The following is a 288,358-nucleotide window of genomic DNA, read 5'->3' as shown; positions in this document are numbered from 1 at the left end:
GACTTGGGAGGATGCCTAATTGCATGCAATATAACTTATTTCTCAGTAGAGATTCAGAAGATTTATTCTAAGATTTTGAGATTGTACCTAGAAGGAACCTAACGGAAATGGTTTCAGATGGAGTATCTATTTAACAAACCAAAACAAAACACAATTTTATTTGGTTCAGTAAGGCTCACTTTTAAGTGATCTGTTCCATATACCCACCACCACCAAAAAAGGAGGAACTGTCAGATCAAAGGCTTTGTTTTGTCCAACCCATTACCTACATCAGGGAACTGCAACTTAGATGTGGGAACAGGCTGATGTCTACGGATCAGCTGTATGGGATTCAGGAGGAAATTATTAACAGACTGAATCAAGTAAGACAGCAATGCATTGTGTTGCTACACCCTAGGAAGCCTGCAGCAATTCCATATTTACTAGCCCTAACAAAACTTGGCCTGTTCCAGCCTTCTTCCGTTAATGTGCAAGCCAGCATGTGCTTGGCAAGCCATCTATTTTGCTTCTCTGTGGATGCTGCAGAACAGTTCCCAGCTTGAAAAAATATATATAGCCAAATGCACCAGAACACAAAGATCTGATAACAAAATGAGATTGAGAAATGTTATTTTGGAGAGAAAATGCATCAAAATCATATTTCAGATGGATTGTTTAAAAAAATAAATGAAAAACAGAATGGGAATAAACTTAGGCAAGAACACACAAGAATGTGATCTAATATCACACCCACCTGCCCATTTTTGTTTTTGTTTTAAATAGCATCTGGGGCTTTTATAGCTTTCCATCTCTTTAAAACTAAACTTTCCTAAGTGTATTTTTTAATATATGGTTTTATGTAGAAAGGGTGAAAGGAGGCAGTAAGTAAGCTGAGCTCTGTCGGTACGTAATGAAGTTATCATTCCAATGAAACTAAGCTGCTTCTGTCACACCCGTCCTTGCTTCCTCACATTTTCTCCAAAGCATTTGGAAAAAAATCAATAACATATCATGCACACAGTGACACCTGGCAGTTTAATTTCAGAAGGTCTGCAGATCAATAGGTTTAGAAAAGCTTACAGTTTCTCTGCAACCCAAGTGTAACTAATGCTAGAAACTGGGCATCTACGAGATGCCAAGACAGTGAGAGGACCGTGTGAGACAATATCTTGATATTTATACATGTAAAGGGTTGCTATTGTTTGTGCAATTTTTTTAAAGACAAGCTCTCAACAGACATTTCATTGCTTTGCATTTCTCTTTCGTTAAAATATTATGATTTTAAGTTTCTCTGCTGGTATGATGCACATCCATTTACAGAGAGAGGGATATAAAGGCGGATAGCTATATGTGACACAGAGACAGGCATGACCTGTTCAAGGGGAAAGTCATATGAGCTAATTAATGGTGAGATGATCATCTGAGTTCCTTGGAGGGGAGCACCCAAGCTTTTAGACTGAAGAATAGATTCCTCAGACAAGGAAGGATCTTATATCAGGCACAGAGATGTGCTCAGAGGAGATGGAAAAAACAAAACATTAAAAAAAAAGTCAAGATAGCGGCTGAGACTCCATGACTGAAGCCCCAATTCTTTTTTACATGTGATAAGGTCACCATCTTGATTTTGTTGATCCTTCTTGTAGTTGTCCTTGTTAAGGCACCTACCATTTTTAATGCCAGTGACACTGAATTAAATTGCATCAATGTAAGGGACCATCCCCCCAAAAGTATAGGCCCGGGCTGGTAAAAATCTTAATCTAATGTAGTTTATATAACATTAAAAGTAGTAATTTGTTTACTTTCTATCCATCTCATAATTTTCCACTTCAGTTATAGCAAATATTACACATTTTGGAGGGACTGTGGGGATTATAGGTAGTCCTTGTTTAGCGACCACGGTTGGGACTGGCAACTCCATTTTTAAACAAAATGGTTGCTAAGTGAAAATCATGTGACCACAACTGTGCTTACGATTTTACTTCAGCTTTTTTTTTTGTTTTACAGTGTCAGAAGGACACAACCCAAACAGCTGGGTGAACTCAAATGGCAGGGAAGGTTTCTGGAACTGAACTCACAAGGACGCCAGGTAAAAGTGCAAATCTTATAGCCCCCTTTTCCCCACTCTCCCACCTTTTGGAATGCTCACCCCGGTGCCGGGATAATTAGTAAGAAGTGAATTGATGTCTGTATTAACATTTGTTGGAGACGAAGGGACTACAAGAGAGTAAGCAGGCACACAGTGGAAATACACATTGAAAGGAATGCACTAGCACCAGCTGTTTGCCTAGGCCAGTGTTGTCCAAACTTGGCCACTTTAAGATGAGTGGACTTCAACTCCCAGAATTCCCCAGCCAGGCTGGCTGGGGAATTCTGGGAGTGAAGTCCACTCATCTTAAAGTGGCCAAGTTTGAACAACACTGGCCTAGAAGCATGCCCTGAACTTCATGTTCAGGGCCGTGGATTGTGTGGAACACTAAAACATCTTTAGTATAGATTCATGTACTGCCTATGTGGACACTAGAGACTGCACTTGTTAGTGTTGGGGTTAAAGTTGCCTATGCTTTGAAAACAGTTCACAAGAACTGCTTTGGATCTTGCTTGAGCACAGCTTTTCTGTGCTCTCATTCAATCATCCCTCTTAAGAGTTGTGTTAACTTTAATGACTGGATTCCTAGAAGCAAGCTTTTTTCAGCTTGCTTGCACAGAAGTCTGAAAAAAACAAACCAGCAAAAACAAAGTTGTTTTCATGAGTAGGAAAGCCATGCTGGGCTCCCATGAAGTCCTAAGTACCTCTTCCAAATAATTTTTGAAGTGTGTACAACCCTACTATCTACTGTGAGTCTGCTCATATTTGGAAGAAAGCAGGACTAAAATGTCTGAATTAGATCTTTGGTTATTGAATATTGAAGAGTTGCATCACATTATTGGCTTCGCTAATATGAGCGGTTTATTCCAGTCCCTGAAGCCTTTTGATGTTCTTCAAAGTCTGTAAGAATTCTGTTCAACTGAAGCAAGAGGTATAAAGGAACAATGTGGAAAAGGTGATAACATATCAATGCCCTAGGCCATTCTTGTATGCAGTAGTGGTTTTTTTCCCTTATTTTGCCAGAAATTATTCGACTAATTTTATAAGATTAGGGTACTTATATCTGATCTTGTTAAACACTGCAGTGGACTGGAACCAATTAACTGAGTAATTCGTAATTCCATATTATTAACTTCAAACAGGCCATGTTTTCATTGCTGATATGTTGTGAACTCTATTTTTTTTTAAAGAAAAAGAAAAAAATAACAATTTCTCTGGCTATAAAGAGCCAGGAACATTAATGTAATATATCACCGAATGAGTTGTTTTAACTAAAGAACATTGGATGGATTTTTTTTTTAATTAGGTAAGCAATACTATTTTAAAGGAATGCATGAAATTAGCAGTTTCATTTATTTTCTCACCATGAATCTGTACAGCAAGAAAAATAAAATAAACATACAACTCTATTCAATGTTTTCTTTGATTTTTTTTTACTTAATATTGCACAGCTTTATCTCATCAAATGTTATGGTAATGTTGCTATTTTTCACTTTTCAAATTAAAGAATAGTCCCTTTTTCACGTAAATTAATAACATAATCACATACATAGACACACAGATGTATATCTATATATGCATAATCACGTATATAGACACATATATGGAAATAAAAATGGCCATGGGAAGGCAGCAACCAATGACCAGAGGAGAGGGTCTGTTCCGGCCATACCAACTGGTTGTTTGCCTACAATGAACTGAAGCCCAGCAGGCAAACCAGACAGAACCACTTTAACCAGAACATTTTTTTAATATGTAGCAGAAAATGGTGGGTGGATGTTGCCTTCCTGGAGAAGCATCAGGGCCAGCTTTTATCTGACCTCCCTAGTCCTGTTTAGGATAAAGACAAGGAGAGGCGAGCCACATTCAGAGTTGCAAGATTGATGTCAGCCCCTTGAGGTAGACCAGACCTGAACACCAAAGTCATGAATGCTAAAACTACTTTTATTATAGGGTTACAGTACCAGAATCTTGCAACTCTGAATGTGCCTCCCCCCTCCCTGCCTTCCTCCTAAAGGCAACGGGGGAGGGGGGCAAGTCTGAGTTGCTTTCTCAAATTCCATTCCTGCTTTGGGCTCAGATTTCTCTTATCTGACCGTTGCCTTGGCTGTGGCTCTTTCTCCTCTTCCTCAAGGTTATTCTCACAGCTCATTACATCAGCAAAGGATAAAGGGTCTGATCTAGGACACTCCTAAGGCACATAGGGCTGAGCGAATGACAGAACAGAGGACCTCTGCATGGATCCTTGCAGGGCAGGGATGATGCTTGCACCTGGTGGGGGCCTATTTTAGAACCACACCTAGCAAGCAATCCCTCATTGGGAACAACTGCTCCATTTACTGGAAGCTTTGTCTGTTGTGCCCTGCTCTCTTGCTTGTGGAAACTGTTCCCAGAGTGGCTGATGACCTACCAAAAACTCTACAACCTCTGGACTGTGCCCTGATGGCACTTCTGCCTGCTGCCTGGGACTTTGCTTCCTGGGAATTTGCCTGTAAGTTTTTCAAGGGATTTTGGACTGTTTGAGACACTGCATGCATCTGCACACATGCCCTGCCTGCCACTGCTATAATTGCCCAACCAGAGTAAAGCCTTTGAACTGTACTCCTCTGTGTGTGTGTGAGAGAGAGAGAGACAGAGAGAGAAAGAGAAGCCTGGGACAGGATATGGAGTGGGTAGGGAATGCATTACATGCAACTGCCCTCAAAACATTATCATTGGCCTGGACTCATGCTGAGGCAAGTTGGCCATCCAGAAGACCCCTAAGCCAGTCATAACTAGTCATTGATATCCCCCCAGGGGCATTTCCCAGTTGTCCAAGAGTTCACACCTAATTTAAAAATGGTTAAAACTGGATCATTGTTGTCAAGATTCCCAATTCTTTCTGCTCTTGCTTAGAGTTCAACCTGATGGTGGCTCTTGTTTCATATCAAACATAAGCCCTTATCTGTTTCTTGCCAGCAGTACTCAATGGCCAGATATCCAGATTTCATTACAATTATCTCTTGCCTTTGGGTTCACAGTATCCTCATGGTATAAACATTCTTATTTTTATACCTTGTCCTCAGCCCACATAACCTAGAGAGCTTAAAGTAAGCTTTAGATGTTCCAATTTTATAATATTTTCCTATTCACTCCACACTTTTTGCTAAGGATACAAACTTGCATGATCAATCAATGATGTTGTTGCTGACACAGTCAGGCATGAGATCTACCCAGTTCCTGTTCATTATGTTAGCCTGCTGCAACGAAGGTAATCCTTTCTGGTCACTCTTTCCAAAACACATGTCAGGTCTTCCACAACATCTTATAAACACAAGTTTAGCACTCTTCTGAAAGGGAGCTAGAACTGTGTTTTTTTTAAAAAAAACAGAACTAGTACTCTCCTGTGCTAAACAAATTAAACCAGAAAATAGGGTTGGGTTCTGCCAGCTGTGTGTTGCTAGATCTGTTATCATTTAGCCTATTACAGGTTTTCCACTTCTTCTACCCCCAAGAGCTTTCACATTGCCTTTTTACTGTTTCTATTATTTTGATAGGAAGTGCCTTTCTGCTTACTCCATTCTGGCTTCCTGGCCATCCACAAGCTACTTCAGGAGCTGCAGGCCATGAAAACAGAACTGGGCTCACTTTCGGCACTGCCATTCCTTAGCAGCGTTATCCAAGGTTGGAGCTTGTTTGGTTCCAATGCCTGTTCCTGCTACACCCTATACCATCCTCTGTGCCTATGACCTATGTCAGCCAGGCAATTTTTTGGACATGGGTTTAGTGCTCTTTGTTTTAGCTGGGCAATTTGACAGATGGCAAGACAAGCACCTGCCTATACTCATTTATTTCTGTCTCACCTCAACACACTTTAGGGAAAGTGAGGGGTGGCTGTTTTTCAATGACACATGATCTTGAGATGTTGGAAACTGAAACCAGGGGAACGTATCAATCACTATCTTTAACTTGTCCTGCATTAAAAAGGTAAGGACATCACAAGTTGCCAGCCACATTACCATAGCAGAATAGGATTTGGTAATTGGTGCAGAAAATTTTCTACCAGCTTGATGACCGGTAGGTAGCATTTTAATGCAACCATCTGGTGATGTCCTTTTTTCCAAAAGTTCAAGGTTTTTCTTATTCCTATACTGTAGGAACAGCATAGGAACATTCTTATTCCCTGAACTTTGCATCTCTGATAGCTGCCTTGTATTCAGGAGTATGCCCTAGAACAGCGTTTTACAAACTTGGCAACTAAGATGTGTGGACTGGCTGGGGAATTATGGGAGCTGAAGTCTACACAGCTTCAGGTTGCCAGGTTTGAAAAACACTGATCAAGATGGAGGAGGAGGAGGAGGAGAAGGAGAAGAAGGAAGGAAGAAGGCAGCAACATCTGACTTAATGAAATAACTCATACATATTGTAGACAATTATCTAGTTTTAAATGCCTATTTTAGCAGACTTAGTTTGATTTTACTGTTTATGCTGCTGCAAAATTCAGGGAAAGTAGACAGTCTGTTTTTGCACTGAAAAAAAGACCACGGTGTAATTCCCACATCTATAGATGTACAGATAGAGTCAGCTAAACCATGTTCCAATAAAGCATAAATGCATGAAACTGAGCTAAATTGTGGCCAAATCATTTTGTTATCAAGAAAATAAAAAGTCTTGCACAATGTGTGGATTGCATCAACATCAGAGATGACAATAGAAAATGGTTCCCTTAAACCTAAGAGACAGAAACCATACGTCACTTTCTGCAAAGATTGTAACCGAAATTGCTCTAATCGTCTACCAGGTTTAGAGTCTGCACTTTCTAAGCTGGAAGCCAAAATGAACAAATATTGTGAAATTAAAAAAATGAGTACTGTAGTTGGATAGAAACAAGAAATCATCTGAGTTATAAAAAGATAAATGTTGGATCAACAGAGACAGATAATCAGCAAACAGTATTGTAGAGCAAATAGTACTACAAACTGGAAATCTAAGGGCGGGGGGGGGGGGTAGATGCATTAGAAACATCCAAGAGCAATTAAACTTTGCCTAAGACTCAAAGCAACTTATTTCTTTTGGGGGCATCTTGGATGAGAAGCGACATGGAAAATGGCTTGATTTAAACTGAGAACACTTAAAACATTTTCACACGTGATACTTGAAGGCTTTTTGAATTTCCGTCTGCTGTGATGTGGCTCTCAATCCAAACCTCTGAGGATAAAAATGCATCGTGGGTTTAAAAATGGCTTTCTTTCATCCTAAGTTAAAAACATTCACAGATGGAACAAAGAGAGTGGGAGAGAAGTGCGAAAATGCTCTTTGGTGTTATTCACACAATGAATACAGAATTGTCAGAAGGGAAAGTGGAGAAAAAATCTGGAAGAATGGCAGCAAAAAATCATAAATAGCAACGCTCCAATAAAATAAAATGAGAGAAAGCACTGAGAGATTTGCCATCTACCTCAATGTCTTTTGTGCTGAGACCCAGAGGGTGGCTTTTAGAAAAGATAGAAGGCCCCTTTCAGATTGCCAAGGCTGATTAGAGGGCTTTCTAGATAATTGCTAGAAACGACATCCAACATTAAAATAATGGGGAAGCTCGGGTTCCGTTTGTATTTCAGATACAAACTGGCCAGGATACAAACTGGCCACGTAGACTTGCCTTTCACATACCTGCACAGACTTTTGTCTTGCATAGCACAAGGAATTGTTGAATTTCTGTGCTAATTATGTGGCTATACAGTCATTGATAGTTCACTGATTGCCTCTAAATTTCATCTATTACATTTATCCTTTTGTTGTATGTGTGAAGCTTTTTATACTCTGCTTCTGTAACTGGGTCCAGATGTCTGGTTTGATAGTAGTGGTGTTGGTTTGCCTACATAATGATCCAAACTTAGAAAATTCATTTGCTATTAGTATATAGCAGGTGTGGGATCTTCCAGAAGTTGAAGATTTGTGAGGAACCAAGCTGAACAACTGTGGTTTAGTTTTCTGGTGTCCTGATGTTTTGCTAGCAGCTGTGGCTGGCATCTTCAGAGGCTGAATGAGCTGTTTTGTGGTGTACTTTTTTGGCAGCTCACAGACAACTGAACATTCAGCTTGAAAGCTCAACACTGCTTAACGGACGCCAGCCCTAAAAACCTACACCAGTGTAATGATGAGGAATGCTGGGAGTTATAGTTGAGGGTAGCCTTATAGTTTCTGTAGGGCTATCACATCTGGTCTGCAAAAATCTAGACAACCACTAGACAGGAGGAAGAGAGATCATTCAGTACCTCTTTGCTGCCATCTAGAGGTCTAGATAGCTCTAGATTCTCCATCTCTGGTTTTGAATCCTGCAGGGCTGAAACCCATTTTACAATTTCTCAGAAGCTTTCCTCATCTGCAAAAACATTTTTCTTTTTATATTCTCAGGGTTATCAAGAATTTATTTTGTTTTGTTTCTTAGTGGTATTCTGAAGTTTAATTCAATACATATTTTTTACTTCACCCTATAGTTTCCATAGCTGGCCAGAAAAAGCCAGTTGAAGGGTCATCCTCATGAGGTCTTCCTTTGCCGTTTAATTTAGTGCAGGAAAACATGGAATCTTCAGAGAGGTTACTGTAAATACATCCACAGACACACACAATCACACACCTGCATACACCTTACTCACTTGTTCCATCCTTCCCAAAGCTGCTTGGCTGGGAAATATCCACTTGGGGCTTGTTACAAGAATATGTATATAATAAATAGTTAGGCACTTAGAGCCAGCTGGAAGGATATGGCAGAAGGAATGTGTTAGAGAAAGGAAAATTTAAATGTTGCTTGTTTTATATTAACTAGAACTATGATTTGTCCTCTCCCTGATACTATTTCTCTGGATGCTTGGCTATTTATAGCGACCTCCATCTTCAAACTTAACAAAATATGTCATCAGAATCTTCCTGTGAATTTCTGCTTTAATAACAAAGTGATCAGAGTTGATTATTATTTCAGAATGTACAGTAACACTAAAGAATAAAAGCTTAACAGAACAAAATAACATGATTCATAATTAAGTTCATATCTTGGAAAGAAATTGTAGATGGTCTACAAGGTGCTGTGATGGAACCATACAATAGTATGCTTGACAGCTATCACATTGATTTATCCTTTATCTATAAGCATGGTTATTTCATAGATGCCTGGGCTGAGTATTAAGTCCCACAAAGTGAAAAATGGTAGAACGCTTGGTGGAAAATGGACTAGACTACAGTAATAAATCCAAAATATTTGAAAATTATATTGTCCTATTTTATTTACCTACATAATGCCAGATCCATCCTACAAGTGGTCTGTTTTCTCAAAGGAACTTGTACTAATTCTCTGCAAATTTGTCTGAATGATCTCTTGGATAGCTCAGATGGTAGAATGGGAGGCTGTGGAGATGCTGTTCCATCTGGAAATTTTTAAAGCCATTTGTTCAATTTAAGCTTGAAGAAGAAACAATGTAACCAATGACTACCTCCTTCCCAAATAATTTGTGTAAACTACTCATTGCGTATCCTGAAGCTCCCAGATTCAGTCTCTGGCAAGCAATGGAAAGAAAACCAGTCTTCAATAGGAGAACTCCTCCAAGTCAATATAAACTAGTGATGGGCAATCTTATGTTTCCTTCTTTCCTCCTGGGGAGGCTATTGACCAATTCCGTGTAACCCGTTTGACGGTGAACAATGGAGCTATCTTTGACTGGATTTTGGAACTAATTAGAAGAGAAGATCTCAGAAATATTATTAAACCATAACAGTGAAATCTTGTGTTCAGAATAGATGTATGAGTTCTCTTCAAGGCAATTAAAATGCAGTATAGTCAAAGGGTTCCGTGTTAAAGGAGAGTAAGATATGAGACACTGTTTTTGGTCCAGGTCAGAATTATGAAATATGACCATGATAGTTCAAGAAACATTCCAGCCTTAATCGGGATAAGGAAGCAAAACTGGAGTGCAAGGCTGTCCATTCTCTTAAAATTATATTAGAGTTGGAGTTATATCCTTTGAAAAAGTGTTCTAAGATATTCTCACAAGAATGTCCTTTTTAATTAAATCAGATTTCTCTTCTACACTGTTTTAAAACTTTTTCACAGTACAGCTGGCTGGATGGTGACTATGTGAAAAAAGGCAGTTAAGCTAACACATAACATGCTGACAGCTAATTCGTTTTATCTTCTTAGAGGGGGGAAAACGTGCTCTTCCAGCTCTTTCTCGTGTTATACAATGGACAGAAGGGGTAGATTGGTATTCTATTCTTGTTCATAAAAAGGATATTGTAGTGGGAACCTCTGAAGCAATGTATGGTCTACTACTGGGACACAACAGTTTCATTGTAATGGATGCAAGGGTTGTCTTCAGATAAAGAATACATCTCAAAAATAAATTCCCTAAATAATACTGCTGTAGTAGCTGCAATTCACAGTGCTGAACATTAGTCCTTGTACTGCAGGCTCTTCCATTTCTCCTGAAATGTCAGAATATAAGTCATTCCAAGCCCCGCTACTGCTCAGTAAAATGTGTTAATGGTGTAGAATCTCCTCATCCATAATTTTAAAATCACAACTGGATTTCCACAAAAAACAAAATCTCTTTCTAAAATCTACCAAGTTCAGTTCTGGTATATGTGCACTTTAAATTCAGTCTGTGGGCAGACTGAATTCTCATACCATTGAGTAGATGAAGGCTTCATTTGAAGGATACACATCACTTTCAAACAACACTGGAATTTCCTGAGAGCTGCAGTCGAAGTTAAACAGTATAAGAATAAAAAGTTTAAGAAATTAAATCTCCACTTCAAACTTCATCCCAGCTGGGAAGTGACTGGGTGGTGTTTAAAAAGCCACTATTTTATACATCCCAATATCTATTAAACAGTTGAGTGTTAAAAGCTATAATATGGTGTTAACTTTAGAATTAACATTAAAGAATTATTGCTAAGGATACCATAATAATAAAAGCATTTGAAATGCAGTATCAAAATGTTAAATGCATCTTTTAAGACACAAAAACAACAGAAGTGTAACTACTGAATTAAAAAAAAAAATCTTCCTCAATTTTGGGTACCTTCCAAATGTATAAACATGGTCGTGACTGATAATTCTGGAAATTAAAACTCTCTATTTCATAGCTTGGGACAGTTGAAGTAAAGTAGTGCAGTCTTGCCAAAAACTCTGAGCATAGCCAGTGATTTTGCTCTGTGTTCATAACTGAGAATTAATGGCATTCGCCTTTGGTAAACTTGATCCCAAGAAATCGAGATGAATGAAGACCATTCTCAAAAATGTGAACTTGTTTTGTTCTTGACACTAGTGTTTACTTTTGAAGATATTTTTAGTTGGAGAGGGCTTCCTTATTTTTGTTGTGTGTGGATGTCAGGTGATGGCTTTTTTAAAAGTTCTTGCGGAATGATTCTCAATATATACTCTGAGTACTGGTATCATTGCAAATCTCCTTGTCTTAAATTGCCTAGGCTGACATAATTCTTGGGAGTAGAATCCTAAGAAGATACAATAAATAAACATGGCATGTCATTATCTGTACTTTGAGTGAATGCAAAGGCACTACAAATAATTTATCCAGAAGCCTTCTTTTTTTTGAGAATGACTTTGGGGTTTTATATAAGAATTGTCCATTACTCTTAACACTGACTTATGAATGTTAATTCTTCCTCACATCCTCAACTGAATAGACCCCAAAACTTGGTACTTAATTAATCTTTTGCCCCTTACTTTTAATGTGTTACTGAAAATCTAAATGCCTAGAGACAGTGTTAGGTATCCATGCATTTAAAAAGTGATGAACTACAATGGCTAAGCATCAGTGCCTCTCCTCCTACAATGTCTAATATCAGGAGTAACCAAAGAGTGCAGAAATAAAAACTACCAATAATTAGCTGGATGCACTCCCACCCCAACAAGATATTAGAAATCTAATCAGTCATCATGGCTTTCTCCCAACCACATACTAAACTCTACTGTGATGATTTAGCAAGTAGATAAAGGCTCAAGATAATGCCAGTCTTCTAGATGAGGTGTTTACATGCTGCAAAAATCTAATAGTACAGTATATGTACAGAACATCCTTCCCCAACCTGGGCAGCTTCAGCTACATGAACATAATTCCAAAAATACCCTTTGTTACTCTGGCCATTGCTGACATTCCAGTTGTTGAAGCCCAGACTTTGGAGGCTAATCAAGGTGTGAAAGGCAAGTGTAGAATGTCTGGCTAAGAGTGAGGAGCATCTACACATAGTTAGGGATATATATAGTTTAAATAAATACTTGAAAAACCATGACTAGGGTCATCCACACAGGGATCAAAAAAGCATGTGACTATGTGATTGAAGCCCCACCCACTTTTTCAAGTGCAACAATGTCTTTTCTATTAAAAAAAAAACCTGCTTAGTTCAGATGTCTTTTCTCCTAAATCATTGTTAAAATGCATCTGGAAAGACAAAAAGGCAGATGCATTTTGAAATTTACATTTCCATAATGTTTTTAGGAGCATACTTAGGAGTATACTTAAACCTGAAGTCTCTCCCTCCCCCCTCAAAAAAAAATGGTTATGGAAAATTTGTTTAAAAAATCCACCCAGTATTAATAAATTTTGATCATATTAATAACACTTTAACACAACAACCAGTTTTGAAATTAAAAAAGAAATCTTTGCAGCACTTAAGGCAATAGATGCAGAAAAATACAACTGGAGATCATTTTCATGGTGGCTGAGCGAGTACATTTCAACATCATTCCTTCCTGCCATCCAAAAATGATTAGTAGCCTGTACTGGGGATGGGACAACCTGGCAATGTAGCTAAGCCCTTCAACAAGCTGCCTTGGATTGTTATAATAGTATCAGATCCTGAGCAATGGCTTAGGTGTGGTATGTACTACATATGTTGGGTTGCAGTCCAACCCTTATGTGACAATAAGCTCCACCTAATCTACTGAGGTATTCTTTTGAGTGACAGCCCCAGTAGGTAGACCAGACTAGGAAATCAATTTCACAGGAAGGCTAAAACTACTTTTATGAGATTGACTATAATAACAGAATCTTGCAGGAATGATTGTGTTGTACTTCCTCCCCTTCTTATACTGCAGTGAATTAGGGAGGCACTTGCCTGAACTCCTTCCAAATGCTATCTCATTGCTCTGGACTTAAAACATGTTTCAACCCCCTTTGCCTAGGTGACAGTTCTTGCATATTTCCATCAAGGTCATCTTCCTTACTCTCTACAGTAAGCATATAGAGTAAGTTCCATCTATGGTCAATCATCATCTGCCGTCCTTCAATTATTGTCTGCCTGAATGGTGTTTCATACAATTTCACAAACATTTTATGGTGTAGACAAATCATTTCTGCATTATTTTTGATATAATTGTGCTGGGTTTTCTAAGTAAAGCTCCTAATGCAGACGGAATATCTAAGGTCCTTCCTCCCTTCTTCCTCCCTTCCTTGAGAGATTCTGATTAATTTTTTAATTAAAAATAAATGTAGACTTATTAGTAAATCTGGCCTTGATCAGCTAGTTTGTGATGTTTTTTCCACCCCAGAGAAACAAAATAAGCCCATAACCAGGCTGTGTTTTTATACAGTAAAATGATTAAAACTACATATCATGATGGTATAATATAGACTTTGGAGATTTAATGAGCTAAAAGATTCATGTTCTATGTCTGGGCAGAAAAAACATGAACTAAAGCATAACATACTTATTGAAATGATTAATTTGAAACAATTGCTTAACTATCTTTTCACCACTTGTTCTGTTTATCATCCTGACTGGGGAAACAAATGGGTTTTGCTCTTTGAGAACTCACAAATAATGAAAAGATGATCTGCACATTTTTGTAAATAAAGCAATAAAAAAGATATAGTGGCATATAAAAATTAAGTATCACCTTCAAATAACAATACATTCAATATTGTCATTGATTTTTCACACATTTCCTATTTTTCAGTATGCGCTTTATGTGTGAGAGAGAGACAGAGAGTAATGAGCACATTCTTTTTTCTTCTCTCAAAATGAAATTACTGATATTACATCACAGTCTTTCTGGCTATTTCCAGCTAGTTCACAGCTCAACTATCTCAGGCCTATGCTTGTTTTTCCTTTCTCCTCTGACTCAATAGCTAAAATGCATCACTTTGCAAAAACAAAGGTTTCCAGAGAACACTGATCATTAGGTGTATATGTAAAAGTCCTTAACTATCCACTGCCCAATTAAAGGCCCATTCACAATAATCAAGACTGGCAAACACATGAACAATCAGACATATACGTACACAGAAATTATTCATATCCACACTGAAAACTCAGAGAGAATGTTAACGAGCCATTATAAGGAATTGCCGGAGAGTCTTTAGGACAAGGGCAATGGGCAACTTAGCAAGATCTTGAAAATACAAAGAGATTTTCTATGACAACAAGGATCAGAATAGTTGAAGCAGTGGTCTTTCCAGTGGCATTCAGCTTTGAGAGCTAGGTATCAAGAAAGAGTGAGAGAAAAAAGATAGACCTCTATAAAAACTGCAGAATTGGAAAGAGTTACTAAGGCTACCTTGGATATTCAACAAGAACCAATCCACCTATCCTGGACCACATATGAACAGAAGGCTCCCTTTATATTATTATACGACAAGAAAGTGTCATATTATGGCTTGTGATGCAAGCAGATAAAGGTATAGAAAAACAACTATGCTTGGTAAATTTGAGGGAAGGAGAAGAAAGAAGACAGCAGGTAATATGAAAGGATAGACTCAAAAAAGATTATAAAACTGGAAGATTTGTAGATTATTGCTGATGGCAGGTTGAGATAGCAAGCATTATGAGGTAGAGATTAGCCAATGAGGCAAAATTGTGCCTTAATAAAACATCTTTGTAGTTAGTTGAGGCATTTCTTAAGGGAAAAGGTATCCTCTCAGATATATGTCAAGTTCAGTGTAAGTTTGCAGTACTTTCATTCAAAACTGGAATTTTGTCCCATCACTTAATCTAATGTTTAACAAGTTATATGAAGACCACCTGGAGGTTACATGAACATTTAATTTCAGGCTATTTATTGGTTTTGAATAACTGTCTGAAGAGTTGCCCACTGAATTAAAAATATATTTATTTATGAAATATTTTTCTGCCAAGTTCTGGGACCCCAGAGACTTCTTCCAGATACAGGCTATGTCAGTAAGTTATTCAGAACTCTGCTGATAAGTGAAGTTTAATTATCTAATTCTATAATTTAGTTTACTAAACAACTGGTTTATTTTATTAATTAATCATATTTAAATTCCACCATAATCCCTACAAACTGTTAATAGTTCACCCAGATAAACATACAGTACATGATAAAAATACATAGAAAATCAACAATCTAAATAAAAATAAAAGCTGGAATACAAAAATATATAAACAGAAAAGAACCAATCTATCAACTTAACCAAGATGTGACCAAAGACCCTCCAGAAGAGCTGTTTTGAGCTGCTTCTGGAACACAGTCAAAGAAAGCCAACCTGAGGTCTACTGGAAGGCCATTCCAAAGGACTTGTACTGCCATCTAAAATGAGGAATATGAGGTTTTTCCTGGCTAAATTGAATTGGCCAGGCTGATTCCAGTGGAAAAATGTGGTCCTACATATAATTGGAAGCCAAACTTGGCTTTATAGGTTAGCACTAACACTTTAATTTGTACCTAGAAACCTATCAGCAACCCATACAAGACCCCCAGAATTAGTACAATGGGCTCCCACTAGGAAAGACATGGGCAACTGCACTTTAAACCAACTGTAGCTTCTGAATAGTCTTTAAAGGCAGTCCCATGTAAGGTGTGCTGCAGAAGTCTAAACTGGTGATAATGAGGGCATGAGTCACTGTAGCAAGTATCTCCTCCCCCAGGTTGGAAAATACAAGTGGTGAATTATCCAAAGCTGGGTGAAGTCATCCCTAACCATGGTCTGTACCTGCTGCTCCAGCAGGAGCTGTAAGTCTAGGAGGACTCTCAAGTCATAGACCTGCTCTTTCAGAGGTAGTACCACCCCATCAAGTGGTACTATACCACTGGAGCAGAGAAGCCCAATAGATAAACAATGACAGTAACTAAGTCATGTTAATTAGCACTCATTTACCTAGCCTACCACTCGTATCACTCAGTACCGATGAAGGTAGTCAATCCTTTCCAATTGAATTGAAAAGCCTTTGACTATTTAGAGCAACGCATTCAAAAAATTACACAATTATATTAGAAGAAAAGATATATTTCCTGAATGGGTTGAAAGCAATATGAGAATCCTCTTTGCCTATCATTTTAGGCTAATCTAATCAGCATAGAATACCATTGACATCTATTTCACCCCAAATTAGGAAAAATGCAGTGCAAGTACAGTATTTCACAGATCAAAGAAACTTAACATGATACATTCTAGTACCATCAGTAGGAACAAAATGAGGTAGCTAGTGACTGATCACAGCACAGGAAATGCAGGAAGGAGTGTCTTCTTAAGTAATTTAGTTAGTATCAAATATAAGCAATTAAATTGAAAATTGAAGGCAGCTTCCTCTTTAAAAACACCAAAAAACATGGTAAAAATACTGTGGTCAAATATCTTGTAAATTGCCTGTGGGTTTTATTGTTTTCAGCCATAAAATCATTCTGATCTAAGTATTAGAGGGAAAATATATGATTGCAAAGAAAAAACTAGAGAACCTCAAGACAAGACAGCTAACCAAACTGCTGGTGCTAGTGGAAACACAATCAGTGAGAACTCATTTATGTGTCTAATAGGAGAAGCAAAGCCCTATTGGAAAATCAAGGCCAATCTGTTTACATTGTGTTAGTGGAAACATATTGGTAAGTAAATATTTGCTGGAAACATCTATTTAAAGACAACTTGAAAAAAATAAATGTAATGATAGATAATCAGTTTTGATACATACACATGGTCTAGAATGAGAAACTCAAATTTCTTAGGCATCATGAAAAATGTTGGAAACTGAAAGAAGGGGGTTTCTTCAAAGTTAAAACAAATTGCTTAAAAAAAAATCTGTTTAATTTTATATATTAATTCACATTTAAATTTATACTGTGAAAATCAGGGTGGGGCCTTACAGAAGCCCACAATGGTGATCGGAAGGGAGAGTACAGTACCTTGGCGGTAGAGTATTTGCTTTCCATACCAAAGGTCCCAGGATAAATCCTTGGATCTCAAGTTAAACTAAAGGATGCAGTTGAAAAGATCTCTGCCAGAAACCCTGCCAGATGGGGTAGATGACAATTGCCTAGACAGACAAATATTCTGACCTAGGATAAGGCATTTTTCCTGTGTTTTATATCTGGCTGTGTTTTAGGATACACACTAACGTCCACTGGCATATTGATAAGTCCACTGAGTTTCTACATCCCCATGTGTGAGTTGCAGTAAGTAAGCTTCCTAAAGCCATCCAATGCTCCCCTGCAGCTGTGAATTTCAAAAGTGGAAGTGACAGCAGTGGTCAAGCTGTCACTAAATTCACTCTGTTTCCCACTGATAACTGATTCCTAGAATCCCTAGGAAATGTTTTGGTAACTACTTAACCCACCCTTAGTCATTTGTTTTCAGTAGAACAGCTTACTGCCTGTGTCCATTATCCCTTCTTGCCCCTGACTGTTTCACTCATCAGAAAATCCACAGTAGTTCAGGTATGCAGAAGATGGAAACACAAAATGTTAGGAACAAAAAAAAGGGAGAACATAGGAAGGAAAAACTTTAGTCAGACTTCTTTCCTTTTGCTTCTGTTAGGAAGAATCATCCATTTCCAGACTAACTTCAGATAGATGAGGTATCTGTGTTCTCCTTTCCTATTTTCTATTTGTGAAAGGAAAAATGTTAGTGGCCTAAAACTTCTTTTCCTATAGATGTATGTTGTCTGATTACCATAAATAATAAAAGCAGGGGCTAGCTTGGAGATGGCCTATGGCAATGACAGGAAATAAGAGGAACTTGCAAAATGAAGAAAATTGCAGAGCTTGTTGATGGGAACAGAAGTGACAGGGACAGGGCACCGAAAAGTGTGGAGAACTTTGTTCTGGGAACGTTATGTAGATTCTGAGAGTCATGTTTGTGGTTTGTGGTTTTAGGGGATAAAAAGGATTGCATTCATGTAAACGGGACCGCTCGGTCAAGCTGTCTACCTGACAGCTCGGTCAAGCTGGTCGACATTGCAATGTGTCTTTAAGTAAGTACCTTGTATGCTTATGATTGGACTTTACTTTCTTGCTGAACTAACTTTTAATAAAGCTCTTAAGACAAACCTAGAACTTTGAGGTGACTTGTTTTATGGTGTGTCTGTCTCCTGTGTTTAACATGGTTTTTTCTCTGACATATTTTATTCTCTATAAACTGGATCTTATTCTGATAACATTCCTACATTCATTCATTCATTCATTCACTTCTAGTTCTATTACATTTCAGTGATCTTGGCTTATCTTACTTCTACTTTTAACTTGATTTACTCCTCATTTCTCTTCATTCCAATGCTGCTGGACTCGGGTGCAGCTGCCTCCATTTTTTGGTGTACCTGGTTGCCATCCTCTGGTGACACAACTGTGCCTCTTTTTTAAAACAGCCAGTTCTTCTCCTTACCTAGGCAAACATGTCCTAAAGATAAGGCAATATGTGCCAGATGACAGCTCAGTGTGTTATGACCATTGGTAGCCTTGGCTGTTTTCTCACACACCATCCCATTTTTCAACCAACCAAACTAATTGGAGGAGAGTTGTTTCATTTAATTTATCATATTTTGTCCTTCTTTCCCTTCCCTTCCCTTCCCTTCCCTTCCCTTCCCTTCCCTTCCCTTCCCTTCCCTTCCCTTCCCTTCCCTTCCCTTCCCTTCCCTTCCCAGTAAAGGTGTCTTCCTCTTTCTCCTCCTCCTTGGACAATATGTGTGCTTGTATATTTATATATTACTAAGAAAGTGGTTTATGTAGGAAAGAGGGGATGGTTGGTACATGCAGATGAGCACCAATTCTGTAAAAGGAGCATTTTATTTTTTACAAGCAATTAACCAGTAGTTGTTAATTCCATTTATATAAGTGATTTTTTTAAAAAAAAATCTGATACTGTCTTTCTTTTCTTTTTTCTCCAAGAAGGAAGGAAGGAAGGAAGGAAGGAAGGAAGGAAGGAAGGAAGGAAGGAAGGAAGGAAGGAAGGAAGGAAGGAAGGAAGGAAGGAAGGAAGGAAGGAAGGAAGGAAGGAAGGATCCCCACACATATATAATTGAGTGGGAGCCAGTGGTATGGTAGTTAAGGTTAAGGAAGACTAGCAGCAAGTGCTGGACTAGAAGCAGGAGACCCAGATTATAGACCTCTCGTAGCACAGAAGCTTGCTGGGTGACTTTGGGGTCACCACACCCTCTCAGCCCTAGCCTGGGGAGTTGACAAATGTCTATCTATCAACCCACACTGCACCAGTGGGGTAGATTACAGTCCATAACTTTCAATGAAGAAGTCTTCATCCTGCAATGGATTGATTTGTTATAATAATAATATCAATATTATTGGTTGAAGCCTCCCAGTTCAGCTGAAGTCAAGCAGCATCCAAATCCAATAATAAAATAAAATAAGTTGAAATAAAATAGCAACAACAACATATACGAGTTTATTACATGAACATAGTTATTAGGAAGACAGTGGAATTCCCAGGACAGCTAGAACTGGCATACCTAAGTAAAGAAAATGGGAAAATTAGGCATTGCACAGGACTTTGTGTTTACACTTTTTTTCCTGCCTTCTGTTTCACTTTCTTTTGAGTAAATGTGGGGGTAATTGTTAAGTTCTGCCTAGGATATTTACATTTTTGCTGAATCTTTATTATTTTTTTATATCTGTATGTTTTGCTGGCTTTTTTTTTTTTTGGTAGTCTTTGAGAAGAACATTTATTTATATCTGCTGGAACTGTGCCTTTGAGAAGAACAGTAATACACAGTAGGTCCAGCATTTTCTTCTGTAGACAGAATGCAAAAGAAAACAAGAAAAGAAAACAAATTGGAGAGATAGAAGCAACACTTTAAACAAAAAGAAATCTGAATAAGTCCTCTGTGATCTTTGATTTTTTTATACAATCCCTGACAGATACCTCCCATGAAATCTACCATTTTGCTTACTTTATATTTTTTCATTCTTAGGAATTAGCTCTCCATCAACATACTCGAATCATCAGGGCAAGGTCCAGAACACTATAAATGCAAACGTTTTAGCAAAATGATTCACTGAGCTTTGGCGTCATAGCATACGATTAGCCATTGTTTTAATTTGAAAATAATTAAATGCATTTTTAAAAATGCACCCTCCCCTCCAAAAAAAACCCCTCATTAAAAATTTTCTGCTTTGCAATATATTTCCAGATCCCTGGTAACCCAGCACACTTGTCAAAACAGACACTGCCTTCCAGACCTCCCACCAAGATATAATTAATTTGAATGAGCTTTTTCAATCACGAAAGACAAAGGTGGCCGAAGTGATGCAACCACTGCCTGTCTTATGCTGGGTTTGCACAACTCCTTCCTTATAACTGGCTTCACGCACTGATTAATAGTCTCTTTCCACTTCAGACTTTAATTAAAAGCTATAAAAGCAGTCAGCTGTAAGCCATGAATGTGTTGGTGACAAAAAAGGGCCATTATATAGTGGTAAGATCAAGCACTGTACAAATTTAGTGTGAAACCATGTTAAATAGATCCATATGCCTTCATTTAATGTAATATTCCAAAGGCTACTTGGTAGGAGTGGAGGAAGCCTGAGATAGTCAAGTATCAATTAAAGTCAGCGCACATAGTATGATGCATAATTATTTTTACTCATACAGCGATAACTGCAAAAGCAAGCTGTGTTGTAAGAAGATCATCTGCTCACAACAGTCAGTGCAAATTATATAAAACAATTCAGATCTTTTGACAATCTAGCCAGTTACATTGTGTGTGTGTGTGTTTGTGTTAATGAATTTACTTTTATAATGATGCAGAGACCAATTCTGTGACACCAATAGCTATTTGAAAAGATAGATAATGGCTGGGGATAGTTAATAGATACTGGCTGAGGAATTCTGGGAGTTGAAGTCCACACATCTTAAAGCTACTGAGGTTGAGAAACACTGATCTAAATGATGAACCCCAAGTTGAAAGAATGATTGACTGGCTGACTGAATTAATAAATAAATAAATAAATATCAACATAGGGTTACAAGCCATTCCTTTATTAAAATCATCCTATCTTTAAAGGTGGTGCCTTACCTACAGTGCTGTAACTTTGGACTCAACCCACAGATTCTCACATATTTTTTTCTTGAGGACTAACTGCAACACCATCAAGCCTTGTTATGTAGGTGAGATAGATCTCCAGGTCAGTTCTATATTCTCAAAATACCCCTTTCCTTTGGCAGATATGTAGTAGCAATACTAGAAGATAATCCACTGTCCATCATTCTATTCATATATCTGGTCCCCTGAAAATCTATTTACCTCATAGTACGCTGAATCCAACTCTTGAATGAAATCATTTGATGCTTCCGAATTGCATGTGGCAACTGATTTCTCTGAAAATCTATTGTTCCAAGACAAAGCAGGATAATCTGAAAGTTGACATTGTGCCTTTCAAACTGTTTCAAAAATACATGATTACAAACTCCAGTGTAACAACAACTATTACTTTACTGTGGCCAATAATATGCACAGCTACACTGAAAATTTCTTCTGTGTTTTGTGACCAATTTCAATCAATTTGAGATAAAAGAAAAAGGAGGGTTGTACTTATCATAGTTATGTAGTTCCTAAGAGGAGTGTATGAATATCCCACATTGGTGTCCAATCATTTCTCCAATGAACTGTTCTTCCCCATTGTTCAATCCAAGGGGAACAATCATGGGGCAACTAATAGGCTTTTTAAGATCATGAAGCAAATAATATCAGACAGGCTGCAAAGTGATAGTGACATACCTAGTAAGTAAAACAGAAGCAGACAAGTAGAAACTCATTTTTAAAAAACCCTCTTAAGACCCAATTCTCATTTTCTTCTATATTTAGATATAGTACGGTTGTGTTTGTCTGAAAGAATCACAGAAATGAAAGGGACTGTATGTCCAATCCACAACTCTGTCCAGAAATACAACTTAAATCATTCTGACAGATCCCTCTTCCTCTTCCTCCTCCTCCTCCTCCTCCATACATCCAGTGAGGAGAACTCAGCACCTCCCTTGGTAATTAGTTCAATTGTCAATTTGCTCTTATGGATACAGTACAAAGTTTTTCACAAATTCACCTGGAGCCTTCCTTAGTCTATGATTTCATTACAGAACAAACTTGCAACCTAAAACTGCATTTGCCTTTTCAGCAGCCATGTTATATTGCTGACTTGTTTTCAACTTGTAATCAACCATAATTCCAAAATTCTATTTAAATATCCTAATACCAAAAACAAAAACCTGTGGGGCCCCACTTGATGTCTCACTTCAGTTTGAATCATTACTATTGTTGAGCACTCTCTGAGTATGATTTTCTAGCAAGACATGTCATCCAGCTCATACCTAGTTTATTAATCATAATGCCATGTTTTGATGAAGGCAAGATATATTACATCCATAACATCCCCACAGTTTACTAAGGGCTTGGCATCCTATAGCGATCTGCCCCTTCATTCATTCCCCAGGATTTCTGAAAATATACATTTCACTAGGCAGTTGTGAGGAGGAGGAGGAAGAGGAGGAGGAGGAGGAGATGGAGATTCCTGTTGGTTGTGGGGGGAGGAGGAGGGGGAGATTCTTGCTCAAGTTTGAATTATATTCTGTTAAGTCTGATCTGTTTTCTTCTTCTCAGAGAAAACTGACCCAAAATATAAATTGAGTAAATCAGCTTTTTATTTGTTACTAGTTCTCTCTTACAAGAATAATGAAGATTCTTCTTCACAATTATTTTCTGCTTTTTTGGCTGAGTGCTCAGCTGGTCAACAACAAAGGTGCTGTTGTTATTCATTGCTCCACTTATTATAACCTAGATATTCTCAAAGTGCCAAGTTCATATTCTTAGATTTCTGTGTAAATGTGTGTTTTGTGTGTGTGTATTCATACAAGCAGTGCAAACTCCTACTCCTTTTTATTGCTTTGCTTCCTTTTGAACAAGTTTTATCCATCAATTGCTGTATTCCAATTATGGGAGTTATCCCAGCATATCTCGTTAAATCCTATTATTCTTTCTTTAATAAGAGTTCACATTCATCTTGTCTATTTTCTTATCATGAGCATTAGTTTGTAATAAAGGCCATGAACCTGATGATTTCCTAATGTTTCATCATGTGGCTTAACAGGCCTTAATAAAATTACTCTCTCACATATACCTGTGGTGCACAAATTGTTACCTGAAGTTCTTACTACTGGATTTCCATCTCTAAAGCTCCCTGGATTCAGTTTAAAATCCTTCTGATCAAGCTTTCTATGCTTCAGCATAACACATTTTTTTCCCACAATTTGCAAGGTGTAATACTTCGGGAGAATATTTTGTTCCCACATAGTTGAGCAGGAATTGACACCTGAGAAAAGCCTTAATGAGCCTCCATCACATTTCGTTCCCTGCTCCAGGGAGACAGAATACTTCATAAGCCAGTAGGGCTGGCTAGCACATATTATCTCCTGTTTCTTATTGTAGAGAATCACCAGCTACTGCACCTGTCATCTTTGTCTCTTAGCTATTTAGGCCTCTGGCCTTCATCTCTAGTTTATTTCTTGGAGACTCAAAGTCTGTTTCTGCAAATGCCTGAAAGCGATTTCTGAATTCCAGTTGCGCAGAAAATCATGTACATCTATTATTTCTGGTTATCACTCTTATCCAGTGAGCTTGCTCCTTGGTTTGAATCTCTTTTTTGTGAAGAAATGCTTCCTTTGTCAACTCCTATTGTAGCAGCTCCTGTCTTTGATAAAAAACAAACAAACCTCTCTTATGAGCCAACACGTGGGCACTCTTTGCTCCAATCTTCATTCTGTCTCTTCAAACACTGCTACAAGCCGGTACATCCTGCAAATAGATGCCAAATAATTTTTCAGGTGGGAACATAAACATTGCATGGCACATCGATTCATCTCTTCTATCCATTAAATAATTTGATTTCTTCTTGTCTCCCCTCAGACTCTCAAATCAGCCAAACAAACATAGTTAACTTAAAGGAAAAAGTTGTTAAGAACCTCACTCTTAAAATTATCCACTGAATTCCATTGTTACACTCCCGTTAACTTTTCCTACTTGTTCAATCATTTTTAGGTATGATATATCAGAAAAGTATAAGACTTGATGGGAGGTAGTGATGAAGACTATAAGTAGTCTTAAGGACTATAAGAGTTTAAGAATTAGAGATAGTATTCCTTTGAATACCAGTTCTCTGGAGAAACATGTAAGAATGATATTAGCATTGCCATATCTGCCTTCTGAACTCACAGAGTCAATTGCTGTATAGATGTTTTCCCAAGTAACTCTAAGAATTAATATGTATGTTTCTACCAGATTATTAAGTGGCCAATTCTCTAAGAGCTTATTCTGGCCAATTTAGCTATGCTTTACCCTGGGACAGGCTTACTAAAGACAATGGTTTACTAAAGACAGGCTTACTAAAGACAATGGTCCATTATTAAGATAGCTTCCTTTAGAATTTTTCTTTTAATGTTTAGTGAAGTCAATCAGCGTTTGAGAAGGTTTAGCTTATAAATCATTTACAGAAGGCAACAACGTCAAAGGAATTAAGTGTAAAAGAAAAAAGTATAATATATAACTTTATTTGCATGATTTGAGATTAATGTCTTACAAATGCTAATTTTTGAACTGGAATAAACTGGATATTATAATGGAATATTTTTGATTGCATACTTGTATTGTTTTTTATGCTGTGAGCTGCCCAGAGTTGAATGGAATCAGGCAGCATCTAAGTCAAATAAAATAAACATTAGAAACTGAACCATTGTACAATGAGTTAAAAGAAAGAAGTCCATCCTTATAAAAAAGTAAGAAAATATCACACTTATGGCAAACAGATTATTCAAGCTTTTCTGGATATTCACTGAATTGCATGCAAACCATAATACATGCTAATAAAGTTATATCACAAGAAAATTAGTTCAAGATGGCTGTGCCTTGGCAGACATTTAAATTATCTAGTGTAAAATCAGTGTCCATTTAGAAGTAAAAAAGAAAAAAAAAGAAATGTAATACAGTAAAAAGAAATGCATTAATTCATACATACGCACACGTTCCACTTCATGTGAGGTATGTAAGAAACCAAATCCAGTTAAAATTGGTCAAGACTAAGTCTCTTTGTAACAACAGAAATGTATGCTACAATTAGATGTAGAACACAATAGACTTGTTACTGAAAGTGTAGGATTTCTCTGCATGTATGAATGCTGTACATATACAATGCCATTACTTACCTGGGAATAATCCCCTTAAACCCGATGAAATTACTTCTGACTAGACATATATTAAGCTGTCCTAGTAAGTAAGAAAGGAGCATTAACCTTATGGGGAAGAAAACAACCGTGATCTTTCAAAAGAAGATAGAATTCAGTCTGAAAAGATCTACAGGTCTGTCTCAAAATATAGGGTTTGGTTAGTTGGTTGGTTGGTTGGTTGGTTGGTTGGATGGTTTTTCCTAGCAGGATTTAAGATGTGGCTGTAGATTTCACTCACTGCTCTGCCACAACTTCCTGTGCCCATTGCTATCTTTACTTTAGCGGGACTTAGTCCTGCCAAGCTCAGGTAGACCAGGCCAAAACCTGGTTAAGTATCTCACAGGTGAATGCTGGCAAACTAGGATTAATTCTCAAATATTTCTCACCAGTTTTCCCTCTTGCTCTTCTAAATCTCAGGAAACCACTAAGGAAGAAGGATAAAATGATGATATTAAAACTGATATAACAGCACACCTTCACCAGAGGGAGTTGTCAACCCCAGCCAGCCAGCCTCAATATTAAAAGGATAACAGTGTGGTTATTTTAAGTATCTGTATGGAATTATATGTTACTCTCACTGGTTTTATTTTCACATTTTTAACTCTAATGGACTTTTCTCACTTGACACTATACCTTGAAATTTTGTATTATTAGCCACAAGACCATGGTCTTGAAAGGTGTCTAAACAAATATGATGAAATATCCCTGGAAAATTTTGCTTTGAAGAGAGATGTATTCCTTCAAATTAATAATGCATGCATAAATAATAAGTAGGCTCTTCCATTCTTTGGAGAAGTTAACATGAAAGAGATTCTCCTGTTGTATGGATGGATCACTTACTTGGGAGAGGCCGCACTATAATTCTCTCAAGGCAAAGTAGTACAAGATTACCCATTATGATTGCAAAGTTCATATTCTAATAAAAAAAGTGGGACATTTCTCTTGAGAACCTAAACAAAAAACCCATGTAAACTATTATAGTGAATGCATCAGTATTCTCTTTTAAAAAGGAATATGCAAAACTGTTTGGTATATAAGCATCCTGGCTTTGCATAAGTTTCCCTCAGCTCCTGTAAGGCCAAATGAAAATTATACATTCACTGAACAAAATTTAAATTACCATGATTTTGTACCTATTCCACCACTGACCCAATCTCAAAGCAAAGATCTCCAGTTGGGCAAAACCAAAGGAAGTCTAATTTGACAAAAGAAGTCAAATTTACTTTTGTTCCCTCTTTCCTTAGGGTTTTAATCCACATCTTGGTACCTACTGTCTCTGAGAAACACCCTCAGTAGGCTCAAAATTAAAATACATTTACATATGTATCCCATTTCATAATAGCAAACTTGCACTGAAATGTATTAAACTGAGGCATTCATTTTAATGAAGGCTTTTAACAGTCTCAGTATGGCAATAGTCTACAATCTGGTGGATAAATATGCCACAAATGACAAATTAATATGTGCTGGCCTTCATCAGCAATGGAGACAAATGTTATTCTAATATTTTGGATTCAACTCAGTTTTGTCTGCCTAGGGAAAAGCTGAGGTAAGTAGCCGATCGATCTGCAATAAAGAGGAACCAAGCGCCCTCTGTCTGAGAAAAGAGTGAGCTGCATCGTGAGTCACAGAAAGACTAAAGAGTTATAAAATTCAAAGAGAAATGAATTGTATTAAGCTGCCAAAGCCATTAAACTGCTTATATATAAAAAGAAGTGGGATATTGAAAGCCCAGTGGGACTCCTGATTAGATGGACCAGGAATTTTATTTTTTGCCAAAGGATAATGTGTTTTCAATATACTAAGTATTCTCGTTGATGTCGCTTCACTTCAGGGTTTTTTTGTTTTTTTGGGGGGGGGTTGTTTTGTTTTCCTCCTGATTGGAAAAATTTAGCATTCTTAAGAATCCTCATTGTGAACTCTTGGAGTCTTCAAATTTGCTAGGAGGCACTAAGGCGTAATTGTCTGGTAGTCAAAGAAATCAAGATGGTGGCTGTGACTTCGTGATTTAAGTTCCATCTCTTTTAACATATGCCACAGACATCAAAAGAGGTGGGCTTCACTCACAAGGTTATATTCAGCTTCTTGACTTTTTTGACACTTCCCCCCTGCACACCAGATGCCCCTGGACCCTGTCTCTCAAATGCTACTCAAAGCAATGTCCTTAAACTCAAATGCATGACAAATCGAGGCTAAATGGTAGAACAGCTTTATCAGCAGGGGCAAAATCAGAGTTGCAGAGATAACAAAAGGATTATCTTGGAAAGCCACAGACTAGGTGGTTGATATTTTGGTTCTGGTTTTTCAAAAGGGAGACAAGAAAAAAAAAACAGAAGGGAGAATGATTTTATTGGGCCATGGTAAGTGAAAAGCAGTCACGCATTGAAGCTGAAGGGTTCTACTGTCACAAGACACAAAACTGACAGCACAGAGAACACCAAAGCCAATTTAGTGCAAAAAGAGCTACCCACTATTTCAGATTTCAAGGCCACTTTTACCAATATTGCTCCATCTCAAAGCTTTTCAGACAGCCAGAGTAACCCCAATGGTCAAATTCACGTCAGCCTTTCAGCATCAGAAGATGAATTCAGAAAGTACTGAAATTTAATATAGAGTTATGGCCTTCCTTTGAGTTTTCCAGCTTTGAGTGTGTCACTTTTTCCTGTTACATCTGTCTCATGTTTATTAGGTTCCCTTAATCACATGTGTCTCAAAAGATATCTATATTTATTTATTTATTTATTTTATTTATTTATTTAACTTGTCCCCGCCCATCTCCCCACAATGGGGGACTCTGGGCAGCTTACAACACACTAAAAACATAAATACAATTAAAAGTTATAAAAACCAAACTTAAAAAAGCTAAAAAATCCAAGAGGCCGATAGGGGCCACACCAGGCCGCTAAGGGGCCAGCCAACCCCATTTCTGATATTCTCCCTCCCCGCCCCAGGCCAGATGGCAGAGCCAGGTCTTCAAATCCCTCCGAAAGGCCTGGAGTGAGGGGGCCTGTCTCACCTCCGGGGGCAAGATGTTCCAAAGGGCGGGGGACACAGCAGAGAAGGCCCGCCTCCTGGACCCCACTAGTCGAAGTTCTTTTACCGCGGGGATCCGAAGCATGCCCTCTCTGTGAGATATTAAGGTGATGCACACATTTAACTGAATAGATCTGAACATGCGTCTTTTTTAAAAATATATGTTAATCAACTAAAATGTGTTTGATTGATAGCCAAGGAAATGGCTGATATGTAGGGAAAGATAATTGCTCTCTATGCCCTTATTTGGGAATGATTTGGAACACTGATGGACCTTGGGGTGGCCCATAGAGATTGTGTTTGAGTGCTCCTGATGCTAGCAATCATAAGTATTCAACGATGTACTGATCACCTTGTGATGCTGTGACTTTCCCCACACACTGGATAGGCAATTATTGTGGGAGACAGAAGGGATATTAAGACAAATTTCTACATAATTTAATTTTTTAATGTAACATGCAATTTAAAGATAGCAAAAACATATAAACAGGAGAGGGAGGGAGAGAGGGAGGGAGGGAGAGAGGGAGGGAGGGAGAAAGAGAGAGAGAGAGAGATACTAGGAAGTATGGATTGTTTCTGATAATCCAGGACTATAGATGTCAGTATGTTGAATGAATAAAAATGTTTAGCTTAATGAGTCTGTATACGACATAATCCATCACAAGCTATCTCTCTTCTGAAATAGTTATGCATTAATTTCAATGACACTTGTGCAAAACACACATTCTGGGGCCTTGCACCACAGTTTCCCAAAAAAATAGCACTGAGATTCAAAATATTTACCAAAATAGGTGCCCCCCCCACTTTAAAAATGAGTATGATATGGATGTAAAGCTGCTTGGTACCATCTGCTATTAAACTCCACAGATCTGCATTATTATTATTATTATTATTATTATTATTATTATTATTATTAATAATCTTTCTTAATGTTATTTTTAGTTGCATTTTCTTCTCCTTTTTTAAATGACAAAAGGACTGAAGGGCAAAGGATGAATACAAAAAAGGTGTGGAAATATGTTTCCATTTAAGTTAGTATGGAGATTTTCTGAGCAGATACTGAAGGATGAGCAAGCTAGTTGCTAAAATTAGAAAAATTCTGAATAAACATTTCTACAAGTTGCCATCTGCTCATATATAACTCACACAGAAGTAATAAATTACAAGCCATCCAAAAAATTAATTACAAATGCTTCAGTCAACCAACCCTATTTGCATTTGTGAAAAATGTCCAGAAGATCTCGCTTATAAGACACAGAATAATAACTTATCCATGGCTTCCTAGGTCTTATGGTTATTTCGGTACTAAACTCCATGATCAATAAAAATGCATGAAGACAGCCAAGACATCATTCCAGTTTGCCAGCACAGTCTATTAGCAAATCTGAAGAGAACTCTTCCATAGCTATTTATTTTATTTATGGAAATACAGCTGAACTTCCAGATGTTGGTGGAATCGCAGCTTTACCCATGTTGCACAAAGAGTTGGGTACAATGGAGTAAATCATTTCAGTGAATGCAAGGGATTCACAATTTTGAACAGACCCTATCTTAGAAATTCCCTATCAAGAGAAAATATGCCAATCAAAAAATTGACCAAGCAATTTGTTAAAAAAAAAAAACCTGTGAAAGTTGCTTACATTTTTCTATCTCAGAGTGCTTGAGGATTTCTTTTTAAAAAGAATCTCTTAGTAGAGTTTGTCACCTTATTTTATTGTTGGAGTGGGTAAAGGATGCTACTATTGGTGCTGATGTTTTCTCTTATGCGCCTTTCTATCACTTGAAGCCTCCCCATTAAGTAGACTAGACCAGGAAATCAATTGCACAGGAAGGCTAAAACTACTTTTATTGAGATTGCTATAATAATTGCTATTGCTATAATAACAGAATTTTTATAAGACTGATTGTGCTGTACCTCCTCCTCCTTCTTATAGTTCAGTGAATGAAGGAGGCATCTGTCTGAGCTGCTTCTGAATGTTATCTCATTGTTCTGGGTTTAATAAATGCTTCAGTCCTTTTGCCTAGGTAACAGATCCTGTATATCTCCATCAAGCTCATCTACCTGACTTTCTATACCCTCTGGCTACCTGCAGTCCCCATTTTAAAAAAGTTCCTTCATGATATCATACTTTGGGATTTAATTAATTAAGTCCGAGGATCTTAGGAAGTTACAGTGCATTGGGGAAATGTTAGGACCATTTTAGGACATTCCCAAGTAGAACCTTTGACCAGCTTGTAAATAAATAAGTGCAATCATCTTGTATCTTTGAGGATTTCACTGAATTCTTTTCCCTTTGGAAAAATAATTAATTTTTATTTCTATTACATTAAATGGAGTCAAAAGCTCCTAGAAAAAAAAATTCAGGATAATTTTACTGTAGGGTACTAGCAGAAACTAGGACTTAGCCAATTTAGGCTAATCTCAGAAGTTAAGCAGGGTTGGCCCTGGTTAGAACTTGGATGGGAGATTTCCTAGAAATTCCAGTCAAAAAACAGCCCAGAAAAAGGCAATGGCTAACAGTTTTTCTATCTTTGCTAAGAAAATTGCATGAATTCAGCACCAAATGTCAAGTTGACCATAGGAATATTGTTTATAGTAGGAATGAGATTATAAACTAATGTTCTGCCTTGTTTCAAATTCTGCAAGGTTTTAAAAACAATATGGAACAACACACCAAAATAGAACATGTACACCCACAACTAAGTTACACCGAGCAAGATTGCACTCTAATCTAGACAGTTTGGAAAACTAGATTTAGAGGAACAATAAGTCTGATAACAACAACAACATCTGGAGCACCACTTGAAGACCCTTGGCACTGACAAAATCATCACCGGTCAATTGCAAAAGGCAGCTTTACTTGAAAAGGCTTATAACTTGTGATGATACCTTTAACACCATCAAACAACTTCTGCCTATCCGAGGTATTTGGGAAGGACACGATAGGTGGATAAAAATGCCAAATACGGTCTAAACATCTGGCTGACTGAGTGACCAACAATAATAATTTATTATATTTATATGCCGCCTGACTCTCAGCAACTCTGGGCAGTTTACAATTATTAAAATATTTAAAAACAAAGAACAAGACAAAAACACACAAGACAAAGAGGGGAAAAGATAAGGAATTACATTTTGAGAGGAAAAATATAGGGCCCATATACAAGATGGGGAATTCATGGCTTGGAAGCCCTAAGTCAGAGAAGGACTTGGGTGAAATCATTGACAACAAGCTGAACATGAATCAGCAGGGTGAGACAACTGCTAGAAAGACTAACACAACTCTGAACTGCATTGGAAGAAGAATTGTATCAAACAAGTATAAAGTTTTTAATCCCCTCTATTCTACACTAGTGGTGTCACCCCTTTCCAGAAGGATGCTGACATGGGTCAGAAGAGAGTGACAAAGTTGTTACAGGGAATAGAGGGGCCTTTGAAGACAAGCTAAACAAACTTGAGATGTTTAGTCTGGAGAAAGGAAGATTTAGGGGAGACACAATATGAGTGTTCAGACTCAGAAAAAAGAAGATGGTCAGGAATTACTCTCCATTGCCAAGGATACTAAGACCAGAAATAATGTTAGAAGTTGCAGCTACCTAAATATCATTTAAGAAAAAAACCCTTCCTGATATGTACTATAGTGGAATAATCTACAATATTTACAGAAGTTGTGGGATCTCTATTTCTACATGTTTTTAAGAAAAAGCTGGACAGCCACCTTTCAAAGATAGTTTTATTTTCCTGCATATTGCAAGGGTTGAACTTTGTGGTCCTTTGCAACTCCACAATTGTATGATTCGATTATCTCAGGTGTCTATCATCTTATACTCCTGTATCAGCAGAACATGACTAAATCTCACAGTAATACAACAGTTCTCTCCTTCAAAAGAATGAAGGCCGCCTTTGCAGAGCAATCAGCAATAACCCCCACACTCTGCAGATACTCTGAAAGTTTCTGCCCTTGTAACATTTATTAGACTAAATACATTAGGTATCATTCTCATGCATTCCTTCTTTTAGTACATTTGCCAACAATTCATTTCTCTTTTGATTAATAAATCTTTAAACAGGAAAGGCTGTTCAAAAAAAGTTTTAATGGCTTCTACTTTCTCAGGCCAATCATGCTGCATGTTTGAAATAATTGAAATAATCAGTACTGGAATACTCTACTGAAATTGCTGTGGCTCGAATTCCCTGACAGCGAAGCGAATAAAGTGCACTTAAATAAATATTGTATCATAAGTAAAGAATGAAAGGTAGGAAAAAGGGGGGGGGGCAAGTTTGGTGTGAAAAACCACTGGCAACTGATTTGATTCTTTAAAGGAAACGGCAAATTTCTTTCAACTCATTCAAAATCTATTCCTTTCATTCTACTTCTAAACAGTGGCTAAAGTGGGCATCATTCTTTCACTTTCTTCTCAAGCTCTTTTCTCCTAAAGTACTCCTTAAACAGAACAGAAGTAAAAAGTGTCAGGTTTTATGGTCTAAAGACAGGGTACACCTTAGATGGAAATTACCCTTCTAAGCAAACTCAGTACACCATTTCTAAGTCCTCTCTAAAAAGTACATATTTTGATTTATTTAGTGATGGGAGGAACTGGTTCATACTCAGATGATAACAATGAGTGTGTAGCTTCCAAGAGAGATTTAAGCAAGACCTACCTACTCTGTAACCAGGAATTGCTTTTGAAAATAACATGCTGCCAAGGAGTTATTTGGTGCATAGCCTTGATTCCACAAGATTTTGCCCACTTGGAGGTAATTTAATCCATATTTTTGAGTGCTATCTTTGAGCTTATCTATACAACACATTACCAAAATGGGCCAGCAATGTATTCTGTAGGCAGGAATGGACTGCATTCTTTACTCAACTCCCTCCCTCACAAATGTGAACTCCAGGCACGTTTTCTTACTGCATTTTGAAAATATTGCTTCCCTTTATGTGACCTTGAGCATTCTGGTCCATTTGTCTGGTACTGTTAGCTTCTTTTCTTTAACTGCTGCTAACCCTAGCAGTTTCTTACCTAGTTTGCAAAGGAAGGAATGCCCTATTTCTTCGTTTTAATATGTTTCTTCAAGAAAGCCTTTTGCTACATTTGTTAGCATGTTAATTCAGATAGTACAGTGGTTATGATTCTTGCTTCACATGCAGCCTTTTTTTAAAAAAAATATTTTTTTCCCATGATGTACCTATTTTCACCAGGGCTTTTTTTTTTTTTAAAGTAATACACAATTTCATCATTTTTCCAGTCATTTTAGCTTCCACATATAGGAGGTTGAAAGGCTTCACCAACCCCTTTACCTGAAACGATTGGAAAATCAAGTGACTGGAAAAATGAAGCCGGAAAAGATATTGAGCTAGACAAAAGATTTCCCTAGAACTCTCTAGGTGTCTTTCAGATCTGTTGACCTTTTTGTGGTGCCTGACACAAAAACTAGAAGAACTTGATTCTCAATAGAATTTAATTCTTGAATACAGCTATAAGCAGATAGATGGTGGGTCTCTCAGATCACACCACCACTCTAATATAAACCAGGAATAGAGTAGATTACAGGTCAAAAGACATATTACATTGTTATTATTACATTGTATGGTGTGGTCTCCTTGGCAATTTTAAGTACCTCCTACAAGTTGTGGAGAGTTAAACTTCCACTTCAATTAATCTATGTAACATGCAGCTGAACCTGATAACGTTAATTACTACAGGAAAAAGATGTCAGTCCTGATCACTGGCGGTGGCTGGGTTATGCATCATTTCTCTTGCAGTGCAAAATCCACCTGTCTCCTCCAAGAGCATGAATTTAAAAAACAAAAAAAAATGGATATTAATTTCTTTAAAACAAAACAATCCATTGCACACTCAGGAAATGGGTATAGTGAACCATGGTAAAATGGGGGAAAGGCTTCATCTTTCAGCTGAGACAGTGTCCTGGTCCCCATAACATCATGCCTGCTTTAACCCTATTGGCAAACCCTAGAGTGTTTTTAAAATCCTGACTTGGCATTTCAAGGAATAGATCTACCACAGACATTAGATTGAATGATTTATTTCTTCATGGCCAGCTTGCTATTTCCATTTGCCTTTGTTTAGAATGATGCCTTGCTTTTGACCAGGGATACCTTTAGGGAGGTCAAAAAAATTCAAAATGGTGGCTAGAATTATGCAAAGCCCCCCCCCCCTTTTTCAAGTGTGTTGTAACATAAAAGGGCTTCAATCTCATGGTTGTGGCCATCATATTGACCTCTTGAGCCCCTCCTTGAGGACACCCTTGCTCTTGACAATTCCTTAGTTTAATTTTAGACAGATTTAATTTTTCCATTCAAAAAGTTAATTCCCAAAACATTGCAGAAATCCAGAGAGAAACAATATTTCAAGATGGCTTATTTTCAAAGCAAACCTATTGGTGTGCAATTGTGTGTGCGTGCAAGTTTGGGTTGATTATTTAACTATTATTTACGATAATAGAACATCATTGCGTGGATAATATTTTAACATCTGTATAATCATGTGCAACTCTTATTACATATTTTAAACATTTTTCATATCATAACAGAGAAAGGAAAATATAAGGCTAGACATCAGAATAAATAAAAAACAGCCAGCATGCTGGCAGTAAGAAAAGTATTATTCAAAAACCATAAGGAAACAAATGGTTTGTTTTGTCACATGAAAGTTTCCCACAGAACTCATTTATGGAATTTTGCACAGCTTTGATCCTAACAATCTTCCATTTCTTCCAAAGCATACAGTGCCCTAAACTGATCTTCCCACAATGCCGCTGGTATAAGAAAGGAACAATGGAGCGGCCTAGAAACTGGGTGAACATCCATCTCTCTCCAGAACGAAGATGGGTTGTTAGATTGTGATGCAGTAAATTAGGTAGTGCCGGGAGTCTTTAACAGCCTGTTTTTTCTTGATTTGCAGCATTGGCAGCAGCAAGTCTTAGAAAGAATGTGATGATTGATCGGCTTTATACTCTTTGGACCAGCTAACCAGTTCTCACCTAGCTTTTCAACCCTCAAGGTTAGAGTTTAACCTTGGGGCTCATATCTGTCGTTAACTGGGGTGAGTCTAATAAAGGCTGTAGCAGTTGAATGAGCTTACCATAATTCTGAAGAATAGAGACCTCATTTTCTCTTCTGACTGTGGCAATATGGATCTTCAGCTGCTGAAGAGAATATTTTGGTTATACACTCCTTTTGTTCTGCTGTCCACCAAATATGAAGTAATCTTCTTTCCAGATTCTCATTAAGCATAGGGTCAGATTCTAAAAATCTGTCAAATGCCCTCAGTAATAATACGCTTGGGAAATGGTCACTTTCAATTTGGCTGTCATTAAAAAATCATTGTAGGAATGGGCCTCAATCTCTAGAACTTGCCAAATAATCAATCAGAGATGGTCTCACTCCTGCCCAAGTTTTCAGCAGGATAGTCACTTCTAATAAATCTGTTCAATATATATAAATTGAACTTGCTAAAAGTTTGAGACAGTCAAACCCTAATAGTCCCCAATACTGTCTTTAGACTGTCGGACAAGTAAGCTGAAGTACCACTTTTGAGTGGTATTGATTACATTTAAAGTTTCTACTTGTTAACATGTAATTTTATGTTAAAATCACCAGCTATAATTCTGTAAGAGAGAGGGTAAGCAAATAATAGTTTACATCTCCATCTTACTCCGGATGCTATTTATCTGAGACTCAGTTGACATGGGTGGAATATGGACATTAATTAATAAGAAAGAAACACTACTGAATTTAAGAATTGCCAATGTTCCAAGGAGTCTACTCACATGATCTCAAAACATAACTTAGTTGATCCAAGCAAACTCAAACCGCCGGTCCCACTCTGCAGTCTTCCTCATGTTACCCTAGGTACTGCCATTTAAGGGATTAATCTACATTTAATCAGGTTTCCTGGAAAAAAAAATAGTATATCAAATTTGGAAATACAGTTCATGAAAGTAGTATTACTCAGTTTAGCCTTCCATCCAGTGATATTCTATGATAGGAGGTCAATTCTTGACCTCAGTGGTTAACTCTGGAAAACTCAGCCCTTTCTGACTAACACTGAGTCTAAAAGGAGCCTTATAGATGTTTTCATTTGAATCTCTGAATGGCCAAGGGATGGGCAGTGGGAACTTGGTGCACTTATGTTCTGCTGAACAGTGAATGATAGCTAAATATTGGATACCCGATATTGATTCCTGGTCAAAATCATCAAAGTCTCATGAGATCTCATTCAAGAATATCTAAACCTTAGAAGGACACTGTGGTTGCACAATAGGCTGGCAATTTTATACAGTAACTCACAGAAAGTTAGTACCAAGGATCAGGTTAAAGTTTTCCATCTCTGTATAATGTGATATCCCTCTGGTTTACTGAAATCATATAAATATCAATATATTGATATATCAGAAAATAATTAAAACTTCGTTGTTCTCCCAGGCCTTAGGATACAGAATCCCCATTGTTTTGGTTTTTTACTGGTAGTGTGTAGTCTTCTGGTTGGTTGTGAACTTTTCTATATACAGTATGTTGTTTTTCTTTTTTAATTATAAGCTATTCTGAGTCACTGGGAGTTGGGAGGCATACAAATGTAATAATTAATTAAATTAAGGAGTTGGATGGCCTTGAAACTAGAGAGAGAGAAACAGTTCCTGATCATCTCCTTTCCTGGGTAATAAATATTGTATTTCTAAATAAAACTGCATAAAGAATATATTACCTGATGGACTATCTTCACCTAGATTTTTGAACCCAATCTCAACCAAATAACAGGGTTGCAATCGTATTTCCAAGGGTATGAAAGAAAGTGATGGATTTATTTTTTGGGGGGGGTATTCAGATAATGGATTAAAATTGTTATCTTGGACAAGGAGTAAAATAAAAATTCCCACTTGCAGCTCAAAATAGAACATTTGAACTTATGCTTGTATTAAATTTGTGGAAGAGCTCCCAAACATAATTTAAAATAGCCTTGACGTATCAGTTGGCTGCAGGGATATTGAGATACCGTGCTAGTATATATTGCTTTCATACACACATATATGCATACATACATACAGATATACATAAAAGCACAATCATTATGCCATTTCTGTAGGCTCTCTCCCACCAACCCTATGAAAGAGCACAAACAAGAATAAAAAGTCTCCATCAAACAATAAATAAAACCAGCCAGTGCAGGACAAGTATTTATTCTAAAAAGACATTTTAATATTGCCCAACACTTTTTGAAAGCCAATACTGAGTGTCAGGGAAACGGAAAATAAGCATAATTAAACCCAATGAATCAACAGATATCTATCCAAAGATATTGAAACCCCAAGCCTTTTTTTTTTTTAGAACTATAAATTGCAAAGTACAAACATCCTTACCCTAACTCCATCTTCTCAGCTCCAAGGCCATTCTGGGGAGCAATAATATATTTTAAAATACAGAATATTTGTCACACATGTAAAAACCAATCAAAAGGTAGTATCTAATAGCAATTCCCTTGAGAAAAGAAAAAGTACTTTGGCTTTTAAAAAATGGCTTCTTTGTACAGGCATACATCTAAACACTAATGTGAGCATTTAACAACTGATAAATGGTGTTTACTTATCTTTGGAACTAGGACTCTCCTTGTTATCAGAGCTGACAGAATTGGTAAGATAAACCATGCACTACTGGTACATCAGACTGAAAATGAATTGTAACCATCCCTAACTTCAGCTAGTTATAAAACCATTCATTCTTTTTTTTTTTTTTCAAATCTTCAATGGCTTTTAATGATCCATTCTATTTTTGTCGTCGTTGTCATCATCATCATCATCATCTTTTTATATGTTCCATTTTGTTTCAGGGTAGAGAAAGCAAATTAATAATACTGCTACCCCAAATACTTTATTATCACTCAGTGCTACCATAGCTATTCACTTTTTTCTAATATCTGTATTGCAGATTACCAGGGAGGAAAACATCAATGGGCTAAAACTAGAGATGTTGCCAAATTTTTGAACTGGGGAGTTAAGAAGGCTGTGTCATTCGCTAATTTTGAAAGGCTGAATTTGTGATCTAATACAAAACCTTGGTGGTCTCTGAGCTTGTTTGCTTATTTGCAGACATTTCATTACCCAATTAGGTAACATCATCAGCGCAAGTGAGTATGGGGTTTGCTCCCTGTTTATATATACTAGTTTGCCTTGCCAGTTTGGGTGGGCGGGATTCAGATCTGTGAATCTGGCTTGGCTCATAAAACAGCCATCATGGCACAATGGTTGAAATGATGGTCTAGGAATCTGTTTCAAGCGCATCCTCAGCCATGAAAGCTCACTTTGTATCAGTTACTATCATTAATCCCACCTATCTCACAAGGTTACATTGTTGTGAGTAAAATTGGAGGCAGGACTGCTGTGTACGCAGCCATGAACTCCCGAAGGAAAGATGAGATATGATTTTAACAAGCTTATTTTGAGGCTTGTCTGTCATCAGATGGAGAAGGCCATCTCCAAGAGCCTTATCAACAAATTTTTACTGGTGCAAGGTCCCCAGGATTTGTAGTTTGCCCTGGTTCTCTGTCTCAGCTACTGAAGACTTGCAAACTAGAGTTCTAGAAGATGCTTAGCCAGAAGACTTAGCAAGCCTTCTGCTTCACCACTGATTAGTTTGGTTTTACTGGGGAACATCCATAGGAAAAGGGACATGGGGAGCTCACAAGGAGATGGGGTAAAGTGGGGACAGAGGAATCTCTTCATTTCATGCTCTAAAACTCTCTTCATAAAATGAAATCAGACACATGGTTACAAGCATGATATGACTTTTCGTGGGCTTTCCCCTTAGCCTATGCATTTTTCTTTTATAACTGTCCCTACTATTTGTAAACTGAGGGAATTGTTGTTGTTGTTTCAGTTTTAAATCTGACTATGCAACATAAATTCAGTTAAATATGAAAAATGGAATAACAATTATACGCTAGTTTACAGATTAGTTCAAGAACTGCAGCTTAGGTTGGTGTACACTGAGATGCATGCCAAACGTTTAAAGTTACCTTCGGACTACTCATCCTGGAATAGGAAAGGGTTATAGGATTTGCAAGCCTGTAAGAAATCCCAAAGAGACAGAAAAATGGAAAGCATTTCAACAATAGTTTTTAAATTAACTTAAGGGTTGCCAGAAACATCTTTCTGTCTAATGTACATTTTTGGATCCAGTCCTAAATCAGTTGAACGTTCTAGGATAATTTCAGTCGAGGGAGTTGGAAGAGGATATCAAGCTCTCTTTTAACAGGCAGAACAATCATTATTCTTGGGGAGGGAAGTGCAATATGTCAGTGAAAAATAATGCCACCTTCATCTCTTTGTTTTTATTCTGAAGGGGTTTTTTTCCAATCTACTTTGTATAATTTCTATGCATTTGTGATCTTCCATAAAGTTCAGATATGCTGAAGAAATGACACTCTTCTCATAGCGTTCACTGATGTTTTTACAAATCCTAAGCATGTGAAAAGATACTGAGTAGAAAATTCTTCTGACATAGTTAAGTTACAAAAATGCATTATTTCAGCAACTAACGTCTTACTAAGTACTGCATTGCTAAGCTTTGTGGTACGCCATTCTTGCACGATCATGGGTAGTCCTGGCGTGAATCACATGGAAGAAAAGATGTCTTCAAACTTGAATGATAAGAAGACATTTGGGTCAAGTGGTTTAACATTAGCTCTGTTAGGGTTTGAAAGAATAATATACAGATAATATATAATAGAATATTATAACATAGATAAATATATAATAAAATATATTTTATTATATATGCTAGAATATATAATAAAATAGTTCAAAGTAGGAATGCAGAATTTCTATAATAAGATCTTTCATGACTTTAGCAACTGAGAGTGGATTTTTAAACATTCATTTAATTGCCTTTATGTTTCTTTATACACACACAAATACACACACATTATACCTCGTCTGCATTAATTTTGAACTGGACAAAGGTTACATATTTCACAAATTGTAAACATTGGTTTCTTCTCTGGAAAAAAAAAGTTCCTGGCACCTACCATTATAATAGAATGAGGTAAACATATAACTTAAGCAGAGGTTTAATTTTAATGAATAGGCCTAGATAAATATTTGACTATCTATAAACATTCATTTATCATGTAGCAGTTTTCAATGGCCTCTTAAAACAATTTATTTCATTTCCAAGATGATGCAGTAAAATCAATATTATTGTTACTGTTATTGCTGTAATTATTGTTACTGCAAGATCTGTTTTATTTGACATATTGTCCCCAAGGAACAATTAATTTGGAAGATTTAATGGAATATTCTCCCTCCGCTATCTAACTGATAGACCTGTGAAAGGCTTAACCATTCCTCTATTAAAGTATTCTAATTAAATCAGTCATCCTATTCCCATCTGTTATTTAGTGCTTTCACGTAGAGAAGAGGCTGTTGGATTATCTCCAAGAAAGCCAATCTATTGAGCTTCCTTCATGGCTGGTTGGTTACTGTACACAGGAGACTCTTGTTCACAGTTAGATAGGGGTGTGTGTGTGCGTGTGCGTGTTGCATCACTCACAGAAGAAATTGCTGGATATTCAAATCACCCTAAAATCCTTCTGTGCTTATCTTGAAAAGATAATGTATATTCGTTATTATTGTTGTTATTGTCACTGTTGTTGTTTCTTTGCATTGACCCTGCAATCACTTTCAGTGTTTGGAAATAGGTAACAAATGAGACACCAGAGCATTCTTTGCACTCTCATCATGTTTGCCTTAACGGATCAACTTTGCTACAGTAATTGCAATGTGCATGGCATGAAATATAGTGGAACGCTCCCTGGCAAAGCTCTTCTACTTCCACTGGAATTTCTCACAAAGATAAATGGAACATGTTTGCAGATGCATGAAAATCTGTGCTGTTCTTGCTCTTACGATTGGTGATAACAGCTACCTGGGGTTATTTATTTATTTCTATACTGCTCTTCCTCATGCAGGAGACCCAAAGTGTTTTACAAGAAAGCATAATTTTCTTCATGCTACTCCATAGTATTTTTATACCACCCTAACACTCTGGGTATTGTGCATGGCACAAGAATACAGGCAGTCCTTCTTTAACTTCCGCTTATTCAGCGACCATTCAGAGTTATAACGGTGCTGAACAAAGGGTACTTATGATGGGTCCTCTTAGTTGTGGCTGTTGCAGTGTCCCCATGGTCATGTGATCATGATTTGGGCACTTAGTGACTGGCTTTCAATTACAACATTGCAGCATCCCGCAGTCCCGTGATCACCATTTGCAACCTTCACTGTCGGCCTGTGACAAGCAAAGTCAATGGGGAAGCTGGCAGGAGATTGCAAATGGCAATCATGTGACCGCGGGGCACTGCAATCATGTGGGATTCGCCTAACTATGGCAACTGGGACTGCCGGAACTGCTGTCCTAAGTCAGCATGGTCACATGACATCACACCTTATGGCCACATCACTTAGCAATGGAGTTCCCGGTTCCAATTACCATTGGTAAGTGAGAACTACCTGTAATTAAAAACTCAGAATAAGCATTAAACAATATAATGAATCAAAGGAATAAATGGAATGGAATCCCACCCAAATTACAACCTCAAAGCCAAAGTCTTGCTGAAACAGAATGTTGTAAGTGCCTTCACAAGAAGGTGGATGGCAGATATACTGGAATCAGGTGACTATAATTTTTCCTAGTTCTCCCTGAAAATTACCAGGAATGGAACCATGACCTTTTTCATGTAAACACGGATTCTGCCAAAGCAACTGCTACGTAACACCTTTGAAATCTTGGCAAATTTTAGGGTATACTAAACAGGATCTTTGTTTCCTATTTCAGAGGCTGCTGGATATGTTTAGTTATTGGTAAACATTTACGCTGGGCAATATTTACATGCATTAACTAATCAGTATAGTCCAGCCTCCAAGGCACCTACAATTTTGATTACTTTATCAAATGCTCAAACAAAATCCAACAATTCAGCTACCTGTCATTTTGCTTATTTTAAGTAGCGGAACCAGTGTATAAGTTTGCTATCTGACTCAGAAAAATGTTTGCGTTCTAAAATGAGAAGATGGCACAGTATGCTGCTATATGATTTAGATTTAAACAACCAAATTAATTCCATGCAGGTATTTATACTAATCGTATGGATTTTTATTTCTGCTTAGGTGGTTGTTGGGTTTTTTTCCCAAAAAAAAGAGGGGTTCTTACTCTATAATCACAATTTAATGTCGACTCTTTTCTATTTCGCTATTTTAACCAATAACATTAAAAAAATAATAATAACTGCCAGTTCATTGTTGCTAGGCTAGGATTTGGGGTTTTGGCCGTGGTGAGTTTTCATGGGAAGCAAGTCCCACTAATTCCATTAAATGCTTTGTGATACACAGTTCAGAAATGGACATCTGAAGCATGTGCGCCAGAGAGACAGAATGGAGTTGTGCGAAAATGATTGTGTTCTGTTCCTTTGCTTTGTTAAATCTGGGAACTCCAAGCACAGCTGGGAAAAAGTCCCATTGGGTTTTTTCGCCTCCAGAGAGCTGCACAATGCTTGAGCTAGCTGTAAAAAAGAGCCCTCGGTACAGCTGAGCAAATGTTCAACTCAGCCTTTTATATCGTGTAACTGTACTGTGTAATGTGTATATAATTTATAATGTGCAATTATCTGTATTATGTGCAAACCCTCCTCTGTGACACCAAAATGGAAGCTTCCCAAAATCCAGCCCTAGCAGAGACTGCACAGAAATGCCAGCGTTAGTGTCTCCCACACTCGCAAAAGTTATGATGTGATGATTGCCTTCTCATATAAAGCGGAGGAAGCACTTCCTTATCTGCTTCTGATTTCAGTCATTCAACAAGGTGAATTATGAAGAATATGAAACAGTCTATATCTTCTTTCAGTGTACAAGAACTGACCCTTTCAGGAATTATATGCAGAAGTAACGCATAGGATTTATTGGGAAAAGAAGACATTATACATTTGGCATAAAATACACTCCTCTCTCTCTCTCTCTCTCTCTCTCTCTCTCTCTCACACACACACACACACACACACACACACAGAGTTATTTACTCACAAACTATTTCTCATATTACATAAACAAAAAGCATGCAACTGAAAATGCACATTTTCCTTGCCTTCAGATTTATCTAGACAGACAGTCTATCTAATCCTAAACAAAGCAAAACAAAACCACTCATCTATTACCTTACTCCTTGAATTTCAGTTACTTAGCCTCAATTCTTGCTTCTTCCCCATATTATACTCTGTGCTGCCTTTGTGTTCCTTCCCCCCTTCAATTATCACTATTATTATCACTGCATAATTATGTCTCAGGGTTTAAAATCTACTCGCTCTTCACCTTTCCCTTCTCCTGGTGGTCTAGTCTTATTCATCTAATTTTCTTTTTTCCTTTTGACTGGGTTTCTTACACCTCTAGCAGCACTTTCCTGAGAGTCTGCACATTTTTCAGCCAGATGGAACAGTTTCTATGTTCACAGGGACAGCCACCAGTGAAAGGCCAAGTGGACAATTAGCAGAGCAAGATGAACATCTTGCTTTATCAAATAAAGTGATAGAGTGGTGCATCCTTTTTACTGTAAACCGCCCAGAGTCGCTCTGCAGTAAGATGGGCGGCGACAAATTTGAAATATAAACAAATAAAAATGATAATAATAGTACTAATTAAAAAAAACTGCCTTAGGATTTAAAGAGCTGAATTCAAAAATCAAATACATTGGGAACATCCAGTCTGTCAGAAATGTGTCCATTCTGAATCTAGGAAAAATATCCTAAGCTGAGAGACATTACACAGTACAACGTATTTCTGTAAGCTTCTGTCTTTAAAACCGGAGCTGGAGAGTTTGAATCAACACATGTAAACTAGCCAACTAACTCCCCTACAAGCTATGCTTATAGCCAGAGCCTGTTTCCATTTTGAGCTTTAAAAAAAAAAAAAATCAGATAACAACATTGGGAAGGAAAAAAATTAAGCCCATGTTATGTTTCTGTCATTCACAGTATATAAATCACTAACTAATGCTGTCAACTTGTATTGGAGAAAGAATAAACCCTCAAGTATAAAGAATTTCTAATTATGGAATTATATGAAAATGACTGTGTTTTATGACATTATATGAATTCTAATTATAGTTATATACATCCTAATTACTGATAAATAAAGTGGTACATTCATTTTTTTTTATTTTTCTTGTTTGGATAAAAAAAAGTGGTACTGCCTACAATGAAACTGTTTATAAGAGCTCAGTTTCGAGACTTTTTCTGGAGGAGGAAGAGCTGGAGAAACAGAACTCCAACTGAACTTGGGGGTGTGATGATGTTTTCTATTCAAACATCATTTAAAATAGCTACCTTGCCATCACATGATGGATAGAAAAGACAGAAGGTGAGAAATAACATGAGGCCCTCATGAGAAGAAACAAGGAAAGGTCTTTTTTCTTCTATCCCAAACTGTAGCATAATATGAAAATGATCCTCTATAATTGTCAACATAGCTCACCCACATCATATACAATAGACCTATTGTCAATTTGTGAGATGTTATATACAAGAGAACAAATACAAGCAGATGCAGAAATGTGCATTAATTTTAGCTCTTGGAAGTCTGTTTTGTTCCTATGGGACAAGCAAGCTAAAACATCATCCACATTCTTCCATTTTAAGTCATTATTAAACTGGCGGCATACTAAGAGTGCCTAAAGAATTTAAGAATTAAAAATAAGATGGAGGAAATCAGTTTACGGAAAGATTCCACACATGATCTCCAGATCCAGATTCTACGACCGGAACATTTTCCAGAAAGGAAGTGAATCAGTAGATGTATATAAACCATTGAGTGCATGGTGATGACTATTTTTGCATCAGCCCAACATTCAGCTGCTCTGCTATGTGCTAAGTTGGCCACATAATTGGCAATCCTATATGCTAGCACATGGCTGAAAGTCAGCAAGGAGTGATCCAAAAGCCAAGGGTGCTCTAAAGCACCTTTTGGACTTCACTGCTCTAAAGCACATTTTGGACATGTATTAAAAATTGTGAACTTCAATTTAGATGTGTTAGAAGGACAAAATTATCATAGTGCCTCCATATGTTTCATGCAATCATGTTCAAAATATTGTTGAGTTTTAGAAAAGATGAAGAACAGCAGAACCAATATCCAGGAATTACAGCAGTTTCATTATGAAGATAGGTTATACATCTCTGGGGTCTTTTTATAACAAGTAGGAAGTAAGAGGAAACTTAAAAGAAGAGTCTAAAACTATATAATGTGTAGAGAAAGTGGGCAGGGAGTTGTTTTTTCCTTCACTCATAATTCTAAAATCCAAGGTCACAATCAATCTGAATAGAGGAAAATTCAGGATAGATAGAGATAAGAACTAACAAATACTGTAAATTCAAATAAGGAACATGCTATCACAAGATGCAGTCAAAGGACAAATTCAAGGCAGATATGGCTATCGCTGACTACCATTGTACCAGTCATATGCTGCCCCCATAATCAGAAACAGTAGGTCTTTCAATTCCAGAAATATGAATTGGAAGATGCTACTATACTCAGATCAAGTTTGTTGACTTCCCATTGGCATCTGGTTAGCACGGTAGGAACAAATGGACTTTTTCAGTTCTACTCATGCATCAAATTGATAACATTCTTAATGCAATATGCTTAATCTTTCCTCTCAAAAAATAATGAATAATTCAGATGCTTCTGCCTCACAAGCTTTTCTCCCAAACATTTAAGAGGAAGTTGTCATTTTTAAAACAGAACAATCACAGCATAATGATTCCACATCCATGCAACATAAGGAAAATGTGTGTTGATACAACTTGTCCATTGCTGATGGTACAAGACAGCAAAAGATTTGAGGCACTATTACATATTTATTATCTTCAGTTAAGTTACAGTGGAAACGGATATAGAAGAAGATAATTATTTAATTATTTATTTTGTATTATAAATTGGGAGTTTTAGTTGTGAAATAACAAAAGTATTAATTCATATTAATTCTTTAGTTCAGGGTTGGAAAATGGCCTGAAAAATAAGGGAGCAAAGACAATGAGCATGAGATTCATATGAAAATATACTTTAAATATTTCCTATTAAAATATTATATTCTATCTTGCTTATAAGCTAAGTACAAAATTCGAAAGATATCTGAAGAAATGCTCCTTTTCCTTTTCTTGAGGAAACTGTAGTGAAGTATTACAGATTTAATGGGAGATCCATTAGGCAAAGTTGATTTGGGAAATCTTTATGCTAAACTTTAGAAAGTGACTACATAAATATTGTTCAACGGTGACCTAATTAGAATCATTTGCATGCTAATGAGAATTTGAATGAGATAAATAATGACATGATGATAATAACCTCACTTTTTAAGATAAGCTAATTCTATTTTGTCACAATTTCCTTTAAAAAATAAATGTAAAACAGAGCAATTTGCTTTGCAAAATCTATAGCTTTTAATTTTTGAATCCATTACATGAAAAATCAAAATTGCTCTTGATTCTTAGATCAGTTTGCAGAAAGGGAAGGAAAAATACGCTTGCATAATTGTTAAGAAAGTAAAAATCATTTTCTATATTTTAACAGTTCTGCATATATTATACTTGAAATATTGATGCAAACTATAATTGTTTGGGGATTTGGTTTCAATCCATCTTAATATTTCAGATACCTAATAGCCAGCAACATAAAAAATGTAAGCAATAGAGAAAAAAAAATGTTGTAACCCTTTGGAATCTGGATCTTGGGCTATAGGAATCTTTCCTACAGCCCAACATTTCACAGTATCTGTCCAGGTGGATCCCTATTACACGTACTTGTTTACAATCCGTGCCTCCAATTCATCTACAGCTGAAAGATATGCAGGTCTGGAAAGCTGGAATGTAAATTATAGAAACCTAGCAACTGTTGCAAATATGGGGGAAAAATAGAGATTATGAAATGCATAGGATGACCTTAGAAGGTCTAGTCTGTATCATGACTACAATCATTGTGCCTGTAACTTCAGTAACAAGGCAGTGTACTGGGTGAATCATGACATGGACTTCATGATGTCACTCAGAATCCTAGGTGTTTAGCCTAATCTTGCAGCTAGTATATAACAGAAAGCATTGAATTTTCATTCCCAGCCATTCAAACTTCTGACCCATGAACTCAAAAACTGTGTGAAGTTATTCTGGGCAGATCTGAGAAAACAATGGAAAATGAAAACTGTTGTTCTGAAATACTGGATTCTGATACTGACCTCTGTATTTTGGTACAGTGGTACCTCGGGAAATGAACTTAATGCGTTCCGTGACTCTGGGCGTGTCCCGAGTTGGTTGTAACCCGATGCAAATTGCCCCATAGGGTTCAATGTAAATCCAGTTAATCCGTTCCACCCTCCGAATTTGGTCGCACCCCGAAGCAAATTTTCCCATAAGGTTCAATGTAATTACCATTAATCCGTTCTGGCGTCCGCGGACCACGCGTCAGGGACGGGAGAACGGCCGGGCGCCGCACAGCACGGTGGGAGAACAGCCGGGCGTGGCATAGCGCGGTGGGAGAACGGCCGGGCGCCGCACAGCGCGGCGGGAAAAAGGCCAGGCACCGCGCAGCACGGCGGGAGAACAGCCGGGCCTGGCATAGCGCGGTGGGAGAACGGCCGGGCGCCACACGGCGCGGTGGGAAAATGGCCGCGGACCACGTGTCAGGGCAGAAAAATGACCGTACCCCAAGGCGAAGTTCACACATCGAGGTAAATTTTCGCGGCCGGAGCTGGTCGTAACCCAAAAAGTTCGTTAGTAGAGGCGTTCGTATCCCGAGGTACCACTGTATTATGCTCCTTAGGCAGATCCTTCTCAAGTTCTATTCTTCCCCAGGATTATTTTTCTCCTAACCTTTTCACTTCTTTTTTCCTAAGGACTATATTTGCTGTACATTTTCAGGATATACAGATATTTAATGAAATAAGTACATAATATTTGTCTATTTGATTCCCACTTGCCTGATTTTTTTTTTTTTTTGGCTGTTGCTTTTCCCATTTCTTAGCAATGTCTTGACATTTTCTGGGTTTCTTATTTTTGCCTCTAGATCTCTACTGGGAGAGTAGCATTGACCACTTCCTCTTAAAGATATTGAGTAAAAAATTAGACCCAAAGCACAGGATTATTCAGAGGATTCAATGATCAAAAGCTCATAACAAATTGCTTTGGCTTTTTTTTTTTTTTCCAGTGAAACCTGGTTAAAAATCCTAGAATTTCCCCAGTGCCAGCACAGATAATTTTCACCTCACTCTAAATGTTCATAGCTCTGTATGAATGTGTTCCTTACAGGTCCCAGTGGGTACCTATCCTCTGTATCTTCCATTCCCAGTTGACCATAGAGTCACCAACCCGTAAGTTTCTTGCAAATATCATAGTAACTCATGTGGAAATATCAGCTTTCATCAAGCAGGAAAAAAATACTTTTGAACTCTTCACATTTATAGAGGAAAGCTTGAAAATATAATACGTTTTAATCTGGAAGCCAAAACATCTCTAAATTTACAACTGTTCTTATCAAATCTAACCTATAATTTTAGGTTCTGAGGTTTTGATTTTTCATTCTTTTCTTTTGCTTTTAATTTGGAATTGACATCTCTTAAAGAGTGGAAAAATGAAGTGAGTTATATCACAAGGATCCAATCTGTTCAATGGACTTAATTCACATCTTCACCAGTTTATAGCCTTCTTTCCATCTTTTTTGCTTCCACAATCCAAACCACAGGATTTTACCTCATTTCACATTAAAATAACACAAAACCATAAGCTTCTAGTAGAAAACCATTGGAATGCCAAACACACTGAATATCAGCCAACTTTGCCAATCCTTCTGGTAAAAATTGTCTGTTTTCAGTTTATATCTAAACCTAGAATAAGAACAGCTAATGTGATTCCATATCAGTCATATACATTATGTATAGCTATCTATAGGATTATTTTGGCCATGTTTACTGATGCTTCAGTAAAATATTATGATGAATTTATGTGTGATATTCAATGTTTTAAAGCATGCTCTGCAGCTGTTGAGATTTTACCCTCACAGATGGGGACCAGAGCATGAAACCATGTAAATATCTCATAAGTTTCTGCTTGATTTACTTTCAGGAAATATAGTTGTTTTCTCAAATAAGCTAGTCTTCTAAATAATGCCTAAAACTGTTTAAAACTGGGTATGTCTACTAACCATTGAATCCATATTGGAGTTACATTGACAATATTCAGAATATTTCAGACCCAACAAAAATGAGAGAAGTAGGTGGGAAGTGGAAAAACATAAACCAGCCTATAAGCATGAAGGGACTTTCTCACCCTTCGCCTTTGTGGGTGGATGGGAATCCCATCCCCAAAGGTTCAGATACAAAAATTTTAAAGGAAACTCAAACTGGACCTGTTGATCTAGAGAGTAGCCAGAGAAAATCAAACTGTGAAGAACCAATCAGAAGCAGGAAAGTTCCCTTTCAAATGGGCTTTAAAAAGATAGAGGAAATAACTGCACAGATTGGGGGGGAAAGTTTTAGGGAACCCTATTCAGGAAGTTGGCGTGGTCATCACATCCCTCTGTATGTATATATGTGGGTGTAAGAGCACATTTCATTACAACTTCCAAGTGCATTAAATTATAGCTCCCAGAATTCCCATGATCCTTCACAATCTGAGCATCTGAAGTGAGCTAGAGAGTCTCTTTGTACTGGTGGTTCTAGTATTTGAAATCTAAGAGGCTGAAAAGTTTGAGTCCCTACATACAAAACTACATATACTAATACTATTTAAGATACTTCAAGCTCCACAGTTCATAAATTCCTGCAAACCTTTCCTGTGCATTTGAGGCCCAGAAGCTGGCTAGGAAAAAACATAACTCACTGGTAGCACATACACTTTGTATGAGAAAGGGTCAAGATTCCATCTTTTGAGATTCTTCTGAGAAAATGCAAACGATTAGAGTCTGCACTATTTTTATATTATATAATGAAGCTGGTGAAGCATCAGGTCACTGCTAAATAACCAACTACAAATGGCTGAAAAACAACAAACGGTTTACAATGATTTATTGAAAGTCTTACACTAGAATGTCTTCCTCTTCAAGACCATTAATCTCTCTTTCATATAAAGGTGAAACTGTGCTTTGGTTTATTTTCCCGAAGTTAAGTCACTCTACAGTAAGACTATGCTGTTAACAATTACAATATGCCTAGAAGAAAAAAATAATAATGTCCTGGAGACATAATTGTGGCATGCAATTCAAACAAGTGAAAGGCCACCTAGACAGACTGCAACGAACTTTTATTTATCTTCAAGGTAACTTAAAAGGTCAGCACAGAATGCTGACATTAATAGGCCTTTACAAAAATGAGCTGTCTGGACTGTTATCCTGAGAAGCATACTTATGTTTAAAGCTATGCTATATCCAGGGCAGGCAACTCATAATAAGGATTGGTCACAAAGAGCATAGCATGGTAAAAGTCCACAATTTCTGCATGTTGCTCACAATCTTGCAGGTAAAATTCAAGGAGCCATTTTTAACCCATAAACCCATAAGTACATTCAGGACTGGCATTTTCCATGGAACTCATTGGAATTGTTGGACAAGTTCTTTGTACTACTTACTGTAGGCCAAGTAAGTAAAATGCACAGAATGCTCTAGAGTAGGGGATATGCCATGGATTTAGCTGGGACCCAGAACTTGAACCTTGAGTGACTTGGAACTCACACAGAAACACACACAGTGGAACAGAGCAGATGAGTCTCAATTCATTTAACAAAAGATCATCCTAATTTTTTCTCCAAAAGAGTTCTAAAAACAACTAAGCAAGAGCCAATATCAAAAGAAACAAAAAAGCTTTTGTTGTTCATTTATGGAAATGAGAACTTTATGATGAGGATGACGGAAGACTATTCTAGCATTGCCATCAGTGTGTGGGCTGCATGCAGTCAGAGGCATCCCAGAATTAGACATTTTTCAGCGGTGCAGTTGTTGGGAGGGAGGGAGGGAGGGAAGGAAGGAAGGAAGGAAGGAAGGAAGGAAGGAAGGAAGGAAGGAAGGAAGGAAGGAAGGAAGGAAGGAAGGAAGGAAGGAAGGAAGGAAGGAAGGAAGGAAATGGGAACAGGAGGTCTCTAGGAGGCAAACTACACTAATGTCTACATTTTAAAAAACCTCTCTGCCAATAGCCTCAAATTGCATGGCCAGAATTTGGCTGTTTGCTGCTGTAACTTGATGATACAAGTTCAGGCCATTGTGGGTAGTAGAGGGTTTTTAAAGCTGGAAATGAGAACAATTGGGTCCTCAGAGGCCTATTCCCATTTCAACCCTTAATCTTCTCCTCCACCAAAACCTTTTAAAATGGGACAAAAATGGCCTTGCTCTTCCTGTGTCATCATTATCCAATGATCAGCAATTCCAACTCTGGGAAAGTTGTCCAACCGTGACATAACAGCTGTGCAAGATTTGCTTTAGTTAGAAAAGGTTAGTTTTAAATCCAGAAAGGATAGTTTTAAAACCAAAGAAGTGCTCCTTGAAGATTTAGGAAACATCCCCATGAGATCTTCTGATTCTTCTGTTTCTCACCTTTTTTTTTTTTGCAACAGCATGACTCAGTTCAGGAGAAAATCGTTTACAGACCTCCCCCAACTATTTTTCCCAATTTAAAATCCCTCTGTAAGAAGAGATGACCTTTCCTCAGCTATTAAGTATCTCAACCACTAACAAAGAAGCAACAAGTATTTTTTTAAAAGAATCTGGTCAGATTTTCTTGAATTGTTAGTGCATATGTATGTGTGCGTGTGTATGTGTGTGTGTGTGTGATACACACACACGCGCGCGTTTGGATGTGTTTGAATGTCTGTGTATATCCTTTTTTAAACTTTATATCATACATTGTCATTTTGCTAAGTCAGGCCCTGAAGTTAATACTATAGTTGTATAGTGATTAAATATGCATTCGGTTATTTTAGTTTGGAGCATCATTATATTGTTATTAATATTATTATTTATTGTTTAGTGATTTGGAAAAGACAGTGCAATTTCATAATTTAACTAGTTGCATCTCCTCCAGGTCCAGGCAATGACTCAGATCTAATGCCTCCCCCAGGATGCAGAATCAGGTTGTTTCCAAAACTCTTGGCTGAAATTCCTTTCCTCTGACACATCCAACTCTGAATATCATTTGGAAGCAAGAGATTTTTTTTTTCCATTTCATTGTCTTCCTTGAGCAGCAACCTTTTTTAATACCACTATTTATACATTATAAATAATATAATTTATATATAATTTAATATACATTAAATTATTTGTAATTGTGAAATTTACAATTACCCTAACCCACCCATCACAAGAGGAGCTACACAGACTGAAAACCCACATTGTTAGAAAAGAACTGTGCTCACCAATATAATTCCCCACTTGGCGAATGATCTGATAAAACAAATTCTTTATACCAATAGCTGAAACAGTTCCAATTTTTGTCATTATATATGGCTATAGATTCCACTGACAGGAATGGAAACTGGTGCTCCAGATCAATCCAGGATGAACAGCTTTTAGTTACATTGTAATGTCAGTCAAAACAAGAGGTTTCCATAGTTCACATTTTAGATAATGTAATTGGACTGTTTATCAAGAGCCAGTTTGGTGTAGTGGTTAAGGCATCAGGCTAGAAACTGAGAGGTTGTGATTTCTAGTCCTGTTTTAGGTATGAAGCCAGCTGGTTGACCTTGGGCCAGTCATTTACTCTCAGCCCTGGGAAGCAGGCAGTGGCAAACCACATCTGAAATCTTGCCAAGAAAACTGCAGGGACCTGTCAAGGCAGTCTCCAAGAGTCAACAGTGACTTGAAGGCACCCCCAAAAATGGATTGATTACGGGACCTTGGGTCTCCAGAGGTTGTTGTTGTTACAGTCATTAAGTCATGTCTGACTCTTCATGACCCCATGAACCATATCGTGCCAGGCTTTCCTGTCCTTCACTGCCTCCCTGAGTTGGCTCAGTTTCATGCTCATTGCTTCAGTGATGCTATCTAACCATCTCATTCTCTGCCGTCCTCTTCTCCTTTTGCCTTCAATCTTTCCCAGCATCAGGGTCTTTTCCAAAGAGATCTCTCTTCGCATTAGGTGACCAAAGTATCTGAGCTTGAGCTTCATTATCAATCCTTCCAATGAGCAATCAGGGTTGATTTCCTTTACGATTGACTTGGTTTGACCTCCTAGCAGTCCAGGGAACTCTTAAGAATCTTCTCCAGCACCACAGTTCAAAGGCATCAATTCTTCGGCACACAGCCTTCTTTATGGTCCAGCTCTCACAGCCATACATTACTACTGGAAAAACCATAGCTTTGACTATGCGGATCTTTGTTGGCAAGGTGATGTCTCTGCTTTTTAATATGCGGTCTAGGTTTGCCATAGCTTTCATCCCAAGGAGGAAAACCTCCTTAATCAGAGGTTAGGGGGTTATAATTTCCATCTCAACCATATCTCATGGCAAATGGTCAATATAATGGGAGTTGTAGCATGACAATTTTTGGAGACCTATGCTCGGGAAAGTCTACTCTAAGGAGCAAAGGCAAAATCAGTAAGAAGCTGATATTTTATCATTATATTTATACTGGAAGCATTCCCATAGATGCATATTGCTTTGGTTCTCTTCTGGAATTCAGCACATGTCATATTAGCCACTGAGGAACTGCTGAAGATGCTTCCCATAATTAGTGAATCTCATTCTCATGTATTTGCACTCCATCAAATTGAAGTTGGAATATGAACTCTCCAATCCCACTTTCTGATCATGGGTCACTCTCTATTTCTCAACTTAATTTATTTCCTAGGATTGGTGTGAGTATAAAGTAGGAGCACATATTAGGTTTATCACATTTGGGCTGCAAACATTTGGATGAGTTATAGAGTTCAGTGAAGAGTTAGATGTTTCTTTACTACTTTGTTCCCATCTAGTGGTCATTTGGATTTTTTTAGTCCAAATACAGTAGCCCTATGATAAATATTTCTGAACTGTCTTAAGAAAATATTATATACATACAGGATACACCATCGATATATGTGATAGCAACAATTACTGGGGAGACCATTATGGTTTTTCATAGTAAATCTAACTTCTATTCCTAGTTTCATGGCCATGACCAACACAACGAAGCCTTTCTGCAGACATTTGATTACACGGTTGAGGCATTAAAACAATTCAATTCCTCCTTTGCCAAAGTGAATTTCATAAAATAAATGGGGATATAGTTCTTTTCAAAACGATGACAGTTCAAAAGATTTTGGAAAGTTAATACTGAGATTATTAAGAGAATAGCAGTCATGTACTGCCTGAGGATCTTTTGCAGATTTTATTAGGGCTATTGAAAGACACTGTACCATGGAGGAAATGGTTACTTGAAGGTAGTGAGATTCTAGAAAAACTAGATATTTACCTGTAATCCATCAGAGGTCTAACAGAGTTGGACATGAAGATAAAGTGTTAAAGAAATCTCCAAGAAAGTTCTGCAATTGTTGCAATGGGGAAAAAAATCTAAGAAGACTGCAGGGTTTTTAGTTGGTTGATTTTGTCTACTGTTTTGATTGATATTATTGATGGCCTTCCCCTTCATGGATCACTGCCTTGTCGTGGCAAAGGGGCTTGCGTAACTCAGTGAAGCCATGAGCTATACCGTGCAGGGCCACCCAAGACGGACAGGTCATGACAGAGAGTTCTGACAAAATGTGGTCCACTGGAGAAGGAAATGGCAACCCACTCCAGTATCCTTGCCAAGAAAACCCCATGGACAATGTTAAAAGGCTAAAAGATATGACGCCGGAAGATGAGCCCCTCAGGTCGGAAGGTGTCCAATATGCTACTGGGGAAGAGCGGAGGGCAATTCCAAGTAGCTCCAGAAAGAGTGAAGCGGCTGGGCCAAAGCTGAAAGGACGTTCAGCTGTGGTTGTATCTGGAAGCGAAAAGAAGGTCCGATGCTGTAAAGAACAATATTGTATAGGTACCTGGAATGTAAGATCTATGAACCAAGGCAAGCTGGATGTGGTCAAACATGAGATGACAAGACTGAACATCGACATCTTGGGAATCAGCGAACTGAAATGGATGGGAATGGGTGAATTTAATTCAGGTGACCATTATATCTACTACTGTGGGCAAGAAACCCTTAGAAGAAATGGAGTTGCACTCATAGTCAATAAGAGAGTCGGAAAGGCAGTAATGGGGTACAACCTCAAAAACGACAGAATGATCTCAGTGCATATCCAAGGCAAACCATTCAATATCACAGTCATCCAAGTCTATGCCCCAACCACTGATGCTGAAGAAGCTGAGGTTGACCGCTTCTATGAAGACTTACAACATCTTCTAGAACTAGCACCAAAAAAAGATGTCCTTTTCATCATAGGGGATTGGAATGCTAAAGTAGGAAGTCAAGGAGTAATTGGAATAACAGGCAAGTTTGGCCTTGGAGTACAAAATGAAGCAGGGCAAAGGCTAATAGAGTTCTGTCAAGAGAACAAGCTAGTCATAGCAAACACTCTTTTCCAACAACACAAGAGATGACTCTACACATGGACATCACCAGATGGTCAATACCGAAACCAGATTGATTATATACTTTGCAGCCAAAGATGGAGAAGCTCTATACAGACAGCAAAAACAAGACCAGGAGCTGACTGTGGCTCAGATCATGAGCTGCTTACTGCAAAATTTAGGCTTAAATTGAAGAATGTAGGAAAAACCACTAGACCACTCAGGTATGACTTAGATCATATTCCTTTTGAGTACACAGTGAAGGTGATGAATAGATTTAGAGGATTAGATTTGGTAGACAGAGTGCCTGAAGAACTATGGACAGAGGTCCGTAACATTGTACAGGAGGCAGCAACTAAAACCATCCCAAAGAAAAAGAAATGCAAGAAAGCAAAATGGCTGTCTGATGAGGCTTTACAAATAGCTGTGGAAAGAAGGAATGCGAAAAGCAAGGGTGAAAGGGAAAGATATAAGCAACTGAATGCAGATTTCCAGAGAATAGCAAGGAGACATAAGAAGGCCTTCTTAAATGAACAATGCAAAGAAATCGAGGAAAACAATAGAATGGGGAAGACTAGAGATCTCTTCAAGAAAATTGGAGACATGAAAGGAACGTTTAGTGCAAAGATGGGCATGATAAAGGACAAAAAAGGCAGGGACCTAACAGAAGCAGAAGAGATTAAGAAGAGGTGGCAAGAATACACAGAAGAACTATACAAGAAAGATCTTAATGTCCCTGATGTCCACGCTGGTGTGATCACTGACCTTGAGCCAGACATCCTAGAGAGTGAAGTCAAGTGGGCCTTAGGAAGCATTGCTAACAACAAAGCTAGTGGAGATGACAGTATTCCAGCTGAGTTATTTAAAATACTAAAAGACGATGGTGTTAAAGTGCTGCACTCAATATGCCAGCAAGTTTGGAAAACGCAACAGTGGCCACAGGATTGGAAAAGGTCAGTTTATGTTCCAATTCCAAAGAAGGGCAATGCCAAAGAATGCTCAAACTATCGCACAATTGCACTCACTTCACATGCTAGCAAGGTTATGCTCAAAATCCTACAAGCTAGGCTTCAGCAATACATGAACCGAGAACTACCGGATGTACAAGCTGGGTTTCGAAGAGGCAGAGGAACTAGAGATCAAATCACCAACATTCGCTGGATCATGGAGAAAGCACGAGAGTTCCAGAAAAATATCTACTTCTGCTTCATTGACTATGCAAAAGCCTTTGATTGTGTGGATCACAACAAACTGTGGCAAATTCTTAAAGAGATGGGAGTACCAGACCACCTTACCTGTCTCCTGAGAAATCTGTATGCGGGCCAAGAAGCAACAGTTAGAACCGGTCATGGAACAACCGATTGGTTCAAAATAGGGAAAGGTGTACGACAAGGCTGTATACTGTCACCCTGCTTATTTAACCTATATGCAGAGTACATCATGAGAAATGCCAGGCTGGAAGAATCACAAGCCGGAATTAAGATTGCAGGGAGAATCATCAACAACCTCAGATATGCAGACAATACCACCCTAATGGCAGAAAGTGAAGAAGAACTAAAGAGCCTCTTGATGAGGGTGAAAGAGGAGAGTGCGAAAGCTGGCTTGAAACTCAACATTAAAAAAACTAAGATCATGGCATCTGGACCCATCAATTCCTGGCAAATAGAAGGGGTAGAAATGGAAGCAGTAACAGACTTCATTTATTTGGGCTCCAAGATCACCGCAGACGGAGACTGCAGCCATGAAATTAAAAGACACTTGCTCCTTGGGAGGAAAGCTATGGCAAGCCTAGATAGCATATTAAAAAGCAGAGACGTCACCTTGCCAACAAAGATCCGCATAGTCAAAGCTATGGTTTTTCCAGTAGTAATGTATGGCTGTGAGAGCTGGACCATAAAGAAGGCGGAGCGCCGAAGAATTGATGCCTTTGAACTGTGGTGCTGGAGAAGACTCTTGAGAGTCCCCTGGACTGCTAGGAGGTCAAACCAGTCAATCTTAAAGGAAATCAACCCTGATTGCTCATTGGAAGGATTGATAATGAAGCTCAAGCTCAGATACTTTGGTCACCTAATGCGAAGAGAGATCTCTTTGGAGAAGACCCTGATGCTGGGAAAGATTGAAGGCAAAAGGAGAAGAGGACGGCAGAGGATGAGATGGTTAGATAGCATCACTGAAGCAATGAGCATGAAACTGAGCCAACTCAGGGAGGCAGTGAAGGACCAGAAGGCCTGGCGCAATATGGTTCATGGGGTCACGAAGAGTCGGACACGACTTAACGACTAAACAACAACAAATTGATGGCCTTAAGTAGCATACCATTGTTTTATTATTCTTTTGTAGTGTGTGTGGATATGTGTTATGTGTCTGTGCAATAGATTTCAGCAAATAAAAAAAAATGTTACCATGTGGGGTTCGTTCAAGGATAACTCTTTGGGCCAGTTGTTATTAACATTTTTTCAAAAAGCTGTTGCAAAATAACAAATACAGTAGTCTTGGGCCTAAAGAAAAACCATAATTTAGCAGCCGCAAACTGAACTGGCAAGTGATACCCCACTCTCACAGTACTTCTCCAATCCTTATTAAATGGGCTGGTCACTTTAATGTTGTTCATGCAACAAAGAAGATTTTCCAGCTCTTTTGCAAGTCCAGTTTTCTTTGCTATATTAGATTTGTTATATTAGAATTGTAGAACCTACTGTTTCCTAGCATACTGCAAAGCTCCTTACATAGCAACTTTACCATCCAATTTAACATTTCTATAGCTCTACCCTGCAGAATTTTCATATCTGGTGGTGGTGGTTTTTTTTTTTTAATGGAAACGCCAGCAATTGTATTTCCTTTTGTGGGTGAATATAATACGGCTATTTCTTACAACCCATTTGTCTTCCCACTGTTGAGATTTCTTCAGAAATTGATTGTATGTCCTACAGCTTCAGAAGAAGTAAAATGTATTCAGTAGTAATGACACAGTTGCCACATTTCTCAGAATGTAGTGATTTTTGTGTAATATTTATTATCGTTAGTGCACATTTTAAAATACCTGAACATTGTAAGATGTGTTGCTGGTGGAGAGATTTTTTTTAAAAGAGAAGAAATCATTGTAGCTGGTTAAGTATGACACAGGTGATCAATGCTTTTGAGGGACAGTGGTTTATATACTGCATTGTGTTAGTTCTAGAAGACTAAAATGCTCTTGGCCGTTGTAATGGGATACTGAATGGCTGTGTTGGATGTCAGATGTTCAGTAGGAGGTATGGATTGCTTGCAGGGTCACTTCTGTCTTAGCTGTCATGCAGAACAACAACAGAAGGAGGAGAAATTATACTTACTTCAACACCTCAATCATCGTTTTCTTTCAGGAAGGTTCATTGCTTGAAGCAAGGGGTATTTCTGCTGGGTAGAGTCCGGGGCTATAGTGTGCCAACTGGGACCAAGGGTTTTTTTGTATTTCATCTCTCCGTCTCATAGGTAGTTGACCTTGTGGGCTTACAAAGCTATAGGGCCACCAGTATGTCATCTTTCAGGCCCATCTGTTGCCATGCATGAATACAACATTCTTATTTCTTCTTTTGTGCTATTTTGATGACATCTTCAGACATTCAGAGGAATTTCTGAAGAAAAAAAACATCAGAGGGAAAATGGTGGAATGGAAAATGAAGGATTAAATAAAATGAGAGAACTGAACGGTGACAAAAGGCAAGACACTTTTTTATGAGATTCGAATATGACATTTTGCATTAAACGTTAAAACTCCAGATGAAACTATTCCTATTTGTTAACTGATCACATTATCTTGACATAGGAATGATATTCTCCATTGCCCTGAGATTATAAAGTAGAATGGCACTGCATTTGGATCTTATCTATTGTCCAGAAAACTAGAAGCACTGGGAGATTTCCCCAACCCATCCTGAGCTAGAAAAAAATCATGTAAATGGAATCCAATCTAGTCCCTTATTTCAGCTACAGATAAAGCACCTGTACAAAACTTGATTTACTTCTTCCAGACAGAAGAACACTCAATTGCCCTGTAACTGAAGAGATGAAGGAAAGCATTATCTGATCTCTCTCGTTGCCCAAGAAATCAATAGTCCCTGGAGGGGCTATAACTTCTGCCAACTAGATGAACATCACTGAAAGTAGGAAGCCAACTTGCAGCTCCCATAAGCCAAAACAGGTATTGGGCAGAATTTGTTTCACCTTCCTGGCCAATTTTTCTGGGCTGGAGTGCTGAAGAGCAGCACTTTCTGGTTCTTTAATTGGCCAAAAAAGGCAAATCTTAAGTGTCAAATCTTGTCAGAGAGAATGAGAGAGAGAGAGAGAGAGAGAGAGAGAGAGAGAGAGAGTGCTGTAAGAACCTTATTTTGTTCTCCTGGTCCATAGATGGAAAAGGAATCTATCACTCATTGCCTTCAAAGATATACCCTATGACAAAAGAAAGATAAACCTGACCCCATACATTGGCCTGAGAATAGTTGGAGAGAAGACTCTAATTATCTTTTCCCTTTTTTACTTAGTCTTAGGGCTAACATCTGGATTCACCTCTCAAGAGTCCCATTTGTTTCACTTGTGCCTTCTCCCATATAAGACAAGGTTCTAACTCTTGTTCCTTTAGACAAACAACCAGCCATTGGCCTCAGTCATAAACTAGGGTATGTTTTAAGCACATAAGGATGTGCTATTCTTTTGCCAAATTATTATTATGAAATATTCACTTGTGTCTTGAGATGAGATTTTTTATTAAAGTGGATAATAAAATGTAAGCTTAGGAATTTACAAAAACAAACAAGCCAACATTTCAACTATATGAAATTTTATATTGAATCATGTAAAAAGCAAATGTTTGCAGAGAGTAACCTCCCCTCGTCTCCCTAAATTTATTGAAGTGTTATGTTTCATCTTTAAAACTTTATATCTAACAATATAATCTCAAAGCCTCCCTAGACAAAAGCACCACAAAATTGTTTCATGTATCCAAAAAAATTAAATTGAAGGATGGATCATGAAAATGATTAAATTTGATTCCTGCCTTAAATCAACACTCCTCAATTCTAGCTTATTTGCATTCCCTTTATTAGATTACATTTCACTTTTCATCTGGCTCGAACATAAATATAAGAAAGAAAATATTTCTCCTAACTACATATCCATGACTCTTTTCTACAAAATAAATCTGATTCTATAAAGAGCAAAAGAAAATGGGTGATGCAGAGACAAGGTGCAAACAAAGATGGTCAGAAACATATGGAGAGATATAGTGACTGGCGTTGATGTGAACTAGATTTAGCTATATTTCCTTTCCTTCTGTTTATCCCAGAACTTTATTTCCTTGGCTTACTAATTCTCACTCCTTTTCTTCTGCTTACATAACATTGCTTACCTAGAAAAAGAAAAGTTTGATGGAGAATGTAACAGAGTGCGTCATTTGATCACACAAATCATCATATCCACTCCATACCAGGAGTTTCACTAAGTCTTCATATAGTAAGAAGCCTCTGAATGACAGTACTACTATGGCCAGTAGGAAAGACTTAATCACTGTTAGATTGTTCACTTGCTCACCTCCAGTGCCTCCAATGCCACTTTTTCCCCCCCTTTTCTTTCTTTTCTCTTTATTTAGCAACTCCTCAAAAGCAGTTCTCTGTAGCTAAACTGGCTGCTACCAGAATATGAATAAAAATACTTCCCAGTAGGAAAACACATTCTTCTAGAGCAGGCTCTAATGCTAGGAAAGGTGGATGGAAAGAGAAGAAGAGGATGACCAGCAGCAAGGTGGACGGACTCAGTTACAGTGGAAATGGGTACAATGTTGGAAGACCTGAAAGGCCAGGTTAGGGACAGATCGTCATGGAGGAAATCCATTTAGGTGGTTGCTAGGAGTCAAAAAGATTTGGTGGCACATAAATCATCAGGAAAACACATTGCAGCATTTTAAGAGATATTCAAGACCTTTGGGCAGAAAACAGAGCAGCTGTCAAAATTTCTACAGTAACCTGGAGGTTCCAAGTGAAGGCTCCTTTTGGGCTTCTATATAAAGCAGAGCTTGGTTAACAGTGATGATGGACACTCCTCCACTGCCCTGTCAGGCAAATGCTTATTCCAGATTTAATGATCTCATAGGAACTACTTTTTTACGGACTGAAACAGTCAGTGCTTAGTGAACTATTGCTTCAAATGTCACTTATAGACAGGTTGCAACTACCAAGCGTAGGAGCATATTATTAAACAAGATACTTCCTTTAAATGTAGAAGCAGTCCTTTCCACCTATCCTGGCTAAAAATAGAAGATGCCAGTTTTTCTTGGCCTCATCATCTCATATGAATGCTTTTTTACATGCAGTAGACTTGTGAAGGACAGATAGACTCTTTTGCTCCACACTGTAATGACTGTCAGGTGAAACGTTCTTGTATCTCTGTGCTTGTTTGAAAAGAATTTGTAGCACGGCCCCAACTATCAGGAAAGATAAGGCACCAACTAATCCTTTGCAAGGGCAAAGAAAGCCCTTGTACATTAGGCAGCCTAGTTGACCAAGGTCTGAATATTGCAACTATCTGAAAAAAAGAATCTTGGGAAGAGAATCCAGACTGATGCTGCTTGATAAGCTAAAACTTTTCAGCTAGATCAGCTGCATGCATATTTCTGAAGGATGGTATTACAAATATGCTCTTTCACTTATGGTTACTACTCACTCCCAAGGAACCTAAACCTCATTCCATAAATTCTCACCCAGTTTTCATTGAGTTCTCACAGGTCCAACTTTTGTTAAAGCAGGTCATATCCTAAGAACATAAGCAATGCACTGCTGGATAGGAGCCTTGGCCCATCTAGTCCAATTCTCACAATCTAGTCTGTTCTCACAGTGGCCAACCGACTGCACAAGGAAGCCCATTAGTCTCTCAGCAGATGGCCTTCAGAGGCAGTCACACTCTCATCAAAGCTAATAGCTATTGATTCCCATGATATCTCCTGTAGGTTATGTTTCACCAGCTATTATAGTTTAACAATTATTAGCGTTTTCCTTTTTTCAAGAAGTCACAGAAGGCTCTCCTACTGATACTATCACAACCAGACACTTATTTTGTTTCTTAAAAAAGTGAAAAGAAGCTTGCATTCCCTAAGAAAAGGAAAGCATAAAAATCCAATTTTAAAACATCAGAACCATAACAACCAATTTCTACCAAAATATTGTTTTTCAATATGTAATCCAGCAAAGAACTGATTTTTAAAGAATCTGTATGAACCTGTTTCCCTCTCTCACCAGGTTCCCAGAAGGAAGTTAATAAATACATAACTTCTAGAAAACTGAAAACATCTGTTTTAACTGACGACCATCTTATTGCAAATAGTTACCACTATATTCACAAACTACCAAGAAAACCAACAATTTCATTTGAATTGAAATTTATTATCCAGAACTCCCACAAATATGTCTTCTAACCCACATGGAATATGTTCCTCATTTGAGTTGTACGTTAAATATAGACTCTTCTCTGAAAACGTCAGCCATAAGACTCATAATCCTTTTCTGGAAAGTCTATTGCCAAATGGAATTTTGCAGGAAGACTCTCTGTGGTATGGAAGCTGTTCATATTGAATTTGGACCCACAGCTGCTTTGTGGCTCCAACGTCCCATTTTCCAACCGCTTATGCTCATGTAAGGACAGAATTTGAAAGGATAGGGCAAAGATATTCTTGGTTTCAGTGCCCTGCAATTTTGAACTCCTACTCAGATCTAGAGCCTTGTAAAGAGCTCCCTGATCCAAGAATATTATTGTTTTCACATGATGCAGGATGCCCTTAAAAGCTGAGGATGTTGTGAATCATTCTTATTCTTTAATATTCCAAGATGCCAGTATCAAATGAAAGATTTGTTTCCCCCCACCCCCTTTAAATAAAGAATTTGAAGAAGTAGTATGAACACTGCGGATAAAGTTCATATAGAGGGAGGAGGATTTTCATGTAGAATGAGATTGAAGGCAATGTAGTGGTCAGGTGGTTGGATCTGGACATGAGAAAACCAAGTTCAGGTCCTCAGTCACAGAGCTCATTGGGGCAAGACTAGTACTGTACAAGATCTTATGGCTGAAGCCCAAGAACGTGGTGCAATTGAGATAAATGCACCATAAAGGGAGCCAATACTTCTGATTGCGCAGAGCTGGAAAAATGAAGCATTAAAGCTACAGTATCCTGTGATCCAGTCTAGCTGGATTCTGCAATGTTTCAGAACAATCTGCATTTACACTTAACATCTAAATTGCCCATTGACTTCTCATTACAATATGAATGAACGAATGGCAATTGACGCTATCAAGCAAGCAAAATAATGCATTGCACACTTATTTTTTCGAATGTCAGCTAGTGTGAGTCATTTTTTTCAAAAAATTGATTGTATGAATATAACATTAAAGAGGAAGGATACATGTTTCATTCAACTAACATTTGCAGTGGTTTTAAGTTTGGGTAAAAGTTCCTGCTATAGTTGGTCGTAACACCTTCCTAGTAGCTATTTTTAAATATACTATCACATGGAACTTTTCTTTAACCAGTGGTGCTGCTTTTTCTGCCATAGAAAGATATCAGGGGCCATTGAGCCATTCTGCTATGGTAAACTACTTTTCTATTCCTGAAAATCCTTTGCAGTGGAAAAGAAATGAATCCCATCACAAAGGAGTCCCTTATTTCTCTTTCTTTCTCATGTTCTCTCTTTCCTTTTTTGCTAAAAGAAAATGTACAAAGTAACCATTGAAACTGTTTTATTATGCTATAAAGTCCATTGCATTCCCCAAAAAACAGTTTTTTTAATAGTACAGATATTTAAGCTAAGCCTCATATTGAGCCCTTAGCCTAAGCAGGTTGGAATAGTGGTACTTGCAGGCTGATTATCAATTACAACTTTCTATCATTTACATCATTTATTACATGACTGCCTTCATGGAAACAGTTCAAGTTTTCATCTCTCTGGGCAAAAATCATGGGATAATTCCAGGATTTTAAAGGTGTTTGTAGCAAATCATCGTGTGAATTGTTTGTTTGTACTGGCCAGATTTATAGTTTGCATATGGGGTCTGGAAGGAAGAAGTATTGTGTATTGAAGTATTTATTGTAATCAGAATAAGACAATTAACAAATTTTAGAGCTTAGATTTTGATAGCAGGGACTTCCACAGGGCGCAGTATAGAATTGCCAGCTATGGATATGGTCTTGGGACTTGAAGTGGCTGGATCTACCACAAACTAAAGAGAAACGTGTTTAACTTTTTGCTGTGAAATATTTCATCTGCTCATTTCAGCTTATCAAGCTGCTGTAACAAGACACAAAGATCAAGCCAGGCCATTTCCTCCTTGATCTGTTTGCAGATTTATTTAAGACTGTCTATCTTTAGAGACAAACCACACTTCTGGAGGATGTTGTGGTACATAAGTCCGTTCTGTTTGTGGTCTGGAAATACATGAGAACAAGATTAGTCAATCTTTCTGGGCTCACACCCTGCAGAATAGCACTACTACTCCCATTGACCCTGAGCATTGGTCAGGCTAGGCGAGGCTATTAAACATCTGGAAGATGCAAAATTGCACAGGCTGACTTACAGACCTATCCCACTAAAAGTGTTGACTTCTAATAAGTGACCTGCCAGCTATCATTTAATTTTCTCTTTTTACCTTTAATTTTTCTTGCTTGTATAATGATTCCCCATTAATTTGCACAAATGACTGCCCAGTTAAAATAAATCTATTTTTCCTCAAGTAGGAATACTCATATGCATTGGAAACTAGTTCATTAAGTCAGTGACCTTTTAAAATGAATGTTGGTTGATAAAACAAAACATATCACCACCTTAAGGCAGGAGCAGGGGGAATAGAATTTACTTGTGGGTTGGCTTCTGAGATTGATATTTGAGGAAAAAGGAAAGAAGGACAGCTCACCTCAGGAGCTTAAGGAGGTAGCAATAACTTTTTATGGTTCTGAGTCTTGTAAAAAGCACAATTTAATTTGCTTCTGGTAAGTTTATAACAACAGTAGAATCCCACTGTGGGTCTCTATTTAATTTCATATTCAGTTATACTAGAGTTTCAACTCCACATTTTCTTCAGCAGGGATTTTCTAGTTGCACAATCATGAAACTTATAAACTTCCAAAATATTTTTCATTTTGTGCATTTAAAAAAAATGGAGTGGGGGAGTATTAAACACTGTAGCTGTTTTAACCATTTCCTTTCCCAATTCTATCTCCAACCACATTACATCCAGTGGCTCCTACCTGCTTATACTAAGCAGACTCTTAGCAGTTCTCCTGCAAGATTAGAAAGAGACAGAAAGAGAGACAATCTCCAGGGAAAATAATCATTGCTCTAATAGTGACTTTTAAAATACACAGAATTTCTATAAAATCAAAACATTGCTATTTGGGTAAGCTAGAATCTCATTTATTTACATCAATAAAATATGCACCTTAGGACATGCTGGGTCACAGTTGAGTAATGTATTGCATTTTTCACTGTTTTTAGAAGGAATGAGTAATGACAGTGGAAAAGCTTAGGTTCATTCAAGAAAAACAAATTTGGAGCCCTGCAAGTCTTTATTTAAAGGCAGCTTGTGATATGGCTTGACAGTTGCTTTGTTTGGACAAGTGTCATAGTTTTATTTCATTGACCAAATTTTCCAAAGCCAAACAGGGCCATCATTATTTTGGATAGCCATTGGTTAAATGATACCATCAGCACCCAAACAATGGAGACTAACTATAGAACTGAAGAGAGAACTTCTTGAAAGCAAATATTATGGGATATAAACAGTACAATGTACCTGCCCGAGGTGGCAAAATGTAACTACAAAATCTAAGATGTGATTCCCCAAGTTTGTCTTATTCCTGACACAAAGTCAGTCCTTCACAATGTATCTTTTTTGTCTCTAATTCTTTGGTCTGCTCCTCAAACTGAGATTTAAGGGAGACATTTTTTTATCTAGCTTGCGCATCTCACACAAATATATGAATTGAGATGAGCTGCCCTTTATAAGTCACATTTCTTCAAAATCTGCAGTACGGTTCTACAAATTATTTTTTAAACTCATGGACAAATATCCATACAGGAGAATTGGGCATGCAAAGTTACATCTCTTTATGAAAATAATGTACCACCATTAGATTAAGGAAGCCTATTTGCAACAGTTGTGCAGATTGGGAAAAATGCATAAAATGTATTTATTAACAAAATATGCATAAAATGTGTAAAGAGAATCTCATACTGATTAAAAACAAAAAAATAATTGATGCAGAAATGGAATGGAATTTGGAAATACGAGAAATCAAAATGAATCGATTGTCCATACCTAGCAGAACAAACGTAACAAATCCCAGTACAATATACTACAACAAATTGATCATGTTTGAGTAAATTTTATATCACTATAAAATGAGGAGCTACTAGTCATGATGGCTGTATATCTTCTCCAGTATCTGAAGACCATTTGTTAGGAAACAAAGCATGAAAATGCTGTTTTATTTGTCAATTTGCGATCCATTTTGTCTGGTTTCAGTCTAGTTTTCCATTTTCTCAAGGTTATTTTAATGTTATTCCTGCCTTATCAAATGAAAAAAGCACAAGCATCTCCATTCTTCTGTTCTTTTTTTTAAAACTATAATTAGCACTTCACTCTAAAATTGTGTTGTTTTCTCTTTCCTCCTTCCTTCTTCACTTTTTTCTAAATTAGGGGTAGGCAACTACAATCCTTTATATGAAAAACCACCAGCCCCACAATTCCTTGCCTGCATGCACTGCTTGCAGCTGATGAGAACTGAAAACCAAAACAACTTGTCTAATCTTTCTTATAATATCTTTCCTACTTCATATTTCCAGTTATAAATATTGATCAATAAATGTGCTCAGTCATCCTTTTCCCCCATTTTATATCATAGTGTTGTTGTTTTTTTAAGTGAAGATTTGTGATATTTTGGGGATTCACCTGTACATTCTAACACCTCCTTGTTTCCCAATTATTCAGTTATGGCTCCATTCCTTCTGCCACCCCCCCCCCTCTAAATTTTCAATGGGAGGATGGTAATATAAAATATACAGCATAGTGAAAGGCAAAGGCATAAACTGAATAAAGCAAAAAGCAGTTGTTCAACCAGGTCAACCCTATCATACCTTACATGTATCTACAACAGGGCATGCTATTCCAAACAGATGTCAAATTAACTCCAGTTTCTCAAACGCAATTGTCATTCTGTAATAAAGATCTTCTCCTGTGCTGCCAAAAATCAGTGCCTCATTAATCCAAGATTCAATAAGACGTGAAGTTGGGCTTCCCACAAAGTGAAGACTAAACGTTTCTCCATTGAAGAAATCATTTGTAACCAAGTCGCCTCATATTTCCCACAGGCCTATTTAGCTTTAACACTAAGAGCATGAGAAAAAGTCCACAATACAAAATTGTACAAGGATTTATTTCCTTCCCAAATGCAGTTACAATAGGGCCATTCTATAGTCCGTGTATTAAAACAGCTCCCAGACAAGGGCAGATTCACTAAATTATTCCTCTTTCATTTAAGAATATCAGCATCCAATATAATGTTCTGCTCAGATATAGTCAAAGTACAGAAATAGCTAAGTATATTTCAGACGAAGTGGTTGGTAGGTTGGCAGGACAGTAATGATGACCTCATTCACTAAAGCAGATTGTCATTGGCCATATGTCTCATCTAGTACAGTACAGTACTAACTTGTTCCTTACCTTCTGCTGAACTTTTTTTTTAATCATTTTCTCAGATAAAGGAATGGGACATGGTTGCATGTGGATAGCCAAAATAGAAGATATTTTTATCTGAAAAACCAAAACATATAGAGCATTGATGAAGGTGGATTTGTAATAATGAAGAAGATATACGAGGCTACTATTTTCAGTCTATCATGAATTAAGATGGTATGCGCCTAAACATGAACTAAAAATAAATGTAGGACTCTAGCTTAAATACATTCTTATTCATAAATTATACACCATCAATCAATCAACCAACCAACCAATCAATCAATCAAATGTTTGTAAAATAGAAGAATGGAAGTCAGGATAAAAATGGGACCAAATGATGTATACTAGTAACATTTGATTTTCGAAATATTTCTGTTACTTTCTCTACCCAAGTAGATGCTAACTCCTGAAGGGCTTAATAGCTTTGTGCTAGTAAGTTAATTCCTGAAAACTAACAAAATTGTTCAACATAGTCCGTTCAACAACTGTGACAAAAGTTTGGTGCCTGGGGAACATATTTAATATTTGGAGAGAATAGTGTAGTATACATGGAAATGATACAAAGTAGATTGAGCCATTCAAGGGTTTGGATGGATGGGTTTTTCTTTTTAAACAAAAGTATTTGGCATATTTAGGGCTTACACTAACTACAGTTTTCAGCAATACATTAAAGCACACTTTAGGGGCCACAAAGGAGTTTGGGGTATCCATCCTGTTTTTTAAAATCTAGAGAGGCCTGTCCTGCCCTGAATGTCACCCTAAATCTCTAGACATGGGCTAATAACAGAATATTTCTGTTGGAAAAGTAATATTTTTAAAAAATCAGATATTCCGTTTCCTTGGCAAAGATATTGTATGTGATTAAGTTTTCTCATAATTGTCCAGGACACTGGAGATATATGATATGATTTCTTGCATTGGCCCCAGGGATTACTTCCACAATTTATTTCAAACATGTAATCTTAAAGAAAAACAGCAAGGAACTTTGTTGTCCATCAATAATGGAAGCTAATGGTGATGGATTGGCCAGCCTGGCAAATACAACGTTCTCTTGTGAAAAGTTTTTTTTTTTCTTTTACAAGTCCCTCTAGCACAAAGCTATTAAGTCCTGGCTTACAAATCCATTCACACACACACACACACACACAAACTTAGATACATTCTTTGAACTAATACCGCTCTGTTGTTCGCTATGCAAATTTAGTGATTGCAGAACACATTATCCAATGATTGCAGAATTTATTATCAAATGACTGACAAAAGAAGCTGTGTCTTTTCATTTTTCTTCTCATTACTGTATAGCATTAACTCATTGGTGATAGGCTAATGTTAAGGCTACTGAAATGAAGGTGGCCATAATGTGCCTGATTTCCTTTGGATGAATTTGAGTACTGTCCAATTACAGGCAGAACAGGGCAACTGTTTTCAAGTATAATTGAAGGATTCATTCTGCATTCCTCCTTTCTTCATTCTTTATGTTGGGGTGGAACTGTCTGTGGATGTGATATGGAATACAGAAAGTAATTTTAAAATTAACATCTGGAAATGGTCAGATGTATGAACTGTTACCAGCTTGTTCTTTAATTTTTTTTTTTTTGGCTGAAACAAGTAATTGGCATATTTTTGAATATATTACATTTTTGTTTGAAAACATAGTCCATTTATTACTAAAACTCAGGGGTTTCTTGTGCCTCTGTAATGAGAAATATTAATCAGATGTTTCTGTGGCTAGTTCTCAAGAGAGAGCTCCACATATACACCAGGGAAGTCAGATAACAATGTCAAGATGTGTGAACAATTCCTTCTTCAACCCAAACAAACCCAAAGTAGTTTGTGATAATCTACTAGTATTGTAATGCAGAAATCTTCAGTTATGATTAGTTTGGAATTCCCCAATATCATTATGCAATCTTCAAACTAAATAAATATGGGAAGTATAGGCAGCCAAAGAAATTGCAAAAAACTGGGGAGATATGTATCAGGAAGAAAACAACCCTGCACCTTCACTACTATGCACCAAAAGAAGAAATGTGAAGCATTTAGAACAATATTCTAAAACACACTAAGACACTGGGAAATAAGTAAGAAATCTTTACAGAAAAGTAAATTGGAAGACGGATTTTAAAACTGTATTAACTCACAGAGTCTTTGTATACATAGAGTAGCTACCACAGGAAATGTTGGAACAATAGTCATTTTCACCTGGGTACTCATTTAGCTAGAAGTGCAGGTATGCCATGCAACACAAAGACCATGATTAAAGGGACACTATGAAGTGGACACAAAAGGTCATGTGAGAAGTCACAAGAGTATCTAGCTGAATCTTCAGCTTCTGCATTTCAACTCATGGGGTTTGTTTTTCTACTTGCAGAAGGGATTAAGATCCAATGAAGGCCACCCCAAAAGAAGCAGCACAGAGGCTGAATCTACTGATTTCGTCTTCACCCAGAATCTCTTGTGCCATCTTTCTTATTGTTACAGAACCTGTTCAAGAGGAGATAGCTGGAGATACAGGGAACTAGAAAGGAAAATCATATCTGCATCCTCTTGCAACAAGGACACCCTGTTAACAGATGGATTATCATGATGATATGATGACAGTGATGGTGATATTCCATATTATTTATACTAGCTATAAAAGTAGCATTTCTCAGTGTGTTACTTTCTAAATGTGTTGAGTATGGGAATCCCAAATATCCAGGGAGCTCTGCTGAGAACTGTCAATTCTAGGACTTGCACTCTCAACATATCTGAAGTATGCCATCTGCATCTTGAGTATCAGACTGTTCTAAATATATAGATTCTATATTGTCCTAATCAGAGAAGACTCACTGAAATTATGCTGATTCAAATCTGACTGATTTCAGTGGGACTATACCAACTTCTGGATCCAGTCCTAGCACTTTATTTGGAAATGTTCTTAAAACTGCAGATACCGTAAATTTGCATTTAATTCAATTGATAACCTTTGTAATAAGTAACTAATTAAGCAATATGTTCCATCTAGGCTTGCACAGCTGCCTCACAATGTGTGTGTAAACAACACTGAAAAGCCCCATCTATTCCAACATAGTGAAAATATAAAATGGAAAGCAATCATTTATGTAAGAAAATAAAGTATCGTAATGTATGATCCCAAATGGGATCACAGGATGAAGGATATTTTTCTTCATTAAATCATCTAAGTGTCCCAGATGTATTAATGTATTTTGAAAACTGGGTTCAATGAATTTTACCAAGAATTTTAGAAAATATATTCAAAGCAGAAAGCACAACAAATATAAATCAAATTCCAAGAGTTCTGTAGTAATAGATTTTGCAAAAAGTATACAAAGAAAACATGTTAAATGAATAATAACCATACAATTAATACACACACACACACACACACACACATACACTGTATGTCTGTGTATCTGTGTGTGTGTGTGCATGTGTGTGTTGAATAAGTAAATCAAATACAGGTTAAAATATTTTATTTCTGTGGTCTAAATATAGCTGGACTAATAAAATCAAATCACTTTTATCATGTTTTGATAATACCATTGTGCTTAGATTTTCTTGCTAGGTAACCTGACATTAAAATGAATAAAGTCTTAAAGAAGTAATTACTTTTTTTTTTCTTGTTTCTGAGGTCCAGTATACAGAGTTCAAAGGGGGATGCAGTGGTGCAGCGGCTTAATGACGCTGAAAGTTGCCGGCCAGAAATGGTCAACGCTTCAACGGTTTGAGTCCAGCCTTCGCGTTAACAGGGTGAGCTCCTGTTTCCTCCCCAGTTCCTGTCAACCCAACAGTTCGAAAACTCATGTGAGTAGATAAATGGGGACTCTCACTCCAGTGGGAGGAAAAATGCTGGCAGCGCCTTGCAAAAAGGAGTCAGGAGCAGTTGCCGGTAAGCGCGAAAAACCGGGCGCGCCCGAAAAGAGTGCGAAGCAACGGAAACCCCGCCTCCTGCTGGGCTCTGCCCTAGGAAAGAGGCTCTGGCAAACCACTTCCGAAACAATTGCCTTGAAAACTGCAAGGACTCGTCCAAGCAGTCACTGCAGAGTCGGTAACGACTGAGCGCAGATTAAAAAAAAAAAAAAAATACAGAGTTCAATGAATCTGGTGAAGTCCAAAGACACTGATCTGCCTCTAAGAAAGTTCAAGTTGTCCTCAACTCTGCTAGAAACCTAGTGCTCCGCTATTCAGAGTTATCATTACCAGGATTTACTTGTTTTCCTTCATGGACAGCATAATACAGTTTTGCTTGCTTACTTACTTAAACAATTTAGAAGTCACCTGACTCGGAAAGACTCTCTGGAGCTTACAGTTAAAAATCAAGAATACCTTGAAAAATCATGGCACAATTAAAACCAACTGCTTCCAATGCTGTCCAATATCAGTTTAGGTCTAAAGGTATACCATAAGGATCATGCAAATCACATGATCTGTTTTTCAAGTTAAAAATGTCCATACAGACTGTACAGTTATATTATACATTAGGCGAGCAGCTTCCCTTTCCTGTGGTTTTGGGGTCAGAAATGAGCCCCAAAGGCAAGCTCACCCCAGTTAAAATTTTATACCAGAAATGGCAGAAGTGTGGCTCTTCATTGTTCCTGAACCTCAACTCCCAATGGCCTTAAACATTGTGGTCAACAGTGTGATATGCTAAGAGCTGTAGTCCTGTAATATCTGGAAGGGAGGTAGAAGGAGGAGTTTTCTATCCCTTTTCTGTCTTTATTTATTTATCGTATTTATATAACCACCCATCTCACACAAAGTGACTCTGGGCAGCGTACAACAATTAAAAATAATAAATACATAAAAACAATTACAAATAAAAAACTATAAAATCACACCAACCAAGAGGGGATAAAATTAATGAGGGACCCATCACAAAATCTCTTGGGTCGTTGCATGTATTTGGAGATAAGAAAAACTACTGTTGGCATATTGATCAGCCAGATGAGATCCATATGGCCCCAACCACGCTGGGAATCTGGCTCTTTCATCAGGTCCTGGGTTAGGTTGAAGGATCTGCTCACCCCTTGTAGTTTTTCATGGGAAATACGTTTGAGTTGTTCTCCTCCCTGATATGTAACATGGACTCTTTTGGATTTGTCTGTTTTTAGCTGTTATTTATCTGACATTAACCCTGTGGTGGAAACCCCCTACAATCACCCTGGTAGAGTCACCCTGGTAGAAGTTCACCCTGGTAGAAGTGACATACAAGTTGACCAATAAACAAACAAAATAACCATAAGTTTAAAACCTGGTTTGACAAATAAACAAACAAGCAAAAAGCCTATGTTTAAAACCTAACCTTTCTTAATTATACAGGCACACTTTAGCAACTATCTATCACTCTGGAACTGCACATTTGGACTTTAAAATATAGGAATGAAACTATTCTTATGGTCAGACAGCTTTATACATAACTTTCTTAATGTAGCAAGGGGTCTGATTTGAACTCATTCTTCTGAGATAAGAAATTAATCTTCTCTATGTATGTTCTACAATTAGGAGTCCTATAGAGACTGGCAGGCTTGGACAGATAGGAAAGCTAACTCTCTCAAGTTATTAAAGAAGAGAGCTTAGATCATTGATGCAAGTGAAACCACTTTCAGAGGAGAGCTTTAGCTAGAGAGGTTTGCACAAGCTTTAGGGATTTATATGTGCCGTTCATCATATTCAATGCCTACCAAAGCCTATTCCTTTTCTCTCAGAAAAGTAAATTGGAACATTCCCACTTTTCAGTCCTGTTTTCTAAGAAATAAAGGGCAAACATTCATCCCCTCTTGCTAGTTTGGAGGTTCCATTTTACAACTAGTTGAGGGTGAGTAACTCTTAAGCTCCTTTCAGTTGTTCTATAGATCTACTATCTTCAGTTTTCATTGCTTCAAGAAATTATCCATTAGCTTCCAGAATATCTCAGTTTACTCAGGAGACAACTACCAGTTTTCACCTTTTGTGAAAGGTAATTCAGAAAGAGCTGGTCCACCTTGATGAGATCTTGTGGTCTTGGAATCACTTATAACTGGAAACAGGACATTAGAAAAGCTGTTGCAAAAACATGGTCTCTGTAACCAGCACTACACAGCAGCCTGCCTGCTGTATTCTCAGCCATGTGCATGGCTTCCAGGCCAGTGAAATGGCAGCCTTTGTTTTTTTTTAATGACAACTAGATTTCCATAGGTGTCAGCCCCAAGTTGTAGATCATACCAAGAAATCAACTCCACTGATTTAGTTTTAATAAGTTTGGCTATAGTAACATAATCTTGCAAGTTAGATTATGGGTTACCTCCTCCCTCTCTGATACTAATGTGAATTAGGGAGTTTTCTGTCCGAGCTGTTTTCTTATTCCTCCTTCATTCTTTGGGCTTAAACAATGTTTCCCACCTCATTGCTTTGGTAACGGATCTTCCCTCTTTTGTCAAGACCATCCTCTTTAGTCTCTACAATGTGGTTGTGACTATATTGTGAAATTAATCAAATAAATAAGCATAATAAAGAAACAATGCTCAGCATTCCACATTTTTAACATCACAATGATCAAAATGGGCATTCAAAGCTAAGTACTGCATTCCCTGATATATCCACAGTTGGCCAATATTGAAGTACAAATGTGGGGTGCATTTTACACTGCTCTAGTTTACCATGACTTAATATGCTTACATTTGAAATCCACAAGTTTTCTGTAATAAAGCACCCATATTTTGTTTAACTCTGGGGGAAAAAATGTACCAATGCACAAACATCTCTCTCTCTCTCTCTCTCTCTCTCTCTCTCTCTCCCTCCCTCCCTCCCTCCCTCCCTCCCTCTCTCTCTCCCTCTCTCCTCCTCCTCCTCCTCCTCCTCCTCCTCAGGAACAAGAAATGTGGCTTGAGTGTTTCATCTGTTTCTGGCTTGTCAGTGTACCTTAGAATGTGTGTGATAACTGTAAAAATATAAATTCTTGGTGGGACAAAAGGATAAAGGACTGACACTGAAAGACAGAGGGACTGCACGGAACATCACTTTGTTTTGATCTGAGGGTGAAAAGTAACACACTGGGGAATAGGTAGAACTGTTTTTTAAATCTTCAAAAGAAGGAAGGGGATCCTTTGCTCCTCATTCTTGCCACAGAACAAAAAATAAAGGGAAAAAAAGACCCAGAGAAAGTAGAAGACATTCTGTCTAAGGAGAGGAAGCAGTAGAAAATAACAAGCATAGATCTGAATAGATTATTGCACATGATGTATCCCCACTTTTCTTTTAGCCATTGTTTCTGCTTTTCTGGTCCTTCTGCAGCAAGTGTTGTTGTTCATGTTGCCAGAACTGAATTATGCCACACAGAGATCAGGAAGACAAGTTCAAGCTGAATATTAAAAAAGAAAAAAACTGTCTAGCAGTAGGGTAGTTCAAGAGAAGAACCACTTCCAAGAGAGGCAGTGCGTTTACCTTCTTTGGATGTGTTCAGGCATAGGTTAAGCAGCTTTTATTTAGAGTCCTGCATGGACTATGGGGCTGGACTCAGTGAAGTAGATGATCCCTTCTCGTCTATGATTGTAAAAGGGAAGGTTTTACTAAATGGTAATAGAGGTGTCTCCAGAAGGAGGCAAAAGCTAAGATGGTGGGTGCAACTGGATGACCATGTTTCACCCCTTGGTGTATGCATTGATGTTGCATGCATGTACAAAGATGTGGTCTTCAACTGCACTGTTGCTTCTACTGTCCTGACCTTGTGGCCCACCCGAACACCCCTAGCTGGAAAAAAATCTTAAGGTTTGCAGAATCTGAAGCAAAACACACTAAGTCTCTAAGTTGGGAAGAGAGGAACACATCCATACACCAGGCAAATGGGGATATGAAACCCCATGTCTGATCATTTTGACCCAACATGTGGGTCAATCAAAATAAATGGTTCATCTATAACATTCACTCATCTCCTGATAAACAGATCATGGCCCACTGAAAGTCTCCCCATAGATTCAACTAGAGTCCCCAAAGGCAGTTTTGTTCTAGTCAACTGCTGCAGCAGACAAAATTGATGAACATTTCATATTTTAATATAGTCTTCAGTTATCTATTAGGTATGCATGTAAGCTTATTATTCTAATAATTTTGCAAAAAACATAGCAAAAGAAAAGGGTCTTAATTGTGACGAGGTCCTTGAAGCAGAATCTAAGCTTTTCTTCCTCTTTCCATAGTGTTACCCAACATTTGCCTCTCTCACTGCCCTTGTCATCCTTTATTGCAAATAAAAATGCTCCTTGACAGAAAATAACAATTTCTATGTAATTAGTAGCTCACCACTTCACTGCACTTTATAATTTGCAATGCTGGCTAAACTGTGCACTCCTGCAAGTGATGACAAACTGTATATAATTATGAGGAATATTTTCCCTCTCAAATCTTTTAGGCTTTGTGGTGTGTGGTGCATATCAATATATGCAGTACAAATTAGTTCACAATCTTGTGCTGCAAATTGAATCCATACTGTATTTAAGAACATTAGTTACAAAAAGAGTCGTTAGAAAGAAGTTGCTTTCTCTAAGGCAGCAAATCATCCAGGACCTAAAGCTCTCAGGAATTTGCATCTTTTTTATTTTCAATGCAAATGAATATGCTTTTCATTAAGTGGATGTGCATTGTGTAATTGTATATTTAATGAATATTAATCACTTATTCTTTGGAAAAAAAGATAGGTCATGTTGTTACATAATGTAATGTTTTATGTTGTGTCATGTTATGATGTTATATTATGTTTCCATCTTTATTCAGCAAACAGCATGAGCTCCCAGCCTAACACAGTTTGGAAACTAAAGCATATTAATTTTATATATGTATGAGATTTATAGACCACCCCAATCTGTTACAACTCTCTGAGTCAAGCACAGGGTCAGTTTTTCATAAACCAAGACAGAAAAGAAATGACTTTGTCCGTTTTTAATTCCTGAATAAATTCATTTCCCAAAGTCTTCACTGGTGGTACCAGAAAATTTTATTTACATGTATTCCCAAGTTAATTTCCCAAAGAGATATGGTAGACTGTTTCATACTAATATTCCCACTGCAGGCATATTTTCTCTGAAATAAGTCTTATTGATTTTATTTACATTAATTTAGGTGATGCAATTTATTTTTACATGCAAAATATTGCAACAGCTAAATTCCAATTACTAGAAATAAAAAAAAAGCATTCAATCACGGTAGGAATTGCATGAAAAAATTTCTCTGATACACAAATTAAGTAGACAGAATATATTGTTTCTCTGTTTCTCTGCACCTCTACTTTACCACCTTGTAATTGGTCCAGACTCATTTTTGTACCCTTTACAAGCTGTAGTATCCTTTATGAATAAACGTGTTTTAACTACAACCAGTATCTTTTCTGGTGAAATGGCCACAAGGTAACAAAACATCACATTTTTTATGTATTCTAGTCCAACCAGCAGTATATAACATGTCATCCTCTTGGCACTGAATAGTCTTGTTGACCTAAAATCGCTATATAAAATAAATTGGACTAAAGACAGTCTAAAGCACTTTTAGGCAATGGTAGAAAAATAAATAAAATCCAAATAATTATCATCAGTAGTGGCAGCACAAATAAGAGTCACCTGCTTCTTGCTAAACAGTTTCATCCAGATAGACACAAAGATGTAAGAAGGATGCCTTTTAGGGTCCTTATCTTTTAATATATAATATCAGTGTAGTGGATTCTGTTTATCCTCCACAGAATTATTTCCTTCTTCCACTAGATCTCAAAAAATCAGTGCGTGTATGTGTGTGTGTGTGTGTGTGTGTGTGAAAATTATCATATGCAAAATGGGTACAATTTCTAGACCCAATTTCAAATCACAATGATTTGTTTTAGAAAATATATATCCTGACTGATTCCACCAACTTCAGGCAGCTCAGCTAAAAAGATCTCAATCAGTTCAAACCATATACATCATTAGAACAGCAGAAAAGGACAGGTGGTGTAGATCCCCAAAACCTGACAAAATCATTTTAGCCAAGTATATTATATAAAGCTTTTTTTAAAAAAAAAATCTATTCATGTTCCAGGAGAAATTCCATCTGTCCCTCCTCAGACAATGGATTCTTCCTCATAGTTGAGTTAGAATGCCATCCATAGTCCTGGACTGGCAGAAGCATAGACAAGCATAAAATGTGCTGCTCCCACTGCCAGAGGTGTGATGCTGGCAAATGGTGCAAGGTTTTGGTTTTGGTTTTGGGTTGTGTGTGTGTGTGTGTGTTTATGTACCGGGCATATTAACAAGTTGGATTAGTGGATTCGTCAAAATGTGGTTCCATCCTCTATACCAACATCACCAGCCAGTGGGAAAACAGTATCAGTCACACTTCTTAATGTGGGAGGTGATTTGGTACAAGAGTTTTGTTCAGGTGCATATGAATGAATGAATGAATGAATGAATGAATGAATGAATGAATGAATGAATGAATGAATGAATTCTTCAAATATTGTTTCATTCTCCTTTACCATAATCACCATCAGTCACTCTTCTTAAAATGGGAGATGATCTGATTTGTACCTTGATAAATATAGTGTTCCACATAATAACCTTTTATGCTCCCTTACATCCATCTAATGCTCCTATCCCTTATTTTAGATTTTTAGATTCTTGCTTTTTAGATATACCTTTAGTTTTTAATTTATATATCTTTTATATCTTCTAGCTTTTTATAATTTGTTTACTCTTGATGTATCCTTTATGCTTTTCTAATGACTATACACCACCCACCTTATGACCATAGTAAAGATTTGATTTGATTTGATTTGATTTGATTTGATTTGATTTGATTTGATTTCATTTCATTTCATTTCATTCATTTCATTTCATTTCATTTCATTTCATTTCATTTCATTTCATTCCATTCAGTAGTATTGTTCAGGTGCATTCAAATGGAGCTTGATAATTAGCTTCTGAACATGGGTTTAGCACAATGCTGTTCTGGAATAATGCTAAACCTGTATCCAAAAGAACCCTGACTGTCAGTTGATATCAGATAACTTTTGAATACATCTGCACAAAACACTTCAGCCAAGTCAGACCTGATTGTCAGGCTCTTTTTGGATAGAGTTTAGTGTTGTTCTAGAAGAGAGCTAAACCCTTGTCTAAAAGCAGCTGGAACAATAGCTGACACCCATGGAGAGAGCTGGGCCAAGAAGTACAGAAACTTTCTTTCATCTGTTTCATCATATACTCTGACGCTACTGCAAGTTGCTTTTTTGTTGTGGTTGTTGATCCAGTTTGTCTCAGCCAGAGATTGGCTTCAAGACCTGACAATACAGGAGATATCAGTTTGTAAGAAATGGATTATGTCACTACCAAAGCAAAATAGACCTGAAAGACAATGCTCAGAGTCTGGTGGTGAGGAGGAGGGGTGTCTGCACTAACCTAAAGTGAGCTGATCCCCTACCTTAGGGGACACCTAACTGCAACATCAACTAAATATTTAGTGAAGTGCTTTAGATTTAATCCACAAACATGCTTCCATGGCTTGTTGCCTTCTTAAAGGGAAAACACTACTTTAACACTGGAATAGCTGAGGATAACTTTAAGCTTCCTCAAGTGTTGGTTGTAGATGATATGAAGGGAACCTCATAGTCATGGCAGAAGAAAGAAGTTCTTGTGGCATGTTTGTGCCATGGTTAGCTCAAGTGGGGAAAGGTCCAGACTTTAGCTTAGGCTCAGTAAGTACTTGAAGTCATTTTTTTTAATTTTATTTTATTGTGCCTTCAAGTCAGTGTTGACTCCTAGCAACTGCCTGGACAAGTCCATGCAGTTTTCTTGGCAAGATTTTGGAAGTGGTTTGCCATTGCTCCTTCCTAGGGCTGAGAGAGGGTGACTGGCCCAAAGTCACCTAGCTGGCTTTATACCTAAAGTGAGACTAGAACTCACCATCTCCTGTTTCCTAGCATAGTGCCTTAACCACTACACAGACTGGGTCTCCTTGAATTCATAATACTTTAATTCATTACTATAGTAATTAATCAAGATTCCTGGCTAACCAATGCTGGAAGTGCTGAAACATCAAATGATGGGGAAATAGCACATGATGTTTCATTTCCAGCCATAGTTTCTTCTCATCTGTGGATATGCCTGTGTTAAAAACACACTGAAAAGATGAGCAATTAGATGGCTGTGGGAGGTGAGTTACATAATATAGGTCTTCACACTGGATTCATTCTATGGTCTGCTAGACTTAAAACAGACTTCCAAAGACCAGGCTTCCTAGTTGCTTATAACTGTACACATTACACAAAACTCACAGCCCTAAAAGTTCAAACTATAAAAGTTCAAACTATAAAAGTTCAAACTATGCCAAGGAAGTAATGAAGATAGGATCAGATCAACTGGTGAGAGGTTCTGTGCATACTGCCAATCCCATATGAATGTTTGCCTTATTATTTGGTTCATTTCATTTTTGTGGGAAAATATCCTTAAATTATTGGGCTTCAGTCCTCTAGATGCTGATGAGGACAAAATTATGGTTTTGCTATCATGTTCCCCAGATCACTCAGTGTGTGGTTTCTTTTGCCAGAGCAGCCTTAGAATTATAGGCAACTACTGAAGGTTGCGGCAATCAGATGGAAAAGGGATTCCCACACTTAGCATGACCAATAGTCTTTGTTATTCTGTTAATATTAGCTTAACTGTTTGCATGTCACTTAGTGTAAATTTTGTGTAATGACCTATAGCTGCACGTCTTCATAAAATGAAATTTGAGAAAGGATTTGGCCTATTATACACGTCTACACCTACAACTTGGCAATTTTAAGATGTGTGGACTTCAACTCCCAGAATTCCCCAGTTATCATATACAAAAACAATGTACCATGACTTTTTTCCAACGGTTTGTCCATTAGTCCCAAGAGGAAGACTTCTGGTCTCAATTGTATATTAATCTTTAAAATCTTCTGAATCAGTATATGCATTTGAATCCAAATTTTTATAGCTTTTTTACATGTCCACCAAGCATGATAAAATGACCATTCTTGTAGTTCATATTTCCAACATAAATTTGAAGTGCCTTTATACATTCTAAACAATTTCTCTGGTATCATATACCAACAGTGCATCATCTTATAAAAGTTCTCTTTAAGATTATAACATAAATTTCAACCACATATTTTCCCATTGTTCGATCTGTATATTATAATCAAAAATTTTAACCCACTTTATCATACATTCTTTCACTTCTTCTTCTTCTATGCTCAATAGGCATTCTGACATATTTTGATATATTAGTATTCAAAGAAACTAGAGGAAAATATGTATCAAGAAACAGAGAATTCAGTAGGCCTAAGGCTGTAATTAAATATAGAGCCTATGAGTAGATAGCCTATCTCTCTCTACAGTACCTCTCCCAGCCCCAAACCATCTTTTTGTCTGTATTTACCATCATGTCTGGTGAAGACTTCTGGAGAACGCAAAATCTTTGCAAATTTGACTTGTGGTAATGATAGTATTGCCCTAAATATCCTGACTCTTTCAAGATCAACTGTTACATTTCATGATACAAATGCCAAGGCATCATAATCTGAATCACTGAAGGAAGGCCTGATATACAAGAAATAGTTACCTAGTTGATTGAATAAGTAATTGCATTTCATGCGAGTTGATTCTACATTCTGTGCAAAATGTTCTAGTGTATATCTCTGAAATTCTACTCACTTTTTTCAGGTTGCCAAATAGATTGCTCCATACAAATGCTTCTGGCTCAGTGTCTGAACATCTCTGGCGCATTGTGTGCTTAACTATCTATAGAGCATAATCCCTGCAATTGCATGCTTTAAATCTTCCTGTTTTGAAAGTTGTTCTTGGTGTGATGAACGTAGCCTATGCAATGAATGCTGGTGCTATTACAGTAACACTGTACATCAAACATCTCCCCACACCCAATAACACTGCTGTGTACCTAAGTGCATGTGTGGGTGTGGAGAGATGTTTGGGGATGTGGAGTCACTGGCCACTAAAGTCAGACAGATAGACAGATGAGAGAGAAAGATTTATTCTAGTAGAAAATATTGTGCTATATCTCTTTAACTGAAAGAGATATCCAGATTTTTCTTGACATCTTCAGTTCTATTTCCACCTTCCTTAAACCAAGAGGGCTCAACAGTATTAACACAAAATTGATGTAACACTACCACCTTCAGCTCAAGATAACATAATATGTATGTGAACTAGAAATTATTTGGAAAGAGACTGAAAATAAACTTATTTAGGATGCAACATCCTTTATATAAATCAGCCTTCCCCTACTTGGTGGGTTCCATTTGTGTTGGGACTAAAATGTCCAGCACTGCCTAGCCAGCAGTAACTTTGTCAAGGCTCATATAAACCTATACATGGCCACATTTGAGATACAATGTACCATAAACCTCAGATGGAGAGATCTGTTTGCTTCTACTTCTATAATGTCCATTTTCCAAGCACACGTTTAACTTTTGTGTGTGTGTGAAAACACATTTGTATGCATGGAGTTTTATGCATCTCTTTGTATGTAGGAAAACCTTCACATCTTCTTGAATGCATTTTCCCTTAATGGAATCATATTTTGCAAGAAACCTACTAGAATACGTGCCTTTTAGTATTCCATTTTAATCAAGTATGCATTTTTATACCCCATGTTCATTAAATGTCATGGTATACAACATTTATGGCTTTTTGGACAGCCATGGAGGAGGAGATAATGGTCCCACCATGGGAAATAATTGGCAACCATTCAAATAGTAGGCATCTGTTTGACACCTTCTCTCTTCTATGGTGGGGGATGCATCAACATGGCAGGACTCTGGAAAGCATGTAGCCCTTGCTCCTTCCTTGTGGTTTCTGCTGTTGGGCATTCAGTTTGCATTCTATGAGCCTTACCTATTTTGAGAATGCTGCATAAGGAATGTTGCTTTGATGAATGTCAGATCATGCAACTCTTGGAAAGCCCCTTTGAGGAGAACAGGCTATTGAATTGATATTGTCTTTGCTTTATGCTTAGGTTTAGTGGGTTTTGACCATCATAAAAATTTCACTCCTCAACCCTTGCACTACCTTCTTTGGGGGAAATCTGTGAATGACATGGTATCCCCTCCCTTTGCTTAGCAAAGTACTCTCTCTTTTTTTACAGTTCAATAGCAGCATTAAGGTACTGATCAGTCGGAACATTGTCAGGGAAGAGATGTGAAGACTGCTTCTGACTTTTGCTAGTACACGCAAGCATTGTGATTTGTTATAGGTCATATTTAGGATCAGGTTTGTGTCAGGAGGGTTCTTCCAATGGAGTGTTCCATAATCTGTGCATTGTTTAAACCAGTGTTGTCCAAACTTGGCCTCTTCAAGATGAGTGGACTTCAACTCCCAGAATTCCCCAGCCAGCATGGCTGGCTGGGGAATTCTGGGAGTTGAAGTCCACTCATCTTAAAGTGGCCAAGTTTGGACAACACTGGTTTAAAACCTTCAGCAGGATGTTGGAATTGGTAGTGCAGGGCAGTTGTATTTTTCATGGATGGTTTGGTTCACTGGAACCATGGGTTCATAGGCATGTGCATAAAAATGATAATGTTCAGTGAAGGAAGAAATAGCATAAAGTAATGAATATTCTGAAATATATGGCAGACTAATTTAAAACATATATAACAGGTGCAGCACCCAGTCAACATTGGCTGATCTCAAACAGAATCATATCTGGTTAATGCTTGGTTGGAAAACACCAAGGCTGTAGACTAGACCAGGAATTTAAAAAACACAAACTTTTAAAATGTTAATTCTTTTGTTGGGTTTAATCCTGCCAAAGTTAAGCACTTTCAAATCCCATTGATTTTCAGCAGGAGAGAATCATGGGCTTAACCCTCATAAGTCTATGAATGGGCTTGTATTCCTAAGTAAGCCTCAGTGAATATCACAATGCTCATCTCAGATAAATTGCAACATTAAAGTGGACAACTTTAGCAGGCGTATCCCTTCTTCATTAGGTAACTAAACACTAATAAGTATTTGCTTGGTAGATGTAAATTACTACATTTCAAACAGGGTGCTATTTGGGGAAAATTTAATTGTCTGTTTTCTTTTGTCTCTGTTATCCATACATATGCGGGAAGCGCGTCTGTAATTAAACTAGGAATTCAAATATACCACAAGTGAACGCATGGAGAATTGTGGTTCTGAGATGCATACATTTGACATCAGTTGTTGTAAGAACCATAGAATGTTTAATAAAGTTTGCCTCAACCCTTCAGTGATTTTCCAAACTCTGTAACAGCAAATACGATGTGACTTCAGAAAAGAAATTGAAAGTGTTTTATGTAGAAACCTATGAGTGTATTCTAGATGTTATGTACCCATCAAATATAGCATCTGTAGCACAGACTAAGTTGGCATCTAGGTCATCTGGCTCTGGTCTTCCCCCCTCTAATATCATGTGTTGAACTTGTGTTTAATTATTTCTAGATTTGCATCTCTAGATAAAAAATGAGCAAAGCGAGATATCTGGCTCAGAAATCAAATACAGGAGGGTTTCTGAAGGATATTATGAAGGCTGAAGTTAGAATTTAATTTTTTTTCCTTATGTAGCTATAGGGAGAAGAATCAAATATTTATTTATCATTTTAAACTTTAGTGGTCACAATGAAGAAATGAAACTTGGGAGCTGTCTGAGAAAAAGTGAGAGATACATGCAAAATAATAGTAACAACAAGAATAGTAATAATAATAGTCCCAACATGATTGAATAAACAGTGAGTAGAGAGAACAAATATATATATATATATTGGGAATGCGGTAGCACAGCGGCTTAATGACGCTGAAAGTTGCTGGCCAGAAATGGTCGACGCTTCAGCGGTTCGAGTCCAGCCTTCGCGTTAAACAGGGTGAGCTCCTGTTTCCTCCCCAGTTCCTGTCAACCCAACAGTTCGAAAACTCACGTGAGTAGATAAATGGGGACTCTCACTCCGGTGGGAGGAAAAATGCTGGCGGCGCCTTGCAAAAAAGGAGTCGGGAGCAGTTGCCGGTAAGCACGAAAAACCGTGTGTGCCCAAAAAGGGCTCGAAGCAACGGAAACCCCGCCTCCTGCTGGGCTCTGCCCTAGGAAGGAGGCTCTGGCAAACCACTTCCGAAAAACAGTTGCCTTGAAAACTGCAAGGACTCGTCCAAGCAGTCACTGCAGGGTCAGCAATGACTGAGCGCAGACAATATATATATGATATATATATATATGAATGAATATATATTCATTCATTCATTCATTCATTCATTCATTCATTCATTCATTCATTCTCGTTCCAAAAAGTTTGGAACAGTGTATATATTACAACAATATCTTTATCTATATTAGATCATTGGTAAAGACCCAATAGTAAAAAGTACCAAATCCTGTCAGAAATATTGTTGTTATGGTTGATCACACAGTCAGCCAGATGTTTAGACTGGATCTGGCTTTTTATCATTATTAATTATTATGGTATTATTATTATTGCAAATAATGCTAATAATGCTAATGCTAATAATAATAATAATAATAATAATAATAATAATACCACCTTCTGCATGATACCACTTGGTACACCATTTGTAGCTGTTACCGCAATTTGATGCATTGCTCTAAACAGTAAAGCAGTTTAAAGAGTTCAGGAGCAGAAACAAAAAACAAGCTGGTCTTTTATACGTAATGGAAAAATACTTTTCTAAAAAAATACAAACGTATATTACCAAAGTAAAGGACATTTCAGATCAAAGATGTTCTATATTCATAAGACATAGTATACTGGAAGAAATTAGAAGTGTGTCAACAGCCCCACCATTTTGTCAGAGGCTGAATATTTGCAAAACTGTGGTACTATTGTGGTGCTATTGTCTGTACTGTGTTAAATCTATGATTTCCCCAGACAAATGATATGGCAAACAGAGCAACTGAAATATTAGAGAAGGTTCTTAAGGAGTAAAAGGGAATTTTAAAATGTTGGATTAGGACAATACAGATTTGTATCGGTACTTTTGAGGTTAAAGAACTAAGAGAAATAAGGTTATCTGTCTCACCATTAATGCAGGAAGTTTGGAAGCAAATTACCTATCACACTACTATTACTGGAAGAGAAAATAATCCTCAGCTGAAGACCTCTCCAAAATTATGATAAACTTGCAAAGCTTTTAATTAATCTTACATGTAGGTAATTTATTTTATCATTCATTAAAATGGAGTGTGGATGCCTGCAGCAACGACAAAGCCACATATTATCAAGGAAAGTGACCCTGAGGCAATAAGACATAAACCAAGTGACATTGCAAATGTATCTGTATCGCATAAAGAGGAAGTCTTTTTTCCACCATTTTTATTTTTATGTTTTATTTCTATTTACTTTCATTTTGCTTGTCATTTACAGGTAGGTAGGTAGGTAGGTAGGTAGGTAGGTAGGTAGATGATAGATAGACAGACAGACAGACAGACAGATAGATGATAGACAGACAGACAGACAGACAGACAGACAGACAGACAGATAGATAGATAGATAGATAGATAGATAGATAGATAGATAGAATAAGATTTTACTTACAAGCCTGATGCAGGTCTGGTAGGAAGCAAAAGGTGTGAGCAAATAAAAAATTAAAAAATAGTTGTGAGCAAGGGAGAAAAGAAGTTCTGGAAAGTCTTGAGAGGAGATTAAATCTCAGGATAGCAACTGATTTAGAACACTTTGAGTCTTGAATTGCTGAGTGTAAAGTAACCTTCTTGTGTTGTCTTTATTCTCCTGTAACATGATTTTGTAAAATCTGCAGCAATGAGTCAAACGCTTCAGGATCTATTTCTCATGACTGAATTTATTCATAGGTTTGCATGATTTAGTCAGCATTTCTAGATGAGCCATCCAGCAGGGAATATGTATATATTTTAAGCATAAACATAAGGCGTCTACAAAAAGGGTCATAAAAGTCAAAATGGTAGCTGCAACTACATATAGAAGCCATGCCCTTCTTTTACATGTGTCATGAAGCACTTAAAAATGTGGTGGGATTTCCATCAGATGGTTGTGGCTACCATTTTTCTCCACCCCCTTCTGGAGATGACCCTGCACTGACACAAAGCCTACAACAAACTCTGTTACGCATTCTGTAGAGACAAATCACTTAAAGCTACAATCCTAGACAAGTCTATTATGAAATAAAGGTTCCGTTGGTGTTTAATCTTAGCAAAATGTATCTAAACTTTTCCTGTCGATTTATTTATCTATCTATCTATCTATCTATCTATCTATCTATCTATCTATCTATCTATCTATCTTATATGGCTGCCCACGTGACATGATTGCTAGGGCAGGGCATGTGCTTATAAGGAATAATAACCAGCAGAACAGAATATACTAAATAAGCATATTGCATCAGAAGCAATTCAAACAATTACAACAATTAAAGCAGACTCACAAAATTTTCAGACTCATTCTTATCCATTCAGACAAAAACGAAGGGAGCCATTGTTCATATATTTACTAAGCGGACAGTTGTACGTTTTGCCATAGACTGCATAAGGCTTTGGTCTAAAATACATATCGCTTGTAACACTTCACATCAAGGATTGGCTAAATGTAAACCAACTTTTTTCCATGCATTAATTTCTTTGCAATTTAAAATCTTCAACGATATGATGCCGGCATTTTAGAAAACACATTCTAAGGAATCCTCCAGTTCCTTGGAATTTTGTTAGCTAAGAATCGAGCTTCATGGAAGGAGAGTTTGCCATCATTTTCCCTGAAAATCCCAGGGACTTCCACTGGGGAGTGAAAGCACTGCACTCCTAGTTTGCACATAGGAATGTGAATAGCTCAAACAAATTTGTGTTCCCTGAGAAGCCGGGCGAATGATTTTTCTGAACTTCTCCAGGAAAACCTCTCCAATGATCTCAACATGACAGAGTTCTTCCCATTGGATTCAGTAGAGCGCCTCTACCTTGCATGGAAAAAGTTCTCACATGTCTTCCCTTGGGATTGACTCTTAAAAAGCAGGGGGATTACAGACTGCTGGAGAAATGATTGTGTCGTGAAAGACAGGACATTCATGCGCACCTCTCTCAGCCTCCTCTTACTTAACTAAATGCAAAACACCACAAGAAACATTTCTCCAAAATTACCGTCTTTCTGAGAATGAGAACTGATAGGGAAAACTGCCAGGACAATTTGTCAGCCTAGCGGACAAATCTATTTGGCCTGATGTGAAGCTTATTTGTCATTGTGTTTTTAGCCTTTATTATCCTTCCTGTATAGAGGAAAGCTATTCAACTATGATGATCCATATGGTTTTAGTCAATGTTGTCCTGACTGATCACTATTTCTATGATATGCTTTTGTATTGATTGGATGGGTATTTATGATGATCTGCCCTGTGCTTTTGGATATTGTATTTATCTCTTTTCGTTTTATGTGCTCGGAGCCACCTTGAGCTCAATCCCATGGTAATGTCATGCAGAAGAAAGGAAGATGTTCAATGCTTGTCCCAAAATACATCCCTGGATGCTCTTCAAATAAGGAGGTCTTCCTTAGCAGGCACATCAGGTTTCTTGATAAGCTGAAAAATATTTGTGTCTATACCATCAAACTAGTCAAATGTAATCTGTCTAATAAAACATTATTAGTTCAATATTCTGAAATGAACTATTTTGGAAGAGAAATAGGCCAATACTGGCTCAGAGTCATTTAGAAAGCCACATATTAGAATAAAATGTGTGTACTTGTAGATATATGGAGAAGCAAACCTGTTACCTTAAAACCTGAATTTTAAGGTAAGGAAGGGTTCCCTCTAACCTAATGCAATATTCCCCTCAAATGTCAGGTTCAACCCAAAGAACTCCACGAGACAGTACAGGTCTAGTTCAGTAGCTTTTATTAGCTTTCAGCCACAAGACAGAATCTCGCCAGACTTAATCTAAACTTCCCAAGCCAGCAAGCAAACACCTCGAACTCCTTAGGGTGGTGACAGTCTCATCCTCTTAACCTCCCCACGCTCCTGCTGGGGGCTAGGGAAATGCTTATCTCCCCGAGCGCGGCCTTCACCAAACAATTCCGTCACATCAAAGGAAATATTCCAGTCATCTCAACCATGATTTTTAACTATATTCCATTTAGTTTTCATATGACAGATAAACAAAACATTGAATATGACACTGAATTATAGGTTGTGTAGTTTAGTTTATTCATAGACTAAAGAGAGGCAGTATAGTAAAGGATGGTTTAGGGGTACCTCTGCATTTGACCTGCAGAAGCATAATCGATTCTTATAAAGGACTCCTTTGAACTTTCCTTCCACTAGGTGAAGTATCGCAGTGAGTCAGAGTGAAGAAAATTTTCTAAATCTGGAAATTCTTCTATGTCTGTAGTAGCTTGCTGGTTTCCACAGCTGCTTAAAAAAGATGTTTCGACAAGAGGGCAGAATTAGTTTGCCATTCTATATCTAAACTGAATTATATTGTCACACAATGAGGAAACAAGAAACACTAAAGCTAACAATGGTTCTCTACTCACATTTGATGATGATGATGTGGTATTTTCCATTTATTATTTATCTACAGTACTTAGAAGCTGGATAGTTATATTGTTAGTAGGGTTCAGACATTTGTTGACAAATAAACCAAAAAAAATGAAAATTGAAGAACACTGTTATGGGAATTGTAATGTTTCATTTTATGTGTAATCACACACATTGCACAGGATGCTTGTAGGAGCAAATACTTACACTATTACATTAGACTGTATTTGTAACCATATAGTTTCTTGTAACTACAACAAAGAATGCAGTGAGAATCAATATTTAATTTATTTATTGGGTGATGATGGATGGATGGATGGATGGATGGATGGATGGATGGATGGATGGATGGACAGATGGACGGACAGACAGACAGACCTAAGAGAGCCAGTTTGGTCTAGGGGTTAAGGCACCAGGTTAGAAAGCAGGAGATTGTGAGTTCTAGTCCTACCTTAGGCATGAAGGCCAGCTGGATGATGTCTCAGCCCATGACATCAAGCTTGGGTGACAAGTCAGTTGGTCAATTCCTGTTGCAACCAACGGATCAACTTTCAGGTGATCCAAAAAAGTCAACCCTGCACCTGCAGGAAAAATGCTAGGAAGAAAAAAATATGTAGGTAGGTAGGTAGGTAGGTAGGTAGGTAGGTAGGTAGATAGATAGATAGATAGATAGATAGATAGATAGATAGATAGATAGATAGATAGATAGATAGATATCCCAGGAACAAATTTGGTATTACAGGACAGAGATATGTTAAGCTGTGAGTTTGTGAAAATCACAGAAATCATTTAAAGTAATTTGCAGTAAATGTAGTACCATATACTGTACCTGAATGTGTCTACTACAAACAAGGAAACCACATACCTGATTTTATTCATAACATTGTAGTGATTGCCCCAATCATCTCCCAAGTTGTCACAAATCCACTTGACATCTAGAGTATCGTTGCCAAGCACTGAGTTAACTGAATTCTGTATAAATAAAAACCTTTATAGCCCAACATCTGGTTAAACAGTTGCAGCCACTTAGATACTTTGTTCTCCAAAAGCCAGTTTCAAGTCTTTATCATTAAAATGGCTCTAGCAGATTTGTCTTTCTTAGGCAGAAGAAGCAGCAGCTGGTTGAATGGTTCCTCTCCATTTTTTCCTTCTCTGGCCCTATTAGGAATATATATTGTGAAGTGATCAAAAGGTCAGCAAATAGCTCTGAAAATAGCACATTAAAAAATTGCACTTATAGCCTTCTGTATATCCAATCTTGTGGCCTGCCTTCATCTTTGGCCTCAGTTGGGTGAAAATAATCCACCATATTTGAGGCTATTTTGGAAAGAAAAATACAGCTATGAGCAACTGCGATATAGAAATACTGTTTTGTGGTTCTGATAAAATTGTAGCAAATATTAATTAAATTAATTAAATCTTAATGTAACCCTACAATGAAGAACAGACTGCCACATTCTATGTCCGGTTTCTACTTAAACTATTTTGATCTTGGCCATGGTGAAACAGAGAGCAAACCACCATACTACAGCTGACAGTAGATTAATATTCAGACCAGGTGATTGGTGTTGCTCTACAGTTGATATTTTATCAAAACTCAGTGGCTTCCTTCAGTGGTCTTCCAATATTTTATTATTAGTGGTAAATTTGAGATTCCTCTGAATACTGCTTTAGATCAGATCCATCATAATTAGCCACTGCTGGCAAGGAATGATGGAATTTGTAGTTCAGCAACATCTAGCTGCACATTGGTTCCAGAGCTTTCATTTAAGTGCAAATAGAATAATAATTGTAACTTTCTCTCTTATTGCTTTTCTTTTTATGGATTCACTAGTACTATATTATATCGCTGCAAAATTTAGCCTCTCAGACAAATGACAAAGAAGTAAATCTGCTTCTTGACTGTACTGTTTTGATTGTAGCTGTGGCTTCCTATTCTTCAATGTTCTTCATGAAAAAGCATTCGCTGTGCAAATCTGATTGGTCTGGGAGAAACCATCCAGTTAGTCTTCCCCTTGACAGTAATTTTTACAAGTTTTTAGGTGCCCGAAGTTTCTCACCAAAGAGTAACCAATATTGTGAGCTTTCAATTAAAGATTGAAATGGTACAACCTGAATCAACTTTATCGGGTTTTGTAATAATTTTGGCTTAATGTGGCCTTCGCAATCCAAAAAGATGGAAAGTGGAGACCCTCTGCAATTGTTGTCCGACCACCTAACATCACAAGACTTACTTGGACTTGCCCAATCAGAGTCCATTTCCTTTTTTTATAATAATTTTATTAAAAATTACAATTACAACAATAAAAACTAATATAAACTTTAAAAAAATAAAAGAATAAAAAGAAAAAATAGAAGGTTCAGAAAAGAAACGAAAGAAAAAGAAAGAAAAATAGAAAAAAAATAAAAAATAAGAATATAGCAAAGAAAAAGAAAAGAAATAAAGAAAAGACTTCCCCCTTTATCACAAGTATAAACAATTTTAGTAACTTATCACCCCCTCTTAAAATTCAACAAATGATTTCATCTTCCCCTATCCCATCTCTTATCTATAAACAAATCCTTAAAGCCTCATCATTTCAGTCCTGATATAAGCAAAAGTCCATTAAGGGTTACCAGAGATAACAACATATCTATTTTAGCCTTGATCAAATGAACCAATGTTATATTTCTTTCTTTTACTTCTAACAATCTTGATCTTTATTCAAATCAAATCAAAGTTTATTGGTTAGCCCTAAGGCCTTATCAAAATAACAGTTAAACACTAAATATTAATAAAACTCTTTACAAAAATAATATAACAAACAGATTAAATAAAATGTGAATAAAAATAGAGTAAATAAGTATAAGTAGGTATACATATAAGTGAAAATACAAATCATACTTCCATGTCACCCCAGCAGTTCACTCCAATCAACCCCACATATGTACTGTAGATCTCAAATGTATTGATTTGCTTAAAAACAAAGCTGTGTTATATGTTATTTTTGGGTTTTGACCACACATAAAATATGTTGTTCTAATATGTGGATCCCAGTGGATCGTTCGTTTAACATATGGGCCAAGATGCAAGTCTCTCACCATCTTATTCAAGTTACAGTCGAATAGTATATGTGCTATATCCTCAATTTCGGGTGCTCCACATATACAAATGTATTCATTATAAGGGATCCTGTTAAATCTCCCATATCTGACCATAGTATCAAGTTGATCAAATCTAGCTCAGGTGAATGCCTCCGTAAGTTGTTTTGGCATTTGTATTTTTAAATAATTATCAGTTAGAAATGTGCGCTATAACAGCTCAGCCATTTCAAATTGCCAACCTTACTAAGGGTGGCTATACCTTTTTGTGCTTCAATATCCAAAAATGTTTGTACAGCACTCTTTTTAGCTTGACCTCCAGCATCAGAGACTGGGAGACTACAATTCCTTATGTAATTTGTCAATTGTGTGATCCAAGAGGTCTGTCATTGGGATTTTATCTGTTCTAATAAACACAATTTTGGAAGTCTGACAGATTCCATTTCATTAATTTTACACCAATAATTATATGCTCTAATTTTAGTTTGTGAATAGATTGTGTAAATTGTGCAGTTCAGTTCTAACTGCAGCAGCTGAAGTCCTTTTATCTAAACCCAGGATGCTTCTCAGATTCTGTGATTGTGTTTGTTCTATTATTACTATAAAATCTAAGCCCCAAATTTCTGCTGCGTATAAAAGCATAGGAATAGCCTTAGCTTTATATACCTTAATTATTGGGGCCAAGGAGCCCGGACAGCTAATCTTTAGTCCCTTCAAATAATGTCCTAGAACTTGATTCCTTTCCTTTCCTTTCCTTTCCTTTCCTTTCCTTTCCTTTCCTTTCCTTTCCTTTCCTTTCCTTTCCTTTCCTTTCCTTTCCTTTCCTTTCCTTTCCTTTCCTTTCCTTTCCTTTCCCTTCTCATAAAATTCTTCAAAACTTTAATAAGCCTCTTTTGTAAATCCAATATAGGAAATTATCCAGGTCATTCTCTTGGTTTGTTGTTTGTATATCCCTTTTAAGTATTAAGACCTCAGCTGCTTTCTTTTGTATGTCCAGTGTACCATCTTTTTCCATGTCATTCCTGTAGCCTGTCATTTTTAAATTCACTTTCACTTAAATTCACTTTCAAATCAGTCTCAATCTTGTCAGGTAAAACTAGTTCCCCTTCCATAGCATATTTTAAACACAGTCTACCTACAGAGGCAGACACTTTTAAAATTAACTTCTGGGTTCATTATTCAAAAATATCCTTCAATGTGTCCAATGTTAAAATATTTTCTTCATTCTGTAAGTCAAGTTTAAGTGTTCTTTTACTTTAATTGCAATCTTTAGTTTATTCTAGTTCCCTCTAGTGTCCAACCTTCAAAGTCTCATCCTATCATGTTCTTTTTTTAACAGAATTCAAAACAGAAGTATTTTCCCACGTGAAAGATTCTTTATAATTAATTCCAAAATCTTATTTCAAAGTTATCTGGATCCTTAATCCATTTGTAACTTTCTAAAATCAAAGTTTAAATCACCCTTTTGCTGTTTATTCCAAAACAATTTTTTTTTAAGTTCTTAAACTTGTAGTTATAACTTCTTTCACTAAGGATTGAAGGAAGCTCACCTATAAAACTTGTTGATCCAAAGGTTCCTAAGAGCTGAAAAGCAGTTAAGCAATTTCTGAAAGTGATTAGAAAAGGAAGTATGTGAACCCAGTGTCCTTTCAAAGGCACCAACTTTAGTTTGAGCAAGATGGCTATTCCCTGGTCTCCCAGAGCTCTAAACCCACCAGAGACCACTATCTTGCAGTCTCTTCATGAGGAGCAGCTGTTTGGAGTACTTGTGGGTGATCTCAAGTCCTCTCCTTGTCCGGAGAGGAATTATCAAAGAGCCAGTCTACTCACCGGTTCTTCATTCCACTGCTGTCGACTCTACTTTTTGTGGAGCCATCTTCAATTCACCATTTCTTCCCCAGAAGTCCCAATCAGAATGCAAATCTGAGCAAATCTGAGCAATTTTGTCCACCAGCTAGCATGATTACTCCTCAGTGTGGCCCAGTAGATGTTCAAGGGGCTTGTCCCTCCACAGCAGGGAATGGGTTACCCTAAGCAGAGCCTCCTGGCAGCTATCAACAGACACAATAAGGGCAGAGAAACAATGACATTTCACTGCCTTTATCACCACAATGAAGGACTGAATAAGGGCTCTTACTTATGTTCAATCCAATTCACTCTTTGGCTTCCTCTGACAGTGTTCTAGGCATGTCTTCTTCATCTTCCAGAACTCCTCAGAGAACCAGGCGCACCTGGGATCAGTACAGAAAGAGAGGCCACATAGGAGTAATCCATCCTGATGCCCATTTCCTACCTATTCTAGATCTCAGGCAAACTGCACATTAGTCAGGAAAAACCCCAAGCTTCCTCTAGAACCCAACTGGGTGTATCAGTTGCCAGGCCAGACCAATTAAACAGGTCTTACTTCCTTGCAGGTTATGACTATCCACAAGTTGAAACTTCTTGTACAGAATCCTGAGAAAGAAGTAGGAAAATCTTAAGAAATATGTTTGTAAAGCAAAAAAAATCTTGTGTAGAAATTAAGATACTGGAAGTAAAATGAATATTTTTGAAACATTTCTTATATAACAGATTATTCAGCAACCATAGCTATGGAGACCAATGCATATGTTAGTGCTTATTTAATTAAATGTACAAGAGAGTAAATGATAGATTTGCAGCTGCTTCAGATCTTCTTTGTGATTAAACCTGATTATTTTCTCCATTAGTGACAAACGAAGATGTGTTAGACTGCACAGATTTTCAACGTAGTGGGTCAGGATAGAGCAGAAATATCAGATTTTCTTCCTTTATGGTCGTCTTTTAGATTTCTTGGCTTCATTTTTAATTCTGTTTTTTAATGATTGGTATGTTTTAAAGCAGGATGTATAAATACCTAGAAAAGAAAAAAAATTCCCCAAATAAAGGGCAAAAGAGTCTATCCGTATATAGAGTGACTGGCCTCCTGCATCCACAAAAAAATCCTGAAAAATTATATCCTTTTGCAAGCACTGTGATTTTGTACCAGAAAACTCTTTCCTCACCTGAATTAACATCCCCAGATTCCCAAAGGCACTATTAGTAGACCAGAACATCTTCATTGTACAGGTGTTACTGGATACTATGCATGGAATGCACAGCTGCATTATGAAGGGACACAAAATGCCAGTCCAATCTGGATATCTGTGGATTTCTCTTTTTGGTGCTGAAACAAACCTTTCCCCATGCTGGGCCATCCTCTACATTCCATTCTGTATGATGTGCAATGTATTTATCTCCTTCACAGATACAGGTTTTTAGAATCACTTACTCCTTTTGCCTGCTTACAGGATGATCTTTTACTCCTTTGCTTTTTAATCTGATGCTCGTCTTGGGCCTTCTTCATCTCTTTGACTGGTGACTGGGGTGTCTTATATTGGCTGTTTGTCATGAGGCTATTCCTAGCCAGTTCCCCCCCCCCCCTCCTGAAGCAGTTCCTCTTTCATCTTCTTTGATGAGATCAGGAAAAGGAGAATTTGAAAGATTGCCTACCCCTATAAATGTTAGACACTTTTCCACTCTTTTGGTATGTACACTGATTTTTTTTTAATGTAATTCTTGTTTTGGTTACCTCGTGCTAGAATAATACAGTGCACACTAGGTCTGGTAACTTCAAGGAGTCCAATATGCAAGGCCTCAGACCTCCAGTGTTTGAAAGATAGCTAATAATATGGAAGGTAGGTGCCACCTCCATTTCTTATAGATTTGTTTCTGTACTGATGTTAGGATTTTAGCTTTGGCAGGAAGCCAAGACAACTTAAAAATCACCTGCTCCAATCTGAAGCTATGCTGGAATTGTACTCAGCTTCCAACCCCCTCCTTCCACTCTGTATGATGGAAAATTGAACCGTCTTTTTCAAGATTGCATCCGGATTATGGTAGCATCTTCAAATAAGTGGTGCCCCTCCCAGCACCACTATCTGATTAGGATTTATTATTTTCTTGCATAACAGATCTTTTATTGCCGATTATACCATTGTGAACAAATTTTCTTTTTTTCTTTTTTTCTTTATTGTAAAAACTGCCTTGAATCTATTTTAGCAGGAAAAAAAAAAGAGTGTCAGTTTTCCTGGACACAGCCTAGAGACCTCTATGGGCCTTCAATTCCATGAGTAAGCACATGATGAGGAAACCAAGATTGCATCCTTTGACTTGATTGTCTTTTCAGTCAGAAGTGAAAATAGGAATTTATATGTGAACAATGATACTTACGTGGACATTCTTCCACACTGTTGGAAGTTAGTTGTGTACGGTTGTATGTATGCAGCCCCAGAGACTAATATGGAGGTCTTGGGTAACTACGCCTTTTGTTTGCTACTCGAGTCACTTAGAATTGTATGGCAAGATTACAATTTGTGTTATGTTACCCCACCATCCACTGATTCTGCACCCGTTGTGTTCATGAACAGTTCTGTGCTATAGAGAGAATTTCTCCTCCTGGGGAAATAATACACTTCAAACATTCCTAATGTTACTATGGTTCTCTTTCTGTTTTTTGCAGATAGATAGCTTGCCATCAACACCCCAGGCTCTGTAGCCACCCCTGTCTTTCTATCCAGTGAGGATTTGGAACGATGCCACCTTTTGTTCTCCTCTGATTTGCCTCTGGGCCTACAAATATTAGCTCAATGAGCTTCTTCTGCGGAGCTCAATTCTCACCAATATTCTCATTATCAAAGTCCATAGGGGGTACATGCCAGATGCCGGAAGCCGTTCCTGTTCTTTTGTTCGTTTGTTTCAGTGGTTAACTCTGCTTTTTTTTCTGACATTGTGTTGGATCCCTGGGTTTTCCACAAACAATGCCTACACTGTCTTGGCTTTTACTTAATTGAAAATGAACTTACTTTACAAATAGTTAAGGATGATTGTTATTGCCCTCTCTGGCCACATTAGGGAAATCACACCACCTGGTTTGCTCTGCAATGTCAGATTTAAAACAGAACATGGGCCAAAACATAAAGCTTTCCCTAGGTAAGTAACTGAAAGTCACACAGCATGCGTGTGCTTGCCATTTGCACATGATATTAGTATATTTCCCATCAATGACCAAGTCAAAACATTGGATCAGGAGCCTTGAAAGTGTTGAGGTAACTCTGGTGAAGTTGCCCTCAAGAGACTATTCGTGCATTCCTAGCTGCTACATGCAAACACACACCTCCCACTTTCTCTCACTCTAGTTTCCTTCTCCTTGTGTTCTTACTTTTGTCTCTCTCTCCCCAACAGAGACACCTTTCTCTCTCTTTTTCTCTCCCTCCCTCCTTTCTGTTCTCTTAGAAATCAGCAACATTGAACTCTTTTATTTTGAAGAATACTGAGTTGTGTGTTCAGGGCAAAGGCATAGTCATGCTCAGCATCTTAGTTTCCCCAACAGGTTTCTAGACTCTAGAGGGGTGCAAAAGAAAGTGGGGCAGAAAAGAACTACTACTGCTAAATGAATTTCTTTTTTTAGAAGATGTATGGAACTGAATCAAGGGTTATCCAGGGGCTTTAGACAGATGACCTGTCTTAGCAGCATGACTGCATTGGATCAGCACATTAGGTAGATGAAACCTTACCTGGTTTATGTAGAATGCTTACAGAGATAAAAGCTTTATCTGTATAAACCAAGTTTATATTGCAAAATGAAACTGAGGAGAATGTAGACCTAACTGAAATCAAATGTACCTCCATGTCTCACTTGAACAAGTATGAAACCAACTAACTAGTAACTTGAGAGTGGAACTGACAAACATAGTAGCCCAGTGCTGTTATGTGGCACTGAATCAGGGCAAAACAATGTAGAAAGCACTTATTGGGCAAATAAACCAATAATAAGTTGCAGTAATAGGAAATCAAGCTATCAAGCTATCTCAAGCTATACAGTATGTGGGTCGTCCAAGCAATGCTGAAGCATACTGGTAGTAATTACTCACCATAGGAAGTCAAAGAGATCTTTCAGAGTTCTGGTTAATAAGAAAAGTGTTGAAATGAAGTAATCACTTTACTTGCATTTAAAGTGTGAACTTATCCTATTACATAAAAGCTCTTACCTAAAAGTACATGGATAGTAGATTGTACTTTGGTTAAACAGAGCAGTTGTTTGCTTTGCTTCAAGCCTATAGTACACAATGGAAGAACGGGATTATGTGCATCAGAAGAACATGAATATTTTCACATTCCTATTTACATAGAGAAGTGACTAGTACATGATCTATTAGTTTTAATTGCATTTTAACATAATGGAATTTTATCAATGGTGCCAGTTCTGATGGCCTTGTTCACAGTCCGATAACAGCAATTTCATTTAAACTAGGACTGCACAGTGTGAAGCCTCAAATAATGTCTACAAAAGTGGCTACTGAATTGTCCTTTTAGGAGAAAATTATGTAATGCATGGCAGCAATCAGAGTAACAGTCATGAAATAGATGAATTTTCTCTTAGCTGGGTGCTGCCCTGGGTACTCTTGAAGAGCTAAGCAGGGTTGGACCTGATTAGTACTTGGATGGAAGCTCACCAGGAATCCCACAGCTGTAAGCAAAACTGGGCAGTTGAAAAAATATTCCAGAAGAAGGACAGGCTTTTGTTTTTTGCCAGCCACTAGTGTTAAAATCTCATGTCCAACATTTTTTGCCCGCCACAGACATCATCAGTTGGTACCGGTATCCTTTGTAATTATGGCATGTTCAAATCTAGGACTAGTACATAAATTTGCAGAGATCACTGTCAACCATCAATCAATAAACCTAACCTTAACCCATTTGATGGGGAGAAAGCACAAAGCAGCCAAAATAAACAGATGGAATTGATTGGTGGGCAAAAACTTTTTGGTGGGCACAAAAGGGACACGAACCAAAGGCTATGGCATACCCATATTACTGTCAACAAAACTAAATGGAGGTGTCCATGAAATCATTAGAAGTTCAGCTTGACTCAGAGGAATGCTTAGCTCTACTTAATTTTATTTTTTTTCCTGGACAAGTCTACTTGGAGTGCAACTCTGTGTGCAAACCTCAGTGTAAAAAAGGATGTGATCCATCTAAACAAATTTGGGGAAGTATGTTGAGCACATGGTGGGAATCTAGCTGCATAGGCCCATAGAGGAAATGGCTTATCTGGTTCCTTTTGGATCAGGCTTAATGGAAAGGAATTGGAATTGGTGGTTCCAGTGGATTACTTTGATAGGTCTAATGCATCTCTCTTGGTGGCTCTTAATAACATTGACCATAGTAGCCTCCAGGCTACCTGTAGGGTTGGGGATCAATGGCATTGTTTTACAACGGTTCCATTCCTACTTTAGTGAGCAATTCCAGTCAGTGGTAGAGGAGAGATCAGGCCAGTAACTACACCCTTACTGTTTCATCTAGGTTAAGCTGCTGCTGAAGTCATCAGAGTGTGATACCATCAATATACTAATAATACTCAGGCCCAGCTGGAATGCTGTTGAAGTCCTGCCCTGGAGCCTAGAGGCTGTCAGGATTTGTATGGGACAAAACAGGCTAAAGCTAAATCCAAGAAACTGTTGGCTCATCACAGTTCTCTGTCAGCTCCAGTGTTGTCCAGTGAAATGGTGGCACTTGTCCACCCACAAATTGATATTTTTCTGGACCTATGGCTACTGCTGGATGGATAGTGGAGGTGATGGTCAGGAAGGTTTCTCCCCAGTTTTATTTGATGTGTCAGTTGTGGCTCTTCCCGGAGCAGGAGCACCTGACTACAGTGACTCATACCCTCATCACCTTATGGTTAAAGTTCTTGAGTGTGGTCTACTTGGGCTGCCTTTGCAGACCATCTGGAAACTACAGGTACTGCAAAATGGACCCAACTATCTTGGACAATTTCCATGGGCATGTCATGGCACACATGGGTGTCCCTGCTGCTTCATAAGCCACACTGGTTGCCAGTTGGTTTCCAGGTCCAATTCATTTATATCACCTATAAAGCCCCGCATGGCATAGGACCAGGTTGCTTGAGAGACTGCCAGTTTCCAAATGATTCTGCCCATTCAGTGAGGTCAGCTAGAATAGGCACACTCCAGGTTCCATCAATTAAGTAATGTCATCTTGTGGGACCTAGGAAGTGTGCTTTCTCAGCCATGGCTCCTGCTCTGTGGGAAGATATCCCCCAGAAAGTCATACTGCTCCCACCCAACATTGCACAAACTGCTAAAGATTTGGCTTTTCTCTCTGGCCTTGGGTTAGGATGGTAGTTGAGCTCCTTTGGTCTGGTTTTATGTTATTTGGTCTCTTTGGCTTTGTCTTCTGGTCAGGTGTCTCGTTTTTCTTTGTTTTCTTTGTTTTCATTTTTTATTTGTAAGCTACCCAGAGTCTTTGTGGAGTCAGGTGGCCTTAAAATTGACATAAAAAATTAATAAAAATGAAAAATGCAGCAGCTCACTTGTTGACTGGCCCTCCTTGTTATGATGACATTAGACTTAACTTGTTGGCTTTGCAGTTACTAATAGGATTTGGCTGCAATTCAGAGGACTAGTTTTGACTTATTAAGGATTATATTACTTTGGATCAAGGTACTTGTAGGACCACTTACTCCAACCAGTGGTTATTTATCCAAGGTCCTCCCAGAGAAGCAGCTGATGGTGCCCCATTTTGGTGAGGTGAGGAAGGCTGAGTTGAGACAGCAGTTGGACTCAGTGGAACAAAATAATTTTAAAAATTGGCTTAGATTTTGGGTGGAAACTGAATTTCAGAATTTCTAGTTAACACAACTCAGGGTTCTTACTTCTCTTCCCTGCTTTCGCAAATGGCTAATTTGAAAATGCTGCAAAAATGACAATTTCTTTGAGTTAAATATAAACCAGTGTAATATACTGTACTCTGTATGTCAGTACTAATGCCTCCCCCAGCTGCAGGCCAGACCATCTCCAGATTGTTTAGCCAAAGGAAAGTTACAGAGGCTTAGAGTTGACAGGTTCAGTTGGCTTAAGCCTTATAAGAAAAGACAGATCCAATCTGGGTTATTTATTCAAGCTTCCACATCTTGTCGATTATGTTTTCTCTCTCTCTCTCTCTCTCTCTCTCTCTGACCCATTTCACGTGTGGAAAAGAATCCAGACTGATGTTCTAGGAGATGTCTGCTCAGTCTGACCCAGCTTTTAGAATTCACTTAGCAAGCCATTCCATGCCCATGTCAACTCTTAGTGATCATCAAGCAGCTTGCACGTGTTAGTTGCAGCACCTTGATGCTTATGTAACTTTCCAAGTAGGCTGGTTCCTCTGAACAAATTGTTTAATCAGTTTCTTTTGAGACACAGCTGCCAAATCAAACAATACTCTGCTGTGGAGCTGCCTGGAAGGAAAAGACAGTGAGAGGATATCAAAAGTCCAAAGCCCAAGTGAGGGGAGGAAGATGTCCAATGGTTCTGTTCTTTCTCATTGTCACGTCATGGCCCAAGCTGAAATAGACCATATCCAGACAAATTATTCCCTTTTTAGGGTAACGAAGATAGCAAAAGAAGTTTTACTTCTATCTTTTAGATATGCTGTGTTTTAAATCTTTGACACCAGCCTTTTCCATAGGCAAGGATCCAGAGCACAGGTGGTGACGGTGGCCTTTCCCATCATTTTGTTCCTAACCTCAGATGGTCAATTGGAACTGATCCAAAGGAATACGGAACTTCTCTTCTTTTGTTAAGTTAAGCATTATACATTTTATTTCAATATTCTTGTTTTTTAATCCTGGGTCTGGACTTTTTCCCTAATAGAAATGACTCATGCAAAATTAATTCCTACTTGGAAGCTGGAAATGGAGGAACTATCCTCTGTCAGCACCCTTGCAGCATCTGCCACCCCACTACTGGAGCTGAACTAATTTTGTTGCAACTGTTTATTTTCAATTATGCGGTCCATTTTTCTTTATGCAAATCCTGTTAATTAATATGGCAAAATGAACTTAAACCTGGTAGAAAGCTACAGAATAAAGGGTAAAGTCACTGAGTTGGTGGTCCCTTCCCCACACAAGAAACACACCAGGCTAAGACCAGCACAATTAAGGATTGTGCATTGCTACAAGTTAATCAGCTTTGGCTCCAGCTTCAAAAGAAACACTGCAGTGACACTTTTAGAATCTTTCTTCTGGAGCTTTAGCATAGGTGGTCTCTCATTGTGGGAAACCGTCACCTTATCCTGCTTCCTGGTGGCCCAGATTTCTCCTTCCCACCAGCAGCTAAGGCACTGTGGAACTTTGGTGTTTCCCCTCATAGTTTCCTGGTGCTCTGAACTGCATATAATGGTCTACTTTTTTTGTTGTGTTAATTCCAGTTAATTCCAGTATAAAGAATTGTCTGCCTTGTGGGGCGGGGCTTCACCATTGCCCAGTTGATAAAAGGACTGGCTAGCTAAGAGGGATCCTGTTGAGACTACTCAGTGAAGTCAGCTGAGGAGATAAAGTCAGTGGGTTAAATTCCACATGTAGAAGGACTCTAAGAATGCATTAGTTTGACAAAATTCTACTCATATCTGGAGTGAGTTTGAACCAGGAGTTAACCTGGAGCTGAATCACCCTTATTTCTATTCTGGCAGTCATACACCAGACGCACATGAGCACTCATAATAGCCCCACACCAAAATACAACAGGAGCATTCCCACACACCAGGATTCTTATAAAGTGGGATTCTTGCTTGCGGGGAAGCCAGCTAAGCCATGCACATTTCAAGATTATATTAATTTGTTTAATTATTTATTTATTTTTGGCTGCCCAACTTCAATAATTTGGATCCACTTGGAAGAACTGCTTCAGACCTTACAAGAGCACAGCTTTTCTCTGCTCCTCATTAAAGCAGCCTACAGTTTTTTCCAGGTTCTATGCAAGATGGGGGAGGGGAGGGGGGAGATGTCAGTGTTTTAAGGAACCTATTCATTAAGGTTGATATGTTTATTAAAGCGGCAGCCTTTTTCTGAGCCTGCACGGAAGTCTGAAAAAGCTGCTTTAATGAATAACAGAGTAGCGCCTGGCTTGTGCACGGTTTGAAGTATTTTTTTTCAAATATTTTTTAACGTGTGCATAGTCTTACAAACTGATACATGTGTAATCATATTGTAAGGCTGTTGTATCTCAGATGCAAAAATCTGAAAAATAACCAGATAGTGGAAAGAGAGTTTTCTTTTTCTCTTTGCTGTCACCTACTGATCATCTGGATTTTTGCAGTCCAAATCTGGTATCCCTACTACGCGTGCAAAGGTTCCACCTTGCAGGAATCTGCCCTATATGAATGGACAGCTTTTGGAGGCTGATATTATTTAAGCAAGGGTGGCAGGGAATTGGATTTATGGATTGTCCCTGTGTGGACAGCATCTTTGACTAATCTAATAGCTCAATCCATGCAAGTTTTCCCAGGAATACATTGCCAGGAGTTTAACTGGACATACTTCCAACAACACACTGAAAACTCCAGTGACATTCACTGTAGCAGCTTTTTAAAAGTGCCCCAGTTTCTTTTTAAATTGCTCTAAGTCCAGCAATGACTTGCCACTATTTGAAAAGAGGATTCAAGAAGTAGTTAAAATAGAAAAAAAATGTAAGGGGACGTATTGCATAAACCTGCCATTTTCCTGCCTGTGCTGGAGAACTGCACTGCAAAGCTTATAGCTCAATGCCAGTTTCCTATTTCTGTCTTAAAGGCAAATCAGGTGTAGCAACTTTGTGGGGATCATTTCTTCACCGTTAAAACTAACATGCTTGGTCATGCTGGTCCAGTAAGCAGAAGAAGTGCAAATTGCAAAAATAAAAACACTGTATATCAACAAACAAACTCCCCTGATAGAGTTCTGACATGGATGGAAAGGAGTTTCTGAAATGGGATGAGTTTTCTCTTCTCTCTCCCCACACCTTTTCTTCTTCTGCTACACTTTGCAGAAGACAGAGCAGCTTTTTCTTGCAATTGTGGATGATGTGGAAAAATAGATTTCCTTTGCCAATATTTAACAGTCTATGTAAGCAAATGATATCAGAGCTGTGAGCCAGTAGTGCATTATGAGAGAAAAGGAAGAGCAAAACAGATCTCCCACTTTAATGGCATAGCAATCTTACCTCCACCATAAGAATTGGTGGGAAACAAATAAAGACCTTTCCTGGAAAACTAGCTCTGCAAGAGAGCTATTTAGTATGAGCTCTGGCCATTTTATCCCCCTGGAAGCCTTCCCATTTATTTTAATTATTGCTTGTGACTTTCTCACATTGGTGTGTCTCTCATCGACAGGGGGACAATAATGAATAATTCTATAAAAAGACAGCTCGTTTTCTCACAACAGGATTGAATTAGTGAAAGCTGAAGCGTGTGAATGATGGTGATTGTTTATACATATGACCCACTCTTAGCTTGCCCAAGGTGACCAATCAAACTTGTTTCAAGCAATATATGGGCTACATCTAGGAATATGGAGCAGACTTCTACCAAAGCAATTGCTCCTCACCTCATTCTTCTCCCTGAACACTAGACTCTTTTCCGACACTCCATATCAGATTTTGGGATCTGTGCAGGAAGCCCAGGAAATCCACTTTTTGAAGTTTATCTTTTAAAAAAAAGGTTTTTTTTCAAAAATTAGTGTAAGTAATCCAAAATCCCTTTTTTTAGTAGGGGAATGCGATTGCATGCAACCCTAAATGTAGGCTGAAAACAATATTTTTCAGAAGTCAGTGAAATGTTTAACTTTTTCCATACTGTCCCCTGTTTACCGTCATCCCACAGGATCATGGAAATATCAAGAGACACACTTTGGTGTATATTATTCAAAATTGTTTTCCTTTTTTGGCTGGGGGTGTGGGTGGAGAAGAAGAAAGTAATTCAGAAAATGTTGCCAGGAAAGTGTCTTGAGAAATATCCACTATATATAAGTGGAGACTCAATTCATGATTCACTTTCCTAGAGGATTTTAATTTGTAAAAAAATAAAAAAATAAATTATAGTACATAATATGTACCTAGTGCCTACAATGTTATGTTGTCATTTTGCATGCTTCAGCGTGTTTCTGCACTTTCAGTCAAATGTGTAGTGGCTGTTTAGAGGTTTAGTATTGTATTAGTTAATGGAAATGGTAAGCGGTTCATAAAGTTGTCAACATGTTCTTGCCTCCCAAATCGCTAGTAAAAGTTAATACATGCAGATTATTCAAATATACACATGCAAGCATGCCCATGCAAACAAAAAAATATTTATTAGTCTTTCTTACATCATTTTGCTTTTTAGGAGATTGGTATATCCTTTGTATATTATAATGTACTATTAGAACTGCCAGTCAATGAAATATATAGTAACTATAAGCAGCTGTATCTCACAAGGTCTTGAATGAAAATAAAAGAAATCTGGCTCCTTGTGAAACTGTCCCTCTTTTCTCTATTTTTCATGGGACGAAGTGTGTTTTTAAATCTTCTTACAAAATAATGATAGGAACTGGGAAAGCCTGAAGGTTTCCATGTTAGAAGAGTATTTACTTAAGCAGATCATTGAAGCATGAAGGTTTTTCTTTTACTGCCTTCCTCTCCCCCTCTCCCTTTCATATGAATTGACTTCACAGTAGGACCATCCCACTCATATTCTCAGCAGTGCTGAAACTGCCATGTTGGCACTGCCTTTGAGGACGTTAAAACTGGAGTTGATTTGGAGCCCTTGTTGCTCAAGAAATACCTGTGCATCAAACAGAAGGCACCACGGATACATCTCTGATCATAATTTGATTCTACCAATATTATGAAATAACTGCTTATAATCCAGGAATGAAGCATATAGGACAATGACTTCCACGTTGCTACTTATTTCTACACCAAATGACTTAAATCCAGATCTCTGCTCTGTTGTGTTTTTGCCTCCCCTAAAGTCTACCTGTTTGGGTGTAATAATATTTTCTGCCTCAATCCAGTCTGTAACTTTTCAGTATAAGCGCCTTGCATCTATCTTACTAAAGGTACTTAATAAATTGATGGGTTGGTAATGATCAGGCAGATCTTTCCGGCCTTCTTCTTAAAGATTAACACAAGTATAGCCAGATGCCAATCTTTAGGAAGCCTGGCTGTTTGATCTATAAAAGTAAATAATGAGGCCAAAATTGGGATCTGCCAATCCAGATCAAATCTACTCCTAGTACCTTTCCAGATTTGAACTGATCAGTCAATTTGGCAATTCCTGAGACTGAGACCAATGGCACGATGAAGTCTAAAATCCTTTTCTGAGGTGGCAGCTATTTCAACCTCCTCATCATAAAACTCATGGGAAAAAATTCTTCCATCTTGTGGGAATGTGACATTCCAAGTATGAGGGTGCTGCATAAAAGTGGGCAGATAGCAATCTTCAGAAAGTGGAAGTATCATAACATTTAGCTGCTACCAGCATCTGAATTTTAGCTGAACTCCACCATTTTACTATTACTGTTACACTGCTGGAACTGGTCCTACTTTGAAAAGTGTCTGGAAACTTCAGCTATCCAAAACGCTATGGACAGTGTATTGACCCAAGCTGGTTATAGGGAAAATATTTTCTTTATAAAAGTAGCTCCACTACCCTATCCAAGGAGTATTCAGATATGATTATAAGACTAATATATGCCATGAGCTGGACTATTTGAAATACTATTTGAAATTAAAGAGCTTTGAGAGAAGTCCTTCTTTTTATCCCATCACCATCAAGTATGCATAGAATTGTCAGATTTACAAAACTCTTTTTGTTTCTATCAACATTCCATACAAATGAGAGCTTCTCAGTTTGTATTTAAATATTTGTGTGAACTTCAGTAATAATTGATGCATATTCTAGTGCATTTAAGAGACAGTATTGCCAACAAAATGAGATGTACTTCTATGCAGATGAAACTGGTAAAACCACTAATCCTAGCTGTGCATTGACTCTGTTATCCACATCTACATGGGAAACAATCATATGAGGAAAAGATTGTTCCAAATCCTTTGGATTATAAACCCTATAATCATATAGTGATTTATGGAATGTAATCCAAAATATAAGGAGGACTCTAGGTAGCCTATCTGTCAGGTTTAGCCCAAAGAACTCCAAGAGACAATGCACATTCAGTTCTGCTGTGTTTATTAGCTACAACCTCTAGAAAGAATTTCCCCAGACTGAACCCTAGCTCCCAAGCCAGCCAGTCACAACACCGTGAATTCCTCAGGGAGGTGCCAGCCTCATCCCCTTGCACTCCCCACGCTCCTGCGGTGAACTAAGAACACGCTTATCTCCCTGAGCCTGGCCTTCATAATTCCATTCCATCACACTATCCCTCCCTCTGGCTACTTCTCTATTGTATACATCAGGTCAATTTTCTCATTCAAGATCCAATTCTTGGATGGCCATGATTTTTTCATTAACTGACTTGGCAGCCAATAGAACCATGTTTAGATTAGGATGTCTACTATCACAGAGGTAGAACAGGAAGAAACCACCAGGGTTCATCCTTCCATTCCTCTCCCGTAACAAGCAGTCTACCTGGGTCTGCTTACAACAACTACATTCTACCTATAGGTTTTTGTTGATGACAAACAACCACTCAATATTTAATGCTTTCAACTATTCAAAGCAATTGCATACATTATTTAGTTATAATCCATACAGAAGAAATGTAATGCAGCCCTTTACTGTAATCACCATGCAATAGATGGTGACTCAAGATTAGGAAAAGTCATGAATAAAGTGAAATTAAAGATTCTGTGTTTCCAGATGTATCACTCTAGCTCAGTCTTCCTAATCTGAGGTTCTCCAGACAGCAGGAGAAGTCTAAGTTACAATCCCATCCTTGTAAGAACTAATTCTGGGTTGTGCTTGACAATCTTGTCCAGGAAGAGTGGGAACAATTTCTGGCAGTGATCCTGCTTTGTATGCTCAAGTTTCTCCCCATGTGCAAATTTCAGAATACCTGCCTTAATGTGACCTAGTCAATTTTGATACCAGTTGTATGTTCAACATTTTTGGACCCACAGAAAGTGCTACAAAACCCAAAATAAAACATGGAAGAGAGAATAACTGGACAATTAAATTGAAGTGCTAAAGAGATAACACTTGCACAAAATTAAAAGGCGAAGCTAAAATTGTACATATCAGAAATGCCGTCGGAATAGGCATAGCAGGCTCACTCTTCTCTATTACATATCTCATTCTGGGTATGTTTCTTACAAGTAGATGACATTTACAAAAGCAAAAGGATATTAGAAAGGATATTAGAAGACAAAGGATATTAGAAAGACACACGCACCAAGGAAGACAGCACAATTGAGTTTTCAGTCCCTACAGAAGTTTCAGAGCTAACATGGTCTCAGTAATATAAATAACCAAGTTTGTATTGCTGAGACAATGGGTAATGATAGTGCCTTAAGCCACTAATGTGGCAACGGCTCCATCATATTTTAATATAATTCAGAACTGGACCCCTGTATTGGCAGGGGAAGCGATGTTCATTGTCCCATTCTACAACCCATATGCACGAGATGAATATTTTTTAGTATCTAGTAGCTGCCGCCTTGACTATTAAATAGAAAGAATTTGGCGTGCAATTTTCCTTAAAAAAAAAAAAAGCAAAATTTGTCATCCTCTCCACTCCAAAATGATACTTTCTGATGCTTCTCCTCCCATCGCTATATCTGCAAAACATGCATTTAAGTGAAAGAAAATTGCTCTCTGTGAAACATGCACTTAAGGGAAAGAAAATGACTCATGCTGCAATCTTTTTATTGATTATTCATAGTGCAGGTGGGGAAAAATCTATTGATAGTACCCTCATCACTTCCTGCTTGCCCACAGAGGATTATGTGTTTGGATATAAACACTGGGAAACGAATTTTTTATTAGTACCATATCAGTCTTGGTGTTTGCTCCTACCTTCCTCATGGACCATCAATGGGCAAGAGGTCATTAAGCAACATTAATAATTTATTGTCAATTTGCACATGAAAATACATCCACATTTGCCGAAGAAAGTGGCTAAAAACCTTCCCTGCTTGAAGCAGAGGGTGATCCTTTTAATCCCTCCGCACAACTTGGAAGCCTTCTTAAAAGGCCCCTGAAATTATTATTGAGCCTCCTAAGTTACTCAAAACATAAAGAAGCTGCTAAAAGTTGTTTGCCCACAACTGTGCCGCTAAATTCTCATTTAAACTGAATTTTCACCAAGAAGATTGAGCAATAAATGAATAATGATGTATATGTGAGAAGGTAAGGTGGTGTTGCCTTTATCATCATGTTTATCACAATAACAGTATTTTCATCACTAGCTAATAATTTCCACATGGTATTATACAATAAAATAGCAAATCATCAAACCTCTAATACTAATATTCTATTTTCTCCCCTAAGAAGTGCATTAGTAGCCCTGTGGTTTCCCTCTTTTTGTTAATATCCAGGACACACACAAATTATATTTCACATATTGAACGCAGAATGAGTAGCCATAACAACAATTTGTAAATGTTTCTTTTTATCTGTGTCTTAGCTGTACAGCACAGCGCGGCACAGACAGTTCTTTTAAATGTGAGCAATGCATTATGGAAGATATGACTAATCTAGAGAATTTCCATTTGAAAGCAAAATGAGTAATAATTGATTGGCTTAGCTCCAAAGTCACAGTGGGGTTCAAAAAGCTTGTAAGTGCCCTCATAAAAATAGAAGCTGTATCAACCAATTGAATTTAATTATATATGAAGGTGATGAAGGAGCTAAACAGCCTGTAATTGGCGTCCAATTACTCAGCTGGTCTTCCATAAAATTAATTCATCTGAAAGTTTGCCATTGTCCCATGCTCCAGGCCTGCTGCTGCTTTAATTAGTTAACACTAAGGAATCTTGAAACATTAAATTATTTTGTCTTTATTGCCAATTATGGGTTAAGGAAAACTGTGTATAAAATATTAACATCTGCTTCGAGCACTGCTTTAAGAGGGCAAATGAAAAACAACAGGTTTTTTTTTAAAAAAAACCCTAAGAAACATGCTTTAAAACAAAAGAAAAAAGAAAGACAAAGAAATAATCCTTGTTGTTTATTGCTGATAAAAATAAATATGGGCTCCTCCAAAACATATTTTGTAGTATTGAGGGTGACATTTGGTATGGTGATGGTGTAGCTGTCATTTGGTCATCTTGCAGGTGGGTGGGGAGAGGAGATTAGGGAAAAAGAGAGAGAGAAATGAGGAATGGTTAATCGAAAGCTTGTCTAAACTCTGTGGGATAGAAATTCTCACATCTCTTTTTTTTCTCAAATTATTTTTTATAGCATTACTGAATCACTTCACACGTTTCCTTCAAGTTGCCAAAAACAGCAGGAAGATTTTTAAAAATTTGAAAGCATGTAGCAAATAAGTTCACTGAATAAAAAGCTAAGCCATGATTTTAATGATATGCTTCCCAAGCCTTGATGATGGCTTTTCTCAGCCAGTCGGTAGGTAAAGGCGAGTTTTTACCTACATTTACTTTTTCCTTCCCTTGGCATCAGTTTCATTCTGAATAAATATTTCCTAGCCCTAAAATTCATTGAACTTTACTAATTTTCCGAACACGTTCCTCCTGCTGCCTTCCCGCCCCCACTTTTGAAGGGTCTGTCTACTTTCAGCTGCTTTATAAACTAATAAAAATAATAATTATAAGAAGGAAAAGTTGCAGCTCCATTAAAACATGGAGCCATGGAGTTGGAATGGAATGAAATGATTTGGTAGCTTAGAAGACCATGGACATTTCAATATTGTTCATGTTGAGGAAGAATGGATGGATAAATTACTCCAGCCAATTAATTCAGCAAAAATCTCAGTAGAGTAAGAGTAGATTATGAGGGATTAATAACTGCAATAAGTAATCTATTCTCAGCAAAGGAAGACTAAATTCAGTGTCTTTAAAACAGAGCAGTCAAGAATAAGTTGCAAAATGTTGTGATACATAATTTTATTTTTCTGTTCTGTGAAAAAAAATATCCTGGGGTCAAAGAAAATCAAAAATTCAAGCACTGACAACTTTACTTTCAAATGTGGGGGAGTTAAACATTTCATTGTTCATTGCATATTTACCTCCAAGGTTTTTTTTCTCCCTTAGATTACTCCATATATATATATGTCTGTGTGTGTGTGTGTGTGTGTGTGTGTTCATTATATTTGTTCCACCTTTTCTCTGAGAATTCAAGGAAGCCTATATCGAATTCTCTCTTCTTTTATGCCCACAGCAACTTTGTGAGGTAGCAAGAGAGCAATTAGCTCAAAGTAACCCAGAGAGTTTCTGGAATAAGTGTGAATTTGAAGCTAGTGTCCCTAATCCAAGCTTAAAACGGGGGGGGGGGGGGTAATATTATTGTCCCCCCAGAAAGTGTACCATTAGAAAATTATGTTAGTGATTCCCAAGTGCTTCTCGTCTTTATTAGGATAAGAAAAACTGGTGGCTTTTTCAAATTATAAAATTATCCAGCCCAAGTCTGACAGAGTTAATGAAAGATGAGGAGTACCTTTTCCACGCATCAACTATGTCAATGGGAAAATGGTCTAGATGGGAGGAATTACAAAATACATAGCTTTAAAATAAATTACAGAAGCTCAACAACCGCACACTTAATATCTTTACTGAACTGAGAGTGAAGATCATAAAGAACAATAGGATTTAAAGAAACAATGTTGGTACTTCACTGCCCGGGGGGCATTAATAGAAGTCTTCACTTCTTTTCCTATTATTCACTGTTTTTTCTCCTGTTAGGACAGAATTGGCCTCTAGATGTTATTGAAATACAACATCCAAAAGTCCCAGAAGATCTAACTAATGGTGAGAGATGCTGAGAGCTCTAATGCATCAACATCTGGAGAACCACAGGTTTCCATAGCTACATTACAAGGATGGGAGATGTTTTGAAATCTTCAGCTACTATGGAACAAAAACCCTGAAGAAAACTCATTCGGCAGAGCATTAAGTTTGGGCGATGCATAGAGCTTTGTATCCTAAAGGAAGGATCAGATGAGTGAACACAAGCATTTTGCATCATTATTCATAGATATGCACATTTGAGAAACAGACTGTATTGCAAACAAGAGTCACAAACAAATGAAAAATGAAGGGTTTATTGCAGCTTTCCAGAATCTGCTGTTCTGCAGATGTACCAGACACTGACAGCTATAAACTAAGAATAATGAATTTGCAAGCTAGGGTTTATGGGAAATGAAGCTCAATATATATGAAGGGCCCTAGGCTAAAGTCTATTACACAGAGAGAAATTACTAAACAAATAGTATGTAATATATTTAAAAAATTATTGCAACTATGTAGGAAGTTGTAGTTTTAGTCACATAGAGGTTTTCTTCAGGAATTATATACACTTGTGAAGCATTTTCACAGGCAGTCACCTGTCCAGAGCTCTTTTGTGTAATTAAGATTAAATAATATTTCTTTCAGATTTTCTTTCTTTCTCTATCTTTAGTAGAGCTTATAATTATAAAATCTGTGTTACTAAATTTGCTGGTAACACTAAACATTAGGATAACATTGCTTTGGTACATTAGGTTAGTAAAATGATTACTGTGGTCAATTTGAAGCATTTTTCTGCTGACACAATTCCATTTGGTTTATGTTCTAAAAATTGGAAAATTGGGTAGCATTCATTGCTACCCTCCAAGTCTAAAATGGAAAATACACAGTGCTTCTGGGGAGTGATCAGTTCTTAATGCCAACATCGTAGCTGGGGGTTAATTTTTAAGTATTGTACCCTGTCAAATATATGCTGGGTTTCTGGTAGAATACTTCTGATGGGCTTAGTTTTTCATCCTCAGTAAACTATTCTGCATTAATAATTCTGTTTTCCATCACATGGATCTTAAAACCTTTTTAAGTGATACAATACCACTATACCATATATTGAATTAATAAACAGGATGGATATTAAAAGGCAATGATATTAGACCTCAAGTACACATCTCAAACTGTGTACAGCCAGTAAATAATATAGTGAGTAATAGTAAAAAACTATTTGTTTATCTGTAGGGTATTGAAGTAAACCATTGAGGGTCAATTTGATGAGGTCATGGTTAAGGGTAACTGGTTAGAAACTGGGAGACTGTGAATTTGAGTCCTGCTTTAGGCACAAAGCCAGCTGGGTGATTTAGGGCCATCCCTCTCTCAGCTCTAGGAAGAAGACAGTGGCAAGCAAACTTCCAAATTTTTTTCTAAGGAAACTGCATGGACTTGTCCAAGCAGTTGCTAGGAGTCAAGAATGACATGAAGGCACTAAACAAACAAGCAAGCAAATTAATAAACCATTAACTTTTTTTTATTTTACTTCATGAAACTTCTCCTCTTCCTGTTCTGGAACAGGAATGGTCCACCTGTAGCCCTCAACTAATGTCATGTAGCCTCAGCCTAATTTGGAAATATTTCTTTGAGGAAAGTAATCTGGCTATTGTCCAGAAGCCTGTTATTTGAGAAGGAAGGGGAGAAAGGGAATGCCAGAAAAAAAGAGAAAAATGAATGGGAGTGCTAGAACAAAAGATGATGGGTAGCCTAGACCACTTTGGACTCCAATCCAACCCACCAATTTCCTTGGTGATTCTCAAGTCATTTTCCTCTTGTAACCATATCTCCCTCTAACAGAAAAAAAAAAATGGCCTTTCTTATGAAAGTTGATATCTATTACAGGAAGGAGAAGTTATATAGGATCCATTTTAAATGTCTATATACAGTCCCCAAACTCATCTAAGGGTCATTTTCACAGACAGTATATCTAGTTTGAATAACCTAAAAATATTTACATCCAGTTTTAAAAACATACCCAAGTACAGTGATAAATTGGACTTCATAAAACGAGCTGTCATACTTCGGTGTGATGCTGCATCACACATTTGCAATTCTTTTAAAAACCATTCTTTATTATGTACTTCCCATTCTGATTTCAGAAGAATTAATTTAAAAAAAAAATAGTTCCTGATATTGTATCACACAAGTTCTTTCAAATCTGTGGAACTGGTCCTGAAAGATACAGGTACAGCTTTATCACATCAACTGTCTTATTTAACATTTGGAAAGACGAGAAAGGCCACTTATTAAATACATTTTGGAAAATACACAACAGTGGACTAAACTGCTGGATGTTCTATCAATGGGATTTCAGGTTGTTCTACTTTGTTATTTAAATATCAAATATTGCAGTGCTTCAGCCGGAGTTAATACGTTTATAAGCAATGGCTAAAAATGTATGACAAGTTATTGGAAGAGAATTCATGCACAGTTTGTTTAAGCTGATCTTTTAAAAAGCAACATATTGCTGTAATATCTAAATGATCTTATAACCAGTCATCTTTTGGAACAATCATTTCCAGCACATAGTACAACTGTGTATGCGTGTGCAAGTGCATGCAGATAGGCATTCTTTACTAAAAATAATTTCATTTGATTTGATTCCAATAAATTTTCAAATTGAAGTTCACAGGCAGTACCGTACCGTAGTTTTCAGTGGCAATGCTCTGAATAGATATACATAGAGTATGCATGTTGAATATTTGATACTGTTTCTGATGAGGATAGTAATTTTTCTCTGTTTATTCTAAGAAAATAAACCCAGCAGTTCATCCAGGCATCTTTATTAGTCTTATGGATTGCGTTTTGTTAAAGATGGTGTTCTGTTATCTGCCTTTCATCGAAAGAAAAGCTGCATCAATTCAGGTTTGCTCTGCTACTGCAAAGGATGTTTGCTTTTAACAGCTCTAACAGAAGTAACGGTCTAGAAATGTGATTATCTTTCACTGAATCCTTAGAACAGAATGAAAAATAAAAGATACTTACCTTTGGCGCAGCTTCGTGAATGGCCATCAGATTTTAAGTTAACTGCTTAATGTGCAAAATGTATGGATTATTTTTTCCCCGATCCTAGAAATGATTCATTGCTCAAGGCCCTGCTATGAACTCTTCAACTCCAGCACTCACACTGTGAATTACAGCATGTGACTCCTGCACAGCTTTCAAGTTAAGTTTAGCTATTGTCCATCTTTTCTCCTGAAAAACAAGGGTCTTCTCCCATCCTGGATGGGAGACATTAAGTACTTTTTTTTTTTCTGAAGCAAAAAAAAAAAACCCAAAGAAGTAGCTGTGTTTTCACACAGGATCACGGATGAATTAGTTGGTCAAACTCAACTGCTGATTCCTAGCTATTGCTGTTGATAAGATATCCTGAATTTATTAACCTCATTTAGTGAGATCTGAGGATCTGTATTCCATAGCCTTGGAATTGCCTTATTTCCTGAAATATGCAAAGAAACCCATTTTCTCTTGCTGAATCTGTGCTTTGGAACACCCTCCCCCCCAGAAATTCAAATACCTTTATGGACTTTTTGGTAAATGATGGAAAATACAGTTATTTAGGAGAATGTTTCAGTTACGGAGTATCTCCATCAACTTATTGTGTAGTTTATTTTCTTTTCATTACCACAAAAGTTTTCATGTATTCTGTTGTATTTGTTTTTATTTTTATTTTTAACAAAATATTAGCATTTTGCCATGAACAATTTAAAGTCTTTGTGACTACACTCTAAGCCAACACAAGTCTTGTAATTGCGGCAAGCAGAAATCAAACGAAAAAATTAACAAAAATATTTTACATGCAAAAATAGTCCATAATAGGCAACAGTAATAAAACAAATTCTCAAAAGATTAATATCATGAAAAATCCACACTTTAAAATCCCACTGCTTTTTAATTTGGGAAAAATGAAACACTCTGGTTGCACTATACCCCAATTTATTAAATATGTTGAAAGATACTACAAGCAACCGGCTATATTACTTTCATTAGCAATTCTCATTGAAAAATGTGTGATATGACCTAAAGTTCTAACTTGGATAGAAATCTAAAAGATTCTATAAATAAGACATGTTTTTTCAGCTGCTATATATTTTCATCTCACATTTTCATACTTATTTATCCACAGTTTATATGATTTCTTTCTAATAGGACAACTTACAGTGTGTCTCTAACAAATATTTTTGGATTTTTATTTCTAAACAGGTTAAAATATTCAATTCCATACTATATAGCAAATTTTCATATCTATGTGTCTGTCCATACACACACAGGCACACGTGCACACAGGCGCTGTACGTTCAACTGGATTTGCTCTCAAATCAGCCAATACAGGATGACAAGTATACTTATATTTGGGTTCCTTAATATCATATACTAATGATAGTTTTCTTGATTTAAATGGGAACTAAATTCAACAAAAATAGATTTAATCTAATTCAAAACCTTATTTGAAAATTCAAAATGCAAAACATCTTCTCCATAGGACTATATTGGTCATAAACAAAATAAGGATATTATATAATATGTATTATATTATTGTTAATACATATACTATTATATAATATATAATGTATTGTATATTATATAATGTTTATTATATTATATATTATTATATTATTGTTGTGATTACTTGTAATATGTACTTTAATTGAGTAAAATATAAATAGTACTATTCAACCCTCCAATTTAAAATAAAGAATGTACTATTTTTTAAAAGAAAATAATGCTGCTCATTTTGGCAGAACAAAGTATGAATATTACAGTGCTGGGGTGTAAGTCATGCTAAGAAAGCTAAGTAATATCTTGAGCTAAAAATACTTTGAGAAGAAATATATTCTGACTCATAATCAATTTATGATCTGAGAAGGAGAAATACGGTAACAGCCTTATCCCTGATGATTTTTATTAAGTTCTGTGGGTACCTTACAGATTGTACTGTTATTGTATGAATCCCAAAACAGGGAGCTGCAAACAGTAAGCTTCCTGTCTTATTTCTGAATACATCCTGAGAAAAGATAAACGTGCACATATTTGAGAATTGAAAGTGAACTGGTATTTTATCTCTATCATTTTTTCCAACACATTACACAAAAGCAGCAGTGTGTTCTTACACTAATTTGCAAGTTTATTCATACAGTCACTGTTGACCCAGCAGTGATTCCTGGTTTTCTATAAAGTAGCGACCCCACGATCTTGTTTGTTTATTATAGTGCTGAGCTACTACAGGTTTAGTAAATGCAACTAAGGATGGTATCAAACTCATATCTTCCTTCCCAGTGCCCTGTTTTCCCATTCCTAGCCTTTTCCAAACTGATTTTCTTTAAGATATTACAAGAGATCCTTCAGAGGGACTCATGGGTCAGTAAAATCAAATGTAATTTCTAATTTTTAATATTCAGTAGATTGCATAATCTGACACCTGTCTTTCGGTGACTCCAAATGTTGGGGGTGGGGAGAGGAATTTCTCAAGTCTCCAACATTTTTTGTAATGTTCTGTGTTTTTTATTACAGGGGACAGTAGTTTTCCACTGGCAGAGATTGAAATATTAATTGAATTGATTTCAATTAATATTGAAATATGAATTCAACCATGACCTTTGGAAAGTTTTACATCCTTAAATGCTGCTTATTAATATGGTTTGGTGCTTTATTGTTTTGTACTGCTGATTTAGTGCCTTAAATAACTTTGTGAGTTATTTATAACTCTGGTGATTAGCTAGATTAAAGATACGATGAATCAGTCAAAAGATGCAGCTACTGACACTTTTTTCAGGAAGGATTCTTTTAGCCCAAACCTACTTCCTCCCCCAACCCCAGATGCCTCTGAAAATTATTCATGCAAGATGCTGTATTTAAGAGATTTTAGAAATACAGGTTCTAGATAGTCTTACAGCTCCTTGTACCCTTAAGTTGTTGCAGTTAAAGACATCCCTCAAAATCTAATTGCAATTTCTCTGACTTTCCAAAAAGAAATTATTTTGGTTTTATTGCAAGGTTTAAGTCATTTAAAATTCAGATTGAGGAGAAACCCAAATCAGTTTCACTCTTCACTTCAGCCCCAAACCATCAACATCCAGTGTTGTATAGAGTCACTAGATGTAAAGTTTGCAGATAGTTTTGTTCACTTCTCCAAGTCATCTGGCATTTTGTCGGAAATACACTCACAAATTTTATTTGGATTTTTTACATTGGGTGAAATGGTGAATATTTTTTTCACAACTATTAAATGGATTGAAAACCTTTCCTCTTCCAAGTAATTGTAGATATGACTATTAACAGGATGCTAAAATCTGACATTTGATACCCTAACAGTCTTCCCTTGTGAAAGAGTCATCGACAAGATGATGTTATCGTTGCTGTTATTATTGTAAATTGTGAGAGGGTGAAGAATTGCTGCCGCTGCGGCTCTTTTTATTTCTGCTGCACATCTTTCGTTTTTCCTCATTTCCCCTAGAACTTCCCGTCCTTAACAAGCTCAAGTGGGAAGTAGTTTGTGGTACTTTTCCTTGGGATTTAACTGAAGCTTGGGAAACCAGGCAGACTGCATATCCAGACAGATCTCACATGCATTCCTTCTCTTTTTTCACCTCACAACAGAAGCAAGTGCAGAATCTCATATCCACTTAGGAGAATGAAAAAATTATCCTTTGACTAAGGCAATTTTGAAAGCAAGTTCTGAATCTAAATAAGAATGTTGGGATATAGAAGACATACTTGGCAAAGCAGTATTCATATTCTGAAAACAATGCTCTCCAAAAAGAACCAAAATGTAATTAGATATTTACACCGAAGCTTCCTCAGCATTGAGAGAAGCCTTGTAGAAAATATTCTTTATGATACATTTAAAGATCCAGTTGCTCCTATTCTGGAGAACCTCAACCAGTCAGAGCAAAGAACAAATAATCTCATCTGGTCTGAAGATAATTCCTTAGTTATATAGGCAAGCAGCAACCAGGGACACAGAATAGTGCCTTAAACAGGACCAGCTCCCTAAGGTTTCAGGTAAGGATTTTTTTCCAACCTTATTTGGGAATGCCAGGAACTTTGAGCCATGTGCATTATTGCTGAACCACCACTGATTATATAAGCCAAGTGATAGCATGCCCATAGATGCAACTGACTATTCATCTGCAATGAATATAGCGCTCCTATTCCTATTTTGTAATCTACTAAATGAATTGATGTTTAAAGGAATGTCAGTTCAGTTGAAGGTAATGTAGAAAAGTAGACATAGTGCAGGTTAATATTTGATTTTTTGCAGCATGGCATTGAATGAATAATATTGCATATTTTTGCCAGATACAGAGCTATACTCATTTCATGTTGCTGTCATGTGATTAGCAAATGGGACAGAAATTACTTTATTGATCCGACATACTCATATACACATTCTCTTCCAATTCCTAGCCATATGCTCTGCTAGAGCATTTGTTAAAGTATGGGCCTTAAAATGCACACATACACAAACCCCTTATTTTTCTTTTTAGATACATAGTATCCCTCAGAATTTCAGATCGCCCATAAGCTCTTGATTCTAGTTGATATCCATATTTCTGTTCCATAACCTGTTTTAATTTTTTTTTCATTCATATTGCAGTGCTCATTCAATGATTTACATCTTTGCAATTATAAATTATTAGATATGAGCTAGTGTTTTATGTGTATTACCTTGTCAATTGTTTTCAACTGTTTATCCTATCATCATCATCATCATCCTAATATGCTCTTATATGGCATAAAGGAAATAGTTGCAATACAAAGAATAGCAGAAAGAATATTTCTAGATTAATTGACTGAAGATATAGATTGCAATGTCATTCAATAAGTCACTACAGCAGGCTACCTTTTGGAACCTTAGACTTGGAGGAGTAATATGAGAATTCTTTATGCATGCAGGTGCTCTTCATGTGATCAGTGACACCAAGCCTGATCATGTAGAATTTGTAACCTTGTTGCACGTAACAGGTTATGTGAACATATGCAGGTAAAAAAAGGGTCACTTCCCTTTTTAACTGCACAAGGAAGTTGCAAACAGTCCTTTATGAGAGGGAAACAAAATGTTTGGAAATCCTATGTCCAGGAATAATTTAAGAGTGACCCATGAACTATAAGTAAATAAATGAGAACTCCTTAATTGTATTGTGATACCTAATCTCCAGCCTAGTGTCCTACATGGTCTTTCCAGCCAAACTACTTCTCAACCCATAATTTATGGTTTCGCTTATGGATAAGGCTCTCCACAATAGTATGCACGGCATAGGTTATCTAATGAGCCTTTTCCCCATTGAGGAAGACACACACCCTGGAGGCATCAACAGTGGCTACAGTGTATTTTTCCCTATCGAGGAAAGCGGGATGCATCTCATGCATGATTTTCTCTAGTGATGAAATGAGCTGGAGAAACTCCTCTTTGTTTTCCCCACTCAGAGAACAACTTAGGTGGCGGATCCTAGAAGATCCAAAATTTTGCCACAGCCACCTTTCTCCCTCAGACCCAAAGGATGAGAACAGTGGAGCTGTTCTTGCTAGCACCTCTGCAAGAACAGGGGCAGAACTGGCTTCAGTCAGTTTCGTTTGTGTCCTGCTTTTCTCCTTGAAGAGATGAACAGAGTGTAGACAAACCCAAGAGTGCCTCTAGGCACTAAGCGTATGACTTTGGGAACGGGATTTCTTAGGGTCCCACAGATGCTTTTTGCTTCTCTGACTTCAAAATCTGATTTACCAGGATCTTATGGATACTGATTCTTAATGGGCCTGGAAAGCCAAATGTTTCTATACAAAGATTGTGCATTCCTGCCATCTAGAAATTTCATCATGTATTACCGTGTCTTAATTTTTAAATAGTTCCCCAGTAGGTCCTATGGGTTCCTATCACAGCTCTGCTACAAAATTCAGGTTTCCAAGATAATTTTAGCTTCAGAAAGATACACTGGCTTTTAAAATCAGGTTCAGTGCCCTGAAAACCCAGGTTCCAATTTGGCATTTAATACTTTGACAGACTTTTCACTGACATCCAGGACAGCTTGGCTGAACAAAAGCTGCCAGTTTGAGTCTCCACTTCACCACTGCAGCTCAGTAGGGAGTATTTTAATTCAGCGGCTCCTTTGCTAATTGAACAAACTGAAACCCATAATGAGGCACAGGCAAGATGAGTGTCGTATACTTACAAGGACACTATTCATTTTTTTTAAAAAAAGACCACATTTTGAAATCCCACTGCATTGATGTTCTCCACCCCCACTCCATCCCACTCTACTCAAAACAGTTGGCCTGTGTAATCATTCTCCCATCCCCTTTGGATGCTATTAAATAGGGCATGGCAGCAGGACTGAACTTTTCCTCCTTTTCAGAATTCCAGAATGATCCTGACTGACACACCCGTGTTATGGCACTATATTATCCTCCTTTCTAGTACTAATTTCATGCACCAGAACACAGGGTGAGCCTGGGCTATGTGGTTGCTCAGTATGCTAGGTCAAGGTGGCAGAATTTAATCTTGCAAAGCTCACCCAATCAAGCCATACCAGCTGCTGTGTCTAAGGAAATCAGATAAGAGTAAGAGATCTAAAGAGGGAAAGAGACAGGAGGGAGTGAGTCTGTTCCATCTGCTTAAGCCCACACCACCAATTCTGAAGTACACTGATAATGCAACAATATTAAAACATAATTAAAGCCAGTCGATTCTATCATTTTCTGGGTTCCTTTTTCTTATTACGGTTCCCTCCTTTTTTTCTTCTTCTTTTTCTTCTGGGTTTTTAAAAAACACACACATACACAGATTGCAGGAACCTGAAAGGCCTAGCAGGAACTGGAAGGAAGTTCAAATGCAGGTCAGCATGCAGTCTAACAGAACTAGGACTTCTGCATCTTTGGCTTAAATTAGAAGAACATTAAAAATCAATGTACCGTGATGCAAAATCACAGGCTGGAGCCTGATACAGAAGCAATGAGTAAAAAAAAAGCACTGGATGTTCTCTTCCATAGCTGGTGAATTTCTGAAAACAATGGTAGAAGCTTGGGAAAATAAAAAGTGAAAAGGACAACTTCCCCATTTTTTATTTTTAAAAGAGTATCGTTAAGAAGTTACTCAACATGAGTTATAAAACGTTGCGCTTCATAATGTACATCCAAATTGTATATGAAGTTTAGCATTTTTCTCCTTTTAAGAAGGACCGACCTGCTAATTTGGTTGCTACAGAAGACTATTAGAAGAGTGCTACTACCAAGTCTAGTCTCTCTGTATCCTGCTAAGGTTGAAGAACAAAATTAAAAGTCCTTAACTGTATCACATGCAGTGGGCTGGGATATTTTACTTCCCAAGATGAAATTATTCAAGCCACTTATAATGCTGAAATGTTCAAAGAAATATATGTGCTTCACACTATGGTTAAAATGGTAGCATTATTAATTAATGAATTGTTATTTTAAAATGGATCAGATATTCTTGCACATCAAAGGAAAAAAATTCTACTCAAATCAGAGAACAACAATGAATGCAAATACCACTATACAGGCAAAGTCATAAACACCAGAAATGGCCGATGGTAATAAAATCTCAGCATTAAAAATCAAATATCTAACTGCATTGCCCAAGAATCTCAAAATGTCAATACAGTCTAGCAAGATGCTTTTGGAAATTTTCAAAGTTATATAGAGGAGGATTTTTTTAAAAAAAGACTACTAATAACTTAATTTGGAAGAATATGTTCTAAAACTCTGGATTGTTTTATCAAGAAGTCTGACATTTTGGAGGTATAACCCTGCCACATTAGAAAAAAAAAATGGTAGCTATAAAAATGGCATTTAATGCTGTTCATATTTGTCACAAACCAGCTAATGATGAGAAATTTAAGAACATAGCTGACAGTCTGCCCTTCAGTCATATGGAGAATGCCAACTATATATCCCCAGAAGCAATAACACACCAAATCCTTCCAGAGTAATTTATTCCAAGTCTTAATGTCAGACATTAAAGTTTCTAAGGCTGCAGTGTTACACCCACTTACCTAGGAAAAAGATGCATTGAATTCAGAGCACTTAACTTTTGGGGAAGCAAGTCTAGAATTCAGCTGAAAGAAGCATTATCATCATAGCGTGTTAGTGTAACATAATGTTTCCCTGGAAAATGGCACTGTCAGGCATAAATCTATCCTTCCATTCATCTAGAAAGCCCCTTAAACTATACACAGAATAATATGCTATCTATCTATTTTTCTGTCTATCTTTCTATCTATCTTTCTATCTATTTATCTATCCGTTATGTTTGAATGGAAAAGATGCTGAAGTGAGCCTTCTCTTACTTAAAATGGCATTGAGACTTTAGCTACAATGTTTGCAAAATTTTGTAGTGTGCAGATGATATGTATCACATTTATCTCTTTGCACATAATTTGAGAGACTTAAGTATGTCAGGGCACAAATGTCACATTGTCCCACTATTCATTGGATGGTCCTTATCAAACGCCACCAAAGATGTTTCCAGAAAGCGTTTATTGAGCAATCAGTAACTATTCATTATTGAATAAGATCTTAGTCATGCTGTTTTTTCCTGGGATACAGACTACAACATCTTTCTTCTGCAATTTTCCAGGATCTTCTTATCATTTGTTCATCTTTTGTTCCAAATCACAGGGAAACCATTAAGGAAGACAAGATCGAATAGGTTTTGAGTGGTTGTTTTAGGAGCCATTTATTTAAAAGCACTCTTGGTATCCAGTTTGTCTTCCCAACATAGAAGACATCCCTTTGATGCTACTTGATTGGGGAAAAATAAACTTTCTTGAAAATAATTTCTGCTGCATGTGAAAGGAAGAAAAAAAAAGGACAGTTTCATGAGGAGAAAAGATCATGGCAGCTCACCGTAAGCAGACACTTGTATTAACAAACTAAACATGCTGAACATTTACTAATAACAACATTCAGCCAAAATAGATATCAAAGATTAAAAGCAAGGAGAAACAGCCCTTCCGACATGATCTTCCTCTGCAAATCACTTTTCTTCCATCCCTCTGCTATTGTTGGGTAGCCTAGATTCAAAGACTCTGGTTTAATTCTGAGTTATTTATTACTACTTATCATGTACATCCTCTTTTTTAAAAAAGAAAAGAAAAGAAAAAGATTTCAGCACAGACACTTTTTTGCATGAGCTCATTTTTCTATTTCTGCAGCTAGTTCTGACATGTATTAAAATCCGAAGCAATTTGTTAAAGAGACAGGTATGTCGGCTCTTTCATCTGATACTACAGTGACACTTTGACCAGGAACGTCTCAAAGATTGCTTGGCAGTAGTACAAAGTAGGTACACCTGGAGCTAACAAAAGAAGTTCAACTTGTTCAGAAACAATGCCGAGCAAAAGAAAACGGTCCCTCTGGTAGAAAAAAAGTGAAATTATGTGTGAATTAGATCATCAATTTCCTTGGCTGTGGGTCAGGAAAAGAAAAGCTCTCACAGCAGCCCCATAGATGCAAACAGTTAGGAGAAAACAACTCCAAGGTGCCTTTCTGGGGGTTATATAAAGCTTATATAAAAACACAATATGACTTCAGGGTAGCAAAATCCAAGAGGAATCTAGGAAGTATAATGCTGTGAGGAAACCCGACAGAGATGCAGACAGTGAAGAAATTAAACAGTTGCAAAATGAATTCTTGACTCATTTGTTTGTAGGATTCTTGTAAGAACAGGTGTCCTTCTATAGTACGATCTGTCGTGGTCATCAAGAGCCCTATTCTGCAGTTTAAGTGAGAGTGCTTCTACTCACAGCAAGGTTTGGCTTACTCTTACTTTGATGTGAGTGAAATAATGCTTGTGACCATCAATCTCTCCCTACAGTATAAATGCAGAATCTTAGACTTCCTGACTGAATAGTTATGTAAGGAAAGATCATTTCACTGGGTAGGAGAAAAACATTTTCTCCTAATGGGTTAAGGGATATTAGTTTTTATGAATATGAATTTTTAGTTCATACTCGTTTTCCCATAACTTAAATGCATGCCGATTCCTCATATATGTGAAGTCAAAGGTCTTGTTCTTCTTCTCCCCTATATTACACCGTAAAAACACTAAATAGGGAACAGTTTTAGAAGTACACTACTCCAGCATTCAATTAAATCACACATTCTAGGGGGAAAATGATCTGCAAAAACAAAAGTTCACATCTGGAGACTGAAAACTCCAGATGAATAATGATGAAAACCCTGCTTTCAACAAAGGCAGGAAAGCTCATTTTGACTTAATGAAAAAATAAATGTCTCCCTTTTGTGGATTTCAGTTTTGTTTTAATTATTGACCACTCTAATTATTACCAAACCAATCTCCAAATGGCTTGAACTGTGCATGATGGATTCTAGAAATCCCTCTCCAAACCTGCAAATGTTGATTTAGTTTACACTGGCTTTTTTAATGACTGCACTGATGGAGGGGAAATAAATGTGGCCAAGAGCATGTTGAGCTGATCAGAATAACTTGATGAACTTCTGGTGCCAATAAGCTGAATATATATTTGCACTTTCCTCATTGTTTTCCTTTAGAGTACTGAGCACTTAGCACAAACCCACATACAACCTATTTATTTTTTTCTACAATCAATGACCAAAACCAACATACTGGAAACAGGAAAAAAAAAAACACTGTAGATAATTAAAAGTTATAGGCAGATGCATGCACAGAAAGGTATTGAGGTTACTCAAATTTCTAAGTAATTGAACATCCCTTTGTTTCAGGTGACAAGCCCACGCCCCTCCCTGGAGGCCTTAACCAACCAGAAAGGACATATTACTGAGACAGAGGAAGTTGCACTAATAGCCCAAATAAACCTGTCCACTTCCTCTAGATTAATATAATCAGACTGTCATCCCAGACATCTCTTTCTTGTTGATTCCAGGGCATTAAATCTTGGAAGGATATGTCCAAACATTTAAAGACCTTTATCTTTAAATATTGGGTCAATTCTAAAAACATTCATACTAAAGCAACAATGAATAACAGTTTTTATTCTAACCCCTAACTCACATATATTATTGACTCAATCTACCTAAAAATTGGCAGTATCTAAATCCCATCAAAAGCAGCTGGCCTGAATGCCATCATGCTCATGAATTCATGAAACAAAGTTATCATCAACATACTGTATATTTAAACATGTGCATTGTCTGGACAGAGTGCCAGTATTTTGTTGGTACTTTGTAAAAATCAAAATCCAGTCAGATTTGATTGGCTTCCTAAATATTAATTTTGTCTGGCATCTGACCTAGTTGTTGCAAAAAAATGTATCTATAGGGATACCACCAAGCCCTGAATTATATGACTAATACTTTATTGACTAGCAAGAAGACATAAGAATTTTACAGAAATTTCAGATATCACGAATTTAACAGCATATAATTTCTTCTAACCATTCAGGTCTAGATGGGAACAGGAAGCCATCAGACTGATAACTATAAGCAAGTACACTCAGAAAACTGACTATTCTGAACCTCATTACACACCCACACATACATATATACACCCACCCACACAAAGAAATTGAATATGCAGTGGCCTACACTATATTGTTATAACTAAGTGGTTTGTTCATATTTAAAGGCATAATTATCTACTGTCTGGCATCTATATGGTGACGGTGCACTCCATATTGCCTTAATACATGCAGTACATACAAGATGCACTACTACTATTTCTACAATTCCTATGGATTTGGAGAATGGAAGGAAGCAATTCCCACTAAAATAAACAAATAAATAGGTGCAATAAATTACTAGGAGGGATTCATGATAGTTAGCTACTAAAGGTTCCTAGCCAAAGTACTCTCCCCCAGTCCTTAAACTAGTAGAAAACTATATCAGTTTGTCATTTGCTGTTCCCTATCATGCCACAGGCACAATGCCAAGAATTGGTGCTGCCCTTAATTACAGCGTAAAGGATGTGTTAAGGACAGGGTTTGGTGGATTTCCTCAACACTGTTTTCATCCCCTCCCACCAAATGTCACCAACTATCAGGACTGAGATTATGGATTAGGCAAATTTTGACAGCTGACTAGAGCTAGACCTGGGGGTTTTGAGCAAAAGTTCAACACAGGCTTAGGACTATTCTAGAAAATCACTAAATCTTATGTTATAAAGGAACCTATCCACTGACTATTTTGAACAGAGGTTTATCACTATTCCAGAAAAGCGCTCAAGCTACATTCAAAAGGCAACCAAACAGCAGATGAGAGATGTAGGGAGGACTGTGCCATGGAAGAGAAGCATTTCTTTTTTTCTTACTTTATCCTGAATTCCCCTTGCTCCCCCCTCTGATCAGCTGGTGTTCAGACTGATCCAGACTCTTGGTTTGAAAAGGCAAATTTTCCATCTGCCCAAAGCAGAACAGCCCTAGAAAATAGAGCCAAGGGACCAGCAGAGAGGGTATTTGCCCAAACTGGTAAAGTATTCAGGAGATTTTGGATTGATCATCTGACTGCACCACTAACAATAAAGTGCATCTCGTTGTATCCATAGCAATGTCTACAGTGGAATAAAGTGGAATACTCTACCTTAACCCTGGTAAAGCTAAGGATGATTAAGGTTATCTCAGGTATGGCTTGGGGATCAGATAAAGGCAACCTCATGAGGACAGAGCAGGTGAAAGAGGTTGCCAGGGCATGTTTCTGCCACAGTTAGATGCATGTGGGGAAAGATTATAAATCTATGAGTGAAACCAAGATTAGAAGTCAAAAACCCCTGTGGTCACACTATGTTTTAATCTTATAGCACAACAATGCAAGCTTAGGATCTCTTCATAACAAGGCAGAGAGCAAAACTGGGATCACTCTGGTCATCCTTTTCTGTTGATACAACTGTCGTCACCTCACTAAAGGTCTCATCTGACTCTAATTTATTCAGCTGACTAAATTCAATGATCCTTTACAAAGTGAATGTCTAACTTTAGCGTTCGCAGTGAAAGGCAATGTCCTCATTTGTGGGCCACTGTAGCTTCAGTATATTGTTTTTCCTTAAGTACAATGTGAAGGGCTTCCAACCTGATCTTTCTCTGAAGTAGAAAGTACTTTCTTATAAATTTGCCCTCTATGCCCCTCAGGCTAAAACAATGAGCATGTATCTATATCTAGGTTTAAAGCATTAACATCTCTCACTGAAGCAGACTATTAGTCACTCTTGCAAGTATTTTGCTATTTGTTTAGCACTGAATATTGATTTTACAAAGAGCCAAATATATAAAAAGTCCTAGTGAATGAAATGTACCCTATCTGTGAAATGAAAGGGTATGCTCAAGACTATTTACAGGACTTATATGGCCGCCTACCTCATATAATGAGCAGCTCACAACAATCTACAGAAACATGGCTAAAAACAGAAGTACCCTTCTCCCCAGATGCCAGACCAAACATCCCCCCAGCTCAACCCCCCATCCTATCCCAATGCTTGGGGGAAGAGCCTTGTCTTCAGAGCCCTCCAAAGGCTAAAAGAGTAGGGATCCCTCAGATCTCAGGTGGAAGGCTGTTCCAAAGGGCTGGGGTGGCCACCAAGAAGCTGTGCCTCTGAGATCCCACCAGGTGGCAACATTTAAGGAAGGGGACCTGGACGGCACCCACTCTATCTAACTTGGTAGTATGGGAAGATACTCTCAGGCAGAGGTGATCCCATAAGTAACCTGGTCCTGTGCCATGTAGGGCTTTAAAGATGATAACCAGCATCTTGAATTGCACCCAAAAAGCAGCTGGAAGCCAGTGCAGTTCACACAGCAGTAGGGTTTACCTTCTTTATCACCAAGGGAAATAATTTTATTCCTGTTAAGTTGTGTTCTCTTATTCCCTACATTTCTTGCCCCTTCTCATCTGCAAATTTGAACACAATTTCTTCTTATCTGTACATTTCATCAACCAATTCTAATTTAAGTTCTGTTCCTTGGCAACTCAAGAGCTTATCTTTCCCTTTCTTCTAATCTATTATGCTTCCTATTTCTCTGATGCATTATGAGCTGAGCTACACAAGGGTAGTTTCATTTAAGATGAAATGGCCAAGATGTATCTTGAGATGTATTATGACCACTATAGATATATAAAATCTAAATCATGCTTTTTGCATGCTATCCAGAAAAACAAAGTCTCAAATGAACTTCATCAAGAATATTCTAGCTCTTAGGCTTGGAAAAATGGCTGGGTAATTGTACACCACTAGTTAACATACAGATTTTCAGTTGACATAAAGTAGCTTCTATTCAGCTACAGGTAGTCCTTGACTTATGACCACAATTGGGAGCAGAACTTCCATCACTAAGCAATGCAATTGTTAACTGACTCGCACCTGATTTTACTACCTTTTTTGTCACGGTCATTAAGCGAATCTGGCTTCCCCCATTGACTTTGCTTGTCAGAAGCCCCCTGGGAAGGTCACAAATGATGATCATGTGACCCCAGGATGCTGCGACCTTCATAAATACATGCCGGTTGCCAAGCTCCCGAATTTTGATCACATGACCACGGGAATGCTGCACCAGTCATAAATGCGAGGACTGGTGGTAAGTCACTTTTTTCAGCACCGTGCATCTTCAAATGGTCATTAAATGAATGGTCATAAGTCAAGGACTACCTGTACATGATCAAATCATGGCAAAACTAAGAACGCACAACTTCATCTGCACTTAAACTCTCAACTTCTTCTCATTTCTTCAAAGATACTTGAAATGCACTATCCAGAACTTATTATCCCAATATTCTTATGTAGTTTCCATCATTCTTGGGGTCTCTTATCTTCCGTTTTAATGCACTAACTAGAACAACTAAGATTCTTACTAACATTTCTTTGTGAAACAACCAAATGTGAACTCTCACTTTTAACCAGAAAGGCTGGATTAGAGTGAAAAAGGACATTCCCATTTCCTTTAGACAGCAGGGTAGGGTGATTCAATTACTGGGGATACAAAGAGATATATTTGGAGTAGATAAGGTGACTTCCTTGCTCTAAACAAAGATTGAGGATGTCATTTTGTTTGTTTGTTTATTAATTTCCAGCAATTATGTTCTGCCATTTTATTTTAAAAAAAGATGATTCACAAAAACAACCATAAACATAGTAAAAAAAAACTCTTATTAACAATAATAAGAATAAGATAAAGTCAAGCTAAAATTAAATTAAATTAAAATAAACAACCACATTATAGGATATTAGTCTCCAAAACCTTGCTGGACCAGATGAGTCTTAACAGCTTTCCTGAAGATGACCAACTGGGACCATCTGGATCTCAGCATGGAGCTTGTTTCAAAATGTTGGGGGATCAGCAGAAAGGTTCTGCTTCACCCACTTCCTTTATCTGCTGGGCTGAGAGTACCCACAATGTACAGTCTTGGACAAAATGAACAGGCCAGCCAGAATCAATCTGGAAGAAGACCCATGATTACATTACAGGTACAGAATTGGGACGAGCATTATGCAAATACAAACACAGATTACTCCATTCACACCAGTTAAAGGTGATCAGGATGGTTAAAAGAGCAGCAAAGCTTCAAGATGAATATCAGGGTTACATCATGAACTTTGAGAAAATGCTATAAAAGCCAGTGTGCACAAAACTAGTCCTACTGATGTCCAAGTCATCTTCGATCAGCTTTTAAGATGGTGGATACAAATACATTATTTCCAAGCAAAGGCATCTGAGGCAATTAGAGAATCTTATCACCATTTGGGTCTCTTCAGCAACAATGGTAATAAGCTCAACTGTGCTATTTTTCCCCAGGCAAAATTAGAAATTCTGTAATATATGCTGAAACACCAAAAACTTCCCCATCACCAACAGTGAATGCATTATGTAAAGCAATGAGCCAAGTCCTCCATTGTCCTGACTGCAAAGCTAGAAGATTTTGTCAGCAGAGAACATAATATTTAGTATCTATTTTTGTTGTTTTACAAACTACAATAACTTCAGTGACTCTTGTGAATTTTAGATATTATTATCTTCATTGCCATGTGTTTTAACATTTTACTTTATTTTATTTTCTACCTAAACAAGTAATCCTTATGTTCCATCTCTGTCGTTTCCCTCTCATCTCATGTATAAAATTCTTGTTACAGAAAATACATGTAATAAAACATTCCTACTACAGAGCTAAAATTCACACATTTGACATCCTCTCTGGTGCATTGCAAAGGGCTGTGTACAAGTCAGATAATCCGTTCAGATTGTTTTAATGTGATCGGTTATAAAATGTAGTTATTTAGCACTGTTCTCTGATTAAGAACAAGATAAGCAGTTCCTCCCCATAAAGTCTAAAAGACATAACACAAAATGAAAATAAGATGGGTATAAGAGAGGAAAACTAGTAAACTGCAACTCTTTTTTAAAAAATTTCTGATAATAATATTTCCAAGGATGTTCATCTACCAGTAAAATGATGACATGAATTCCTTTCCTCTTCAGCCCTCACAGGTCAGAATGCATTCTTGATTCAATTTGGGGGGAATGAAGTACCTGCTTTATGTATTTCTGAGGTAGCCTATAATTCTTTGTCCAGTTTTTGATCTATAGCATGTCACTTGTCACTAGTATTACAAGAATGTCTCTGTGCAAATTCTGTGCAAATAATATTTGACAGAAGGTCCCCTCCATGAGCAGATAGTATTGCTTGTATATCTCAGATACTTCTGAGGCCATGTCTTTACTTGTGGCTAGAACCAACATGGCTCTGTAACATCTTCTTTATGCTGTGTCTCCGTGACATTGCCTTAATCTCACCAAAGCCCATATCTGAAGCAGCCTTCAGCCATCCTTAGTTCTGTTTTACAGTGGTGTTTTCCCCCCTTAAACGGGCAGCAAGCCCTGGTTCTTTTAGGTATATAAAATGTAGTACAGTCTGCTCATTGTCATCCTGGTATTTTTTATGGATGGGATCAGCATGGTGTCTAGGGGTTGCTCCAGGTAATTACAGCCACACCATCCATCCAGTCCCTGGAAGACCTTTGCAGTGTCATCCAGTACAGCAAAGCATGCCAAACCCACATTCAGAAGAAGAAGCTATCAGCTCACTGGCACTGGAGGGGTGGCAAGTCAATGCAGGAGGAGACCCAGCTCTCTCTGTCACTACTTTGTGCAGCTATCCATGCTGCCAGGTAGTGGACTTCTTTGGAGTGCACCAGTATAAATTATGCCCAGCCAAGAGTAAGTCTAGCCATCTGTCAAAACCCATCTCCTGCACAAGCCCCATTTCATATTAAGGAGATTGATGGAAGTTAAGAGGGGAGGGAAACAAAGAAATCCACTAATCCCTTTCCTCAAGGTGCCTTGCAAACCAAACTAAGACTGAACTGTGGAGTCCTTGGGGTTCTCTGAGCTTGCAAACGTTTCTTTACCCAGCTAGGTAACATCTTCAGTGCTGGAATGGGATGGGGTTTCTCCCTGTTTATATACTCTTGCATGCCCTGCCAGTGTTGGTGGGGGTTTTGTTTTGTTCCTCTGGTAGTTCCTTGATTAGGGTATTGTTTGCTGCTTGCTTGTGTGACCTGTGGTAACCTCTGCTTATCTTAGTGATAATTGCTAGTGAGGAACTGTTCTGGTCTTTTGTCTCTTTTGAATAGTGTGTAGATGCTGTTTATCTCTATGTGTCTGTTAATTGCTGCCTCGTCTGAATACCAAGCTTCCAAGAATTCCCTTGCATTTTTGGATTTTGCTTGGTCTAAAATGCTGACAGTTTCCCAGTTAAAAGTATGGTTATATCTGTCCATGTGTTGTGAGATTAAGGAGTTTTCATCATGTCTTCTGACTGCTAGTTAGTGTTAGTGTTAGAGTTAAGGTTAACCTCTCACAAAAGGAGCTCTGTAAGAACATTATGCAAGTGAGCACAAACACACTACAGCAAGCCAGAACAGCAGAAAAAGGAAAAAGACCACCTATACAACATCTTCCAACAAAATTGATATCCACGCAACTTTATCAAAAAGTGCCTGACCACTCAACCTACTACAACACAAACAACACAAACTATGAAAAGGATCACACTGCCATACATCAGAAACGTCTCAGAAACCACCAATGGACTATTACAACCACATGGCATCTCCATGGCACACAAACCAACGAAAGCCCTCCAAAAGTTCTTAAGTAAACCAAAAGACCCAGTAGCACAAGAAGAAAAAACAGGAGTCATCTACAACGTACAATGCAAGGACTGCAACGAACACTATGTAGGACAGACAGGCAGAAGGCTAGCAGAGCGTATCCATGAACACCAGCTAGCAGTCAGAAGACATGAAATGCACTATCCAGAACTTATTATGCCAATATTCTTATGTAGTTTCCATAATTCTTCTATAATTTCATGTTGAAAACTCCTTAATCTCACAACACATGGACAGATAATTTTAACTGGGAAACTGTCAGCATTTTAGACCAAGCAAAATCCAAAAATGCAAGGGAATTCCCTGTATTCAGACAAGGCAGCAATTAACATACACATAGAGATAAACAGCATCTACACACTATTCAAAAGAGACGAAAGATCAGAACAGCTCCTCACCAGCAATTATCACTAAGATAAGCAGAGGTTACCACAGGGCACACAAGCAAGCTGCAAACAATACCCTAATCAAGGAACTACCAGAGGAACAAAGCAAACCCCCCACCCCACCAACACTGGCAGGGCATGCAAGAGTATATAAACAGAGAGAAACCCCATCCCATTCCAGCACTGAAGATGTTACCTAGCTGGGTAATGAAACGTTTGCAGGAAAAGAACCAAGCTCAGAGAACCCCAAGGACCCCACAAACTAAGACTTATAACCAAGTGGCAACCCACACTAGAGGCACCTTATTGAGTGGATCCTTCTATTGCCTGTGCCACTTTGAGATCAGGAGCACCCTAGGTCTGGGCCCATGATGTGTGCACTAATTGAGTTCTGGATAATTTCTACTTCAGAGGAAACTCTGCAAAGAGTTTGCAAAATGTTCTTTGGTGCCTTACTATTTTCTACTCTAGTCATTCCGAGAGAAGTCTTAGTTACTCCCTCCATACAGTGGCATGGCTAATTATAGTGTTTCATTTCCCCCCCCCCCCCGCCCCCTTCTACAAAAAAGCAAAGGCAGCAATGAAGAATGAGAGCAGGGATGGGGTGTTGACAGGCTTTGTGCCACTGGTGAGTTGGAGAGAGTGTGATAACACAAAGTTGCTGCTGTGGATTTGGAGAGCAAGGCTGGTGGCTGTGAAGAAGTGGAAAATCTCTCAGGATTCCCCTCTCTGGATTATTTTCTGGAGCTGTCATGAGAATAAGAAGGTAGAGAGCCCCACTATATGCAAAATTCTACTTTTCATACTTTTCTGGATCAAAGCCAGGATAAATTCATGAAGAAATTCTAAATTCATGAAGAAATTCTAAATTCATGAAGAAATTCCTCAGTGCTGGCTGAGGAATTCTGGGAGTTGAAGTTCACACATCTTAAAGTTGCCAAATTCGAAAAAACACTGATCTAGCGAGAAGAAACCTGTGTCATCCAGAAAAAAACTTAAAACTTAAAAAACAAACTTGATGTTGATGATTGAGTATACCCCATAATCACCAAAATATTAAGTATTAGTTGAAACTTAAGAAATGGAAAATGTTGCATGGGTGGAGTGGAATGTAGAATGTGGAATGTCTTTCTGAAACTTTTTCAGGGTTCTTTTCCACATCTAGCATGTGTTGGACTTCAGTGTCTCTGTATTATGGGGGGTGAAGTCCAACATACTTCTTTGGGAAAGGCTGACTTAGATTAACTCCTCTAGCAGAAATGGAGTTGGATATACACTTGCTAATGTACCATTTTGTAGTGCATTTTTAAAAAAAAGGAAATTCATCATTATCAACAACATATTTCATCTGCATTTACTTTCCCACACAGAAGTATGTACAGAAGATATCCTCCATCTATTCTCTAGTAAATAAAAGCCAACCCTTTTGTTTCTGTAAAAAAGGATAAAGAGAGGGGATCAACAGGATTTCTCTTACCATGGCAACCTAAATCATGGAAGAATAATTGTTTCCAGTCCTGGAAACTATACATTATCCACACATCAAATAAACTTGGCATTTCCTTTCTCACTAGATGCTTTCCGACATATTCTTTATTTGGGTTGGCATTATGTGCTATTTATAGGACTAACATTTGTTTAACATATTCAACTTATCAGCACTAAGTAAGAGAAAGGGGTGAGATTTAGAATTTATTTTAAAAAACTAATTCAATTTTTCAAGGCAAAGATAAAATTAATACTGCTCTCTGTTGGTTTAGAGATAACATTTTATGAACTTTTCTCCCTTACATATAAACTTTTATTTACAGGAACTGGGATCTACTGATGGAAATCCAATTCTTACTTTATTATAGATAAGTGTGTGTGTATGTTTGTGTGTGGGTACATACACATCATGTACACATAATAAAACTATCTATCTATTTGCCTATCACTGTTGAAACTCTTTGTCCTTGCAGCAATATATAAATGAGGATTTCATGGCCACTAGAAATCAGACATTCGTTTGATTAGTAGGTCCTCAATTTTTGCATATCTAAACTTAGAGAGCCAAGAAGGTTTAAAGCTTCCCAGGATTGATCTTCTACAACAATGGAGTACATCTAATCTCCATTCTCTCCAGTTCACCATCCATCTGCAGACAAGTCAAAACCAAATCAGTTGAGAGAGATTTACAATGAAAAATCTCAACATTGCTTACCCATGTAAATTAAAGTTCTCCAAAGCCAAGCCACATATTTCACATAGATGAAGTATAATGATGAGCATAAGGGTGGATCTATTCCATTAAAAAAAAAAATGATATGGTACTGTAAGTGTAAGTGTGCAGGGGTATTCACTGTATCAATCAGTAGAGGATTCTGCACTCTCACCAGCTGTACCCAACAAATGCACACCCAATTTATCTCTCTAGTTTGCAGTTCAAGGATCACCTTCTCCAACTACCTGTCATTGACAATACTTACCTAAAGAGATAATTCAGGATGGATAGTTGAGAGGAAGAACAGAACTACTGAAGCAGAAGCTGAAAACATTTCAGATGCCTATACACATACACACACACAATACCCACGCTCACACCTTGTAAGTTAGCACTTTTTTCTGGATTGCAATCAATATTAATATAAAAGGCATGGAATAATTATTGCACAGAAAGCTGAAAATTCATTGCAGAGCATTTTCCCTCGCTAACTATATAGTCTGTCAAATATGTATGGGTGAATCATTTTTATAGGAAGCAGCTTAAGGCAAGCTTTTAAAAAATTAAATAAGGATTACAACCCACCTTCTTCTCACTCACACTTATAGGAAGACTGTCAGGCTTTCAATTTGCTTTATATCTGACCAGAATTAAAATTAATCTTCTTCATATAATTATTGTAGTTTCTTTGCATGGAAGATATGATTATAAGCTTGCCATGAATCTTTAAGATAGGCTCTAATATATGGAAGCTATGAAGGTTCTAGATGAGCTCTGACCCATCACCGAAACTCCACTGGCCACAAAAAGGTGTCAACATTTATTTTCATGCAGAAGTCGACATCATGCCATAAAAAGAAAGGGAAGCATTTTCTATCAAAGCCATTATGAACACTGGAACACTGAATTAGAGCTTCGGCTGGAATATTTCTTCACAGCAGTTGTCTTCAATGTCTCCATATTTAACAAGGAGGTAGGGCCATCAAGTTGACCTAAATGGACATCCCCTTGGGTGAACTCAACCTTCTTTTTTATTATTGCTATTACCTCTTTGCTTTCTTTTTTTTTCTTCTGGTCAAAGGGGGATAAGAAAAATAGTGGAAGGTGCTACATGTTCATCTTACTTTTGGCACCGTTTATTTCCTTGGACAGAGTGGATGAAAAGGTATCAACACAAGGATGCAGCAGCAACAAAGCCCTGGAGCTCCTTGCTGAATTCTGTGCCTGGCAGATGTCCAGCAATGCAGATTCATCAAGTAATAGTTAGCAAAACTTCACCTTTCCTGATGAGTCACATACCTTTGATTCCTCAGTAAAACAGGAACATAGGATGCCATCTTATATCAAGCCTGATGATTGGGTAATAGAATGCATGGGCAGAGATGAGATTGAACTCCTTAGTCTTGACCATTGCATATGCACCTTCTCTGTATTAATGGAAAGGTCTGCAATGAAGCCATAATTGTGGCCAATCCAGCCAAAGATCCAGTCCAGCCCAAGGAAAAGGAGGAGTGGCCAAGGCCAAAGCAATTCTTCAATACCTTTGCAACTTCAGCATCTAAGCTAAGCTAGAGAAATGCACCTTAAAGGGGATTTCCCTTAAATGGGATTCTGATTTTCCTTAAATGGGATGTTTTTCGTCAACTCAAACCAGTATTCACCTCTCAGCCCAGTCACTATAATCCAGATCTCACTTATATCTTTGTTGTTCATACTGATGCTTTTAATTTCACCTTGGGAGTTGTACTTCTACAATATGCTCCAGAGTTTGAGGAGGAATACTCTTCTCTTGTTATCTTCAGTCAAGTGGAGAGAGGGAAAGAGAGGCCTGAAATGGGGGCAATCTTATCAGCTTCAGCCAGCATAGAAATGTTGCCTTCCAATCACCAATGACTAGAGAGACCACCAGACTTAAAGAAAAGAGAGGAGGAGGTGATAAAAGCAACAAAGTTAGCTAGGTATCGGTTGACTGAGAAAGAAGAAGGAAGAAAACTAGAATTCACTGTACATTGAGGAGCATAAATCTATGTAAGGGCTTTTATTCTAGGTTCTACAGGAGGGAGGGGGAAAGAGGGGGGCATAAACCCTCTGATTAGTGGACAGTTTAGGAAAAAGTGTGTCTGTTAAACCTGAAAGGGTGGCTGCTAAATCCAAAAGTTTTCTTTTCCTTCCCCAATGTTAGCTACAAGCACTTATTAAGATAGATATAGTGGTTGGTTTCCAAACTGGTAAGGATTTAGGAAATTATTGTATAACCAGCCATCTGAAGACATCTTTACTGTTACTGAAAAGACCCACAAGTCTGCTGATAGAAGACAGTAAAACAAAAAGGAAGGAAGGAAGGAAGGAAGGAAGGAAGGAAGGAAGGAAGGAAGGAAGGAAGGAAGGAAGGAAGGAAGGAAGGAAGGAAGGAAGGATCTACCCTAATGTACGTTGGGAACATACGAGCTATACTTTGGGAAATATTTTCAGGAATTTTTGTAGCCTAACTCTTTTCTTTTTAATAAATTCCTGCTAAAGTGATTCTATAAGATCTATAAGGATTGTGCTTGGGAAAAGGTGAGGGGGTTTTGTTTGTTTGTTTGTTTGTTTGTTTGTTTGTTTGTTTTAGGCAGAAGTGAAGAGACTAGTATTAGGGTTCTAACTGATGTCATTTTCATGGCCAGCCATGGGGACTGTTGAAGGTCCTTTTTTGTACAACTGCTCTGTAAGCAAGGAAGCATTACTCAGAGCAGGATCCAGAGTAAGAGAAAGGCATTGTTCCTACTGCTGCTTCAGCACATATGCATTGCTTACCTACCTGTTTGATCATATATCCCACTCTCAAACCTAAACTTCTTTGTGCCTTCCCTACCTCACCTGAAACTCACCTCAGGGCAACTAACATAAGTGTAAATCAAAAAACAGCAGTCTGAAACAAGTAAAAAGAGTTATAAGAAACAATCAAATACAGTTCATCAGAATTTCAAAAAATCTATTTAATATTGCAAATTAATGGCACAGAAACAACAGACGAACCAGGTTCACCTAATACCCAGCCGCAGTGTTTGAGGGAAATCTAGGTCTTTAAAGTTTTAAAGAAGAATAACAGGATTGGGGCCATCCAGATCCTGGAGATGATGCCATACTATAAGGCAGATACCACAACAGAGAAGGCACTGCTGATTCCTGCCAGATGTCAGTGCTTCATGGAAGAAACCTAGAGCCTGTCTGAGATGGTGGGATGAGCAGAAACAGTCAAAGACTAGCAGTCCTGCAAATAATCTAGCCCTGTGCCATGTAGGGCTTTATAGGAAATAACCAACACCTCAAATTGCACCCAGAAGTCCACTGGAATCCAGTGGAGCTCACAAAGCAGAGGTGTTTCACAAACGTATTGTGTACTAAAATTGCCTACACTGCCATATTCTGGACTAGTTGCATCTTCCATATGGTCTTCAAGGGCAGCCCCATGCAGAGTGCATCGCAGTATTCCAAACAAGATATGACTCAAGTGTGACTGTTCATAAGCCTCTTGATCAGGAAATAGGCACAACTGGTGCAGAAGATAGATTTATCCAAAGGGTCTCCTTTTTTAGGGAAAGCTGCAACCATTCTCCAGATTGCTTCCCCAAATAACAAACAGATCTGTCTGGATGAAAAAAAAATATCAATTGTATCCAAAGCCAATCTCTGTTAAGCCAAGGATTTATTGTATACTGTTAGCACACTGACTTTTAAGAAAGCAAAACTCCCTCGTTTCCTAAATCGTTGTCATCCTTATATTATGTATCTCAAAATGTAAGAGGAAAATGAAAGAAGAAACACACTAGCTCATTCCAGGGGTAAAGTCTGTATAGCTTTCTATTTCTGCAACACTGTAATTTAGACAGTCTTGATGCATCTAAACAAACTTTGAATCAATTCTAAATAAAATACCATGATCAGAAGGAAACTAATGGAACATCTTCTGGGATAACTTAACTGGTTTGTCAAGAAACGTATTTGCTAACTATCACTTTGGGAAGAGTGTAGCATTAATATTTTGTTAGGTTTAGGGTTTCGTATTCTGTTCATTTTCTCAAACTTTCAGGACAAAAAAGATGGTGGCATATGTGCTTTTAGAAGAATGGTTTTAAGCTTTTCTCTTTGATCCAGAAATGGCCCATTTCTCTGGAGGCTGAGAAAATTATTAGAGGTCTATAGAGATCTTGATTCAAAGGGTAGAAATGTGATTTGGGGTTGCAGAAGTATACACACATCACCTGCAAGGAACACCTTAAAGCAGCTCCATATTTTCTTGAACTTGTACAGCTGCCCTCCAAAGATGACGCCTGACCCTGGGAAAGGACCCCTTTTTGTTCCTTACAACGGCTATGTGCACATTTATGGGCAGTCACAATTACATGGTGCTCTTTGAACCCAGATCAATGTCCAGCCCTAAAAAATGATGCTTGATCAACACGGCAAAGTCCTCAACGTTCCTCACTCACAAAGATGTACACTGCTCAGCCAAAGAAGCAGAACAAAGAGGCAGAACAATGTTATTTGCTCATATGTTGTTATGCAGAATCCTTTCAGAAGCAGTCCTTTGCTGTTTTGTCTAGGATGTCTTGCAAAATCACTTAGCTTGCCTGTATTAATGGTATCTGGGAATGTATGAACACCTCATTCCTTAAAACAGGACCTGGCAGATACATTCATTTTTTTTTTTAATATGTTCATATGAGCTATTTAAATACAGTGCCCATTATGCTCTGGCGATATAAAATGCTTGTCTCAGCCCATGAATATCTTGCTTCCTTCTGTCTCTAAAATGTACAAGGAACATTCCAGTCTCAAGGGTATCACTCTATTTCAAAAAATGGGGCACGTCCCTGCACACAAAGAAGTATAGGAGCAGAGCTATCCCAGGGCTGTCCAATTTCCAGCCCCTTGTGTCTGAAATAATGCAGGTGCTTCAATCATAGTCTCTCCTGACAAAATAGTGGAGCAAAATAAATCCCAAAGCTGCCACATAGTTAATTTAATTTTATAATCTCCATTTGGAACAGTCTAACAAACTCCCTTAATAATGTTCATTTTTCACATGCTGGCATATCCTCACTTTCAGAAAAAAACTAATGGGCAATGGAAACAGTCATGCCCAGATCAGATTTTAAAAGAGTAAGAACATTAAGAACACAATGAAGAAATGCAAACTTCATAAATACTGCTTACAGAATTAATGGAGAGTGCCACATTTACTTCATTAGAATAATCAATTCAACCCCTCGAAGATATTATTTCTGGTTTATGTTATGCGTTCAGCATCATTTACATTTCATTGTAATACTGAATATGCACCCAACATAACCTGAGATAAATACAGGGGGCCTCATTGGACAACTTCAACAGAGATGATCCATCATTTTGGCTAATAACAGTTATTCTTAATTTACTTAAGCAAACACTTCTCATTTTGTGTTACATTGGGTGTATGTGAAACAATTCGCAGGCCTAATGCCTAGTGACAATATTAAACAGATCCAGCTATTAACTCAGCCAAAAATTTCAAGGACTGCAGAAAAAAGTAGGTCAGAATGTAATAGTGACATTGAACTTTTCAACTGGGAATAATTAGGTTTTATATCAAGTGTGCAGTGACCTAGACTAGTCTGAAATGAAGTAGAATTAAAAAAGAGTTTGGCTTTATTTGTCATTATTTATAAGCTACTTTCCTCATCCTTTTTTTAATTGCCTACAACTTAAGAATTAATAATTGTTCACCTGTACAGTAGGGAACAGTTTGAAGTTGTGTGGAACATAATGACAGTTTAGCATGTCATAAAAATCAGTGAGAGGGTAGAATGAACAAGGAGGAACCTTCCTTTCCCACAAATTGTATGAATTCTACTTTCAGTCACTGCTATTTTCCCATTATTACTATTGTACGGAATATGGAAATATAAATTAGAATTAGAATTTCTCCTAAAATTTAATTATTACCTATTTCTTGTACAAAATGAAGCAGATCTATGCCTCTGAAATCATGTATATTTAGAGCTCATACACTACGTTGTACAATGCAGGTCTTACCAATTTAAATGCATCACAATATGGACAGTACTCTCCTGAGGGAGCAAATAGGGAGAATTAACAGGAGTTTGTCAGAAGTCAACAGGAGAAAGAGAAGAGAATGAAAAAAGAAACTTGGTTCTGAGGGATTGTGTGCTGTGATGGGAAAGATGAAAAAGTCATCTTCTGAATAGACTGTGTTGTAAGAGTCGCTGATTGCCCACTGTTGGTGATTAGTGACTTTCCTGCTGAGTAAGCAGAGATTGTAAAAAGAATATACAGCAGCCAGATTTCAGGATGTAACTTCCCTGAGTGAGCAAGCAGAGAGAGTTAACAAAGGACTTTGGCAAAGGAATTTTAAGGGGGAATCCCTGAAGAATAATCAACAGTGAGTTGTTGGCTAACTTGACTCCCTTTCAAGAGAACAAGAAGAAAGAAAAGCCTTTTAACTGGTGTGTATAAGAAGTAAAAATGAAGATTAACAGGCAGGATTCTGCAGTAGTGAGCTGCTTAAAAACAATCTGTCAGATATATGCAGCAAATGGAAGCTCATTGCAGTCCTTGATGAAAAAAGTCAAAAGACTGGAGTAGCAAATCAGCTGATGAGGAAGGATGAAGATTTATCGGTTCAAAGAAAGAAGGTGCTACTTCAGAAACTGACATAGTAAGCAACTCAAAATGACATTCAAACATAGGAGAAAGCCCACTGAATGAAAATAAGAACCAGAATCAAGAGATATAGAAGAAATTTTGCATCATGTTGATGATAAAGATCCTGAAAATTCAGGGAAAGAAAAAAAGAGATTGAATAATTGGAGATAGAACAGTTGATCTCTAAAGGACAAAGTATAGCCATTGATATGATCAGTCCATAAAAATATGGGTTAAACATTTTGGTGATCTCAGATCTGCAACTGTACCATATACAAAGTCAAAGGAAAGAGTCATGCCAATTGATAATTCATCATAAAAAGAATCCCAATAAATGTATACCAACTAGACCCATTGGTTCATAAAATCAGCCTCTGATTGAATGTTTTAAAAAAGTCCTAACAGGAATTGGACAGGGAAACCGATTTTCCAGAGAGATGATGGATATATTCCACCAGGAGCTAGATTCCTATCTGCCTGGGATGCTTAAATTTGTATTTCTGCACCAAGCAAGCCACTGGATTCAGTGAATTACTGTGACTGGCCCTTTCCAGATGTACGGTTCTATGAGGGGATGTGCAAAACTTAGTAATTTAGAAACATATATTTCCAGAGAACTTAGAAGCTCTGCGCCAAACTTCTCTGGAACATGTCATTCCACGAAAGCTTCAGTGGTTTCCCAAATGAAATCTTCTGAACTGGAAGTGGTTTGAGATGTCCTGAAGGAGGTCTGGCCTCAAAACAGGACTGTTTTGTCCAAAATGCCATGTCTGGGATACCTCAAACTACTTATAATTCAGCGGATTTCATTCCAGAATCTAGCAACCCATGTTTGGAAAGGCATGATCCAGAAGAGGCTTGGCATAAAAGTTCTGTTCCTGGATTGTCACTTTTTCTTATTGTACACATTCTCGTGTAAAGTTGAAAGTGTGAAATGCACACTTGCATCGAAGTATGAGTTCTCCCATATCTCCAGGCTGGAATTAGGAATTCCAGGAAGTAGGAATAAGAGATTTGTCTGTCAATAGCTGTAGTCTTCACTTCACTCTTACACAGCCTAGTAAGAGAAATATTAAATTAGTAATATTACTAGTCCATAAATATTATAAAAATTCCCATGGGGGCATGGATGCATTTTTAGGGCATTTTTTAGGGCATTAGATTGGAGAATATTGCTTTATACGTAGCCTTAGAGTAAAAGTACTTCATTTCCAAAACTGTGTGTGAAACACATCCACTCCTAACACCCTCCAGGTGTTTCTTTATTTATTTGACAGCAGATAGCCAATTCAGAGGACACAATAGGTTGTACTTGTGTCCTCTAGGTCATTCCCTCCCAACTGCTCTGAATATCGTCCTGAGCCCCATTAGATACAATCAAAATATCCTAGGTCTTTTCCTGAAATTATTCATCTCCCCAAGGTGAATCTTAAATCTTTTTGCTTGCGAGCGCTGCCAGTTCAATAAAAAGCATGCCATCTGCTGCAATAATGGGCTCATTGATGGGGATTTGCAGAGTTGATGTATCCTGAGAACTGGGGGTTTACTCTTCATCTTAGAGTGCTGCCTGTGCAGAAACACGCAGGCAACAGAGGACTGAAAACTTCCATTCTTCAACAGATCCTCATTCCCAGTTTGTGAAGGACACCCCTCTCCAGGCTTGCAACAAGACACACAACTCAGTTCATATGCCAGTTCACAAGAACTGAACCTGGAAAGGCTGGCTTACATATTAGAGTCACATTCTGACCGTAATCAAGCTTCGCTTGGTGTTTTCCCTTGCTTAGTTGAAAATGCAGGCAGAGAAATCAGTCTTTTGGGCAGATCCATAGAGTGGAGAGAGTCAGAGTTGCTCACTCACTCACTCCTGAGGGAAATAGTCAGCTCTATTGGTTAGGAGCACCCTACTGCCCTTAGCTATATATCCTCTTGGTTGGTCTTACCAATGGTAGGTAAATGTTGGTAGCTCTCTCATTGTCCTAGTATCAAACGTAAAAGGAAAATAAGGAATGGGTGGTTTGAAAGTATCTTCATGGTTTGAAAGTCCTCCTCCACCTCCACAGAAGATATATCAAGGCCCTGGTGGACAAATGTCCAAAACTGACAGACTGCATCCAGCTCAGTGGGTCATACAAATAAGGCAAGCTTGCTTTAATCAGAATGTCCTCTCTGAGATTGAATCTCCCTTAGGAAATCTGATTTCTCCTTACTGTTACTCCTACTTTGCCTTAATCTCCTCTTTCTTAATTATTATTGAGTTTTATAAATGAAAGGCATTCTCAATTCATATTTAGTCCTTCATAAAATACTGCATTTATACACTATTTAAATACACGCATACCAGACACACACACACACACACACACACAGTAAGGCATCTAGCAGTGACATCTAAGACAAAAAGAAAGGCATTTAATCTAATTAAATTAAAATGGAACAAAGCAAACAATAATAAATCCTAAAATAGAAAAGTAACCCTATCATCTGATAAGATAGATTGTCCTGGTATATTTGGAGACTGAGTAGATTAAACATGCAGGCAAAATAACCCTCCTCAGAAAATCCTTGTCCCACCCTCACCTATAACTTGCTATTGCAGTCATCAGCTTCTGATTTGATTTTTCATTGCTACTCTGGAGCCACTCAAAGTTTGTGACTATTTTGAAGGGCTGGTTTTATCAACAGCTGTCTTGATGTTTGGTTGGTGAGGCTAACCATTTAAAGCACTATCAGGAAACATGGAGCATAAACAAAATGAGTGCCATTAGGATTGTTTGTCATTACTTATGGGAAATAGGGAGGAGGAGGATGAACATACATCAAACTACATTCACTTAATTATATTCACCATAAAAAATTGCCATATACTGTACTGATCCAGACAACTGGGCTGGTATTGTTTTTATCCTAACCAGAAGTAGCTCTAGTGAGTTTCAGGTAGGGTACCTCTCAGCCTTCACTGAAGATAGCAAGAAGAAACTGAAAACCTCCATGTGCAAGTCATGTATTGAACTATGGTCCTTGAGTCTTGCCAAAAGCATTGAATGACTCCAACGTGAAGTCATTTGCCCATAGAAGCTGTAGAGTATTTTATTGATATGAGATCAATAGGCATTTTCAGAAAGCTGTACAGTGACACCATGTTTCAAGAAAGACACCCTAAGAAAGGTACTGTTGGCATGTCAATAGACTTCCCTGTTAATAACAGAAGCTTTCCTCGAAATATTAGAAATGGAGCAGCAGGAAGAGTCAACATTAACTTTCCTTACCACTCACTCCCCTATCATTCCAGATCTGCTATATAACAAAAACAGGTGCATTTCAATTGCATTCACATAGCTATATCTACTTTGGTCTCCTGGGAATTTGCAGATTGCTCATTTACATCACCAGGGATTGTTTAAGACGCTGCAGGAGAAGGAGTCCAAAACTAGTTTGATAGACATCCTTTCCATCACCCCTTGTGGGCTTATAGATGCCCAGTCCTCCATCTTCAGGTTAAGGCTACTTGATATATCTCCATCTTGTCTGCCTGTGTATTCTCACTGTTTTATGTCCCATTTTCATACTACATTTGATCAGTTTGCACTAGAATGACTCCTTGTTTCTGTGGCTGCCACCAGGCTTCTGTATTGTGCCTTCCATGAAATACCATACTCTAAAAACAATCTAGAAGAAAGATAGAAACAATAACTGGCCAAATGTAACTTGAAATTTCTTAAGGAACATGTTTGCCCTGCCTGCAGAAGCAATGAATGGAGCTGTGTGCACATTCCAAGATGAACTGCCCCTAACAACAGTTGGTGGGTTTGCTAAATCATCACATCATTAAATTAGGAGATGCATATTTAATGTAGTTCATATAAAAGTTCTTCCTGATTGCTCCTGTAATCCTTCTTCATCCTTCCACACCCCAAAATGATTCCAGAATAGGTGATTGTTTTCCAGCATGGTTGAGTGGTATACCATCCTATGTATACCAACCTAGGTATGATCCCCAGTAATGCCAAATACATGGCTCAACTAGATAACTTATTTATAGAAAAATAAAAAGGATAACAATATTTCTTGACAAAAACTTTGATGTAAAAAAAATATTTTCACTGGGCTTTATCAAAACTGGTCCTCATATTGAATTTTGATCTGCATTTCTCTTAATGCCTACTTTTCATGGGATGCACACTTTTGTCAAGCAATTCTTCAGTAGGAAGACATAATGTACAGGTGTGCAGCCTTTTCTCTAACATAGGTGGCCCTCATTATTTGTAGGGGTTTCATTCCAGCCTACAACAAAACCAAAGGTTATGAAATATTAAAAGTATATGGCAATTGGAGAATTAGGATCTGCAGTCTCGGAAAATGACCAAAAAGATGCTCCAAAGCTGGGAGGATGTAATGGGAAGACTGCAGATGAGCAGGCTGGTGAGAAGAAGAGAGGAAAGCAGAAGGTCACTGTGCAACAGAAGCATCAGGGCTGAGATCACTGGTAGGTCACTAGGAAGATGAGGGGATGAATACCCAGTGGATACCTTCTGCATGTGTAAAATAGTGGATCAGAACCAAGCTCCAAAAATCTTTGCAGTCTAGTCTGTATTTACCAACCATGGCTACACAGGATCTAGGACACCATGCATAAGGTCACAAGAACATGAAGTATCATTGCTAATACCCACTTTTCCAGGCATGGTTGCAACTGGTACACCAGCCATCAATGGACAAAGGCCCTCCTGGCCACAACTTCTACCTGCTATTCCCAGCGAGAGGTGAGAATCCAGGAGGACTCCTCAGTTGCACACCAGCTCTTTATATGATCAATGGTATCAAAGGCTATCCAGGGGTCCAGCAGGACTAATAGGTTCATGTTCCCCCTAACTAGGCCCTATCACAAGTCACTGATTAGACCTGTAGTTTCCTCCTGTTCCCAAGGCTGAGCCTTGATTGAAAAGGGTTCTGATAATCTATTTCTTCCAAGATCCTTTGCACCTATTGCCCAACCTTTCAGTGACTTTCCCTAACAAGATAGCTGTCTAACATAGCTGGGACCAAGACTGGCCCTTAAGAGGATGTACCAATGCCCCCTTCAAGGACAACTTAAACCACAACTCTCCTTCTGCAATGAGGCATTCTCAAAAACCTGGATCCAGTCTCCTATCCACTCCTTGGCCTTATGTACAAGCCAGGTGGGACAGGGGTCAAGTCTTATTTCTGCAATTTCTTGCAGAGCCCTGTCCAGTCTCTTAGTGTGAAGGAATGTAGACTTGACCTTGGGCACAGGGAAGGACTGAGGGGGTTGTTAAGGGGGGGACTTTCAGAAAAGATGACTCAGTCCTGAGAAAAAAAGAGAGCATGAAAAAGAAGCTCAAAATAACTTTACTTTGCTTTTGAGTGGTATAAGATGGAATAGAGAGAAAGTCTGCTTTCAAGATTCTGTTATTCTACTTGACAACAACAAAGAACCCTCCTGGAATTCCTACCACATCTGTTTCTGGACCTTGCCTATCTCAAACACTGGCCCTCAGGATCAACAGATTGAAGTTCTTACAAGTTGCCACTCTTGGCCCTTTCCTAGACTCTGACCAGCTACCTTCCAACTCCAAGCAAATGCAAGTGGTTTTATTTGTAAAGGGTTCCACGAAGGTTTTACTGAGTCTAATAAGTATTCTTCCAGCTGTCCTTCACTAAAAGGAGAGGATTACTTTTAAAAGGACACTGGGTGGCATACCACTGGCAGAATAAGGGCAGAGAAGTCATTCTATTTAATACTTACCACCATGGTGCAGGGCTGGTTGGGCTTGCACTCATGCCCACTCAGATTTGTTTGTGGTCTTCCACCAGCATTTCTTCAGGCATTATGAGATTGATCTAGGGAGTTACTACTTGTCTGAACAAATTATTAGGCTTGACATATAAGAGACTTCACATATCATACTAAACCACAATTATACATGTTTAGCTTACATGCTTAACACTAAATGTGAATCCCACCACCACGTGTTCTGCTGTAATTCTCCTGGCACTCCCATATACCCAGGTCGCAAAAGCAGATCCACCAAGTCATTATCAAGAATGCAAAAGCCAGGGATAAGCCTATACAATTTCTTGCATGCACACAGGTTTTGCTAGATCCCTGGCTTTGCTGGGTTTCTTCTTGTTTCCTTCAATTTATCATGGTAGTGTTAAGCGATCATAATGAAAGTAGACACCAGAACCTTGAAGGCTTTGTCAAAAATGCTTCTGTCAGCTATGATAAATTTGAATCACATAATATTCACCAATTCTCAGGTGGTTTTATGTCTATCACAATGTATTCATGAGACTTCTAAACTTGGGTTCATTCACTTTCAATGACGTACATTCTAAAACATCTCTTTGTATGTAAGATGCTGTTATCAGATGTGGGTGAAATGAACAATATGCAAGTCCAGACAAAGCACCCCCACATGTTTCTGAGGAGGAAGCAGACTGCCATTGGCATGAAGTGAACTTTATTTGCCCTTACATTAAAAAAAAATTAAAAAGGAAAGCACATAATAAAAATCTATGTGGATTTTTATCATCTAACGATATACTAGAAGAGGTCAACCGTTTAGCAACAGTAGGACAAAAGATTAAAAGTATAAAGAACTGCTTTCATAACGTAATTAATTGGGTTGACCTTGGATACTGTGTAGGTGCCATGAAGGAACACTAAGCTGTATTGTCAGTGCTGCAGTAGGTGTTGTGAATAAAATAGCCAGTGCTTGGAGATGTTGGGGCACATGGTTACACTTTTCTGGGAGACTTCAATTAAAAAAATAATAATAAAATAAAAGGAAATGCTATCAGCTGCCATTATCATCAGACCCACAAAAATATTATGCCAGGATTATGGATGTCCATTGTTGAGCACAGCAGCATAATGGTACATGGTACATCACCTTCAAAATGATTAAGAACATGAACTCCTAGGTCTTAAAGAACCTCTGAGCAATCTAAAATAACCACTAAGAAATAAGACTTTACTTTTCAAAACCCTCACATTTCATTTTTCCCTTCTTTAGGTCTCATAGGATTAGCTTGAGGTCTTCTACTGCTGCTTTGATATGTGAAACTGTCAGACAGTGCTGGCTTTGTAGGTCAAATGGTAGTCCAAATGCAGTTCCCACTAAGGCAAAGCTTCAAAAAGCTAGACATTGGTGGCAATACAAGTTACAGGTTACCTCCAAGATTGCAAAGGGTTCATGTTGCTGAAGATGCCATTCTTCCTGCAAATCTCAGTTCCACCTCCTTTTTTTAGATTCAGGACATGTGTGGAAGTGAAGTCACTGCTAGCTAGTGATGGAATGTTCCTCATTCCCCACAGCTTTATATTTGGAACAGCTCATATCCATAAATAAAAGAACCCTAATTCATTGTCTTGTAATTATACTGTAGATTTTGTTGTTGTTTAGTTGTTAAGTCGTGTCCGACTCTTCGTGACCCCATGAACCATATTGCGCCAGGCCTTCCTGTCCTTCACTGCCTCCCTGAGTTTGCTCAGTTACGTGTATACAAATTCATTCATATGAATGAAACAACTCTTTGGTCCATTAGTGTTTTCTGATCTTCAAGCCACCAGTGAAAATCAGAATCAATTACTCAAAATATTCCTCAAAGAAGCCTTCCAATCAAAAGAAAACTTACAGCTGGATTATACCAGGGTAATAATGCAACAAACCCTCAGCTGCTACCTCTTTCTAGACACCTGCTTTTCCTTGAAGGTAAAATACAGAATTTAGGATAACTCAGGATAAAAGCTGTAGATCCTCACTGCCCAAACTGTCACCGTTATCCTCATTCACATCTGTGGAAAGAGCCACTCTGTTCAGACAGCCCACAATTGTTCATGAAGCTGCAGCCTTTTCTAAAATAGTTAAGAAACCCAGCTTGTCAGCAATTCTAACAAGTATATGGAGAATTTTGGATTTTATTTAATTTTACTTTTTGGTAGTGTGCAAATTAGAATGTGAATTGTTCTTATCCTATGTTTTGGCCATCTAAATAGAGCACAAAGAACCAAGGGAGAAAATCCACTTAGTGGTATTGGATCAAATGGGAAGTAGAGTTGCTAATGTTCAACTTCAGATTTTACTTCACTTTGTTGTTTAAAAAGTTACCTCCCTTCTTATTCATCAGTTATGTGGATCTGAATCTCTCACATTTACAGCCCTCCATTATTTCATCCATATAGCGGGGGGGGGGGGGGGGGGCTTGGAATGGATATATAACTGAAAAAAAAAGAAAGCACAAAACCACATTCATAATCTACAGTAAAAGATTCACTCAAGGAGAAAAGATAATGATGACAAAAATGCAGATGTTCAGTGCTTAAAGGATTAAGGAGAAATGTATCAATCCCAGCCCTTTAAACACATAATAGCCATGTCTGCTAAAAACTCAATCATATCAGATTGCAATATCTGTGGACTAGATGGGAATTTTCTACTCTGCTGAACCAAAGCTTTACACTTTCATTAGCTCACATTCTCTGCCATGACACGAGTGCCCTCTCATCAGATGGAAAGCTGAGCTGAGTGGTGCCGACAGGGAGAGGCAGATAAAAGGAAACTGATGAAAGTGCTAAATGTTTGCCTTGTGGATAAACACAGTAAGCAGCTCTAGCTGACCACCATTTTCTCTTCTTGATGGACAAAGGAACTAAGTCTGTGGCTTGGGTTCCTATTTATATACAGGAAGGGGGGTCCAGCGTAACTAAATGTTACTTTTCCAAATGGGCTTTTCAGGAAAGCAGAAGGTGGATTTTATATCCGAAAGGTAATTTGCTGCTTCTAATGGAGTTACTGAAAAACTTTGCAAAGGGACATGAAAATTACAACATAGCCTGTAGAGAAATAGTTCTCTTCATTATATTCCCAATCATTACACAGGATTTAAGCAAAACACTGTCCCAAAACTGAAACTGAAGAAGGGAGGGAGGGAGGGAGGGAGGGAGGGAGGAAGGAAGGAAGGAAGGAAGGAAGGAAGGAAGGAAGGAAGGAAGGAAGGAAGGAAGGAAGGAAGGAAGGAAGGAAGGAAGGATGGAAGGAAGGAAGGAAGGAAGGAAGGAAAGGATATCATTCCTCATTTCTTTGCAACTTCACAACAGAGGCACTGTTTGTGAGGTGGACAACCATATACATTAACTGAAATAAATAAAAAGCCAAACCTATAAATAAATAAAATGATGCAATAAAATGTAGGTAATGGTAATTTTCAGGCTTTATTGTATTTTCTGGTAATATGTGCCACAAATTTAGAAGAAGCATTGTGATTAAGACTGCAGTCCTTCTCTGGACAAATTTGGAAGTAAGTTCACTTGCTTTTCCAGAAATATATTTCTATTAGGACATTACCCTGCTGATAGACACAAACATAGATACAGAAATATATAAATCCAGAACATATATGGAATTTCTTTGGTTTTCCTGCTGGATATCCTCCCACATACCTCTCTGGAGGGATCTCCCCATCAGGAATGACACTGGAAAAATTGACACTGGTGGGGGGCAAAAGAATGGCAGGATCGGGGAAGCAAGAGTATTGTTACAGATGTTAAATACAATATTCTGTTACTGTTGTCTTCTATCAGCAAGTCTTTACTGATGCATTGTTTCCTTCATATATTCAGAATGAGAAAACAATAATAGAAACACATTCAAAAGTTAGGAGTCAAAAGTTACCTATGCTCCACTGCTCTGGGAAGTAAATCAAATTAATAAGATGTATAGACTGCTTCATTTCAGATCATTTCAACCAATCATCGCAACTGCTTCTTCTCTGAGGCTGAACTTTTTACCTTTTAATCATTCCTATGCCTGCCTGGATTATAGCACATTGGAACAGCACTTTTCACATCGAGGTTTGAATGGGGGGGAAAAAAAAACAATTATATACTGCTCATCGTATTTCTGACTCTTTAAATTTATTTGTTTGCCTCTTTGTCATATACATTTTAGGAATGATGTGTAACAGTGACAGAAATGGCTGAAAATTAAGCACAAAATAGAAATCAACTCAAGAGAAACTAGGACATAATGAGAAAAATAAAAGGATAATGAGATAGATAAGTTTTAGAAATGCCTGCATTTCCATTTCTCCTTGAGGTTCAGCCTTATGACAGCTTCCCCTCCTTTTTTTCTTCAGAGTTCACGATAAATCTGTGACCCATCAAATTACCATTTTTGCAGGAGGGCAGCCATCTTGAAAACATCACACCCAGAGGTGTCAATAAAAATCATATCAATGCATTATTGCTACCTTTTCCCTGAGAAATGTTCCAAAAAGACATTCCTTTCAGAGGTATTGTTATTCTCCTATCCAAACATAGATTCAGAAAGGAATCAATGGAAAGAAACTTTCAACTGACTACATATTTGATTTAGGAACAGTTTGCTTATGCTCCATGCGAATTCTGACAATAATAAATGTAGGCCAAATGCTGCTTTTTGATGCAATCTGTCAGTTTTCACTGTGCCTTCATACGTGTTATCCTCTGGAACCCACCCTAGTGACATTGTAATAACACCAACTGAAGTATAAATACTGTCACAAAAATCTGACTGAAGGCTTTCCTTAGACCATGCCATAACGTAAAGTACCCTTTCTGTTTACCATTTCTGCATAGGAGCTTTCAGAAGCCCAATTACTGATACGTATGAGAAAATTGCTAATCTATTTAAGGTAAGAAATCAAGATGTTTATTTGCCAAGCTGGGAGGCAAACAATGATAATGATGACGATGATGCATGTTTAATCTCAAATTCAAATTGTGCCGGAAATGCTATGACTTGGAGAGATCTTGGATTTCAAAAGAAACCCATTAAGCATTTCATGACGTCTGAAGTCCTCCTCTAAGCGCAGGAGGTGTGTTTGTATAAAGTTCAAACAGGGAAGAGGAATCTAAGGTAGGAAAAAAAGAGAGAGAGAGATTGGAGAGGCTTCTGCTTGAAGAAGCAACAGTTCTATGAGGAAGCAGACAGGCTTCCCCACATGGCTACATGAGCTAAATTAAGAAGTAGGGAAGTTCATCCAAAGTGCACAGATTATCATTTTCAATAGGCCCAAAAATGACTCTGAGGCATGAATGAGCTTGTCAGTTTTTCTCTGCCTCTTCAGCAAATGATGGATTCACTCTGTGCCTGGTCTCTAACCCACAAGATCCGCCGAGCTTTGTCAGTTATTCTTCATTCCCAGTCAAGCTGAAATGCAGGCTGTGGTTAAACAAATCTGCTTTTATGGAGCAAAGCATGGTGAAACAGACCTGATTACTGCCTGACACATTGCATTAAGCTGTGGTGTAAAGCAAGGCTGATAATAACTCTATTGTTTTGGTGGTTGGGCCTGGTCTGAGCTGCATCTCTCAAGTCACACACGTACGCCAATTTCCCTGCTTTCTGATTCAGGAAAACATATGTTGTGCCTAAGGTCTTTTATTGTGTGCAATGTGTTTTATTACACAGAACTGATCAGCGATCAAAATGTCACGTAAGGCAACCTGAAGAAAGAGTGAACGGTGTCTTCATTGCACCCCCAAAATGGCTAGCTAGCTGGCTCGTTCCAGTCGAATAATATAATACGTCACTGACATTACTGCCAATATTCTTCTGACTTCATGGAGCAAGTTCCCCCAAGGATGACGATGACAATGACGTTGATGATGATGATGATGATGACATTGAATAGAAAGTTACAGAATACCATGGGATAAAACCTGTTGGAAAATTACTCTGGGTGATTTACACTTTAGTTTGCACCCACCCAACACCCAGTCAATCCCTATATCCAGGTCAAAGCAAACACACGCACCACTCCGCTCAGCTAGCAAAATACAGCTTGATATTGATTTACTAACCATCAGGAAATATTAAAAAAAAAAAAATAATGACAGGCAAAACCAGGATAAAACCCAGGCAGAAGCAGAGAGAAAAGACATGATTAGGCAGGAATTTCCATTATCTGTCTCTCTGTATCAAAAAGAAACAATGCTGTGAGTGACTAGAGTGGACAGTCCCAGAGGAAGTGGCTTTTGGGCGTTCCAGCTTTAACCCTTTCATGCCCCAAAGGGAAGCAGAATAAAGATGGAACATAGGACACCAGGTGATCCTGCCTCTATTCAGCACCTTGAAGAAAACAATTTGATGGATCAGGTGATAAAACCAACAAAAATACAGAACCTCAGCTAAACAGTGTAGGAATCATTTAAGAAGCAGAATAACAACAGCATCTTTGTATTCCTGGCTCTTCTGATGCACAGTTGTACCCTGGGCTGTGGGTACACACAGTGACTGAGCACCAAAACGAAAACTCTGGTCCTGTGACTATAGAATGGATGGGGAACCAGGACTAGAAATTCTCCACCACCATTTGGGGGGAAAGCTTCTATAGAATGCCTCAACTTCCTTAGCCAAGTGTTTTCATCCTGTCCACCCCCTCTGCCTCCTGATTTGACTCCAGCTAGCCAGCCCTGGTCTGCCCGAGTTGCTGTGGCTATTCCTTCTCCTGGATCTTGCCTAGCAGGAAGTAGGACTAGCCTTATGCCTGGATCACAGTAGTGTATGTGCCAATAAGGGCTATGACACAGAGGAGGCAGCTGACAATTGTGCAGAAAGCTGACACCTGGAGAAAAGCAGCTAACACCTGCTGCTGCGGATCATGACCTCTCTGCCCTACCTCAGCCTCCTGAGCCGCTGTTTCTTTCTCGGAGTAAGACGAAGAGTCACCCAAACCAGGCTAATAACAGCAGTCCACTGGTGTGATGGAATGGAATAATGAAGGCCAGGCTCAGGGAAATAAGCATTTTCTTAGCTCGCCACAGGAGCGTGGGAAGTACAAGAGGATGAGACTGGCACCTCCCCGAGGAATTCACACTGTTGTGGCTGGCTGACTTGGGACCTGGGGTTTCAGTCTGGGAAGATTCTTGCTAGAGGTTGTAGCTAATAAACATAGCTGAATTGATTTTGCATTGTCTCTTGGAGTTCCTTGGGCTAGGCCTGACAACTGGCCAGCCTACTTAAAAACCTAATATCATTGCCAGAATTAGAGCTGGATAGGTAGCAATGGCTTAAGACAAGTATGGATAATCCATGACTTAAAACAAACACAGACTATGTACTCCTCCCCTCAGACTCCATTTTTCCACCTGTACTACCAACAGTCAATTTCTCAACATGTTGAAATGCAAACCCTGTAGTATAAAATAGACTTGAGGCACTTTTTAGAACTAACATCTTCCCTTCAACTGGGGGAGAAGAGAGAGAAAGAGATTGAATAAATATCAGGTATGAGCCCCACCCATTTGCATTATTGCCCAGCCCACTGCGATCCTCAGTCACTCTTCCCCCAAATCACTGAGTACAGCTTAATCCATTAAAAAGTTGTCAGCCCTAAGTTATTGGTAGCCAAAGGCTTTTACCTTCCAATGTGACTCGAGAGGTGGGTTGAGCCATGTAAATATGGTAGCTCTTGGGTGGACAAAAAGAGGTTGTGTTAAGCCTACCTATACTGAAGATATATGATTTCCAGTTCATGGGGGTAGGGAGAACAGTTCTCTTTCAGGCCCAGTTCTATTTTACGCAGAGGCATTAAATCAAATGAAATGAACTTAATAAATTACAGGTAGTCCTTGGTTAACCACCACTCATTCAGCAACCGTTCAAAGTTACAACAGTGCTGAACAAGTGGTACTGACAACCACTCCTCAGAGTTGCAGCCATCCCAGCACCCCCATGGTCACATGATCATGATTCAAGTGCTTAGCAACGAGCTCACACTTTTGACGGTTGCAGCATCCCGCAGTCATGTGATTGCCATTTGCAACCTTCCCACAATCAAAATCAATGGGAAAGCCAGCAGGGAAGGTCACAAGTCACTGCGGTAAGTCACTCCTGCTCCTGCTGCTTTTTCTCCCTAGAAGCCCTCAGGTGGCAGGGTGAGTGCAGGCCCTGGGCAGGCAGGTAGCCACTTGCCCATAGCACCCATCCCCCAGGCGTGCCACACTCATGCCACGCATTCCCCGGCCTTGCTGCACTTGCACTGCAAAACCCCCTTCCCTGCCTGGCAGCAGTCTATAGCACTCACCCACCCACCAGCCTGCTTGCAAGCCACCTAAGAAAAGGCTTGTCATGATCAGGACTTGAAACTTCCTGCCGGCTCCCCCATTGACTTTGCTTCTTGGAAGCCAGCAGGAACTTGCAAGTCCCATCCCATGAGGCCCTTGCTTAACCACTCATGATCCTCACTTAACAATGGCAACAGGGACTGCCAGGACTGCTGTTGCTAAGCAATGTGATCACATGACATCACACTTTATGACCGCATTGCTTAGCAATGGAAATTCCTGTCCCACTTACCATCATTAAGCATGGACTACCTGTAAAAATAGCAGACTGTATTTGCAGATCCAGTGCCTCTATATTTGCCCTTGCAAAGTTGCAACATGTGAATATTGAGTGTAAAGGTACCACATTCATTTGCCAATCTCCTTTGGTTCTCTCCGCACAAGGGCACCCACGACACTGTAGCCTTTTTCACTTTGTGATTGCAATGCAGAAAATATGTGTCAGGATGCAGTGACCCAGAGCTGAGTTATAACAAAAGCTTCAGTAAACCTAGCCAACAACCTCTCATCACCCATGTAGTAACAAAGAACAGCATGTCATAGAAAGGACCTTCAGAGAAAGATGGGTAACAGTTAAGGATGGGCGTTTGAGACACCCCATTCTGTTCTCTGTCTGGAATCTTTCCAGTACACCAATGCTCTATTGAATTGAGTCATACCAATTTTATTTACCACATAAAATTATAGCTCTCATATAGGTCAGTTTTCTAGCTCCCATTTTCCCTGGCTTTTCTTTTGCAATGTGCTTATCTCTTATTCCAACACCCACATTGTTATATTTTCAAAGCTTGTTCTCAGAACTCACTCTCTTCTCATGTGGCATCTGTTTGCTCTACTTTATGCCTGCCAGAAGAGCTGTTCTACAAACAAACATCTGATATCATCCTCTTCTTTCAGTTACTTCCAACTGACAGTACCGGGATGTCAAACCCAATCTTTCTGATCGTCAAATATTGGTATTGGTATAAGTCCCATTGACCTTGGTATGAGAAAGGGTGATGGGTTAAAAGAATTCTTATCAAATGAAAGGATAAATTCTCTGGACCCAGCTGTGTTCCCAACTATGGTGGAAACATTTGCTTCTCTCCTCACCCTCTTTTCTGAAAAGCAATCCAAGTCACTGCACTGAGATTTCAATTGCTATTCTTACAAGCTTGAATACAACCACAACAATTGTTGCCATTTTGACTGAATCTGACCACCTTCTGGTCTTGGCTTCATAACCATAGTAATGATTTTAGCATAAGGTGGCCTCTGAAGTTGGGAAAAGCAGCTTCATATGAAAAATCTGCATAATTAGCCAATCATTCAGCCATCAAAAACATCACCATTCGCCCAAAAATATTTAGAATTATATACTTCAGCCCTGTATACTAAACAGTAAACAGACTACAAAAATAACGCATCCAGAAATCACCTGGATTTCATACCAAATATTTTTATACAATACCACTAACAAAAAAAGATGCATTGATATCTGCAGAAAATTCGCAAAGTATTATCGTGCATCTCTAAATCACAATTTGTTGTGCCAAAGGACTACCTAAAATATAAAAAATATTTAGCATTTAATTCCATCCTGAGAATTTGTGTAAAAATGCATATAAAAACATTTAATATAACATGCAACATAATATAATGTAACTACATTTAATGCCCATGCTTCAAGAGAAAATACCATAAGAAAATGTTGGGAAAAGCCATATAGAATACAGTATAATTCTTCAGCTGAAAATCTATTGTTATTTCTTTTCTTGCAGCAGGAAATCTTGGCATCAAAATGCAGATTGAAAACAAAGAATTATCCTTCAAACCAAAGTGGCTGCTTTTTTATATTGCAAAATTCCCTTTTAACACAGAAGGGTAACATATCTGATTACTGAGTGCTGAAAAGCTCTCAAACATCAACTGTTTTATGAAAAAAAATCTTACATTCAAGAAGTATTTTTACATGAGATGTCCAATTGAGATTCGCCGAACATCCTTGGGCAGCAAGATGCGTGCAAATGCTTGGCATGACTACAGAGAATTTCTTCTCGTGCAACGTGGCTGGTTAAGAATGTTTTATGCAAGCTGAAACCGGGCCCCAAATGCCATTACCAAGATTACCATATAGTCATTTTCATGTTACTTCAGCATCAGTGGGTTGTAGTGACTTCAGGGAAAATGAGAGCAGAGATTTAAACAACAACAACAAAAAATTAAACCCACATCCATCTCCTCCACCATGCCCTAATTCATTCAATATATTAAATGCCTCCCATAGTAGAGGCCTTTCGTATTTTAAGTTTCAGCAGTAATTATTTATGTAGTTCATTTTAATTTTTCATAGTGAGTGTCTTCCATCCTTCCACTCTGTTAGATCCAGGCCACAAATGCAATGCAAAAGGTAACCACCTTTTAACCTACCGGAGATCATTTGCCTACTCTATTTGATCACAAGCCCATTTTTTGCTGTCTGCCATTTTGCTCTCTCTCTGCATTATTGTTCTTTGCTTAAGAGTCCCCTGCCTTGCCCCTGCTTTGATAAATTAAACAAAGGCAAGTTAGGGCATATGATAAAAGCAGCGTTGTGCTATTGTGATGTGAGCTTTTATACGTGCACCACAACATCGCACACCCATGGGAAAGGGCATTGCAATGGCAAGATGCTGCTTCTACCATTTTCATGAAAGCTTCAGATCCTGCAGGTACCTCTCAAATCAAGGATGAGATTGAACCAAGATTAGTAGTTCATTGCTTCCCAAAGATTTCCCGTTCCCTTATCTGACTTCTTCTAAAGGCCAGATGTCTATTTTGGTAGTTTGGGTGTGTATTTTTTTAGAACTGCTCCCCTGAGTTGAAATTCATTGTAGCGGACTCCAAATGTCAGAAAGCAGCCCTGATAATTTGAAACATTTCAGGAATTGGAGTAGGTGTTGAACTTGGTTGAAGGGGAAATTGGCCAATATGTGATTAAAATATGTTGCTTTTAATGTTTTATGTATATTTATTGTAGAGATATTTTTAAACTTTAAATTGCCTTAAAATTATGGGGTAGCAGAATATGCTAATAAGTTCTTCAGGGGTGAATTTGTGCTGAGAACCACCAGCGGTTACAAATAAAAATTCATCTAAGGAGCAGCCTTCCCCAAAGGTAGTCAAATGAAAAGCTACAAAACATTTTGGGGAGGAAATAGAAAAGTGCAGGAAGGAAACTGAGATTGCCTGTCCAGAATACAGAACAGGTGCATTTTTATATGGTGATGAAAAAAACAGCACAACAATTTCTTGCAATCCAACTTTTAAAGAAATATTTGATTATATTTGCTCTGGTGCATCCCTTTCAAGCAAGCTTCTTAATTCTTATTCCTTTGAATTACTCTTTTTCTTTCTTTTCTGTTTTTTTTAATTATTATTCATGTAATCTGAATCAATTTTAAACTGTCTCAGTATTCTTGTTCCCAGGGCCATCGGTTTAGGGGTGGGGTATTTAAAAAGTCAACATGGCAGATGTGATCAAACCCCTGATCTTCCTTACATCCATTTAGACACAAATAAAAAGGAACAGGGCTTTGGCCACACAGTTGGGGCTGCCATCTTGATTTTTGTTTTCTTTTTTGACCCTCCCAATGGATGCCCCTCTTATTCCTTTAATTTTTTATTAGTTTTTCTTAGCCATCTGATGTGTTATCATTATTCTGTAATATGTGCACTCTAATCCATTTTTTTTTCATCTATAATGACTGCCATTTTTTAAATGGAGCCAAAACTAAATAAATACATTTTGGGGAGGAGGAGTATTTATTTATGTATCTGATTTTACCTCCAATGTCCTGTATTGCATTGTCAATTTGAAACTATGACATTTATGCTGCCTTAAAAGTGCAGAATAAAGAAAATCAACTAACAATTGGCACGGAGTCAGATCATCAACAGCATATTTAGTCATCATACTTAGAAGAGGCCTAATGAAATCTAAATTGTGTCATTGATTTCAATAAATGTACTACTCCTGGCAACCTGTCTCAGGATTGAACTTCACAGCTAACTGCTAAAACATATTCGTTGGCTTTAATACCAAACTACAATTTCTACACATTTTAAAGCGAGCATGTAAAAATAGGACAGGTGTTTGCAATCACACTGATTAAACCAAGATAGTCATCGGGCTAAGATCGGTAACTGGCTGCAGCTTCAGATGCCTTAGCTAAAGTAGATTGTTTTCGTGCACATTGCTTGCCTTTGAATACTTGTTTATAAAACTTGTCTTTCAAAAAAATATTTGGGGCTGAGTGTTTTGCATCTCTTTTGTTGTATATGTTGGGGTTATCATCATTCTTACAAACAGAAAGGCAAAACTCATTTTGCAGCTTCTTTTTTATAGTTTGTTTGGTTCCTCAGTATGTACCAAACTAATATGCATACTGTTTAGCTATTTTATTGCTGTAAACTGCCATGAATTTTTTGTTTAAAGGAGGGGGTTGAGATTAAAGTATTTATAAAATTAACAGATGGGTTAAATGATGAGTTAAATTAATTAAACCAATAGATGGAAGCCCCTTACTTTGTACACTGAAGGTGCACACAATGATTGTACCTTCACGTTACACACCCAGATCTCTCCTTTCAATCTTAATGAAATTATTAAAGGAAAGAATATATGCTGAAGGATTAGAAGGAAGAAGAAAGAAAATAATACTAAACGTTTCTCTGTGTCTTCCTGTTTTTATTTGTCAGGGGGCGGGGGGTTGGCTATTGCTTGAATAATAGAATTCCTAATAAAAAGGACTGATTATGAAGATACTTGGAGACTTAATCTAAATAAATTTGCTATGAAAGAATGAAATGGACAAAAGCACAAACTTCGGATATGCTTTTTGTCCCCAGAGAATTAACAGTGCCTTACAAGAAAACTGCACCTTGATTTGGTCTTTAGAAGGCAACTATGTCTTTCTTACTTAAAAATAAATCCCAGGAATCTAATTCACAGAGGTTAGGATTTAATCTTATGTTCCCAGTTGTTACATTAATCTGGCTCTAGTCACCTTCTTCAAACTTCAATTTGCATTAAAAAAAGGGGGGGGGGGACTACACAGATTAAACTGAGGGATTTTTCCTTAGCCGCAGATAAAATCTCCCTAGCGTCATTCTAAATCAGTGCTTCCCAAACCTGGATAAATTACCCAGAATTGGGTAAAAGTGGTATTTCTTTGCGTGATGACACACAAACCCATTCACAACAGAGACATTTAAACTGACTTAAAGATTGCCACGTGTACTAAAATATATTCAAAAATTTCCCAAAGTATTCCTATTAAGACAAAAATCGATGAAATTACCAATGATAATTTGTTCAAATTACATAAAAATCATTCAAATATATTGTTTTTATAATACAGGTAGCCCTCGAGTTATGACCATTCATTCAGCAACCGTTCAAAGTTACAACGATGCTGAAGGAACGGACTTACGACCAGTCCTAGAAGTTCCAACCGTTGCAGCACCCCTGCAATTACATGAACAAAATTCAGGTGCATGGCAACCAGCTCACATGTATGACCAATTTCAGTGTTCCACAGTCACGTGATCACTATCTGAAACCTTCCCTGCCAGCTTCCCACAAGCAAAGTCAATGGGGAAGCCAGCAGGGGAGGTTGCAAGTCACTTGGGTATGTCTCCCCAACCCACCCTGGCCTTTCTTCACTCACTCATTCACTCAAACACACCACACCCTCCCTCCCCCTTTCGCTCACATGTATGCACCATGCCCTCCTTCCCTCCTTCATTCGCTCACATGCACCACAGCCTCCTTCCCCCCATTGTTCTGGGAAGCACTGTTCTAAATTGCCATAGTGTAGGGCCACCAGATCTGGGCGGCAAAACACTGGAAAACCAATGGATGGCAATGGACCGAAGTTCTGGTATCTCTTTCCTGCCATCTAGAGACTTTTGTAACCTAGGTATGGTATCCTTAATAAGCAGTCTCCCAAACTTGAGTTTTGAATAAGAAAAACTAGAGTAATAAACATCACCTTTCACATGCTGAACTTTTCCTTTTCAGAGGTTACAGGGCAAGAAAATCTATAGTTAATTGCTCAGATATTCTACAACTTATTTTAAGAGCCACACATTGATCGAGGGGCAAAAAGAAAGAGAAGAGAAGCAGTATGAAATTATTTCCACATCTGTTTCTCTGTGAACACATCTTTAATTGGAGTGGAGGGGGAAGATGTAGCCTTAGTACAGTATAGCTATGTCTATACTAAGTATGCTGGCTGGGGAATTCTGGGAGTTGAAGTCCACCCATCTTAAAGTTGCTGAGGTTCAGTTCTGACCAGCCAGACCCCATATCCACAGATTAAAAATACAACATCCCTACAGATGAAAAGAACATTAAACACCCCAACTTTATTTTAGGTACTTTATTGTTTCTTACTCCACTGCTTAGGTCACATTAATGTCATTGTTTTATATAATGCGATTCCTTTGTTATCTGATTTGTTATGGCGATTAGAAAAACGTTGAAGTTTCTACCGCAAGCTGTTGTTAAAGTCAGCGATACTGATGTTTAGCTGCTGTTTATATGTTTTTGATTAATGTTTGTACTTTATTCACTAGCTTGACTACCACGTGATATGGAGGCAGGATATGCATTAATAATAATAATAAGAAGAAGAAGAACTGTATTAATACAACTATTTTTAATATTACTATGGCTGAGGAAGTGCTTTGAAAGAGATGCTTTGCAATGCAAGAAAACACATATAAAGCATTTCAATTTGAATAATAAAAGCAGTTAATTTTTTTTTTCCTGGCTCTCATGTTTGCTTCCCTTTTTTCTCCAGGAAAACATAGCAGTATAGATTTTTGTGTATGTTTGTGTGAATGGGGAAGATCCAGTGGCATATCCACTCACTCTAACACAGGCACACCAAGAGATCCCATGCGCCCTCCAAAGAGTAAAGCATGCACTCTATTTCCCATTAAAGGTTTAACTTTGGATGAATCACACCACAGTGGAACTAAAAACATACATATGCATTTAGGTGAATTTCAGTGTTTTATTTAACTCATCCAAAAATGAAAGCAAGGTAATATGCAATATATTTAGGCATACTATTTTAAATCTAGGGAATTCACAACATATATTGTTATGTTTAATACTTTTCCAATAATAATAATAATAATAATAATAATAATAATAATAATAATAATAATAATTTAACACATACCCCAGGTATATGTCAACTTAGTTTTATATTAAAATCCATGGCAAACTTACACCAAAGGTCTCAGTTTTGAAATATGAATCTTTAAACAAAAATGACATTGCTGAAGAAATTTCCTGTAATAGACAATTTCCAAATTATCTGAAACATTACATTTCATTCCAAAATTCTTTTCCCAGTTCCAGAGCCCACAAAAGATCTTTCAACCCACACTAGATTCTGCAAACCCATCAACAGAGTATTGCAAACGGGTCTGACAAGATTTCAAAGGCAAAGAAGATTTGATATATTCTTACAAGGCTCCAGGCAAAAACAACTTAACAACGGAAAATTTGCACAAATAAAGATTTTCTGTGTATTAAACAAGAACTCTCTTGCGCGCTCATGTTCTCTTGTGCTTTCTCTCCAACTCTCTTTTTAGAAGTTCATGTCTAGGTCAAATCAAGTTCACTTATGTCTAACAGATTATTCTAGTTAAAAGGAATGGCAGAGATTAAAGTGTAGAGTGAAATACCTTCCTCTCTCCCTTGCTGCAGGATTTAATATTAAAGTCCGGCGACACAAATATAACTAGCCTTTAGTAGCTAACCTAGAGACCTCCAGGTGTTGAGCTGGAAAGGATGGTTTTGACTTTGCCATATAAACAGAATTTTATCCACACATCAAAATTCCACCCACAGAGAACCCCTGGCATCGTTAATGATTATAATCGTCACATTTAATCATGAGAATGCAGTGACAGGCGAAGAAAGGTTAGACAAACTGACAGTTCAGGCTGTTTCCTTGGAATTGGGGGGATGTTGTATGTGTTTCGTTTTAAAATGCACATAAATATGTACTTCCTTCCCAGAAGGGGATTTTTGCAGCTTTACACGAGGCATTCATAAAACCCCTCCTCCTTGCAAGAGCTGGTGAAGTGCATAATTAACCTTTAGATGACATAAAGGACCTTAATGAGTTCTTTAAAACTGTTGCTTTGCTGAGGCTGCTTTCAAAGATGAATTAAGCAAGGACCCTGAAAGGCCGGCGTATGAAAAGGAGAATACCGTTTTATTTTATTTTATTTTATTTTATTTTATTTTATTTTATTTTATTTTAATTTTGGTACATGGCAAAACTATTGATAGGAATCATCTGGAGCAGAAGGGAAAAGGCTATTTGAACACTGGTGTGTATCCTCTCTCTCTCTTTAGAAATATTTTTTTAAAGAGTGAAAGTGGCACAGGCATTTCAACTTAAATTAGCATCATTGAGAAGGCATCTTATCCACATCTGTTCTTGTAAAATGCTGCTTATTTCCATTCTCGTTTTTTAAAAATAAAATAAAATAAAAAACATCAAGGCTCTCAGTCTACATTCACTTCCCTGGGAAGGAGGCCACTGAATTCCGTGAAAGTTAATTCTAAGGGAAATTATTTAGGCTTGCCCTCCAGACATGACAGACATATATATCACCAGCTCCCAGAATCCCAGCCAGCTTTGGAAAAGCTTTGCTTGGAAGACCTGGAGGTAGATTTCTAATTTGCTGGAAGGGCACATGGTAGGAAGGCTGCTATGCACTGCATGATAAAATTTGAAAATACCGATGAAATCCAAGCTTAGCCAAAATTGGCCATAAATGAGAGTCAAGCTAATAATGACTAAATTGAGCCCAGTAGATTTTAATGGGTCTTCCATTCCCTTGCACTGTGTGGTTCAAATCAGTATAGAATTGCTGATCTTTTTACGTTGGTTCCCATTTCTTCAAGTGGGACTGAGCTTTGCTTTTCAGAGAGGCACCAGAGCCTTAACAGCAGGAAATTCATAATCTTATTTTTCAGTGTCATAGCCACATTAAACAAAAAAACCAACATCTTATAAAAGCCACTCTTTTGGGCTCCATCCTTACCTGGGCTGCAGAATCTAAAGGCCCACCTGACTGCTGCAGAGTTTTGGTGTCTCTTTGCTGCCCTCCAGTGGTCTTTTGGATTTCTGTAGCCCAGGTGCAATAGTCTTTATACCCTGGTGAGAAAAACAAATTATTTCCCACTGGCACTAGATGAAAGAATCTGGTAAAATAAATGTGCGTATTTAATTTTTCTTCTGTAAATATTTATTTACAGTGTTTTACTCTACTTTGGGTCAGTCTTAACTCCTTGAGATCTCTTGGACTAGTCCCTGCAGATTTTTGGAAGTGGTTTGCCCTTGCCTTCTTCTTCCTAGGGCTGAGAAAGAGTGACTGGCCCAAAGTTGCCCAGCTGGCTTTCATGCCTGAGGCAGGACTAGAACTCACAGTCACCCAGTTTTAGGCTGGTGCCTTTAACCACCACACCAAACAGACTCTCAAGAAAAATTAGGCCTCACAGACTTAAAATCCATTATAATGTGAATTTATTTATGCATTTTGAAGATACCACAGTAGAATATGTTTATTGATGAAAGCCAGGCTCAATGAAATTATGCTAGCATACTTACATACATATGCACAGTCTGCTGTCTGTTGTCATAAGCCCGGATAGGACTGTTATGGATAGAGTTAGTTACAGTAGCAATGAGTACCCCATTGGAAGAGCTAAAGGACCAGGTTAGGGAGAGATTGTCATGGAGGAAATCTATGTCATCTCTAAGAGCTGACAATGATTTGATGGCCCATAATCAATTAATCAATTCATTTGCATCTTAACCTTAAGTGTACACATTTACATATTATCCCCTTACAAATTGTTTAATCAGTGTGTCCAGTTTTGAGATAGAGATGATAGAAGTAGAGGCAGAGATAGAGATAGAGACAGAGATGAAGATATAATAGATATAGATATAAAAATGTATGAGTATGTAAAACTTTTCATGAGAGAACTATACTTAAGAGCTATCAGATAAAATAATAATGGCTAAATTGCAGGGTCATGAGTAAACAATTGTACTGAGTCTAATTTTATTTTTAAAAAAACAAAGATAAAATCTAAATATGGTTGGGGAAGCTGAACTGTAACTACCAGCACCTTGCACTTGGGATCTGCTGGGCATTATTGTCTGCCCTCCAAATTAGATTATGAAGGAGAAGGTACAATGAAAGACTGACAAGGCGCATTCCCTGAGACAGCTTTTTTTATAGGCCTGAGTTTATTATCCTGCCTTTTTATGTTTATTATTCTATTTGGGGCTTTAAAAAAGGCATTTTATAACTGTATCAGCAAGTGGAAGCATCTGTCCAACTTCTCAGGGTTCAGAAGCTAAGTGGGGCCAAACCTGGTTAGGATTTGGAAGAGAGACTACCAGGAAATTAAAAACAAATAACCTAGAGAAAGAAATGGAAAACCACTTCTATACAATTATCATGAAAATGGCATGTGAAAGTTTATTCTCACCAAGTAATGTTAACTGAGATCACATGATCCAAAAAGTTCAATTCTACTCAAAGAAGGGGCACTCCTTAAACCTGCTAATAAAAGGATTTTTCCCCTCCCTCCCTCCCTCCCTCCCTCTCTCTCTCTCTCTTTCCTTCTTTCTTTTTCTTTCTTTCTTTCTTTCTTTCTTTCTTTCTTTCTTTCTTTCTTTCTTTCTTTCTTTCTTTCTTTCTTCCTTGCTTGCTTGCTTGCTTGCTTGCTTGCTTGCTTGCTTGTACCTCCCCCAGTTTGGCACCAGAGCACTGAGGAGTTTTCAAGAGCAGCATGAGAAGTGCTAACGGAGCTGGTGAGGGGAATGTTAGCCAAAAACCCCCTCCCTCCTTAGGTTTACAGGAGCTTTTCTATGTCCTTATGTCAACAGATGTTGTGGCAACCACAGGGGAGCAAAAGGACAGGGCTTGCATTGCAATGCCATATGCCATTTTGACATTCCCACCCCTACCCCCATGAACACAGCTGAACAAGGAGAAAAGGACATATTAGATTCTTCCTTAAATATTTCAGTCATATCGGAATTTGATACTGTCTTGGCAGAATGATCATACGATCAATAGCTACTGCCAAGTGCCACTCAGACATATTACATTTACACCAATGTTTGGGTTTAGACCTTTGGTACAGAATTAAAATATTTCTGGCAAAGAGTTCTTCATTGCAAATAAGTGGTGCTCATTTCTATTACACTGGATTCCATGCCACAATTTTGTAGATATTTTTTCTGCTTGTCTCCCTGATGCTCCATAAATAAGTTCTTCCAATTAACCTACGAATACTATTCTAGAAATTTCCTTGGTCTTGTTTTGATTTTAATTTCCTTATTACACTATTAATGTATCATCACCAAGTATAAAATATACATTTACCCTTTCAAACTATTACTATCCATAGAAGATTTTTTTAAGAAAAGTGGCCATACAATAGACATATTTGGACTTCCATTAATATGACTGTACTTTTATGCATGACTAGAGAATTGCACAGAAAAATTTGAAGAACGGCTAACTCTGAAGGATCCTGAGTTTTGGTTTGCATATGGCTTCAAATGAGACAAAATGCAAAGTAAACCTATTTCTCTCCCCATTCCTACTTACTGACAGCATTGATCACTAGAAAATGGTGGGCTGGATCTTCCTACCGAGCAGGGCTCCCCTTATTTTTTGTCCTTTGGCAACTTACGACATTTCCCTTTAATTTTCAAGTCAATATCTGATATGCCCTCATAGCACATGTCTTTCCATTCGGCTCTTTACAGGTTCACACGCAAAAGTTTTTTGTACACATGGTTTATGTCTAACAGGCCATCATGGTCAAAGTCAGTCGCTGGTATTTGTTCTGAGACAAATGACATTTCAAGCATGAAATTAATGATTAGAGAAGCAAAGAAAAAACACACAACCCAAATGGCTATAACTCTTCCAAAGGAAAGGCCGAGCAGACACAAACAAAGGAAATAAAAATAGGGTTCTAGCACTGATGGGCTGGTGTTAGACACAAGAGTGTTTTAGATTAACAGGTCCTCTCTCCTTTTTACACTAATAACTGAACATTGTCTGAAGTAAACGCACCATGAAATTTATTGATCATGTTGCAAGACATGTCAGACATCGGGGAAGAGGGAAATGTGATCAGCTGTCATGGGGAAAGGACAGAGGAGAGCAAAGAGCTATTAAAAAGTCCAGAATAGGGTCCAACTTTTCTTTCCCATAGCCATTAATCCAAGAATGCCTGAAATTTTCATTTTTACTCAGAGAAACCATGCAGAGTATAAAGCTGGTTTATCATATGATAGGATCTCAAAAAGATTTTCAGCTGCAACCTTCAAGGATTAAGCAGCTCAAACTGTAGATTTAAGAAATCGTGTTTGACAATTAGACAAGGTCAGGACTGTGAAGTGGGAGGTAATGAGCAGGGGAGACAGACTGAAAATAAAACAAGCAGGACAAATAGCTGGGGCGAATGTCCTTGGCTTGACCCTTACTGAACCAGTCAGTGCTGGCCATTGGCCACGCTGACTGAGGCTGATGAGAGTTGTAGTCCAACGCATCTGGAAGGAACCAATTTAAAGCAATGATGGAAAGGTTAATTTGGGTCTCTCCCAATGCTACTTTTAGTGATGTATAGGCACAACAGTTCCTCTTCCCCAGGCTAGCATAACTCTTCCTGAGATAAAGGCAACATCAGAGCAGGCAGAAGTCAGGAGAGGAAGGGGGGTTTACATGGTTTTAGATCTTGATTAGTGCAAAAAGGGGGAAAGGAGTTGATTAAAGAAAAACAGAAAACAGTTAATAAAGTCCTGACCACCTCATTGTGTGCAGAAGCATGTGATAGAAAACGGATATGCACCTAAATATATTCTTTCTCAAAACATACATGTTTTAAAATGTGCTTTGATCTGAGAACTGAATTAGAACTTGGGAAATAAGAAACCCAGTATATAATGAATTTATTTCCTACCTATACTTTGATGAAATATATGAGTGATGTCATTTACAAAGATCAAATTTCTGAAACATCCTACGTAAATTGTACATTTTTGAACCATTTCCAATCTATACAATTGCGTATAAATCAAGAGTAATTATAGTTTCATAGAACAATCCATCTCACTAGATCAGACTCTATGTGTCCATCTAGGCAATACTGACACAGACTGTCCCTTAGAAATCTTCATCATTTGCTTGCAGGATTCCTTTTTAACAGAGACCTGATCTTGGGAATTTTTCAAACAAATTAGGGGTTCTACTACTGAGTAATGCCTTCTTATCCAAGCTACATGTCTTTGCACCCCTCTGAAGCTAATAAAAGAGGGGTAAAAAGGAGACAATTCTATGTGATTCATCACAAAATGCAAAATGGGTCCATGGTACATGAGAACAAAAAAGTGCTTCATTTGAAGGGAAACAGAAAGTCAGGATGTTGGTTGAGTAGAAATGAAATAAAATCGAATCAACCAAAGTACACATATACTCTCTAACCCTTCAGATTTCTTGGGGCATTTCCCCTTGGCACAGTTTCCCTGTTGCCACACAGACTGGTACTTCACAGCTGAATTTCAAACCAGCTTTCAATCATCTCTCCTTCTGCTGGAAAGAGAACAGTATGAGCCAATCAATTCCTTGATAGGAAAATTCAAAATGTAAGTCAAAGAGTCTTCAACCACCTATATTGCCTCAACTTTCTCTGGCTATTTGTGGAGGGAGAGGGAGAGAGAAGCAGATCAGAGGGAACTGCTGTGAATGTTCCTTCCTTTTGTTTCTGTTTAAAAACTTCAATCTGCTTGGTGCTGAAAGACTAGCTTGGCAGCATTTATGCAACCACGTGCTTTTCACAACAGCATTAACCATGACTGAAATGTGGCTAGGGATGGGAGAGACTAATGGCTTGCTTGACCCTAGAGCAGTGTTTCTCAGCCTCAGCAACTTTAAGATGTGTGGACCCAGCATTCTGGGAGTTGAAGCCCACACATCTTCAAGTTGATAAGGTTGAGAAACACTGCCTTAGAGGATGATGTTGGAATGACAGATGCAGGTTTCCTTTCCCACGTTCTACAACATTTCTTTCAACAAAAGACACGTTCAGGCCAAAACTGACCTTCCAGGCCTGAACGTTCCTATGATTCAGCCTAAGTTGTTCATTTTTATTTATTTGTTTGAGTTTTCAACCACCTGTCACCAAAGCTTTTGTAAACCAAAAAACCCAGGCATCTATTAATAATTTAAAACATATAATATGTAAGATATATACAAATTAAAATAGAAATAAATTATAATTTGGGAGAATTTAAAACGTTTAAAATAAAAATTTAAACACTGCAGGCCAGCTGAAAAGGATACACTTTTAAAGCATCCTTAATGATCAGTACAGATGGCAGTTCTAAGATTGTATGGGAAAAGGAGTTCCACAGCTTTGGTGTCACCACAGAAAAGGCTTGACTCCAAGGGGCAGGTGGACTACTAGGGGCAGGCCTCACCAGATTATCTTAGTGGATGGTAGGAATCTTGTAGGAGGAGATATTCCACCAATGTGCCCACAGACCAGATCTGGGGTGCAAAAATCTGGACAACTAACTAGTTGTCAGGAAAGAACTACAGAAAACTCTAACTTGTTGACTGACATCTGGATTTCTGCATCTCAGGGAGCTTTTGTTGGCACTAGTGGCCATTCAATGCCCATTAGCTTCTAATATTCAAAGACAATAGTCTCACACCAGGGTGAATGACAGAGCAATTTTACTGAGTATACATTAAGACAGTGGAGGGTTTTTTGGTGCCTTTGAGTCAGTTGTGACTCCTGGCAACTGCCTGGACTAGTTCCTGCAGTTTTCTTGGCAAGATTTTGGAAGTGGTTTGCCCTTGCTTCTTCTTTCTAGGGCTGAGAGAGCGTAACTGGCCCAAGGTCACCCAGATGCCTTGGTACCTTAAGGCAGGACTAGAACTCATGGTCTCCCAGTTTCTAGCCTGATGCTTTAACCAATACACTAAACTGGCTCTCACAATGAAGAGACTTACAGAAGAAAAAGAATATATACCAGACTATATCCCTTCAGTTTTTTCAGGAACCCCCAAAGTGATAGCAGATGGATCCCTGATAGCATCTTCCTGAGTCTTCAGGTACACACTGAGTTCATTTTAATAAACTTGTATGGTGCCCAGACTCGTAGAGAGCTGGGTGGCATACAAGTTTAATAAAATTATTTTTTAAATGTCTGGGATCTCTGGCCACTTTTTTTTCTAAGGATAGGTGTGTAGATAGCAAAACATCTGGAGGTAGTCTGGTGACATATCTTACAAAATGACTTGGTCACAATTCAAAGAGATGGCCATCTACCTGTAGTTATCCTAAATGAGAGATCGTCTTTTGTTGTGTTGTTTCTCATCCTCCCCTCTATAGTTATTGGACTAGGGAGTACATGCTGTTCTTGTTATCTCAATTGTTACATGTTGTAAATACAGATAGAAGGCTCAAAAGGGAAAGTGATTGTACAATAATAAGACACAATGTGTAAAACTTGCTAAATAATTCTTTTTAAGCATGGATGTGGAGGAATCTATCTTATTATATGCAAAGAGAGAAAAGTGGACCATACCACTACACCTCATTGACATTTCTTCCACAGCGGCATTAGAGAACTGTAAGAAATCTTTTGTGTTCTACCCAGAAACCAGTTGGCAGGCAGCAAAAATACTTCTAAATTGGTATAATCTGGTCTTTACAGGATATTCTGGAGAACAAGCTGGCTACAGCTTTTGCAACCATTTGAAATTTTTGAGTGATCCCCAAAGGCAGCACCACATACAGTGCACTAGAGAAATTAAGTCTGGACAGTAGGAAATCTATCATTAGAAATAGTCGTTATTGTCTATGAAGGGATGATGCAGCTGGCATATTGGCCAATGTTGATAAAAAATATTCTGGCCATGAATTCTACCTGAAGAGTCAGGGAGAGATTCGTAGCAAGAATGTAATCTCTCAGATCTATCACAGTCCTAGAATTATAATCACCTGGAGTTTCAATTTATTTCCCGTCAACTAGACTCTTATTATCTACATGCAAGCATTCAGGGGAGTCACACCATTGCCAGATGATGTTCACACAGAGAAATGGATTTGACTGTCCTTGGCTTAAAGAATTCCTGTAGAGTTCTTGACTTCCTACCCCACCAGGACACCAATAAGAGCATATAAATAAACTAGTCTCTCTAGAGTATTACTCATCTTTATATACTGTCCTGCCACATTGTTCTGTTGCTATTTCTAGCATGCAAGGAAGACTGAATTGCTTGGGCTAAGATACAAAAACAAATTGGATTGCAATTGTATATTCACCACTGAAGAAAAGCTCCACTGTATTCAAGTCTATAGAGACAGGACTACATTGTCAGTGTGACTTTCTTTAGATATTTTTTTTCTTTAGGTATCACTGAGAGTCAATGTGGTGGAATGGAGTGGGGACTGGAGAGATCCAGATTCCCATTCATCCTCAGGTAATTTTAATAATTAATTAATAAGAAGAATAATCACTCTCTTTCAGCCCAACCTACCAACCAGGGTCATCGTTGTGGGAATAAAATAAAGGGAGATCCTCATGTTATTCATCTCAAGAAAACGCAGGGTATAACTGTAACAAATAAATTAATTTTTCTTTTGCTTATTAATATACTTGCTATATGAGACTTAATTAAATTGCAAATCTATATTTGTTAACCCAATTCTGTCTTCTCTCATCTTTCTTTCTTAAGCCAATAGACTCTTTCTCTCCTTAACTCTACAAACATCATTTAAATGGGGGCTTTTCACTCTGTCCATTTGCCAAATATCCTTTGTGAATTAGGAAGGCCTTAAAGCCTTTATTTTTCTTTGACCAAACCATCCAGTCACTTCCTTTAATATCTGGCAACTTTCTGTAAGTGACACTTTTCCCCAGACTGTTGAAATAATAATAAATATCGCATTTTTAAAAATCCACATCTATCAAAAATCTGCAGAAGACCCAAGCAACAGATTTAAACCAAGTGTTATTTGGATTCATTTTAATAATATCCATGCAGTACTTTTAAGTTATAGAAGAGGTCAGTAATGAATGTTATATGTATGCGTATACTCTGCCTTTTCCCTTATATGATGTTGTGCAATCCAGCTAGAAATGCTTTCTCAAGGCTGTCTGTTTAATGTATAATGATATGTGATATACATGAAGAAAAAGCCGTGCCATTAACTCTTTCCCACAATAGCTATTAAGTGAAAGATAAAGTAAAATTTAAATCCCATGCTGATCCATAATTCAATTTTTATCTGGCTGCACATTTGTGAATAAACTTTCTCACCCAGATTCCTTTGGGTGAGAAAGAAAGTCTAGCATCTTTGGAAACAACTTGGACAGTTGTGAGGTCAACATGAAATGTGTCTAGGAGTTCACTCTGAGCAGCTTGTCCTTCTCATGATTGGCGATCTAGACAAAATGGCAATCAACAATGGATGTGGCTGAAATATCTTGGAATAATCATAATGAAATTATGTTTTCAAATCCTTAAGGATGTCTTGATCCTTTTATTTTATTTTATTTTGTCCATTGTCCACAGAGAAATCTGTAGAGGAATGAATTCCCAGACAGCAAGTGCTGTTGAGACAAAAGAGCAAGTAGACGGAATCATCAGAGAGAAATGTCTTTGTTATGGACAAGAAGTTCAGTGCAGCAAATGTTAGGCTCTACATTCTATGCTACAAAGTCTGAAATTCAGAAGCCTTTTACTTTTATTTTTTACTTTACTTTTTTAGCTGCTAGCAGAACACCAGGCCCTTGATACCACTTCATTGCTCTTTTTGAACTTGATGTCCTTACTAGCCAGACTCCTGACGCATCGCTATCTAAGAGGCTCCTCAGCAGGATATGGGCAGAAGTGTAACGATGTGGTTGCCTGGGAATTGCCAGAGGAAAGCAGGCGTATTATACCATTTAGGAAGCTCTTTAAAGACAACAGGAGTCAAAGAGAAGGTAACTGAACCAAAGCTAAGAAGTAGAAAAGTAGAGTATGTGATCATGCTGTGTTTAAAAATATACACCAACTTAGAACTCACTTTAGACCTGAATCTTGCTCTATGTCCTTATTGCCCAGGTATTTTGCTGATTTTATGTCCTGTATAGTGTGTGTGTGTGTGTGTGTGTGTGTGTGTGAGAGAGAGAGAGAGAGAGAGAGAGGAAGAAGAGGAATGCAATGCATGTTCCCCCCCCCCTCCCCATTTAACCTCTTTTTTTCCCCCTCAGTACAACTGGGTCAATGGGAGGGAGGGTTAGTGTGTTGAGAGGATACAGAAGAAAAGTCAACTGACCCAGTTAGCAAATCCCCAGGGGTTAAATTTAGCTCAAAACAAACCTAGCCATACATAAGGCTAAGCTAACTCTAGTCAGTGGCTGCTAACTCAGTTAGTTAATTGGAGCATAGGACCAGGGCCAAAGAGGAGAAAAGCAGAATATTGTAGCTAGCTCCACAACCTGTATCCTTTTGCACCAAGGTTCCTCAACCTCAGCAACTTTAAGATGGGTGGACTTCAGCTTCCACAATTCTCCACCCAGCCATGAGGTTGAGGAACCCTGTTTTGCACAGACTGGAGGACAAACATTTGCTGTATGGTCTCTACATATTCATATAGGCTTCCTGAATAGTTTAGACCCTTGATAGTAACCCTTACATTTCAACATAATACTTTACATTTAAATAAACAGCATTTTAAAAAAAAAGATCAAGCCAGAAAATGCCCTATCATCAGACTGTTCATATTTAAACTGTGGAAATTAATTCATGGAAAGATCTGGTTGCTAAAAGAGTGCTATATGTAAAAAAGCCAGGATATTATTATTATTATTATTATTATTATTATTATTATTATTATTATTATTATTATTATTATGTGTTGTGTGAGAGGTGCTTGTCTGTTTGCAAGCTAACATGCTCTGGGACTTTAGAATTCAAACAGCAAAGCACTTGCCACACAACACCCCAGATTTAACAATTATTGATAAGAAAGACAAAAAAGTCTGGATAGTGGACGTTGTAATCAATACTTGGAGACAGCAGAATAGAAGAGAAAGAACTGGAAAAATCACAAAATATAAAGGCCTGCAAATAGAAGTAGAACGACTATGGCAAAAGAAAGCAAAGATAGTACCAATAGTTACAGGCGCCTTAAATGCAATCCCAAAACATCTGGAGCACCACTTGAAGACCATCGGCATTGACAAAATCACCATCAGTCAGTTGGAAAGGCAGCTTTACATGGAACAGTTTATATCCTGTGACGATACCTTTAACACCATCAAACAACAACATCTGCCTATCCCAGGTCCTTGGGAAGGACTTGATAGGTGGATAATAATGCCAAATCCAGTCTGAACATCTGGCTGACTGTGTAACCGGCTGTAATAAGTTCATACACACACACACCACACTTCAAAGCACCTTTTCTCCATCAAATCCCAGCTATACTATAAAAGGAAATGTCCTATACCCTTATTTTTTTCTATTACTAGAAAGAAAGAAAAAAAGATCCTAAACTGGATGCAAATTAATTTCTGTGGATGGTGGAATAGAAAGGAATAGACATGAAATGCTGGTTAAGGGCTAACTAGCTTTTGCCATGCATGAGTAGTAGTTGGTCATAACTACTTTATACAGATCTACATTGCATTATTATCATTCAGCTCTAAAATTGGCCAGAACAATCACACAGAGATTTAGCCAAATACAATGGTTTAACAGATTTGGAACACTGAGGCTAAATAGCAGTTAACAAAATACTAACCATGGTAATGATTTTTGTGAAGATAACTAATCTATTGCTAATGACACTGAAGAGCTGTAGTGGTAGATCCCAAACTACCTTTTGTCTACTCCTGGTCTATCTTTCTGGTCTCAGCTGACACCAGCAAAACACTCATCTGGAAAGAGCTGCATAAACAAATGTTCTGTCACAACATCCCACCAGGCCACTGTTATACAATAAAGTCAGACTGCTAGTCCATGTTTAAATAATGGGTATTGATTCCCTTGTTACTTACTGTCCTTGCTTTGAACTTCATTAATCAATGTAAGCTTCCTGAAATCCAATGTCTGAGTCTCAAAGAGGTGAACACAGACAAGAATTGTAGCCCAGAAAGCAAAACAACATTGTGCAATCGGTAATCTCCTTGTGCTGCAAACTTGTGTTGTTCCACTAAAGTGAAAGGAGAAGTATCTATTGTCTTTCCTACAACTAGAGGCAGCTATTATGTATTCCAGTGCATGTTCTAGCAGGAACTTACACATGTCTCCTGTGATGCAGAATTCTCATTTTTTTCTGTTTTCACAGATGTGAAACGACATATGCTAGACACAATAGACACAAATTCCATCTGAATTCTTTCACCAGTAATAATTTCTGCAGGCTGGCTGCTGTGAGGTTGACATTTAGACATTTGCAGTATGGAATAGAGCTCCAATAAAGTGAATATTTGCCCTATAGTCCTTTGGGTAACAATATTCATGAAGCTCAGAAATAAAAACAGCAGTGGCAGAGTGGGGAATTCAGAAGAACAAGATATGAGGAAGGAAAGACTGTGTGGCTTGTTAGAGAGATTGAGAGAAACAGTAGACCTTGTAGCATTCTCTAAGAAACCATCTTAACAAAAAACAGTGCTTCTATTAATTTGGAGCGCATCTTTGATTACCAAAGCAAAATCACATGAAATGCTTTGGTTAGGGTTCACATTAGTCTGTAGATCACACACTGACACTATACAACCAGCTTTGAATATTTTGCTGCCAGAAATGAAACAGCAAATGGTACCTCCTTCCATAACCCAAAGAAGGGTGTTTTTCTTTATTCAAAGACATCCACAAGGGCCATCAATGGCATCAACGTAGGTGGCAGGTCCACACAACTGAAGCCCCACTCCTTTTAATATGCATCACATCAGACTGAATTTGATAAATTAAACAGATTTCCCAGTTTATGGTGGAAAGTCCATTCAGTTTGGAGATTCAAACAAATTCTTTGAACTGAATCTCTGAATTGCATATTTGCACGTTCCTAGAAAAAAATTGCTTGATTCCTGAGCAGCAGTGAAATCTAAGGAGGTGCTGACAGTGGACTGGCATCCATGTTTTTGTGATCCACCTTCACCAAACTGGCTTGTTGACTGCTTCATATGGCAAGAAAGGAACTCATATAGGCCACCTATGGCTATTATATTTAATTCACAGAGAGACAAAAATCTGTATTCAAAGAAAAGTGAACACTATCTGTTCAGTAAACCTCAGTGAAATAATATCATATATTGTTGACTATCTCTTTAAAAGTCTACAGGCTTCCAACATACTTAATATGCTATGCAGTCTTATTTAATTAAATTGTTAGCAATGCATTTAGAAACAGGGAGATTTGAGGGGATGGGGAAAAATTACTTAGACCTCAGAATTCTTGTTGCTTCATCAGTTTATTTTTTTCTTGGGGTAGTCCTTTGTGAATTGACAGTATCACTCCTGGAGGCTGCAATACATTCCATTTCAGTTTTCCTAAAGGGATGAACAATTGATGGTTTCCAAAACAGTTTGATTTCTTGTATCTCTGGGTAATGTTTTGCTAGTTTTAAAACCAGGAGCTGTTAATGGGTGCTCTTTGGTCCAGTTTACTTTCAATACATACATACATACATACATACATACATACATACATACATACATACATACATACTTTCAAGATAGTTAAAAAAAACTTCCTATGTTTATGTTCCATTTCTGCTTTGTATTTATATGTATGCATGTGTGTGTATGTGTGTCTTTGTTTATGTGTCTTTGTGTATGTTTGTGTGTGCGTGTGTGTATCCCCATATTCTTTATTTTGCAGGAAAATGAAGAAAAACAAGTCCAGTCCACAAGTTCAAATGCTTACTGTATTTGAAATGGTCCCTATCCATGTTTTACTAATTATTCATAGACTCTTTTATTAGTCGTAATAATAATAACGTAAGTAAGATTATTATTCCTTCTGTTTCAAAATTCAGAGGTTGATGTGGATCCTTAGGCAGTAAAGTTATTTCCTAAAGTGATGAACAATTGATGGTTTCCAAATAGTTTGACTTTCTGTATGAGGAGTTGTTCGAAATATTGCTTACTGTTTGAAAATAAGAAGGAAATGCTAAATCAGAAAATGGAAAGTAAAATGAAGTGGGTGGTATTAGGAATAAGAACAATCTACACTACAACATTTGGGTGCAGGTCCTATTTCTGCTGCTATTCAATTCACATTTGAATAGCATCATGGAATAGATCATGGAAGAAATAGGACCTATTTCTTCCAGGGTCTGATGGGCTCCGTAACTCAGTTCTCTCTCTCTCTCTCTCTCTCTCTCTCTCTCTCTCTCTCTCTCTCTATATATATATATATATATATATATACATACATACATACATACATACATACATACATACATACATACACACACTTCTCCACTGAGCCTTGGTAATCAGTCTCGAGGGTTGACTGTAGCTAGTTTATCCATGATCTTCTCCCTCATATCAGCTGCTGTGCTCTGTAACGGAGGGGGTGGCAGTGAAATTCCAGCTTCAGACATTGGCTGCACATCCAGTTGTTCTTCCAGGTCTTCTTGAGTCCAGGTTGTAATGTGGAGTTAGTCTATCTCAAGTTGTGAGAGCAGCTTCCTCTTCGCTGTGTTGAAGCGCTGGATAACTAGTTGTTTCTCAGTTAGTGTGGATGTAGGTCTTCTGTCTATCCATAGTTGCCTCATACATTTCATATATCCCCTCTCATTAGGTGATTTGATCACTTATGCAGACAGAACAGAAGCAGAGCATTTCTCATTCTCCAGTTATCCCTGAAGTGCAACTTCCATGAATTGCAGTCAGCATACGCAGTGGTGAGGTGGTGCTGTAACAGCTGAATCTTATTTTTGCTTTTCATGATTGTGCCTTTGCTTTGCTTTGCTTTGTTTCTAATTCTGCCTATTCAGAAACTGTACGGAGTAGAAAAATAGAATATATATTGAATAAAAATAAAATATTTGCCTATGGGTGGCCATAGGCAAATGAAATAAGTAAGTGCCATAGATAATAATGAAAGATTTACCAAGCTGCCCTTGTTAAAAACCCACATATGAAATTTGGTCCCATCAATGCAGCAATAATAGTGATTGACAAGACTGTGTTAGCACAGAAACTTTTTTTTTTTTAATCCTCTGGCCTATTTCTAATGAACTAAACTTTTAAAGAACAAATGCACATGTGGAAACAGTAGGAGATAATTAGCTCTATTAAATGAGGCTGTTCATTGGATTCCACAATAATATCTTTCACAGCAGGAGAAAGAGTCTATTTATATGTCAAGGATCCTTACCCGTGACATTTCCTAATTGCTTTTGGGGAGTTCTGTTAACTTACCTAAACATCAGGGGACACTGAACCTGAAGTTTACTACCGAGGCCTCGGTAAGATGATGGTGTGTGGAATGATGATTATGCAGGGTGGTGAATTTTTTTCAGGAAGTCTTCTTTTCTTTTAATATCTGAATCATCAAGCGGGGGAATGAAATCCAGTCACACATATCTGTTAATTGATTACAGGCAGAAAGGAACAGTTAAACAAAACATTGAGCAGATTCTTAGTCATGTCATATTATTTCTTTAGCCAGAACATAGTACATGAATACATACGGTACATATGCCACAAGCTAGTCGCTTTTGGGATGAACAATGTAATGCAAAGTGGAGATAAAGAAGTCATAAGCAGAAATAAATAAAGATAGGACAAAAATGAAATTGAACTAAATATAGATTATACCAATATTGTTCACTACATCATTCTTCTCTATCTTTGAAAAGCATCCTTGCTTTCAATATACCCTTACACTGATTCAGACATTGCCTTTTTCTTATTAAACTTCCCAGCTCTCTTTTTCAGGATCTTATCAGTTCCATCCAACCATGACTTTCTTGGTCTACCTTTTCTTCCCATCCCATTCAGTCTTCCTTTATGTATTTGTTTTGGGATTTGATCCTCATTCACTCTCTTTATATGACCAGACCATCTCAGCACACTTTTATATTCAATCCACATTTCCTCTACAACCATTCATTTTTGACTGTACGTCTTTTTGTTTTACCCAACACACCTTTTAAGTTACTCCTTCCCTTTTGTCAACCCCACTAGGTAGACCAGACCAGGAAATCAACTCCATGGGAAGGCTAAAGCTACTTTTATTGAGATAGGCTATAATAACAGAATTTTGCAAGCCTGATTGTACTGTACCTCCCCCTCTAGTGAATCAGGGAATCATCTCTCTGGTCTACGTTCAAATGTTATTTCATTACTCTGGACTTAAAAAATATTTCAAGCCCTCTTGCCTAGGTAATAGTTCTTGTATATTTCTGTCAAGGTCATCTTCCTTCTGCTCTATCCCATTCAATTTATTTCCTTGATATACCCAACTGTACTTCCATATAACAAAATGGGTATAAGCACACTCTTATACACAGCAATTTTTACTTAACAAACATTTATTCCTTCCAATTGGCCTCATACTGTTGACTACCTTTCTGCCATTTGCACATCTTAAAATTTCTGCATTCCTTTTCCTGTTTTTAGTAAACATTCCTACAAGGTACATAAATTCATCTACTTACTCCAGTTTTTCACCATTTATGTAGGACTGGCAATTTGCATGCAGTGTCATTTTTCAAAACTAATTCTGATTTGGAGAAGTATCAGGCAGTGCTGTATCTTGGCACAACCACAATTTAATTTTCATACAAATCCTAAATACCCTGAAGTGTAATACTGGCTGTTGAATGGGCTTGTAACAGAGCAAGTAAAAAATATTTAAATATTTGGGCATACCCACCTGATTTACATTTTGCATATGGCTCAGAAATCTTCGGTTCCTTTATCATTCCAGGGGTATATCATGAGCAACTCAAGTTCATTTCCTATATAGTGGCACATACAATAATTTTGCAACCTTGGAATCAAAACAGCCAAAATTTCTTAGAAACATCTTCCATCCTGCCTGTTGTATTCTCCATAAGCTGGTCTTTTTGAAGTCATGATAGAGCTATGGTTAAGTATTTTCAATTAACAGTTACAATTTTCTCCTTTCCCCTCTTCCCAGCACTGCCTTCACTAAAGAAAGCTGACTCCAGATGAAACAGTTCCCTCTAACAAAGAGTGCATAATTATGGTTTCTTTCAGGAAGTTTTGTTAGCAATGGGCTTCTATCAGCCAGATTAAGGTAATGGGTCTTGGAAGGGTGATATTGCAGCCCTGACTCCCTAAATATGTCTTTTTAGGAAGCCCACTTTACAGTATTAGAACAGCTGGACACATAAATGAAATTGCATAGGCTAAATTTAGAAGAACCTTTTCATTCAATGGTTATCAACAACTATTCTGGGAGGGAAATGGAAGAATTTCCTGCATGCAGCCCAGCCTTGCCCATGTATAGCTGGAGTCGCTGAATCCATGTCTCACTTTCTGTTTTATTCCCTACAGAATTCATCAAGAGTTAATTACCGCTTAGTCCTATTTTTTTTAGTTGTCTGTGTTTCTGTAGTGGCATATGGGAATGACCTTGGGAGATGGGGGAAGAGCCACAGCCAGGGGAACAGTTAAATAAGAGGCAGTTTAGGCCACAGAAGGAATGTGGATGTGGCAAACATCTCAGAAGGGACCCTCCCTAGTTTCTTGGGCTATAAAGGTGAACGTACTTTCAGACTTGCAAGATTCTCTTAATGTAACCTTACAATAAAGTAGAATTAGTTCATCTGGGTGTGTTTCCTGTCTGGGCTACCTTGCAACACTGATAGTTTCTTTTACTCCACATTTTTTGCTTCCTGTTTTAGCATTTTTATTATTGCTTTTATAGCAATTTTCTGTTGGATAACTGTAGTGAAGAAATTGCATCATTTGCAAACTTTTTACCTCTGTGCATATTAAAAAATGTCTTTCCCTTCTTATTTTTTGCATTAGGCATTCTCTTATATGCACTTTTTCCTCATCCATAGCCTCTTTCACTTCATCATTCCACCATGTATACTTTTTCATGCTACCCATTAGTGTCACTCCACCTATTTCTGTGTCATACTTTTTTTTTATTTGGCCTGAGTAGTGTGGGAAAATGTAAGCCATGGATTATCATATGCAAATAATGCTGAATTTATAAGAAATGCTGGAGACAGAAATTGAGCCTGCAGAGTAGCCTTTCCCAACCCTTTGTTCTATAGATTTGTTGGAATAACTCCTGTTTTCCATATTCAACTGAAAGCCAGTCAGTTGAAGAAGACTGAGGTACAAGTCATCCCTTTATATATGATGTGTTTCTTTTCCATTGGATTATAACTAAGGTTCTGAAACCTTCTTATTTCATCAATTTTGCACATATTAAGTCATAAATCTGTTTTGTGTAATTGCAAATTCAATCTTTAAATAGATCATGAAATTAATTCTGTACACATGTTTACTGAAATTAGAAATTGTTGTATGCAACTTTCTCTTATCGAATCATTTTCTAAGTCAATTTCAGAGCTGAAAAAACTGTGTGGCAGAATTCAGCCAAGTTTTTAACCTGGAGGATAATTATATTTCAGTATATATATTCATCTCTATAAGTCATATTTCCCCTGCCTGTGATTTACACAGTAAAAAATACAGTCTAGAAATGCTTTGTCTCAAGATGCTAACTACAGAATTAAGAGGATTTTGATAAATTTACACCATTTCAGTTCTAGAGCTCATACAAGCCTTGTCTTCCATACTGCTGGCTAAATTTACTAGTGGTAATCTTAGCATCATGAGGGGTAGGCACTGGTTATGACAGAACACAAGGAAAAAAGGAAATAGTAATTTGTCACAGTGACAGCCACATCACTCCTGTGGCATCTCAGTTCATAAACTTCATTCTAGTTTCTTCTGCAGAGCACCTTCTTGCAAAGTAATGGAGCCATGGAGGACAACATTGTCAGCATAGCACAAAGGAGGACACAGCGTACAGGAGGCCATTTCAGTGACGGTTGCTGTGTGTGCTGATAACAGAGAATAACTTATGCCTTTCCCTGTTGCTGCTGTAATGTTTCTGCAGAAATTGTGATGGCTCAATTCTTTCAATGTTTCCAACTTTCACCTCATTGCCTTTGCAAAGGCTAACTTTCATGCATAGAATATTTAGCATAGATGTTGCCCCAAAGGAGCATCCAACCTCTTTTTTGGAGTATAGCTCCAGCTAACACAACAGTAGAAATCTTTATACAAATCTCTCTACATTTCTTATAGAAAAGAAGTTGTGGAGCTGCAGATTTTTGCTGGGTATGATACTCATTGGGCCATTTTGCCAGTGCAAATCAACTCCTCTTCATCACAGGACACCAGGGAGAAACTTCTATATCTTTTTATTATCGCTTTTTAAGTCCATATACTGATGCATACATTGCCTTTGGTTCTTTAAACTTTTAATCTTTCTCTTTTTGAGGATCAAATCAACTCTTTCCAGTCATGGCTTGGTCTCTCCCTTTTATTCAGCCCATACACTCTTCATTGATATATTTGTTTTCCAAGGTTTTCATTGATTCTGTTTGATCAAACCACGTAAACATACTTCTTCTGTACTAATCACTCACTTGTGCATTCAATCCACATTCATTCAGCATGAATTCATTTCTGACTCTATCTCTTCTTTTTTACCACATATATTTCTTATCTTTATGTTTTCTCCTGACATACCCAACACTTACATACCTTGACAATGTGGGCTCATACACCCAGCCATTTTTGCTTCTGTTGACAATATTCATTCCTCACTTATTCCTCACTACTTTCTATCAGGACTTGCACTTCTTAAAATGTTCTCCAGTGCACATATGATCAAGGTACATACATTAATTTATTTGATCTAATTTTTAATCTATAACTTAAAGTCATTCACTCCATTTTATATGTCAAATACGAGTGCCTTTATCTTCAGTATATTTATTTTAAGAACCATACTGTTGGTTGCATCATACAATCTCTCTAACTTTCGCTGCAGAACATTTGGCTTCTCAGCCAACAAAAAGGCATCATCTGCATATATAAGTACAGCTACATTGACATCTCCAAGCAACATACCTCTAAATCACCATAAGCATTCTTTATATTTATCCATAAGTACATAGAACACCCAAGATATATTGCTCATACTTTTCTTATTCCCTATTCAGTATTGCAATTCACTAAGCATTCCATTCATGGCTGGTGTGGTCTTCTGGGCTATGTGGCCGTGTTCTGGAACTTTTGTTTCCTAACATTTCGCCAGCATCTGTGACCGGCATCTTCAGAGAGCAGGAGCACAGACAGGAGCAGTTCCCTCTGTGCTCCTGCTCTCTGAAAATGCCAGTCACAGATGCTGGCGAAACGTTAGGAAACAAAACTTCCAGAACACGGCCACATAGCCCGGAAGACCCACACCAGCCATCGTAATCCGGCCTTGAAAGTCTTCGACAATACATTCCATTCATTCTTACATGTCACACACTAAGTCAACATTTTCATTGATGTTGTGGATGAAAACAAGATTTTTTTCCAGGTTAGCCACCAATCTTTCAGACCCCATCTGTGTACATATGAAGTTAGAGGTTTTCTCCCCAATGTGCCTCACTTTATACCTTTTTAAATTGAATACCATCTGCATCCATCCAGTTTAATGATACCATTATTATGAGTTCTTCACAATAATCTTTTTCACCACCCTGAATAGTATGGTATCATCCACCAATTTTACTAGCTCACTGCTTATCCAATAAGTCAAGCATTATCAACAAGTTTAAAAACACAGATCCCAGCATAGTTCCTTTTACACCCCTCTATTGGGAACACTATTTATTCTTACTGTTTACTTTTCCCTTCTAATCAGCAATCCATAAAAGGATACACCCTCTTATTCTGTGACTGCTAAGTTTACTTAAGAGCTTTTTGAAAGTCCAAATAGACAGTGTCAACAGGGTCACCTCCATCAATCTGTCTGTTGATACTCTCTCAAAAAAAAAAAAAAAAAATTCTAATAGGTTGCTAAGTCAGGTTCCTTTGCAGAGTCCATGCTGATTTTCCTTCAGGAAGGCTGGTTTATGTACATCAAGGCTGGTTTGCTTGTTTGTTTTCCTTCCACCAATTGTCATTTCCATCAACTTGCTCAGAACAGATATTAAGGTGATCAGATTGTGATTTCCTGTATCTCCCTGGGTACTTTTAAAAAAACTTGGTACCACCTTGGCTGCCTTCCAGTCATCTGGCATTGAGCTCCGTTGGAGGAAGGTCAGCAATTTCATATATGAGTTTTCTAGGAATTCCCAAGTGGATGACATAAGACCCGGTGATTTGTTATGTGCACTCTTTCAAAATCCTAGAATAGCTTCTACTGTAGCTTCAATTTCATTTAGTTCTTCTGGTTCTGTTCCTAAGACAGTCAGTGGCAGTTCAGATATTTTTTCTATATCTTCTGTTGGCAAAGTAGAGGCAAAGCATTTGTTCAGTTTTTCTGCACTCTCCTTATCTTCTGGAGCATCCTTTTTATTCTTTTATCATCTAAAGGCTCAATGCTTCCCTGCCTAGCTTTAAACTTCGTATATATTTTTAAAAGTTCTGATGGATTCCCTTAAGGTATTTTGCCATATGCTACTCAAATTCCTCTTTAAAAAAACTTACTATCACCTTATACTTTTTTGGCTAGATTTTATACTTTAGGAAGCCTTCTTAATTTTTACAGTTCCTGGATATGCTAGCTTCTTCCCAGACTTGGCTGAACCCTTATGGAATATACAGTAGTCCAGATGAAATTCAGTAACTGTGATTTTAAATAACTGCTGGAATAATGAAGGGATTTGGCCCTCCTGACTCAATCATATCTCATTGATTTTCTTTGTTCCATCAGGTTTTTGTTTACTTGTATTTATGTTCCGTTTCACAGCCAAATGTTCTAACTCCCCCACCTTGGCTCAGACACTTAGCATTGCCACAGACACACCTAAAAACTATGTTCTTTTTCAACACTCATTGGTGTGATGATCTACTTGTGGTCTTCTTGTTTCTTGTCATGAACCCCCTTGTACCCACTTCCAATGTTGGCCCTATCTCTTGAAATGTTTTCTGAAACATCTACACCCTTCTGAACCAGATGTTGCCCCTTTCCCCTAGACCCAGATTAAAAATTCTCTGGCATATTTTTGATATTATGCCTCAGTAGATTGGTTCCTTTTGGTTAAATAGAGTTTGTTTCTCTTCTACAGGTTTAGCTTGTCCCAAAACAGTTCCTCTGCACATAACAAATCTAAATATCTCTTCCTATCCCCACCATCTCATCCATACATCAAGACAATATTAGCTATTTGTTACACTTATGTGCCATTTTTCCTCTAGGACAGAAGCAGGCAACGAGTTATTATTTTTGCAGTGACCAAGAGCTATTGGACAATGATGTAATAACACTAGAAGAGAATGGAATTTTTGATTGCCTTTTCCCCAAGCATTCCATTGGGGAATAATTTCTCACCTCTTAAGTACCTAAATACCTCCACAATTCGTGGGAATCTCTTTTACCCAGTGGTTTCTGCTGAATCAGAACTTAGAATTAATATTAATAGAAGCTGGGAATATGTTATGAAAAGCTAAGAATAACAAATGTATTCAGCTCTTTTAAATAGATCCTTAAAACAAAATGGTCACAGTCAAAACTTCAAGAGATCAAAATCCTGCCTTGTTAACAAAGGCAATAAAGTGGACTAGATTGATACTTCTTCACATTAGTATAGTGTGGAGCATAGAATACTATATAGTATAGTAGTACTATACCATAGTAGTATATATTGCTGATATAACCTTAATGTAAAGACCCATGAAGTTTACTTTTACATTATAATTGAGAATTGAAAATGTTACAGTAGATTATATTCAGAAGTGGAATGTTCAGATAAGCAAGCAATATTATGGCTGTCTAATTTAGATGAAAGGAATAATTGCCCATCAAAATGCAATTGTAATAGTCTTTCTGCCTCTCCCCCTTGCCCAAACACTTTTAAAAATCTCTAAGGCCAACATTTTACAACTGTCTTCATAAATTACATGTTTTCTTTTCCCTAGCAATATTAATCAAATCTTACAGCTACTCAGCAATGAAATGGATCTGCAACCTGCAATGTTCTAGGGCTCAACTTGTTTTTGGCATTTCATTCACCTCTCCCTGGGCAAAGGCAATTCAGCATTCACTGTATATCTTCATTTGTCTTCTCAGTCCCAAAACATCAACAAGAAAACAGTGAGTCTCTCAGTGGTCTGAAATATATACACGCTCTTATCTATCCAATCAACAAGTGAGGGCATCTCAAAGGCCTCTATTTACAGAAGCTGTACCTAATTTATCCACTTTCTGGTCATTTGATTTAGGCAACATATATGTTCTAAAAGGACACCATTATTAAATTATGGAACCCCACCAGCCAACTCAGATATACATCATATTCCTACAAATATGTTGTCTTCCACATTAGTAGAACTGGACTACAACCACCCAAATATGCAGCCATTTTAACCAAAATTCTGGGAAATGCAGTCTATCACATTTTGAAGACACCCAATTAGGAGATTCTGATGTTAGATTCAGATGTTATTTCAGTAAAATCAGTGGAGTAGTGTTTGCTTGCTTTTTCTCCTTCCCATTAAAAAAGAAAGAAAGAAATCTCCCTTCTTATTGAAAGTTGGATTGTTTTTTGACAATCAAAATGCCTTGGGTTTTGTGGATCAACAACCTTTCCTGTGATGTCTGTTATCACCCAACATTTCTCTCTACCACCCTCTTCCAATGTTGCAGTTCCAATCTTAGCAAAGAACCTCTATGGACATTTTGATGATGGTTATGAGAGGGCAGCTGAGACTAGATTTCTCCATGCTGAGGGACTTCAGAGAATACTAAAAGAACCTGAATGCTGTGGAACATGTTCCTAGGGTCTACAGCAGTATTTCTCAACTTCAACGACTTTAAGATGCGTAGACTTCAACTCCCAGAATTCCCCAGCCAGCATGCTGAATTCTGGGAGTTGAAGTCTACACTTCTTAAAGTTGCTAAGGTTGAGAAACACTGCTCTAGAGGATTATAATTTTAGAAATGCACATATTGAGAACAGAAGGAAAAAAAAGTTTAAAAGCCCATTTTGAAATATTCATCTAAAACACAGTTCCACATAGAATAAGAATTAAGTCTCCTTTTTATCAGACGTTGTGCTTCTGTTCCTCTCCTCCCTGTCCACTTGTCCTTTTTATGCTGCAGCACAAAGGCTGGTCGCATGCAAAGATTCAGTTCATTCTTCAGAAACAAAATGAAAGGTATACATGGATTACTCACATCTGCACCTGGGGCCAAGTGCTACCCTATCTCCATTGAAAATATTGTGTTCTGCTCATATTCACAAACACTTGTCACACTATTGATTTTTCTTACCATCTTAAACAGTGATGCGTGACCCGAGGCACCCGTTGCCTGCTCAGTAGGTCAGTACCATTTCAGTGAACATTTCTTTAACATTATTTTGTAAGACTCATTAGAGAAACATTACAAACATTTGCCTATATAAGGATCCTACAAGTGCCCTATGAAGCATGGAATGAAAAAATGATCCTGACCTTTCCGTGCAACTGGAACAAAAGTTTAGCAGCAATCATACTCTTCGGCCTACTTCTGTCCCAATTAATTATAGCCTTTCACTTGATAAGCCCTCTTGCTTCTGTTGAAGGATTAATTAAATTGTGAGTATGTTTTAAATGTTTTACACACCTGTACACTCTAATCATTAACAAAACGCTGCTTTTGTTTCATAAAAATAGATAGTATTATCACTCCAAAGAGGCATGCAAATCAACTCAGCAACACTGAACATTGAAATTGTACCAAATTACAGCATTTGATGAATAATAACATTTCCCTGACAGAAAACAAACAAGCAAACCAGTGCAAGAACCATGATATTCAATGGTTCCAGTCCTTCCTTCCTTCCTAACATTTTAAAAGAAAATCACAAATTCTAGGCTACAAGATCGAACATCAGCTAAAATTAGTCAGAGTTTCATAATAATTATATAACACAGAGCTATAAAACACTTCAGTCCTTAAGGTTTTAAGCCTGGATGTTATATGCCGGTATATGAACTGGAAAAGTAGAACAACTCAGACATACACTTGTCAGTGTCTACTTCACATTGTTTTACAATTTATTTTACTTGGTTTCATTCTTCTATCTTGCTTTTAGGGATTCAATCCCACTATGAGATCCTCTGGATTGTAGGCAGGCTATAAATATTTTAAATAAATAACTGCAGCTGTAGAATTTAAATGCTAAGTACATGAGATCTAGACAAAGCTGCTAACCTTTCAAAGAACTGAACTTCTGGGAATTAAAAGAAATGGAGGTGAAAGCAATACCATGGCAAAAATCAGAAGTCTATGCATATTGTGGGCTGGATGGGAATTCTGTTTGTAAACATGTGTATGCCTGGGGGTCTTTCCCAGCTCATTCAAAAACTGCAACAGCTGCTTCTGGAGATCGTTTCAGTGGCAGACATCAAATTTCACAAAATGGTGTAGAAATCTGTATTTCTCACAATAAATATTGTTCAGATACACAAATGCAGCTTTTGAACCTTTGCAAACTGCAGGACATCTGCTAAGGGACAGAGGGAAAACTGTTTTCATCTGCATGCAGACAATAGTGAGAAATCATCTCTCCAAGAAACTGCTAACTCCCCACAACAGACCAGGGCAGAACCAAACAGGAAATGATGAAATCTCATCCCTAGAACCTCGGGTGAAGACCCAGCTGCCACATAGTAAAAAAAAAAAAAAAATGCAAGAAATGCTCCCAAACAAAGCAACAAACCTATTAAATTCAACTTCCTTTTCAAGAAAAGGAAAGAAACCATTCTCTAAACCAGTGTTTCTGAACCTTGGCAACTTTAAGACATGTGGACTTCAACTCCCAGAATTCCCCAGCCAGCATGTCTTAAAATAGCCAAGGTTCAGAAACACTGCTCTGAACCACTCCATTAGTGATGATCAGAACATCCTGCACAAAATAAACACCCTACGCTAACCAACAAAATTCTAATTCAGTTCAAGCCATATACTGAGCCAAACAGAAGAATCAATTGTTTCATGGATCCTGTCCTTCTACCCCATCAAATCCAAGCATACAGTATAATTCTGTAGTGACCTAGGCCCAAGGTTTTTCTACCTGCTTAAAAGATTGCTTCCAGAATGATACTAATCTATATACCAGCAACATGCAGTCATTTTAACACAAAGCACTTTTGCTACCACATGAAGGCTACAGATCTTGACAAATATCAGCATTCACCACATAGATTCAGCTGTATAAAATGAGAGGCTATCAGAAACAATACTGAAAACAACCAAGACTTTTTCTGACCATGAACAAGTTGAATTGCAACATGAGTCTCACAGAGGTATTCATGATCACCTGCTCAGATCCCACTGAAGAGAAGTGGCAATAACTATTCAACTTGACAAAGATAAAAAATTAAGGAATTAAAAAAACATTAGGATAACATCTTAGTCATGGTTTAATCAAAGGTGATGGATCTCCTTTGGCCTTCCTTGCTTCTAAGTTACAAGAAACTTCAATGGTCAAGTGCAAGAAACCTCTTTCAAATGTGCCGTATATGAATGACAGTAGTCAATATGCTTCTGGAATGAAATCCATATCATAATGCTTGTCTGGGTTCTATTGAATTGGATGGACACATCTACAACCACACTTCCAAAGGACCAGAAATCTTTAATCTGTTATCCAGGCAGTTCTGGCCACTCATAATTTGCGGTTCACAGTTGGAGTCTGTATTCTCAATATATGTCATCAATAATCCCAGCTATTAGGCAGTATGAGCTTTAAAGTATTTTCACCAATATGTGGCACAAAGAAAACTTCGGTTCATCTGGAATATTACCTCTGGATAATTAATCAATAGAATGAATGGAACGTGAGCATAAGGAAAAATAATATGATCACTGGGGTTATATGTTTTTGTGTAGGTTTGTAGGTTTGTATAACATATCTAGCAAGTAGGTATTGGGCATTTGTGCTTTCCCACACTTCCTTCAGCTATGAATGGAACATATATCTTCAGATCAGTGTTAACCTCTTAGGATTCTCTTGACTCTATGTTATGTTAGCAGCTGCGTATCTGCTTTAGAACAACTCTAAACTCCCTACTCCTGTGTTTATAGGATTCTCATTTGCAGAGAAGCTTTCCTGGCAAAATTTCTACAGAATGTTAATAGTCTCACTTTACCATCATCCTAGACAACAAATTATTTTCTGGACACTTCTATTCAATTACATAGAAACTATATAAATCCCATTTTAGATCATTTCTGTCTTATCGTTATACATATTTACATCTTTCTCTAACAAGAATGAGGCATACAACTTATTTTGATCCTTGCAATTTAAGGATTTAAATTAAGAGTTTTCTTCAATTACTATTGAGTGTGAAACTGAGCAAACTCAGGGAGGCAGTGAAGGACAGGAAGGCCTGGCGCAATATGGTTCATGGGGTCACGAAGAGTCGGACACGACTTAACGACTAAACAACAACAACCAATTACTATAGTTGCCCAACAAACTGAAGTAGGGGAACGTAATTTGGGATAGATTGCACTACAGGTAGTCTTCAACTTACAACCATTCATTTAACAACCATTCAAAGTTACAATGGCATTGAAAAAGTGACTTATGTCTGATCCTTGTACTTACATCCATCGCAGTGTGTCAGAACCTGCATCACCCAACTGTTGTTGTTTTCCATTGTATTGCATTCGTTGGGAGTTGGATTGATTTGTTTCTGCCACTTGTAAATAAGGGGGGGGGATGGCTGTTAATGGTTGTAAGGGGAGTTGGGAAGCAGCTTAACCATATATGGGCAATTTAGACTGGCTTGATTGCTGGCCAGGCAGCTGTGGCCCAAAGAACCAAGAAGAAGCTCGGGGAGGAAGGAGAGAGGTCAACAACAGGGGAAGAGGAGTCACGACGCCAGGCAATAAGGGGAGAGGGGATAAATAGAGGGAGGTTTACCCAAGGCATTAGTTTTAGCAATGTTCTGTTTACAAGCTACATGTACCTCTTAATAAAGAAGTATTTATCTGACCCAACCCTGGTTGTATGAGAATGCTTCAGAACTGAGAGTTGGACATCGTGGACTTGACATAGTGTCCCCGTGGTCACATGATCAAAATTCGGGCTCTTGGCAACCAGCATGTATTTACAACAGTTCCCGGGATCATGTGATCGCCACTTGCAACCTTCCCAGGGGGCTTCCAACAAACAAAGTCAATGGGCAAAGCCAGATTCATTTAATGATCACCTGATTTACTTAACAACAATGGCAAAAAAGGCACAACTGATTGTAAAATCAGGCGCAACTCGCTTAATGACATCACTTAGCAACGGAACTTCCAGTCCCAATTGTGGTCATAAGGGGAGAACTACCTGTACATTCTACCTTAAAGATTGCATTCAAGCCATGGGAGTTTTGAATATAGTTTTTCTTGTAGCTGCCAGCAATAATAGCTACAGTCAAAAGTAAGCTTTTCAGCTTTGACAGAGTTATATCTAAGTCCTCTCTCAGAGGTCACTGAAGTTCCTATTTTTATATACACCATGAAAATTATTTGGAATGCTCTGGTAGTCAATTGTTCCCTGATCCTTGAATGGAGAGGAGGTCACATTATGTCTCCAGTGAAATAGTTCCTTTGGTTTATAGTTTCTCAATGCAGCTCCAGATACTGCTTTACAAAAAAAACTATTCAAGAAATGATTTGTGTTTATTATTTCAATAATGAATGCACTCTTCCATCTCTTGATAGAACTAACAGAAAAACACACTTAGCTATAATATACAGGTTAAAAAACCTATATGTAAACAGTAGTCAAAATCAACTCAAAAAGCCTAAAGACAAATGTCTTGACTCATTTCTTAAGGTAGAGGGAAAATAAAAAATATAAACTAGGAAAGTGGATAATGATTACTTTTGATGTCACATCACACTTTAGGAACAGAATTATATATGATACATGGATTCCAATAAGGTAAATTACATAGTGATCTGAACAAAGCTTGAATACATTCTGAGCATATAAATGGTTGCTTGATTTATTTTTTTGTCATGGAACTTTAAAATGATAAACCCAAAGATCTTGAATGATTACCTTTGCTGTATAATATTAGAACTAGGCCAGATTTAATTTGTTTGGTTTAATTAATATGGTTATAATTTGTGGGTCTCTTTGGAATAAAGCTAGATGCAGTGAAATTGAAGATAAGTCACTTGCCTATTTTTTATTCTCTGCATTAATTATAATATCAGCATGAGCTGCATTTCTCTGGAATGTGATTTCCCTTCTATCAATCTTAGATACTGTCACAGTTATGAGAATATCGAAACAAAGTATTTTTCTAACATTCTAAAGATGTAGTGAAATACAAATTGAGAATTCAGTGAGGAAGCTTGAACCAAATTTGAGGAAAGTGTAATGTTATTAGATACTAAATGGAAAATTCAGAATTTTGAATTGGACAATTTTTTTATTGCAATTTACCTTGAAGTTTAAGATGAAGTCAGATATAGGAGAATAGACTCTTTAGCATACATAATTTAAAATTTACATGCATTGGAAATGTAAAAGAAATCCACTGGGGGTTTTACTGGGAAACCCACAAACCATTTCCAGCAAATTTCACAGTTGCAGAAATACTAATATTAAATGGATTCTCTTAATGTTCATCATCTTCTTTTTTTAGTCTACGAAACTGATTTGGAAAGGAATGCAGTTGAAAATATTATTGTAAAACTTTTATTCAGATAATTAAAAGAATAAAGAAAGATAGCAGTTACATTTTTTGAAAAAAAATAGGTTCAAGAGAATGTAAATTTACAACTCCGTTTACCAGGGAAAGCTGATTACTAAGGTTTATTTTAAAATAAACAGGAATATTCCCCATAGGAAAACACTGGAGCACTCTGAAAGTACAGAAATGTGGGAATGACTAATGAAATTAAACCTGTTTTCATTCTTGATTACTTTGCTTTCCTTGATGCAGGCTTTTAAACATTAGTAGAAGTTGCCATTTAGCACAGAAATCAGAAATCAGGATTCTACTGTGGCAAATTCAAGAATTATTTTTTGCTTTGACAGTAAACCAAGCACCCATTTTATATTTGACTCTGAACATTGATTTCATAGTAGCAATTTACAGGGAAGAAAGCCTTTTTTCCCCCTTTCTTGCCCTCTTAACTTTTTAGGCACACATCCCATTTTTCACATGATAAGTTCTATTGATTTCCATGAATACATGACAAGCAAGGTTTGGCTGATATTTTCCCTATTCATCCATCCTCACCCTCTGAATGAAAATAAGCACAGCTCCATTTAAATACACAGGCAACTGCCATTTAATCAGCTCTTGCTTTTTGTGAGAAATTGATTTACGATGTCTTTGCTTGTTTCTCCAATAACTTGGCGTAGCCGCAGACTTGCTCACTTTTTGGAGTTTTTGTAAAGAGAAATGTTAAGGCTGGTGGGCGAGCAGAGGTAACTTCCACTGTTTACAATGGAAACGGATGTGAATTACTCCAGAGCGCAATCAACTGTCTTGTAATTGAAGGGTAGCTATACTTGAGAAACTGTCTCACCTGTCTTTTATTCCATTTGCAACAGCCGATATATACAAAGATTATGCATGTGTGTTAACTCAAACAATTTAAGGTCACTTTTCCTGACGTCTACAAATAAATCGGTGATTTAGCACAGGCGAAGGAGCTGTGCCCTGTTGCTCCCCAGGAATATGTCATTAGAATACGTAACCTTCAGCAAGAGAAATAAACCAAAAGCCTTTTTGGTTTACTCCCCAGCAAGCATTTGGGGGGAGCATCAAAATATCGAAATGATTTTGTCACCAGAAAAAAAGATAGGTGTTAAAAGGCATGGGATTAACACAGAAGACCAAACTGGTTGATTGGGTAAATGCACCATTTCTTAACAAGGAAGAGGTTGGAGATTTTTTTTTAGAAATAAGGAGCAACAAAGGGAATGGAATGAAATAGCACTCTCAGCGGGGTGGGGGAACAAATCCAGGATATGCTGATCAAAAGAAGGAGATGAATCTTTTCTCCTTCTCTGTTCCTTTTTTCCAAGTAGGAAAATCGGCATTAACAGCATTAAAATAGGCAATAGTAACTAACCCTAAGACTATTCTCAGCAACTGTGGCTAATATCATTTTTGCCTTGCAAAGTCTAGTTTAGCACATTTTTTTCCCCCATGAGGGCTCATAAGGCTTCTCAGAAAATGTAGTCAGAGATAAGAAGGACAGGAAAGCACACCTTCCTTTTATATGTATAAACATTGTCTGCTTACTTTGTCCTCATCAATGCCTAGGACCCAGGGGCACAAAATAACCCACTAGAAAACAGTCACAACTCAAATCTACACAGTATAGTGTTTTGTTTTGTTTTACATTTTGGGTACCTAGGAAGCAATTGTTTACATCTTGACACCAAAGATATGCTCTTTCCATATAATTGACACATATTCACTGGGAGTTTCAAAAACGGAGCAGGGTTCTCTGGTTGATCCCACTTCCAAAATTCATACATTTGAATGAACTAAGAAAAGTCTCCACATCAGGAGTTGCAGTCTTTTTTAGGCTATGGGCCATACCTGGGCTTTGAATGGCCTACTCTGTCCAAGAAAGTGGGTGGGGCTAGGGTGAAACCTAATTTGATTTAATTTAGCATTGTTATTACAGCAGGAAGCTATGCCCTTGTTGAATTTGGCTGAACTTGGAAAAATTCAGCAGCATGGGACCTTTTATAATTTGGATGGGAGATGATCAGGAAATGTCTTCACTGTAGACCAGACTTGGAAATATTTTTTTAAAAATCCATGAAGGTATAATCATTTCCATATTCTATCCAGGAAAACTACATGGACATGGCTTGAGATCAGTTTAAGGAATCTTTATGTATTGAATGATTTTCCTCTTCTGTCACCTTCAGTAATATAGTTGGTAGCAACATTGTAGGGGATTCTGGGATTACATATATAAGAATATGATGGGCTGCAATTTGTGCTCCTCTACCCTTCATATATACTTAAGCATTTACTCTGTGTATATAATTGAGGAGTTTGGTGTTCTTATTAGTCCAGATGTATGTAATTTGACAGGCCATTTTCACGTATTGACCATTGTTGAATTTAGGAAGGGGACAGCAAATGTATCAATACTGGACCTGAGATTACCTGACTGATCTTACTCCCCCATACATTTAAGTGAATGTATTGAGATTATATGAAAACAAGTCTTTAGAACATTAAATGTTCTTAGGAAGAAATGGACATTGGACAGGCTAATGGAATTTCTTCTTCTGGAAGACCTTCAAAAGCATAATTAATAATTGGAGAATTGTCCTATCACCCAGCTAGACACTTAGGAGCCAATTGCAAAAGTTTTCCAAACTTCTGCTTTGCCTGCATCAAAAGATGCTATTAGCCATCAACCATCAACAGAGATGGTTGGCTTGTTGGGCCCAGTATCAGATCTAGAAATTTTGGAAGGCATCCAGGCCAGAAATTCTTCTTAACAAGAACACTGGTGATTTCTTCCTTTCCATTTGCCCAATTCTGCTCACCTCTTTTGTTCAATCTAACTTCAATTATTCCAGATACCTAACTTCTCCCAGCCTCCATGAACATAGCAACATAATCTTTGAATTTTTCTTGTGGATACCAATATCTTAGCAATTGCTTAAAAATAATCTGGCATTCAGATCTCATTGTGGAAACTATTAAGTTAAACACTGACAATCTATGACTAGTTTCCTTAATGCTTTAATTTAGCAGAGAAAAAGAATATTAACATTATGTTCCTTAGACATGTGCTGTTTTAGCATTTGATGACTATAAGTGCAAGACCTCTTTGTAAATAAGCACAAAGGGAAACTATTAAAAATAAGTAGAACACAATCTGTTTTAACTGCCCCCAACAGAAACAAAAGTAAGGATCCATTACTGTTCATAATTCCTAGTCTATTGACTATCATAGCAATAAGTGTACATAGTCTGAAAGGTCATCCTTGCTAAGGAACTCATTAAATAGCTAAGCTCTACCATTATAATATAGACTTCCATATAAAACATACCTAATGAAATGCCATCACGTATGCAGGACCTAATCAGAAGAAAATTGAACTCTTCTAATTTCATGCTTGCAAGTCTCTGTGGCCCCTATGTAACCTCTTCTGGTTTTTCATAAATATCTTTGAGTTAGGCATTTGTAGGATAATTTCGGTATAGCTGAAATTTAGACCCCAAGTATTAAAAAAAATAGCTGCCTTTTGAAAGAGTGTGCTCTGTTAGGCTTAATTTAATCAAACTCAAAAATATTTGCGCTAAGAGAAACTGAAGAAACTCGTTTCTTTAAAAGGAGGTTTAGTTTAGTCAATAAATTGAGAAATCAAAATTAGTGATTGAACGCACATTTGAAAGGATTGTTCATTCTTTCCTATGGAATAATAGGAGGTAGATTAGATTAGATTAGATTAGATTAGATTAGATTAGATTAGATTAGATTAGATTAGATTAATTTTGGTTAGTGTAAGAATAATAGAAGGGATACATTAGCACAGCCTTTGTTCCTGTTGTCTTCCAGATGCACTGAGTCAACAGTTTTCTTGTTGACAATGCTGGTTGAGTATTATAGGAGTTATGGTCCCAATGCATCAGGGAAGTGCCAATTTTGAAAATATTAAGTATAATTGTTAGATTATCCTGGTGAAGTGTGAACTACTATATCCTAAGGGTCCACTAATGCAGGATAGGGAGGCTAAAGCCAATTCTTTTAGCCAGTGCAAATTGAAATAGATATAATCTTATTCAGTGTCATTAGTCCCTGATAATTACTGTTCAGATGATTGAATTAATGTAGATATATGAAGACGATTCATAACCTTCTTCAAAATCTGTTTACAATAACTAATTTTATTAAAGATTATAATTGCAATAGGAAAAAGGAAGGAAGGAAGGAAGGAAGGAAGGAAGGAAGGAAGGAAGGAAGGAAGGAAGGAAGGAAGGAAGGGCAAAGGAAAAGAAAAAACATAAAGAAAGAATAATAAAAATATAGTAAAGAAAGAATAGAAATATATAAAGAAGTGACTTCCAACCTTCATTACAAGAAGTATAAACAATTTTTGTATCTTTTCACCTCCTCTTAATTTACAACCAATAATCTCTTCATCCCATGTCCCATCTCTTATCTATAAACAAATCTATAAAGCATCATCATTTCAGTCCAGGTGTCAGCAAAAGTCCATTAAGGGTTGCCAGAAATAACAACATATCTATATTAATCTTGATCAAATAAACCAACTTTATATTCTTTTTTACTTCTAACAATCTTAAACTTTAGTCCATTCAAGTAATATAGAACTTGATTTCATTTCTTTTTTGCCCCTTCTCACAAGATTTATCCAATTCTAACAAACCTATTTTGTAAATCCAACATCAAAGAATATCCAGGTCACTCTGTTGGTTTATTATTTGTAATTCCCTTTTGATTTTTAAGGCATCAAACTTTTTTTTTTTTTTTTTGGTATATCCAATGAGACATCTGTTTCCATGTCATTCTTGTAGCCTGTCATTTGTAGATCCATTTTCAGTGTCAACTCTGTCTTGTCAGATAAAACTTGTTCTTCTGCTATTTCTTCCATAACATCTTTTGGACACAGTCTATCCATAGAAGCAAACATTGTTATTGACATTGTTAATATTAACTTCTGATTCCATTTTTTATAAGTGTCTTTTAGTATTTCCAATGTTGTAATATTTTACATCATTCTGTAGCTGTTAATCAGGTTTATGCATTCTTTTCTTTTAATTAATATCTTTAGTTCCCTCTAGTGTCCAATTTTTAAAATTGCTTCTCTCTATTATGTCTTAGAAAAAATTCAAAACAAGTCCACTTTCCCACAGGAAGGATTCTTTATAATAAATTCCCGAATTCCCAGATAAATTTCAAATTTATCTGGACCCTTAATCCATTTATAACTTTCTAAAATCAAAGTCTTAATTAGCTTATTTATTTATTTGTTTGTTTGTTTATTTATCATATTTATATACCCACCCATCTCACACAAAGTGACTCTCGGTGATGTACAGCAATTAAAAAGAATAAATACATAAAAACAATTAGAAATTTTAAAAAACTATAAAAGCACACAAAACAGGAGGGGATAAAATTAATAAGGGAGCCATAGCAAAATCGCCCCAGTCCCCTGGGAACCCCAGGCCTGATCACATAGCCAGGTCTTGAGGGACTTGAGGAATGTTAACAGGTATGGAGCTAATCTCACTTCTTTTTGCTGTTTATTTCAATTTTAAAAAAATTCTTATGCTTGCAGTTAAAATTTTCTTTCACTATGGATTGAAGTCAGACTCACCCAGTGTTTTCAGACTTGTTGATCAAAGGGTCTCTAGCTGCAAAGTAGTTAACAAGCAATTTCTGAATGTAATTAGAAAAGGAAATAGGCAAACTTAGTGTCCTTTTAAAGGCACTGCTCATGGTTTGAGCAAAATAGCTATCCCCTCATCTCCCAGGGCTTAAAACTCGCCAGAGACTGTCTTCTAGTGAGGAGTAACTGTCTGGAGCACTTGTGGGTGATCTCAAGTCTTCTCTTTGTCCGGAGACATTCAAACAGCTTGTCTACTCACCAGCTCTTTGTTCTTCACCACAGTCCTCAGTTCCGCTTTTCACAGAGCTGTCTTCAGTCTGCCATTTCTTTCTCTAGAAGCCCAAAATCTGTAAACAGCAACAACATTTCCTACACTTCTCTATAATTTATGCAACAATTATTACTTAATTTTCTATTTATTTAGAAGACTTATATAGCTGCCCAACTCTCACAATTGTAACTCTGGGTGGTAAATATCAAATAAAAACTAATCAAACAACAATTACAGGTAAGAAACCATATAAAATCAAAAGAAACAAAATCCATAAACAACACGTCAGACAACATATGACCAGGGTCAACCAAACACACAGTCTATGTCCCAGAAGATGGGCTCATCTATCACCTTTGCCCAATGCCTGGAGGAAAAACTAGGTTTTTAAAGCTTTTCAGATAGGAATACAAACTTTTAAAAATAAAGAAGTCACACAAATGTTAATAGAAAGCACAGTTTGAAGCTATCTCTAAGAGAAAACTTCGGGGCACCATTTCAAAAGAAAAAGAAAAATCAGAATCTTGTGAACATAGCTAACCACTGAGAAAGAATGATTAAAAAGAATTTCAGAGAAACCAGGTTCCACATCCAATCCAGGAATGAACTTTAAAACATCTGATTTCCATCCCACTTAAAAAGATAGAATTCTGTATAAAGGTAGTTGCCTTTTTATGTCAAAACGATCATTAATACAGAAAGATCTTTCCATTCATGCATGTTAATATTCATTTCCATGTTGAGTCTGTAGTTTCATTCCCTTTATTTTCTACTTATGAGCAGTACAAATTGAAGCGATTATACCAAGTATCATAAGTATATGAAATATATCTGCATCGTACATTTATTCCATGGTTAACTTAATCATAGTCTGTTCAATTCTTTTAGTTTTCTGGAGTTACATGAAAGTTTGAATAATCAACCAACTAGGATCACACAGCTTGTTAGGTGAAATATAGTTGATTAGCTTGCCAATTCAGCTCCAGCAACTTTCCTTTAGGGTATTGTGAAAATTCAAACAGAGTTTCTTATAGGCTGTGAGCAGGCCACCTTTCCTCCATTGAACTCACCAACCTTCCTTAACCAATATTGAAGAATAATAGTAGCAGTGATTTCAGTTCCTGGCACAGGATCTTTCTGTGTTAAGGACTTAAAATTATGCAACCCAGCTTGCCAGCAGGAAACTATTTTCTTAGGGTGGGTTTGAACCCTTAGGTAAGCAAAGGATTTTTTTTTCCAAGTGCCAAGATGAACACCATTTTAATGAAAGCAGAAGGCTGATCTACTTTAACTACATCTGAGGACTGTTACAGGGTACATATAGATCTGAAGCCTCAGACCCATTTAGTCCCAGTGCTGAGCTATGCGCAAAGACACATTGGGAATTAAGCCAATTTCCATTTATCGAGAACTTGTCCCTTGGTTTCCTTCAACAAATTTGCAGCTTACAGGTTTACTCCTGCCTCAGGTTCTTTCTCCTCTATTGGCATTTTCTCTCATTCACATGATCCTTTGAGTCTTTTCAACCACAATTAGCTTTCTCTCTCAACACAGATGCGCCCACCTATATACATATATAGTTGTTAGTTTAAAGGCCATAAGGAAAAGTTCTGACATCTGAAGATTTAACAGTTTTATCCTTCAAGCTGGAGAAAATGTCTATCAACTTTGCAAATTACATATAATTGGCCTGGAAAAAAGAAATGTCATTGGGAATCAGGCATTGAAATAAATAAATAAATAAATAAATAAATAAATAAATAAATAAATAAATAAATTTTGAGCAATGGATTGAAAATAATATAATGAAATAATACAATGAAACCAATGCACAATTCTTCATATAGGAAAATTAAGTACAGATATACCACTTTGTTTTTAAAGTTAATATTATTTATTAGTTTAATACTGTTTCTTCATTTTAAAAAGTCTGAAAATGGTTTACAAACATTGAATATAGGTCGAAATAAATCAAATAGTACAGAATAAAAATAATATAAAGACAGAATAAATGTAGATAAAAAGAGAGTTTAAAACTAAAAAAAAAAATTCATTAAAATAGCAATATCAGGCGATTTAATGTCTGGGAAACACCAATCAAAAAAGGTAGATTTTTAAAGGACACTTAAAGCATTTTAATTTTATTATTTATTAATCACATTTATAACTCTCCAAATCAACTACAAACTCCTGGCAGATTACAGTGATAAACCCTCATACGTAACAAAATCAAAATGTCCATTAAATAAACAGTTCTGACAGATTCACCAATCCCTAGTATAATCCGTACAGATATAATGGCATCAATAAATAAAAATCCAAAGTAAAAATAATAGTGTTTAAAAATGACTGCCTTCCTCCTTTAACAAGTGTGGAATGCCCTTACAGAAGGAACAGGTCTAATTTCTTGTGGAAAACTGTTCCACAGGCCCAAGGCTATAAGAAAAAAACAGTGCTCCCCAGCAGCATTGAAGGAAGAAGCACAGAGCATAGGCACCACCATGCAGAAGCCTGTCTCTGCATCATTGCTATCTCCCTCACGTCTTCAGAAATATCCAATTTCTGATAGCCATTCTTATCTGGGAACTCTGATGAGGATTTTTCACCTCCTTTGGAGCCTAAGGGGTGGAAATGAGGAAAAAAAACATTCCTTCTCTTTCATCTGGAAGAAGAATTCAAATAAATATGAGGCTCATAATATGAAATTGTTCCTTTGCTGAATTTCCCAGTTCTGAAGGGGTTTTTTTGTTTTGTTTTGCTTATCCTTGTGGACAGATGTTTCTGCTGTGGTTCACTCAAGAGTCATATTCTGGTTAATAGGTAACTCTCCCGATGTTTAATTTCATCAAAGGGATATGCCTGAGAGGATTTCTAGGCTAGTTCTCTCAAGCTTTGGTACATTACTTCTAACCTTCTGTTCCTCTGTTCATTTGCTCAATCAGAAACTTTTGTTTGACTATCAATAAATTATATTTCCTCAGCATCAGCTCTAGAGGATTCCTTATAAGAAGCTAGCCCATGTCTTACCTTTCAGGGGAGTTTTTGCATGACATATCATACTAAGGCACTTGATGCAATAACAAAACCTAAAGATACCCCCCCCCCGGCCAAAAAAAAAAAAAAACCCTCTGTAAGTGGATATTGGGTATTTGGAACTTTAAAGCTTTTCAGACTATACAAATTGGCCTGTGGGAAAGATGATTGTATTTTAAAGGATGGCAGAGAAAAGGTGAGAAGGACAGAGCAGACTCTGTAGCAGAAGAGGGAGATATGTCAGGAGAAGACAGATGGTCCACCATAAAGGAAGTGACAGAGTTGAGGCCTGACCAATACAGAACAGAATGGAACTATTATTTCTTTTAATTTAAAAAATATAGTTCCATTTATACAGCATAAAATTTTGCTTGCTTTCTTTTTTTTTTTCCTTTGGAGCCACATTACATTGCTCACTGTCAGCACAGGTTTCCAAAATTCTTCTCATAAGACTGTTTCTAAATCAAGTATCTGTCATTCTATATCCGGCATATGATTTATTTTCTTATATGAAGAACTGTGCATTTGTTTCTGCTAAATTTCATTATACTATTTTCAATCTAATTCTCAATATACTATTGTTTTTGTCTTCTTGGGTATTAGTTCCCTGACCCAATCAAATGTCATCTCCAAATTGGATAAACATTCCCTCCACCTTGAGAGATAAGACTATTAAATATTCTGACACTATTACATGTGCAAGCATCTTCAGATGTCAGAATTTTTCCTTATGGCCTTTGCAGTAACAATTATATATGTGTATATGTGTGTGCATCTGGGTAGAGAGCAAAGAAGAATTAATCTTGTTTAAAGCATTAAATATTGCTTTATTGTGATTACGCACTTTAAAAAATCTGAACAACCCCATGCGAAGTACAGTACTTCATTTCTACCATCACAACCTATTGTCAACACCAGCTAATCCAAAGATAAAGCTCATGATATTCATCAATAGCAAATATCATTGTTTGGAATATTTCAACCTCATGGAAATATCATAAAGGAGCATATACAGTAATTCCTCGGTTCACGAATGCTTCTGTTCACGAACAATTCGGTTTGCCAACAGCAGCGTTCACAAAATTTTGCTTCCGTTTGCGAACTCCACATCGGGTGACGAACACGACCCACGGCCATCTTCCCTGCTCTGACACGTGGTCGTGGCTTCCTCTAGGCGAGATCACGGTCGCAGACAGACACTTGCTGTGAAGCTTTTTGGTGTTGCCTCAAGCAAGGTTAGTGTTCTCTCTCTTCATACTGTACTGTACTGTACTTTGTTTCATATTTTTGTGGTTAAAAAAAAATACATATGGTTCAGAATGGATTAACCTTATTTACATTGAACCTTATGGGAAAATTTGATTCGGTTGGCAACCAATTCGGTTCCCAACCAGAATCATGGAATGAATTAAGTTCGTGAACCGAGGTGCCACTGTAGTGCCTTTCTAATCTGATATGAGAAGCTAAAGAAGTGGGAGCTGAAATATTCTGCTCTGGATTTTCTGTTTTGTTAATTGGTATAATTACATAGAGTTTAATGAATCACAGAGTTATAAGGAGCCACTGAGAACGCTGAGTCCGACCCCTCCTCAGTTGAACCCAGGTTGAAGCATCCATGACAGATAGTTCCCAGGTTTAGGCCATTCTGACTATCTTTGGCTAAAGCTTTGAATCATCTCAAAAATATTCCATTTTATTTTTGCTTGGGCATATTAATATTTTCTTCACAGGCCACTCTGTTGAGCTGAGAATGAAAAGGTGGGTGCTAGTATTTACCCTATTTAAATAAAGGATTCAGCTCTAAAAAGTTGAGGAACTTTCCATTCATTTAACATGAACCAGCTGGCAAGTCACTGAAAGCAATTGTGGATTTTCATCCTTACTCCATTAATAGATTCCTTTTCTGGTGGTCCAGAAAATGATAATTTCTGTAATGTGACTGCAATACTAGCCTGCAAAATAGCATTAATGATGGTTGCCTAGGAACACACTGCTCCCTCCCACAGCAGATCAATGCGTGTGTCAGGGTAATATGCACCGTTACACGGAAATAACAACCCTATAACCCAGGGAAACCTATTTGATTGGTTATCTATGAAAAGTCATTATGGCATAATGGGTCCAAATCATCTTCCGGAAGAAATCAATTCATTGCAAGAAACATAAGACACTTTCAGGCAGCAGCATGGCAGTTCTTAATCTTCCATTATCTTACTTGCAACAGTCATAGAAGTTCAAAACTACAGTTATGCTGTATAGAAGTTGGAGATACTTCCCAAACTCACTCTTCAACCATCCTTCCCCCAGACTGCCAAGACCACCATAAGATGACCTCCTAGAGCAAGCCTCCTGAGCAGTATCCCAAAAATCCTTTCCCAGACTGTCAAAAAACCTCAAACATTTATTCCAAACATTACAGACTATCTAATGTACTCCTAACAGCCCTGCAACTCATGAGAGACCCAGCCCAGTCATACCGGGACTGGTAAGTCATTGGTCCTTTATTGCAGTCAATGGCCAGTCCAGAATTAGAAAAAAAGCTACCACAGTATCATACCTTTCTATTTTACCCAGTACATTTTCAATCAAAAGTCACTCGCTGGCTCATTCTCCAGAAATCTATAAGCATAAACTGAATCTTTATGATTCATAAATTATGCAAGTTTATTGCATAATTTACTGGAGATTAGGCTAGCTCTCCTTTGCTGGTCTTCCAAAAGCTTTTGAAGACCAAGCTGTTTCACAGAGCCTTCCCCTGATTTGATGTGATTTAATTTGTTTTGATTTGATTTGATGTTGCCATCTTTTTATTCAGTCTTCTTTGTATTGTTGAAGGATGCTGTGTTTTTATTTGTTGTATTGGATATGTTCATATTGTGGTGTTTTTTTCCCCCTATGTAAACTGCTAAGAGTTGTTTTGATCGTGGTGGTATAGAAATATATTTAATAAATAAAATAAATTATTTTTGTGACAAGGGGATTTTCTGTTTACACCAGCAAAGACAGCCATCTTGCAATTAAGACACATAATATTGAAAGGATGGATGGATGGATGGATGGATGGATGGATGGATGGATGGATGGATGGATGGATGATTACCTTTATATCCAGTCTTTTACACAGGAGCTTGACAGCCCAGAATTCCCTGCTTAGGTTTCTTTTCTCCACAGCAGCAATGCTATGAGGCTATCACTCCTTCTTGCCTGTACCAGTCCAAATAATCTAATGCTGGCAAAGGCACTCAGCAGCCCTAACCCCTAGATTACAAGGGAAACAGCTGAAAAGTCTTCTCCTAGCTACCTCATCTGTATTTTATTCTGCCCTAGCTATTAAAATCATTAAAGTATTTATAATAGTTTTATGATACTGTCTAGGACCATAACAATCATTTTTTTAAGTCCCATTGCCTTTTTTTTTTCAATCTTATGCTGTGTTTTCTCTTCTTTTGTTTTTGTTACTTCTGTACTACATAGGAGAGAGGTGAAGTTCTTATATGCAAAGCGACCTCCTTATTTCAGTGTGCCAGAACTGGACACTTTAAGTGCTAATAAGACATGCTTAATTATTAATACTGTGATGGAAAAGAGTATCTGATTCAAACATATGAGCAAAAAGGTCTTGAAATGGTAAGTCAAAATATAGTTGTGAGTAGTCTTGAGCTCAATCAGTTCAGTAGATAGTTTACAGAATATTTCTCAAGTCTCCTTTGCTACTGGACAATCATCTTCATTTTCACTCTAGATGACTGTAGCATCTATTCATATCCTTTCTATTTGCGTTAGCAATACCAATATATTTCTCCACTTAAGACTGGATTTTTAAAAAATGTCATAAATACTTAGCCCAACTGCCAAACTACAGTCCAGTTTAGCTTCTCCTGAACTGATAAGCACTCAATGTTTATTACAGCTGAAATTTCACTGAATCAAAACACACCTGCTGTAAAATCTGAACTTCCTTCTAAAAAGGAAGGACACAGACTACACATGAGAGAGACTACAGACACACAGGGCAAAGAGAGAGAGCTAGAGATGGAGTTGGAGATGATACAGTATATATTGCTATCAAAATGTTTGTAACCAACAGCAAGAGGTTTCTCATGACAACTTAACCAATACTAGGAGAAATGCTCATAGGAATGATATCCATGTCTCTTTACAAACAGACATGGATAAAGGGGATCCAAACTCAATGTGCTTTGAAATCCTTCAAGACATTCTGGAAATATTTAAAAAGAGGGTGCTCAGCAAACGAGCTCTTCATAGGCAGAGTCCCTGGCATACCACCAATCACTGTTGATAGTGAGTGGCTTGATGGATGAAAGCTCTGACTCTCTTCATTTCTAATATAATTTTTATTAAGAATTTTAATTACAATAATAAAAACTAATACAAACTGAACTTGGAGAAAGAGAGTGAGAAGAGAATGGAAAAAAAGAATAAAAAGTGCAGGAAAAAATAAAAAGAAAAGAAAAGAAAAGAAAAGAAAAGAAAAGAAAAGAAAAGAAAAGAAAAGAAAAGAAAAGAATATAATATAATATAATATAATATAATATAATATAATAATATAATATAATAAAGAAAAAGAAAAGAAATATATAAAGAAGTGACTTCCAGCCTTTATCACAACAAATATAAACAAGTCTGACTCTCTTCCTGAGAGCTTTCTGAGTTCCTATGCTCTTCCTAGATTAATAATGTATCCAGTAAGTATAGACTTATTCCTTACTTCCCAGGCTTCCAATATCACATAAGATGAGGGGAGGATAATATTGAGGAAGAGCTTTCTGTGCTACACAACAGCTCATCTTACTGGCTAGAAGCCTTAAAAATGAAGTGCCCATATGGCTTCTGTGCACTGGAGACACAGCATGGAAGACCATGGAGGATGAGAACATGGAAGCCCACAATAAAAATTTCCTGTTTGCTACAAGGGATCCAGCACAAATAGAGAATGTTACTATTCTTCTCTTGGTGCAATTTTTATGAGCACAATAATACAGCCATTTCTGGTTTGTCTGCATGCTGAAAGTAAATTGTAAAAGCCCTTCTAGACAGCTTAGTCATTCCATAGATCACTCAGACAGATATATTCCAGCCCAACTTTTTGGCTTGGAACTGCTAACTTCAGTTACCCTTACAATTCTGTTGACTAGTTATACATTAGCTTTAGAAGCTAGATCACAGTGTCACAAAAAGCCATTCAAACAATGAATTAAGTATCCACCTTAGACCATTTCCTGCACACCACATTTATTCTGCAGCATATTCTTGGTGTGAACACAAAATAAAATATAACGTGAGCATCTGCACCAAACATTAACAGGCTCAGCAAAAACAGAAGCAGCAAATTCAGTAGCCCATTGAACACCAGTTTCACATGCTCATCTCTATAAACCCAGCATACTGAGTCATGAGGTGAAAGAACTGAGACTTCATCTATCAACTGGATCCAAACAGGATGTTTCCTCAACATCAGCCCACAAAGTGGGTCTCTCCTAATTATGCCCACAGCCCCCAAAGAAGGAAAGAGATGTTAATTTTCATAAAATGTGCTTATAGATATAATTGCACATTAGAACTCAACTCATCTCCCCATTATCACATCATCATCAACACATCTCAGGGGAAGACTGAACTGGAGTACTTAGGATCAAGGTGTGACTGCCTTGTGTCTCTTCATTTCAAAGTGGACCAAGCTGCAGTTCAAAGCAAGGTCATACTGAAATAAAAGACTGTCTCCTACCCAAAAGATGACAATGCTTTATACAGCTGCTAGCTTAATAATGCAATACACCACCAAAAAGGAAACATAACAAGTTATTCTGAAAAATTGGCCTTTGTGTGGGCCAACTGCTGTAGAACCATTGCTATACTTTGAAAACTTAAGTTTTTCAGCAGTGCTGAAATTTATAGATGCTTTCTGACAATGTTAGAAATTTTCGTATTAAGTGTTCACTGAACGGTAGCTTTATTACTCCATTTCTGGAAGATTATTAATTTTTTTTTGGTAAAGTGCCCAGACTCTTGTGGAAGCAGACAGACAGGAAACAGGAAACAATGTAATAAATTAAAAACAAGTAAAATTCTACCCTCTTTTTTATTTTAACGTACACATTTATTAGAAATTTTGTTGGATCAAAAAATTAAAAATTATAAAAGCTTGGAAAAAATCCAGGTGCTTCAGTGCTATGTTTCTTTGTTAGTACAGGATGTACCACCATTGTAAACCATCAGCCCAACTCAAATAAAAGCTATACATCAAATACCTATATGCATACCTATGCCTGGGTGGGGAAATATTCATGCAATTTCTTGAAGTAATTTCTCAAATAGTTGCTAATAGCTCAGAGTCTTAGGAATTTACAGCCAGCTACAGCCTAATAGGTTAGTCAGCACTCACTTGTCCCTTACTAGAGCTACAGCAGCTCCATTTTAATTTCCTCACAATATCTCTGGGTCCTGCTATAACATCTGTCTGCAGGCACTATCAGCAAAGCCATGTAGCTAGTCAGGTTTTTTTTATGCCACTGCATCCTCCAGATTGCCTTGGAAGGCAACAGTACTTAGCCAAACCTGTCTGATCTTAGAAGCTAAGCAGAGCCTCTCCTGATTACTAGTTGGATGGGGGACTATCCAGAAATTTCAAGGCAGATGGCTTGACTGGCAAATTGAAAAAAAGAGGAAGAGGAAGAGGAAGAGGAAGAGGAAGAGGAGGAGGAGGAGGAGGAGGAGGAGGAGGAGGAGGAGGAGGAGGAGGAGGAGGAGAAGACGCAATGGCAAATCACATCTCCTAAGGAAATTACATGGACACAATAATCAGGTATTCTGAAGATCTCTTTGCCTTTTAACCTCCTGATTCTTCTGTGGAAAGGGGGGAGGATTCTATTAGATCTGATGCTGTTCTAGAATTCTTCTTCCCAATTTAACACTTGCACAGCCATAGAAACAAAGCTGAAATCCCATTACTCAAGGAAAGCTTAAAGAATTCTCTGTTCTTACTTCCCATTAACTCAGCAGCAATTAGGTATGGCTGAATGTCAGAGGGCTGTATATATCTATTATAATGGTTTCAAAACATTAGAATATATATACAACCATTTGGAAAAATGCAAGATGTAGTCAGTGTATTTCAAAGAATTGATGTTGGAAAAATGCAATAATTTCAGGAAATGTATTTATGAGGAAGGAAGGAAGGAAGGAAGGAAGGAAGGAAGGAAGGAAGGAAGGAAGGAAGGAAGGAAGGAAGGAAGGAAGGAAGGAAGGAAGGAAGGAAGGAAGGAAGGAAGGAAAGGCATTTGATCCACATCACTTCCATCTTGGAGAAAAAAATTACCCTAGCCTAATTTCCAAAAATAAGAGTTAGCTAAGCTTCATGATTTTTTTTTTTCCATTTGTCACTGCTACTCAGTTATTCTATTCACTTTGTTCTTTCTCATCACCATTTGTTACCATCAAATACATCACACCCAGCTAGGAGAAGAAACTAGAAATCCCTTCTGGATAAATATGCTAAATCACATTACATCTTATATATCTCACTGATTCAAAGACTGAGGCCATCACCTCAGTCTGAATAGCTAAGGGACCGAGAGAGATCACAAGGATAAGTAAATGTGATAAGCAAACCAGGCCTTTACCTCCCTCCTGCATTGCATTCTGGATACAGTGTTCAGATGAAAGAAAATGAATAAAATTAAAAATTGAACACAAGTAAAAATGGGCATCGTTCTCCCTATTTCTAGCCTAAATTTTGGTATCATAATTCCTGAATAACAAGGCTTTTTTTTAACCCAATTTCTAAATTTGTACTTAAAGAGACAATCTGGACTATGTTCCAATGCCTTCAAGAGGAACTGCTAAAATGACAAAAATAAGCCTACGTTTAAAATGGTATCAGGCCATTATTTGAGTGGTATTTTTGTGACTATGTTAAGCAGTTGGATTCCAGAAACAATATATATAGATGGCCTCCTTTTCTTGCAAGAAAGTAATCTCCATGTCACTTTAAAAAAATCACAGGTTGACAGTTACATATACTTTCCAACCATATCCCATGATAGCTAATGCAATAATTTTTGCAGGAAGCATAAAGCTTCCATTTAAGCTCAAAAAGAATAGCTTTTAAGAAGTGTTAGGTCAGAAATACATTCGCTTCAGTTTTTTAAGAACATGAAAAATCACACTTTTTTCCTCAAACGAGATTAAGAGAATTTGAGTTTAAAAAACTTAAAAGCAGAACAAGAGCCAACAAGTTCATTTAGACAAGGAGAAAGCATAACCCTCAAAAATCTTAGTTGAATCTTTCTATATTCAAGTAAATGCTAAATTAGGGTTTTGGACTTTCGTATTATTTTGTTTTCTAAAGGCTTCTCCTCTTGCACAGATGCATGACAGTCAGAGACAAAATCAACAGCTGAATCTGAATTTGGTTGACTCAAAAGGATGAGAAGTTTGCTCGTTTGTACCATGACACAGATTATCACCAGCACCACAACAAATTGTTATTGACTGTTATTGCTGCTCAGATTTTTTTTTTTTTTCCCCACAAGCTATTGCATCATGACACCCCTTTTGAGGGTTCTGTCTCATGCATGGCTGGAGTTGAAGGTCTCTGTAATCTATATGGAGTTAAGAAAATATATGGAAATAAAAACATGATAAATTCTGAATAAAGAAGTTCTGAAACAAATGTGAGAAACTCTCCAGTTTAGGCCAGGAGGTAGTCAGAGTCATCTGGAGAACAACAATAAAACAGAACATGAACTTTCTACATCCCAAGGTGGAGCAGATTTAATTTACTCCTGTCAATCTCAAACGCCTACAACCTACAATTTATCTACAATCAATCTCAATTTAGAACATTCCTTCTAATGTGGCTCTTGGGTTAGGAGAAATCTTGCTGCACTCCTGTGCTTTAGAGCACAGCAAAAGCAGTTAAATCACCAATGTATGTAGAAATCTCAAGGAGCTTCTTAATATTCTAATTCAAAGTCTATAAAGGCAGAGTCCCCTCTTTCTCACTTTACAAACTACCTTGGATCATTTACAGATCCAAAACTGATCATGGAAGGTGATAGAATCTGTTTAGGGGTGTACATGATTTGTTAACTTCTATATTTGAGACATTTGGGGGAAAAGCCCCTTCCTTAAAGTAAGTTTGACTCTTTTTGAAATGCCCCACCCTTCTTTTAATTTCCATCTTTTAAAAAAACCCATTGCTATCGCATTTTTGAAATCTAATTTAACTACAGCCAACAGTAATGGAGGTCAGACGTTGGCAGCTATAGATTTGCTGGGTTAACTGTTCATAAAAAATAAGTGCTGAAGCATTCATTTCTCTCTGAGTTTCACCACCAGGTTACTTTGCGGTTCCTGGTTTCATCCATTTCATTATAAGGGTAGGGTTTTTTTCTTTCCCTAGATGAGGCTAAATGATCTCTTGACAGTGAAAATTAACAACAGGCAGCATCTATGTACAGGCAGTTTGGTTATTTTAATTGTATCCTCATACTACAAAATGTCGTGATAATGTTATCCGCAGTGGAAAAATAAATCATTGGGAAAGCTTTTAAACAAGTTGCACAGCTGATAGGTAAAGGTTACACATTTTCATAGTTACAAAAAACTGCCCAGACAAATTTGTATATGGATAATACATAAAATGAAGTGAAAAATGTGGAATCTGAGGACATAAAGGGCAGCAGGAGGAATGTCCTATTACTCTTAATCTGAAAAATATTGCTTGTAATGGGATCAGGAATAGCACTGTATCAAGAGTTGCCACTTTGAGATGTATCACTAAACAACTGGGTGAAAGGATGATAAGTTAACCTAGTTGAGAAACTGAACCACAACAGTAAGGTTATTATTTGTAGCATTTTGAATGACAGATGAATATGCTTCTAGATCATATTCTTGTGACCTCCAGAAGGGATATCAGGAGCCATAGGATATCCATCCATCCATCCGTCCGTCCATCCATCTTGTATGGCCAGCACAAGCTGAATAAATGACTCTGGATAGCTTACAAACAAATGAAAAACAATCATAACAACAGTGCACTTCAAAGAGAACAAATGAGCAACCAAGGACACAGTTCAACATACAACTTCTCTTAGAGACAGACTCACATCGCATTCTGACCCTATGTCCATGGGAACAGCCAGGATTTTAGAACCTTATGAAATACCAGTAAGGTTGGTGCCATCCAAATCTTGGGGGGCAAGCTGTTCCACAAGGATGGGCACCAAAACAGACAATGCATGCATCCCATCAGATGGCATTGCTTGAAAAAGGGACCCAGAGTATCCCAGATCTGTTTGATCTTGATATTCTGCTCTCTCCATGGGGCTTGTATATTTTAACATCTTTTTTAAAAAACCTTTTTTAAAATTTGTGATAATGTTTTTATTCTAATAATAACTTTTTATCTTTTTATAATGCCTGTTTTTATTTACTTGTTATTTTATTTTAATTGATGTACACCGCCCAGAGTCACTTTGTGAGATGGGCAGCTATATAAATGTGATGTATAAAAAAATAAATAAATAATCTGGTGGGATGAGCAGAACTAATTGTTCAACTCTCCTCTTTCTACAGAGAGTCCTCTGCCCCAGAGGCATTATCTAGCTGGACTACATCAAGGGCATGTTGTGATTGGATCAAGAAAGTCTTTAGATCCATGTTTAAATTCCCCTGATGCATACTGAAAAATGTGCCAATGCTGGAACCAACATGCATAATTTACCTCCCTTTGGGAAGAAAACCATTAAAAAAGAAAGAGATAAAAGAAAAGAAACAGATGTATTGATGCCTCATTCCACCAAACTGGCCTAAGTTCATTTCTCATCTTCCCACTAATGGCTCATGGGATTTTTAGTTTCATCCAACCATTGTTGTGATGCAGTAATGTGAAGATAGACATTATGTTTCTTCAAAAATAGTTGGGCGCCATTTTAAGTGATTAGCAGAGAAATAGCTAAGCTTGCAGAGCTTTAGGCTTATTTATTTTTGAAGTCTCCTCTTCAATGATGGTCACACACACACACTTACACACAGTTTAGGCTAAGTTAGGTTACTTGAGAGCCATTTCATTGCTGTTTTTCCTCTGATTTTAAGATCTTTGTACCTTATCCCAATTACATAAACAGTCTCTTACAGCTAATCTAGCAGTATATTACCACATTAGATTCTATCTATGAACTTTTGAATACTGTTCACTTCCTTAACAAACAACTTGACCTCAGTCTCAAATAAGCAAAGCTATCCATTATTCAAAAATAACAGAGCTTGAAAGGTGGTACTTGAATAATGGAAAATTACCAGTTAAAATGACTTTATTTCATTCAAATTATATGCACCTAAGGGAAAATCTAGCAATATCTGAGAAATTTACTTTCAGGAAAGTGTGTTTAGGATGATAACCTAAATTTGTCTTAAGCACAAAAAAGTACATGAAAACAAAACAAAACAGAAAAAACAAAAGAGATGACCTCCAATATATTTATATTACTCTTTTGCCTAGGAATTTATACACAATTTTGCAGCACATCCCAAACTTGCTTGATCCTATTCTATTATATTTGAGCTTGTGCAGATCTTGGCTATAATGTGAGGTTGCCACCCCATCCATCTTCCGGGTTGATAACCATCCTTACTGTTTGAGTGAGACATGGTACTTTCCTATAATACAGTTTTGTATTGCTTTTTAGCAGCTTTGACCCTTGCTGTTTTGTAGACAACATTGTGCTGGTTCTGCAGCCAGCTACATTCATCCCGTACTTTGAACACAGACCATTTGCTTCTGAACTGGTATCTCTGGGAATATGAATCATTGTTTGATTGATTCTATCATTAGCACTTAAACAAGATCAATAAAGTATTAGCAAGGCAACTGACTGAGAGTATTGAGTTATAACAAAAGCCATAAAAAAGATTTCTGAACATGCACAAAGACCTCTAGTTTGTTTCTCTCTCTCTCTCTCTCTCTCTCTCTCTCTCTCTCTCTCTCTCTCTCTCTCTCTTTGCTTTTGTCCCCTGAAGAGACAAACTGCTGCTCAGTTTAAACATGGCTTGTCTCTTATTTTACATAGAGGAGCTCTACAGAGGCATAAACAAATGAAAAAATAAGATTTTTTTTTTTTAAAAAAAACCCTGTTACCCTAAGAAACAAGATCTTCAAATTCAATCCAAGGCTACTAGAAGATGGAAAAGTGTACGTTTCTGTTTTATTGCTGTATTTAAGCTACTTCTGGCATAAGCACTTGCATTATATTTCATTTTGCTTAATTAGATAGGACATCATATAAACAGTGTTAAGAAGAGATTAGAACATCATGCTGAGAGCCAAAACTGGAAACATAGAGAGCCGATGGAAATAATTTGGGGGCAGGATCATGGTGGTGCTATTGTTTACAAGGTTTATGTGGTTTAAATATCTATGCCAGTTGTTTTGTTTGTTTCATAAGGCTGAGAATTTTTAAGTGCATTATTTTAATTCTTGCATTATCTTGGAACCAAGGAAGAATTTCAGAATATAAGGGAAGATTTCACCTTACAATAGGATGCATTACAGGCGGTTAAATATAATATTTCTTGCACTTTATTCTATAAGAATTTTCCATTACATAATTAATGATATTAGGGTATTTGATAATTTAAAAATGGATACTTTTTTTAGGATTTTAAGGATATATATTTGTACAATGATATCTTATTAATTATAAAATATTTGCAGATTTCAACAATAGTGTTCAACAAGACTGTTATTTCAATATACATTGATGGGACCTTAAAGTTGCTGGGCTTTATCAATGGCATTTTGAAGTCATGTTACTAGTAAAAATTGTAGAAAAGTGGAATATCAAATATTAAAAATCTACAATTAAGGACCTTTGAGGAAGTTGAACTTCTGAATTCAAGTTTAAACTGATCTGATCTTAATACAGATCAAAACTTAGGTGTTCGCTGGCTTTTGAAAATCCTCAAGCTTGTATTGCACCCTTGCTTAAACAAATATAACAAATAAATTGTAGGTGAATCTAAAGACAAGATACAATGGACTTGAAACAGATTGATCCATGAATTATATAATAAATAGGAGAGATACTACTAGTAGTAATAGCAACAACAAAAATAAAGTTGGTATTTAGTTTATTGAGAGAGAAGATTCTAGTCCTGATTCACTCATTAATTTTGAGGTTGCAGGAATTGTTCACTACTTCTACCACAAATGTAAAACTGAACATAGTAGGACTTTGTCTGAAAAGCAAGATCTATCTGGCTGTTTGGGTAGAACCCTTCAATCTTAGGTGACTGGAAAATGTTAGAATGGTAGAACCGCACTTATTTTTAAAAAAATTAAGCACAGAGAGAAGTAGGAAGCTCAGAAAGAAAAATAATAATTTAAAAAAACCTGGTTCTGCTAGGTTTCAAACCAGCAACCACAAGGCAAGAATTATACTGACTGTGCTATTACAGTAATCATAGTAAAAAGAAGGCCTCAAAGGTTCTAGCAATTGAAGGGACATTCCTTCTTCTGTGAGGGAGACAATGAACTGAAAGAGCTAACCTGTAAGGAAAAAAAGTGCTCCAGCCCAAACAGACAAGAGCACTTGAGATGACATAAGAAGAAAAGTCTACCTTCAAACTGCAGCAGGAAACTGCACAGGGAGGTCAACATTGCGATGGGAGGGATAGGAATAGAGGCTGATGTCACCCATTTTTGACCTCAGGAAGTGGCTGTTGTCCCATTCTGGCAGTAGCGCAGCCATGCAGTGTGGAAAAGTCCAAAGAAAGGTCTACAACTGCATCTCATCCAGCTGAAAGACCCATTATGATACAAAAAAGTAAGACACCAGAAAAAAATGAGATACAGGTTGAATAGTTTAAGGCAACAAGAATTTGCAAGTATTAAATGCAAGGTTCACTTGAAGATTCACACAAAATGGCTCCCTTATTCCCCACGTACAATTGGCCTTGCTAATATGAGAATTGGTTGCAAGACAGAACATGACCTCCTATTACTCAGGACTTAAGTCTTCCCTGCTATCATCAGTGTAACACAGATTTTAGTGGGCCAGTGGTAGACATCACAATAGCAGCTAAGATGATATCTGTGAAAATAGCAAAAGGCAGAGGTGACTTCTTACATTGTTTACAGGCTGGAGGTTTGGACTGCTTTGTCACAGCCACCATCTTGCCTTTTTTGGGGGAGACTGTTAAATGCAGAGACTGTTAAATCTTCCTTGATCACTTATGGAGTATTAAACAATATGCAATGAGTTTCTTTTCCCCCCAGACATTTGTATACCTGACATTATTATAGCTATATAGATATAGATATATCCCTTCCTTCCTTTGCAGACACCATATTAGAGCAAGCCTGCTCTTGCTAATGTTTGGATACTTGTGAAGAAGGATACTTTTTCATTATCTTGCTGCTATTCAATTTTCCTGCTTCTTCGTTTGCTAGAAAGTTTGCTCTCAATTTTTTAAAAAAATCATACCTTTTTACCAGTGTTTTTCCTATGTCTTTAACCAGTTATATATGAACAACAGAAAAAAATTAACAAACTTCTGAATGGCCAAAATAAAAAATAGTAAGAACAAAAACATTGTAGCAATGCCTCTAATCCATGTATTCATAAGCTAACTAGAAGCAATAGTGTAACTAAGTAATTTCAGATTCAGTGCTTCATAGTTTTAGATCAAGAGTGAACCAAGTGTGGTCCTAAAGCCAGAAGCAACCCTCCATCTAATTTCATGCAGCTCTCAATTTAATTTCAAAAGCCTTCTGCAAGAGATCAGTTCAGGCTTCAATTGGAAGGCATTTGTTCCTTCCTTGCAGCCTGCTCCATGGCAGAGAGAAAAGATGGCGTCAGAAATGTATTTATTTATTTATAAATATAAATACTATAATTCCAAGTAAAACAAAAACTTAACAAATGAAATAATTGAGCTCTTTGGTTTATAAGATAAAGAGAGACAGGATATCAGATATAAAATGTGACAGAGAAGTACAATTCTCACCATTTCGGGCTCTGGCCCTAACCACTATCCCCATTCAGACTGTTTCTACAGCAATGCAAGCATTGCTGGAAAAGTTTAGTCATACCTGTCTTAGAGAAAAGAACTCATATTTGGACAAAATTAAATGGTACTGTGTATCACTCCACTTACTTCAAATTTTGTAACTCCCTGTTGTGTTTGGTGGCCTTTCTCTCATTAGCTGACCCTGGAATTTGCCTCAAAGTCATTTCCTAACCACAAGGAGAAATAGAGAAGAGGATTGACTTTGTACATAATAATTAAAAAGAATCTTGCTGAATCCAGTCAAAGACCCATCACCTCCATCCACATTCTTCATCCAAGAGCGGCTTGCCAGATGTCTTTGGTGGCTGGACCTTCTCCAGCAGAAAAAGATGACAGCATTGATTTGCTACATGAAAGAAGTAAATGAACCATTTTGGGTAGAAGCACAACACTACCAATAATGAGTTAATCAATACAAAGTATAGATTCTTCCTTTCCCTCTCCAAGAATGCTCTATCCCACTGTTCAGTAATTGTAAATCTCTCCCTCCTTCAAGAACCGTAATGCCAAATTAAAGACTCATTTGCGATGTGAATTTTCACTTGCAAAAGGCAGGGTGAAAAGTTCAAACAATATACACCATATAAAATTGGCTCCTGTTCCTGTATTGTGCACCGATGTATAAATAAAGCATTTCTCCTCAAGCCCTGGAGAAGCCTGCCATTGTTTACCATTAGCACTATCATATCTGGATGCTTTGTCATTCTCCACAACAGAACATCGGTCGGAGCAGTGCCAAATTGCAGCTTTGAAAGAGTACTGGCCTGGATTTCCCTTTGACTCTTCCCACAGCTATTTCTGCCAGAGAGTCTTATTTTTAAGGAAAGTGTGCTCCCTAGTGTTAAGAGTGCTACAAAGGCCAGTGGACTTTTTCTAATCTAAAACTGAACAGCTACGTGCGTTCAATAGATCGCATTGCTTCTGAAATAGCTTGGTCTCTCTCAGCCCTTTTGGAGGGTACCTCCAAAAACAGAGCACAGAATATAGATTTTCTGCAACTGAGAGCCATCTCCAGCCCTTGGATAAAGTAGGTTACTTAAACAAAAACAAGGAATCCAAACTGTCTCAGACAAACAGACTGCTTAGAGAACATTAAGAGTGGGTTCATACATGTTATGCTAAGCTATGTTTTGTTGAAACATGTGCAAGAAGATGCTGGAGGTCACAGCTCCAGCCTCCTTTCAACTTCATGGCAGTGATGTGGCTGAGATGTTGGCTGTTAGACGTAGTCCGTGTTCCCTATGAAAAAAATGACCTTCTTGAGAGATAGGACGGACCCTAAAAACTATGAAATCGTAACCGAGCTATTGGAAGAGAGAGAAAAAAAAAAAAGATAGAATCAGGAGGGAACTTATGGATCATTGGCTGAAAGACCATTCCAAACATCAGTGAGGCTGATAAAGGGTGGCTGCATTTCCCTCCATTAAGAAAGGCTAAAGAGTGATTTTGATCCTTCAGCCTCTGACACTGAGGGAGATAGACGCAGCCACCGCTGGCATATCAAATCTTAGCAAATCAGGCACATGGGGAAAAGAAGGGAGAAAACACAACTCTCCCATATAATCAGTTTTTTTATTCCCATATGCCAGGTTGCCCTGAGAGAGAAGACATAAGAACTCTGTAGTTCAGTCCACTGTTATACCCAGACCGTAAAGGTAAGGGCTGAGTTGAAAAAGAAAGGTTTACAACCCCTTTGCTTATAGTCTCTTAATACCACATCACAGAGATGTTGCTGAAAGTGATTTGCGTACCCAGTCGAGAATCTCCGTAGTTCTCAGATAGGCATCAGCAGAACATACAGACTCAGTCTATACTAAAGACTGGAATAAAATCCATCTTTTATAAAATATGGATAAAAACAACAACCCTGCCTCAAGTAAAGATGGCAATTGTCATCTGTTTGGACAAAGTTCAAGGGAGGACTGGACAGCATCAAACTCCATTCTCCCAGCTATTTGAACACCTGGTCTTCTGTCTGGTGAAGAACAGCCTTTACACTTTCTAATTATTCCAAGGATTTTTTTTTCAGTTCATGCAATCCTAGACTATACTGTCAAGCATAGTCGGGGGGTGGGGGGGGGGGTGGAATCAGCTGTTCTCATTATGTTTGGGAGGTATGGCTTGCAGGCCCAAATCTTGTTCTGGATTATATGTTATTTTGGAATATATAAATCAGGTTACTTTTGTTTAACACGTAATTCCCATCAGATTTTCTATCGTTACCTTCAGATTGCAACAAAGAAGAATCTACTTAACATTTTCCATTAGAATTCCTCATAGGCCAAATCTATGTGCATGTTTGCCTAAGGAAACCTCATGTTCACTAAACTGCATACAGTTGAATTGCATTTTTAAATGTTCAAAAATAAAAATAAAAGGATGTGAAGGAACCCAAGGGGCTTATGTATTTGGGGCTAAATTTTGTTTTATTAAACCACTCAGCCATAAATTCGGGTTAATGCATTGCCATTAGAGATATATTGCAACCTTGTCTAGAACCCCATCTCCTTGTATTTTGATGTTTGGGTTCTACCTGGGCTTTCAGTGCTGTCCTATATGCTTTTTTCTTTTGAACTTAAAAGTTTGACACAAGAACCTACATATGTAACAGAGTTTTGGCTTTGCTGTTGAATCACATCTTCCATTTGAAAATCTGCTTACACTAACCTTTGTTCTTATTGTGTTGAAGAATATCATGTGGTACAGGAGTTCATAACTACAGCAATCATTTCACAATACAAGGCTGACATAAACCCAGTTTATCTACCTAGTACTCTCATGTGCCAAAGAAAGGGTAAACCCAATTGCAAATGGTGAAAGTTGCATGCTCCCCTTACCTTAGACTGGGCAAGATCTGGCACTTCAAGACTGGGAGACTACAATAAGAGAGAAGAACAAGCAATTCATGTCATGTTAAGGCCACCAGTTCTGAACGACAAACATCCAGATTATTTCTAGACGACAGCAAGAGGCAGAGTCATGTCAGATGTGCTTATATAGCAAGAATTAAGATTAGCGATACAAAGCAGAGTAAACTACACTACACATTGCAGGAGTCATCCCCAACATGGTGTCCTCCAGATGTATTGGATTACAACCCCCAGAGTTCTCAGCCTTCAGCCATTTTGGAAATTATAGTCAAATGCTAGACTGGGGGGCATCAGGCTATGGAAGGTGATATTATACCATAACACTAGGAAGATCATGAATAGATCGTTGATAAACACATTTCCAGTGAACAGGTTCTAAGCAAACATACCAAGTATAGCTCTCATGAATGAATGCAAAAACATAATTAAGATGTTAAAAAGTATGTTGATTTCATGGCCTGACCTACGGGTTATTAATCAGCAATACTAAGTAAGACACCAATTAGGCCACTATGGAATAACTTCACAAATTAGATAATACAGTCTCCAATATGAATCCAGATGTAAAACTTACTTAGTTAAAATGACGGAAGGTGCAGGCCTACCAGGGTCTTCTGATATGTGTGATGGGACTGGCTCCCAAGTAGGTATATACTGTATACAACTGCAATCTTAACTAGCATAGAGCAGGAATAAAGAACCATCTGATATTGCAGAAGAACAAATTTTAGTGTCCCTCACCAGGATAGAAATAATAAGAGATGCTGAGGGATGCAGTTCTGCAACACCTGGCAGGCTATAAATTCCCCACCCTGACAAGGAATAGCTAGTACCTTAGAGATGATTGGGCACATCCAATGCTCCTATTGTTCCAACATTCTGTAGATCTATTCAGATAATCATCCAGGGCACATGACAGGTATCTGATAAATGGATAATTTCTTTCTACAGGGGCTTGACCTACAGAAAGCTATAGAATGCAGATTAAACGAAAGAATGTAATAAATTAACTGGACAAGGAAAGAATTGAAGTAGGATAAGTTTTATAATAATTTCTTTCAGTATGGAGTTGGGTTATGTTGCAAGCTAGCCATTCGAGCTAGACTGAAGAAAGAGATGCTTTAAAGCAATATTGTCAGATAAATCATTTACTTGTATGTATAATTATCAGTTATATTTCTATTTTAACTTTGCTGCAAGGCTTTTAGGGTAGTGCTCATTCCTTCTTCATGGGAATTTCATCCCCATTTAACCAGTCCAGGAACAGCTTGCCTTCAAAGTTCATTGGGCACAATCCTAATTAAAAAGTCTAGAGTGGCTGGAGAGGTTATGATGAGATATAAGTAACTTCCACGCTTTCTGCCAGCTGATGCCCAAGATCAGTTTCCACAGAGATCTGCTAACAACATAAAAAATGTATGCTGGTAAAACAGAAGGGGCAAGACAAGTGAAGACCCAAGTCCAAATCCCAATAGACAACAGTCAGTAATTTCTTGCAGATATTGAAGCTCCTTGAACCATGGCAGCATGGTTTCCTACCACTGAGGGAGAAAGCACATGGACATTGTCATGTATGCCCTAGGCCAATGTTTCTCATCCTCAGCAACTTTAAAATGTGTGAACTTCAACTCCCAGAATTCCCCTGAAGTCCACACATCTTAAAATTGCTAAGATTGAGGAACACTGGCCTAGGCTTATTACAATCTAAAAGCAAAAACCTTCCACAAACTCCTCCCCCTAAAACCCAATATTCCCATGTGTAGCATATGGTACCAGCCACTTTTCAGTCTTTAGCATCCTGTCCCCAAAAGTGCAGCCCATGGTCACCAAAAGATTGTCCACCTCTGGACGGTCACTACACTGCCAGTGCAAATTTGGGCCAGGTTCAAGATAATCCTCAAAATTCACAAAGCATGTTAATTCGTAATATGGTCTGTTGGCTTTGGCTTAGCATAATGTGTAAATCTTTCTGTTACAGATATTTACCAAACTGTGGCTGAAACAAATGGTGGCTTAGTGCAATGTGTAAATCCAGTCTGTCTTTAGAGCAAGGCCAGGCTTTGAATACATATGTGAACGTTTCCATTTTACATTTTGTGAATCTTTCCGTTTGATTCTTTTTCTACCACCAGTTTCCTATCTGAAATACTTCAATATTTCATTAAGCTATTTGGGATGCAATTAAATTATATGGATTTGTTTGAGAGAAAAACATGCTGTAAAGCAGCATTCTTTCTCTCTCTCTTGTTAATTTTATTTGCATTTATGTTAAAGATAATAAACATAACCAAGAATACTCAGACCAATTGCCGTGTTTTCATTGTTTCCTGGATAATAGTTACGAGCTGTTGTATGTTACTGCATACCAAAAGGCTCTGAAGGAGAGCTTTTTTATGTTACGTGCCTTTTATTCTTAACAGTGTGAAAGGTTCTGGTCCTCAGGATTTAAATGTACATGTAACAATGTATTTCATTTATTTGGGGACACTTCATCTTCTCATGCCATCCAGCCTAGCTAAGTCAAGGCAGATACCCTGCAGACAAAATTCACTGCGTAATTATACTTTTTAAATTATGCTTACTAAGACTGATGTTTCCTCCCAGATTGAACATGCCCTTAGTGAATAGTCTGCTGAGTGATTTATCCAAAGCCCAAATGCAGTTCTATATAGAAATTCAAAGAGCTGGTTGCGTGCATTGCAAGAGTAGCCAGACGTTGAACGTTCCCAGCAAACCAGATGTTTATTCCGTCTCAGATGATTCTAAGTAACACATGCTCCAGTACTGTAATAAAAGATTAAAGCAATTTTAAAATATAACATTAACCAAAACAAACAAAAACACAAATAGCAATCTTCCCATTCAATAACAGCCATCACCTACTGTAGGGTGGGAACCCACCATTCTTTCAATTAGCATAGGCTTTCTGAAATAGGCAAGTCTTAGTGGCTTTCCTAAATGCCAACAAGTTCAGATTAAAAAGGAGAATGGGTGTTTGTTTTGTAAACATTTGTTTTCACATTGGAGTGATTCCTCAGAGAAGAAACAAAAGAAGATACAGACTCCAGGAATCTGAGAACAAGGGATGAGGTAATCAAAGGCAGATCCAGTTCTTTGGATATGCATTTCAAGGTGTGATTGTGAAGGTTCTTAATAATGGGTACATTATTGTGAAATATCAATAGAGATGCATAACAAAACAAATTAAGGGAAGATGCGATCATGATGGAACAGTAGAGAATCAACTATGTCTACAACTTGGCATCTTTGACCAACTTGGCATCTTCCATATGAGGAAGAAAGGGAGTTATAGTCCCATCACAACTGGAGAATACTTGTGAAAAGCTTGCTTATTGTGTTGGATGAGATGAGAAGCTGCATACCTTAGCCAGGAAGTTACTGAGTTGTTGGGAGTTCTCTGTATGAGTGTGGTGTATGGGTGGGTTTATTTTATTTTTTGGGGTTTTTTTATTTTTTCTTTTTCTTTTATCTATTGTGTATTATGATAATACAAATTTTAAAAAGAAGCTACTGACTGATTGTATCTGATGTTGTTTGGGAGATAAATTAGGCTACCATGAATTAAGGCTACCATAGACAGTCTGGGCTGTCTGTTTGATTTAAGGTTTTTAGCTCTTTTTATGTTTTCTTTAGTTTTGTACATCACCCAGAGACCACTGGAGCTGGGTGGCTAATATGTTTAAATAAATAATAAATAATAATCATTCTGGTCTGCAAAACTGTAACCCTTTCCTCCCACCTGGCAGTCATGTGGATTTTTTCAGCCCAGATACAGATTAGAAAGGGGGCTAAAGAATCAGAGGAGAGAAAACAGCATACACATGAGAGGAGGAGGAGGAGGAGGAGGAGGAGGAGGAGGAGGAGGAGGAGGAGGAGAAGGAGAAGGAGAAGGAGAAGGAGAAGGAGAAGGAGAAGGAGAAGGAGAAGGAGAAGGAGAAGGAGAAGGAGAAGGAGAAGGAGAAGGAATAAGGTTGTATCATTTTTTTATGGATTAAGACTGGAAGAAAATAAAAGTATCATTTGCTCTCCTGGTATTTTCTACTTGTCCTTCATAAAAAATCCACACTGTGACCATGAAAGAATGTTAGCATGCATTGCCATGGCTCCTCATTTAGGGGAGATGAGATAGGCCCTTTTGGACCATATATTCTTAAAATATATAAGAGAAGTAGCATATCTCACCTGGTGACTAAATATTTCAAACTTGCCTTGCTTAGAAAACATCCCTTATTTCCCAGATTCTTCAGAACAGCCCAAGGAATAAATTTTTAAAAAGTCTTATTGTGTGGTATGTTATACCCACCCTGGAATTGTATGTATTAAATTCTAGTTAAACTTGAATGCAGCAAAAGGAAATGTTCAGAAACGAAAACTGAACACAAGGCCTGGTAGATGCTTATGAAGAGAAGGAAGGCCCTGAGGAGATTAGAAGATATTGTCCCATGCAAAAACCAACCAACCGACCAGCCAACCTCCCTTGACTGGGCTTTTGAAGAGTTTCAGAAGCAGACTTAAATTTCAATCAGTCTCATAGGAAATACTGAGCAAAAACGCCTGCTCTTATCTATTTTTTTCCCTTGCAATATGGAAGATGGGGAACAAACTCTCCTATACTTTCAAAGAAACTTGACTCACTCACAAATGTAGACATATGGGGGAAAAGCAGGAGAAAGAAAAAGAAACAACAAAGACTAAGAATTAAAGGCTTTGAGTGTGCAGAGTGAAAATCTTAATATGATTCATATGAACCACAGAACCCCGTTGGTTTAAGACCAACTGACTTTGAAACTCTTCTGTTTCAAAAGATGTTTACCATGACTCTTGGGAATCTGCTCTCTGAGCAAGACAAATCCACTGAACCTCCAGAAGTATGGCACTAAGAGGAACTTATTGGATATTTTCTTTGGTTTTGTTCAGGCCAAAGCCTGAAAGGCTTCAACCCAGCAAGTTTTATAATATTGTTACACAAACCAAAGCGGGAGACGTAGAACTATCCTGCTTTTAATAGTAATGTTCTTATTGCTTTGTGATTGCAAACAGAATGGTTGGGATATTTTTTGTCATTTGGCTTAAAGTGGGTTCCGCCCATTATGAAATGGAGATATTGTAGCAGAGTGGCTCCCAACATTTTGGGGTGTGTCTCCACATTTGGAATTTTGAGAACATATCATCTGTGCCTAGTCATGGACAATAACTGTCTTGGAGGATGTGGATACCCATAAAATATCCATTTATCAGAAGTTGTTCTCTGCTATGCCTTCTAGCCTTCCCAACTGAACTCTGCCTTCATAGTTAAACTTTAGAAATGAACTCAGTTCTAAACAAAACACTGGATAATAGTCCCTATTATTTTTTTGTTACTGCTATTAATTTTTTAAGGAAGCATTTGTACTAGTCTGTATGGGGCTCAGAGACATTGTTGGAGATAAATATGATCTTATGTGAGAATTCTAGCTTTCCCTTTATTTCTTTTTAAATTAAAAGAAATAAAAATGAGATGGTGAGTATCAAGAATGGGATCACTGGGCATACTGTTGTCCAAGGCACCATATTAGAACTCAGGCAAGGGCCTCTTTGGGACGGCTGAGTCAAAAAAAGTCAAAATGGTGGGCACAACTTTGCAATCAAAGTCCCACCCCCTTTTTACTAGACAGGGATTTGGTTGCTGAGTCATGGCTGCCATCTTGACTTTTTGACCCTCCCCATGGATGCCCCTGAATTTCAGTTATAGCATTTACTGACCTGTCATTACTTCAGGTAGTATGTTCCATTATCAATACAGAGTTATTTTGTCATTTTCCATGAAAGAAAAGCACCAGTGAGCTTTTCTGACAAAGAGACAAGAGACCTACAAGAGAAATATATCAACTTTAAGACAGAGAAAGAGAGATGATTACAGAGGGTTTTTTAGTTGGCTATTATTCTCCAAAAACAGGTCATCTTATATTAGCAGCTCAATTTTAAAAAGGAAGACAAGAAAGCAGAACCTAATCCAGAGGGAATTGAAAGCAGCCACAAAACTAAATTCTTGTTCCCATCCCAAAAGCTGAGATAGCATTCTGATATCTTCTGCAAAACGGAAAAAAATAGACTCATTCTTCTGTAAGTCTTCACAAATCACATTGGTTTAAATAGCAAACTGTATGTAAAATGAAAAGGGTAATTTAGAGTCACAAAACATTTTCTTTTGCTGAGAAAAGTCCTGTCATCAAGTGAGAGGTCATTAACTAAATGAAAGCTAAGCTTCTTTGAGCCAAAGACACCACAGGTTGGATACTCTATAGAAGACATTTGTGTTACATAGCAGACTTTTTTTTTTTCATCTTTCTTAAATAAAGTTTAATTGTGGAGACCAAAAAGTGAAATGGGTCGCTTGGGTTTCCTTTGCATTACATTACAGAGGATTCTCTTTTGTCAACCACATTTCTTTCTCAGTGCTAGTAAAACACACACATATGCACACACAAATTGCCAGCTACACAATTGTAACACAGATTTCTTGGATTATCAACGAGGTATTTTATTGCTTAGTTATGATGGACTCCTCTTGTTTCTTTAGACAATTATATTTAATTGGGCTTACTCGTTTTGTTCATATGGGAATGGACAAGGGTTGTAGACTTTGGGAAGTAGGAATTAGAAGAATTCTATGTTTTATATCACTGACCAAACCAATGGACAAACAACCGTTTCATCAGGAAGATAATTTCACTGTGTTACGCATTTTTATAAGTGTACATTATGGTGACCATCTTTTCTTGGAAAAAATAAAGGACAGACCTGAAAAAGGGAAAAATCTGAAAGAGGTTCATAAGGGTAAAAAAAAAATGCTTATGTTTATAACTTTGCTTTACAAAGGAAAATGCAAGAGCAAAACCAAGAAAAACTTTACAAAAATGCATATTCTAATAAAAATATCTAAAATCAAACAGCACATGTAAATTTATTTTAAAAAGGCAAATTCAATTTCCATATTTGTCACATGGATGTGAAAGACTGTACATTAAGTAGTACCATTTGTACAGTAAAAGTTTAATGACCAAAATAAAGGACAAAAGTGGGTTTTTGAAAAATAAATAAATCTGAAGGATAGCTTTCTGAAATAAACAACTCTCCTTTATAATAAAGGACATATGGTCACTGTAGTGAACATTTACTACCTCATACTCTTCAGGAATATAATCTAATGCATGTTTACTCATAAGTAATTTTCATTTATATTAAAAGTTATTTATGACCATGACCAAGTAAATGGCTATAAGATTGCTGTTGAAATAATCTGATTCACTGAGACGGAATTTGTTAGGGAAATATCAAGGGGACCATCTATTTTATTCCTTAATCCCTTCTACAGTAGTGACACCATTCCCCCCTCGGTAGCCCCACCATCTCTAGGCATCATTCTAAGGGGATCCTCACAACAACACATTGTGAGATGGCATCAGCACCTCATTGTGTGTTTGTCTGAGGAGCCCTTCAGAGTAATGTATGTAGCTGCTGTTACAACAGCAAACCGTTCTTGAAATGGTTCAAGAGAGTAGTAATAGGGGCTCGGCACCAATTCTTCATACATTCCTGTACCTCACCTGGACTGGCCACTCAGTGCATTTAATAATATGGCTCTCCTGGAAAGCTGCTTCTCCCTCTTCTTCCCCTTGTTTTATCCTACCAATAAATTCACGACTACTGTATATGGCACACTTGTACATTTATTTATTTATTTATATTATTTATTTATTCTTGGAAAAAGGAGAGACATTCTCAGTAGTGGCTTACAGTTAACAGTGATGGTTATGGCTGCATTGTGGCTAATGGCAATTGCTTGTCCTGGGTAAAAGACATGTGGTGACCATTTTGCCTCTTCCACAATGCTGTGGCTAGCATAGTCCAGGGTATTCTGGAGATCAATATTCAGAGAAAATCCTTGATAACGACAATCTTTCTGTAGGGATTGTGACTAAAATAAAAAAGGGAAATCTCATACATTTTCCAAATTAAAAATCGGATAAATTTTGGCTTATTTAATATTGACAGCTGACAAGAAAGGATGACCCAGAATTCTTGCCCCTCTATGTTCCTGCTGCCCTACATGTTCTCATTGGGCTGGATATGCACCTTTTATGACTGGGCCTGGAAACAGACAGGCTATCTTGTGTGTACTCTTACAACCATAAAAGTACAGATTTGTTGCAATCTCTATGGGTTGGGAATATAGGTGGCATGCTTGCTAAAATACTTCATAGGAAGATTCAGATTAAAAACACTACTTCAGCTTCAACAATAAAGTGATCATATTCCAAGGCCTGAAGGTTTTCTCCATTCAAAAGGTACACATTGCAGAAGTGCTTTTAAAAGACTATCTGCATTTATTGATGGCTGACTCACTTCAGAATTTTTAAATAGATAAAAGCAGTCTATTCTTTTTCAAACATACTTGTATTCTTCCTTATTTTGCTTCATGCAGTGGGATAGATAGTAGCTTTGAACTACTTCACACATTAATTTTTTGTACACCATTAATTTTGTAAATTTACACCAGGGATAAGCTATTTTGTACTCTCCAGATGTTTCAGATTAGAAATCCCCAAATCCCTAACCACTGATCATTCTTCCTGAGATTGAAAGAAATTGCAATTCTGAATATTTAAAGGGCATAAGGTTTCCTGCCTGACCTGCAGTGAAAAATGTAATGTATGCATGAAATATATTAGAATATAGTTTTGAAAATACATGCTTCATATAAATGCACTCTTCATAAAACTGTAATTGGAATAGTTTCCAACCTGGATTTATCATGACTTGTGGATCAGCAAAATGACTGATTACATGGAGGGAAAACTGAATGATTTCATATAGAAGATTCTGTGATTAAAAAATTATGGAAGATCACTAAGTATTACAAACATACTGAGTTAATATTTTGCATAATCCTGTTCAGGTTTCACTTTGAGGCCGATACGGGGGGTGGGGGGAGTAAAATAAAATAAGAATTGAACAGAACTATTAACATTTGTAGCACACAGCAATGTGATCCTGACTGTGAAGTTTATTTTATTTTATTTTATTTTATTATTTTATTTTATTATTGGAAACACATTTTTTCTTAGTTTTTATCTTTGGCAAGCCATTGTACATTCAGTTACAAACACAGTAGGGTAGACAAATATATTTTAAAAGACATTTAATACATTACCTGCTATTAATTTTTTTTATTACACTAGGTGGTTTTTTAAAAAACTACTAAACAAAGCAATAAGATGCATAATGTGGACAGCAAAAAGAGAAATCAAAATCAGAATATATGCCAAACCACAACCTGTAAATAATTTAGGGCTGAAGTTATTTATTTTAAAGGAGCTTTTTGTAAAAGATCTTGGACATTTCAAATAATTTTCCAGTTTTACCATTCTGAGATATAAATGCTTGTTTTGCAATGGAAGCAAATAACAGGCTTCTTAGAAGTAAATCTAATAATTCAGAAAGGCTTATTTACAAATAAGCAGATATAGAATTGCAATCTTTGGCTGCAATTCTATACCCTCTTTTCTTGAATCAATTATTAAACCTAATAGAAGTTACTTCTAGGTAGTAGAAGGATTGTACTGTTAAAGTTACAGCTTAAGGAACAAGACTGAATTCAGTGGCGCTTACTCCTATATCAGAGTAGAATCAGATGGCAATTGGCTTTTTTACTTCTCAGAATTCTGTCAGTCATAAAACATCTGCCAGCATTTTCTGAACTGCGTGTATTAAGAACATGTATAAGTATATATTTGCATGGTTCCTTCCAGATCTGTTTATTTACCACTGAAACTTTGGTGTCCATGAAAATCCAGTGATGAGTGAAGATTTCCTCTTGTTCAGTGAGGGTGATGGGCATAAAGGACATGAACAGGTGAATTAAGAAAAATGAAAATCCATACCACTTTTCTGTACCCTTGTCTGGAGGTTGAGTCATGGCAATTGGACTTTTTTTCTTTTTGGTTAGAGATGTTTCGCTACTTGTCCAAGCAACTTCTTCAGTCTGTAGTGAAATATCTCTAACCAAAAAGAAAAGAAGTCCAGTTGCCATGACTCAACCTCCAGAAATCTCCACCTGGATGACTGAAAATCTTCATAAACATATTTCTGTACCCTTGCTGAAAAAAAAAACACATTTGGCATATGCTTCCTTGACATTAAACATTAGTCTTGAGAGAAAGCTACTCTGCTTTCATTTTTTTAAAAAAAATACTTCAGTGAAAGCAGACAGAAATTATAATAGGTGTAGGATGGAGGAGTAGGAAAGAGAAAATTGAAAGTAGGAAGAAAATTAAAAACAGGACCAGAAGAGACTTCTGAAATATCAGCCTTGCCAAAAAATTCTGATGTCAGGAATTGATACTGGATTTGTATTTCCTTTATTCCTTTGAATGCTTTATCTAGAATTTTCTCTGTCAAATATCAAGCTTACAGTTGGCATAATAGAACTTCTGGGCCATCTACCCATGGAAAACATAAAAGAGCTGCAAGGGAACCTGGGAATTCTTCTCTCTTTACGGATTAAGGAGATGGAGTTTCTCACAACATACCAAATCCTCACGCAGCCCTGCCTGGACCAAAGGCTTAATTTATAAATACATCATCCTATGCTCTAGTACAGTGTTTCTCAACTCAACAATTTTAAGATGTATGGACTTCAGCTCCCAGAAATCCCCAGCCAGCATGCTGAATTCTGGGAGTTTAAGTCTAAACATCTTAAAGTTGCTAAAGTTGAGAAACACTGCTCTAGTGCAACAATAAGGAAGTGGGTGCTTCCAGATGTTTTGAACATCAATTCCCAACAGCTGCAGCCAACGTCTTCAGTGGGAAAGGATTGTGGGATTTGGAGTCCATAACATTTGGAAGGGACCAGTTACCTACACATACTGATGTGCATGAACACAGGAAGTATAAATAAGTTATCCTAATATCAGGCAGCAGATTTTGCTGACTATCTGGGGGAAATAAGCAGTTATTTAGAAACCAGATCTCTTTGCCAGTTCTTGACAGTTCTGTCTCACCATGCAAGGTATTTATTTCTACAGGACACTAATGGATCTTCCTGCCATATGATCTCAATGGTAAATAAAGATGACAGATCCTTATCACACAGGATAAGGATCAGTGTCATAGAAACGAGGCTGGATTCAGTTGTTGCTGCTACTGTGTGGTACTCCATGGGAAATGCTTCGACCCAGACCTGAAAGACATTAATCAAGTGGAAATCAGAAAGAGTTTGGTAAGACCTTTTTAGGTTAATGTTAGTACAATTTGTTAATCTGAAAAGGAGCTACCTAATTTTTGATTATCATAGATACTCCTCCTACAGTGTCTACATTATCAGATGGACTGTCCTATGTTATGCTATATGATATGCCATATAGAGATGCCATATCAGTGCCAATATGGCTGGACTTTCATGGAGTTCATCTCTTTAATCAGGAAATAAATACTGTACCTATCACTGCCAGAAACAAGTATTTCCATAGAGTTTCAAATCTACCATGCATAATGATTTATATAATGTATTATCCACAAAGCTGAACAGAACATTGTATAATTAACTTTTTTGCTTGAGTGGTAGCTCACTGGGTGGGAGAAGTTTCATGAAATTTCTCCCCAGCTCATTCTATTTCTTCTTTTCAGTCCTGAATATGGTTGTGTCTGTATTCACGGATAGAGAGGAAGTTAGAAATCTTTGCCTCCATCTGATTTAGGCATATGATCTAAGATGCTTTACTGAGATCAAAGTACATTACACCCACAGCATTCCCTAAGTCTACCAGACTAGTCACGGTGTCATAAAAAGAGGTAAGGTTATACTGACACAATTTGTCCTTGACAAACCCATATTGATTCTTGTTAACAGCAGCATTCTTTTCTAAATGCTCACAAACATTGTGCTTGACAATCTGTCCCGGTACTTTGCCCAATGTAGATATTACTTAACTGGTCTGTGTTTCCAAGATCCTCCCTGCTCCCTTCCCTCCAGGATCCATCCAGGCAAACTTCCAACAGGGCAACATCTCCACTGTTACCCAACCAGATCTCAGCAATAAACAGGTCTGAGGCTCATCCACCACCTTACCATTAATGGATGCAGTCATATTACACATAGGTCTGGAGTTTACCAGGAGCAACAATTTAGTTGGGATCAGCCAAATGAATAGCTGTTTCATCTGTCCAGCCGCCTTGCTTGCTTTTGCCTTAGGTTGGAAACAGCTAGAACTATGTCTGGTTTTTAATAATAAAAGATTCTCTCCCACTCCCCCACCTCTTGGTTTTTTGTATTTCTTTCTTCTCTCTCCAGAAGAGAAGGAGCACTGATATAACTCTCCCTTTATTGTGCTAAACCCACCTTATAGACATGACATCATAATTATCTTCACAGCTGAACAGCTATGCAGATGCACTTTTTGCAGATACGTTTAATTCACACCTGTGCCAAAAGTGACCTATATTAGGGATGCGCGTGCTCTCTCTCTCACACACACAAGGTCTAATCTTCCAGCCTGCTTGGCAAAAGTTGGGAAATAAAGAACAAATACCTACAGTGTATCTGGTGCCTCTTCCTCTCAGCAAAAACAAAGATGGTTCAGAAGTTCCTCAAACTGATTTGGCAGGGACAGAAAACCTATCTCAAGGAGGTTTTAGAAATGGACACAGAGGTAGAAACTGCAGAAATGCTAAGGACTAGTGAGTCACTAGAGCGGCCCGTAAGAGAGCAAAATGGCTGTATAACAATCTTGCCCTGGATGATGCAGTGCTCCTGAAAAATCAAAGTCTTCCTAGTCTCAATATTCTTTTTCCTCTTGTGTTGTCTTTACATGAATGCCTCCTCACGTCTTGCTTGTTGAATATATACAATTGATGGTAGCCTAGTTATAAAGTTTATCAATTTCTGCATGACTGGAATAATATGTTTCCGTAATAGTTTGTAATGAAAAACAGCTAGGGGAATGCAGTATCGGAATGCTGTGACTGTCAAAACACATGTGGTAAACGAAGCCAGGGGAAACGGGCTCTTGAAACACTGTGCACTTCAAATATCATAGTCAGATACATCTTATAAATGATTTTGTATTCCTAAAGGAAACTCAAAAGTTTCTTTGAACTCCATTGATCTAATTCCTTACATTGGATTGCATACAGTTTTTTTTTTTAATCCACCATCCACTTTCACTGAAACAAGGAGCTTAATAGTTGACCCAATGATGGATTGAGTCTTGGTATATCAATAGACAGGATTGTTATTTTGATTTTTAATTTTAGGTATAACAAGTTGAAATAAAATCGTTAATTAGAACTGAAGCCTAATGTAATGAATTCATTAGCTGGAAGGAGACATCTAAAGTCCTGCCAAGTTGTAAATGTATTTTTGTAGGACCAAACTTAATTTTTGATACAGCATCTTAATTCATCTCTTCTCTTCCTCTCTCTCTTTAAGGATACTTTATTCTTACAGCATTTTGTGGCATAATTTGGATTGAAAGGAGATTTATTTAATGCCATCTATTACATCTTAATAAGAAATTAAAACAAGTCCACAAGGACACGGTCCATTAGAATGGGCTCCATTACAGCAAGGACAATATAAATGACTAAAGCTCAGTGGTGTCCATCATTTTCCACCTAAAAAACTGCTCAGAACCAGAATCTATTTATGAAAAATACATCCAAAAGAATGTATATTTGCATATATAAGGGATGTTTCTTTAAAAAGAATAGCATAAATTGAGGAGGTTACATTATGTTTAACGAAGTCCACCAAAGAAATGTCAAATTAACTGAAAGAGGAGGAATTGGTGAAATTTATTTTCAAAGACAGGTATGTTAGGAAAGTTGGATTTAAAATGACTTGACTTCAGGAAACTGAAAACACAAAACAGGCGCAGAAGTTTTTTAAAAAAAATTTAAAATGATGAACCCAAATAAGGTTTCATTAATGAGGACCCCATAGAACAGATTTTTATCATGGTTCATACATCCCAATTTCAGAGCATGCCTTATTTTGTTCCATCATTTGGAGCTCATTCTTGGTTTCATCTTGGTTTCATAAAAGCCATGTGAGAAGGATTACAACAGCTATTGTGAGAGGAGTGATTTAGGTCTGGTGTACTCTGTACAAGCTTTTATCTATAAAAGATTATGGCTTATTACATTTTTTATGGAAATTGCACTAGTATATGCAAACTCTATACCTGAGAACACCTGTAAAATATGCTTTTCCCTCTCAAACTCTACTTAATTATAGCTCGCGTAAAGATAGCTGACACTAACAGTCTACTGTTAATTGCTGTAGTGACAGCTCTTTTCCTTTTGGTGCCCCAACAGAAGAACTCTTCAGGGCCTGCAGCAGCCTGTAGCATTTAGGAGAGCCCTCTGACCTTGCTAACTACTGAGATTCCTGTTTACCATTTGTCATTTGATCTGAGATTGTAAGCAAGCAGATGTCTCCTTTAGCCCACGGCGTTTGCTCTGTCACAAGGGCAGCTGTCGCTGTGATATCTGATAAAAGTACAGAAAGTACCAGTGACAGTGGCAGAGATGATAATGTGCTTTGGAGTCTCCTCAGATCAAACCTTTGAAGCAAGAAACCTGGGACTGAGGCATTATTAGCTAACTGTGTCCTTAGTTTTTATTACAGAACGTTCTTTTCATGTTGGTGGGGATGGGTAATCTCCAATATTGTGCTCGAATTATGACATAATTGTATATCATCATCACTAGCTACTTTAAGTCTGCTTAACAAGGTGCCTTCATTTCATTTGCAAGAGGGCAGCTAGCAGGAGTTTGAAGATGTCCACATGATAAAATTCAGCAGGTCAGTTGGTAGGAAAAGTAAAAATCTTCCTCCTCCAGCACCATGGCTGCAACCGTCTTGGCATCTCCCATGGCTGCTTTTAACTTAAAAAACAAAAACATCAGGAGACCAGCTGGGAAAACAAGGTGACGATGAATTTGCCATCCCTCCTCCCACCTTAGCAGTACAGAGGACTTGCCACCCTGCAAAGGAAAGTCTTTCTGTCTGGGAATAAAAGCTGCTTCTTCAGGGCCACCATTTCCACAAAAGCCTTTGCTAAGAAGCTGGCAAGAAGGTGCCTGAAAGATCCTGGCCTGGCCTATAAAATCCAAAGGAAAGAGCTGAGAGGCAGGCAGGCTGCCTGAACAAAAAAACCCCTGTTATGGGTTTTAGAGAGTACCAGTATCCCTCAGGAGTAGCTGAGGAGCAAGGAGAAGAGGCAGGCAGGCAGGCAATTATTATTTGGGGGTGGGAACAGAGGGAGAGTAGCATCACCAGATATTTAGTTTTCAGTTGGGAAGATGCTCTAGAGCAGTGTTTTTCAAACGTGGCAACTTTAAAGTGCATGGACTTCAACTCCCAGAATTCCCCAGCCAGCATTTGGCTGTATTTTTCAGAGTTCGAAAAGTGGCTTTTCCTCATTTATCACCTTCTTTTCTTTGTTCTCTCCCTTCCTTTCTCTCCTCCCTCTTTTTCTTTTTCTTCTTTTTTTGCATGTCTGATGTCCTTATTGTTTATTGTGTTACAGAAATTGTTTAATGAACAAAGTAGGGAACATATCCAGAGCATAGCTTTTGAAATTATCCCCAGCCCTTTATGAGCAATGCACCTGTATTTTTTTTTCTGTGTAACAGAATAACATGTTACATCTGTGAGTATGCGTGTTTCCACTCTCTCCTTGTGTTATGTCTTTGCATGTGTATGCATATGTTGCACTGAGAAGCATAAGATAGGCTGTGTGTCATGTGACTAGGTAGTGGGAAGCTCAGGATGGTGGAATCAGCAGCTTTCTGAATCATGGCCCGATTGTCTTTCCCATAGGGCCCAATTGTCTCCCTGCACTGGGAGATTTTATTCTGGATTTTTTTTTTTCTCCATCGTTCCTGGTTGGATCCAGGCCGTATTCAGACTCAGTCCTTCATTTGCTGACTTCTCCCCACACACCACATTTTATCCCATTATGTTCTGTTTCTCTTGTGAATAAACTGCTTACCTGTAAAGATTGGGCTGTCACCGCAAATTTCCCTGGGTAGAGGCAAAGACTGAATTAGGTTAGTCCTTATTCAGAGATGAATGTATCCAGCTGAATTCAGGAGAGCTTTAAGATATGTTTCCTTGAACCTGACAGACTAACCCAACCAGATAAAGCTGTGGAATAACCCAATCTCCTGGGTATTTGATTTATGTCCATGGTTAACCACTGTTCTGGGTCAAAGGCTAACACCTCATAGTATACAGAACAGTGATGGTGAAAGGAGAACTGTATTAATCTATAATACCCAAACATCATAATAAGTCTGGTAGCACCTTTTCAGACTAACAGATTTCTTTAAAATGCATAAGCTTTCATGAAGTATAGTTCACTTCGTCAGATGCATGGAGTGGTTAAACTGATAGAGGATCTAAATTGGAATGAGATAGGAAGGGGGAAAGGAGGGGAAGACAAGGTGGATATGCAGATGCAGATTACATGTGAGACAGACTATAAGTACTTTATCAATTAATAATTGTAATGAGTTAGACCCATTGTGTTTATGGAGACCTTCTGAGATAGCCTGAACCCTTTTGAAGTATATGAATTCAATAGTCCCTTGCTCAGTTGTGTTGGTAAAGTTTCTTTGTTCCAAAATACAGTACTGTGCAAAAGTTTTAGGCAGGTGTGAAAAAATGCTGTAAAGTAAGAATGCTTTCAAAAATATATATTATAATTGTTTATGTTTATCAATTTACAAAATGCAAAGTGAGCAAACAGAAGAAAAATCTAAATCAAATCTATATTTGGTGTGACTACCCTTTGGCTTCAAACCAGCATTGATTCTTCCACTTGAACACTTTGTACACTTGCACAAAGTAAGGGATCTTGTAGGATTAGAGTCAGGTGTATGATTAACCAATTATATGAAGCAGGTGCTAATGAGCATCAATTTCATATGTAGGTTGAAACACAGTCATTAACTGAAACAGAAACAGCTGTGTAGGAGGCTTGAAACTGGGTGAGGAACAGCCAAACTCTGCTACTAAGGTGAGGTTGTGGAAGAGTTTCATGTCACAGGTCACACACCATGGCAAGACTGAGCACAGCAACAAGACACAAGAGTGTTATACTGCATCAGCAAGGTCTCTCCCAGGCAAACATTTCAAAGGAGACTGGGGTTTCAAGATGTGCTGTTCAAGCTCTTTTGAAGAAGCACAAAGAAATGGGCAACACTGAAGACTGTAGATGCAGTGGTCAGCCAAGGAAACTTAATGTAGCAGATGGAAGACACATCATGCTTATTTCCCTTCAACATTGGAAGATGTCCAGCAGTGCCATCAGCACAGAACTGGTGGAAACCAGTGGAACCCAGGTATACCCATCTACTGTCTGGAGAAGTCTGGCCAGAATTGGTCTTCATGGAAGAATTGCAGCCAAAAAGCCATACCTCCAACTTGGAAGCAAGGCTAAGTGACTCAACTATGCACGAAAACATAGGAACTGGGGTGCAGAAAAATGGCAGCAGGTGCTCTGGACTTGTGAGTCAAAATTTGAAAGATTTGGCTATAGCAGGAGGCAGTTTGTTCGCCGAAGGGCTGGAGAGTGGTACAATAATGAGTGTCTGCAGGCAACAGTAAAGCATGGTGGAGGTTCCTTGCAAGTTTGGGGTTGCATTTCTGCAAATGAAGTTGGAGATTTGGTCAGGATCAATGGTGTCCTCAATGCTAAGAAATACAGGCAGATACTTATCCATCATGCCATACCATCAGGGAGGCGTGTGATTGGCCCCAAATTTATTCTGCAGCAGGACAATGACCCCAAACATACAGCCAATGTCATTAAGAACTATCTTCAGCATAAAGAAGAACAAGGAGTCCTGGAAGTGATGGTTTGGCTCCCACAGAGCCCTGATCTCAACATCATTGAGTCTGTCTGGGATTACATGAAGAGACAGAAGGATTTGAGGCAGCCTACATCCACAGGAGATCTGTGGTTAGTTCTCCAACAACCTACCTCCCGAGTTCCTTCAAAAACTGTGTGCAAGTGTACCTAGAAGAATTGATGCTGTTTTGAAGGCAAAGGGTGGTCACACCAAATATTGATTTGATTTGGATTTTTCTTCTGTTCACTCACTTTGCATTTTGTAAATTGATAAACATAAACAATTACAATATATATTTTTGAAAGCATTATAGCATTTTTTCACACCTGCCTAAAACTTTTGCACAGTACTGTAGCTACTTTGAGATCTGTAGTGGAGTGTCCTGGGAGGTTAAAATAGTGGAGTGTCCTGGGAGGTAAGCTGCCCAGAGTCACTTTCTGTGAGATGAGTGGCTATACAAATGTGATGATAGATAGACAGACATACAGACAGACAGCTTTGAAATTACTTTATCCTTGCTTTGAGCTGATGTCAAATTTGCATCCATAGCTTTTATTTCCCTTTTGCAAAGTTTGGCCTGTTTGTCCAACATAGAATTGAGAGGGATGTTGCTGACAGGTAGTCTAAACCACATTAGAGTAAGAGCATGTGAAAGTGTCTCTAACCTTATGTGCAAATGTGTTGGGCCTATGATGGTGCTGTAGGTGTAAATCGGGGGCAAAGAGAACATCTGTGTTTATGGCAGGGTCTGGTTTCTATGTTAGCATCATTGTTCTCTTGTTACTTGTGACAGCAGTTATGTGTAACAACATGCTAGCCTAAACTCAGGTCTTGGGATAAATTTGATCATGAAAGCAAAGAAGTAAGAGGTTTTCTCCCAGAGTGTATCTATAGAGAACTAGCTAGTACAGCTCCTCAGGGCTGTTGGAAAGATGAAGAAGCCACTGATAGTCCCCACCAGTGTCCTGGCATGATATAAACTCCATTATGAAGAGTTTGTACACTTCTTTGCATATAAAAACATTGTGCCAGCTGTCTCCTGATCTAGTGGCTTCTAATGTTTTCTCAATACAGAAATGAACCGATGTAACTGCGATTCAGTGCTAGAGCACTTGCTTTGAATTCAGAAGATCCCAGATTCGGTTCTTGCCATGGTAAGGGGAAGAGAGGACGTTGCCTGAAATCCTGGACAGATACAGGTAATCAGTGTTGAGAGTAATGAACTAGACAATCTTCTCACATGGTAAAAGTGACAAGTGCTAGAAGGAGTGTTATGCAGCAACCCCTCTTCCTGTTTCTCTAGCTTTATATTTGTATACATCCACTTAAAGGATTTATAGCTAACCTACTGCATGCTGGGATTCAGGTAGCATGTATATTTTTGCATGACAACATTTATTTTCTCCAACCCTATCCTATGGAGAAGTGGTGAAAAATCATTCTGCATGAGTCATATTTTTTTCCCAGTGAGAAAAACAACCTACCTGTCATCTAAATGTATTTCTGCTCCAGAATCATACAGTTGCAGAAGCTACTGGGTTTGACTGATCTGGAATCATTTCCTAAACACAAGGGCGTAGCCAAAGAAAATAAATGTCTTTATATTCTTTGCCAAAAAAAAAAAAAGGTTCAAGTTGTAATGAGATTTATGGGTTATTAAGATGTGAAAATGCATAATTATATCAAGTCTTTCTCAGTTATATCTAACCAAGTCCAATAAGGATGTAATCTCATTAGACTCAAATTTACTCTGTGCTATATTTCTAATATTTGTAAAACATTGTTGCCTGGTGATTAAGGGAATGGCATAAAGACATTAAAAATCTGCAAGTAGGCAGTTTGCTATTATATGAACAGCATGAGTACTTCTGGAAAAAAAAATATCCAAGGAATTATATGATCCTGTCTCGGCAGGAAATGTAAGCTAGAGTGCTCAGCATTGATTCCCCGTCCATTGCAATTATACACAACTGATGTGGAATCACATTTGCCCAATACTGTGAAATAGATACTTGATAGCCCTGAATGTGAGAGCCATCGAGAAAATTATAAATGCCATAGAAAGGGCTTAATGGAATAATATAATGAAAAAAAAACAGATTAAACAACATGAGCAGGATTGTTTTATGTCATTCCTTACCATTGAAATGATAGTACTATGGAAAGAAAAGGAGGGAAAAACAATTCACAGCAGATGGCAAGTCTTCTTAAGCAAATTAATGGATCATACATCTTTGAAAAATAAAGTACTGGAATATTTGACATGTTCTGTAATTACATTGGACATATTGCTTTCAGTAAATGTTAAAGGACAAATTAACATTACAGCTTTTTCAGCTATGTTCTCAATGTATTTTTTAAGCTTGCAATTAAAATGGTAAATTATCACTGCAGAAAATTAGAAAATTTAATGTAATTCAAATACTGTGATCATTTGATCTGGATCATTACGAGACTTAAGATATTTTCCTCCTAAACATTTGATGTGTAGTGCAAATAAATATGCATACATTTCCAAAGAGAGACATGGGAATAAAGGATATGGAATGGTAGAATCTAGATTTCAGCTGTGACCTTCAAGTATAATTATAACTGTGTTTTTGTTTTATTGTTTTCAAGAGGGTACACATATGGCAAACATAGATTGGAGTTTCACAAAACAATCAAGCATAGCATATAGCATTAAAAAACGCTAACACTGGCTAGATACACTCAGTGTGCTAATCCATCAAGCAAGGCTTCCAAGTCACAAAGGCTGGGTTTATTTATTTATATTTATTTATTTATTTTAAAAACTTATATGGCCACCCAACACAACTCTGGGTGACTCACAACAATAATAGGTTCGTGAGCATTTATTTCTTAATTTTGTGTGTTGCACAGCCTTCCAGATTCTTGGAGGTTTGCGACAATAAAACCATATAAATAAAATATCCATGGTAATAAAAAATCATAATCAATCCCAAACCAGATGAAGGGAAGGGAAGGGAAGGGAAGGGAAGGGAAGGGAAGGGAAGGGAAGGGAAAGGAAAGGAAAGGAAAGGAAAGGAAAGGAAAGGAAAGGAAAGGAAAGGAAAGGAAAGGAAAGGAAAGGAAAGGAAAGGAAAGGAAAGGAAAGGAAAGGAAAGGAAAGGAAAGGAAAGGAAAGGAAAGGGAAATAATAGTGTAAGCACTAATAAGTAATGAAGTTAATAATAAATACAGATGACAAGCAAGTAATCCCCAAAGATCTTCTGCAAGAGCTGAGTTTTGATTGGCTTCTAGAAGGCCATGATGATAGGGACCAATCTTGCATCTAGGTAGTAGCTGTTATAAAATATTGATACCATAACAACAACAACATTTTCCAGACTTAGGTCCCTTACCTTCACTAAAAGGCATCCAGCAGAAAGCACTATGACACTATGCACATTATGCTGTAATCCCAAAATATTATTCCATGGGTGACATCAGTTGCCTCCCATACTCCCATGGTTGGGGGACACCCAACAGAGTAACTCAAAACTAAGCAAATGACATTAATTTTAGCACTTTCTTATGAGGGCAGCAACTCTTTTAAGATTTGGAGGTCAGGAGTAAATGGTTATGTAATGTTTGTTATTTCCATTTATATTCCATCTTTCTGCCTATAGGGCATTTATAGCTGCTAACAGCAATAAAAACATACACTCTTACATTTTCTATGAGATAGTAGAGATCAGTGGCCTAGGTGTCAAACCCTAGTGGTTTCTACTGGGTGCCTCTTTTTTGTGAAGAGAAGCGGCTAAGTTCTCTATTACTACCTCCTGGACATAGTTAGACAGGAAGATTGGAGCCATCACAGCCCTGCTGAACCAGGCAAAGCTGCTGAGATGTCCAAGCGAGCAAATAGGGTCAGGTTCCCCAGTTCCAGTGTAGGTCATCCATCCCTGGGACCCCAACATTCTCAGTGCCATATCTCAGCTGGAAGCCTGACTAGAAAAAGATATTGTCTGAGGGGCAATGATTTTAGAATTGCCTTTGGAATAAAATTAGTTTTATTGAAGATGATGATGATGTTCCTCCCCAAAGGAAGTGTCTATGTATTCATCCTAATTGTTGTTTTATCTAAGAAGAAGGAACAGTGCTTTTCCTTCCTCTTCTCCTTAGTCAAAAGTGATCTTATTTGTTCAAGATAATATCCATGGTGCTGCATGGAGCCATCTCTTCAGTGTGGCACTCATTTTAAGATGAGTTACCTACGTCCTACAATTAACCTCATCTCATTCACATTAACACAGCAATATATTCATAAGTCTTGAGGCAGTATACTGTTCCAATAACTTCCTGACATTCAGATAACTCAAAAAACGATTCAGTCAACAGTTTATATAGCTTAGATACTCTGCCCTTTAACTCTATAGATTTACAACTTGAAAGATTTATCTCTTCCAATTACTCTTTCATATCAGCTATTGATATATACTATTCGCCATGAATAATGTTTCAAAAACAAGGTAATACACTGTTTTTGAGATGGTAGAAATAGATAGCCTAAAGTAATTTTACTTCATTCACATTTTATTTGCCACAAAAAGAGCTAGTATTTTCCACCCCAAAGTTAACTTTAGATTCCGGTGGTTTTGCGTTCTACTTTCAACATGTGTACTGAAATAAAACTAATCACTATAAAAATAATAAGACTGATGGCCCATGAAATCTGTTCTTAAGTAGACTTCTAGTTTAAATACCAGTTGTATTTACAAATTCCAGGGAAACAGTCAAATAACAGAAAATATCACTAAAAAAAATATGACTCATTTGACTCTTGTTCTGTCCTCTTGGATGTATCACTATGTATTTTTATTTTAAAAGAATAAGAAAAGTTTAGATACAGCTTACAGCAAAAGAGGAATGTGCTTCTTAATGATATTAGTGTAAGCACTTCAAGGGCATTAATGAAAAAAAATACTTGTATAGCTAAAAGACTGCAACTTTCATCTGTCAGGACAATAGAAAGCATGAATCATCTGGATTAGTCATTACTCTGATAGCTGTAATACCAACAAGTGTGTATCCTTATTTTTGTGATACATGTGTTTAGCTAACTAAAGCTTTGCAAAACATTTGAACAAGATGCTTTACAGTGCAGCTTCAAAAGATTAAGGCAGCTGCTTCAAAAGCTGTTCCCATCTGTCTCTGGATTCAGGTGGACGCATAACCAGTTCACTTTGTTTGGCAATGGCACCTGGAAAAGGCTCCTGAAACAGGAGGGAACCTTGCAAAAGATGCAGCCATGTTAACAATACGAAGAGAGGTGTTTTATTCACAATCCTCTCTTCTCATCCTGAAACACTTCATCTGAATGCTCTCCACAGCCCTGTTGCAACCCTACTCGTATATTTCCTTCTCTGTCTGCTGGTGAACTTCCTCGCCTGCAAGACATGAGCTCACTGTAGTAGAAAACATGTTTTGTAGGTGTGTGTTTCCTGCATCTCTAGGTAGGCCCAGAAGAATTCATTCTGAAACCCAAAGAAACCAGCTAGCGTAGAGCATTTTTTGGATTGAGGATTGCATTTAAGCCTTGAGTAGAATGCTGAGTTCCAGTCCAACATTTCAATAAAATCAGTTCAATGCAGTGGAGGTATTTAATAATTTTCTCTTTCCGGCACATTAAAATTGCAATTGGGTGGCAACTTTGAGAGACCCTCTGGGGCTGCACTTAAGAATTTAAGGGACCACAGAGAGTCCTGAGCAGAGATTACAGATTGCGCGCCGGGGGGTAGAAAATATTCAGCTAGACAGTCCATTGCTCTAATTTAATATAAGGCAGCTTCTTACAATCCCTCCTTTTTCTCCTTTCTTTCTTTCTTTCTTTCTTTCTTTCTTTCTTTCTTTCTTTCTTTCTTTCTTTCTTTCTTTCTTTCTTTCTCAGCCCACTTATCACATGATTGCTTTTTATTCCTGCAATTGTATTTAGTCCTTGGCCTGTGTTATATTTATAACTTTATAAATGAAGGTGAAACCATATGACATCCAACCTACTTCCTGAGAATTGTCTGGGTTTCATAGTTTATGGCTTTAATAAATGGCTTAATTCTACAAAAAGTGTTGTAAAAAGTTTGAGAGACTGAAAAAGGCAATATTCATAAAACTCCAAGACCTGATTCCTGATCCAGCTAAGTCTTTTTCTGTAGTTCTCTTCTTTCTTTCTCATCTACCTGTAAATGGAGAACCCAGAGAATGATGTAATTGCAATGTAATTAAAATAATTTTGTACTTTCCAGATGTTTTAAAAAAATATTTTGGAGTATACATTTTGCCAGCTTTTTCCCTTGTTCTTTTTCAAAAAGTGAACACTTCTGGCTTTTGAAACCAATATTTATTGGTCTTTGAAATGTTCCTGGCTGAACTTGAATGAAAGCTGCCCTGTGTAGATCATTTAGAGTAATCCTTCTGTTTAATACTTCTTTTCAGTTGTTTGGCAATCCTAATGGGTCATTTCATTTCAAGTGGAACATATTCCATCCTTTTCTTCTTATTTCATTTATCCTAAATCTTTTCAATCCCCCTCTGATCCCTACAAAATTCAAGCTCAAAATTAAGGGATTATGTACAATAATATGTATACACAAATATAATTTCCTGGTAGCTATCTTATCAATATCCTATCTCCCTTATAGCTACTGATTTTTTCCCCTCGCTTACATGTGGCTCTGTTATTTTATATGGCATCTGAAATCACCCAAGAGGACTGGCTCTGAATAGGCCTCTGTTGACAAAACAGGATTTTTGTAAATGAAAACTCAAGTGTAATATGAAAAGCATTTTGGAGTAGAGGCAGGCTGACTGTGTCATGGATTATTTTCCCTTAATGTTGCCTGGATTTTTAAAAGCAAAAGTGAATACTCAATAGAGTTAAGTGTTAAGATGTAATAAATGAGCTGCTGGAAAAAAATGATGCATATGTTCCAGATTAACAATACTTAACATTATTAGCAATGCATCTTGCTATGTCAGACAGACATTTAGTGTTATCTACAAGAATCCAATACCTCCTACCCACTAAAAATATCAGTGAGCCAGTACCAGCTTACAATGTAGTTAAAGGAGACTTACAAAAAATATTGTGGTAATAGTTAATGTTTTAAAATTAGCTATCTCAGAAACATCAGGTAAGACATACAAAGTGCTGATCTGAGAACCAATCTCTCTCTCCCTATTTTTCAGTCATTCATATGAGATGATGAGAAAAGATGGGGGGAGGAGTTTGAACTGGAAACATTTCTAAGAAAATTCTCATTGAAAACACTGTCGACATTCGCAAGTGTGCGAGGTATATGTGTGTGTTGTGATTGTGTTGTCTGTTTTGTGTGTCCTGTATGTAAATAGGTAGGTAGGTAGGTAGGCAGAAAGAGAAATAATTTATAAACCCACATATGCAGAGCAGTGCAGTGCTATCCTCACTCTATTGCTTACCCATGATGTCAGATGATATATGAACCTTTTAGAAAGCATTAGAGTACAAACCCCCTTCATGGATCACTGCCTTGTCGTGGCAAAGGGGCTTGCGTAACTCAGTGAAGCCATGAGCTATACCGTGCAGGGCCACCCAAGACGGACAGGTCATGACAGAGAGTTCTGACAAAATGTGGTCCACTGGAGAAGGAAATGGCAACCCACTCCAGTATCCTTGCCAAGAAAACCCCATGGACAATGTTAAAAGGCTAAAAGATATGACGCCGGAAGATGAGCCCCTCAGGTCGGAAGGTGTCCAATATGCTACTGGGGAAGAGCGGAGGGCAATTCCAAGTAGCTCCAGAAAGAGTGAAGCGGCTGGGCCAAAGCCGAAAGGACGTTCAGCTGTGGATGTATCTGGAAGCGAAAAGAAGGTCCAATGCTGTAAAGAACAATATTGTATAGGTACCTGGAATGTAAGATCTATGAACCAAGGCAAGCTGGATGTGGTCAAACATGAGATGACAAGATTGAACGTCGACATCTTGGGAATCAGCGAACTGAAATGGACAGGAATGGGTGAATTTAATTTGGGTGACCATTATATCTACTACTGTGGGCAAGAAACCCTTAGAAGAAATGGAGTTGCACTCATAGTGAATAAGAGAGTGGGAAAGGCAGTAATGGGGTACAACCTCAAAAACGACAGAATGATCTCAGTGCGTATCCAAGGCAAACCATTCAATATCACAGTCATCCAAGTCTATGCCCCAACCACTGATGCTGAAGAAGCTGAAGTTGACCGCTTCTATGAAGACCTACAACACCTTCTAGAACTAGCACCAAAAAGATGTCCTTTTCATCATAGGGGATTGGAATGCTAAAGTAGGAAGTCAAGGAGTAATCGGAATAACAGGCAAATTTGGCCTTGGAGTACAAAATGAAGCAGGGCAAAGGCTAATAGAGTTCTGTCAAGAGAACAAGCTAGTCATAGCAAACACTCTTTTCCAACAACACAAGAGATGACTCTACACATGGACATCACCAGATGGTCAATACCGAAACCAGATTGATTATATACTTTGCAGCCAAAGATGGAGAAGCTCTATACAGACAGCAAAAACAAGACCAGGAGCTGACTGTGGCTCAGATCATGAGCTTCTTACTGCAAAATTTAGGCTTAAATTGAAGAATGTAGGGAAAACCACTAGACCACTCAGGTATGACTTAGATCATATTCCTTTTGAGTACACAGTGAAGGTGATGAATAGATTTAGAGGATTAGATTTGGTAGACAGAGTGCCTGAAGAACTATGGACGGAGGTCCGTAACATTGTACAGGAGGCAGCAACTAAAACCATCCCAAAGAAAAAGAAATGCAAGAAAGCAAAATGGCTGTCTGATGAGGCTTTACAAATAGCTGTGGAAAGAAGGAATGCGAAAAGCAAGGGTGAAAGGGAAAGATATAAGCAACTGAATGCAGATTTCCAGAGAATAGCCAGGAGAGATAAGAAGGCCTTCTTAAATGAACAATGCAAAGAAATTGAGGAAAACAATAGAATGGGGAAGACTAGAGATCTCTACAAGAAAATTGGAGATATGAAAGGAACGTTTAGTGCAAAGATGGGCATGATAAAGAACAAAAAAGGCAGGGACCTAACAGAAGCAGAAGAGATTAAGAAGAGGTGGCAAGAATACACAGAAGAACTATACAAGAAAGATCTTAATGTCCCTGATGTCCACGCTGGTGTGATCACTGACCTTGAGCCAGACATCCTAGAGAGTGAAGTCAAGTGGGCCTTAGGAAGCATTGCTAACAACAAAGCTAGTGGAGATGACAGTATTCCAGCTGAGTTATTTAAAATACTAAAAGACGATGGTGTTAAAGTGCTGCACTCAATATGCCAGCAAGTTTGGAAAACGCAACAGTGGCCACGGGATTGGAAAAGGTCAGTTTACGTTCCAATTCCAAAGAAGGGCAACGCCAAAGAATGCTCAAACTATCGCACAATTGCACTCATTTCACATGCTAGCAAGGTTATGCTGAAAATCCTACAAGCTAGGCTTCAGCAATACATGAACCGAGAACTACCGGATGTACAAGCTGGGTTTCGAAGAGGCAGAGGAACTAGAGATCAAATCGCCAACATTCGCTGGATCATGGAGAAAGCACGAGAGTTCCAGAAAAATATCTACTTCTGCTTCATTGACTATGCAAAAGCCTTTGATTGTGTGGATCACAACAAACTGTGGCAAATACTTAAAGAGATGGGAATACCAGACCACCTTACCTGTCTCCTGAGAAATCTGTATGCGGGCCAAGAAGCAACAGTTAGAACCGGTCATGGAACAACCGATTGGTTCAAAATAGGGAAAGGTGTATGACAAGGCTGTATACTGTCACCCTGCTTATTTAACCTATATGCAGAGTACATCATGAGAAATGCCAGGCTGGAAGAATCACAAGCTGGAATTAAGATTGCAGGGAGAATCATCAACAACCTCAGATATGCGGACGATACCACCCTAATGGCAGAAAGTGAAGAACTAAAGAGCCTCTTGATGAGGGTGAAAGAGGAGAGTGCAAAAGCTGGCTTGAAACTCAACATTAAAAAAACTAAGATCATGGCATCTGGACCCATCAATTCCTGGCAAATAGAAGGGGTAGAAATGGAAGCAGTAACAGACTTCATTTATTTGGGCTCCAAGATCACCGCAGACGGAGACTGCAGCCATGAAATTAAAAGACGCTTGCTCCTTGGGAGGAAAGCTATGGCAAGCCTAGATAGCATATTAAAAAGCAGAGACGTCACCTTGCCGACAAAGATCCGCATAGTCAAAGCTATGGTTTTTCCAGTAGTAATGTATGGCTGTGAGAGCTGGACCATAAAAAAGGCCGAGCGCCGAAGAATTGATGCCTTTGAACTGTGGTGCTGGAGAAGACTCTTGAGAGTCCCCTGGACTGCTAGGAGATCAAACCAGTCAATCTTAATGGAAATCAACCCTGATTGCTCATTGGAAGGATCGATAATGAAGCTCAAGCTCAGATACTTTGGTCACCTAATGCGAAGAGAGATCTCTTTGGAGAAGACCCTGATGCTGGGAAAGATTGAAGGCAAAAGGAGAAGAGGACGGCAGAGGATGAGATGGTTAGATAGCATCACTGAAGCAATGAGCATGAAACTGAGCAAACTCAGGGAGGCAGTGAAGGACAGGAAGGCCTGGCGCAATATGGTTCATGGGGTCACGAAGAGTCGGACACGACTTAACGACTAAACAACAACAACAAGAGTACAAACGCATTTAATAAGCTCCCCTTAAACTAACTGTCTCCCTATTCCCCACACATAAACACACATGTGTACAAACAACCTGTAGCAGGGATACCTGAGGGTGCAGGTCTGGATCCATAATAAATGTTGTGCTCTGTGTATCCCAGTTTGCTCTGAGGACTTGGTTAGAAAACTGCTCTGTTATTTGGATTTATTCGATCTCTTTTACTTCTGGACTAAGAAAAGTTCTCCAGGATTTCAATTTGTTCAATTGGACCTTTTGCTCCACTTCTTTTGCACAGCATTTGTGGCTATCTGGAGATGTTGGATTGCAGACCCTTACTCTGACCATTGGCCATTCTGGAAGGGACCCCCTATAGTTGGAGCCCATCAACATCTGTAGGTTAACCACATTATAGTGACTGCAAAGTCATGAAATACACCTTAAAATGGACTCTATAGCTGCATTCAGTTAGATTTGATCCATCAAACCTTTTCCACTTCACATCCCCATCCTTAAGCTGTTCATAAATCCAGAGAACTAAGTTCTTTGCAAAAGGAGAAAGCATCTGGAAAGTCAGCTATTGGCTTTTCTCCTATTATAGTGGCCAACCAGGATTTCAACAAGATCATCAACACTAGCTTCCCAGAGCATTCAGGGAAAGAATCCATTGTTTCCAATGGCAGATCATTTTACTATTCCCATTACCTCTGCAGAGGTTCAGAATCATAGACAACTTAGCCCCATTCTTTCTCATTCTAAGGTTGGTCAGCATAAAGCAATCTTGTATAAGGATAATTGTTCCCTGAATCAAGCCCTGTGGAAGCTGTTCAAGCAATGAAAGTCCTAATTTAACAGGACTTCTAAGTTAAGTTCAAAGTTAGTTTTCGTTACTGAGAAAACTCAAAAGATGAACCTTTGGTAAGAAATTCTTTGCCTGGCATGATGGCATTTATATCTGTCATAAGCAGAATTTATCAAAACTATTCAATTAGTCTGGTCCCTCTTTTTTTAAATAATTATTTTTCTGTTATGGTCCCATCAGTCTAATATTTCTAAACCGTGTAATTCACGAGTTAACCGCATCACTCCGGTTACTCCAAGGGTTAGAGTTCAAAATTGTACATCAACTATAAAACATAATAGTCATGTCATACCTAAACACCCATTATCTTGTGCTTGAATTCTGTTTCAAAATAGATACTGCACAGCTATTGCTATGTATAGCCTATATCACTGCCACACTCTTAAAGAGACTTCTGTGACATCCTTAATAATATAGTGTAAATGATTATCATCCCTAATTCACAATAATGGTTTATTTCATGAATATTAATGTGACCTCATTTAATTTTCTATAGCTGACCTCTGAATTTAATGTATTCAGTCTACAATATTAGTCATTGGTACTGTGACACTGTTATTTCTTGTTCTAATTGTCTAATATTTAAAATACTCAACAATGTGTTAGTTTTATAAAGGCATTGATGGAGGTTTTTATCCTCTCTGAAAGTGTCTCACAGCAACCAATTATTTTGGAATAAATTGCTACAGTTAAACCAAGAAATAGAGGGACACTTAAAATAGCTTTGAAGTGATAGAATACTTCCATGGATCATAGATTCCTAATTTCTTTTCTCTTCTGTGTTTTAGCTTACTACATTACTTTATATTTAGTAATTATTTGTACTCTTGGGTTCTTGAAATAAGAGAATAAGAGAAACATTAACTAAATAAACACTGATTGACTCTGTAATATCATTTTTTGGGCTTTTCATAATTTAAATCCACCCACTAATGTTGTACATAGAGTCATAATTTCTTAGAATCAACAAAAGACAAAGATAAAAAAAAATCATCTCTGCTCTTGCTGCCTTGAAAAAATAATGTTACACCCAATTATATTCTTCAATTAGATCTTCAAAATAATCTCCTTCATCTCAAACAGGTTTCAGCACTCATTATTTATAATATCAATAATAATCATAATAGGTATTGCGTTTACATCCAATTTTCTTCCAAAAGCTCAAGGCAATGGAAATAATACTTCTTTCCTGAAACTGTATCATCATAACAGACCTGCAAGATAAATTAGGCTGAAAAATGAATGGCTATGCTGAGTGGGGATTTAAACCTGACTTTCTCCAGTCCTAGTCTAACACACCATCCATTAACTCACACTGGCTAATTTAGGTGGCTTGGTCAGGATGGTCATTTTTTAATTCTTTGGGTGGTGGGGCTGGACCTTTTCCTTTGCATTGTCCTTATAATTGAACTTATTCCATTGGTAATTTCTCCTGCCTCACCTTTACCGACTTATTAACTAAACATAAATGTGTTTTTATTTCATCCTTTTAAACTTATTGCCCCCTTATTGATAGAATTTTAGCTAGCTTTAAGTTTTAGCTATGATGTTTATGATCACTCTCGTATCATTTTATGCTATTGATGAAACAGGGATAAAAATAAAAGTATGCTCTCTCTCTCTCTCTCTCTCTCTCTCTCTCTCTCTCTCTCTCTCTCTCTCTCTCTCTCTCTCTAAATTTCCAGAGAAATTTTTATAAAATGGTACTGAAAGATTGCGCTCTACTTAATTTCATTTACATGATACACATGTGACATGTAGCACAGGTAAAAAAATGAGGAACACACCAGTGGCCACCATCTTAATTTTTTGATGCCATCCAGTTCCCCCAGTTGCCTCTGTTCTGTGGAGTAGTAAAATTAGTAGTGGTGGGAATCTCACCAATTCCCAGCATGGATGTCTGCAGTAAACATAGATTATGTCAAAATGATAGTATATGTGCAGTGACATGATGGGACAAATCTCAGCTTTTGTGTACTTGTATTTTGACATGTCATGCAAGTAAATAAGTCACACTATTTGCATCATGACATCACGAGCCATATTTCATCAATAGCCCACTTGGGTGCCCATGATTCCCAGAGCTTTTTCTTCTACCTTTCTTTCCCTCTGGCCATTTCACCATCTCAGTACTTGCTTCCCTCACTGCCATTCACATCCTGATTAGAAGTATGGCTTCAAATTAAACTTTCACTGTAGATTCTCCATAATATAAAACAGTTTACAGAATGAAAATTGATGATATGTCAAATAAAAGGCTATTCGGGGTTCAAGGCGAGATTTATCTTCTATCACATTTCCAACAAATGAACAAAGAAAATGGACTTCATCTCCTTTTAGACAGAAAATCCATATACTACATCCAGTGGCTAAAGATACTATACAAGAGACTTTAACAAAACTTTAAAGAAGGGTGGAGAGATTTTTGATGGCCAGAGTTCCACTGAGTGTTGAGGAACGGGCTAGAATAGGTGAAGCAATGAAGCAATGTGCATAGGTTCTTCTCACAGATGGGAAGCAGGATTTTTGGAGGGCTTCTGGCTTTGGAGAATTGTTTTCTTTTCTTTTAACTGTGTTAAGGCTATTTTAGGGATCAAAGATCAAATCCATGCAGTCTCAGGATACCCTAAAACCACAGTGGTGTTTTGGGCAAAGGGGTTTGGGGAACCCAGAAAACAGGTGAAGGAGTACATGCCACCTGGATTTTCCCTCCTGCCATGGAAAGATAATTTATTCTTTATAAAATGCCAATCTTACTTTAAATAAAAGGAAATATTATGGACATGTCTATATGCATCTATATGTTTGCAGGTGTCTTTGTGTGTCATTATGTATGTGTGTGGGGGGGTTTCATATATATATTTGTGTGTGTGTGTGTATCCTACTGTGTTCATGTATACTTTATTATGTGTCTTTATATATGTATGTGTATAATAATTGATTCATAAATAGATGATTATGTTCAGCAATCTATATGAGGAAACAACTTATACAAGGAAATTGATAGTTTTTAAATGTTTTAAAAAGTTAAAAAATGCAAGCTTTCTTCCCTGCATTTTTCCTGCAGGTCTGTACAAAGACCATAGAACAATTTGGAACTACAGGGAATACAGATTATTTGTGGAATACATGATACGCCTAATGCTTCTTTTCCAAGAGAATTTCCCTGGTTCCTTCAGTTCTTGGAGTAATGCCATTTTCCATTCAGTAAAATAAATCCTGCTGGGCCTCTGTCCTATCTATAACTGGATGGATCATTTTCTTTGCAGAAACCTCATTTTGCACAGTAGTGAAATTTAAGGTAGGAAGAATTCTGAAAACTCTGTGTTAGGCCCAGATGAAAAATGCAAACTAATGAAGTATTTTGGAGAATGCTTCCTGAAATATCAAGAAGAAAAGGAAAAGGGAGGGTAGAGTGACTTTGGTGTTAGAGGATGGGGTAGAAGCCCAAGTAGGAGACTTTATGCTCTTAAAATGGGGACTCAAAAAGTTCTTTGAAAAGTTAATTAGATTAGCTTATGCCCCATGGAAAAGATCAAAGGTTGTGCCAAAAATAGAGTGGGTCAAAGAAGCCAAAATTGTTCTTCATTTAAATGATTAAGGCTGGTTTAAAAATAAAAGTCTCTTGCATAGCTTAAAAACTCATGGAAGTTTCTTTGTAAGGCTGAGATGAGAAGTAAGGAAAAACTATGGCCCTCTGTGTGCTAGCAAAGATGTCTGCTGAAAATACAGAAATACTTCTACATTTAAAAAAATATATATATTGTTAGGTGCAGAGACCATCCAGGTGGCATGTGACATAGAAGAGAAATTTAGGATGCAGAAAGTGAAAAAGTGGGCAAGTCTGATGTTCTGCTCCTGAAAAGATATCACTGCTCCCATTGCAAATTTAAGCCATTCAGAGGAAGAAAAACAGGAAAACAAGGTCAGGTGTTTAGAAAAGATCTTAAAAGAACTGAATTTAATGGGCTGGTGTTTACAGTGACATTGGTGTCCATTTAAAGCAGCACGGGACTGCACCTAATGTTCACAAAAATAATGCTCAGAGTCCTGGCAAATGTGTCCTCTCCCCGTGTACCTTGACCTGCTGAACTGAAGCTGACAGCCTGTCCGTTTCAGCGTTCAGTTGGGTTTATGTCTCCAACATAGAAGCGCTGAGTCTTAAATGTAGTGACAAGCTGCTTTAACTTGGCTGGGCTTTGTTCCATTTGCAGTTGTGAACTATCAACATAATTGACCCCAGAGGCAAATTAAGGGAGGGCCTAATGTTTCTCTTTCTTCCTTCTCCTCCTCCCATTCCCCTTTTCCCCTTTTGTTTGTTTGCTTCTTCCGCCCCACTACTGTGAAGAAGTCAGGACAGATTAGTTTCACTTGATAATCCGAACAGCGATCTAATAGAGGACAGCTGTGGCATCTGAGTCCCAGGGCTATTTACTGACAATTAGAATGAAATCCCAAACACATTCGCTTGCTTAGGCACTCAACATGCTCTTGCGTAGTGCACAATCTTTCAGATGATGTTCTCCTGCTCTTTCCCAGATCAGGATGTGTGGCCTCTTAAGTCAGTCAACTGAATCCGAACATTAAGAAAAAAGAAAAGCTGCTGAACAAATTAGTGCCTGGCAAAAGTTAGCCACTCACTTAAAGGCCATTGTTTCTCCTGTCAAAAAGGTCCACCAAGGCATTTAGCAAATGGAAACTAGCGGGACCAGCAATAATCAAAAGCATACTGTCAGCCCCTGTTGTGTGTGCAACAAGAAACAACACATTTATCTAGGTAAACAGCCCTCCAAGGTGCCCATTTTCCAAACAAGCCAAGAGCTTTCCAGAATGTAAAATGTCTTCAAATGTCTCACACTGAAAAGGTTACAGCCTCAATTCTGTGGGAGTTGCAGTGGAAGGAGTAGGAGCAAAGCACACACAGCAGACTAAAGGGACTGCATATGCCAGCATGAAAACAAGTATGTCAGCAGGCCGCTGACACCATTTCAGAGCTCAGTAAAGAGAATAAGGAATGTACTTAGCATTTACTCACATACCTGTACGTACATACAGACATACACCTTCTTTGGCCTCATCCATGGGTGCTTGGCAGCTCAGAATAAAAATGTAGCAAGATGAAAGACAAGGGGAAGGCAATAGCACTCGTCCATCTCATCACTGTCACTTCACCATAACTATCCCACCAAGATGGGGGCGGGCGATAGAATTACTAGGCCATCCTGAGTGACTCTTGCCATGAACCACAGGTCCCTACATGAAGATCTCTGTGTAACTTTCTGTCTTCAGGCTTTGCCCTCAGTAAGGAAGACATGAGTCAATCTAATAGACATGGACCGCAATTTTATTCAAAATTAGGAACTGTGATCAAAGGGCAACAGAATAAGTTTAGCCAAGCCACTCCTTTCCCTGTTTAGGGTAATTCCTCCCAAGCTCTAAGCTACAGACCAACTAACTAGACAATATAATCATTCATTGCCTGTCCATGAGGATGGTGAAAAGCCTCAAAGGAGTACCTGGATCTGATTGCATCACCATAGAAGTAGACCAACTTTCTGAAATCTGGGAATTGAATACTATATACAGTATTATCAGTAGAACATGGAGCTTCATTTCACTGAGGAACCAAACAGCAGTCTCTTATATCTCTCCCACACACCCTCAGAAAATATCAGACACTTGTTATACTGATCACACTGCATGTTCTTCTCATAATACAAGCCAACACTAAATATAGAAATCAACAATATAAATTAAAGAAATATATAGACAGCTTCAAGGTAGACCTTTGAATCTTCAGGGAATTGATAGCTTCTTCTAATGTGCTTAGGACTTTAATTTACTTTAGGATTTTTTCTTTTAATACATAATTTGTGCTTGTTTCCTGTGTTAACAAGGCAAAAGAGACTCCCAGCACGGACTCTTGAAACATTTGTGTAAAGCTGCCCATGTTATGCAATACAATAATTCCATGAAGTTCTGTAACATTACTGCAGCAGACTAAAGCTCTAATCCTAGGAACACATAACATATATCTGAACAGACACGGTTAAGATCCAGCTTTAGATGTTCACAGCTGGATTTGGAAAATGTTCAGAGATTTGCAAAAGCATAGCTAAGCCAAAAATGCATTGACTGTTGATTTCAGTGCCATTTTAAATTCATTTTGAAATCTCCCCAGGCTTCTATCTTCTTTTCTTTGAAAGTTAAATGCTGCAGATGTGCATGATTGCATTCTCGTTTAAATAACTAATAGATGTGATCTGAAGATTAACTGTGTATAACTTCTTCAGCTGGACGATTGTTAGAACAAGCATTTGCAAACAGAGCTATATAAGAGAGCTTTGTGGAAAATATAAATATACATGCATATATATTATACATAGCTTTGCCATAGTACATAAAATACACAATTGCACTTACACTCCCATGTGCACACTTTCAGACACTCCACCCAATCCCATCTTTTTCTTAACTGATGCTTTTTTCTGGAGAGGAGAATGACTGCAATGTGGTAGAGAGGAATTACCAATTATTGACCCCATGGCCACTAGGCTCTATCCATACAAAAACTAGCAGTAGGGGTGGGGAGGTGGGTATAAACCTTATTTACACTTGCCATGCACAGGATTTGCAAAAATGTGGAGGTGGAGTTGCCACTTATTAGTTAAGAAGGGCTAAACTGAGAGTTTTCAGAGTTGGCAGTTGACCCCCATTGCCTGGAATGGAGTTATCCATCCATTACTTTGCACAGTTGCCCTGATAATTTGCTAGTTGTTTTATGTAAGATCAGAAAGATTGATCATGGACTATGTTCTCTGCCTTCCCTGAAGATACACCTTTAGGAGAATATGCATAATTAAATTTGTAGAGCATAATGATCACAACCTGGGAGGATAGGAGGAAAATGACAACAAATAGTCCACAGCACATCAACTATATGGATAATTGTAAATATAGAGAACATGAACAGCCACGCAGCTTTTTAACAAGATGGAGCAGTAGGCAGAACAGCCTTACACCTGCTCTGTTTTTCCTCTTTTTGTGCTGTTAATTCACAGTTCATGGCGAATAGAAATATCATTGTTGTCAAGCTTCATCTCAAGACCAGTGAATCCCTCTATCTGCCTGATAGCAAATGAATATGTTCAGAGCTCTTCAAAAAGTCTGGCATGCAACAATCATTTTAAGAGAGTTTAAAATGGTATTGAAGAAGCTTTAGTATGTAAATGTGTACAAGAATTTGCACCACTATTGTTTCTGGTCAAAATTCAAGGGCATTTCCCAGAAGTAACAATGGGCTCAAAGCCATGCAACATGTTCGCTCAAAAAATCTTTGGGTATATGAAGTAGCTTTTATCTATTTTGTTACTATGGGTTAGTAACAAAATATTTGAACACTTCCAGGGATGTAATACTTCTCTTCACAATTCCAAAAGCATGACTATTAAGAACTTTAATTTTAGGACTGACCATGGATTGTGATTAGAAACAACAGTAACTTCATTTTTTCTCAACCACTCTTAAAGTAAGGCTTTTTATTTTAAAGCCCTTAACATGGATGAGCTTCTCCCCATCTTTTCTCTAAATGAATTGAGAGATAAATATTTTTTTTTTTTGTACAGCATGTTCCTATTCCATATTTGGGTTTCTACCTGAAGAACTGGGTCAGCAAGGGCAAATTAATATTGTTGCTTCATGACATCATCTTCAAACTGATACTGTATATATCTTAATAAGCTTAACAAATTGTATATTGTGGTCTTACCTGTTTTGTGCTAAGGTGATGATTTCACTGCCTTCTAATGTCACATGTAGGTCTTGGAAGGAAGCCTGAGCATTTCTACTGGAAGCAAGCAGTATTGAAAGAAATTAAAGTCGATTCCACGGAAAGAGTTTAGAATTGGCATGTAAGGCAGATGGAGTTCTATCAAATGTTCTCTAATTTTGGCATTTCTCTCAATAGCAGAGCATTCAGTAAAATCAAAGGATGAACAAATGATTTCATCTCACTTGAATACTCACATTTGGTTTATGTTATTTGGTATCCTTTAGTTGGCAGTTGGTTCAATTATTCTTTGTCTTTGTCCTCCCTGCTGGACGTCATTTGTCCATAACCACAATTGTCTAATTCTATTAACTATAATGACCTGCAATAATATGTTTACATGCATCCATAATATCACTGTTATCATCACCAAATCCATGGCAACGCTCTTATACCATTTCTACTCCTTCCAAAATGTTGCTGTAACCTATAGGATAGCATGTGGCTAAATAAGAACGAAGAGGAAAAAGGCAGTAAAAGGACCAACTTTGAAACAAAAATGCATTCACAGGAGCTCAAAATAGCCTAAAAATTATTAGCAACGTATCTGGATAAGCAGATTGAATTCAATGACTCAAGACTTTAGGAAACATTTCATGGTTCTGAAATAAGACAAGCTCAATATACTTGAAGCAATGGAAGACTTTTTTAAACAGAGTTCTTTGAATCTTGCCCCTGCCATAAATCCAATGGGAAATCTTAGAGAAGTGAGTCTCTCAGCTTTTGTCTCCTCTTCTCCAAAATGGGATGAATAACATTAGCAGAGAATTGGACTAAACAAAAAAGAACTGGAGAAAATCACAAAATACAAAGACCTCCAAATAGAAATAGAACAGTTGTGGCAAAAGAAGGCAAAGATAGTACCAATAGTAATCGGCCCCTTAGGTGCAATCCCAAAACATCTGGAGCACCACTTGAAGAGCATCGGCATTGACAAAATCACCATCAGTCAATTACAAAAGGCAGCTTTACTTGGAACAACTTATATCCTGCGACGATACCTTTAATACCATCAAACAACAACATCTGCCTTTCCCAGGTCCTTGGGAAAGACTCAATAGGTGGATAAAAATGCCAAATCCAGTCTAAACATCTGGCTGACTGTGTGACCATTGGAAAAAATCACAGTTGAAGATTATGGCATTCAGATTGAAGATCTGAAAATCAAAGTTGAAAGATTATGGCATAAACCATCAGTGGTGGGTCTCAATGGTTATCAACACACTGAGTGCCATACCAAAAAGCCTTGGATGTCACTTAGAAAATCTGCACATTGGCAAAATTTCCATCTGTCAGTTACAAAAGGTAGTCTGGAATACCTTTTGCATAATAGTTGTCTAATCTGCAGCTCTTCTTCCTGTCTCCCAAGGCTATTCCCATATACCATTACAGAAGATGAGAGGGTATCATTGAATTGTTGCATTAAAATACCTTTCTGAATTACTCCAATTGTGATAGTAGATTATGAAACTTGGGCGGGGGGAGGGGGAGAGTCAATAAAGCTGAGCAAAGATCTTGCTGAAAATTCCTTCCAGTAGAATATCGGCCACTCCCATTGGCAGCCCAACCCAACTGTGAGCTTCTTGATGTTAACACCAATGCAACCAATCTAGTAAAATTTAAACAGTAGCATCCGGGGGAGGGGGCAAGAGGGACCAGAATAATGGAAGCATAATCACGCTGTCACAATGCAAGCCCCACCCCTTTTGTGAGGGCATCATGATGTCGAGTGCATGTAGGAAGGGGTGCAGCTTGTGGCACAGAGCATGACGCTGCTTTCACCATTTTGACAATGGTGCAGATGCCCCTGAATTTAAGGGTAAAACCAGGATTTCTTCATTGGGGAAGTCATGGGGGATGGCATAAACATGGTGTTATGGATGAAAAGTCTGTGTCATCATGAAGCCTGTCAGAAAATAAAATTACTGGGGATTAATATAGCTGTCTGGAATTGACTTGTATGCATTATTCTGGATGAGCGATTGTTGTTGTTGTTTAGTCGTTAAGTCATGTCCGACTCTTCGTGACCCCATGAACCATATTGCGCCAGGCCTTCCTGTCCTTCACTGCCTCCCTGAGTTTGCTCAGTTTCATGCTCATTGCTTCAGTGATGCTATCTAACCATCTCATCCTCTGCCGTCCTCTTCTCCTTTTGCCTTCAATCTTTCCCAGCATCAGGGTCTTCTCCAAAGAGATCTCTCTTCGCATTAGGTGACCAAAGTATCTGAGCTTGAGCTTCATTATCGATCCTTCCAATGAGCAATCAGGGTTGATTTCCTTTAAGATTGACTGGTTTGATCTCCTAGCAGTCCAGGGGACTCTCAAGAGTCTTCTCCAGCACCACAGTTCAAGGGCATCAATTCTTCGGCGCTCGGCCTTTTTTATGGTCCAGCTCTCACAGCCATACATTACTACTGGAAAAACCATAGCTTTGACTATGCAGATCTTTGTCGGCAAGGTGACGTCTCTGCTTTTTAATATGCTATCTAGGCTTGCCATAGCTTTCCTCCCAAGGAGCAAGCGTCTTTTAATTTCATGGCTGCAGTCTCCGTCTGCGATGATCTTGGAGCCCAAATAAATGAAGTCTGTTACTGCTTCCATTTCTACCCCTTCTATTTGCCAGGAATTGATGGGTCCAGATGCCATGATCTTAGTTTTTTTAATGTTGAGTTTCAAGCCAGCTTTTGCACTCTCCTCTTTCACCCTCATCAAGAGGCTCTTTAGTTCTTCTTCACTTTCTGCCATTAGGGTGGTATCGTCCGCATATCTGAGGTTGTTGATGATTCTCCCTGCAATCTTAATTCCGGCTTGTGATTCTTCCAGCCTGGCATTTCTCATGATGTACTCTGCATATAGGTTAAATAAGCAGGGTGACAGTAAACAGCCTTGTCGTACACCTTTCCCTATTTTGAACCAATTGGTTGTTCCATGACCGGTTCTAACTGTTGCCTCTTGGCCCGCATACAGATTTCTCAGGAGACAGGTAAGGTGGTCTGGTACTCCCATCTCTTTAAGAATTTGCCACAGTTTGTTGTGATCCACACAATCAAAGGCTTTTGCATAGTCAATGAAGCAGAAGTAGATATTTTTCTGGAACTCTCGTGCTTTCTCCATGATCCAGCGAATGTTGGTGATTTGATCTCTAGTTCCTCTGCCTCTTCAAAACCCAGCTTGTACATCCGGTAGTTCTCGGTTCATGTATTGCTGAAGCCTAGCTTGTAGGATTTTCAGCATAACCTTGCTAGCATGTGAAATGAGTGCAATTGTGCGATAGTTTGAGCATTCTTTGGCGTTGCCCTTCTTTGGAATTGGAACATAAACTGACATTTTCCAATCCCGTGGCCACTGTTGCGTTTTCCAAACTTGCTGGCATATTGAGTGCAGCACTTTAACACCATCGTCTTTTAGTATTTTAAATAACTCAGCTGGAATACTGTCATCTCCACTAGCTTTGTTGTTAGCAATGCTTCCTAAGGCCCACTTGACTTCACTCTCTAGGATGTCTGGCTCAAGGTCAGTGATCACACCAGCGTGGACATCAGGGACATTAAGATCTTTCTTGTATAGTTCTTCTGTGTATTCTTGCCACCTCTTCTTAATCTCTTCTGCTTCTGTTAGGTCCCTGCCTTTTTTGTCCTTTATCATGCCCATCTTTGCACTAAACGTTCCTTTCATATCTCCAGTTTTCTTGTAGAGATCTCTAGTCTTCCCCATTCTATTGTTTTCCTCAATTTCTTTGCATTGTTCATTTAAGAAGGCCTTCTTATCTCTCCTGGCTATTCTCTGGAAATCTGCATTCAGTTGCTTATATCTTTCCCTTTCACCCTTGCTTTTCGCATTCCTTCTTTCCACAGCTATTTGTAAAGCCTCATCAGACAGCCATTTTGCTTTCTTGCATTTCTTTTTCTTTGGGATGGTTTTAGTTGCTGCCTCCTGTACAATGTTACGGACCTCCGTCCATAGTTCTTCAGGCACTCTGTCTACCAAATCTAATCCTCTAAATCTATTCATCACCTTCACTGTGTACTCACAAGGAATATGATCTAAGTCATACCTGAGTGGTCTAGTGGTTTTCCCTACATTCTTCAATTTAAGCCTAAATTTTGCAGTAAGAAGCTCATGATCTGAGCCACAGTCAGCTCCTGGTCTTGTTTTTGCTGTCTGTATAGAGCTTCTCCATCTTTGGCTGCAAAGTATATAATCAATCTGGTTTCGGTATTGACCATCTGGTGATGTCCATGTGTAGAGTCATCTCTTGTGTTGTTGGAAAAGAGTGTTTGCTATGACTAGCTTGTTCTCTTGACAGAACTCTATTAGCCTTTGCCCTGCTTCATTTTGTACTCCAAGGCCAAATTTGCCTGTTATTCCGATTACTCCTTGACTTCCTACTTTAGCATTCCAATCCCCCATGATGAAAAGGACATCTTTTTTTGGTGCTAGTTCTAGAAGGTGTTGTAGGTCTTCATAGAAGCGGTCAACTTCAGCGTCTTCAGCATCAGTGGTTGGGGCATAGATTTGGATGACTGTGATGTTGAATGGTTTGCCTTGGATACGCACTGAGATCATTCTGTCGTTTTTGAGGTTGTACCCCATTACTGCCTTTCCCACTCTCTTATTGACTATGAGTGCAACTCCATTTCTTCTAAGAGTTTCTTGCCCACAGTAGTAGATATAATGGTCGATGAGCGATAGTCCACCACTAATGTTCTTTTCCAACAGTTGCAGAAGAATACTACATCTTTGTAGCCGCGTCCCAGCCCTTTCTGAGGAAAAACGAATCATTTCGTCAACCAGTTGCTGCAATGACATTTCTCTCTCGCTGTCCAGAGAGTAAGATCTTGTGTTATAAACTACTGGAGAATGGGAAGAAAGAAGGCATTAAAGAATTAATACCTTCTTCCTGAAATGATTTGCAGTAGTTCATCCGCGTGAAATATCTCCAATTTCAAGCAAGATTTTCAGCCATCAAAATTGTGCTGATTTACAGTCCAGCCAGTTTGGCCTCCCCTTTTAACATGTATAGTAATCTACTGAAAGTTAAATTTGGAAAGTGGAAGACAAACTCTGGCTTTCAACCTTCATGCAACTGATCGCAAATATTCACCTTCATGCTCATAGAACTCCCTCTCCAAATTTACAACTTCAGTGCTGAATATAAATATCACTTTGCATCTGTATATAGACATTGTAATCCATCCCTGATGACTGCTGTAACTCAAATACATATTCTTCCACTTCAGGTAAGTAAATTCAAATGCACTTTTGCTCTAGGTCAGCAGAACCCCTTATATTGAAAGAAATATTAAATGAAAAGTTGACTCGACTTCAATTACTTGGTGGGATTGCAAATTAGATAAATGGAGTGGGATAAATATACATGAAAGCATTTAGAGGAAGATTACAAAGTGGCACCCCTGGAACACTTTAAGCAAGCAATATAAAAGTTAAATAAGAAGAAGGAGTATGGTTGCTTTTAACAAAGTGGGTTTTTTTTTTAATTATAAAGAACTGAACCTCCATTTGTTTGTCTTTTAATTTTATTTTCCCCCCTTAGCACCATTTTGCTATTAAACTGTATAGTCAAGTTCTGCAGTGATCATCTCAGAACAACTTCTGTTCTGTTTCTAGGTTACACATCTCTTTTTAAACGAATAAATCGTCCCTACACATGGCCATTTGGGAATTTCATTGTTAATAAAGAAGCTTTTAATTATTGTTTCCCCACAACTTCAGCTTTTCATAAACATTATCCACAGATATGTCTTTTAACATATATTAGAAAATACATGAATTTTTAATAAGCATTTTCTAGCACATTCAGAAAGCCAAGTAATGATTTGCAGCCATTTAATCATGGGCCAAGCTTCATCATACTTTCTTCATGGCCCAGGAATAACATGATTATGTGAATGGAGACCAATAAACTTCTGTTCCATTATCAAACATAGTTCAGCAAAGGTAAGTGGGCATTCTGAAGATATATGTGAGGTGACATAAGTTCTCAGCCTAGAAAAAGACCAATTTGCATTTGTTTAGATTTATTCTTGAAAACTTCTTACCCATACCTCATACTTCAGATTTTGTGACTCTTAAAATCTTGACCCCTAGTTGTCTTAATTTTTGTCCACTTTATTCAGCAAGAAAAAAAAATCCAGTATATGCTTTTCCGAGTGCCATACAGTATTATTTCTTTTATTTATTATTATTATTACTATTGCATTTAAAATTGTATATATTCCTCTCCAGAGGGAAAGAAACAATTTGCTTTTTAGCCAGGTAAAGAAAGATATAAGCTATCTTGGAGAATTTAATATATTCCGTTACTCGGTTATACATTTATCACATGCTGTATTACAATTTGAACAGTCTCCAAACTTGCTCATACCATTTGAAATAAAAATGTATCCTTTTCAAATGCTTCCATTTTATCTGCCTTTATTGAAGACCAACTTTCTTAAAGGTCTTTGTAAAAGAATTAGTGGTCATAGAGCGGCATGTAACTACAGTTAGAAGCTACTTCTGTTGTAATGATGGCCATGCGTTAGAGGTGCCCCTCATTCTTCACAGGGCTTCTGTTCTAGCTGAACAACCATGGATAACAAGGCTCTGGAAAAAATGTACTTTCCTCAGATGCAAAAGCCTGTCTGCCAGGTATGATATGCAGATCTGCTTCATTTGAAAAAGCCACCATTGCTTTAATCACCAGTGGTAAATCTGTTCATATATTGAGCTACAGTCTAACACCATGAATGTTCTTGAAGGGTCAAGCAAGCTACAACTATAAATCAAAATAACAAGTATACAATTTCAGCCCTGAAAACAAGACTTCTAGGTTTTGAAAGTCCTCATCTGGATAGGCACTCTCCTTGCAACCTGCAGTCTTAACTGACTCCTTTCTTTCTTCAAACTGCATTGTGCTAGAAATGCCAGTCTCATTCTATTAATATTTAAAGAAAAAAAAACTGCCACCAGACACCACACAAAATGTGCTCTTGGAATCAGAGCAGCATTCCCCCCTTCCCCAGCGATTCATATTGCCCTCTTCCTGGCCCTATTCGAATAGGCCCTTAAAATTTGTCCCTTCCCCCAAGCCTTGGTTTAGGTTAGGTGGTGGGCTGTTGTTAAGAATGCTGTCGAAGATGGTGGTGGTTCTATTTCTTCCAGATTCCATTCTTTTCTTTTCTCACTGTTGTTGTAAACTTAAATCAGCATGGAGTTGGGCAAATTTGATAACTAGATAAATTAACTTCCAAAGCAAGGGAAGTGTAATGTTAATCATAACCACGGTTACTGAGGGAGTTGAAACTGAAACAATGGTCTCCTGTACTCAGTGTACACATCCTGTTGATGGCCTTTTGCAAAATGCCCATTAAGAATAATTGAATATAATGCCCTAAAAAATCTTATGTCAAGATTTTGTGGTGTATCAAATGTTAATTCTGCTTTAAAAAAAAAAAAACCTGTAGAAGGAAAAGGCAAGTCACGTCAAGGCCTTGCAGAATTAACTTAGCTAGGAAGAAATCAATAGCATTTTTGTAACTCATTATCTAGTGCTTAAAAGATACTCTATGATATGGATAGCCTTGACCTGCCAGCCTTTCATAAGGCAGTGAGGACCTGGTTTTCTCTTGGGCACTGGGTCAGGAGATTAGGTGACCTCATTCCCAGAGTGTTTTATTTGTGTAGATACTATGTGCATATTGCTTCAGGTGTGATGTGTTCTTCATTTTTGTTTTGATAATTGTGTTGCTATTTATAACTGGATATTAGTCACCCAGTGTCATATAGCAAGTGGGCAGCCATCCAAACTGAATAGATAAACTCATTGAAGAAGCTGATAGAACAAGTGAATTTCAGCAAGACTGAAGGAGGCAGAAGCTGATAGAAGATGTGAACTTTCAAATACTCAAATATGTCAAAGTTCAATTTGTGTTGGATAGGAAGTGGGGTGGCAGAGGATAAGCAGCCTCTAAATAATTATATGTATGCAGAAACCAGAGGTTTTGTCAAATTCACAAATTACATGTCATCATGGTCTCTTAGGTGCTTGTGTGTGATATCATGATACAATTACAAGAGGAACTTAACCAGTGTTACAATATCATGACACACTATTTGTTTTTTCCCCTGGGATGCCCCTGCAATTGCAATGTTAGTAAATGGAACAGCAAAAATATGTTTACATTTTACTGGTACAACATAATTGATAAAACAAACTCCAAGTGGTCTTTTTATTCATAATCTCCCTGACTTCAGTTGATAAATAGAGTTCAGGCCTTGCTATCCATAGAAAACCCTTCTACTTGCTAGGTTGTAGCAGATCTCACTGGGTCCCCCTAGTCGTGAGCTCTTTCTTCTGTAATTCTACAATTCTGCAACGAGCCATGAGCACACTGTGGATAATGCTAGCATCCTGCAGTGCAATCAGGAGGCCTCTCTGCTGAGATTGTAAAAGAGCCACATGGAACACCAACATAAGTTGTGTGATGTCAGTGGGGTGATTCCCTGTATCATCAATTGAGTGAGTTGCTCCAAAGAAAAAACCCAGCTATGGCTGTGAAACCACGTGGAGCTTCACAACTGGGCTGACCCAGTGAGATCTGTTATGATGAAATGAGCAGAAGGAGGAATAGATAAATTGTACATTACAGCATCCATGGGAGAAGGAGAAAAGAAATGCTAATGGGAGGAAGACAAGAACCATAGGTTCTAGAACAAATGGCCCAGCTCCTATGGGCTCATGATTCACAGTTTGATTGCCTAGCATTCTCTACTGGAATGGCACCCCCAAAAATAATGAAAGCCACCTGAAAAGTTAATAGTGATAAAAGAGAAAATACTAAAATTATAGATATTAAGATATTCAGCATATACTGTATGTAAAAAAATCAACCTCAGGACCTATAAAGTTGCTTACAAATTAATCAGTGCCGATGAAGGCTCTTCTAATATTCTGAATGCATCCTTTATAAATAAATATCCAGAAGATACCCTAAATGAAATTGGCTATCACATCACTGGGGGAAGCTGCTTTTCAAATGCCCGGTATCCATCATGTGACAAGAAGAAATAAAGTCGTCTCTGATTTGGTACCTTGATTCTTCAATAACTACCCCATGCACAAGTTGATGTGTGAATGTTAATGATTTTTTGGTGCTGGCAAAATTATTTGTTCATTTATTTATTTGCTTGCTTGCTTGAATTTCCATTTTCATTGCTTGAGAGAATATGTTCATTTACACTGTTTTTTCAGATTTATTATAATCTATTATTTATTTGATATTATATGATGATTCTAACTATACTCTTGTAAATCAGCCTGTTATCTGCAAAGATGAGTGGGTATAAATTCATAAATACACATGTGCACATACACACATAGACAAACATTCACTGGGCCAAGCCGAAAAACATGAACCAAGCAAATCTCTTAGTTGACTGATGTAGATATTAGAAAGATTAATGTTATCAGCATAAAGCACTCAAGCATCCTATATAAATAATACATTATAGCAAAGGCTTTGAAGTAAAATTGTTCTCCGCTGTTCAAAAATAATTTTTAATTTGAAATGCTGAACGTATATAATTAACTCCCAAAATCAGGGCTGAGTGGATATTGAATATTTTATCATGTTACGCATCACTTTTCTACCCACATGAAGGATGTGTTATTTCTCCAGTTCATTGCCTTAGAAAAATAAAACCCTTTCAAACAAAAAGCATTTATAGCCTTATATTGAATTTGCTTGTTTTATAAATTCCTCAACAGAGAAGTAAATCACAACCTGAAAATATTTTAGTCACAAGTTGCATTTTCAGAGTCGGTTGATTGGAGCAGCTTATAAACCTTGTTAAGTAAGTAGGTAAAGAAGAAAAAAATGGAGCAGCTTATAAGCCCTGTAAGTAAAGAAATACATTTGACACAGACATAAATTCAAGATTTCTTCTTTAGATTTTAAATTTATAGCCTTCTTTTCTTTTCTTATTCAGACTTTTAAACTGTTTGCTATGGTCAGGCAGCATACAAATTAACCTGACTACAGACACATTAACTACTATATGTTCCAACAGAATCTTGCCAATAAGCAGATACAGTTCCTTATCGTGATTCTCTTTAGTGGTAGCTTTGTCCTAAACATGAATAAATTTGACTTTGCCTTGAGTTATTAGAGGGTACGAACTTTGCACTCAGCTGCCAGAAATCCTTCTGTGAGGGGTCTACTCATTCCTGATCATAAGATTTATTGGGATCATCAGGAGTTCCAACATTTGGCACAGTGTTAGACGGGTCACATGCTTCAGCATACATGATACAGCTTGCAAGGTTATGTTTGTCCTAATATCAACACATGAGATAGCACACTGGGGGAATGACTGTTCTATCAAAGTGTTCATTGTGGAGTTCTTGGTACTCTCTGAGCTTGGTTGGTTGCTTGCTAGGTAACATTATCAGTGCCAGTAAGGGTGGAGTTTGCTGCCTGTTTATCTATAGTAGCTTGCCCTGCCAATTTTGGTAGGGGTATGATTTCCTCCTTGGTGGTTCCTTGATTAGAGTATTGTTTTCTGCCTGATTGTCTGGTGCTGATCTCTGCTTATCTGAATGTTGGCTGCTAGAGGGGATGCGTTCCAGCCTTTTTGTTTCCTTCCTAGGTTTTTTAATGTCTCTTTTGAATGGTGCGTAAGTGTGGTTTCTCTCTAGGTGTCTGTTGATGGCTGATTTGTCTGAATGCCAAGCAATTCCCTAGCATTTTTGGATTTGGCTTGGTTTAAGATGCTAATAGTTTCCCAGTTGAAACTGTGGTTGAGTCTGCCTATGTGTTGTGAGATTAAGGAGCTTTTGTCATGTCTTCTGACCACTACTTGGTATTTGTGGTCTTTGATGCATTAATTTTCAGATCCATATTCCCCATTGCATCATGTCTAAGATTGGCTACTGACTATTGCAGTTCTCAGGCAATCTCATCATTGTCTGCATACAAAAGTACCTGTATATTCACATCCCCAACCAACACGTCTCTTATATCACCCCAGAGATTCCTTATACATTTATTCATAAGTACATTAAATACTGTAGAGAGTAAGGAAGATGACCTTGACAGAGATAGGCCAGATCCGTTACCAGAGTGACAAAGAGAAAAGCATGGCCTAAGCCCAAAACAAGCAAAATGTAGGTATAAGTGGCTCCCTTACATAGATACTTCCCTAATTCACATGGATATGAGAAGGGAAGGCACAGCAAATTTAGACTTGCAAGATCCTGTAATTATAGCGTCTCTCAATAAAAGTACTCTTAACCTTCCTGTGGAGTTGATTCTTGGCCTGGTCTACCTAGTGAGGCTGACAAACACCAAAGAGACATCAACATTCTTATCTTATTCTCTGTTTAATGCCACAGTATTAAGCAATCCATTTATTCTCTTGTGTAGTTTATGTCTATTATATATCGCTCTTATTGCATTTAGCATCTAATCTTCAACTCCATATTGAACAACTACTTAATAAGCAAACTATATTCGTATTGTAACATTTCTCCTATTACACTGTCTATGCCTGCAGCCAGTTTGCTTTCCAAAATTTCACAGCATTAAAATCTTCTTTTTCAACCATTTCTTCTTGGACGCTTAACATTTACAGTATTTGTTTTAATTCCACTTTTCATCATATTTGTATAATTCCATAGAGATCTCTGTGATACTTCTTTCAGCATTATCTCACTTCAGTTTCATCTCAAATCATTTCATCACTCTCACTTTTAATACCATTCACTTTGCTGGAAGTTCCTTGTTTAGCCCTTTTTTCTATGTACATATTACATACTATCCATTTTTCAGGGTTTTTTTCTCTGCAGCAGTCATTCTCTTATATTTATTTACTCTCATCCACACATTCTACCAACCATACTTTTTCATATTTCACATTAGCTTAACTTAATACACTTCAGTGGCACTTTATAACATAATTCTTTTCACTCTGTCCTAACAGCTTCAATATCGCCTTTCCTTACAGCTTCTTTCCATTCATTCTGTTGAGAGACTGATCCATCATCTAATAGTTTTCCATACAGGACTTCCATTTTCTCTTCCTGTAGTCATTCTATTTTCACTCTTGCTTCTTTCATTATTTTTCTTTTTCCAATGTCCATTTTTTTCTCAATATCCATCTTTGACACTACCAAAAAGTGGTCTGTCCCTTACTCAGAACCTTTCATCACCCTGTATCCTTCACTTATTTTCTCAATCTTTCATCCTAAACAATCAAATCAATCATAGTCTTAAATTTATATGTATCCCTTTGCCATGTGTACATATGAATAGACTTGCTTGAACTACATATTCGAAACAAGCAGGCGCTTTTCTAAGTAGATAGAAACCTCACCAAACACTCTCATTTGCATTTACTCTTGCTCTCCAAAATGTCAATCATTTTTATTATACTCTCTCACATTTTTCCCCTTCACTCATTCGTGTTACCTACTGAAATAATCTTTCTTCCCAGATTGCATTCATCCAGAATCACCATTCACTATAGCATAACACGCAACTATCAACAAGATATGGATCTCTACTTCCTTATGTTCCTGTAGAAGGCAGAGGGAATTGATTGATTGATTGATTTGATTTGTGTGGCCACCTCTCTCTCCAAGTGAATGCCTTGAGGGACAGGAGGAAGAGTTGCTATCTAGGCCAGATAAAAGGGCCTGAGTCTGGAGCAAGAATGTAATGTGAGTAAACATCTCAGACAAGCCCCTTCCTAGTTCACATGAAGATAGAGGGAGGAAAGAAGCAAGCACATTCAGAGTTGCAAAATTCTGTTACTATAGCTTTACAATAAAAGTAGCATTGACGTACATGGCTTTGGTTTCCTAGTCTGATCTACCTTGAAAGGCTGACAGCACCCACAACAACCTAAGTGACCTTGGCCCTTTCATTCATTTTAGCCCTTTCATTCATAATGAAACCTATATCTTCACTTCCCTGCATAGATTCATTCATTCCATTCTACAAGATCAGACCATCTTCATTCAGGTTTATTAGATCCTTCCCCTTCATCTTAGTTTCATAGATTCACAGTATATCAGCATGGAGGGTTAAAAAAATAGTTCCTTATCTCTGACATTAATGCTGCAAAGGGAGAAAAGAAAAAAGTGATTGTTGGGAGCAGATTAGACATGACTTATTTGTTGATATTTTAAAATATAAGTCTCCTAAGAAAACATGTTAAAATTGCAATTCCAAAGATTTTAAACCAAGTACAACAGCCCACAAGAGACAACATCTAAACAGAAATGGTTTTCAGGAAGAAAAACAGCAGAAATAAGCTCAATGAAAAAGCTAAGTGATATTAAAATTAACGTTAATAATTCTGGAGTGGTGATAGCAACTGGATCAACCCTGCATTGGGAGTAAATGGGATTCATGAGTATTCATGAAGAGAGAGGAAAAGATGGCTGCCAGACTCAGACAAATGTTTATTCCAACATGATGGAAGCTTCTACCCCATAGCTTTTACAAATAGCTCTCTGCCATCCAGATCAATTTACATCTACTGGGGATGTAAATTGAAATATCTCTATCTATGTAACCTATGTGATGATGCTGAACCTTACAAACATACTTTCCTTTTAAATCTAAATGATCTCTAATGCAGCTCAGTCTCACTGATAAGAACCCTACCCGAGACAAAGACATGCTTTAATTCTAAACAACGTATTATCATACTAAAGGGCTGCGTTGAATAAAAATGTATTTGGATACTTGCAGAAAAAGAACAAAATATGAGAAATGATAGAGGACGCCTAATCTCAGGTAACCACCTCCATTCCTCTTCAGCAGAGGGCTCCCACAGCAGGAGTTCTGCAATGTGATGTAGATCATTCCTGTTTTAAGGGTAAAAGGAAGCCTTATCAGTGAATTGAAAAGGAGGGATTAAAAATCCATATCCTTCCTTCTCCTCACAAATATACATTATGCTGCTCATGCATCATACGTCTTGTAGGGAGAACCATCCTGTGGTTTGTCTGCCTGGGATTTTCCCCTCTCTCATATCATAAGATTGTTCACTTTCTCTAGATTGGTGTTTCTCAGCCTTGGCAAATGTAAGATGTGTGGACTTCAACTCCCAGAATTCCCCAGCCAGTATGCTGCTTGGGGAATTCTGGGAGCTGAAGTCCACACATCTTACAGTTGTCAAGGTTGAGAAACACTGCCCTTGATGAATTCCTTTTCATCTCAAATTCTTTGTTTCTCATTGGTTTAGCAAACTGCAAATGTCAATAAATTCTTATTAGTGATTATCCTAAACAGGAGATGAATCAAAGGAATTGTTTGACATGGGGGAGGAACTGAATAATGAAAATTAGTCTTTCTAGGTCCAGCCATTGCAATACTGAATTAAAGCTTCTTATATATGAAGCATGTAACACCTATACCCATAGCCATTTTTTTCCTTCCTAAGGTGGAAAAAACACAGATTCCTTCACCCTGTCACCAACACGAAGAAGCTCAGATAGTGAGAAGCAATTTTCAATGGAAAGGGAAAAATATTTATGCTGCCTCACTTATTTTCCATACAATGCTTTGGATTTGTTTCTAGTGCAAAATATGCAGTTGTAGCTCATATCACAGATGAGCCAACGTGCTGGCATGAAATACATAGAAAAAGGCACCTCATGTACTTTCTAGGTCCTTTCTAAGGGTAATTATGTATGGTTTATTTACATGATAATTGTAAATAATTATTGTGCAGAGCTGAGCCCATGAAAGCTAACATGGGTTAAAAAGAAGTCCTTCATGAACATCTCATTTAACTAAAAATACTAATAGGAAAAAATTCAAAGAGGCAAAATAAGACTGGAAAATGTCAGGATAGAAATTATTTTATATAACTATAGAGTTGCCTAAGAGGAGACGGATACTATTCCCTCTCCATCCCTTGGATAATTATAGTAATAATGTTAACCTGACAGAATATCATAAGATCTGACTCATGTTTGTTAAAAGGCTTTTATGTGTTCTTGAGATGTTAGCCACGGCTAAGGTGGAAGTACCATTAAGCAGACCATTAAGTACCATAAGAAAACACCAGCTCTACCTTTGATGGCATTAGGAGTGAAGAAAAAAATCTTTACTAATGCAACCAAAAATAATTAGAGCTAATGGAATGGACTTCTTTCCTATCCCTTGAATAGCTGAAGAGGCATATAGCCGCTACCTAGAGCATTCTATACAGACTTACGTCTTGCAGCTCTTAAGCCCTATAGTATTGCACTCAAGGAGACAATTGTGATCTGGCACAGATCACAAAAATGAGAGCCTTGACCTTCAGTATGGCAGAATTGCACAACCTAGGCCATTTGCAAACCCCGAAGCCTACAAATGCCCTCCAGAAGTTTTGCCAACTAAAATTTTTAATGGAAAAGAATAAAATGATTAAATATACAGGGAGTAATCATACTACTTGTATTTAATCAGTGTAATGCAATTTTAATTATACTGATTCATACAATTAAATTAGGTGAAATTTGATTTTTGTCCTTCTTCCATCTACTTTTCCAGGTGCAATTTCCATCCTTCCATTCAAATACCAAGTGCAGTTTTCAGATCAGAAAATTCTGTATACAGCTCCCCGCATTAGTAATATTGATTATGAAACCTTGAAAATATTCTTCCCTTAAAGTAGGGATGGGAAAGAATTTTGTTACATTTAGGTTTATTACAAATGTACTAACTTTACAAACAATATGAGAACTTAGACCTACCTATCCTTTGACATTTGCAGCTGCCCAAATTATATGATCCAGCTGACCAATTTCTTTTAAAAAAATGCAAATGGTCTGCAAATTTACACAATGTGTATATTCCCCCCAGTATGTGTGTGTGTATGTGTATATACACTATATATGTCCCCCCCCCCCACCTCAGTCCTGCTGTGCTACCTTGGCACCTATATTGGGTAACAGAAATATAGGAAGATGCAGCTGGTAGAAATTCACTTTAGTGACATTGTTTCTTACTGAGCAGGAGAAAGCAATGGTACACAATTCCTATACTTGATCAAGAAAACCACATGGATAGAAAATAAAATAATTGTAGTGCCACATGATTAGCCCAACAGGTCAGATGGTACTCAACATGCCACTTAGGAAGAGTTGAGGATCTTTCAGAGTACTAATGGTATTTATGACGTGGCTAGATTAAAGTCCTTGAGATGTCTAGTTCCTGATGTTGCCATGATGGAAAAGAAATTCTGAAGCTGCAAAAACAGAATTACAGTGGGAACGTGGAATGTAAGAATCATGAACATGGGGCAGCTCAACACAGTGAAAGATGAAATGAATTGACTACACATTGACATTTTAGGCATCACCAAACTGAGATGGGTCAGAATTGGACAATTTCAAGACAGAAAATCACATTGTTTATTACTCAAGACATGAAAACAAAGAAGGAGTGCTGTTGCTTTGTTTGTTAGGAAGGGTACAGCAAGTACAGTACTTGGCTACAGTGCAATCAATGACCAAATAATATCAGTTAGACTTCACAGACAACCTTTTGATGTGACAGTTATCACGTTTATGCTCCAACCCACTTATGCAGAAGAAAAGGAGGTTGATGAATTTTATGATCAAGTTCAATTCGCAATCAACTAAACATGCAAGCAAGATATGCTGCTTGTGGTTGGAGACTGGAAACAGACCACTGAATTTTGGACTGCTGAAGTTGGAAATATCAGAGAGGAAAATGTAGTTGGACTGTATAGCCGGGGAAACCAAAATCAATTCAGAGTTCTCACTCAAGACACAAATGGCAAGGCTCAGATTATCCTACTTCAGACATATATGAAGATTCAGCTCTCTCGAGAAGGCTATAATGATGGAAAAGGTGTAACAAATGAGAGAAAGAGGACATCCAATGGCAAGGTGGATGGAGTCAATTACAGCTGCAATGAGTGCACCATTGGAAGACCTGAAGGTCCAGGTTCAGAACAAATCCTCCTGCAGAAAATCTATGTAGGTGCTAAGAATCAACATTAACTTAATGGCACACAATCAAAATATAGCGTTTGACAGATAGATAGATAGATAGATAGATAGATAGATAGATAGATAGATAGATAGATAGATAGATAGATAGATAGATAATAGATAATAGATAGCCATATGTGTGTGTATTCATGCAAACACTTTAAAAAAAAATTCTCAAAGTGTTGTGGAAGTAGAATGAACTTAAAGATGGCAAAACTGAAACAGAACAAAATTCCAAAGGACATGGAATAATATCACCTTGTCAGATAAGTAATAACATTTTTTTAAAAATGCAGCCAACAAGAATAACATGAAACAACAATCTCAAAAAAGAGGATAATGTCTGAAGGGTGAAAATGCTCTAATTCATTCTTCCCTATCACAGAATCATGGAAAGAAACTGTTGCAGCTAGCAAGATGGTACATAGATGTGCTCAAAAGTTATACCGTTCTTGTTTCAAGGGCATACACCATGAAAAATTTCTTTCCAAGCATGATTTGTATAGTCAATGCACATTACTTTGAGCCTCTGTATCTTCTTTGGCCTGGTTTTGAGTGGAAGGAAGAGAAAACAAATGCATGGATTCTATGGAAGTATGAATTTATTTTTGGTCTAAAGGCACGGGCTGAGCACTGAACTACTCTTTCTGTGACCGTCTGCTGTTGCCATTGGCTCTCTAGCATCCTGCCACATATGCACCAGCTAGACATGCTATTCTTTCTAGCAAATAAATAGGAGCTAAGCATAGGAGAGATAATATAGGTTCTCATAACTTTCCCATAGGCAATACTTTCTCATAGGAAAGGAAAGCTACTGTTGAGTTGGCAAGAAGGAACAGATAGCTGGAGACTTAAAATAAAAAAGACTCTGGGCAGAAGGAAGAAGAGATGGAGTTATAATGTCTGGCAAACCAAGATGAATCTAGATAGTATCAGATCTTAAAGGTTTGTTGTCTCCCGGAGAATCCATGTCAAAACCTTTTAAGAGATCCTGAATTGGAATGTTCTGAAGACCCACTGATGGAACAGAAGGTACAGATCTACCCAATGCAGATGGCTTTCCTGGAAAACAAGAAAACAGAGGAGACACTCACATTGTGCCAGCCATAAAAAAAAGGCTGGTATTCAAGAGAGAAAATTATCCCTTACATATTTCTAAATAAGAAGTAGGGATAGACTATAAGAGTAACATACTAATGTTAGCCTATGTCTTAGGAAACACACCATCAGGGATGGGAATGGTCAGTTGAGAAAGAACTTACCTTAAAATGCTTGGGCACTTGCTCTTAATTCAAGCTGCTGGTGGTTGTTTTATTGCTGCTGTTATCTGTGGAGAGAAGGCTAGAGAGTGGGGAGAAAGGAATACCACCTGGAATCAAACTATAAGAGCTTGTGTTGCTGAATAAAAAGAAGAAAACAGTAAATCTGATGGGCGTCTTACATAAAAATCTGAAGACCGCATAAAAGCTGGTGACACTGTCCCTGTCTAAAAGGCAAGGATATTTATTACTTAAAAGGATCCAGAGATTTTTTTTTCCTCAAAGATCTAACAATACTTAGAAGTACTCAATGGACTAGCCAACTGACCTTTGCCATAGGCAATGATCTGCTCTCCACCCTGATAGAATTCCATGTGTTGTCCTCTATGCATGCTTAAAACTTATTTCCATTTCCCCACTCCCTTCAGGAAGTTATCATTAGCTTTCATTAGCTTTCATTAAAATATCTATTATGAAGTAATGGTATATTATGTTGTCTTATTTCTGAAACTATAGAAGAGATTTCACTTTAATGCACCAGCAGATGAACATCGCCCAAAGAAGGATTGATGTCAAGGTCTTCATTCTGAAAAATAACAAATGGTTTAATGGTGTCATTGATGCCCTAAGTAAAATGAAGTTAAACTTCATTGTATGCAGTTTGAAAAATAAAGGACATGGAATAGTATCATCTTGTCAGATAAGTAATAACATTTTTTTAAAAAAAATGCAGCCAACAAGAATAATATGAAACAACAATCTCAAAAGAGAGGATAACGTTTGAAGGGCGAAAGGGAGCAAGAATATATATAATGAGTGGGAAACTGACAAACATTTTTAAAAAGCAATAAAAGAAGACACAAATAAAGTACCGTGAAAGTAATTACATTTCCAATCTCGGAACAAAGGAGTTGGGTCAGATTCTGCTTTCAGTTACAATCTGGCAACAGGAAATCAATAAGGGCATATTGAGCATTTATAACTGAAGGAGGATCTTGGCCTGGGTTCATTTTTGAAATGAAGTCTGTTGCTTCTATCAACTTGTCAAGCTGGAATTTTTGCCTTGCATAGCCTCACTTCCATACCCTCACTTTAATCGTTCCTCTTTAAAAAATTATTCAACTTCAGGATCTAATAACTCATACAAAAAATATACTTCTAATTGGTATTGAATGCAGCCACACCATCTGTGTTGTTCCAGTTATATGTATTGGTGCCCGGTACAAGCCACAGTGACATTACATGCATCAGTAGCAAATAATTGCATAATGTGTATTGTGTGTGATGATGTCATGAAGCATGTGTTGTTACTTCCCCCTCCCCACATGACCCATGATTTCAAGCAGTACTATCCTACTCACCTGAGGGTTAAACAAGTAATGGGATGACATCCCCATTCTCTGGCTCATGACATTCTAGTTTCATTTTCCAGTTTGGCCATTATCTTCCAGCCTTGAGTTCCTGGTCATTAAGGCCTTTGCTCTTCACTTACCCAGTTTCCCTGCCCTCTCAGAGACCCTCCCATTTCTTTCCAGCAAAGCCATAAAGCCACTGCCATCTCCCCCCTCCCCCATGATATTTTCTGGAAGATGCAACTTCCAAAGTGTCAACTTTGTACTGTACCTTTTATCATCAATAGGGACGTTAGGAGTAGATAGCAAAGGACCTCCTTGCTCCTACTTTCCACTGATTGAAAGACTCATGGGCTTGCTTCATTCAGGAAAAGAACATTGTTTCTTCCTCCCCCCCCCCCCCCCCCGCCCCCAGACAGAGCTCTAAGATGTAAGTAATTTCCTAAATATCCTTTTCTTGTGCTTTAGGACCTTCAGGATCTATAACTAGATTCTCCTAGAAGACTTGGTATTACTTACACATATATCTCTGCTAAATACTCACAGTAGTGAATGATTTGGAGGATACCAAGTAGTTATCTCAACAATTTTCCTGCAGATGTTTTCCATTCAGTTGTCTATTCTTCTCTCAGCTTGTTCTGCCCTATGCCTTTATGGTCTCCAAGACCTCCTCTCCTTCACCTATCCTTACCCATCTCTGCCAAAGAGATAAATCATTCGTTGGATTCACAGGTGGCCAATTCCACTTCTTGCAGAGTTCAACATTCCCACAGTCTCCCTCTAGGAAGCAGTAAACCCTAACTCTATGCAGGCAATCTTCCACACTGTCCTTGTCAACTCAAGGAATTTCTCCACTTGCATCTAAGTACTGTACAAATAGGCCAAGACTGTGTCCTCATGACATTGTCTTCATCTCACCCCTACCCCGTCATAAGACATTGTGAAATTGTTCTTAGTTGTACCAGTGTTATTTTCACACTGAAGCTAACAGCATCCAACAACCGCTGCAAGGTAAAAAAAAACATTTGTAGATGACCTTGAGGAAGTTATGAAAGAATCAGTAAGGAGTGACTTGCAGAGAAGATTGCACAGTCCAGAGATTGAAGCAAGAATGAGAAAGAAACTCAAAATAGCACCACCTTGATTTGTTTAGTATAAGATGGGAGGTAGAGAAATTTGGACAAGCTTTCAATATTCTGTTATTGTATCTTAGAACAATGCACTATTTTATTGAAGTGTCTTTTTCTTCATTTGAAGGGCTTGAAGGGCTGATATGTCTGGTCCTCCAGCCAGACTCACCCCATTCCGGCTTCCAACATCAGTATTTTTCCCACTGGCTGGTGATACGCTGAAGAGAAAGACAGCATATCCAAAGGAATGAACCAGTTTCTCTGCTTTCCAAACTCAGCACATACAGAATCAGGATAGTGCCATTTTAGCAGTGACTTAGAACAGACAAAACAGAGGCGAAATAAAGATTAGCAGTGGGGCTCCAAATTTCATGCTCTCATTAAGTTCTGCTGACTCAGGGATGGGTAAACATTCAGAGCTAGAAAACACATCTGATGTTAATGGTTTTATTTATCCAGAGACTGATAGCTAGATGACAGCTAGATAGCAAGATGGCGAGATAGATAAAAACAATCTACATTGGCAAGTTTTATTGTTCACTTTCTGAATTGAAAGCTCCACTCATTCCCATTCACACAGCCATACCTGTTTAACTCTAGCTGGCCAGGTTCAATTTGAGATTCAAAAGAATAGAGATGGGATGCCCTCACTGAATCCTCATTTTGTGTGATGGTTCTCAAGGACTACAGTTTGCATACTTTTTTTATACTTTCAAGCAAGGCTTGACTAATCCATCAAAGGTTGGCCACCTTGGCATCTTTCTCACATCTTTCAGTATTCCTCCACTAATGTGCCATTACCTTATCCCATTCACATTGGAACTACATGTTGGTTTAGAAGCCAACTTTTGTTGTGTCTTCCTAACCCTGGTACTTTTCTGCATGCTACGTAAATTGAAATCTTCCAGTGTAAGTCTTTCTACCTTTTGGGCTGACTTCAAATGGATCTCATTTATTCCATCTTTCATATCTGGCTACTCACACCAGTAAACATGGCATAAAACTATCTGTCATTATATCATGGCGCAAGATAATAATTGGCATTATGTGCTAGTAATAGTCTACTGGCATTAATATACTGATATAGTTCACTCATATATGTGGCTATATGTAGTTAACATGGTCCAATATCCCTTCTGGATAAGCTTATATATAATGGTGTCACCAAAGATTATAAAGGGGATGTCATAATATAAAGCATACACTCTAAGACAGAATTGCCTTACATTAAATACTGTACGTACAATATGTATCTTACCACAAGGAACAAAACTATGGTTCCAATACATAGCCATAAAATATTGCATGGCAGTATTTAAAAACTTTGTGATAGAGGGTGACCAATTGTTGGGCTGTTTTACTTAATGTTATTGTTTCATGATGTTTAGGCAATAGGACATTGCTGAGGACCTACTTCCTGGATATGTACTCAGGATGATTCCTTTCCCATGCCGATAGGTACAACTCTCTTTAAGCACATCTTCAGGTCCTGAAGACTCTTCAGCAACAGTAATTCACCTCTAGAGTGGATTGCTACAGTATGCTATGCCTGGTGCCGTCCTTAAAGACTATGCAGAAATGACAGGTGATGCAAAATGCAGCAGCTGCATGCTGACTGGTGAGAGCCAGTTTAGCAATATAATACTATATTGTAGGTGCTGCATTGGCTTCCAAAAGGTTTTTGAGTACATTTAAGGTGCTGAGTTAGCCTACAAAGTCCTGGGGAGCTTGGACTTCGAGTAATTTCCTATTATCTCCTCCAGATAGACTCTAGCTGGCTTGTGTTCTCTGTTCAGAAAGGGATGCAACAAAAAGGGAAGAAGGCAAGGGCTTGGAAGGAGATCTTCTCTGTGTCTGACTTGGTTTTCTGGGTAAGCTTCCCATGAGATCTTGATGGGTCCCACACTTACCATGTTTTGGAAAGCTGTTAAGATTTGGCTTTTCCAGCAGGCTTTTGACCATCTTGTGCTTTGTATGGCCACTTTAATTCCATTTGTGCTTCTTTCCCAATCTTAATTTTAAATTGAGTTTGCTGAATTTGTGATTTGAGTTATGATGTCATTTAATTTATTATATTGAAAACCGTATAGAGTTTTTATTATTGGGTACTATACAAATATTGGAAATATATGTTAGATATTATAAATATGATATTAGATATATATCTGCCCATGTACCAATGCACTGGGGTATCCAAACCCCGACATATCTACCATTAGAGGCACCATTCTGTTTTACGTCCAAAGGTATAGGCCTAACAGCATAACAATGCTGCTGAAAAGAATATGGGTCATTTTTAAAAGAGCACATGCTCTTAATTGCTATGCATTGAAAGAAAAACATATTAGCTATGCAGGTGCATTATTTATGTTGCATTATCTATATTGCTGTTCCTCTGTATACCACAACCATATATTTACATAGCCATATTTTTAACTCACAGCCATATTTTTACTCATTGCCTAATCTTAAGCATAAAGTTAGGATTTAATTACATTACATGAAAAACAATCATCTATCTAATCATAATCTATTTATGATCAAAAGAGAAAACAGGTAACCATTTTGTTACACTGAGAAAGAAAAACCAGTTCTTCTATCCGTATGTTTATTTGTATCTTTCACGCGACTGGCAAAATGTCTGCTTCAATAGTAACGGATAAAAATAATAAAGAAGCAGATTGTCCATTTGCAATGATCAGTGATAGGCCATTTCTGCTTTATTGACACATGTGAGAACACCAACAAAGCTTCCTGGTTTTCAGCATGTCACATTCCCCAGATGTGGGGCATGGCAGTGCCTACCAGGTTTAGGCCTAGCAGAAAATCAGTATTTGACAATTTCTCGGCTATTCTGAAATGCAAAGGATCATAGACAGGAGGGCATGTTGGAAAAGGGGGTAGATGATGGGATAAAACATAAAACGTTCTTGCTTGAGTGTCAAAGAAGTTGGCAGTCTATCACCTTCCCACCATCACATCAATCTAATTCTGCTTCACCCGCTCTATCCAGCTGCAGAGAGGGCATCCTTGAGATTACACTGGGTGGATGTGCTTCAGTGGTTTAAAATGCTTACTTTCATCTGTTGCCACTTCACATGGGTAATCCTCAGTGGGAGATTATTTTACCGTCCATTACCTTCACAATGACCTTTGACAGGAGCATGGCTATTATGAAATCCCTAGTCAAAGCCAGAAATTTTCCTATCATTTTTTAAACTACTGAACAATCTTCCCCATTCACTGCTCTTTCCACTGGACCTGCTAGTTTATGTGACCTGTAGACTCTCTCAATCCATAATGATGCTGCAGTCAAAATGAAAAAGTGCCTTTTTATTCTTGCAGGAGGAAAAAGGGGGGAGGGACCCTGGATTCAATTGAAATCGCTTTGATAAAAGATAAGAGTGTGACCTAGCCATTTTAGCTCGATTTCAGAGTTCTTTCATGAAGTATATTCATCTGATTAAAATTGTTCTGAACCCTCACTGTTGAGGCTGATAACCTGTCAGTTTAACAAATCATAAAATGTCCTGTGTTCTTCAGGGACATTCAGAAGGGTGGTACCTGCTCTTTTTCAAAACATATTTGCCCTTCGGTAAACCTGAAAGGGAGAGAGGGCAAATACAATTTAATTTGGCTTTTAGTAGATTCAGCAGAAATGGAGTCAACCTGTGTTTAGAGTAGCTATTGGTTTAATGTGCACCACTGACCAATTGTTTTAATACACTATTTAACAGAACTAGTCCAGTGCCAAAATCTCTGCAATTTCTCAGAAGCTTTTGTTGTCAATGAAAACAGCTTACATTCTTCTGCCTTATTCTGAGTATGTGCTTGTTTCTTTTAAATAGCTTTTGGTGGCATTAAGTTTACCATGCAGTTGTGAGACGGCCGGTGTTGTGTTTATTTTCCTTTCTTTCTGTTACCCCATTTTCATTATTGTACAGTTTCCTGACTGACCCACATCTTGGCATGAGATACTGGTATCTATGACTCCAAAGTGAGCTCTTTGGAATACATGCTGTCTTTATGAATGAATAGTGACTTTCTTCACTGGAAGCCCCAGAGCATGAGTTGTGAGATCATAGCAGGCACAAATGTTAGGGTTGTGCTAAGATTCTACATGCCAATGTGGGAAAACTCTGGTCCTTTCATTGTAATCTGATTCACAATTGAATTGAAAGGTCATAACAATGACAGGCCACACTCTGCTGCTAATAGACCTGGGTTATTCATCTTAGCCATACTTGAAATGCAGTTTTTCATGGAAAGTCTAGCGTGGTGCCTCTTGGGCTCCCAGTATTCTCATATTCAGGGCACAATTATGTGCATATCTGCTTATCTTCAAAGGCCATTTCTGAGACTTTCTGGCATGCAATACTGTATCTGCAGGCCTCAGAGGACTGATTCACAAATGGATGTATGTGGAAACTTGCCATTCAGTGCTGAACATGCCCATTTACGTTTCTGAATAGTATTACATTTTCCGTGATACCAAGTAACATGAAAGTTCTTTCTCTTGTCTCCCACCTTGTACATTAAGTACTAGCTATGAAAAAAAAACCCGCAAGAGAAGGAATGGGATGTAATAGAGGAAGACTCCCATCAGAGAGTAAAAAATGAATGCTCCTTAAGTTGACATATTAGGAAATTAGCCTGGAGAAAAATTAATGAGTTTTAAATAAGAATCCATGCTGCCTGTGCTAGAAGGCTGATTGACTGGTGGATGTGAAAAGTTCTTTCATCCCAGTTTTTAATCCAGCCATTCTTTTCTTGTCTGTTCTGCATCAGTACAAAGTCTCCAACAGGGATGACAAGCAGCCTTTAAGAAAAAGAGCTCACAAAAGACGAAAGATTAATACTTCACATGTTCAGAAGACACCAGCTGAATATTTACTGCTAGACAATATTTACTTCACTAGACAAGCTTAAAAGACATTTCCTTCCATCACTAGGCGATTGTTTATGGAAAAGAAGAGAGCAGTGTGTAATAATACAGTCAATATGTAATATATATTAAAATTAAATGTTCAGCATCCACTTCTCCTGTTGCTCCTCCACTCCAAAAAGGATTGTAGCTCAGTGCGGGGAAAGGTCCTACTTTCAACACGCCAGTAAGCTAGGAAAGATACTAGCTGGAAACCTGGAGAGACTCTGCCATGCAGTTTAGCCTCCTTGTGGTTTCCTGTAGGCAGCCATGGAGATGACCTTGGAGAAGCTATTCCAAAAACAAAATGCCCAAAAGTATGCTTTCAGCCCAGGGAAAAGGGAGAGTATTAAGAAGAGACTCAGAGAGGCTCCTTCCTGGCTCCCTGGGGTATAAGAGGGAAGGAAGGGGAAATTCAGTCAGGCTGGCAAGATTCTGTTACAATAGCCTATCTCAATAAAGTATAGCTCCAGTTTTCTTACGGTCAGTCTCAGAAGGCTGACATTTCGAGATATTTGGGACTATGTCATACATTACCTTCAGTCACCATAGAAGGATTCTGAACATTGTAATCTAAACCAGTCATTGCTGGAAGCAATAGAAAGACCATTGGTCTGATTCAGCACAAAACAGTTTCCTATAATTTGAAAATCACAGTCCCTGAGGTAATTCCCAATTTGTGAATATATAGCGTAGAGTTACCCTTGGGAGTCACATGGCCTACTTGATGTGCCCGGATGTCATTACTGTTATGTATGCTAGTCCTACACAATGTTTCAAGTACAAGGAGGCTGCAAGAGGCAGTTTTAAAGCTTGCCCCTAGTACTGTGTAACTGCTTCTACTTTCTACATATTCAAGGGAACGTTCTGCAATAGGAAGCATGCAAGAAATATCTAGACTTCCAGTGTGATTTAGAAGAATCAAGGCTTAATAGAAGAATGCAAAGTTGTATGTGCTAAAGGTTCAATCCCTGGGATTTCCAGTTCAGTCTTAGAAAAATTCCTGCTATGGTTGCTGCTAATCAGGTTCATCAAAATTAGATTAGACCACATGCAACTTCCAAAAGTTTCAATGGAGTCCTGAAAAAGCCTTCAAAGGTCACTACTGAATTATAAAGTTTAATTTGACAGAAAGAGAAAATCAGGGAGAATATGAAAATGAAGCACGATAGGAAAAGAATTGATGCTTTTCAACTCTGAAGTTATAGAAGACTCTTGAGAATACCATGGACAGCCAAAAAAAAAAAAAAACCCCAATGGATCATCAAACAAATCAACCCAGAGTTCTCACTTGAGGCACAAATGACCAGGCTCAAATTATCCTACTTTGGACACATTATGCAAAGACCCAGCTCTCAGAAAGCAGACCTAATTGCCTTATCTGCCAAAGCACTGGTCATCTCTTTTGTAGGTGTTGCCCCATATATTCCAGCACAACACCATATTTCCTTTGGGTTTTAGGCTCCAGGATAATCCCCACTGGTTTCCCCTATATTTAAAATCTTAAGCTGTCTCTCTTAAAAACTGTATTCAGCTGAGCTTTTTGAAGGACAATGTAGCAAAATGAGATGGTATTTGCAGCTAACATTAACTTATTTTGGGAAGGCAGCGTTATAGAACTACTGAAGAAAAGGAAGATATTTTTGTTATCTTTTGCTATTGCTGGATAATATGTATTTCCTGAGCAAATCACTTACTGCAGGGGAAATACACATTTTGACAATGTATATGAACTTACAAACCAGGTCTCTGTTTAACTCAGTTTCTGCTATCAGATCACATTTACTAAGAGTGTTGTCACAGCCTATCAGTAATTCTGATGGATACTTTGATATCAAAACAACTACCTGTACATTATCAGATCATTCTCTGTACAGGAATAGCCCAGTGCACAACTCTCCTACTGGGTTCCTGTGATAATGTCTAATGATTTCTGTTTGATTTCACAAGAGTACATAATAAATATGTGTTTGATTGACAGAAAAAGCACCTGGAGCATCTCTCAATACAGGGCACAAAACTCTCCTAATCCACAGGGTATGTCCCTTTCAGTTCAACAGAGGCTAAAAAAAACTACAGCATAGCACTGTTTTTCTTCCATTGAAATAACTGAAGTCAGGGTATCCAAAGACTCCATGTATATTGGCTTAGAGAAGAGTTACTTGATTGTTCATTCACAGCTTCAGAAGTTTGTTACAAACACAAAATCATCTTCTTTAGTTAATAAAGGAAATAAAAGCAAATATAAAGCTGCTAGAAATTTTCATATGAAATCAATCAAAACTAAATGTATACCTTATTCTATTTTTAAACAATATTATTTAGAAAAATCTATTGGACAATTCAATACTTGCCAAGAAAGACATAACATGAAAATTAGAGCTTATGGAAGACACATTAGTAAGAACATATGATAGCAGCTGCAGGTTTTCAGTAGACAATTTTTAGCAGTGACATTGTTAAAAAAAGATTTAATAATTTACAAGATTAACAGGTCATTTGTAACCATGGAAATTGTATTTCCTCCATGCCTAAAAACTAATTTTCACATGAAGCAAAACAACAGTTGTTCCTCTACCTGCTCATTAAATATTATTTTCAATTCCCCCTATTTCTTCAGCAAAATTTACATACAGATACCAGAACAAAAAGGAAGAAGACTTCATGTTGTGAAACTATATTTCTTTATCGTTCATGAAATCTCTTGTGAAACATC

Source organism: Python bivittatus, unplaced genomic scaffold (genome assembly GCF_059951505.1).
Source record: "Python bivittatus isolate LINGU-HERP-01145 unplaced genomic scaffold, Pbiv_v1 ctg000060_np1212, whole genome shotgun sequence".
NCBI lineage: Eukaryota > Metazoa > Chordata > Lepidosauria > Squamata > Pythonidae > Python > Python bivittatus.
The sequence above is the reverse complement of the archived record's forward strand: the minus strand, read 5'-3'. Positions refer to the sequence as shown.